At 38.2% G+C, this 288,358-nt stretch overlaps 3 protein-coding genes and 1 long non-coding RNA gene across 13 annotated transcripts; 2 read left to right on the forward strand and 2 right to left on the reverse strand.

The window, feature by feature from the left end:
• Window positions 1-12,219: 12,219 nt before the first annotated feature.
• On the reverse strand, window positions 12,220-77,825 carry ZDHHC20 (zinc finger DHHC-type palmitoyltransferase 20). 10 transcript variants are annotated; one of them, XR_011506824.1, is made up of 15 exons: window positions 77,581-77,825; window positions 57,077-57,103; window positions 53,048-53,151; window positions 47,296-47,416; window positions 40,112-40,181; window positions 38,920-38,952; window positions 38,152-38,272; window positions 30,119-30,154; window positions 28,482-28,614; window positions 24,641-24,767; window positions 19,986-20,075; window positions 18,899-18,943; window positions 18,441-18,556; window positions 17,315-17,392; window positions 15,203-15,781 (listed from the first exon to the last, which is right to left on the reverse strand). XR_011506824.1 is itself a non-coding variant. In XM_070520374.1 (14 exons), exons 1-13 carry the CDS (start codon window positions 77,696-77,698, stop codon window positions 17,355-17,357), a joined length of 1,134 nt encoding a protein of 377 aa, XP_070376475.1. In that variant the 5' UTR covers window positions 77,699-77,823; the 3' UTR covers window positions 12,220-15,781; window positions 17,315-17,354. The 10 variants fall into 10 exon arrangements, 7 of the variants coding, with proteins under 7 accessions (XP_070376475.1, XP_070376476.1, XP_044633380.1 ...); XR_011506823.1 differs by lacking the exon at window positions 17,315-17,392 and having other exon boundaries at window positions 12,220-15,781; XM_070520374.1 differs by lacking the exon at window positions 18,899-18,943 and having other exon boundaries at window positions 12,220-15,781; window positions 77,581-77,823.
• LOC106828560 (transcription elongation factor A protein-like 8) lies at window positions 20,312-20,948 on the forward strand. Its single transcript, XM_014837149.3, has one exon. It carries the CDS (start codon window positions 20,456-20,458, stop codon window positions 20,807-20,809), a length of 354 nt encoding a protein of 117 aa, XP_014692635.3. The 5' UTR covers window positions 20,312-20,455; the 3' UTR covers window positions 20,810-20,948.
• On the forward strand, window positions 28,932-38,157 carry LOC139046591 (uncharacterized). The gene is made up of 3 exons (XR_011506826.1): window positions 28,932-29,070; window positions 29,785-29,935; window positions 37,417-38,157. It is a non-coding gene; the product is annotated as an uncharacterized lncRNA (long non-coding RNA).
• A 20,651-nt stretch (window positions 77,826-98,476) lies between the features above and the next one.
• Window positions 98,477-232,683, reverse strand: MICU2 (mitochondrial calcium uptake 2). The gene is made up of 12 exons (XM_014837139.3): window positions 232,384-232,683; window positions 204,907-205,051; window positions 170,781-170,812; window positions 170,601-170,676; window positions 163,020-163,067; window positions 161,976-162,058; window positions 141,121-141,186; window positions 131,406-131,503; window positions 118,563-118,734; window positions 101,247-101,355; window positions 100,639-100,796; window positions 98,477-99,066 (listed from the first exon to the last, which is right to left on the reverse strand). Exons 1-12 carry the CDS (start codon window positions 232,591-232,593, stop codon window positions 98,962-98,964), a joined length of 1,302 nt encoding a protein of 433 aa, XP_014692625.3. The 5' UTR covers window positions 232,594-232,683; the 3' UTR covers window positions 98,477-98,961.
• Window positions 232,684-288,358: the final 55,675 nt, after the last annotated feature.

The raw sequence follows: 288,358 nt of genomic DNA on the forward strand, positions 1-288,358 counted from the left end.
TTTCTCTGTAGAAAACTTTCATTTCTTTTGTTCAACTTAGTATAGCTATTATATGCATTTGATACTATTGTAAATATCTTTATAAAATTTTTTGTTTGTTACTAGTGTATAGACATACAATTTATTTTTATTTTATTATTTATTTATTTAAAGATTTTATTTTTCCTTTTTCTCCCAAAGCCCCCTGGTACATAGTTGTGTATTTTTAGTTGTGGGTCCTTCTAGTTGTGGCATGTGGGATGCCCCTCAGCATGGCTTGATGAGTGGTGCCATGTCTGTGCCCAGGATCAGAACAGGTGAAACCCTGGGCCACCAAAGCAGAGCACACAAACTTAACCACCCGGCTACGGGGCCAGCCCCCTAACAATTCATTTTTATATTGACCTTGTCCTCTGAGCCCTGGCTAATCTTTGCTTTTTAGTTATAGTAGTTTTCATTGTTACTGATTCCTTGGAATTTTCTAAAGAATCATCATCTGGAAATAGGGGCAGTTTTACTTTTTCTATTCTTTATGCATTTCACTTACTCTCCTTGCCTTTTTTTTTCTGGTGAGGAAGATTGGCCCTGAGCTAACATCTGTTGCCAATCTTCCTCTTTTTTTTTTTTCTCCCCAAAACCCCACTACATAGCTGTATATCCTAGTAGTAGGTCATTCTAGTTCTTCTGTGCAGGATGCCACCAGAGCATGGCTTGGTGAGTGGTGTGTAGGTCTGAGCCCAGGATCCAAACTGGCGAACTCCGGGCCGCCAAGGCGGAGCACGCAAACTTAAACACTCAGCCATGGGGCCAGCCCCTATTCTTTCTTTCTGATGTTGCAGGAATTCTTATTGTATCATTTCTTTTCTGTCTAGCCATTCTTTTGGGGTAGGTCTGTGATAATGAATTTACTTAGTTTTCCTTTGTCTGAGAAAGTTTTGATTTCCCTTTCTTTCCTGGACAATATTTTCACCAGATATAGGATTTTCCATTGACAGTTCTTTTCTTTCAGCGCTTGAAAAGTGTTTTGCCACTTCCTTTTGACTTGGTGTTTTCAGATGAGAAATCCACTGTCATTCAAATGGTTTTCTCCTGTAGGTAGGGTGTCATTTCTTTCACTGCTTTCAGGAATTTTTTCCTTTGTCTTTAATTTTCAGAACTAACTGGGTCTTGGCTTTGATTTCTTTGTATTTATTCTGTTTGGGGTTGACATAGCTTCTTGAATCTGTAGGTTTATGTCTTTTGCCAAATATGGGAAATTTTCAGCCATATTTCTTCAAATACTTTTTCAGCCTCACACTTTTTCTCTTCACCTTCTTGAAGTCCAATGACAAGAATGTTAGACCTTTTGTTGTAGTCCCACAGGTCCTTGAGGCTCTGTTCTCCCCCACTGCCTCTGGTTTGTTTCCTTCCTGTTGTTCAGATTGGCTAATTTCTATTGCTCTATCGTCAACCTCACTGAATGTTTCTTCTGTTCCTTCCATTCTACTGTTGAGCCTATCTATAAGTTTTTAATTTTGGTTATTGTAGTTTTCAGTTCCATAAATTCCATTTGGCTCTTCATTATATCTTCTGTTTCTTTGCTGAGACTTTCTCTTTTTCATTTGTTTCAAGCATGTTTGTAGTTTCTCATTGAAACATTTTTATGATGGCTGCTTTAAAATTCTTGTCAGATAATTCCAACATCTCAGTGTTGGTGCCTATTGTATTTTCTCATTCAAGTTGGGCTTTTCCTGGTTCTTGGTATGATGATTGATTTTTTATTGTATCCTGGACAGTTTAGGTATTATGAAAACTTGGGTCTTATTTAAATCTTCTGTTTTAGCAGCCCTCCTCTGAGACTGTCCCCACGGGGGTGGAGGGTGCTATCTCATTTCTGCCAAATGGGTGTGGAAGTCCAGGTTTTGCGTTTGACCTCCTCTGAGACTCCAGTGGGGAGAGAGGGTACGTCATTGCTGTTGGGCAGAGGTGGTATTTTGAAATCACCAGTATGTCTTCGCTGACAACACCTCTGGTTGTTGTGGAAGGGGTGCCTCATTATTGCTCCCCACATAGTCTCTAATGTAACTGTGGACGGGGTGAAGGAAGTTTCATTATCCTTGGATGGTGGTCAGAGTTCTACATGTTTAGTTCTGCATTTGCTGCACAAGACAAATTTTGGTATTTGTGTTTTCATTATTGTTCAGTTCAAAATATTTTCTAATTTCCTTTGTGATTTCTTTTTTGACCCATTAATACTTAGAAGTGCTATGAAAAGACAAATCCTTCCTGAATTTCTCAGTGTTCTTGCAAAGTCTTGGCTTCCTGAGCTGTGAAAATGATATGTTAAGATGCTTGCTTTTAATTCCCCTAGAAACACTAGATTTTCAATATCACTTTGCAGCCATTTGTCCCCTAAAGGTAGAGCTAATTACTGCCATCCGAAGAATAATACATCTTCTGTTATCTCCCTGGGAGCCAAATGGTTACATTCCAAAGGAGGGACCTAGGCTAATGACAAGGGTGACTGAGTAACCCAGAGACCTCCGGAGTGATTTTGAACATTATCTTCCTATGTGTTTATATTTCAGAGAGAAAAGCCTGAATTATAAACTCAGACACTAGTCTTCCTCTCCAGAGAGATTTATTTACATTCCAAAGAGTAAGGACACAGGATCCTTTCTCCTTTCTTAGGAGGAGGGGTGGATATTCCTACTTCTATATAAGTGGGCAAATTCATATTCTGGGATTCCTTTCCAACAGTACAATCCCACCATACATGTGTAAGTTTATGGAGTCTGGCTTTTACTGCATTGTCTGCAAGGTGTAGGCATGGAGGACTGACACTGTAATGTCACTCTGGCTCTTCTTGATGTGAATTAGTCTGATCTCTGGCCAAGGTGACTGTTGTTTCTGCTAATTTCTCTATATAAATATGTAACTGTGCAAGTAGATTAGCATCTTAGACCCTTCACTTAACAAGCGTGTCTATTAATTTCCAATAATTTAGGCTTTTCTAGATATTTTATTGCTGTTGACTTCTAATTTTATTCTGTTGTGGTCAAAAAACATTTAAAAATATTTCAGTCTTTTGAAATTTGCTGAAATTTGTTTAATGGTCCACCATGTGGTCTGTCCTAAAAGTGTCCCACGTGTTAATGAAAAGACTGTGCATTCTGCAGTTAATGGGTGTTGGGTTTGCCGGGTGTCAGTTAGGTCAAGATGGTTGATAATGTCATTCAAATGGTTTTACATTCTTACTGATTTTTGATACAGCTGTTTTATCAATTATAAAGAGGGGGATTTTAAATGTTCCAACTTTGACTCAAGGTTTGTCTGTTTCTCCTTTTAGTTCTCTTTTTACATGTATTTTGAAGCTTTGTAATCAGGCAAATATACAAGTGTTATTCCTTCCTGGAGTACTGATCCTTTATCATTATGAAAGTATTTTTTTCTGATGGCTAATATTTGCATTATATTTTTTTCATCCTTTTACTTTTAACTTGTTTGTGTCTTTGCGTTTAAAATGGATTTCTTAGAGACAGCGTATAGTCATTTAATAGGGTCTTACTTCTCTTTAAATAATTTGATCTGACATTCACTGCCTTTGAATTGTAGTGTTTATACATTTACATTTAAGTTAGGAGTAAGGTCTGCTATTTGTTCTCTATTAGCCTCATTTTTTGTGTGTGCGTGTCACTTCTTAACTTCTTTTGGGTTAACAATTCTTTTTCCTTCTTCATACCTTAACTTGAAAATGGACAGTTTGCCCATGTGAAAGTAATCTGTAGGAGCAGCACAATAAAGATCACACATATTAGTAAATGTTTCGTGTTAACTTTATTTTTAATCACAATCTTAAATTACTTTTAAATTATGTTCAATAAATTATCCCTGACTGAAATCAAAGACTCATTTGTGGTGGTAGTACGATCTTGACAGCCTCAGGACACGTGGGGCTGATTCCTGCCAGGCAGCTTTATCTCCACTCGAGGGAGGTTTTCTATTGAGTGTGCTCTTCATTTATTTTGACAACTAAAGTTTGTTAAAATTTCTGAGAAGCAGATGTTACTCTGTATTTATTTTAAAGCCATAGGAATTTAATTGAGCTGATTGCTGTGATGCTGAGATTTCATTATTTAGAAAGGGAGGTGACAAATTCATGGTAGTTCTTAGAGCCTCTATTCCAGCTGTTTAAAAACCACTACTGACAAGTACTTATTGGTCACTAAAATAATATAAAAGTAGCACATGCTCACTGAGAAAAAAATTCTAAACAGTGTACAAACATGTGGAGAAAGAACTAAGTTTTCCCCCGTCTGCCCACTTCCACGTGCCCTCCTTGCACCCAGGGTAAGTAGTACTAACAATTTGGTGTATATCCTTCTAGATAGTTTTCTGTGTATATAGAAATTACATACATACATATACTTACACATATGCACGTGTGTATAACACATACTTTTAAAAAATGGAATCATACGATACACTTTATTCTGCAACTTGCTTTTCCCCCCCAACTTTTTATTTTGAAATACAGATCCACAGGAAGTTGCAAAAAAAAAAAAGTACAGGGAGATCCAGTGTATCTTTCACTGTTTCCCCCAATGGACATCTTGCTTTCTTGCTTAACTATAGTACAATATTAAAAGCAGGAAATTGACATTGGTACAATCTACAGAGCTTATTTCAATTTTACAGTTTTACATGCACTCACTTGTTTGTGTGTATATATAGTTTTCTGTGCAATTTTGTCACATGCATGGAATTGTGTAACCACCACCACAATTAAGGTACAGAACCGTGCTATCACCACAAGGCTCACTCATGCTCTCCCTTTATAAGTATATTCCCCACTTCCCACCCCCTAGCAACCACTAATCTATTCTCAATGTCTATAATTTTGTTATTTCAAGAATGTTATATAAATGGAATTATTTATATTGGCTTATTTCACTCAGCATAATTCTCTTGAGAGCCATTTGAGTTGTCGCATGTGTCAATAGTCTGAACTTGCTTTTCTTCACTCAGCAATCTATCATGGATCTTCCTTGTCAGTTTATGTAGATCTACTTCTTTTTATTTAGAAGATGCATGAGATTGCAGAGAATGGATTTATCCATTAATTATTTAACATCTTTTAATTATGGACATTTAGTTTGTTTCTTTGTCCAGTCCCAAATAATGCTGCCATGTGTATCTGTGTACAGCCCTATCTCTCTCTCTGTATCTGTATCTATACTCCTCCAAGTGGAACTGGGGTCAATGGTAAGCACTGGTATTGCCAAAATACTTTCCAGTAAGACTGTACCAATTTACACCACCACAATCACGCTCTTAGACAGAAGGTACTACTGAACTTTTTTTTTCCTGTTTACTCTCCTTGTAAACAAAGATTATCTTTGATAATATGTGGTTGCGGTAGAAAATTTAAACAATAAGAGAAAGTAAATTACCCTAAGGTCTACCATCCAGAAAGTACTACTGTTAATATTTTGGTATACATCCCTCCAAATTTCTATGTCTGCATAGTTATTGTTTCACATGTAGGGAATTACAGTATTCTTTCAGAAACTATTTACTGAGCATCTACTACAGGTCTGGCTCTATTATAGGCACTGGGGTATAATGGTAAATGAGAGAGTGTTACAAGCTTTTCCCACAAAGAACTTGGTCTTTTTGCTTCTTGTCTGGTTTTTATTTTTATGTATATGAATACACATATGAATATATGAATAGAAATATTCATGTAATATATAACATACAGGTAAAACATGAAAGATCCCTTCGCCACCAGTCCACTTACCACTCCCCCTTCTCCCACCATGTTGGTGTTTCCTTGCAGTCTCCTTCAATGCTTTTATAATGTTTATTTTTATCCTCAATTTTTAGAATAATATGTGCTTATCATAGAAAAAAACAGATAAAACAAATCCACTTAAAATCACAAAACCAGAGCACAGTATCCAAGATACTCCTTATATGACTGAGATCATACATGTGGGTTTGCGCCTGCTTTTTCATTTATCATGCATAATTCCCTACGTCAACGTCCAAAAGCACTGGTATTTCTATTAGTTTGAGTTAGCATTACCCTCAGTCACTAAAGAAAGGGAGTCTAGCAGTCTCTGGAGGCAAAACATTTCATCTTAAAAACAGAAAACAGCATCAGGCCTATGGAAATATTTCAATTAAAAAAGCTTCTCTTGAGGCCGGCCCGGTGGCGCAGTGGTTAAGTGCGCAAGTTCTGCTTTGGCGGCCTGGGGTTTGCCAGTTCGGATCCCGGGTGTGGACATGGCACCGCTTGTCAAGCCATGCTGTGGTAGGTGTCCCACATATAAAGCAGAGGAAGATGGGCACAGATGTTAGCTCAGGGCCAGTCTTCCTCAGCAAAAAGAGGAGGATTGGCGGCAGATGTTAGCTCAGGGCTAACCTTCCTCAAAAAAAAGCTTCTCTCTTAATAATCAGTATTAAAAAAGACATTAAGCAATAAAGCACAGAATATATAACTGAATGCTTGTAAGACATCATTATTTAATCTATACTACTAGAGTATTAGCAATAAAGCGTGTTTTCCATTTCACTGTTTCATGATGTCTCTACATAGTACAGTGTATAAAATGCGGGCATACCTCGATCTGCAGCTACAATCTAACCTGATCGCACTGCATAACTCTGCCCCCATGCCGTCTCTTCCCTCACCCACAGACCAGTGGACAGGCACTGAATGTGCACTTCTCAAAGGTGGTCTAACTATTCCACCTATAAAATGTTTTTCCAACTTCATATAAAATTAAACAAAAATATTTATAAAATGTTATTCTATCTATAACACGTCATCACCTCAGAACATCTAAAATCCCCAGATGTTTCAAAACAAGGAAATTAATTTCATCCACTACAAACAAAGGCATGTTAAGGAAAATACACATATGGAACTAAGTATAATTTGGAGTATTTTCTAAAAACGCACAGACTGGCATAGAACCTTTCCTTTTATACTTTCTGTTGTAACTTTTCCAGTAAAGAGTTCATAAATGTGATGTAGCTCAAAGAGACGGATTAACAACATCAGGTCCAGAAGACAGTCCTTTTCTATAAACCCCACCAAAGGACACTAGGTTTTGAATTTAACAACCCCCAAAAAGTATAAAAAAAACGTTATTTTACTATTCGTAACAAATATCTTCAAAGCCTCTAGAAAGACTAGATGTTAAAATATGGACCTAAAATGTTCACTCCACACACAGCTGTTTGGAATAAAATGCATAGTAGATAATGGTCATAATCTGCAAGTGTCTCCTAAATATGAATATTTTGGCAAACTCTTTCCTTCTTACTTTTTTATCTTCCCCACCTACCTAAGGGACAAATAGAGGCAGGTTGTACTACAGAGATAGAGTAAGAATTTCACTTCTTAAAAGTAATGTTTATAATTATTTCTCATGGGATCCCGTGGCTGAATGGTTAAGTTCACATGCTCCGCTTTGGCAGCCCGGGGTTTTGCCGGGTTCAGATCCTGGGCGCGGACTTAGCACGGCTCATCAGGCCACGCTGAGATGGCGTTCCACAGAACACAACCAGAAGGACCTACAACTAGTATATACAACCATGTACTGGGGGGCTTTGGGGAGAAGAAGAAGAAGAAAAAGAAAGATTGGCAACAGATGTTAGCTCAGAGCCAATCTAAAAAAAAAAATTATTTCTTATGAATTTAACCAAAAGAGTGTACAAAAATGTATCTACTAACTATATTTGTCATGAAATTAGGACATGCACTTTTCTATTATATACGCTACATATACAGCAACATTAGAGTGAATGTGTATAATACCCTTCTCTCCTTCATCTACTCAGTGAAAAGTACAGATAAATGTATTTTCAGAGCGGCTGAACATTCATATTAGAAAGACGACCTCTTTAAGAATACTGAAAATATTAACCGTATTTTACTACATCTACTTTTAACATATAGTGAGCACGTCTAAACGTCTAGAAAAGCTAGATATTTTAATTAAGGACTTCAGTTTAATCAGTATATACACTACATATACAGGAGTCCTGAGTAACAACGCACATGGCAAAATGGTCCTAACATGCACATTCTGGTGGGACCCTTCCCCCTCCCTCACTGCCTTCTGCCCTCCCCTCCGACTCTGGAAACAAACGTGGACATGAGTCCAAGAAGTGATGCAGAGATTGCATTTCCAAGTCATTTCCGGATGATGTTTCTCTCCAGTGAATTTTAACAGACAGATGATTACAAAACAAGTGGTGTTTCTAATTGTACTTTTAGCATTCATTGACTTCTCTGCATCTAGAAAGGCTAAATGTTGCAAACAAGGGCTTGAAGTTTATTTTAAAAGGCTGAGGAAAAAGCTTACAGTGGCTTGTCCATATTATATGCACAGGTTTATAGCTGGTACATCTTCCAAACAGACGGTCGTCATTCCGTGTGGCCAAATGAGGCGCATCATAAGCCCGAGTTTTTGCTCTCTGTACCAAGAACACCCAGAGGCCCCTGTTGGCCTGCTGATGTCCTGGGCTCTCTCGAGGGTGGCCTGGGCCTGGCAAAGTTGGGCCTGAGGACTTTATCTCACCATTTCAGCTTGGGGGGTGCCCATGTGCCCCCAGGGGCTTGGAGGTGTCAGGGGCAGCTGCTGCCTCACTCCTGGCTCAGCCCTGGAAGGCAGGGCTGGATGTGGCAGCACTCGCCCATCCTCTGGAGCAGGTGCTCAATAAGTAGGCTGTTTTAACACACACATACACAACATGTACTGTTAACCCCTAAGTGGGATCACACTATCTATGTGGATTGCTGCAATTTGATTTTTTTTCACTTAATGTCCTCAAGATCATTCCCATGGAGATACTTCAAGTTTTTATGAATATAGCTATACAAAACCTTCTTTTAAATGGTTTCATGGTAGTCTCTAGATGAGAGTAACAGAATTTAGCCAATTTCCTATTGATGGACATTGGTTTTCCTTATTTACTGCTTTGAAAAAAGTCTCAGACAACTAGCCTTATGTTTAGGAAAAAACTCAGATTTCTTTCTTTCCATATAGGGAAAAACCCAGTTGTTCCCTTCCGTATTTCTCTCCTGTGTGTCCACTTTACTACTCACATAGAACACTTCTGGTCACCAAACGTGTGGAGGTCTTTCCCCACACCAAGCAATTCTCTGCAACACCAGCTGGATGTCCTACAATTCAACTCAATCCTGACGCTGTCTACTGGAGCCAGCGGCAGATCCCCAGGTTAAGGGCTCAGTCCCACGAGACTGCCCTCCACTTCAGATGCCAACTGCAAGGAGCAGGTCCCCAGGTTACCTATAACTTTTGTCTGATTTGGCTACAAATTGCAGGTTCCCACAACCCGCTCCTCAGGTTCTATTAGTTTACTACAGCGGCTCACAAAACTCAAGGGAACATTTGTTTGCCGGTTTAGTAAAGGATAACGGATACCGATGAACAGCCAGACGAAGAGACACACAGGGTGAGGTCCGGGAGGGTGCTGAGTGCAGGAGCTTCCGTCCCCGTGGAGTTGGCTGTGTTGCTCTCTCGGTGTGGATGTGTTTCCCAGCCTGCAAGCTCTCCAAACTGCCTATTGGATTTTATGGAGGCTTCCTCACGTAGGTATGATAATTATTAACTCCATTTCCAGCCCCTCTCCCTTCTCTGGAGGATGAAAATTCCAAGCTTCTAGTCATGGCTCTGTCTTTCTGGTGACCAGCCCCCATCCAGGAGCCATCCAGGAGCCCACCCAGAGTTGCCTCAATAGAACAAAAGATGTTCCCAGTGCTCTTCTCACTTAAGGAATTTACAAGGGCTTAGGAGCCCTGTGTCAGGGACAGGATCAAAGACAAATATTAGAACAAGAGATGCCCCCAGTGCTCTTATCACTTAGGAATTTACAAGGGTTTCAGAAGCTCTCTGCCAGGCACTGGGGACAGAGACCAATATATATATTTTCTATTCTCTCACACCTTATATCCTTCTCCCCATAGAAATTCCTGAGTGGGGTTGCCAGGACAGAAGTTATGCACAGTGAAACTTTGACACATATAGCCAAATTACTTTTTAGTAAATTTAAGCCATTTTACACTCCCACCAAAAATGCTTCTTTGCCCACATTCTCAGCAACACTGGTTATTGCTTATCTCAGGCAAAAATAACCTTATTGCTGTTTTCACTTCTACTTCTTTGACTAACGAAGCTAAACATCTTTTTACACAGTTATTGATCATTCTCATTTCTTTTGTGAATTTCTTGTTCTTGTTCTACATCTTTTTTTTTTCTTATTAGTGGTTTTGTTCTTAAGTTTTCATGTACTCGAATCTGTTTTAATGATGATCAGCATTATGACTGCTTAGAAATACCTTTCCTCTCTCACTATAAAATCCTTTCCCCACGTTTTCTTGCAGCACCTTTCTGTTCTCAGTTTTTAAGTCCACGAACCATCAGAATTAGTTTTGATGTAAGATGTGAATGACAGAAGCAACTCTATTTTTTCCCAAATGGCGAGCACACTGGTCCAGCATCATATATCAAATAATCTGTCTTTCCCCCACTGACCTATAGAATGTCTAAAACACTGTTTTTCTTTTTTAAAAGTAATATGTGCCTGTACATGGTATGAAAATAAAAAAGTATGAAAGGGCACACAGTGAAATGTAACTTATTACTGACCCTAATTTTCCTCTCTGGAGGCAGCTCATTAACAGCTCATTGTGTATCCTTTCAGATACTCTATTGCACGCGTAACTGTAAATGCAGGTGGGACATTTATGTTGTTTCTAGTCTTTTGTTGCTTCAAACAGTACTGCAATGAATATCCTTATATACAGTGCTCATCATGCATAAGTAAATCTATAAAGTTCCTGAAAGTAGAACCTGAAAGCTCAAAGAATACGGGCATTTGAAAACTTGGTGATGTCCAATTGCTCTCCAGATACTACACCATATATTTATACTTCTACTAAAACATGTGAAGTTTGACTAGTATCTTTCAAGTCTGGGGGGGTTATAGCCTCTGGGGCCCACTTTTCTGAGGTCTTAGGCAACAGAACTGACAACAAATCTAATGGACACGAAATTCATGACTCTGATTCTTTTCTGAACTTCATTGTTCATTCTGTGGGTAGCTAGTACAAAAAGAACTCCTCAAGAATTTGTAATCTAGTGAGTTGACTTGAAAGCGTGTGTAACTAACACACGGCTAAGTGCAATCAGTACTGGGCAGAACCGCAGCACTCCAGGCAGCGCAGAGGGTTCAGCCGGTTTGGAGGCCGTGGGGAGAGCGAGGGAAGAACGCTACTGGAGCTGGAGGCCCTGGATGGAAAGCAGCTCACGCGAGAATGGCGGGAGGAGACCTTCGTGGTTGAAGAGCAGCACACAATGAATTAAGGAGTAGAAACAGCACTTGAATCCTCTCTGTCAGATGGAAGGCACTGATAGGGACGGGTTCAAGTTAACTTCACAACATTGTTAAAACACCCACAAACCTGTTACACTGTAGAAACTAAATGTTAGTTCTCATCCCTCTAGATTCTGGGACACATGAGTGAGTAAAACAGGTACAAGAAGCCAACGTCACTCACCTTTCCAGTGCTTCTGAAAAGCTAGCTTATGAGAAATGAGATGCTATTTTCTGGCCATGTGATGTCATTAGTTCTACTCTTTGGGTGTCAAAGTGGCCTTTTGGCCACTGAGTAGTTAATCCTCCTCCCTGCCCCAAACAGTATTCTGAATGAGCCAAAGGAAGGCTGCTTCATCTCTACTGGCATCTACTGGTTCCTGCAAATATTTTGAAATTTTCCTCGCCTGAAAACTGGGAATCACAGATCATAATCAGTAGCCTCAAATATCAAAACTTTGTCCCTTTTAAGATAATAGGGACACAAATAACATAAAAGAATTCTACAGAGGGAAAATCTATTATTCAGCATTTTGACAACCACAATTTTACAACTTTTACACTGTTTTGAAGGCACTTACAATCCTAAAGTGACTTCTGAATTGAAAATTAAATTATGTTCAGTAAAAGCTAAGTTAAAACCTTTCTGAATAAAGCAGTCAATACCTCTAGCCGAGGTAAACTACAATCGCGTTGCACCCCAATAATACCTGTCTTAGATGTCGTTACCCCAGATTATTAGCCAAATCTCTTTCTCTCAACACTCTTTTACCAGATTTTCAAGATAACCAAAAAAGTTCCTCTCTCCTTTGGTAAATACCACTTTATAACAACAACAACAAACTGTTAAAATACAGGACTTTATTTGTTTATTAATAAAGTAAATTATTATGATTTTTGAAAAAAAAGTTTAAAAATGTCCAGCCTTCATGTTAATGTAGGTTAGGCCATCCAAAAGACAAAGCAAAGAGCTAACATTAAGTCATGGTCCAGAGTCAGACTTATGAGAAACAAACACAAGACTGGTGGCACTTGATAAGTAAAGACAACCAAAGTAAACTCTATTTCAAATTTGTTTATATAAAAGTATATTAAAGATCACTTTAAAATAGTGTCCATATTTTCTTTTAAATGGGCATAGACTCATCTGCAATCATGTACAAATATAGTAAACTTGCCTGACAGCTTTCTTAAGCTTTTAATACAAATACAATTCCTTGCTTCTTTATGCAACCCAACAAAATAATACAAAGTGAAGTCGTTAGAAAAATATGGACCTTTCTGAATCTATATTGCATTTTTAATTGGAAAATACAGTTCAGATCATACGAAACATGGATTTCAGGTTTATATATTACCTATATCTTACAGATTATTAGATATGGTATTTATTTTGGCTGAATGCAAAAATATGATTAATTTCTTAATAACAGTTAGTTAAAAATACTCCCCATTGATAGCAGTGCTAGTCCTAGAGCAAAGTGTAAGTGAAGCATATCTGTAAGTCACTGTCCACTCAGTGCCCCAAATACGCAGATCCTAACATGAAGCCCTTAATAGACATTTGCTTTAAAGATTACTGAATGGAAACTCACATGTCTGATAAACTTTAATTCACACAATCCTGTAAACATAGTCAAAATCTGTTTCTAATAGAAATAAAATTCAAGTAAACATTGCGTATTTGATTTAAACTAATCTTATATTAACTTAGGACACATTGGATCATAACCACTAAATATGTAAAAAGACTTTAAAAATCATCCACATGTAAAGATGAAACTAAACTTTGTAAACACGTTCCTGGTGGTAAGACTACACTGGCGCTGCTCTGTGGTTTGGCCTGGCAGTACTGGTCAGATGCCTTGAATATTCAAGTAGTTTGGATCCAGGTAAAACCAAGTCTCCTGCCCAATCTGTTTTTAATGGCAATGGTCATACCTGAAATTCAACTTTATTTTCCTTAAATATCATCATATCTGTTCAAGTGTTTGAAGGACCAAAGATGGTACTAATAAATTTTGACAAGGCTTCATTTTGACCGTTTCTCCCCAGAGTTGCTAGCATGAATCAATACCAGTTAAACACCAAAGAGGCAGCCTTTCCGTGATCCCCATTCCACCTGCAGGCCCTTGGGGAATGGTCATTAATACGCAGGAATAAACTCAGCCAAGTATTATTTAGAACGTGGCAAAATGTTGGCCATAAATTAAACCGAAGGGAACTAAAGTGAAAAGCTCTAACTGAAAATTTCTGGAGAAGTGTTTACTATGCTATTAAATATGATGCTAAACAATAGAAATGAAAAGAACTGAGAAAGATTACAACCCCACAAAAGGGCCTGAATAGGTTAAGGGGAAAAGTCTCTTTCCTCAGTTGCTAATCAGGTGCATTCTAATCCTGTGATCTAAATGGAGACAGACTCACAGAAAGGAGCAGTGAACACGTCTGAAAGTAGTCAAGTGAGTTTAAACACGTACTATTTCCCTGTAATATGCAAACCGCCAAACTGAAATGATGTTTTTGGTTGGTAATTGATATCCCTTAACTCTCATACTTAAAAGTTTTCTAGAACCAAGATTATTAAGATTACAGAGTTGAAATAAAGGTATAAGAATTCATATTACAGTATTCTAAATTGTATTTTCAAAGATAACTCATTCCTTTGGTTCAAAGGGAAAAAATGTTACTTCTTTTTAAAATCTGACGTTAGTATAGCCAATGGAATTAGATAAATCCTATAAATTGTAATGGTAAATAAACTGTAAACCTGGAATAGTTGACTGTAAAATTTATACTCCATTAGGAAATTATAGAGCTATCTCTAGTATACTGTTTGGTGTACAGAAGGTACTCTAAAAATATTTGTTGGATGAATGAAAAGTAAGGTTATTTTGCAAAATTAGAAATCGAAGAATGTTTGAGGTTATCCAGTCCAACTGCTTCCAACGCCCCTCGCCCAATCCCACTTTGCAGACAGGTAAACCATCACTGTTGGTACCTATAGATTCTGGTTAAGATTTATCTCTACCCACTACTGGAAGCAATCAATCGTTTTGGTTTCTGTGTGTGTATTTGACTAAACAGTATAAACAAGGAGTAACATTTCTACATCTTTTCTCCTTAAAGAATACTGTATTTTTCTTTAGAATTAATGCAACAATTCCTGTCATTGAGATTAGATTTCACAAGGAAAAAGGGGTTATGTGTCTAGGCAAAAAGGGGTTGTTGTTAGGAAGTCAGATTTAACATTTTGCATTTAAGAGTGGAATCCACTGCTCAGAGACTGGAAGCTTTAAATGACTACTCAGGTTAGAATTGCTTTCCTGAGAGCAGTATTACGCTAAACAGTTTAACCCTAGTTCAAATTGCATTTTAAGTCACCGTTTAAGCTGTTACAGGATTACTACAAAAAGTTTCAAAGTAATTTTTAGTCATTACCTAAATTGAAATTTGAAAGGCAGCTCAATAGCATGCTGCATTCTAAGTACCTTGGGACTGAAATATTTAACAGCTTACAAGCCTGCCTATCCTCCTCTTTACACTTTTCTTCCAGCCACTTCTAGCTGTTCCTACTGGGTCCAATGCTTCTATAGCATGCGTACCTTTGTGCTTTCCTGCCCATATAAATACCCAGGAAAGTTCAACAAAAAAGTAATTTGAAAGCAGAAACAAAAAAGTTCTTAAACTGCCAAGCTGTCTTTCAGCCTTGGGCAAGACTCTACTCTACATGGTTGGATTGATGCTCAGAACTAAGCCTTCAACGGATTATACAAATGTGCTCCCTATTTTAAATGATTATATTTAGATATCTGAATCCTTCTGAGTGTTATTTTATAGCCAACAATAAAAAAATCTTTATTAAAGATGTTGAAAAGTATAAAACAGTAATTACAAATTAGCAAACACCCAATTAAAAAAAAAGCCAGTTATTTTCTTTTCCTTACACAGTACAAGCAACAGCAATTTGGATATTACTATTCACTTTCAGCGACCATGCTGCCCTGGATGCATTTCACTTAAGACAAGTTTTTAGCTTGTGTTTCTGGAGTGAACATTTATATGGATACTAAGAAACAGCTCTAATAATGTAACTCAGGTATCAGAAAAATACATATGCCATGTTACCATGTGATTTGATAGCTCATATTATAGCATCTCATAGTGTTACTTCCAAAGTAAAATTAAGTCCCTTTTGTGGCTGTAGGTCAATGCTGCACAAACGGGCTAACTTCAGATTAAGGCATGCTTCCCGCTCCAGAGCAGTGCTTCTGTGGGTCCAGGATCTGCACAAAGGCTTCCTTTGTTAAGAAATACATCTTCCATTAGACTTCAATTATTTCATTCCATTGATCATTTTCTTGCAAATAAAACTGAAAATATCAGTCCATAATATGTTTTTATAAACCTATAAAACCAGAAACAATGAGTTATTAGTTAAAACCTGATTTTTAATTCTAAAAATAAGATTTATTAAATGGCTCTGCGGGCTAAAGTATAAAGCTGCTAATATAACACGATAGGAAAGAAATACTTTGATACCACTAATTCTGTAATAATAGTGAAGATTTCTATTAGCAGCATATAAAGGATATCACTGACTTCTTCCCCAGAAGCAATCGAGAGCATTTTAAAGAGGCAGACCCTTACAGTTCTCCATTACTGTTCACTTGGACGTAATCTGAGGAGGCGTCTTATCCATACCTTTCTAAGACGCTACAGGATGTAGGGAAGTACCCATAGCAACAGTTACAGGAACGTGTCCGTTAAGGATTCTCAACAATCATAAGCATTAGCCATTTTTCCGCCTACATTAAAAAGAAATGTAGAACCACTTCTGAGGACCCCTGTCTGAGGACCAGCTGCAACACCACAGCCCCAGTTCTCGGTGGCAGTGACCATGACATAGGATGGCCACACAGGGCTCCTGCTGCTGGTCTCCAGAGGCCAGTCTGCTCTGCAATGAGCCCCGCCTGAGTGCCTGTGTTCTGATGCTGTCTAGGCCTTAGGCTCTGCCTATAACTTTGGACACAGGCTCCAGGTCCTTTGTGGGGAACTGAATGCTAACAACAAACACCAAGCAAGGAAACACATGCTCCCCTAATTGAAACTCCCGATGAGAACCCTTTGAGAAAAATGAACTCCTGACACAGAGAAGTTGAGCTAATAAATGTGTATTGCCCTAAGCTGCTAAGTTTGTGGTAATGGTTTACATAGCAATAGGTAACCAATAACACTATAAATAGGTTTTGAAATATCTAACAGCTATGCAAGATGCTACTGAGCCACTGAGCTTAGCTCCTGACTTAAATATAGATGGCTGTCTTCTTTGTTTTTAAGCATCAGGAGAGAGAGTTCACTACATCCTTTGCCGTTCAGCTGACATCTTAGACAGGACCCTGACTGCTTATAGTACTATCTATACTTATCTGTCTGCAATGTCTTCTATTGCTATTTCAATTAATTCCTCTGGCTATTGTCTCTGGGCACCCAGATTAAAGAATGGCTGATCAATGCACTTGCTCTTTTCCTGTATCTTTTACAAAGTAAATAAGACCAATGAACCTCAAGTCTTTTTTCAGCCCTCAATTTTAGTAACTCCTCTTTGGATCAAATTTCTTCAATAGTGGGCAAAAGTTTCCCCTTTTTTCCCAAAACTAATTAATAAGGTACTGTTTACTGAAAAGGTTAGTTGTCCATATACCAATCCTAAACAATTTTTATTAGTTTTTTCATTAATCTACCAATAAATATTTACTAAGGTTGTGCTAGGAGTGGTAAGAAAAATGGGACATAGGCAGATGTTATCTTCCAATCTCAACTACCTAATTTTGCTGATATAATTGAAAGTGTAAAAAATTGAATCATAAATTGCTTTGAGATGATGAAATATGCAAGTTAAGCGCATTTGTTCAAGGAAATTACCTTTATACTGTCTTACCTTGCTCTTATTCAATTGGTTAGTTATGAACAAGTGGTACTCAATTTTCTATTGCCACTGTAACATGGTTATTTGTCCCTGCAAGCACATAATTATATATGATATGACAAAAAAAGAAGTATCAAGTTTCTGGCTACCTGGTAAAATTGATGATTACGGTAAAAGCAACTCTTACGTAACCACTAAATAGGCTTATCGTGCCAACTATTTGTCTTCCTGTAGAACCCAGAAGTAAGTTCAGCCCTGCTAAGAGCTCAAAGTCTGGTTTTAGGCTTATCTTTGTGAAATGTCCACTGGCTTTAAAGCTGTTCAGTAGCAATAATTAAGAAGTCCACAAAATGAATTTTCCCTTGATCTTATACAAGGGGTCTAATGATACTAATCTTAAGAGAATAACTTAAATGCTGCTAAAAGCCAAAGAGATAGCCAAAAAATCAGAAATTCTGACAGCAGGTTTTCAAGTTCTTAGGGTACTTCCTAGACTTAGTACTATTTGACCTGAATGTCCAAACCATTTTTCTACACTACAAGAAGATAAGGACAGTGTTGTCACTAATATTAAGAACTACCACAGGTGTATTGTAGGCTATAATGCTAGTGAGCGGCCAGACGATAGGAGAAACCCAGGCCCCTTCTGTCTTATCAACTGTTCTATAATGCATCCCTAATTCATGAAATGGTTAAGAGTCACCAAGAAAAGGTTAAAATATATACAGTGCACCCTTTTTATAATAAGGCAGCAAAGAGTGCAATGCACTTCAAAAAATTATTTTCAAATAAGCAAAAACTAGGACCTTAAAGAATAACCTTGTTCAAGTGTTATTCAGAATGTTATGCCAAAAGAATTTCTACAGCTGAGGTAAAGAAGTATGTGTCTACGTAACAAAAAAACCCCCAACTGTGAACAGAACAAAACACAGCAGCAGCCATTTCACTTCCTCACTCAAACCCCTTCTCCAGAAAAGCTACCAATAAACACTAACACCCATATATGAGATTTTATTAAAAAGTTCCACATAGTTTAGTATTTTAAAATATCACATTATTTTGATTTTTCCATATTTATTAAATCTGGTGATTTTCATTTTAGCCAGATGAAGCAATGTTTCCAGACGACAAGTGTTACCTGATCTGACGGTGCTTTCTTCAGATCCATTCTCTAGCCACTGAGACTCACTGTCCAATAACCGGTTTTTTGATTCACTAAGTGGTTTGACAGGAAAGGGTTGATTTGAGCCAATACTGAAAAGAGGAGCAAATAATTTAGTAAACAGAGTAATGCTCAATCAAGGATACTTAATTAATAAGCAGCAAATTAGTATTCCTTCTCTTAAATATGTGAGGGCAACTCATGAGATCTCAGCACTCTGAAAAAACTATCTTCAAAAGAAAACTATGCCCCCAACCCCCCATTAAATGGCTCTCTAGACCCAAGACCCTGTTCTTCACTATTGCCGATGAAAAGAGACAAAAGAGAAAAGCTGCTGCGGCCGGTCTGAAGCGTCTTTAACACGTGTTAATCGAGAGCCATAGGTACACAAGGACACGTGAGGATCTATGTCTGTGGCAGGACAAAAAAGTTACCTGTCATTTCCCAAGTTTTCTGCTTTTTACCTCTGCAGTTTAGATCTAAGGGGAAAAAATGATTTAGTGATTTAGCGTAGACTTATTTTTCTAGCTAAGGGATCCAGGGAGGGAGGGAACGAGGAACGAGAGGAGGAGGAGGAAAAGGGAACTACCATCTGTTGTGTCCTGCTCCGGGGCAGACACGGCACCAGGTGCTTCAGGCACAGTACCTCGACCTCGCAGCAGCCCTGGGAGGCAGGACCGCCCTCGTTTCAGAGAGCTGGAAGCGGAGGCTCAGAGAGCTTCAGTGACTTGTTCAGACCCACACGAACCGAGAGCTCTAGGTCTTAAGGCCTCAGGTTCAAGGTTCTCAGGCCGATGTTCTTCTAACATTAACATGCTAGCTTGGAATTCATAACTTCTCCTCCCCCACATTTACTTATGCAGTAAATACGTTTCAACTGTTTCACTTTGACACAAGTATCTCTCTCTTTAAAATTTCATTAAAAATTAACTATTTCTCTAAATTTATGAATCAGTTTGCTTGCCACGCAAATACTGAAAAAATATCTTCTAAGATGAATGAATGAGAAAAAATTTTATACTTGTATTTTTAAATCCTCATTAATATTATTTTCACACTGCAGTTAAAATGTTTATCAAAATAAAATGTTGAATAGTACAATAACTAATTTCTTTGAAAAACACAACTGATATAAACTAATATTATCAAATCTTGAAGAAACGTCCTGGTTTCTAGGAAGATGCAGCATATTTAGGGCCCATGCTTCCTGGTTCACCCAGACATTTCCAGTTACACGTGATTACCCCGGTTAACCATTAAGCAAGCATTCTCTTTCTGACTCTCAAAAGTGGTCTAGTTTGGTGGATTTGGGATGATAAAAAATATGTTTATCCAAAGCATATCAAGTATATACACACATTAACCCTCAGTTAAAAAAAATTTTAACAAAATTTCTGTTTCCTTATCTATGCAGGCTTATGAAATTACTATTCTATTTATCTAGAAGATATTGTAAGTAACACATACATATAGTTTGCTTTGTAATGAATACTGAAAAACAATGACAAGAAGCACACACACCTTCTGGCATATTCGTTTTGGTTTGAAACAGAAGCTTGCTCTGGATCCATCCCCACCAGGCGAGTTGGGAAACTGCAACCATCACCCAAACTGCATAACAGAAAATATCAGTAATGATTGAAATCATATTACGTAAACCAAAGTGATCAGATTTAACACTTATTTTTTGGAGGCATGGTATAAATTATCATAACTTGTCATTTCAGAGAATAATTCTTAACATTTCTAATTTAGAATGTTAATCAGCCTCCATTAAAAAAATAAGCCTTTTTCTTTTATAATTTACATACACTTAAAAACCATATCTTGAGCTCCTTATTGCTGGAGAAGGAGAAAAGTGCCCTGTATCCTTTCAGGACTCTTGGTCTTTTGGGCGCGACAGAAATCGACTGAGGGAAGAGGGAGGAAAATGCCCTGGATCCCTGCAGGATTAATTTATTCAAAAAGGAAATAATAGAAAAAGAATCAACATGCAAAAGTCTTGTGAAGAAAATGAAGGAAAACCACAGAACATGCCAAAGGCTGAGGCAGACCGCCCTTCGGAAGATGTACCACAGGAGGCAGAAGGAAATCCTCAACCTTCCGAAGAAGGTGTAAGCCAGGAGGCAGAAGGAAACCTTAGAGGAGGGCTGATTCAACCTGGCCAGGGACTTAAAGAGGACACTCCCGTTAGGCATTTGGACCCTGAAGAAATGATTGGAGGAGTAGATGAGTTGGAAAGGCTTATAGAAGAGTTAAGAAGAGTAAGAAACAAATTTGTGATGATGCTTTGGAAGCAAAGACATTCACGCAGCCGTCCTTATCCTGTGTGCTTTAGGCCTTGAATTCTTTTTTTGTCTGATATTAAAATCTGGCCCCTGCTTTCTTTCTGTTAGCATTTTCTGATGTATCTTTGACCTTCATTTTACTTTTAATCGTCTGGTGGAATTTTGTTTTAGGTAGTTTCTTTGTTACCAGCACCTCACTGGATTTTGTATTTTAAACCATTCTCTAGGTCTGTTTTTCAATTGGGAAGTTTCACATATATGCATGAAAATATGTTCATTCCATATTGTAAAGTAAAACATAACAGGTTACAAAGCAGCATATTTAGTATCAGCTCACATATGTAGGATAAAATCCCAAATTGTGTGTGTGCGTGTGTACATACATACACATATCAAAAACTTAACTGTGCTTATTTCCGTGTGGTGTGAGTTTTTCTTTTTGCTTATATGTATTTTTTAATGAACACGTGTCACACACACAAAAAATTAAAATTTTTTTAATAAGTAAGAGTCAATCAAATAATTTGTAACCAGCTTATAAGGGCAATGGGGGCACCTAAACTCTTGATGAAAGAACTATTAAAAAATGTAAACCTCAAATTGCCTCTGGATGTCTCAGCCAGAGGAATAAAACTGGCAATTACTACAGAAAGGAAAAAAAAAAAAACAACAATATCTTCCATGGCTACTAAGATTATAATACTTCAAACATAGATATTCAAATATTTGGGTAACTCACCTACTCATCACAATCATTTAAGACCTCACAAAGGCTCAAACTGAAATTCAAGACCTAAGTTCCACATGTTTATTCATTCAACCACATTCATTAAACAAATATTTACTGAATGCCTACGATGTTCTGGGTACTATTTTAAGGGCTAGGGATATAGTAGGGAACAAAAGAGAAAAAATCTCTGCCCTCAAGAAGTTTCCAGTCTAAGAAAAGTAAAGATACACCTTACTTTCACATTTTAGAAACATCAAAATTGTCTTCAAGAGAGACTTTAACCTCTAGACAAGATGGATTAACTGGTAAGTTTTACCTCCTGTTGTAAACAGCCAGAAAAGCGAACAGTATATACAAGTGTTTTCAAAACAAGCAGCACAGAACTGTGGTCTCTGAAAGAAGAGAAACCAACCCAGTAAGTCCCAGCTTTCCGCCAGGACCTGAGCATCAGGAGGGGAAAGCAGCAGAGCAGGGGGGCCTCACTGAAGCGAGGTGACAGACGGGGGGTTCTGAGGTGAGGTGGCCTGAATCTATCCGACAGAGCTGAGGAAGAAGGAGATGCGAAGAAAAGGCTACAGAATTCTGCACAGGGTTTTACTGGAGTCTTCCAATGAATACTAAGCTACACACGTGAATGTGGGAAAAGAACAACTGGGAAGTGTGCCGTGAACAGTTCACAGAGCTGGTGCCCAGGACACGGAAGGCGTTCAAATTTGACCAGCCAGAGCAGAGAGATCTTACTGGACACCCAAGTTCAGCAGAGACCCCAGCAGGCTCCCACCTTTGTTGAAGGCTAAACATGCCTTAGAGAAAACGCCAACTTAACAAAGCTTAAAACAGCCTTAAAAAGGACCAGGCTGAAACACAAGTAACTTAACTGAGCCAAAACAAAACTCAACATTCTTTAAAGGGAGACAATAAAATTTAAACACGCAGAATTCAAAATGTCCACCATCCAATCAAAAATTACTAGCATGAAAAGTAGCAGAAAAATGCAATCCACTAAGAAAGTAAGAAAAAACAGTCAACAGAAAAGAATTAGAAATGACTATGAAGACCTGAAACAAGGACTTTAAAATAGTGATTATAAAGATGTTTGTGACTCAACAGGAAAGAAGTGGATATAATGAAGAGAAAGTAAGATATAAAAAAAGAACCAAATTGAACTTCTAGAACTGAAAAATCTAATATCTGAAATGAAATTTCACTGAATGAGCTTAACAGTAGAGAAGACATTACAGAAGAAAAGATCAGTGAACTTATAGACATAGCAATAGAAATTATCCAAAATGAAGCAAAGAGAAAAAAGAAGGGGGTGGGGAGGGAGGGACATGATAGCAATGACCTGTACGTCACAATCAAGCAATTTAGCAAGTGTTTATTTAAGAGCACCCGAAAAGCCAGTGGCAGGAGTGCACAGGAAGAGTGGGAGCAGGCAGAAAACACAATTGAAGACATATGATGAAAATATTCAAATATGATGAAAACCATAAATTCACAAATCCAAGACACCTAATGAACTTCAGAGAGGATAACATAAAGAAAACCAGACCAAGGAACTCCATCGTCAAACTGCTTAAAACCAGTGATAAAGACAGTATCTTTAATGTAGCCAGGAAAAAAAGACTGAGTAATTTACAAACAGTGGAGTAAAGATGAGAGTGAGGCTGATTTCTTGTCACAAACAACACAAGCCAGAAGACAATGGAACAGCATCTTTAAGGAAAAGAAAACAAACCAACAAACCTGTCAAGGTTGAAATCTGTTTACAGAAAATAACCTTAAAAAAAAATAGTCTGTATTCCAACCAAAGTGGAAAAACCTTGTAATGCAGGAGACAAGAGATAATATACACAGGAGAGTGGTGCACTTGAAGACAGAGCAATAGGATCCATCCAAACCAAACACAGAAAAGAGACGGAAGAAAAGCTGGACCGTGCATCAGTGAGCTGTGGGGGGGCTGTGAGTGGACTGAGAAGCATGAACTGGAGTCCCTGCAGTAAGGAGGGGAGAGCGATGACAGAAGTATTTGAAGAAATAACTGTTAAAATATTTTCCACATTTGATGAAAGTTATAAAATCACAGATCCAAAAAGCTCCACCAATCCTAAGTTCAAGAAATATGAAGAAAACAACACCAAGCCACATCATAATCAAATTGTGTGAAACTAGTGCTCAACAGAAAATCTTAAAAGCAGTCAGAGAAAAAAAGACACATTACATATAAAGTAAAAAAGATAATAACGATCACAAACTTCTCATCAGAAAAAAATGTAAGGCAGAAGACAGGCAAGCAACATCTAGAATTCTATACCAAGCAAAAATGTCTTTCAAAAATGAAGGCAAAATAAGTCATTTTCAGACCAAAAAAGGCAATACAGTTAAGGAAAAAACTCCACAACAGTTACAAATATGTCACTTGATTTTCAAATATTTTTTCCCTTTCTATAATGACTTTGGTATACAGACGGCCTAGGATGGCTGGGAATTTGGGAGAAAAGGAAACTATGAATCATCTTGAGCACACATTCTCATTTAGATTTGAGGTAAAAAGACACAATAGAATATATAATCTGTGATGGAATCTTTTTTTTTTTTTAAGATTTTATTTTTCCTTTTTCTTCCCAAAGCCCCTGGTACATAATTGTATATTTTCAGCTGTGGGTCCTTCTAGTTGTGGCATGTGGGACGCTGCCTCAGCATGGCCTGATGAGCGGTGCCATGTCTGCACCCAGGATCTGAACCAGAAAACCCCAGGGCCACCGAAGTAGAGCATGCAAACTTAACCACTCTGCCACGGGGCTGGCCCCTGTGATGAAGTCTTTGAAGATATGGCTAATAAGTAAAAATCCTTATAATTCTCCACTTCAAGCAACTTATTTTCATTTTAAAGCAAAAAGAGTGATTCTTATTTTTTATAAATCATCTTTTTTCCCTACTTTTCTTTTAAATATATGCCCAAACTCTCCTTTACCCTATCTAGTAAAAAACACAAAAAATAAAATATTTTATACAATCAAGATATTCTGAATTTTCATTCTCAAGGCTCATAAGAATGTCATTATATATTGAATTCTCTAAATCTTAAATCATTTAACCAGAGAGACAGAGACTATCACGTACTCCATAATTTCTGAGACCTGCGTTTTATAAATTACCTTGAAAATATTGGAAGTAGCCAATATTTCTTTTCATCACCAAAGACTTGTCTCCAATTTTTACTGCATCCAAGAGAGAAACCATTTCCATCAGGTCCATAGGAAAATGTGGGTGCACGGAATGATTCTGTTTTATGTATATATGAAAAAAAAAAAAGAGTTAATCTATTTAAAAATTATAGGAGGGATGGAAAGTACCAATTTTACTGCTTTATATCTTTGATATCGAAAGCTACAAATATAATTCAAAATGAATTGCATATTTCTAACAATTAAAAGATAAATTTCTGAAACTTATTTCGGAAAAAATATTACCTCTGAATATTTCTTCACCCTTGAAAAATGAAAATGTCAAAATGATTATCTAACATTACTGAAAATCTACTGAAGTGTTCAGTATATCTTACTTTGTTTTGGTGTATGTGTTTTCTTAAAGATATTCTAATTCTTGCAACTTCATTCATTCATTATTTATGAACTTCCTACTATGCGCCTGATGGCACAGTACCAGGTATTTGGGATCCAAAGATAAATTAGATGAAATTCCTACCAAAGAACCCAGAGTCTAACAAAGTCTAACAGAATTACAATGTGACAGATACGTATGTGTGTACTGCAGGTGGGGCAGTGGAAGGTGAAATGTGGAGGAGGTGATACTTGAGCACAATCTTAAATAATGAGTAAGAGGTGAGGAAGCAGAGGGTGACTAGAGACCGTTATTTCAAGCTTGGTTTGAAAACTGATATAGAGTGAGAGAGAAAGAGCTAAGTTTCATAAGAAAAGGGTTTTTTTCTTTACTTAAAAACAGAATGCACAGATGTTAGCTCAGGGCCAATCTTCCTCAGCAAAAAAAAGGCTAATCTTCCTCAAAAGAAAAAAAATAGAATGCATTTTGGCATGTTTTATAAGCTAAGGATAAGAAGTGGCCAGGGAGAGATTGATTGGGAAAGGTTGATGATACAGAGAAGTAAAAACTGATGAAAGAAAATTCTAGAAGAAATGGGATAGCCTCTAAAAAGCTCTAAAGATTAACATTAGGTACCACCAGAAAAAGACATCTTGTCCTCAGAAGTTAGAGGAAGGGTAACAGTGATGGGTTTGAAAGTAGAAATGTTTGTGTGAGGTTATAAGTGTGGGAAGATAAGAATTTACTTGTGCTGACTTACAATTTTTTTATGAAGGGCTCATAAAATGAGTAAGGAAATTGGGGAGAGTGGTGAAAATCTGGAATAACTGTTGTGGGTAGTAAGGTGACCTGATCAAGAACACACATTATTGGGGCCAGCCTGGTGGCGCAGTGGTTAAGTGCACATGTTCCGCTTCAGCAGCCGGTTCAGATCCCGGGTACAGACACGGCACCACTTGGCAAGCCACGCTGTGGTAGGCGTCCCACATATAAAGTAGAGGAAGATGGGCACGGATGTTAGCTCAGGGCCAGTATTCCTCAGCCAAAAGAGGAAGATTGGCAGCAGATGTTAGCTCAGGGCTAATCTTCCTCAAAAAAAAGAAACACACATTACTACCAAATAAGAGTTGAGGGCTTAAGCGAGGTCTGAGACCAAATCTGTAGTTGTAAGCATCACCACGGGAGTGAAATTGCCTTCACCAGCTTTCTACAGCCCCAGTGTACAGGTAGATAAGATGGATATCTGGAATAACCTAGGTCATGCGTGCAAGAGTTGCTAAAGTCATCTACCGTAGGATGTAGAAGAGAAAATGGAGAGAAATAAAGCCAGAAGGGAAATACACACTTGGGAGAAAAGTGTTGGAGAATGGAGGACTCAGTAACCTACAAAAGGAAGTACATTAGAGTACAGAAAAGGGAGAGATGAAAGGATAAAGTCTGTGGTAAGAAGAGAAAATTCAAGTTGAAAATTTCAGGGGCTCCTCAGTTCCAAGTGATTAAAAAGCTCAGTGTTTGGTTACGGGAATGACTGGCCACCAGAATCAAAGGGACTGGCTTGCCTGTTTGAGAGGACAGCAGTAGTTTGAATATAGAAACTCTTTCACGTGGGGAAATGATCTCAAGGTAGGCAGGTGACAGTCAGTAAGAAGGGTAGAGGTTATAGCCAAAGGATAGATCAGAATACTTTTAAAGGAGAGAAGAACAAAAATTTGGATGTCGCAACGGAGAACTAGCCAAAGAGCAGGAAGGTGGAGACGCAGAGGCAGGGGTGTGCTAGGCTAACGCTTTTCCCAAGTGCGGGTCAGACCGCCTCAACAGGCTGTAAAATCAGTTCAGTGGGGTGCAGCCGCCACTTCTTTTTAAGGAACTAGAACAGAAAATATTAAGAGTTCACTGCACATAGTAGAGATTAATGAGGTTTTGTGTAATTTTTGCTTATTTTATTCATATAACTTTATAAATATGTGTTCATTCACTAGGTTGTGATATAAAATATGTTTCTTACTGTAGTCACTGGCAAAAAAGTTTGAAAAAAATTACTTAAAGAGAACAATGGGATTCCCAGGAAGCACTCATCTGTCAAACACCTGCAGGGGTTGGTGGGAAACAAACGTGGCAAACGGTAGTGTCCACGTCCCATCTGAAGCCGTCAGGTACCACAGCTCCAACTGAACGACACCAGAGGGGAGAATGGGCCCACTGTCCCACATCTGTCAATTCTGAGAAGGAGAGAGCTACTTTTTTATGTGAACTCTCTCAGTTTTTAGCTGTTGTGGGAGGTCTTAAGGGCTATACTTTGCCTGTAGGCTGGCCTTTTGTCCTCTCTGATTAAAGGGAGGCAGAAGGTAGGATATTCTGTGAAGAGGACAACAAATTAAATAATAGATATAAAGAAAGTTTATTTACAAGGCAAAGGGATGAAGGCATGATGGAACTGGAGGGAGCTCAGCAGTGGAGAGGGAGCTGGGGGAGGGAGGGCACGGAAACCCTCACCCTGGAAGCCTGAAGCGACTCAGTAGGACTACAAGATTAAAATGATCCAAATACGGAAGTATCTAATAAAAGTCTCCCGAAAATGCACTCTTCTTTCTATATTAAAATCAGTCCCTTCTGATTCTCCTGGCAGATACAGGGCTTCAGATGGCAGGGAGTCTGACTCCCTTACAAACACCACGACAGACCCCCAGGTGGTATCTTGGTACAGTAGCCGATGCCTAAATACTTCGGTTCTAGCACAGTGGTGCTGCTCACACGCACACAGCTCAGTCTGAGCAACGCCACACCACCTTTGTTTAGGAAATGCCTGTCCAATTATTTGAACACCTTACTGAATTCTTCCCCTGTATTTTCACTTTAAAAAATAAGCCAAAAAAGGACATAAAAGCTGATAGTAGTGATACAATACATAAGTTTCACTGTCAACCACCACAAAGATGGGAATGATTGATCATGTCAAAAATACAATTCCTTAGCCTCAATCATGAAACACAGGCCAGTCAACTGTGTATTCAATTGGGGGGAAAAAAGGAAAGCACATGAGTTTTAGCTAAACAATAAGCTGTATTAAGGTTTAAAAATTTTTTTTGCAATCTGAAAATGAAGCTCCTTTTCTTTCATGGACTGATTGTTGAAAAGCACGTATAAATGTAGGAAACAGCTTTTATTTATTACAATTTATAAAATATGCTTAGTTCTCTGCTTTTATGTACAGTGTGCTACGGAAAATATAGATAAAAGTCAGTCTCACGTCCTCAGCTCTTCAGAATGATGGGCCTTTTCATTCATCACACACCCACCACTTCCATCCGGTCACAGTGAATTTTAACACAGAATCATTTTACACTTTCTTATTATCTAACTGCTGTCCTCCTCTAGATTTCATATTCATCTGTGGTCATTTTTCTAAATAATTATGATTTCTTTTATCTTACTTACCTATCGTTGTTCTATTTTTGCCAACTAGCCAGCAGTGGTAGCTGAACAGTGACAGGACGCTGATGAAGAACATTGTAGACACAAAGAAAAGAAAAAGCACGTGGAATTTTGCACGTGTAGCTGAGAGTTCATTCTGAGGCAAGAAAAAAGAGTTAATTTTGAGGATGGTCAACCTCTAAAATATATTCTTATTTGGTTCTTCCTAAAGATTGTTGAATACACCAAAAAATTTGCCAGATATGAAGAGTAATGAAATAAATTAGATAATATATCCAAAAGCGACATTTCCAAAAGCAGAGAATTGGTATTATTAAAGGAGCTTCTTACATAAAATGTCAGAAAGTCATTTAAAAAATTCCTCTTAAATATGTAAAAATTTTAGCAATACTTTCCAGTAGTAAAGTAAAAAGAGGGACACTTTTCTCTAAGCTTTTCTTTCCTGCTTTCCAGGCAGCCCTCGTTTACTGCACGGCGCTTCACCATGCTCTGCAGATACTGCATTCCACAAGACCCTCCACAGCAAAAGATCCCAACTTGATGGGGGCTCAGACAATGGGCAGAAATTTTCAGCAATAAAGTGCTTTTCAAAGTATGTACATTGTTATTTTAGCCATAATGCTGTTGCACACTTAGACTCCAGTATGGCACAAAATGTAACTTTTATATGCACTGGGAAACCAGAAGCCTCCTGTGACCCACTTGCCTGTGCTAACTGCTTTATTCCCGTGCTCTAGAATCGTGCCTGCAACATCTCCGAGGTATGCCTGTGTATTCAAGCTTTCTCCAATGTCCAGGATATACGAGAGTTTTCTCCATTTATGTTAAAATATTTGCTTCCTTTAAATATATGCTGCTAACCAGAAGCTAATTGTGATAAGTTTATTTTCGTCCTTCTTTAATCTCTACTTTTGGAACACCACTCTAAACGTGACCAGGCCCTCAGCGGCTTTGATTCCTACCTTTTTTATCCTTGCTCCACTCCTACAGAGCTTTGTTCGGCAATTGGCAATTTGGGTAAAGAAATTTACCATAAGGTATTAGTGAACGAAAACAGCTTCTCTGTTACCCATTCTTATGGCTATATCCATTTTAACAGAAGCAAAGTCTTAACTTAAAAGAAATTCCTATCTATTAATAGGAGAAGGAGGAAGCCTTTAAGTGTTAGCTTTTAAAATAAAACTGTACAGGCAAATGACAGACTCCACTAAAACATGAGGTGGTCCTGCTTGATTTAAACACCGTTTACAGGTTAAAAGGAAGCATTAGGTAAATCTGATATTTATCTTTTTCACTTCTCTCCCAGGGTAACTACAATACCTTTTAAATACGTCAAGTGATCCTTCTATCTCCGCGTCTTGTGAAGCAAATGAGTACTACAGTCACGCGTCAGTTTCGGACACGGACAGACCGCATATACGACGGTGGTCCCATAAGATGAGGACCATACAGCCTAGGTGTGTGTGGGCTACATAATCTAGGTTTGTGTAAATACACACTATGATGTTCGCACAACAACAATATCACCTAACGACACACCGCTCAGAATGTACCCGTCGATAAACACACGACTACATACATATCCACTATAAATGTCACAAAAGAGATGACAAGAATGTCATGGCAATAATGTATTTTACCTTTGCACAACTCTCTGTAGATTTCCTGCGGCAAAGCTTGTACAAATAGAGACAATGTATTAACAAACCAATTTTCATACAAAGTTATCCTGAGCACCAGCTGTATAAACCTTTTATGTTCTAAAGGGACACTAAGATGTTGCTCTCTAAAAGTCACCAATATTTTCTCAAAAAACACGGAAGAGAAAACAGACAACATTTAGCTCTTCAAGCACATTTCAGGTAGACTTTAAATACACACTTTTCCCTTTAGTTTTTAAAAAAATCTTCTGATTAGTAGTTTCTGAAAACTAGACGATGTTTTTACTACTTTTACTGCTATTCTTAAGTCTTCTAAGAGGTGTTGTCACTTGCCCCTCTCTGGTTTGGTTTCAGCATGGCAATCCCAGTGATCCTTGACAAGTCAGGTCACATCACTCCTCTGCTGCCTGTTTCATGTAGAGCGAAAGCCACAGTCCTCACAGCACTCTCCAAGGCCCTCTGTCATTTCGTCTCCTGGACTTGCCATGAGTCTCACTCTTGCTCACCCCTCAGCCACACCAGCCTCCTCACTGTTCCTCTAACAGGGCTGGGATGTTCCTACTTTTGGTCTTTAGTCTAAAGTTTACATGTTTCCTCTGATTGGAATGTCCTTCTCTCAGCTAGCCACTAACTCCCTTTCAGTCTCTGCTCAAATATCACCTTCTTACTGAAGTCTACCCTGATCACTCTTTTTTTAAAAATTGACATATAATTCACATACAACATATTAGTTTCAGGTGTACAACATAATGATTCAATATATGTATATATTGCAAAATGATCACCCAATAAGTCTAGTTAACATCCATAACCACACAGTTACAGTTTTTCTTGTGTTGAGATCTTTTAAGATCTAACTCTCAGCAACTTTCAAATATACTTATTAACTACAGTCACCGTGCCGTATATTACATCTCCAGGACTTATTTTATTTTGACCACTTTCACCCACTTTGCTCATCCCCCTCCCTCTGCCTCTGACAGCTACCAATCTGTTCTCTGTATCTATGAGTTTAATTTTTTTTTTAAAGATTTTATTTTTTCCTTTTTCTCCCCAAAGCCCCTCGGTACATAGTTGTATATTCTTCATTGTGGGCCCTTCTAGTTGTGGCATTTGGGACGCTGCCTCAGCGTGGCTTCATGAGCAGTGCCATGTCCGCGCCCAGGATTCGAACCAATGAAACACTGGGCTGCCTGCAGTGGAGCACGCGAACCTAACCACTCGGCCACGGGGCCAGACCCTTTTTTTTTTTTAGATTCCAAATATAAGTGAGATCATATGGTATTGGTTTTTCTCTGTCTGACTTATTTCACTTAGCATAATGTCCTCAAGGTCCATCCATATTGTCACAAATGGCAAGATTTCCCTTTTTTTTTTTTACGGCTAAATAATATTCCATTGTATGAATATGTATGTATGTGTATATATCATAATTTCTTTATCCATTCATCCATGCACAGAACCTAGGCTGTTTCCATATCTTGGCTATTATAAATAATGCTGCAATGAACATAGGGTACATGTACCTTTTTGTTAGTATTTTAATTTCCTTTGGATAATATCTAGACCTGGAATGACTGAATCTTATGGTAGTTCTATTTTTAATGTTTTGAGGATCCTCCCTACTGTTCCACAGTGACTGCACCAATTCACATTCCCACCAATAGTGCATAAGCGTTTCCTTTTCTCCACATCCTCACCAACATGTTATCTTGTCTTTTTGATAACAGCCATTCCAACAGGCGTGAGGTGCTCTCTCACTGTAGTTTTGATTTGTAATTCCCTGATGATTAGTAACATCAAGCATTTCTCCACATACCTGTTGGCCATCTGTATCTCTTCTTTGGAAAATCTCTCTTCAGATCCTTTGCCCACTTTTTTTTTTTGTGAGGAAGATTAGCCCTGAGCTAATCTGTGCCAATCTTCCCCTACTTTGCATGTGGGATATCTCCACAGCATGGCTGATGAGCCGAGTGGGTCTGTACCCGGGATCCGTACCTATGAACCTGGGGCCGCTGAAGTGGAGCCAGTGGAACTTTAACCACTTAGTCATGGGGCTCACTCTGCCCATTTCTTAATCAGGATTTTTGCTATTGAATTATATGAGTTCTTTACACGTTTTGGATATTAACCCCTTATCAGATATATGATTTGTAAATCATCACCAAGAGTGATGTAAGGAGGTTACCTCTTGTGTTTTCTTCTGGTATATTTATGGTTTCAGGCCTTACATTCAAGTCTTTAATCCATTTGGAATTAATTTTTGTGTGTGGTGTAAAACAGGGGTCCAGTTCCATTCTTTTGCATGTGGCTGTCCAGTTTTCCCAACACCATTTATTTAAGAGACTGTCCTTTTCCCAATGTATATTCTTGGCTACTTTGTCATAAATTAATTGACTGTGTATGTGTGGGTTTATTTCTGGGATCTCTGATCTGTTCCACTGACCTATGTGTCTGTTTTTATGCCAATACCGTATATTTTGATTAATATATCTCTGTAATATAGTTTGAAATCGGGGAGCATGATGCCTCCAGCTTTGTTCTTCTTTCTCAAGATTTCTTTGATTATTTGGGGTCTTTGCTGGTTCCGTACAAATTTTAGGACAGTTCTATTTCTCTGAAAAATGCCATTGGAATTTTGATAGGAACTGCACCGAATCTGTAGATAGCTTTCAGTAGTATGGACATTTTTTTAACAATATTAAGTCTTCCAATCCATGAGCAGAGATTATTTTTCCATTTAGTCGTGTCTTCTTCAATTGCTGTCATCAATGTCTTATCGTTTTCAGCGTACAGGTCTTTCACCTCCTTGGTTAAAATTATTCCTAGGTACCGATCTTCCTCAACTTAAATGGGGCTACATCCTATTGTCCTATTTCTGATAAATCCATGATAAGTTGAAAATATTATAAGTCAAAAATGCATTTAATCCACCTAACCTACCAAACATCACAAGTTAGCCTAGCCCACCTTAAATGTACTCAGAACACTTACATTAGCCTGCAGTTGGGCAAAATCATCTAACACAAAGTCTACTTTAGAAAGTATTGAATATCTCAGTGATTTACTGAATACCGTACTGAAAGTGACGAACAGAATGGCGTCACAGAACAGTTGTCAGTGTGTCAGTGGTTCACCCACATGTCTGCACAGCCGACCAGGAGCTGGAGGTTGCTGTTGCTGCCCAGCGTCACGAGCATGCATCATCCACAGAGCAGCAGACCGGGAAAAGATCAAAATTCAAAATTCAAAGTACAGGTTCTACTGAAGACGAATTGCTCTTGCACCATCATAAAGTCAAAAAATCTTAAGTTGAACTATCCTAAGTTGGGGACCATCTGCATTTTATTCTTTATAATGAAACTGTAAATGGGGCTGTTTTTTAAATTTCTCTTTCTGATCATTTGTTATTAGTGTATAGAATACACAACAGATTTTTCCATATTGATTTTGTATTTAGTGAACTTTCCTGAATTCACTGATTAGTTCTCAAAGTCTTTTGGTGGAGTCTTTAGGGTTTTCTACATATATAATGTCATCTGCAAAGAGAGACAGTTTTACTTCTTCCTTTCCTACTTGGATGCCTTCTATTTCTTTTTTTTTGCCCAATTACTCTGGCCAGGCTTCCAACACTAGGTGGAAGAAAAGTGCAAGAGTGGGCATGTTTGTCTTACTCCTCATCTTAGAGGACAAGCTTTCAGCTTTTCACTTTTGAGTACGATGTTAGCTATGGGCTGGTCATATATACGGCCTTTATTATGTTGAGGTACATTCCCTCTATACTCACTATGTTGAGAGTTTTTATCATAAATGGATGTTGAATTTTGTTAAATGCTTTTTCTGCATCTACTGAAATGATCATATTTTTATCCTTCATTTTGTGAATGTGGCATATCACATCGATTGATTTGCAGATACTGAACCATCCCTGCATCCCTGGAATAAATCCCACTTGATCACAGCCTATGATTCTTTTAATGTACTGCTCAATTCACTCCGCTAATATTTTGTTGAGGATTTCTGTATCTAAATTCATTAGGGATACTGGCCTGTAATTTTCTTTTCTTGTAGCAACCGTGGCTGATTTCAGTATCAGGGTAGTTCTGGCCTCATAAAATGAGTTTGGAAGTATTCCCTCTTCTTGTATTTTTTGGAGAGTTTGAGAAGGACTGGCGTTAGTTCCTCCTTAAATGTTTGCTAGAATTCACCAGTGAAGCCACCTGGCACTGGACTTTTGTTTGTTGGGAGGTTTTTGATTACCGATTCAGTCTCTTTACTAGAAATCTGTTCAGATTTTCTATTTCTTCATGATTCAGTCTTGGTAGGCTGTATATTTCTAGGAATTTGCCCACCTCTTTTAGGTTGTCCAATTTTTTGGCATATAATTATCATAGTAGTCTCTTATGATCCTTTGTATTTCTGTGGTATCAGTTGTAATATCTCCTCTTTCATTTCTGATGTTGAGTCCTCTTCTTTTTCTCAGTGAGTCCAGGTAAAGGTTTGTCTATTTTTTTAATCTTTACTAAAAAACAGCTGTTAGTTTCACTGATCTTTTCTATTGTCTCTTTAGTCTCTTTTTCATGTATTTCTGCTCTTCTGATCTTTGGTATTTCCCTCCTTCCACTAACTTTGGGCTTCGTTTGTTCTTCTTTTTTAGTTTCTTAAGGTTAAAGTTAGCTTATTCAAGATCTTTTTTATTTCTTAATGTAGGTGTTTATCACTATGAACTTCCCTTTTAGAACTGCTTTTGCTACATTCCATAAATTTTGGTATGTTGTATGCCTATTTTCAATTGTCTCAAGATATTTTTAAAATTTTTTCTTTAACTCAATAGTTGTTCAGCAGCATGTTGTTTAATCTCCACGTTTGTGAATTTTCTAGTTTTCTTCTTGTAATTGATTTCTAGTTTCATACCACTGGGGTTGGAAAAGATGCCTGATATGGTTTCAGTCTTCTTAAATTTATTAAGACTTGTTTTATGGCCTATCATATAATCTGTCTTGGAGAATGTTTCATGTGCACTTGAGATGAAAGAGTACTCTGTTATTTTTGGATGAAGTGTTCTGTATATGTCTAAAAGTCCATCTGGACTAATGTGTCATTTAAGGCCAATGTTTCTTTATTGACTTTGTGTCTGGATGATTTATCCATTGATGAAAGTGGGGTATTAAAGTCCCCTACTGTTACTGTATTGCTGTGTATTTCTCCCTTTAAGTTTGTTATATTTGCTTTATGTATTTAGGTGCTCCTATGTTGGGTTCATACGTGTTCTTCTCTCAGATATCCACTGACTCCCTTCAAGTCTTTGCTCAAATCCTATCTTCCCACTGAGGTCTACCCTGATCACTCTCTTTAATACTGTAACCTGCCCCTGTCATACCCACCCACAAACACTTGCCAAATTCCTTACCTGCTCTACTTTTTATTTATTTATTTATTAATTTTTAATTTTTTTGAGGAAGATTAGCCCTGAGCTAACATCTCCTGCCAACCCTCCTTTCTGCTGAGGAAGACCGGCCCTGAGTTAACATCTGTGCCCATCTTCCTCTACTTTATATGTGGGATACCAGCCACAGCAAGGCTTGACAAGTGGTATGTAGGTCGGCAAGCAGGATCCAAACCAGCAAACCCCAGGCCACCAAAGCGGAATGTGTGAACTTAACTGCTGTGCCACCAGGCCAGCCCCCTTCCCTGCTCTACTTTTGTTTTCATAGGATTTACTTTCTAATATACAACATTATTTATGTATTTCTTATGTTTATTATTTAGTTCCCCCTTCTCAAAAATAAGCTGTACAAACACAGAGCTCTTTGTCTGTTTTGTTCACCAATATATCCCAAATGCCTACAACACTGCCTGGCACTTGGTAGGTGCTAAATAAATATTTGCTGAACAAATGCAGGAAAAGATAGATTTAAACTTACTAGTCTTTCCTTACTCATGATGAGTCTAAAAAAGGTAAAAAAAAACTTATTCTTTAATTAATACATCATTACATGCAAACATTGGTGAAGTTTCTGATAAAGAAATGTGAAATTCTGTAATTTGGAGTTTATTTATCTGGCACTGAATCTTCTTCATTTAAATAGGGCCACTGAATACGGTTAAGGAGGTTGTAAACTGAACAAAGGTGCCCAGCTAGGGGAACAACAGAGGCCAAAATTCGTTAAGCTGTGACTGCACAGAACTGGGGTGCTCTCTTCTACAATGCATGGAGGCACTGTAAGTGCTAGCATCTGCTGGTTTTAAATACCAAAACTTTAAAAATCGAATGATGTTTTAATGAAAATCCTTCTAAAATGTATCAGATATTTCCTGGAAAAACAATTGTGCTTTAATTATGTTCTTCCCAACTATGAGTAGCAAGTCAAAATACTAACTAACTTAAAATGCTAACTTCCTACACTAACTATGTGACCTTGGGTAAGCTACCTAACTTCTCCAACCTAAGTTTCCAATTCGGAAAATTGGAATAATAACAGCTTTCTGTATTAACTATATTTTCTTATTTTCTGTATTCCTGATGCTCTGGCGTCTGGGCCCTTGCTGACTGGGGAGATCGCTTCTCCCAGGGATATCCAATTCTTAAGAAACAGCAAGGAAAGTGCCTCTCATATATAAACTAACCAATACAGAGCCCATACTCCAAACCACCTCTTCCATCTGCCTCTTACACTCCAGAAGGTAAGATGTCCCTGCCCGACTCACTCCAGAGGTGGGTACAGACAACGAGGGACAGCCTGTGTGCCCAGAGACCACTGAAATTACTCAAACTAGCTAATCCTACATCTGCTTACCCTGCCTGGCCTTGCCCTTCTCCTGGAAACCACAATAAAGGCTCAGGCCCTCACTCCTTCTGCTTCATGAATGACCCTGGTGCTTCCCTGTGTGGCCCTGCCTGTGTGACATGCTCCTTCCCTTGGGAACTGTGAGTAACAAACTATCTTTTCAATAGTAATCAACTCCTGATCTGTTGGCTTCACTAGACCTGAATAATAGTAAAACTTACATTTTAAAACACTTTCACAGGGTTTTGAGGAAGAGCAAATAAAAAAGTACTTTTTAATCATAATAATCTCCCCTTCAAAATCAAATATTTAAATGTGAAAACAAAAAATAAAAATGCCAGAAGAAAACCTGGGTGAATATATATATATATATTTTTTTTTTTTGAGGAAGATTAGCCCTGAACTAACATCTGCTGCCAATTCTCCACTTTTTGCTGAGGAAGACTGGCCCTGAGCTAACATCCATGCCCATCTTCCTCTATTTTATAGGTGGGACGCCTACCACAGCATGGCATGCCAAGCGGTGCCATGTCTGCACCTGGGATCCAAACCAGCGAACCCTGGGCTGCCAAAGTGGAACGTGAGAACTTAACTGCCTCACCACTGGGCCGGTCCCTTGGTGAATATTTTTATAAATTCATAGTGAATAGGCTAAAGCCAGAAATCATAAACAAAAAGTACTGGTTTTAAACAAAAAACTCAGAAAATCAGAAATTGTAAAATAAAAGTACTGCTTTAAAAATATAACACTTGGATTAAAAACAAAAAACCTCTAAGTGTTATAAGATATAAATCAAATACATGGAAAAAAACATTTGTAACTCATGACAGAAAAAGGATTAATATCTACAGAGACAGGAGACAGAGCAGTGGCTCGCTGGGGCTGAGGCTTTTACTACTGTAAAACTGCCTGAGGCTCATCAGCTCAAAAGCAAGTAATTACTTCCCCAAAACTGATGTGTCTATTGTTAGAGTGTGGCTGAAAACAGTCTGGATCACTAAAAGGAGCTCACTATTTCCCACTTAACATTCATTTATTCACAAATAAACAAATATATATGAAGGTAAATTGCAAACTCATCTGTCCTCTGATCTACCGTAAATTCTAACTAGTAAAATTAAAATAAGTATATCTACTTGTAATAAAGAATGAAATAATTCTTTATGACCATAGCATCTTTCAAAGTCTTAAATACATCTTTTAAGATAGAAAAATAGACTTACCGTCCAAAATTTTATAAAGCACTGTAAAACTGTTGTAGCCACGAAAAGGCAATATAATAGGGAATACAATAAAAACAGCAGGAAGAATTTATAATTAGAAAATCCCACACAGTTATTCACCCTAGAAGAATAAAGAAAGTCACAGCATAAAAGTAAGACAAATCATAAACTCACATAAACAAAAACTAGAATGGTGGTTGCTAGGGGGAGGGAGAAACGGGTAGTAGTTGTTTAATGGGTACTAAGTTTCAGTTTTTCAAGATAAAAAAGTTCTGGAGATGGTTGCACAACAACGTGAACATACTTAACACTATGGCACTGTATACTCAGAAATAGTTAAGATGGTAAATTTTACGTTTTTCTTTTTTTACCATAGTAACAATAATAATAATAAATAAGACAGATCAAAAAACTTAATCATTACTGGGAAATGGGTCATTGGGAAGTAGGGAGCAGTGTCTTAATTGTGAATGTGTGTTTTTTAATAAATTCTATAAGGAATCTGGAAGCTTAGTATTAATTTTTAATTCATTATTATTTGGGTTAACAATAGAATATATTTTTAAAGGAAACATTTAATATAAACATATATAAAATATATATGCATATGTATAAGTATACATGCATATATATAAAACTGGATCAATCTTGATATCTATAAGTAATTAAATTGACCAAAATTTAGGAATGCTGAGGTAAATTACTCTAAATTTTCTCCTTCCCATCTCTCCACCCCCATGTGTGATTTCCTCTATTTTTTATACATACCAAGGACAGTGATGATCCATCTTAAGAACACATCTAAGAAACAAATAAGTATAAGAAAATCCATGTAGAAAAATTCCCCTAATTTCTTTTTTCTCCCCGTAATTTCTGATAATTTTATTTTAGCTTAAATTTTTCCCTTTATAAATACACCTTAGAAAAACCAACCCAGTAAACATTAGGTTAGAGAAAATTTCTGGTATGTCCACAAATATTTTCGTAGGTAACAGGTACCGATGTTTTACACTGGGATTCAGCTGAGCACAGCCAGCAGCCTCGGACCACATCAAATGATGTTTTAAAATACACATACACTGCATACAGCACCTGGTACATTAGATGGGTCCAGTTTACAAATTAGCTACGGAGGTAAAAGGGAATACAGAAATCCCTGTGTTATTTTAAACATGTCTAAGTCATAAGAATAAAACTTTAGAAGCAAGTATGTTAAAATATTAACACTGATGAGTCTGTAGATGGTTATTTTTTCCACATATGTTGTAAAATTCTATCCGACGGATAAGCACGACTCTCCTCTTTATAATCAGAAAAAAACTCCGATTTGCCTCCCCACCAGTATGTGTAATCTCTATTTGTATAAAGTTAGACCACAGATCATCTCAAATAATATAACAAATGAGTAAACTAATACCCAGCACGTTAAACAGCTTGTCCAGCTCAAGTTCAAGGACTAAGCAGGACTCCCAAATCAGGGATCTTTCCTTTAACACATTACCTTCTCACAAGTGCACAGGAAATATTTTTCACGTTTTTCTGGGAACAATGTTACAGCTGGGAATTGAAAACTGTTTTTGTGGTTTGTTAGGTTTTAATATCAGCATTAATAATAAAAACAAGAAAATTGTCATTACGGTCTTTTTAATCCAGGAAATAAAGTTATCTTTCTCAAGGGGTTTATCACTTAATTGCTCATCAATATTATATTAAGCATAAGCATAGGAAGTATATGTAGAGAAAGTTCCATCAACTGGTACAGGAACTGCTATCAAAGATAACTTCAAAGTATATTCTAGCTTATAGAAATATTTATGTTAGCCCTACATACATAGCAAATAATGGGAGAAGAAGAAGGGTTTTCGCCAAGTATAAAGCATATAAAATATCCCTTCCGCTTCCATCTCCCATCACCAGTTCCAGCATTGGGGTTAAATGAAAGCCAACGAGTAACACTTACATGTCACATGCTGAGCAGTGATGCGCACGGTCAGGTTTAATCAACTGACATCTTTCACAATATCTGATGGCTATATTTAAGAATTAAAAGGAAGTTGTTGAAGGATGTACAAGTTTAGTTAATTCGATTATAAAATTTGCTTTCATTTCTTTTATAAACAACTCTGGGAAACTGACCACTAATAATTTTAAAATAATACCAAAATGCATTGGGGAGCTTCTGAAATCAAAATGCCAAGAGAATGAAGGGGACCTCAGAAATGTAGTTTGCCTAGCAATGTTCAGATGAAAAGTAGACCCAAAGGAAATAAGTGTCTTACAAAGGTCAAACACCTAGTTTAGCAGAGAACTCAGATTTACTAAGTCCTAAAGCAAGTGCTTTTTCCTACTATACGGCCATGTCTACAGCAAAATACCAAAACGAATGTATATAAACTTTACGACATCCTATGGCATTTTGTTTTTGAAATTCTAAAATAGCTTTATTTAAGAAATACAAAAAACACAACCTTTTATCTCCCACCCCTATCCCAGACGAACAGCAAAATTGACAACACGTTTTTGGAAAAAACCTCTGAACTTCTCCCCATTCGATTCTAATACATGCTATTGTTGCTCAGTTTATATGTCCATTCACTCAACACATCCTGGGCACCTGCCAGGTGCCAGATACCCCTCCAGGCGTCAATCCCTGGCTTCGTGGAGCTGATGTTCTATTGGAGAAGACAGGAGTAGCAAGATGAGTTAACAAAATAGAGAGTATATTAGTGACAGGTGCTGACAAGGAGAAAACAGCAGGGAACAGGAAAGGGGTTCTATAACTTCAGAGACATCTGAGAAATCCGGACGTGAAAGCAGCGAATGAGCGAGCCACGCAGCTATCCGGGAAAAGGAGGATGCTGAGCACAGGGAACAGACCCTGAGGTGGGAGCGTGCTCAGTCTGTTGAAGAAACAGTGAAGGGTCGCCTGGAGCGGAGTGAGAAGGAGGGAGGAGAAGAGGTCAGAGAGTCACAGGGAGTCAGGTCACCTAAGGCTTATTCTTCCAACTCAGCTCAAGTACTCTGATAAGAAAGTCCAGAGGAAAAGTCCACTGACTAAGAGCTCCCTCAGAATCTCAAAGTTGAGAACTTTAGGTTTTGGTTTTTGAAATTTAAATAAGTGACAAAATATATCTTTGAGATTCATGAGGGAAATGTCCCAAGACTTCACGAATCAATAAATTCCTTAAAACCATCACTTTGGAGGAATACAGAACAATAAAATTACAACGAGATGCTAATCTTTCTCCTTTATGACGGCCTCGAAAGCAAACAGACCACACTGAGTCTTGGCAACAAGACAAATTACTGTGGGTCTGTCACCAATAGCTGAAACTGTATAGATTTAGAGCATTTAACTGGTAAATACGCGACCTACTCTAAGAGGAGTGGACTTCTTCTGGGGGTGTCTGCCTGCTCTATAAGCCACTCTCTCTTCCTCTGGCCGCTCAGCGTCTCAGATCGCTCTTACGTCTGCACTGTGTGCGTCCAGCCTTCCCTTCTAGTTCACATTCTCTCTCCTGTGAGTCAAACATCGGGACTGAGAGACAGTGAGTTACGTGTGCATGTCGCTGGAACCGGGTGCCAGGCGACGGCTGTATCTTGCCATGCGGATTGGATAAGAAATCAGAAATCATTCGCAGACAGACAGTGTCGAAAATGAAGCAGATAGAGAGCCCCTGTGGCTTTCCAATTCTGGGCTCTGGTTCTTTCTCCTAGAGCTGCCCTGAAGCTACAGGAAATACCCACGAATCCCTTATACCATCCCAGTTTTTTGGTAGTTTTTTTAGGGGAAGGGGGAGTTAAAAAGCTTAAGAAGTTGTCTGTTTCTTGTGATCCTAAGTCCTAACAAACATGGTAACAGCACAGAAAATAGGTTCAAATAAGAATTTAAATTAAGTATACCCTCAAAGTAGATGGACTGTGCCATGTGTCTTTTTGGAAGTCATTTTGAAGACTGTCTTCAAAAAGTCTTTTTGGAAGGAAATTTGACAGTATTTATAAAAAATTTAAGATGTGTATGCTCTCTGACCCAGGATTTTTATTTCTAGAAAATTTATGCTACAGATATGTTTACTACAAAATTGTTTTAAATAATGAAACACTAGGAATAACTTGAATTATGAAAATGCTTAAGCATTTTATGATATATTCATATAGTGGAATACTGTGCAGACCTTAAGAATTTTCCATACAAAATACACATGTGCCCTAAATTGGAAAACTGCAAATACATTAAATGAAAAAAAGCAAATTGTAGCATAGTTTGAATATGTAGCATGTTTCACATGTCTAAATGAAAAAAAAATAGTTTTTTCTCTTTACATATCCCAATAAAATGCATCCACCTTCTAGATGTGAATTAACATAAATAAGAGACACAAAGTGTTATTTTGAAGCACTGTGATACACTGACTAGAAGGCGCTATATCTAGGTAACCAAATTTGTACTAATATCTATCCACTCTAATTGTTAAAATATGTTACTTAATTGTATATAAGTTTTGCAATACTCTGTTATGTATAAAAAATTCCTGCAAGGACATATAAGAAGGGGAGTAACCTCTGGGGAGCAGTGTAGGGGTGAGGGTAGGCTCACTTCTCATTTGGTGTTCTTAAAAAAATGTTTTAATCATGGGCATGTTACTACTTTTATAATTTAAGCAAAAATTTCTTTAAGATGAAAGGAGTTTATACAAATATCCACTTATTAAATGAATACACTACACTTTATTGAGGGCATTCTATGATACCTTGCCTGGGTTGGACACGAGGGAGGTAAAACCATAATGTAGGAAAAGGAGAGCTACAAAGGACCTGAGAGAGCTCCTAGTCCAATCTCTATCTTACAGATTAAAAACACTCCAAAACCTAGCGAGAAAGTAATTTGCCCAAGGTTAGATAGCTGAACGAGTGGTAAGATGAGGATCAGAAGCCAAGTATCTTCTTCTCCTTTTGCTCTAAACTTTCTCCACTCAAAATTCTGACATTGCCCTGAGATGAGATTAAACCAAACAGACCTTTCAAGAAGACGTTTCAAGCATCTTAATGACTGAGTAGATAGAAGAACTGAAGTAAAAGTGGCAGTCAAGGAAAACTTCCGTTTCTAGTATAGGGTGGCTAGAAGGACGCTGCTGGCAATGACAGAAATAAGCGTCACGGGGCCCCCGTGGAGTGGGGTAGGGTGTTTTTCTTTCATTTATTCTTTCATTGAACAAATATTTAGAGTTTCTACCACTGACAAATACTGCTGGACGCTGAGAAGATACAGGTGAACAAGACAGACTTGCCTCTTGCTCCCACGGTATTAGGTTTTGAATTGATGCATCTAGTTTTATCTGAGTTTGAAAGGTCTGGATAGTAGGTCACTCAAGTACAGCCATCCTTTGGAAGCTGGAAATACAAGAGTGGAGCTCTAGGGAGAGCCGGAGATGCTGAATTGAAAGGCACGTGCCAAGATGAGCGACGATTAAGGATAAAGGCTCCTGGGTGCTCTGGGAGAGAGGTTTGCAACTTCTTCCCTCTGAAACACCAGGAACAATGCACCAGCTGATTGAGTGCAGCTCGACTGCAGGCTGCGCGGTAGACACGTAATCCCTGTGTGCGGCTGCAACTCCACCCCTTCGCCTGACACGCGAGAAAGGGTTTGAAATGCGAGTGAGTACTAGCATGACAATATCCTTGAATCAGTTCTAATTCATCTCAGGAAAAGGTAACTCATTCCTGAAAACAAATGATCTGAGACACAATAAGCTACTGATCACAACATCGTAGTGTCAGGACTCCATGGTTTAAAACAACAGCTGAAGGAACAGGATGGAAAGAATGGGGCAAGCCACCCTTGTGAGGATGAGAAACAGGAGGCAAAAAATGCAGGAGGAAGAATTACCACTCAAGGATGCAAACACAGAAGTAGACTAGAAAATCACAAAGAAGAAAGCTTTCTAAGTCAGAGTGACAAAAAGCTGCTGAGCTTGGTTAGGGAGAATGGAAGCCAGCTGCCTGGAACTAGCCGGGAAGGAAGAGGCCCCGGGGACAGACGACTTATAAGAGGATCTGCAGTCAAAGGGAAGAGAAAATAGAATGGTAGGAAGAACAGCATCAGAACCAAATTTCTGTTATTGTTTTTAAGAGGAGATATAGCTTGAAGTATACCTGAAAGCAGAGGGAAGAAACTGGTGTGAATTTAAGTGGAGAAGCAAGGTTTTTAGGAGCAAACTGGGCAAGAAGAGAAGAAAAAGTCAGGATCTCTATACAAAGAGAAGAAAGGACGAGAATGCAGACACCAAGAGGAAAGAGAGGCACGGAGGAAGAGTCCAAGCTGGCAGCACAAGCTCCCGGAAGCAGCAGGGCCTCCGCCATCAGGTTTGGTACCAGTTCTCCCGCTTACTAGCTGGTGACCTTTGATCGTTAACTTACTTCCTAAAAGCCTCAATTTCTTCTCCTGTAAATGCAAATAATACCAAGCGTAAAGGACTATTGTGCAGACTAAAAAGAAATCTTCTGGAACACATCGGATTCTCAAAACAGTTATTATCATTATGATAATACTATCTCTGATAAAATATAAAGTCAGACTCTATGATGGAAAAAATTAGTAAAGGAGAGAAAACTAGGGGGATAAAAAGTGTTTAAACAGCTATTCTGGAGAACACGCAGGAATAGATTCATTCAACAAATACCTACTGAGTGACGATTTAGTGAGACCCTGCGTTGGGGACCATGGGAGAAATTCCTGACTGCCAGAGGCTGAAAGTCAAGGAGGTGACATGAAAACAAGTAACTAGAAGGCAGTGTTTGTCATCCACAAGGTAAGAATTTGAGAAGTTCAGAGAAAACTTTAAAAATCACTTCTTATTAAAGTGAATAGAAATGGGTTGAAAAGGGGTGGACAGTGAATTAAAACTTTAAACTGGATTTAGAGAGGAGAAAGTAACAATTCTAGGCAGAGAAAAAGACATAAAGGAAAAAAAAGGTGGGGCTGGACAGAATGTTTTAGCACAGAGTTGACACAAGGAAACATTGTGGGATGAAGCTAGAGAGGGACCTTGGACGGATCCAGATTATGGAGGGAAGGTTTAGAAAGACTCATTTTGTGTCCTGAATATATAACAGTACGTCCACATGGTTCAAAGAAGCACAAAAAGGATTCAGTGAGAAGTCTGCCGTCCCTGTTGCCCAGCCCCCTGCCCCCTGTGAAGGCAGCTGCATGACTTTCACTGACCTCTGGTCTATGAAAGGTCTACTTTCTATGACACGTTTCTGTAATTTTATTTTTTAAAGGATGAATAGGTATTCCTTCTACAATAAGGAAAAAAAAAAGAAAAAAACCCCAAGTTTGGAATTCTAAGCAGTAGAAATGCAGTACAAAATGACGTTCAAGAGCAGGGACTCTGCTTGTAGTCAGAAGATAAAGTATGAATCCCAGAGCCCGCCACTTGGGGACTCTGGGGACCTCACTGTGCCTCATTTCTTCACCTCTAAAATGGGGACAAGTGCAGCACCCTATCTCAGAGTTGTTCTGAGCGTAAATAATCGCCAGTCAAGTCCTTAGCATAACCCTGGGGCAACAGTCAATAGAGGAAGGGTGCTATTCAGATTAGAGGAAAGCCATTATAATTAATGAAAAGTAGTGAAGCTTTAAGGGTAAAGATTTTACATCAGTGGCTCTTAAGTCTTTGGGGCACGTGTACTGCTCTGAAAATCAGATGGTCCTGCTATGAACAGGCTACGTCAAAAACTACCCAAAATTTTGGATATAATCTCAGAGCTCATAAATTCTCTGAAATCTTGGACTTTGGGTTAAAAATGTCTAATCTACAGAACACCAACAATTATTTAAACCAGACATTTCATAATTAAATACAAAAAAAGGGTTATTTTAAATTAGCTTTCATTTACTATATACCAAGATCTATACTAAGTGCGTATCTCATTTACATATCTCATTTAATACTTCCACTAACCCAGAGACATGGATAATATTATCCTCATTTTAAAATGAGGAAACTAGGGCTTAGAAAGTTTAAGTGACTCTCACTAGTAATGGAAAAGCTGGCGTTTGATCTGAAATCCATGTTTTCATTCTATACAGTAATATAATAGTTATGCAAAAAGGGTAGTATTAAATGCATGAAAAATTTGTCAGTCAAATATCCTCTCCTAAAATCTTGTATAAGTTTTACATTTTCGTAAGTCACAACCTGTACATAACTATACAAGGGTGAAGCTCCCTTTATGTCCCCTTGGAGCTGAGCAGCACAGTGGGTTCTGGAGCCAGAGCACCTGATTTAAATTCCTGTTGTTTCACATCCTGTCTGTGTGACCCTGAACAACCTCCTACCCTCTGTTTGTCTCAGCTTCCTCATGGCTACTATGGAGACGGCAGCATCTACCTTGTACGGCTGCTGTGAAGTTTAAATGAGCTCATATGGGTCAAGCACTTAGAACAGAGTAATTGTCAGCTACTGCTATTATCTGTATTTGAATTAATTAATGAGGTATATAACACATCATTTAAAACAACTTCCTGTATCCCTATCACAAGGCTCTCCTCGCGAGAAGAGGAAGCTGCCACCGCAGGTGCGTGTCGCAGCGAGGCAGTGGGACAGTGCAAAGACCAGACAAAGCAGAGCTCAAACTCTGGTTCTCTGAAGATCAGCCTTACAACCTTGAACAAGTTTCTTCCCCTGTGTGTCTTTACTTCTCCCCATTCCAAGTTAGCACACTCTTGATTTTTTAAAAATTACTCAGTAATGACAAACAATATTCAAATTCAAACCAGAATTTCCAAATGATGATTTTACAAAGAACAATTGAAATTTTTAGCCATGAAGACTGAGTTGGAAAACAAAAGAATATGCAGAGAAAAGAGACTCATATTAAAGTGAGTCCCTTAAAAAATCCATGTCAATATATGTACATATCTATATCTGAAATACCACAGAAGACACAGAGCACAGGAAAATCTTGTTCCTGTAGATGCTATTTGACTATTTGTGGATAGTCAAATAGTCCTGTAAATGACTATTAAGTGGATATTGTGAATATCCACTTAATAGTCAAATCATGCAAATGCATCTTGGCAGAAATGACCATATTTCAAAAATTCTTTGGAAAGAGAAGCTTAAGATTTGCTTTTCTTACTCCTTGCAGCTGACAGGGTGTAGATAGGTAAGTCCCTTGCCGTTCTTCTCAAAATTTCTTGTTGTCTTTCTTGGTTGAATTCCTTTTCATAACGTTCCTTGTCAGAACTGGACAAGTAGAACTATAAAAGGAGAAATAACTATTAATTCTTTTAAGTCCCATAATTATTAACTATCACACTCAGAAAAATAAAGTTTTGTCCAGAACAGAAAAACACAAAAATATTTCTTCTATGAAGACAAAACTTGTCTTTAAATTTCTTTAAGAAGCTAAATCAAGTACATTTTCACAAAACTACACACCTTTGACAGATTAGAAAATATGTGCCCTCCATACCACTCATGGCAAAGAACATGAACTAAATATTTTTGCGTCTTTGTTTTTTACAGAGAAAATTAAATTCCTTCTCCAAAAAGGGTTTAACGTATATTTTCTATTAGTAAAAATTTTGGTGTTTGAAAGTGTCAAGAGATTTTTAATTTTTGGAAGGATGTCTAAAGATTCACTTGCTTTGTGTGACAGGCTACATTACAGGCACGGCCAAATGTCTCAATGAGGTCAACAAGTCATTCTTTTACACCTTTGCCTTAGCTTTTACAAAGCTAACGCATAGGAGTACTTCCTCCAGAATTACTAAGGACCGTCAAGGCAGGCAGAGCCTCCTGTTCTCACGGAGAGACTCCGTTACAGAATTGTTCCTAGTTTCCATTTCTTAAGTTTTTATTCCCATGGGGTGGCCAGCCTCTAGTTCATTTCTTTAAATCACATTTTCCCTACAAAGGATTTGTGAAGTTGCTCTTGTTTTCACGTCATCCCAGCATCTCAAGGACCCTCAGCTTCATGCCTGTGTTTCATGTAACCAGGAGCTTTACATTTCTGTCAGTCTTTATTTCACAGAATCTTTTTAAAACCAAAAATGGCTTGAGATTTGCTCTTGATCATGTTTTATATTGTAACAATGCTGTTCCTTAATTTTTATTTACATATAGGGCTTTGCTTGAAAAGGCCTAAGGAATCACGACTGGAATTTTACCTTTTCGTATTTAAGTATTTTGGTCTATCTGCTAAACTCAAATACCAAAACTTCCCACACTCTTGATTCCTCATCATCAATAACAGTATTTAGGTTATTGATGTAGCCTATTCTTTATAAACAAAGCAATGTCTGGCATAGTGGAAAGAGCTGCGGTTGATGAAACTGTGATCCCAAGAGAATTAGGGAATTTTTCTGACTGCATAATGACTGGCAGGGCCGACACTGAAATCAAGTCTTTGGAGCTGCACTCTAGTGCGTCTCCGCCAACAGCGCTAATGGAAAACAGCTGTGCGTGCCTTTTACAGACTGTTACTCTAACTCGACCAAAACACCATGGTTTAGGAAGTAGAAGAATCTATTTACATTACCTTGCCTGGCTCCCACAATCAAATCTTGATGGCACAAGAAATCCCCAAATTACTTGTAAGAGACAAGTAACAAGGACAAATGAAGGGTCAGAAAGAAGTCAGAAAAGCTTCACACAACCTTAAGTCGAGTCTTCAGGGGCCACTTAGCTAACCCTCCAGGCAAGCAGGAATCTGCCGACATTTCTGAGATCCAACCCCTCTCGAATACTTGCAGGTATAGAAATACTTTCCTACTTTGCAAGACGGCCCATTAACTTTTAAGAAAACTGTAACTTGTCAGAAAGTTCTTCCCTGACAGGATGCATCTCTGAAACATTCATAGTGGAGGATAAAAATGTTACATACATACTTGGATAGAAGATGTTCTAACAAAGTTTACATTTTCCTTGTAAAATCTGACCAGATTTCCCTGGGCTGTCTTTTCTAGCCTGCAGTAGTATCCCAGTCCTCAACAGCATTACTTTTCCTTAAGAACTAACGTTATAAATTATGAAAAACTTAAACCAAATGAAAATCTCAAGAGATACCAGAATTTTAGATGAGGAATGGAACAAAATTTAAAATGGATTAGATTTTTGAAATTACTACTAGAAGTTGATTTTTCATTAAAAAACTACCAAACAGAATTCAAACTATAAAATGCCATTATCTTAAATGCAGTGTTCAGATGATTCAATTTAAATTAAATATTTAAAAGGATCCAAAAATGAATAAAAATATAGCTCTTCCTTTCAAAAGTACATTCCTACAGTCTAGCAGGAATGTGAGCTATGTAAATAAAGAATTACAAATCAGCATAATAAGTACAACAGTGACAATACATCACAAGGTATGATAAAAGCTCCCTTGGGGATGAGGCGGTAGCCAATGAAAGTGTCCTGGAAGAAGTGGTACCTAAGCTGGCTTTTGAAAGACAAACAGGAATCTTCCAGGAAGACAAAGAAGGAAAGAGAATCTTGGTAAACGGAAGGGCATATGGAAAGATGTGAAAACAGTATGGTCTACTCAGGGCAATGCATTACTGAGCACAGAGCTCCAGGAAGCAGCAGTGGAGACGAAGTTAGTTAGATCTTACTTCACACAGGGTCTTGTGTACCTTTATGACCTTTATCTTGTAGCTGACTGGCAACCTCTGTAGGATTACCAGAGAAGTGATGGGACCATGTTTTCTTTTTAGAGAGACGACACTTAGTGATGGAAGATGCCTACCAGCTCTTCGCAGGCTGCCTCTTCCTCCCCACCCATTCATTCAATTACTTAGCAACCTGCCTATTATATGCCAGGTCTGATTCTAGGCAATGGGGAAACAGCAATTAACAACAAAGATTCTTCCTCTAAAAAGCTTATATTTAGCGAAAGAGAGAAGTACAGAGGTCTCAGCTTAAGTGCCACTTTCTAGAGAAGCTTTCTTTGACCACACTCTCTTAAGGAGCTTTTTCCCTAACAGCTTTTACTCTGCTATGCTCAACCGCATCATCACGTTCTATTTCTAAAGTTATCTGAATTTATCACAGTGTATACTTATTTTGTTTATTTACTTGCTTATCATCTGTCTCCCCCTTTCAAATGTAAGAACTATGCCTGTTTTGTTTTTTTTTTATTTCCAGAGCCTAGAACAACCTGACAAACAGCAGGGGCTCAGTAAGTGCTCGCTGACTGAAAGAATGAAAAAAATACTACCCGTATTTATAACTTAACTTCCCTAAAAATGTATAGTTTTGCTTTTTAGACTCACTCACCTCGCCAAGGTCTGGTTTCCAAGTGCTGCTCTAACCTCTGAGTTTACAGAGTCCTTTTCATCTAGTTAAAGCCACCTCGCTGCTTTCTAATGACTCAGAAAGAGCTATCTCAGTCAGCACACTGTATGCTTATTTAGAAAGAGAACCTTCAATTCCTGTTCTTGGTTGTCACAGCAGCTTAGCTTAGCTGGCCCTTGATGATTTAATCATTCATTCATTCAGTAGTTATTGAACACCCACTATGTGCTAGATAGTGGGGAGAGGGATACAGTGGAGAACACGATAGCAATGATCTCTACCCTGAAAAAAGTGACAAGTTAATACGGTGACGCATACAAGTAAACAGGCAATTATGAAGCTAGATGGTAAGATCTATGACAGGGAAGATAGAATGTGCCATAGCTGGGCCACCAGATACAGGCTGGGGCAGTCAGCTGAACTTACAGGAACATGGGAGCATGAAGGATGGAGCAGACACAAAGGCTGAAGCCCTGGCTGAATGCTAAATGGATGCAATGTGCCAAAACCACCAAAAAAGAAAAAATTACATTTAGATGGCACTTACTATGTGCTAGGCATTCTTCTAAGCACTTTAACATATATTATTAACTGCTTATTATTGCTATCAATATTATCAATCATATACATTATTAATTTATTCAGTACTTACAACAATCCCATAAGGTGTGTACCCCTATCATCTCATCCTCAGAGGAGAGACCTGAGGTGCAGACAGCTAGGGAAAGTCTCCAACGTCACACAGCTAGGAAGTGGCAGAGGTGTGAGTTGAACCTGGGCAGTCTGAAGCCAGAGCCTGAGTTCTTAACCTCCACACCACACTGCTTCTCAAAAGTATTACCAATTGTTTCCCTTCTCCTATTTTTCATTTCCTATAATGAGAACTATTTACTTTCACATACGCTGCGTTTTCAACAGCCATCACTACTAGTAACTGATGAAATAAAATTAGGTCATTTTCAACTTAGAGATTAAGATATGGATGGGAGTGTGTAACCGAACTTTAAGAGCTGACTAATTATTACCAAATTTCTGAAGAATATATTTCAAGAAACACTAAGTTTGATTAATGGTTTACATTATCCTTTAAAACAAAAGTGCCCAACAGAAAAAAAAAAAGGAGCAAAAGACTGTTCGGCATTATCTACGAAGGCTGAACGTACACACAACATACGATCCAGCAGTTCTACTCCTAGCCATCCACCCACAAGAGCTATGTCTATACAGGGACGTATGAATGCATGTATGTTTGCATGTACACGCACTAAAATTTGCACGGCACCCCGATCGGTAACAGTCAAACTGGAAGCTACCCAAATGCCTCTGCCTATCAACCGCAGACCAGGTAAATAAACTGTTATATACCACACCTGGATACTAAACAATAATGAGAATGAATGATCCAAAACTGTATGCAACAACACAGACAACCTCACAAATAGATTGTTAATGAATGAAGCCAGACACACAAGCATACATACCGTATGACTCTATTCACGTGAAGTACAAAACCAGGCAAAACCAGTCGATGCTACTAGAAGGCAAGAGAATGGTTTTTTGCTGGGGAAGATTGGCCCTGAACTAACATCTGTGCCCATCTTCCTCTATTTTATATGTGGGACGCCTGCCACAACATGTCTTGATGAGTGGTGCACAGGTCCACACCCGGGATCTGAACTGGCAAAATCCAGGCTGCCAAAGCGGAGCACACAAACTCAACTGCTACACCGTAAAGAAGCGTATAATTTTTAATGAATTTTGATGAATTTAATGTGAAGGGAAGTAATTATATTATTATCTAATATTTGAGTGCTAACATGGGGCAGGTACTATGTTAAAAGCTTTACATGAATGAATTTCACTTATTCCTCATAAACATCTTACAGAGATAGGCACTATTGTTAGCTCCATTTTCTGATGACAAAACTGAGGCTCAGAGACATGGAGTGATGCGTTAGAGTGGAAAATCAAACTCAGACAATCCTAACTCTAGAGAACATACTCTTAGCCATCGAGCTATACTAAATGTTAAGTGAAGGAGGAATTCAGTCAGCTATGTCAAGGCAAGAGAGACTAGTGTTACAACTTACTCCACATAAATATTCACTCACATTATTTTCCAAGTGGAACCTCCAGTTCGAAGAAACACTAGCTATATTAAGGTGTAACAAGCAATAGCCTAGACAATTTGCTTCCCACAATCAAAACACTTTTAGATGCAGCATATTTGTTCAGGCCTGAGAAAATATAAATGTTAAGAGGGTTTCTAAAAATAAACTCTACTTTCCTAACTCAATTCTGTCCCTTAAGATTTTTTACATCAATAATATAAAGTATGTCTTTAATTTAAGAAAATATAGCATGGCAGAACAATATTAGTACAGCTAAACTCTAGCACTATCATCAGTCGTCCACTGGGCTCTGTCAGTGGGCTGTGTCTGAGAATAGGCTGATGACTCACGGTCACAATGCAGAGTTACCAAGCAACTTCATGAACGGAAACAGAACAAGCGCACTGTGTAATCAAGCTCTTACAAAGGTAAACACAGGGAAAATAATTCCGTAATTCGTTACAGCGTTTGGTAATTTACCTCTTTGGAGGGGGAAGCGGGAGATGTGAAAATTGTCATCCAATAGGACCATACAAACATAACAAAGAACAGATGGAAACCCACAAGGTAAACAACGGCCTTTCCTGGTAAATAAAAACAAATAACATTTCATTGAATCCAGGTGAAAACAGGAAAAAGCATTACATTAAAACACAATATTTAGAGTCGGGAGGCTTAATGGAATAAAAACTTTAATTAAAACGTACTGAAACCATCAACTGTATAAACTCCTTTATCTGCATGATGTAACATTACAGATACGAAGAAACATTCTGTTCCTGCATTTAAGGGTTATTAGCCTGGTTTATAAGCAAGGACTGTAGTGTGAGATGAGATTTGATTTCATTAAGTTAGTGAAGATTTTTAAGTTGAACCATCTCCTTCACTCACTGTATTTCAAGCTCTTCCTAAACGTTAGATTTTAAATGACTTACAAATTATTTAAGACAGATTCCATCACTATGAACATTAAATTCCAAGGAACTATAGACTGAAAGTAAATAAGGCAAGTTCCCATCACTGTGAAAAATGAGTACATTTGAAAAACAATTCCTGGATTGTTCAGAAAATTTATGCTAAATTTCATTCTCCTTTTCAACACAGGGTAATGAAAAGTTTTTAGCCACTTTGAATTTCTGCCGTAAAGTTTCCCAAGTGGATTAATGTAACATTCCAACATCTTTATCTTCAAATATTGACCCATTGATACAACTTCAAGCTTTTTGTTGTGTTCTGTTGTTTCTCAATTTGGAAGACGTGGGACTCATTTCCATAAGAAGCAAGAACTATCTACCAGGCGCTTCAACTCTTTTTCAGTTTGGAATGGAGCCCCACAAACCCGCTGAAGAAAACAAAGTACACATAAGCATGAAAGTCTGAAATTTTACTCATTTTTAAAAGTTCAGATCAAATCTTACGTCTTCCACAAAAGCCTTCTCCATTACTTTCAGAATTCATTACCTCTTCACACTGCAATTAAAGCACTTAATTTGTTTCATTAGAGTTAGTGGCTTAATATTGATGAGCTAATACATGCAGAACACTTAGAACAGTACCCGGCACATAATCAATCTTCAATAAATACTGGCTACTATTACTATTACTGTTCAGGCATCATAATTTCTTCTTCTCAAAATTTGGTTCTTTTTGTGCATTCCCTGTTTCAGTGTTTCCCAGGCTTAAGGACTGATCAAAGTTTTCACTGGTCTGCAGTGAAACGAGAAACATTAAGAATAACATAGTGCAGTTTCTATAAAGCTAACGTGTATGCAATTCGAGGTACTGTCCTTCCTTTGGTCTGAGGTTATTTTTCCTTATATTTGTGGTTGTAAAAAATTTTCTTTTTAAATAAAATAACAATAAAAATTTCAGAACTCGTTGGACCCAACCTTTTCTTTTGCAATTATACTGGTCCATGCCTAGTCTAAGAGAACAGAATCTCCAGTGACAGCTGACCGATGCAGAACGCCAGGCTCAATGACTCCTCACATCACACAACTAATCAGCACAAAGTACTTCCAATTCTAGCTCCTGAAGTCTCTTTCAAAGTAAATGCCTTCTCATTATTTTCATTGCCAGTGCAACAGTTCATAAATTGTTGCTTATCTCATTTGAATTACCACAAAAGCCAACTGGTCTCCTTGCTTCTATGCCATCTCAGCAGCCAGTGTAAAATGTGTTGCTTATAGTTTCTTCTCCCCCTTAGCTGTGAAATTCCTAGGAAATAACTCCATCTACATGTCTAATGAATGCAATCTAAAACTCTGGGACTTCCTAGTAACCATAATTGACTATGGCTACTCAAATCACCACTTCCACTTACTGAAAGCTGCTAGCAGGCATATGATGTTGACCTAAAACCCTCACAATAGTCCTATATGGGACTCATTCAGTTTACAAATATAAAAACTAAGGCTCACAGAATTTAACACCTTGCCCAACGTCACTAGTTACCAAATGATAAAGCCAGGATTCAACTCACATCTGCTTAATAAGAATCCAAGGTTCTTTTTTTTTCACTGTCATACCCAAAATTATATTTTCTTCCACTTCTTTAACCATCATCTTAGTGGTCACATCCTACTTCAGAGCCAACATCTGACACCAAGATAAAATCTTAACTATAAGTTCCTCCTCTTTTCAAATTTGCTTTCTTTTCACTTCTACTAAAATTGACTGTCATCCTCACTGAAAATTCTGGTTCCTCAAAATCTGCATTCTCTATTACCTCAGCCCCCTCCCTGGTCTACACAACGATTCAGTAGCATTCCTTCATGTTTCTTTGGAAGAGCATATGGAGCTCAGTCTCCTACTGTTACACTAACACTGAGGCCATTTACCAAGTCTGCAATGTTACTTTCTCCTAGCACACTACTTATCTTTTTGCGTGGCCCCCATATTCAGTCAAGTTTGTCAATCCTCATCTATATAGTATTGGATAGCTTTGAAATAAATGGTAACCTTGAAGTACTTTAAACTTCTTAATCATTTAGTTACTGACGACTAAGGCTAGGATGTAAAATATACTCAAAATATTTTTTAAAACATTTAATATATTTTTAGGATATTTCTGCTCTCCACAAGAACAAAAACAAAATGGCTTTTGTGTTAAAAAATCTTAATCCTGGTGGTTGGCCCCGGGGCCGAGTGGTTAAGTTTGTACACTCTGCTTCAGTGGCCTGGGGTTTCGCCGGTTTGAATCCTGGGAGCAGACATGGCGCCACTCATCAGGCCATGCTGAGGCGGCGTCCCACATAGCACAACTAGAAAGACCCACAACTAAAAATGCACAACTATGTACTGGGGGGCTTTGGGGAGAAAAATAAAAAAAATCTTTAAAAAAAAAATCTTAATCCTCAGTTTTAAAAAAATGGATAAAATGAATCTCTCATTATAATGCCTGGAATATAAGTACTTGACAGATGGTAATTACCAAATTATAATGTAAAGAATAATAGAATATATTACCTTTACATAAGTCCAAATTAATGTGACTACTATTAAGCAAACTTTTGGTCACATATATATGCTATAAACAACTGATTAGAAGTAATAGAGTAAAAGCTTAGTTAACTAAGCAAATTAAATCAAAACTGAAAGAAAAAAACTGAACCTAGAAATCAGGTACAAGTTCTATAAGAACTTCAGAAACTCCGCTTTCTGTATCCCGCTTTCAACATACCAGAAACAGTTCTGATTGAAAGGAAGAAAAATAAGCCTACTAAGATGAGCTTGTGTTTATTCTGTTGCTGACATTAAGACTCAAAGGTAACTTGAGATATACACACTTAATGTCTAATAATTATTTGCAAAAATAAGAATATTTATCATTAATTTCTAATGGTTCAACTGTTGTAGAAATTCTCTAGATTTTTGCATCTCAAATCAAATTTTTGAAATTTGATCTCAATAGACTTAAAATTTTCTTTGATCTTAGTGAAATTTTGAGCAATGATTTTTCCCTCTAGGCACTGTCTCTTTGTCTAGGCATTATAAAAACTTTAATTCCCTTTCAAAATGAACTAGTAATACAATTTACAAATTTACAGTCTGGTTATTTAATTAAATGTCTGTGATAGTAAAGTACTATTTTTAACAAATGCATAAACAACAGAACCATCAACAAAATTTAGACATGATGAAACAAAGTCCCCTCCTCAACCCTAGCTAGAACCAATATTAAAAACGTTTGAACTACTACGATAAAGAGTTCTGAAGAACACACAAGGCAGAAATACGTCCATATATATATCAAAGAAGTTTGGGCACTGGGTGCCTTACAAAATAACAACTACTTCAATTTATATAAATAAAGCAAATGAGAATATATTGAATGTAAAGGAATAAACCCAATGCTACATCTTCTTTTAAGCCTAAGTAAAACTTTAAAAATATATATTTTCTTTCTGAAAACAAAAACACATGTAGTCATCACTAAATAAAAAGCATGTGGGTTGCAATTAAGATACCATAAATAGTCTACTTAAATTGAGACTAAGATTGCCTTACCGTTTTCTCCATTTCCAGAAAGAGTAACTAGAACAGAAGAAAAAAACAGTGAATAAATATAGTTTAAACATTTTGTACACAAATTCTATTTCAGGTTGGCTATTCATCTTAATATAATTTTCATAAAAATAAAATTTAGTTATGAAATGTAAACACTAATGCAAATTCAGAATTGTACACTCAAAAAACCCTGAAACACTAAAATGCTAATTCAAATTCTTCTTTATCATTAACAGTGCAATCACATTTAAAAATCTTTTCAGACCTTAATTAATTTTAAGTGTATCAATATGGTTCCGGTTGTTATGCTTTCTTTAGCTCGTTCCTTAATGCCACCTACAGCATGAGTAGGACTCTCCTCTGTGGCACTCATACTTACTTAATTTGTCTGTGATGTACTTCTCAAACGTTTTGTCAAAGCTATACTCAAACTGTATGTTCCTAAATGCATCCAGCAGTTTCACATGTGCTGTGTCTCCCCTAGTCCTCCTTCAAGGCCCCGTTTAAACAGCACCTCCTTTGTGGAGCTTTCCCGAGTCCCTCTTCAGGCAGAGCATCACTCCTGCCCATCACCACTCCTCACTCTGCCATCTTTAATAGACCAGCTCAGTTTTTGCAATTACTCATTGATATGTCTCTCTCACCCTACTGGACTGCACATGTGTGGAATCATGTCTTAGAGCAATAACAACCCTAAAAGTTATCATTAGCTCCAATTTACAAATAAGTAAACTAAGGCTTAAAATAATTAAATGACTTGCCTGAGATCACGGAGTTAGTAAATGTAGCATAGATAGGGTCTGAACTCAGGTCTACTTGGACTTGTATTCTCTCCTGTAGTGTCTCTCATCTTATTCATGGTTTCAGTCCCAAAGCCTGGCGTACAGCAGCAATGCTTAAGAAACGTTTATTAACGCAATATCCATTTCTGACTAAAATCTCTCGACAAAAATAGGCGAACCTGGATACTTCCTTAGTAAATGAAAATATGCATGCGTGTGTGTGTGTGTCTATCTACTTCAATCCCTAAACCAGCATAATTTAATGAGAAAACACTATGGAAGTATTCCTGCTAAAGTAAGGAAGAAAATAAGCAAGTTCGTGATCAATATTTTTAAAAAACCCATCGTTTTAGAGAGGCATAGGGCTTCTTCTCAATCCATCTTAGGTCAGTCAGGTGGGGCCTGATGTAGTTAGACCCTGGGCTGGTCCCCCCAGCCTCACAAAACATTTCCCCTTTATGACAGTGCACACTCAAAATATAATTTTCAGGACGTGCCTTGATGTGAAATAATTGGGAAGCACTGTCCTAGCCACACAATTATAAAAGAGAAATAAATTAGTGATATAAAAATTGAAAAGAAGGCAAATGTATCACTATTTGCAGATTATATGACTATATTCCTTCATAGTCAAAGAAAACCAAATGAAAAACTACTATAAACAAGAAGTGGTAGTGTATAAAAACTGACATACAGAAATCAGGAGCTTTCCAATATACATGCAATCGCTATGTAAAGATTATAATTGAGGAAAAGTTTTATTTATAAAGCCACCTAAATAGATAAAATTCCTAGGAATAAATATAAGAATTAAGCAAGATCTACCAAAAAAGAAACATTTTAATATTTCTGAGGGACACTAATCAAATCTGAACAAGTGGAAGGGCCTATATTCCCATATAGAAAAGTCATCATTAAAATGTCAATGCTTGATTATGGTGATGATTTTACTGGCGTGTACTTATTCTCAAACTCATCAACTTGTATACATTAAATATGTACAGTTTTTTAAATATCAATTATACCTCAATAAAGTGTTTTTCTAAATTGGAAAAAAAAAAAATAAAATAAAATGTCAATGCTCCCTAAGTTAATCTTATACATTTAGTGTCATCTCAATAAAAATACTTTTATTTTTTAATTAGACAGACTCCAAAGTTCATGTGTGGACAAATAAACTTGCATAAAGCGGTAGGAAAATTCTGAAAGAGAAGAATAATGAAGTAGGACTAGTGATGCCAAATATTAAAGCACATTATTTTTGAAATATTATAAACACCCAATTATTAAAATAGTTGTCTTGGCTCATGAATAAACAGATGAATGGAACAGAAAGCCACCACATGGACTCAAATGCATATAGGAATTCAGTATACAATAAATGTGGGATTTCAATTCAGCATGAATAGAGCCAATACTGTTGGGACAAATGGGTAGCCATGAGATGCACATGACCAGAATAAATTCCACTTCTATCAAACACTAAAACGCAAAAACACAAAAACAAAAACATGTATGTACTAAATGAAAACAAAGACAAATTTAAATATATATAATTTTCGAGCAGAGTAGGTCTTTTCAGAATACAACACAAAACCTAGAAGCCATAAGAAAAGATTGATACATTTGATTACATAAAAAATAAAAATAAATGCTTGAAAAAAATCAATATAAGAAGTGAAGACTACGAACAAACTAGGGAAACATATTCACAATTCTTACTATAGACTAAGAACTAATTTCTCTAATATTAAAGAGTACTTACAAAAAATAAGATTTTTTTTAAAAACTCACTTTTTCACAGAAAATACAAACAATTCAAACGTAAAAAGATGGTCAACCTCATTTATGAGAGAAATTCAAAGTAAAACTACATGAATATCTTTTTTTGTTTTGAGGAAGATTAGACCTGAGCTAACATCTGCTGCCACTCCTCCTCTTTTTGCTGAGGAAGACTGGCCCTGAGCTAACATCCATGCCCACCTTCCTCTACTTTATATGTGGGACGCCTACCACAGCATGGCTTGCCAAGCGGTGCATAGGTCTGCAGCCGGGATCTGAACCAGCAAACCCTGGGCTGCCAAAGCGGAATGTGTGAACTTAACCGCTGTGCCACCGGGCTGGCCCCCAAAGATACCATTTTTAATAATCATGTTGGTAAAGATCAAAAGTTGACAGCATACTGTGTTATTACACTTTTCCAAGTAGAGAATTCTGATTTAAAATTGCTAGTTTCTGGTGGTTGCTTCCTCTAATTTCCCACTAAGATATTCATCAAATTACAGGAAACAACAAAACTGTTCTACAACAAAAACAAAACTAGACAAACCAAAAATGGCCAGAATCACTTCTTCACACAGGGCTTTCCTGACCACAAGAGTGGGTTAAACAAATCTCCTTAGTATACATTCCCACAGCACCTTACGTGTTCCTTCTCCTAACACCCCTGACATCTGTCATTACTGGTTTACAACATGTAGTTCTTCTGGATGTTTTCCTTGGAAGGAGGGGACACCACTGACTCACTGGCCCCTAGAACAATATGGCACGGAACGAGCTCTCCATATTTGGACCTGCTCTCTAACCACAGAGACAGAGGCGTGGTTAGGAATGGCAAACATGGGGCTATCTGCAGAACCTCTGCCCCACAAAGGGCTAGCCCATTTCTGAGGATCCCAATTTAATATTTTTAAAAATTCCTTTCATGATAAAGCCAGGATTACAAAAAATATTAAGCATACTAAGTGGTTACATATGACTGTTAGAGGTGTCATGAATGTCCTATTTCAATCCTGTCAGTCACCATGCATAATCTAATTCACAGATAACATTAACCTAAATCTAACGTTCTCGGTGAACATGAGGACTGGCCACATGCTACTCTCCACTTAACTGCCCCTTCTCCTTGCCTGTCTCCCACTTACTGAGACTGAAAATGCCAGATATTCATTCTACCATTTCCTTCTATCTACCACGGCCACGTGATACAGTTCTTGCTAATGGGTACATCTCGGTAAGGGAAAAGTTATAGGAAAAAAAATTTTTTCCTCCTTGACAAGTGAGAAGCATGTGAAGAGAAAGGCACATTATTGCCTTTATCCTGTTTTTGCTTTGGATGCTTATAACGTGAGGATATGCTGTGTGGGTCTACAACTGCCAACTGTGAAGCCCGAGGGGGCCAATACGTGCTGGATAGAGGATTCTGGGTTGACAGGTATTTTCGTTTAGCTCTTTAGAAGTGTTGTTCCCCTTCCTCCAGGCCTCCACGGCTTCGGACGAAAAATTCACTATTATTCTAATTTTTCCCCTATAGTAAGGCACACTCTCCTCACTGCTTTCAAGATTCTGTCTTTGTCTTTCAGAGTTTTCAGAGGTCTGGTTGCGATGTGTCTTGGCACGAACTTCTTTAGGTGTATCCTATTTGGAGTTCACTCAGCTTCTAGAACCTGGCGGTCTATGTCTTTCGTCAAATTTGAGAAATTTTTTTTTTTAAAGATTTTTTTTTTCCTGCTTTATCTCCCCAAACCCCCCCTGTACACAGTTGTATATCTTAGTTGCAGCTCCTTCTAGTTGTGGGATGTGGGACGCCACCTCAACGTGGCCTGACGAGTGGTGCCATGTCCGCGCCCAGGATCCAAACCCTGGGCCACCGCAGCGGAGCGCGCAAACTTAACCACTCGGCCATGGAGCCAGCCCCGAAATTTGAGAAATTTTAAGCTATTATTCCTTTGAATACTTTTCAGTCATATCCTTTTCTCTGCTTCTGGGACTCTAATGACACAAACATTAGATCTTTTTTTACAGTCTCACAAGTCCCTGATGATCTATTCTTTTCTTTTTTTTTTTAAAGATTGGCACCTGTGCTAACAACTGTTGCCAATCTTTTGCTTTTCTCCTGCTTTTTCTCCCTGAATCCCCCCACTACATCGTTGTATATTTTAGCTGTGGGCCCTTCTAGTTGTGGCACGTGGGACACCGCCTCAGCATGGCTTGACGAGTGGTGCCATCTCCATGCCCAGGATTTGAACCGGCGAAGCCCTGGGCCACCAAAGCGGAGGGCGTGAACTTGACCATTCAGCCATGGGGCTGGCCCCGATCTATTCATTTTTATTTTCTAGTCTATTTACTCTCTGTTGTTCACACTGGGTAATTTCTATTGCTCTATCTTCAAGTTCACTGATTCTTTCCTCTGCCCTCTCTGTTCTGCTGTTGAGCAGACTTTTTTGAGTTTTTTTATTTTGGCTATTGTATTTTTCAGTTCTAAAATTTCCATTTGGTTCTTCTCTACATCTTTAATTTCTTTGTTGACACTTTCTACCTTTCATGTTACAAATGCTCAAGAAATCATTTTTAAGATGGCTGTTTAAAAAAATCCTTGTCAGATAATTCCAACATCTGTGTCATCTTGATACCAACCCTAATATCAGTTTCTCCACATTAAACCCAGCATATATGGGGTTAAAACCAAAATACTCATTCCCTGCTTCCTGGCTCCAGAATCCACTATCCTCCATGGAGACAGACACCGCCAAGGACAAGCACCTAGATTATCTCCTCCCCGCAAAGAGATACAGGCTGGTGGGGAAGCTGCTGACCAGCAAGGTCACGGGCTCCCTCCTCTCTGCAAGTGTCTCAAGGCCAAAGACAGGCTGGTGGGAAAGCTCCGACCAGGAAGGCCATATGCTCCCCCTCCCCTACCTAAAACCCCAAATAAAAACCCTTCCTTTTAGCTTTTTGGGGAGTTTGGGATTTCAGGGTTAGCTGCCCTCTCCCCTTGCTCAGCACTGTGCAAAAATAAAATTCCTACTTTCTTTCACCACAGCTGGTGTCCAAGATTGGCTTGCTGTGCAACAGGTGAGCGAACTCACTTCAGGTTCGGTATCAATCTTGGTTTTGTAATCTAAAGTCGTGTGCCACATAATGACATTTTGGTCAATGACTTACTTAGAAAATGGCCATTAAAACCCTCTATTACTTATTTCTAGACTTCGAAGCTGGCATTCTTCTGTATAAAGCTTTCCCTCAATTGAGGATGAATCAGACTCATTCTAAACAGGCAGCACAAAAACCCGTTTCCCTTTAATCACCATTAAATATTCCATTTTCAGAATAAGATGTTGGTATAACATTCAACTCCATTTTTAGCAAATAAATTTAGTTTTTCTCCTGAATCATTCCCATTAGCCTTTGAGCACTTCCTTACTGTCTAGCACAAGATGTCCCAGGCCACTTTATGCTTTCCCTCCCCCAGACCCTAAATGAACCATTTCTCCAAGGGGTATTGGTTCTTTTTAAGATATTCAGAAACCAAGCTTTGAGCCCTAGGGGTGCTCACAGCTCCTCAAGTTTCATCGCTCTTGGGCCCTTGGGGTTGACAGAAGTAGTATCACACATTTATATTTATATCATATTGATATTTTCAACTCAAATAGCACTCTATAGTTTTTCTTAATTTCCCTGGCATTATATTTGCATCTCTGTGCTTTTACAATGACAATCTTAGTTCCTGATTAATTAATTTACTTATTCGGTTTATCCTAAAATATACATGAAATAGTTTAAAAACTGCATCCTATTTTAAGATTTCTTTGCAGTTTTTTAAATTTTGTTTTGGCTTTAAACTATAGCCCACTAAGCAGTACAATGTTCAAAAGTCATGTGAAATAATTTTTTTCTCTGTATAGTTACAGTAGCAACTTTATATAAAATTGAGTTCACTTGTTTCATGATTTCAAATTTTACAGCTTACTTTTTTCTGCTCTTTGTTTTAATTTTATTTTTTAGATATGTAAAAAATGTAAATGCTTTAAAAGTCAAAACTACATAAAAAGGTACTCAGAAAGGCCTCGCTTTCATTCCTTATCCCCTCACCCCAAGTAATCTTTTTTTTTTTTGGTGAGGAAGATTGGCCCTGAGCTAACATCTGTTGCCAATCCTCTTCTTTTTGCTTGAGGAACATTGTTGCTGAGCTAACATCTGTGCCAATCTTCTATTTTATGTGGGATGCTGCCACCGCACAGCTTGACGTGTGGTGCTAGGTCTGCGCCCTGGATCCAAACCCGTGAACCCTGGGCCACTGAAGCAGAGCCTGCGACCTTAACCACTATGCAACCAGGCCGGCCCATACGTAATCACTTTTATTAGGGTCTGTTTTACCCTTCCACTATTTCTTTTAGGAAAACAAGCAAATAAATATATCTTTCGAAGTTCTTCCCTTATATACCCTGTTCCACACCTTGCTTTTTTCACTTAACATATCCCAGAAATCACTACACATTAGTACACAGAGATAATTATTGTTTGTTTTTCAAAGCACTGCACAGGATTCCATTGTGTGGGTGTTCAGTTAGACAATCAGGCCTCTATTGATAGACATTTGGGTTGTCTCCAGTCTTCTGCTGTTGCAAACAATGTGGCAATGAATAACCTTATGCATGTGTTGTTTATTTGTGGGAGTTTATTTTCAGTGTAGATTCCTAATAGTGGGATTACTGGACCAAAAGTCAACCTGTCTGCTTTGCTCCAAATCCGTTACAGGGGTTGTACCATGTTATACTCCTACCAGCAATGCATGAGACTGCCTGTTTCTCCACAGTCTACCCACTAAAGTGTTTTCAAACTTCTGGTGTCACAGGCTAATTCACTGGGCATTTCCAAGTGAGGATAAGCATCTTTTCATATGTTTATGAGCCATTTTCACTTTTTTCTCCTGTGAACTGTTTATGTCACTTATCCATTTTTTTCCATCAGGCTTTACTCACTCCCTGGTTATAAGATCATCAGTCCATGTTTTCTTCTAGTACTTGAATGTTTTTATTTTTTACATTCAGATTTGGCCCGTTTTGAAACGGCAGATACCAGGGACAGGAACACTATCAGATAAGCATGAAATATCTTGTGGTGTCAGAGATTAAGGAAGGAACAAACGATGGGGACATGTCAAAGGGACACAGACACCAAACTAAAGGGGCTTCTACTGGCCAAATCTGGGACAATTTGAGCAACAAAACAATGACAGATTATAACCCATAAAATAAGAATCCACGTGAGTATGTGGATGTAAATGAATGAATGAATGAGTAAATGGGAAGGACGGAAAGCTCTTCCTTACAGTAGAATTCTAACTATTGAACATAGAAAAAATCACGTAATTAGAAAAATCACCATTTGGTAACCAGCACAAAAATAACTGTTTCAAGCAAGAATCCTCAACAGATGCTAAAAAGAGTAAGTGCAAGTAATCAGGAACAGATTTACAGAGTCTCAAGGCATTTCCCCACAAAGATACTTGTCTGAAGTTGGGTTCTCTGGAATTAGGTGCCTGAGATAGAACTTGGGGTGCAAGATGTTTACTAGGGATCAACAAACATGAAAGGAAGGGGGAGGAAGCAGAACTGGGCAGAGAGTCTAACTGCAGGGCGGCCTATGAAAGCCAGGCTGACAGGCAGGCAGCTTCCGGCCCCTTCTTACTAAGGTGAGGGTGCAGCTGCCCCAGGAAGGGTGTGACCTGGGTGAGGCAAGTCATGCTGAACGAGCTGATAGCTGGAAGCTATCTGCTGACCGCACTCGCCACAACTGAGCAGCAAGCCCTGAAGGGGGATGTGTGTGGTGTCTCTGAGTCTAGGAGAACACTTTTATTAACGACAAAGAAAAACTGTACCTTTACAGAACGGAGAAAGCTGGCAGATACCACCTTAAGTAACGACCAAAGGTAACAGTCCCCAAGATACTACAATCAATGACACAGCATCACCTTTGTGGTATTCTTGCTAAAACTGTGTACCCTGAATCTAATCATGAGAAAACATCAGAGAAACCTAATTTGAGGGACATTCTACAAAAACCTGTACTCTTCAAAAATGTCATGGTCATGAAAGACAAAGCCACGACTGAGGACTCTCCTAGATTATCAAACAGACCTGAAAACTAACTGCAACCTGCAATCCTGGACTAGACGGCAGAGCCAAACAAAGGATCAGTGGGACATCTGGTGAAGTGTAAGACTCATAGACTGGAGAGCAGTATTGTATCAAAGTGAATTTCCTGATTTTGATAATTGTACTCTGACTATGTAAGAGAATGTTCTCTGCTATAGACTGAATACCGTATCCCCCCAAAATTCATATGTTAAATCCTCAGGCCCAATGTGATGGTATTTGAAGGTGGGGCCTTTGAGAGGTGATTAGATTACGAGGGTGGAGCCTGCCCTACAACGGGAGAGTGCCTGCCCTATAAAAAAGACCTCAGAGATACACACCCCTCAGCATGTGATGACACTGCCAAGTTACAGCAAAGACACGGAGAGTGGAGAGAGTTCTCATACACCCACTGCTCTCTCAGTTTTAATTAGAGGCTTTGTGGTTTAAAATCTGGCGGGGTTTGCCCCCTTTATCAATCTTCTTTTTCAGGGGTTTCCTGGTTGTTCTTTCTTATTTATTTTTCCATAGGACCTTTAGGATCAACTTGCCTGGTGCTAGAAAGAAGAAAAAAACTTCATTAGGACTGGAATTCATTTTTACATTAACTTGGGAAGAACTGAAATCTTTGTAATGTTGAGTTATTCTATCCATGAACGTGAAATGGGAAACATCCTTCCATTTGTCCAAGTCAACTTTTGTGTTTTTCAAGAATGTTTTCTTCTTACAGGTCTGGCATAGTTCCTAAGTTTATTCATAAGTATTTTATTTTTTGATGTTATTGGAAATGGAGACTTCTCTTCCACCATATTTTCAATTATTCTTTATTTTCATTATTGTGTCTATGTAGAAAGTATTGGTTTTGTTTGCTGACTTTATACCCTGCCATTTCACTCCACTCTTTCTGCTCAGGTGCTCTGTCATTGCGGCTCCTCTCGGCTTTCAGCAGGCACCGCCCCATCGCCTGCACACAGAAGCTGCTCTCCCTCTTCCCTCCTTATGTTTTCTTCTCTTATGTTTCTAATTATTTGCTCTTGACTCAATGTGGTAATTGATTTTGTCAATACAATATTACAGAGCAATGGCCACAGTAATAAGCACTTACTTTGTTGTTGGTTTTAGTGGAAATCAATCAAGCATTTTGTGTGTGTGCGATTTTGTTTGAAAAGTATCCATTTATTCCTATTTTACTAAGTGTTTTCTTAATATCAGGAATGGATGATGGATTTTTCAAATACCTTTTTGGCATCTATAGAAATAAAGTTTTTCATGCTAAATGTATTAATACGATGAATTTAATAACAGAAGTAGAAGGAATGAGCCGTCACCTCTCCTATCTACTGGTAACACCACTTTCTTCAGAGGCACAGTCCCCTCAGCGCTGACCTCCCCCTGCCGCCACCACCATTGCTGCAGCTTTGCTCCCAAAGGTCAAGAATTGTCTAAGTCTAAAAGGATTACAAACAGATGTTTCATGAAAAAAGAATTTTATGGTAAAAATATTTTAGAAAAATATTGAGTTAAACAAAATTACATACTTAGTTACAGCAGGGCTTCTTAAAACTGATAACAGGCAAATCGGCACCGTGATATTAAAGACAGGCGGTACTAGATGACGACCAAACGCACCTGACCACGTCCATTCCCGTATCTTTGACTCCCAGGGTCACGTACAGTACATGCAACACTCTAAGCACTCAACATTTGTTAAATACCTAAATTAACAGAGATGTTTGTAAGGTCAGGAGAACATCTGTATTCAAAATTAACTGTGAGTTATCTACTGTGTGGATATGGGGACTGCAGCTGTACAATCAATTCACTAATTCAACAAGTACCCACTGTGTACACATTATGCAGGACCTGCTTCAGGTTCTGGAAACAAGCAGTGAACATACTACTGAGGAGAGAAACACAAATAACCACATGTCAAATAGTAATAAGCGCTGTGAAGAACAACAAAGCAGGCTGAGGAGAAAGTGAAAGAGGAAGTACTGGTTTTCTATGGGGTAGCCAGGAAACCTTTCATAGGTGAAGATGTGAACCGAAATCTTGATGAAGCGAGAGCCAGCCATATGGAAACCTGGGAGGCAAGCCTCCCGGGGGAAGGAGCAGTGGGACCATGGATGGCCGGATCAATGACAAGCAAGGAGGCCTGTATGGCTGAAGCACAATGAGCCGAGGAAGAGGCGGTCAGAAGTAACAGTGGCCAGAGCATTTAGGGCTTTACAGACTACAGAGAGAACTCTGGATTTCATCATGAGCCAAGTGGAAACCCTGGAGGGTGCAGAGCAGAGGCGCTAACAATCTTGACTTGGGTTTTAAAAGATTCACTCTGGCTTTTTGGAGGGTGGGAGGAGAATATAATGTTAGAAGGCTACTGCATAACTATGACCTCTACCCCTTCTTTTTCAATACTTACAGAAAGTATACCCGTTACCCATAGAAAAATGGGAATGACAGAGTATCAGAAAGAAAAAAAGTCAGTATAACCTCACACAAGTGACATACACTATTAACACTATGGTGTGCAGCATTCTCTCCTTGAGCTGCTCCCGGTGTCCCTTCCACACAGTTAGCTTAAACTGCCCTAAAGACTTCACATTGAATAAGTTCAAGTTTGTTTTTATACGTTGTTCAATTAGTACGTTAATAAAAATTACTCCTTCTATGATTCCAACTGGGTGGACCAAAGCTCCTATTAGTAAATACAATGGGCAAAAGAACATACAGAACAAGTGTTTTAAAAACAGAATTTTTAAAAATCTTTATCATCAAGATTTATGGATCTCTTAGAGAGAAATCTCTTCTCCATAAAACCATACTCACCATTATTTGTGAGCTACTATTTCATTTATTTCAGTGTAGGTGCCCACTTGCTCAAGAAGATATACCACATATTTCAGCAATACCTAAACCTGGCAGCTTCTATGCTCACAGGAGTAGTGTTACATGTTAGTCTTCTTAAAGCCCCACGTGATGATGATGTGGGGGGCTCCTTCCCTTAGCAATATACTCTCCCACACACACACACTCCTGACACTACCAGCAGCTCACAGCAAAATAGGCACATGTTTTTGCAATATAATCTTCAAATACAGCCAATTAAGAAAAGAACATATTTAGAAAATCTGTGTGAGAATGTGCTCCTTCACTCAAGACTGTGGAGGTGGGGGCAGAGGGGACGACGATAATACAACTCTAAGAATTAAAACAAACAACTTCCCACCAAAAAAGGGAAGGCAAGAAAATATATGCCAGTGACTGTTTAAATCTTCTCCCTACCCCGAGTAACATGTGAAAGCCTAGTCTGCTAAGAACTTCACCTTATTTTGCAAGACAGGTTTTATCCCACTTTAAGCCCATTTTATAGCATAAGGACAAGTTCAGAGAGGTTAAATAATTTATTAAGATCACTCAACAAGTGTTAAAGTATAACAAGAAGGCAAGCGTGGCAGCTGCAGATCACACAAAAGGAGGGGGGAAGTAAGCATGTCAGAAGTACTGTGGGGAGGAGGCCACGGTGAGGACTTCCGGCGTCCCACTAACAAGCCAGCCAGCCAGCCAGGGTTTTCAGAAGAGGAGTGACAAATCGGGTATTAATTTTAATGGGATGATTCTGTCTGCTTCATGGAGAAGAGACAGGGTCCAGGGTGAGGATGGTGGCGGCATGAGGACGGGAGACAAGATACAAGGGTACTACAACAATATAGGTGATAACGTAGCTTAACAAACCACCCAAAAGTTAGTGACTTTAAACAACCAGCATTTACTATCTCCCACAATTGGGTGGGTCAGCAGTTCGGGCAACGATCAGCTGGGCTGTTTTTCTATCAGGGGCAGTCAACTGGCAGCTCAACTGGGGCAGGACCATCTGGGATGGCCTCACTCACACATCAGGGGCTTTGGTGCTTAGCTCATCTTGGCTGGGCCTCCTTCTCCATATGGTCTAGCCTGGACTCCCTTACATTGGCAGCCAGAACATTACAAGAGAGTTAAAGGAGAAGATGCATGCTGTCCTGAGGCCTAGGCTCCAGATTTCACACATCACTTCCACCACATTCTATTGGTTAAAGCAAGTATAAGGCTAGCCCAGATTCACTAGGGAGGTTGGGGGAGCGGTAAACAGACTCCACCTGTTGATGGGAAGAGGTACAAATTATTGTGGCCATGTTTTTCAATCTACTGCATAAGACAGAGATCATGGCGGCTTGAATGAACACAGTAGCAGCGGTGGCTGTGAGAAGAAGCCGGATTTGGGCACATTTAATGACAGGATCTGCTGATTAATCGGATGCGGAATGATTTTTCAACCAAGGAACTGGAAGGATGAACTGTCGTTTACTGAGCTAGAGTAGGAGCAGGAGGTACGGGGTTGGGGGAACTCAAGAGTTTTGTTTTGGACATGTTAAGTCTAAGAATCTGAGATGCCTATCAGGTATCTGAGCAGAGATGTCAAGTAGACAGATACTAGAGTCTGGAACTGAGCATGCTACGTCGTCTTTGCCACCAAGTGGAAGCGGCCAGATGAGAAGGAAAGTTTTATTTGCATGACTAGGGCATAACGTTTTTCTTGCAAATAGTCTGACCTGGCTCCTGAGATGTCCCGCACCTTTTCCTTCCACATTTCTCGTCTTATAAGAAAGCAGTGAAGGCCCAAAGAAATTTCAGTTTATGGGGAAGAAAATATAAAAGCTCTTTTTGTTCATTTCGGTGTTTTTGGATACGTATTTTTAGAACTCTCACACCAGTTTGGTTTCCTCCATCAACAGAAAACAATATCAGAGCAGGTTAACTCACTAGCAGTCATAAAAAAAATTATTCTCTAAAAAAAGAGAAAAAAAAGAAGGTTGGGATAATTGTAGAATGCAAATAAAGAGGTTTGCAGGGCACTATAGCTTTCAAAAGGCAAGTTATATAGAAAATTACTACACTTTAGCTCTAAAAAGAGATAATAAATAACAAAATTAATAAAAAGGTTTTTAAAAATATTCTAATTCAGGGGCTGGCCCCGTGGCCGAGTGGTTAAGTCTGTGCGCTCCGCTGCAGGCGGCCCAGTGTTTCGTTGGTTCGAATCCTGGGCACGGGCACGGGCATGGCACTGCTCATCGAACCACGCTGGGGCGGCGTCCCACGTGCTACAGCTAGAGGGACCCACAACGAAGAATATACAACTGTGTACTGGGGGGCTTTGGGGAGAAAAAGGAAAAAATAAAATCTTTAAAAAAAAAATATTCTAATTCACATCTTAACTTTTCCTATAATTACGTCAACCATTGTGGATGAGATTTAGGGAGCTAGATTTTTTTTTAACAATATCAGCATAATTTCAAACAGTCATTGTTTCATAACCCAAAACCAAGACTGCAGAACCAATAAGCAATATGTAGCCTTTAACCCCAAAGACTTGAAATATAAGATTGATAATTTAATTAGTATTGTTATTGTGGATGTTTGTTTGTTCTAACACATTCAAACATGACTCAAATGAGTTTATAAGAGCATGATTCTATTCAATTCAAGACACAGTGATTCAAAGTCTACTAGTAACTAGACTCTCTGGTGGTTACAAAGATGAATAGGACCCCATCATACTACAAACCTTGTAAGCAGGGTTTTTCAAATACTTAAATATGATACAATAAAGGGCATACTTTTATATTCTAATTCAACACACAAATGATTTGTAGAGGCTTACTAGAAATATACCCTTAAAACTATAAATATATTTTAAAAACAGAAAAATACAAATTAGAATGTAAAGTAGAGAATGAGGGGAGAAATAGTGATACATGCTACAACACAGACGGACCTCAAAAACATGTAAAAGACACCGGGCACACAAGACCACCTACTGCACGACTCCAGTTACCTGAGCCGTCCAGAAAAACACGCCGAGACAGAGGGCAGGTCAGCAGCTGCCCCGGGCTGGGGGTGGGAACAGGAACTGACCATAAATGGGCATGAGGGATCTGAATGAAGTGAGAGCAATTTTCTAAAAACGAATGGTTATGATGACTGTACAACCTGGTAAGTTTACTAAAACTCACTGCATTGTACATCTCAAATGACTGAATTTTATGCTATGTAAATTATACCTGGATAATCTTAAAAAAACAGGCAAAATAAAAACTTTTACAGACATACAACAGCTGAAATAATTCATCACCAACTGACTAGTATTACAATAAATGTTAAAAGGAAGCCCTCAGGCAGAAAAAAAATGACACCAGATTGAAATACAGATACATAAAAAAGAATAGAGTACCAGAAATGGTAACTACATGGGTAAATATTTATGCTTTTTTTTTATTATTTAAATCTTTTAAAAAGATAACTGTTTAAACAAAATAACAGCAATATAGTGTTAATTCTATAACATATAAAATGCATGACAACAACAGCAAAAAGGCTGGGAGGAAAGAAATGGAAGAATGCTTTTATAAGGGACTAACTGTAAAGTGATACATTGCTTGAAGGTAGATTATGATAAGTTAAAGATGTATGGTATAAACACTAAAGCAATCACTAAAATAACTGAGTTACAGGTAACAAGCCAACAAAGGAAAGAGAACAGAATCATAAAAAATAATTCAAAATTTAAAAATCATTTAAAAATTGATTAATTCAAAAGAAGGCAAAAGAAGGAGGAAAGGTGAACAAAGAACAGATAGGACATATTAAAAAATAGCAAATGATAAGACAAACTTAACCATATCAATAAGCGCATTAAATGTAAATGGTCAAAACACCCCGATTCAAAGGCAGAGATTGTACAGCATGGAGACTGTAGTTAATACCGTATTGTGTATCTGAAAGTTGCTAAGAGAGAAAATCTTCAAAGTTCTCATCACAAGGAAAAAAAATTTCTAAGTACGTGTGGTGACAGATGCTAATTAGACTTACTGTGGTGAGCGTTTTGCTATATATATATATATGTATATATAAATATAATCATTATGTTGTGCACCTGAAACTAACATAATGTTATATGTCAATTATATCTCAAAAAAAAAAGCAAAAAGGCAGTGATTTTTCAGATTGGATTAAAAAAGCAAGACCCAACTATATGATGCTTACAGGAAACACATTTTAAATATAAAGACCCAAAGGGGCCGGCCCGGTGGTGCAGCGGTTAAATGCACACATTCTGCTTCGGTGGCCTGGGGTTCGCCGGTTCGGATCCCGGGTGTGGACATGGCATTGACTGGCAAGCCATGCTGTGGTAGGTGTCCCACGCATAAAGAAGAGGAAGGTAGGCACGGATTTTAGCTCAGGGCCAGTCTTCCTCAGCAAAGACGAGGATTGGTAGTAGTTAACTCAGGGCTAATCTTCCCCCCCCAAAATAAATAAATAAAATGAAATAAATAAATAAATACAAAGACCTAAACAGGTTAAGGTAAAAGCAGAAAGACAGAGCCTACTAACACTACTCAAAAGAAAGATTTGTGGATATGTTAATATCTGCCAAAGTAGATTTCAAAGCAAACAATATCTCCAGGGATAAGAAAATCATTTCATAACAATAAAGGGTCAGTTCAACAAAAGGACGCAACAATCTCAAACATTTTCTGTACCTAATTACAGAGCTGCCAAGTACACGAAGCAAAAACAGAACTACAAGGAGAAAAACACAAATTCACAATGATAGTCATACCTCTTTCAATAATTAATTGATAGAATAAACAGAAAATCAGCAAGAACACAGAAGACAAACAACACTATCAACCAATTGCCTTAACTGACATATATGGAACATTATGACATAATAGAATACTCAACAACAAACAGCAAAATACACTGCTAAACAGAGAATGCATTTTTATCAAATGCACAGGGAACACTTCCAAAACAGACCACATTCTGGGCCATAGAAAAGCATGAATACATTTTAAAGGACTCAAGTCATACAAGGTATGTTCTCTAACCACACGGAGTTATATCTGAAATCAGTAACAAAAATATATCTAGAGAATCCCCAAGTAACTGTAATCTAAGTAGCATACTTCTAAAATAAACCATTGGTCAAAGAGGAAGTCAAAAGTGAAATTACAAGATAATTTAAATTAAATGAAAATCAAAATACAACATATCAAAGCCGATGGGAAGTGAATAAAGCAGTATTTAGGGGTAAATTTATAGGACTAAACTAAGACAGGGCTCAAATCAATGACTTCAGTTTCCACATTACAAAACTAGAAAAAGAGCAAATTAAACCCAAAGTAAAAGAAAGGAAATAATAAATATCAGATAAGAAATCAATGAAATAGAGAACAGAAGCACAATAGAGAAAAGTCAATGAAATCAAAACCTGTGTTCTTCTGAAATCAATAAAACCCACTGGAAACAAGTGTGTCAAAATGGTGTACTCCATGTTGATGTTTAAGCTATTTATCTTGTCTCATTCTAAATTTAAAGAAATACGAAGGAGACACAAGAAAGTATTAGATATATAGACTCAGAGGTCACAGCTCTACTCTGCACACATCTCTCTGAAAAAAGATAAACGGCATCTGCATCCTTGGAGAAACCACTGAGCTCTTCCAAGCAACCGTCTTCTCAGAAGTAAAATAAAGGGACTGAATTAGATCATCTGTGAAGTCTCTTTAAGCTCCAAGATCCTCTACACACCAAATACAAGGTATGCATCTTCCACTAACAGCTACAAACGACCAGAACAACACCTTCTGAAGAAATCCTGGGAGCCTGAATTAGCACTTTCCTCAAAAATAACCACCTTGACCAAAGCAGAAAAGCTGGTCAATCCACCCATAACTAAGTTCATATGTTTAAATATCAGCCTTGGAGGAAAACTGAAGGAGAACTTCAGTTTAATTTAAAATCAAGGACCAATATTACTAATTCCTTCATCATGACTTCTCTGCTTATCACCCCTGCGAGATGGCCATCTTACATGCATTACTTCCTACTTACTCAATTTTGTCCTCAGTATTACTCCTTCCAGTAACAGGAGTTACTGATTATAAATGAGTGCGTGCGTGTGTGTGTGTGTAATTACAAAATTAGGAAGCTATGAGGCTGGGATGCAATGAGGGCCTCTCGCACAACTTCTTTGTTCAAATGTCCAACTGCGGACCAGGCACTTGTATTGTCTGAGATATTTAGGAACCTTCTGCTGCTACCTTTTAGGAGAAAATTATCTTATGCAAATAGATCACAGATAAGACTAGAATCTTCACTGAGTGTCCAGATCTGGATAATCAAGTAGACTAGCCCTGAAGAGTAGTAATCTTGGCTCTGGAGCCAAACCACCTGAATTCCAATTCTGATTATGCCATTTACTAGTTGTATGACCTTGGACAAAATACCTAACTTTATGGAGATTATTATGAAATAAATTAGCACGTGAAGATATAAATATCATCACCCTCTCTCAGATACTTTAAGAATACCAGAAGCTAAGAAAATTCTATGAAAATTATTAAAACAGCACTTTAAGTAAAACCCACACTTTACTCAATTTAAAGATCCTATAAGGTTATATATCAATACATTTCAATGGCAGGGTTTGTGCTTACAAAAACATAAACAAACATAAGTATTTTAAAGAACAGTTTCAATATGACAGTAAACGAGTTTTTACACTCCACCATATAGTCCAATGACACTGCAGATCTCTAAACTCAGATAACTTCGAGGTATTAAATGCAGGCCCTATATAATACCTTTCACCATTGAATATTTTAAAATTCTGTCAAGCACTGGCCTTAGTTGTTGCAGAATGTTTTAACTTAACAAAATCCTTGGGTATAACCTCTAAAGGATGGGCCCATAGCCTAACTTCAGTGATCTCCAAAAAGGGCAACCAGGTAACTCCGCCCACCCCCCATTATGGACCAAACAATTACGGTCCTGTGACCCTCATGGCTCACTACGTCATCAGCACAGTGGAAAGATGGAGGTAACATTCTAATAGCCAAAATAATTGTGTTACCTAACCAAAGGACCTATTTGCTCAGAGTCCTATTTCCTACATCTGTGCCCACAGATATTGAGAGGGTGATGAAATGTGCCCTCTGTCCCCACTAGCACACAGCATTTCTCAATTCATGTTCATTTCCTTTTCTTAATGTTTGATGTCACATTTTGATATTTTTGACAAAAACCACCTACAAGTCAAATGTGCAATTTCAGCATAAATGCACATTCTTAGTATTCCTCCAGAAGCTTTACTTCAAAATCAGTATGGAATTAGAAAAGGGCGAGAATAACCTTCTCACGGGATCAAATAAGATTACTAAAACTTTGGGAATTAATGCCCATTTCAGAGTAATTAAGATAAAATATCATGACAAGCTGATGACAATCCTATGATCACTATGACTTTCTAGAAGCAGCCTCAAGAAATACCTAAATCTAGTTAATTTTAATTGATTCAAACAACAATTTGCCAAACATTTTGGTATGCAAAAGGACGAGACTGAACAATAATATTCAGCAGATTAATGCTATTACTATTTGGAAATGTATTCCAAAACTAATTTATTCTGGGCCTCCAGGCAGGGATAATTTTCTTCAAAATTAAATGTTCTACAGGTACAAAATAATTTTCTTAAAGGTGGATATTTTCACTTAAAAACCTACCCTCAAAGCTTCCGAGCCAAAGCGTTCTCTTCCATATGCAGAACTCAGTTTTAACCAAGTAGTTATTGGAGAGATCTACAAACTCAGAGCCACGAGTGAAGTCTTGACTCTGCCACTCCCAAGTAGACCGGACGGCACACCCTCTCTCACCCAATCAGTATCTACAGGTGTCCCTCGGTATCCGCGCGAGGACTGGCTAAGACTCCCCAGAGACCCCGAAATCCGCGGATGCTCGAGCTCCTTAGTGGGCTCTCGGCGTCCGCGGGTTCCGCACCCACCAAGCGTGTATACTACGTTTACGATGCGTGGTTGGTTGAATCCGCCGATGCGGAGCCCGCAGATACAAAGGGCGGACTACACGTAATGTGCCTTTTTTAAAAAGTATATATAATAGCAGTTCTTTAGGTAACTGTGGCCTCAAGTCTGCAGACTAAGACCAGATCACTTTGGGATACCAAGGGATTGCTTTTGCAAACACCACTCACCATTTGGCCCTAAGTTTTCACGAAGAATTGATATAAGGAGCAGACACACAGAACAACCCGGAGAAGGCCAATGTAAGTCGAAAACAGCTGCACAGTCAAAGCCTCTGAACAATTAACTTAGAGCGAGCAATCGATAGCACACAAACAGCAGCAGCCCTCAGTGTTCTGACTGATAATTTCCTTCCATCTTAACGACCACCTATTCACACCAGTATCTTAAATTCCTGGAGCGTACTGCAGCCTTACTCCTCCTTTCAAGGGAACCAGGTAAGAAACTGGGCACTAAGCGCTAACGAGGGAAATGGCAGTAACGAAAATAAGGCCTGCACCCTGAGGATGAAAGAAACATCCACCTCCATAATCAACAGCCAAGAAAAGGATAATCGGGCTGTACATCGTCTCAAGCGTTCTTTGTCTCACAACAACATTTTGTGTAACTTACTGGGTTGGGCCTTGAACTAAATGAACTTGAAAGTGGGTCGAGCACCAACACATACCCAAGGCGGGCGCCCGCCCGGGTCCCCGGCGCCGCAGGCCGCGCGCTCCCCCGGCCCCGGCGGACGAGCCGGCTACCAGGACGGGCTTTCCTCAGCTCCAAACGGCGACGGAAGGAGGGCCGCGCCGCGCGTCTCCGAGCTCCCCGGCGCTCCGCGGGGACGGCCTCCAGCGCCGCCACCGCCGGGCCCAGGGCGGCTCCCGCGCGCGCCCGTACTCACCCACGCACAGCTCCACCACGTACGCGTAGTAGGACCAGGCGACCACGAAGGCGATGAAGAGCACCGGCACCCAGCCCACCGTGCGCTGGCAACAGCGCCAGAACGTCCACGGCGCCATGTTCCGCCGCCCCCCGCAGCACCCCGCGCCCCGCGGCCGCGCCGCCGGCGGCTTCTCGCCCGGGCGCCCCGCCTCCGGGGCCTGGCCCGCCGGAGCCAGGGGCGGAGGCTCCCCCGCACCGCCCCCCGCCGCGCCCCGCATCCCGCCCCGCCCCCGGCCGGCCGGCCGCCGCCGGAGCCGTGCCGTTGGGGGCGGGGCTTCCCGGCGCAGGAGGCGGGGCCCGGGCGCAGGGCGGGGCCGGCGGGGGGCGCGCGCGCGGGCCGCGGGCTGAGGAGCCGGGGAGGGACGGCGGGCCGCGTGGCCGCGGGGGCCTCAGCGGAAAGCGCTCCCGGCTGGTTGAGGGGACAGGGATGCCCTTCGCGGCTCGAGGCTCAAGGCGGGAGGCTAGTGGCAGGGGTTCCTCGGCTGCTTCGCGGGCCCCCGCGTTCTGAACTTGCTCCCCGGGGCTCCGTCGGCCCCTGACTAGTTGAGGCTCATTCTCAAGTAGGACGACACCCTGCCCCACTCAGGGTGCGGGCGAGGAGCGCGTATTGCTATAAGCCTCCTCCAGTGATCCCGATGTGCTTGTCTAATTAAGGACCCCTGTGTTTTGGAATAATTTGCTCTGTGTTTCAGGTGGAACCGCTCCGTTTCTCGAAGATGGAACCAGTAGATGCCTGTGATTAGGATGGAAGCCATGTCGAGGCCGTCAGTTTGATTTGAAACCCAAATTTAAGATTGAGTTGTGAGAAGGGCAGCAACAGCCCTCTCTCTCCCTGCCCCTCAAATGACTCCTGAGATTTCGAGAATTTACTTACAACTGAAGAATCTTGCTAAACAGTGCCCGTAGTCATAGTAGAATCTAGAAGCACCACTGTGAAGACGTCATAGCTCACAAGACATCACAAGGTCAAGAGCATGAAGTAGAAGTAATTCCAAACCACATTTCCTGTTGCTGCCGGGTCTGTTCTGGTTAGACTAAGATTTTCACAAGCTCCTGCTCACTACCGTCTGCATAAAGCAGACTTCCCCCTTTTCTAGTGTGATATAAAGGGAGTAGAAGTAGCTAATATTTAACCACTGCACACTAGTGCTAGAATAATAAAGGATGTGTGAAATACTTTGTTCTCCCAGATTTTATACCTTGAAAGTCATGTTAGTGGCAAAGTTGACAGTAGGTTCAAGGCATTAAAGTGGATCAAACCGTTTTTCAGAGAGGCTGCTTAGGAGGGTTAGGCTTCAAGATGCAATTTGGATTGACATGGAAGATCATAGCTTAAAGCCTTTTCCCCTCGTGCCATCTGTATATCAGAATATCCAGCTAAAGCTCAACGCAAATGCCATTGCCTCCAGAAGTCGCACTGATCCTGTCAGTTGGAAATGATTTCTTTGGTATGCCATTTTGTTTATGACACATGTGTTCATTTCCTACAGCTGCCGTAATGAAGTACCACAAAGAGAATGGCTCAACACAACAGAAATGTATTGTCTCACAGTTTTGGAAGCTGCAAGTCCTAAGTTGACAGGAGGGCCACTCCCTCTTAAGCCTGATGGGGAGAATCCTTGCCTCTTCCCAGCTCCTGGTGGTAGCCGGCAGTCCTCCGTGATCTGAGCTTGCAGCTGTGTCTCTCCAATCTCTGCCTCTATTGTCATGTGGCATTTTCCTTCCCTGTGTCTGTGTCTCTATGTCTGTTCTCATATTGGATTAAGGGCCCACCCTATTCCGGCGTGACCTCATCTTAACTAATTACATCTGTGACAATCGTATTGCCAAATAAGGTCACAGCCTGAAGTACTGGGGTTAGGGCTTCAATATATCTTTGGGGTAACACAATCCAACCCTTAACAACACACACAAATATTTTTGATAGTAATTGTAAATGTCACCTTACTTACTACCTTGTGAGATCCGTGAAGGTAGAAGGCATTTCTTACACATCCTGCTTGCTCCACAGTGCCTTGCTGGTAGGAAACATTCAGTAAGTTGAGTGGGCATTTGAAGGCTTCTATTGTGGTCTAACTATTCTTCCCAATTTTTGGAGTCACATGAGCTTTTGATTTCTAAGTGATTGTCACATGTTCTAAGAAGGTGTTGATTCTATATGGGATCTAGAAAGTATTTCTGATCTATTGCCTTGTCCAGAGATCATTCCAGAGAGGACACACATTTTCAGGGAGGTAGTAAGATTTGAGAATGTTTCTATCTTAAATGACGAGTCGTGAGTTACTGTTCCTTTGCCTGTAAGCAGCAGGAGCCAGCATCTTCGACTCCTTCCTTTCTTTTCCATGTTGACCTGGTGAATTCACTGCATCTCTGCTACCAATTGTGACAACAGAGAACCATTTAAAGACTTTAGGCAGGGTAGCGATGTGAGTGCAATTACATTTTATAACCACCACTCTGGCTCTGGCCGGAAGAATGGGTTTGGAGGGAGGAAAGACTAGAGGCAGAGAGACCAATGGGGAGGCTGTCAGTCTACAGGCCAGTGGGCGGCCTGAACTAGAGTGCAGCGGTAGAGAAGGGGATAAAGAAGCTATTTAGGACTTCAGATCAACTTTGATCACTCACGCTGCTCCAAGAGCAATAGTAGATATAAATCTAAAAGTAGAAAACCAACAAGACAAACTCAGGCTCAAACCTCCCTCCCCAGCCTCTATCCTCCCCAGCCCCCAACAGAGGAGGCAGAATAAAATTGTGCTGATCAACCCCTAGTTTCCTGGCTTTTAACAGACTCTGGAGGACACACTGAAGCTCCCTGACCTAGAAGTGAACCAAGCTGCCACCTGGCCTGGTGACCGGATCTGTGGTGTCCCCATTGTTACCACCAGCCAGGAACTTCAAAATGCCTTTCAAATTCTAGTTCTTAACTGAGGGCTGGGGAAGAATAAGGGCCAGAGGCAGCCACAAAACCATTAGACAGAATTCATGGAAACTGTGTCCATATAGATAGGGAAAGAGTGAAGAAGAAAACACCTCAAAGTCACAAATTCAGAATTAAACCACAATTCCAAAACACACAAAGAAATATTATACTAAGAAAGAATTGCAAAAGAAGATCAACAATAAGAACTTGAATTCACTCAAAATTAATTTTATGAAGCAGTCTTACAAAGATTTTTAAAAACAGTATGTGGCATACCCAAAGAGGTAAATGAAGAGATAGCTTCCATCTAAATAGAACAGGAAATTTTGAAACAAACAAAATAATAAATAAAAATGGAAAAAGATCAGGTAGATTTGAAAAATAACCGTTTAAAAATCTTCAAAATAATAAAATTGTCGAATTAAAAATTCAATAGAAAAATACATTCTAATCTGGACACCAGAGAAGAGGGGCTTGGTAAGTTGAAAGATAGTGCTCAGTAATTCATGCAGAACACAGCACTAACAAAGAACTTTTTTTAAATATGAAAAACATGCGGAAGATATACTGGCAGGCTTCAATGACCATCTATTATTAGATTTTTAGAAGAAAATAATGAGAGGAATGTCAAAGAAAGTTTTGATGAGATGATATATGAGAATATTTCAGAATTGAAGACATAAGTACTTATGTTGAAAAGGCACTTGAGTATCAGCTAGGATAAATAAGATAAATCTATACCTAGACACAGAGTAGTGAAACTGTTGAACATTTAGGGTAAAGAGAAAGATTTTACAGGACTACAGAGATGAAAGTCAGATCACCAAAGAAACACAGACTGAGAGCTGACTTCTTGTCAGTGGTAACAGATGCCAGAACACAATGAAGTAATATTTTCAGTGCTGAGGGAAAATAATTAATATCCTTAAATTTTATAGCTGGAGAAATGATCACTTAAGAGTAGGAGGCAAAGTGAAAAGGCAACCAATGGGATGAGAGAACATATTTGCAAATCATATATCTGATAAGGGATTGATATTCAGCATATGTAAAGAACTACAACTCAACTACAACAAAAAGCCCCAAACAACTTCATTTAAAAATGGGCAAAGGATTTGAATAGACATTTCCCCAAAAAGATATGCAATTGACCAATAAGCACATGAAAAGATGCTCAACATAACTAGTCATTAGGGACATGCAGATCAAAACCACAATGAGACGCCACATTACACCTATCAGGATAGCTATTATAAAACAACAGCAACAAAAGCAGAAAATAACAAGCGTTCAGCACGTGGAGAAATGTGGAATCCTTGTGTATTGCTGGTGGGAATATAAAATTGTATAGCTGTTACCGAAAAAGTATGGCAGTTCCTAAAGAAATATATAATTATATTGTTATAATTATCATACGATATGATCATATCATATCGTACCATATAATTATCATATGGTCCAGCAGTTCTACTTCCAGTCTACGCCCAAAAGAAATGAAAGCAGGGACTCATACAGATCTTTGTACACCCACATTGATAGCACTAGTAGTCACAATTGTTGAAGGGTGGAAGCAACCCAAGTCTCTATCGTCAGACGAATGGATAAATAAAATGTGGTATATAGATACAACGGAATATTATTCAGCTTTAAGAAGGAAGGAAATTCTGACATATGTACAACATGGATGCATCTTAAAGATATTGTGCTAAGTGAAATAACCCAGTCGCTGTATGGGGTACCTAGAGTAGTCAAATTCATAGAAACAGAAAGTAGAATAGAATTTCCAGGGGCTGGAAAGAGGGGAAATGGGGAGTTAGTGTTTAATGGGTGCAGAGTTTCACTTGGAGACGATGAAAAAGTTCTGGAGAGGACGGTGGTGATGATGGCAGAACAATGTGAATGTAGAAATGATGAATTTTATGTTATGTATATTTTGCCACAATAAAAAAACTGATGGCAAAGTGAAGACGTTTTCAGACATGAAGACTACGGAAGTTTACCACCTACACTCTCCATGAAAGAACTATTGGGTGTCTGAGCACGTAGAATAGTGACCGAAACAAGGAAGGTGTTCAAAACAGAAAACAGTGGTGAACACAGATATTGGTAAAATGTATTTGTAAATTTAATTACAATTAATGTAAAAACTTTAACAACTTTCTTGTGTGTTTAAAAAAGAGTAAAAGGAAAGCTCTGGTCAGCAATAACCGAGTGAAGGCATGGAGGGTGCAAATAGTAAGCAGGTGTTAAGGTCCTTTTATTCGTGAGCTGGAGAGAAACATTGAATAACTTTAGACTTTGTTAGAAAAACTGATATTTAAGTATGTACATGAAAACAAGGGTGTTCACTGAAAGAATAGAAATGCAATCTCCAACTTTTAAGCTATCAGAGTAGCAGTTGAGAAAATAGAGAAAACTTCTTGAGTCCAACTGTAGATAGGAAAGGAGAAGAAAAAAGCAACAAAAAAGGGCTGGAAACAGAAAACACACAGGAGATGAGAAAGTTAAAACCAAATCATCAGTAATTACAGTAAATATAAACAGAATAAACACCACATTTTATTTTTCATATAAACGTACATGGGGAAAAATTGGAAGCAAAATGTTAGCAGCCATGATGGCTTTTGTATTTTCCAAAGTTCTACAAGAACATGTGATATTTTCATAATCATTTTTAAGAAGAGAACAATGCCTGGCATACAGGAACAGGTGGTAACAAACATCGTCATTGAAAACGCCAGTTCAGGCCTTCGTCTTGCTGCTGCTGCAGTGGGGAGGAATCTGACCGCAGTCTTTTGAATGTCACCCCATCAAAGGTTGGGGGTTAGACTGAAACACATGAAAAAACATAAACCTGTGTTTCTTACCTCTGCTGACAATAAAAATAGTCCTTAAGAACTTAAGAAGGGTGTGTCTTGCTTTAGGAACAAATGAGTTAGGGAAAGTTGCAAGTCTGTTCTTTCAGTGACCCACTCAGAGAAGAGAGAAGGGGCAGGAGTGGGTTGGGGCAGGTGAGGGAAACGAGAGTGGAGGGAGCCGCCTGGGGACGCAGAGGCCTCCCTGTGGCTGGAGGCCTGCTTCCCTCACTTCCTCATGCTGTCTCCGGGCGAGCCCTGCGCTTGCGTTAGCTCACCAGCCTCCTCCCTGCCCTCCCCACAGGACACTGGCAGGCCTCCAGGCCTTGCTACACATTCCTTCTTCCTTTATTCACTCGTTCAGTAGACACTTTCTGAAGACCTGCTTTGTGCCCCACACTGTTCTAAGTGTGGGGAGCAGAGACAAAACCCTGGCTCCTGTGCAGCTTTTGTTCTTTCTGGGTTCTGTTCGCCTCCATACCACGGTTAGAGCGGGCCTTTAGGAAACCAGATCTGCCTAACACACTTGAATGATTGGGCTTCAAAGGTCCTGCAGCCCTGCCGCCTTCCTACGCCCACCTCATCTCATCTCCTCAGCCCTTTCTTCCTGCCTTGCTCTGGGCCTGCCCCCCTCGCTCACCCATCCCCTCACCTCGCATGGCTTCCTTTCCTCTCCTTCAACCTCACCTCAGGCTTCCTGTGCTCCTAGCAATGTGCTCCATCTGTGCGCTCTGCCCTCTAAGGGTCCACCCCTTCCTCTCACCCTGGTATTCCCACCCCCCTTCACACTTGGCTCATTTCTGCCTTCCTAAATCCCCAGGTGTCCCGCCTGGCTGCTAAGGGATGGGGTCCAGATCTTGTAGGACCGACCTCTCCTCTCAGACCGTAACTTCGCTGAATGTAAAAGTAACATTCCCATTACTCATCACTGAAACCGCAGAAATGCCACATGCATTAGTGGAGAGAGCTTCCAGTTTATGGTGGCCTTTCCCCCCTTTTCTTCTTTAATCTTTTAAATGTGAAATAATTTTAAGTTTGCTGAAGAGACATTAAGATAGTACAGAGAGTTCCTATATAGCCTTCACCCAGCTTCCCCTAATGTTAACATCTCATAGAACCACTGTATATTTATCAAAACTAAGAAATTAACATTGCGCAACACTTTTAACTAGACTACAGGCTGATTTCCACCAGCTGTTCCACTAATGTCCTCCTGTTCCAGGATCTCACATTGCATTCAGTCGTTACATCTTCTTAGTCTGCTCCGATCTCTGACCATTTCTGTCTTTCCATGCTTTGCCTGGAAAAATACTTTAAAAAAAGCACCAGTCAGGTATTTTGTAGAATGTCCCTCAGTTTGGGTGAGTCTGATATTTTCCCATGACTAGACTGGGTTATGGATTTAGGGGATGAAGACCACAGAGGAGATGTGCGTCTCTCCTAACATTGTGTCGGGGTGGCTGTGATATCCACTTGCCTTTTTAGTGGTTATATTAGCCTTGATCACTTGATTAAGGCACTGTCTCCACTGTAAAGTCAGAATTTCCCCCTTTCCCTACACGATTCTTTAGAAAACAGTCATTAAGTCCAGCCACGCTTAAAGGGAGAGGAATTAAATTCTGTCTTCTGGAGGGAGGAATGTCAAGGAATTCGTGGACATCGATTCAAACCATTACACTAATTAGTAAGTATCTGGGAGAGGTACTTTGAGGCTATGCAAATGTCCTGTTTTTCCCACTAATCTTAATATCCGTCAGTGTACCTTGGCTGCAGCAAGGTCTTTTGCTTTGCTGCCCAGTTGACTAATGATCTGTTTTGTGACTAATGAAATGCAGCTGAAAAGGGAGACCAGCGATCTAGCTGTCACGGTAGGCTGACGAATCCGTTCCTGACTTGATTCCTGCAGGAGTTTCTGGCTTGGTTAGATTTGTGTTTGCACATCTGGGAGTCTGTCCCCCAGAGAGCGTCCTGGCCACTTGTTCATTGATCAGTCCAGGCAAGTGTTACTGATGCATTCTGGCCGCAGGAAAAGGCTGAGCTTGGCTCCTGCCATTGGAAACATTGATTGACTCCTTACCAGAGAAGAACAGGTTTTTAGAAAACGTTACGTAGCTCCACTGTCGCCCTCGTTGTGATCTCTCTCTCTGGTTGCTTTGGACTTGGACTGGCAAGTTCTTGACCAACAAAGGCAGAGTGGACATGCCATTCCAGATGGGGGAGGGGCTGATGCCAAGATCTTTAGCGTGTGTGTGTATTGATGTGTTTGTGTGTGTGTGTTGGAGGGATTCAGCATGTGGAACTGCCCTGTGGCCATGCAGCCTGTGTGTGAAGTCCCTGTACAAGCACTCAGGGACCTCGTCTGTGTGTGATCATTTCATTAAAGACAGCCACTTTCCCTTGACTGGAAGCTTTTTGGAGGAGGGACCGGGTCTCTTTTGCTTAGCATTGTGAGCCCAGCACACTGCCAGGCACATAAAAGGCACTAGATCATACTAGTTGAATAAATGCATGACAAGTAACCTGGCATTAGGGATGTCCATGCTTTCCCTAGTTTTCTTGAATTCTCCACAACTTCAATCACAGAAGCAGTCTAGTCTACGGTGGCTATATTCTCTGGTATTATTAGAATAGTGTTATAGTTTATTTATGTTATGAGGTAAAAAACATTTGTGGACTAGCCTAGGGATTGAACTTTGATGCAGAACACTATTAAGGATAAATGGACTTTGGGCATAGATCAAAAAAGAGAGGTTGTGGTGTCAGTGATATTTGGATTCAAAGCCTAGCTTCATCACTTATTAGCTTGTAATATTGTGGAATTTATCTAAGCTCCTTGAGACTCAGTTTCTTCTTCTGTATAACAGAGATAATAGCATGTCTCTCATGGCCTTTGTTGTGAGCATTAGATGAACTGGTGTATACAATGTATGTATATGTCAGTATATAGATAGCATATGTATGTATGTGCTTGCATGTAGATGTGAACCTATATCTACATTTGTGTATATGTATGTATTCTAATAGTATATATGTGAGTGTGTGTCTCTCTCTCGTATGAGGAACCGGTTAGTCGGGTGTTAGACAACCACAAAAGCAAAGGGGACACTGAGGCAACGCAGAGGAATTAGCTGCAGGAAGAGCCACTGCTCCTAAGGCCAGGGGCACAAAGAGACGAGGTTGGGTGTGTTAGAATCTAGAAGCCTGAAGCAAAGGCGCTGTCCCGCTGAGGGCGAGGCGCCTGCCAGTTGGCGCTGGTTCTCCAGGAGGACACAATGGGCTGGTTCTGGGAGTGCCAAAACAACAGCAGCAACAAAAGCGGGAGACTGGTACCGACGGCTGCTGGGAGTGGGGGCGGCTGCGACTGTGGGCCGCTGCTCGGACGGCAGGCAGACAGGAGCATGCCTTTCCGCTCCTCCGTGCCTGCAGAGGCAAACAGCAAAGGGCAAACGGGCATCGCAGGGCCCGTCCCAGCCTCGTAAAGCAGAGTATGTGAGGCAGGGAGGGCTGGAATGGAGAGACGACAGCTTAGTGACCAGCAACATCATGACTTAATTTGATTCGTACATCATTTTCACAGCTGCCTAGAATTGCATTGCACAATTTATTTATCCATTTGCATGGTGTTGGACATTCAACTTGGTTCCAAATTTGTATTATTTGAAATAATGCTGCAATGAACATTTCTTTAATTCTCTTTGGAGTGTAAAATTTTGTAGTTTGGGAGAGCTAAGATGACATTCTGTAAACCATAAAGGAGTTATTAATACTTTTTTCTGCCAATGTTGAATGTCTAAATATTATGTAAATCCAGGTGTTATAAATGTCATAAGCAAAATAGTTTCTCCTGTTTCATCCTCTTGGAAAGAAAACTCTCACAGAAGGAAGAATAGCCCCTAGCAGAAGGCAATGAATGGAGCGGGTTTCAATAAAAGATGTGATACTGATGCTGCTGAAGAAATAACCTGTCTCATTTACAACGTGTTACATAGAGAGTCCAGAGATTAATTTCCTTCCTCACTGAATGTAACCCAACACAAATTGCGCATTAATGGTAGGTGTGGTAATGCACCATGTTCACTTCTCTAAGAGCTGGTACACATTTAGCTAGGGCGTGTCAGCCCAAAGTCTCCCACGGTGCTTCTCGTTCAATAAGGAAATCATTTTGGAAATATTCTTTAATTTTCTGTCTATTTACTTTTAAAGATCATATGTTTGGTGCTCAAGAAGATAAAACATTTTCAGGGCTGGCCCTGTGGCCAAGTGGTTCAGATCGCGCGCTCCGCTTCAGTGGCCCAGGGTTTCACTGGTTCGGATCCTGGGCATGGACATGGCACCACTCTTCCTGCCATGCTGAGGCGGTGTTCCACATAGCACAGCCAGAGGCGCTCACAGCTAGAATCCACAACTATGTACTGGATGGGGAGGTTTGGGGAGAAGAAGAAGAAGAAAAAAAGCTAAAACATTTTGGAAAAGCAAGAGTGCCATCTTGTGGAACATTTGTATTTAGTTATTTTAAATGGACTGTAGTGCTTTTGCAGAATGATTTGCAGGATTCTTTCAATTTTTCTCAGTACGATTTTTCTCCCTGAATCTCATCTTTTTGTCTCATTTATTCTATGGCATTGGGGTGGTATTGGTGTCGATACTTGCCCAGCTTTTGAGGGCATGGAATGTCCATGAAATAAAACCTAACCCCTCATCAGTCCTACGTTGCCTTTGTCTATTTGTTTTCTCATTTGCATCAAACTGATCTTGCAGTTTGTATTGCACTTAGCCAGGGAGCATTGGGAAACTTTCTTTAAAAATCCACTTAACAGTAACAATTTAGAGGTAAATGTCTGCTGCTTAAGAGGGAAGGGGAGAGAATGTGTTGATAACTCTTCAAAAGTCAGGAATGACTCCTTTTCAGCACAGAAACTCCCTAATCGACTTGAGTTCGGGTCAGCTGTTCAACATGTGCATTTGTTGCTCTTGGTTCTGCTTTTCTTTGGTACAATGCTGGCGGACAGGCTGGCTGGAATCTGGAGAAATTTGCACGTATCATTCAGAGAAGGCTTCAGGGCACTACTACTTCAGGGTGGGCACTGCCTTTTCTTCTCTCTTCTTGTCTCCCTGCTTAATCACATGGGCAGAGGTGAGGGACGCTGGGAATACAGGACACCTAGGGGCTTAGAAAAAGAAAACCCAGGACTCAAATGGCTGGCAGTGAGGGCCTGGCTGGCTCCTCTCTACATACTCACATCTCCCTACTATTTCACCCCCTGGCCCAAGATAAAAGTCTAAAACATGTCCTAGTAAAAGGAGGAAAAATAAAATATACAAATCAAATTAAAATCTTTTACATATCTATTAATTTTTGTGCACTTTCAAACATATTGGTGAAAACAGGTTAAGTACATAAAATTTTTGGAGCAACTTGCTCAGTGGTATCCTTTTTTGATCAGGCAGCCAACTTCTTGAAAGCTCTCCTTTGTACCAAACCAGGTTCATTTTGCCCACTGCATGATATGCCGATCACCGAGATGACGAGTTTGCCACAGAGAGAGGGTTTATTCACGAGGCAGCCAAGCAAGGAGACAGGAGAACAAATCTCAAATCCGCCTCCCTGAATGGGGGTATGGAATATCTATGGGATAAGGGGGTGGGGAGGGAATAGATGATTGGAGGTGAGGAGAAGAGAGGTAACCAATGATCTGTGCAAGCAGAGTCAAGCTTCATGGCTCTTCATAGGACACATATTCACAAAATGGTGACGTTAGCCTGATCTGAGGGTGGAGTTTTTGGCCCCCTGACTTCAAGGGGTCAGCTGTTGGTCATCCATGCAGGCCAAGTTGATGAGTTGGTCTTAACCGGCCTGAACTAGACAAGGAGTCAACTCTCAGTTCCAGAAAAACTCAAGCACCCATTACCATGGTGACCAAGCATCAGAAGTTATCTATAGGGTGGGCTTCAGTAATGTGTTATCTAACTACTTTTGCAAACAGTCAACTGAGTACAGTTAAAGCAAGTTGGACCCTGGTTTGATCCTGAAACTTATTTTCTCTTTCATCCTGATCGTCTGGCCTTGAGTTATAGCTTGCTTTCATAACTAACCTGTTAACTCTTTCTGATTTATTTTTTCAGTGATTCAAAAATATTGTTTGAGCATCTACTATGTGCCGGGTGTTGTTTCAAGTACTAAGAACACAGTGGTGAATAAGAAAATTTGCCTGTTCTTATGGAACTGAAATTCTAATAAGATAGACAGCTAATAGCCAAATTAAAAAATATATACATCTATACTTTTAGGGATGATAAAGTTCAATGAAGACAAACAAACTAGAGTAAGAGGCTGGAGAGTGTTTGGCGATCACAAGGATGGGGCTTGATCTGTGGTGGTTTCTTTGATAAGGGTCACTTTGAGCAGCAAGCTGACTTACATGGAAGAGTGAGTCCTATGGAAGACCCAGATTCAGAGCGTCATAGGCCAAGGGAATAGCAAAGGCAAATACCTGGAGGCACGAGTGAGCTTGGGGTTCCAGGAAAAATGAGATCGCATGGTGGCTGAGCAAGAAGCAGAAGGACAGGAGTGAGGCTGGGAGAGTGTGGGACAGGGGCAGGAAGAGCCTTGAGACCATGCTAAGTGTTCGTATTTTAGTATTATGGGAAGCCTGTGAAAGTAACCCAGCTAGGTCGTTCACCATTTTAGTGGTTGCTCTAGAGTTTGCATTATACATTTACAACTAATCCACGTCCTTTTTCAAATAACACTATACACTACAGGGATAGTGTAGGTATGTTTTAACAGTGTATTCCCAATCCCTCCCTCCCATCCCTTATAGCTCAGCTGTCATTCATTGCATTTATCCATAAGCTATAATCACCCAATACATTGTTGCTGTTATTATTTTGAACAAACTGTTATCAGTTAGATCAATTAAGAATAAGAAAAAAGATTTTATCTTCATTTATTCCTTCTTTAACGCTCTCCCTTTGTTTATGTAGAGCTGAGTTTCTGACCTACACAATTTTCCTTCTTTCTGAAGAATTTCTTTTAACATTCTTGCAAAGCAGGTATACCAGCAACAAATTTTCTCAATTTCTGTTTGTCTGAGAAAGTCTGAGAATTTTTGTTTGCGTCACTTTTGAAGGATAATTTTGCTGGATACGGAATTCTAAGTTGGTGGGTTTTTTCCTTCATTTCTTTGAAATATTTCACTCCATTCTTTTGTTTGCATGGTTTCTGGAGAGTTCAAAGTAGGATCCTGAGACAAACTTTGGATATATTAATATATTCTATTAAATTATAAGATGAAATCATTTGTTTTAGGTGACGTTACATACCTCAGATGCCTTCTGTGGTTAGTGTTTTATGTTGGACCTCAGGTGCATAGAGTTGAGTTAATCATACACCTTATTTTGAGGAATACCATCATCACTGGTCTAAGCAATGTCTCTCTCACTTTATTTCATTATTGTTTGTTTCCCCCTTCATTCCTGTTCCCCATTGCCATTTCCTTCCCTCCTTCCCTCTGCCAATAGTGTTGTTTTGTATGTACGTATTTTTACTTTACATAAATTCTATTTGCTATTGATTTTACTTGCTTTTTGTTTTAAACTCAATATTATACTTCAAAGATCTAGTATGTTGTTCTAGTTTACAGTTCTAATTCCCACCTGGCCTTCTACAGCATGCATCCAGTACATCTTACTCATGCATTTCTTAGCGATGGGCACCTAGGATTCCTCTGTCTTCCTACTACTACAATCAATACTGGGATGAACATCTGTACATGGTCTCATGAGATTTGTGCTTATTTCTCTGGAGGGATCTATCCAAGAGTGAGATTTCTGAGTCATAGGGTGAACACGTACTTAATTTCTCTAAAGACTGCCAGAGTATTCTCTAACCCACAGCACATGATGCATCCCATTTCTCCATGTCCACATGAACATCTGGTATTATCAGATTTCTATTTTTTGCCACTCTGATAAGTCTAAGTTTGTATCTTGCTGTTTTAATTTGCATTTCTCTGGTTACTAGTGAGCAAATTTCTTTCTTAGCCACTCAGATCCATCTCCTGCTCAATACGTCATCTTCTCTTGGTGAATTACCAAAATCAGTATTAACTGCTTATTTTTCTATTGAGATCATTTGTTTTTTGTTGTTAGACACATTCTAGATGATACTGACTCTAGGAGATATTTTAGAAATATATAGGATTTTTTTTTTCTTTTGGATTTTCTAATATAGTAGTGCCTGAACATATACATATTGGTTAAATGTTATTTTATCAAAAATTCTTTATTTATAAATAAGTTAGTGCTTCATGTTATTTTTAAAAGTATGTCTGTAGGAAGGTTATGTTACCTATGAATTTCATTTCAGGGTAGTAAAAAGGGCATTACAAAATGTTTTTTTCATTTTTTTTCTCCCCAAAGCCCCAGCACATAGTTGTATATCCTAGTTGCAGGTCATTCTAGTTCCTCTATGTGGGATGCTGCCACAGCATGGCTTGATGATCGGTGTGTAGGCCCGCACCTGGGATCCGAACCCATGAACGCTGGGTTGCTGAAGCAGAGTGCATGAACTTAACCACTTGGCCCCGGGGCCAGCCCCTACAAAATATTTTTTAAAAATGGAGGTGGTGGTAGGGAGGATATTGGCTCTCATTTGGTTGAGAAACACTGATCTAGATATTAATCCCATGTTGGCTTTTGACATTTCCAAATACTTTTTCACAACCTGTCACCCATTGGTTAACCTTGTGTATATGACACATTACATTTAAAAGAAAAAGCTTTATTGAGATATAATTCACATAACATACAGTTCACCTATGTAAAAGATACAATTCAGCATTTATTGGCATATTACTAATTTTTAAAAATTGTGTAAAATATATATAACATAAAAATTTCCATTTTAACCATTTTAAGTGTACAATTCAGTGGCATTAATTACATTCATGTTGTGCAACCACCACCATTATGTATTTCCCTAAGTTTTCATCACCCCAAATCAAAATTCTGTAACCATTAGCACTAACTCCCCATTATCCCTCCTCCCCAGCCCCTGATAACACCTAGTCTACTCTGTGTCTCTATGAAGTTGCCTATTCTAGGTACCTGCATAAGTGCAATCATACAATATTAGTCCTTTTGTGTCTGGCTTATTTTACTTAGCATAATATTTTCAATGTTCATCCATGTTGTAGCATGTGTCAGAGCATTTCTTTTTATGGCTGAATTATATTTCAGTGTGTGTGTGTGTGTGTGTATACATACACATTGTATATATATATACACACACACATACAGAAAGACACACACACACCACATTTTGTTTTTCCATTCATCTGTTTATGGGCACTTGAGTGTCCTTCTGACTAAGTGAATAATGATGTGATGAAAACTGGAATGCAAGCATCTGTTTGAATTCCCAGGAGTGGAATTGCTGGATCATATGGTAATTCTATGTTTAGATTTTTGAAGAACCACTCAACTGTTTTCCATGAGTGGTTGCACCACTTTGAATTCCCACCAACAATGTGTGAGGGTTCTAGTTTCTCCACATCCTCACTCAAACTTGATATTTTCCTTTTTCTTTTTTTTGATAATAGCCTCTTAATAATGGGTGTGAACTGGTTTTGATTTGTGTTTCCCTAATGGCTACTCATGTTGAGCATGTATTCATGTGCTTAGTTGCCATTTGTTCATCTTTTTGGAGAAATACCCATTCAAGTCCTTTGTCTATTTTTTAATCTTTCTGTTGTTGTTGTTGAGTTGTAGGAGGTCTTCATATATTCTGGCTATTAACCCCTTATCAGATATATGATTTGTGAATATTTTCTCACATTCTGTGAGTTCTTTTCATTCTCTTGATAGTTTTCTTTGATACACAAACCTTTTTAATTTTGAAGACCAATTTATTTTTTCATTTGTTGCCTGTGCTTTTGGTGTCATGTCTAAGAAATTATGGCCAAATCCAATGTTATGAGCTTATTGCCTATGTTTTCTTCTTAGAGTTTTATAGTTTTAGCTCCTGCTTGGAGTTCATTGAGCTTCTTGGATGTGTATATTCAAGTCTTTCATCAGACTTGAGACGTTTTCAGTAATTATTTCTTCAAATATTTTTTCTTTCCCCTTTTTTTCTCTTTCTTTTGTGATTTCTATAATGCATACCTTGGTACATTTGATAGTGTCCCACAGATCCTTCAGATGGTTCATTTTTCTTCATTCTTTTTTCTGTTCCTCAGACTGCACAATTTCAAGTGTATTCTCTTTAATTTACCAATTCTTTTTTCTGCCTGTTCAAGTCTGCTGCTGAATCCTTCTAGTGAGTTTTTCTGTTTGGTTACTTTTTGGAATTCCTATCTCTTTATTGATACTCTCATTTTGTTCAGACACCATTTTCCTGATTTCCATTAGTCTTTGTCCATGGTTGCTGTTAGCTCACTGAACACATTTAAGACAGCAATTTCAGTGTCTGGGCTTCTTCAGAGATGGTTTCTGTAAAATTCTTTGTTTCTTGTGAATGGATCATGCTTGCTTATTGCTTTGTAATTTTTTGTTGAGAACTGGACATTCTAAGTATATGTTGTAGGAACTCTAGAAATCGAATTCTCTCACTCCTCAGTGATTGCTTTTGGCTCTCTGTGGGCTGGATCTACCCTTGTTTTGCTTTCCAAAATGATTTTTGCCAAGTGTGGACTTCTTGTTGTATGGTCACTGAAGCTTCTTTTCCATTTTCTCTGTGGTCAGACAGTGACATGACAAAGATTTCCTTAAATGTCTGGCTCCCAAGAAGATGGGAAAAAGGTCCTGTCTCTCTAAATCCCCTGTAGCTCGGAAGCTGTTTCAGCCTGTGGGCGTGGGTGTTGAAAAATGGCTGACTTCCCTACTGGCCCTTCAGTGATCAAAAGCAGTAATCAGCTATCAAAGCACATCACCTTGACCCCCTGGGAGGACAAGACTCTTTTTGCTAACCCTTGCTCCAGTAAGCCACAGCAGGAACACAGGCTACTACCTCCCCAGCTGCCTGCCACTGGGCTGGGGGCTGGTAACTGCAACCTTGCAAAAGGCTCAAATTCATAAAATTTACCAGCCTTTTCATCGTGCTCTCACAGATACTAGACCTGTTCTACTAGACTCCAGAATTCCAAAATAGGTTCTTCAGACAGTTTCTGCCAGTTCCATAGTTGTTTTGGTGGAGAGACAGGATTCCCGGAGCTTTGTACTCTGCCATCTTCCTTGAAATCACTCTACACTGTTTTGATTTTACAATTCAATCCTGTGAGGGTAACCTTATTTCTAAGTTTTGGGAAGGCACTTCAATGTTCTTTCTATCTCCAGCACCTGTTCTGCTTTCCATCCATGTTAGAACCTCTGGCCAGACTCTCGACATTTGCCCTCTTATGTCCAAGGCAGAGGGCAAATCGGAGCTGTCTTGTAGCTCTCCTACAACAGCTCCTAAGGGAGTTCTCTCTTTCCTGCCCAGTCCTATTACAGAAAAGCTGAAACATCAGGAAAGGTCATGCACATATGGGGATATTACTCGTCTCATTTTCCTTTTCTTTCAGTCATTCATATGTCACACTTTTTGAGCAACCACTTGTGCCAGCTCTTTGATGAATGCTGGGGAGATATTGTTAAAAGAATTAAGAGTCCTTGTTCTTAATGAGCTCAGAGTTGAGTGTGAGAGGCAAATAAAAAAATTCCAGTACATTTTGATAAGTTTTGAAAGAGGGGTGGACAAAGAGATGCTGAAGGAGCTAAGAGAGGGAATGCCTAAATGAAGTTAGCCAGGGAACATCTATGGAAGCAGTAGTAAGTGCAAATACTTGAAGAGTGAGAACATGGCCAACTAGAGTGAAGGCAAGTAATTTTAGTATAAGCTGTGTGAGGGTAAGTATTAGATGAGGCTGGAGAGGTAGGTGGGAGGAAGATAATGGAGGAGTTGAATTTTACTTTGTAGGTGATTCGTGTCATAGGATTGTCAGTAGTGGAGTGATATGATTTATGTTTTACAAAAATTAATCTGCTGTGAAGAAGGATTTGAAATAAGAAGATAACAGTAATCTTTAATAGTTAATGGGGGTTTCCCTCCATGTGTTTTACATATTGTTTCATTTAATCCTCACAAAAATGCTATTACATTGGAACTATAATCATCTCCACTTTTCAGATGAGGAATGGGCACAGAGAGGTCAAGTACTTTCCCCAAAGTTAGAAAGCTAATGAGTGATGGAGCTGAGATTTGAATCCAGGTAGTCTACCACCAGTCTTGATGCTTCACCACGGTGCTTTTCCTGGGGCCCAGACCTAGAGTCTAACAGTTAGAATTCTGTTGAAGTTACCTGTGTAATAACTCATCAAGGCCTGAACTATGGCAGAGGCAAGGGGGCTGGAAGGCGGACAACAAATCTGGGAGATTTTGAGGAAGCAGAATTGAGAAGACTTGATTCACTGTGGAGAAATATGGGAGAGACCCCGGGACAACTGCCTGGTTCCTGGTTTGTCTCTCTGTGGAGAGAGACTCACTGAAACAGATGAAGACGTGAAGAAAGGAGACTTGGAAGGGCAGGGGAGATGATTAGGTCAGTTTTGGGCATGCTGAGTTTGGCCAACCAAATGGAGACATCCAGAAAGTAACTAGGCTTGGGTTAAGGGGAGAGAAAAGAAGCCAGAGGTGTGAATGAGATCCCTGAGGGAGTGGACAAGGAAGAAGAAAGGCGAAGCCAGGGCTCAGGATAACCCCCACTTCCCCTCACCCTTTATGGGATAGGCAGAGAAATACAAGCTAACCACCAAAATATTAGGAGACTCAATGATCGATTATTCAACAAAATGACATTAAAGAAACAAATAGTGGAAGATTAAGTTTAGAGAATTAGGATGTCCAGCTGCTTTCAAAGTGACCATCACTATACTCCTAAGAGGAGACACTGGCAAGTCTAGTGTGCTTATTGAAACAAATGTTTATCCACAGTCTTTTCAAATGGGATCAAGTCTTTTCCCAGCAATTATATAATAATGTCAAAAATGAATTATTCACTTTCAGGCATTTTTTTTTCAGTTGTAAAACATTTCCTTTTGGTTTTGAAAAAATGAAAATTGTATCCACATCCCCTGAACATCTTGTTTTAAGAAAGTCTACTCTTCTGTTCTCTAACATTGCTCCATTTTAAAAAAAATCTTAATTGTAATTATATACTTAAAATGTTTCCTGGTTAGTTTTCAGTCTTCACATTCAGACTGGGTCTCTCATGACAGTAGGGACCATTTGTTTTAATTCACCATTGTATGCTCAGCAACCTAGCAGGCTCTCGGCATACTTCTGACTGACTTTAAAAGCCTGCCTTCCTCGCCGTTCTTCCTGCTTCATCCTTTGTCTTTCTCCTTCTCTTTGTCTCTTTCTCCTCCCACCCTCCTACCTTCCCTTCTTTCCTTTTATTCAACAAATAGTTGTTGTATGCCTTCTATAAGCCAGGTACTCAGCTAGACCAGTATATACGAACATGACTAAGACAGTGGCACTGTTCCTGCTCTTGATTTAACAGTTTAGGAGACAAAATTGATGTGGACAGCAATTTGATATCTAAAATTTCACTAGGAGGACAAGAAAGGGAAAAGCATCCTGGTCAGGAGGAGCTGGTGTGTGTAAAGGCTTGGGGCGTAGGGAAATGTGAAAAGCACATGGTGTATGTGGGGAAAGAAGTGTTATGGGGCTGGAGTGCCGTATTAATGGGATGCTTTGGAAAGTGAGGAGGGAAGAGTCAGTGCCAGGTGAGGGGCCTGGAATAGTTAAGGTGAGACTGTGAAGACACCAGAAACAATCCTAGTTTTTGGATTTTTATACCTCTACTCTTTACCCATTAGGGCATCTGGGCAGACAGGTGAAGAGAGTGTCAGTATTTTTATGGCTAACAGAGGAAATGTAGAGGGTGCACACCTATACTTTTCTGCATTGTCCATCTTTTCTCTTGGTTTTGTTTTACAATAAAGAGATAAAAAAAAGTTATTTCTAAAATAATGAATTAGAACAAATTTATGTTTTTAATCAGCAGCAAAATAAATGTTTTTTTATAATTGGACAAAAGCTTTTACCACTTGTTAACTCAAGCATTAAATTATAAGAGAGAGTCTTCCAATTTAGCAGATTAACCTATTTTGAGGCCTTATCCGTTAACAAATGTAAGAGAGAGGTTTCTCTTGCCCCATTAATCAATCAATCAATTAACTTTCAATATAACCTTATGGATTCTTTTATTCAATAGGTTATACATATACTCAGAGACATTGTGGGTTCGGATCCAGACCACTGCAATAAAGCAAGTCGGACAATTTTTTGTTTTTTTCCCAGTGCATATAAAAGTTATGTTTACACTATAGTCTATTAAGTGTGCAATAAAATTATGCCTAAGAAAAATGTACATACCTTAATTAAAAGAGACTTTATTGCTAAAAAATGCTAACCATCACCTGAGCCTTCAGCAGTCATAATCTTTTTGCCGGTAGAGGACCTTGTAAATAATGCACTATCTGGGAACGCAATACAGCAGAGTGTAATAAGACGGGGTATGCCTGTAAAACATGACTGCCATGAATTACTTCGATGCTCAAAGTGTACCAGATTCAGCCGGGGGAAGCCGCTTCAAGTACGTGCCTGTCCTTCTGACGTGTCCCCATTATTTTTTGAGTACTTCCTTACCTCTGGGCACAAGATGTTCCAGGCTCATCTCGTACTTTCCCTGCACAAGTCTTAGAATCAGCCATTTATCCAGGGAGCGCAACATGTTTTAAATATTCTAAATATTCTTCAGAGGCATGTTTTAAAAATAATTTTTATTTACCATGTTTAAAAAACGCCATTTCATAATACCATAATACCATCTAATGCCAATTAATTTCTAGTGCCATTTTAAACACTTACCCACAATCCAATATATGGGAATGAGACCCTGATCTTGTGACCAAGATTCTCCCAATTACACTAGTTTTAAGAATATAAACTAATGAGGCTGGCAAGAGATGAGAGTATTTACATTTAAAAAAATGTAGTTTTAAAAAACGTGTGTAAATAAAACACATCTCAGCAATTTTTGAACCTTTATAAATACTTTATTCTATTTCCAGATAGGATATTGAAATTTACATGTTATTTTTAAGATAATATATAGGTAGGTAACTGAAATAAAATATACAAGAAATTTATCAGATATAAGATAATGAGAAAACCAGAAATGTTTTAAACTTAATTTGTCCTATTAGGAACATCAGGACTTGTAGAATCAACCCAGGCCTTGTGTATCAATAATTTCTTTCTGTAAGTACTTGTTGACCCTTCCAGAGAGCATGCTGTGCTACTGTGTCTAAGAAATCAGTGAATAACTAGGTTTTCCATCTTAGCAAAGTACAAAGCATTACTTCAATCCTAGGTCTTCTGACAGAATCCAAAAGCAAATACAAGGCATCTTCATTATTACAAAGGAAATCAATGAAGACTCAAAAGGATAAACATCCAGTACTTAAAAAAATCCCAAATTCTCAATTTGGAGCAATATAATCCCCATATTATCTTTTTCTAAAAAAGACCTTTTCCAGCTTGTTTCCAGACTTCTTTTACTCCTTTAATGCTTTCTTTTTTCACACATTTCCAGTATTCTTGTATACTTAGTTGTTGTGGTACCTGTTAACCAAAAGTAAAAATTAACAGGTCATTCTCTTTGAGGTTAAACATGACTTCATGTGTACTTTGCTACTATTTACTTCCCACATTCCTCCCAAAAGTATCTGAGGTGGATTATGTCGTAAAAGATGACTGAGACTGAACCGTAAAATAAGGGTAAAAGGTAAAAAGTGAGAGTGACGTCAGAATCTCCTCAGGGTAACCAAGGGATGGAGGCAGACTGTACATGAATGGATGTTCCTCCCTCAGAAGACACTGAAGACTTCGTGGAATCTGCTTTCATATGCTGCTCTCAAAATGTAATTATTTCATAATGTTTTTATTTTATAATATTTCCCTTTTTCTAGTGTACTTTATTTAGCTATGTGGAATAAAAATTATAAGCCTAAAGCTTTGATTTAATCTTGGCTAAAATTAAAAAGAAAGAGACTATAGGTTACAATTTCTTTTTAAGAAAGAAAAGAAATAATTCACATAGTGCTTTGTGAATTAAGAGCGCTGTGTGGTAATTATTCCTCTCAACTAAATGAGAAAGTAAAGGGGAGAAAATATTTGGATCCTGGTGACCACAGGAGCACAGTATTGCTGGAAATCCACCTAATGGAAGCTAAAGTCTATTTTAGATTATACATACGTTCTTTGTCCTATCTTTGCTTTACAGCACTTCTCTTTAATGTTTTTTGAGAAATGACAAAGAGGCTCCTGGGTATGTTAAATTGTTAACTGCAAAAGTTGGTTTAATATCCAGGAATATGATTATTAACTATGAGGTGTTAGATGGCTATAAAGCTTGTAAAACATGTTTACTAATGGAAATCATATTTGTTTATTTTTCATAAAATACGTTTGTAGCAGGAAAATGAATTTGCTTTTCTAAGTTGCAAATAAACAGCTTTGTTTTTCTGAGCCCACCATATCCTCTCGTCCTTCTCCCTTCTTCTGGCCTAACCACCTACTGATGTAGTTCTCTTTGGAGCCTTGTTTTCAACCTGAAGACTGTTTTCATGAGAGTGCTTCTAGCAGGTTCTAAACAAAATGTTGAGTTTGGTTTGTCCCACAGTTATAGACCAACATGTTAATTTGAGTGAATAATGATGATACCTAATATTTAGTTCAAATGTCTCAGCCACTATGTTAAGTATTTTACACCTAATTCTCCTACTAATTCTTTCTGGTAGATTCTATTGGTTTCTTCATTGTGCAGATGAGGAATCTGAGGCTCAGAAAAATTAAGTGGCTTTGCAAGATTCGGCAGTTAATAAGTGATAGGGTGGAATTTGAATCTAGGTGTGTCTAACTACAGAGCCCAAAGTAAAATTCTAGGCTATGATATCTGAATAGTGGTTTCTGATTAGATTCAGATTTAAAAAGAAAAATGTTACATCTCATCTGTAGGAGATAGTTCAGTGTTAAATTAAGGTTTGCAATCTCTTTATAAAAAGATAACTTTTTTTCATGAGTTTTTGATGAAAACTACATTTAGGACTACACATTTGTTCAAATTCTAGGTTTAATGTCATTCATTTAATTACATGTAAACATGCAGTTATTTAAAAACTCAAAATCTGTTACCCATAAGCCTCGATGCATCCTGTTTTTTAACACCCCAAGAAACTCTCCATGACTAAGACATTCATCACCATCCAAATCAAAGATCTTGAAGACAGTGTCCAAAATGTTGTTCGAGAGCTCCTGTCCTGTTGCTACTTTTACAGCTCTCTTAAACTCCGCTGAAAAGAAAGAAAACAAAACAACTGGACAACCATGCGAGAGAGTCTAAGTGGAATTAATCTAAATTTTCACTATTTGAGAAAAACAAATCTAAATACTCATTATCTGGGAAGCAAAAACATAATACTCACCAAGACTGTATTCAAATAATAAATTTGGCTGAGAAATGTAATGAAAGTAATCACAATATAAGTAGCCTATTTTAATCTAATCAGTGTTTTAACACAAATATTTAAATATTTTCTTCTTTTCTAGGGAAAAATAAGAAAGTAAAAGCAAATAAAGTAATTGTTAAACATAACAGTTGGTGTTGCACATCTAGAATAACAATTGAATTAATTAAAAGGCCAATGAATTGTTTTACTGATAATGGGCTCCTTGATTGGTATTATCTAGTTGAGGAATAGAGTGATATTGTTTACAGATGATAAATAATTCATATAACTTACCTAGTCTGACAGGGCGATGCGCTAAACTAAACATTTGCATGGCAATAGCAAAGTCTTCCAAATGGGTCGTAAAATGACAAAATGACTTGAACTCATCCAAAGTAATGCTCTAATAAAAGAACAAAAGTGAGTTTTTTTACAATCTTGTAAATACATTAAAATAATCTTATGAATCTAAGTGTGAGCCCTCTTTTCCATCATAAAGCTTATGAACATATATCTTTCTAAGTAAGTCTATTAAAAAGTTTGAGATGCAGAATAGAATTAGAGATTTTCAAGATTAGGAGAACTCTAAGAATTACCTGGCAGGGCCACTGGTTGGACTGTGCAGACGGCACCCTGTGTGAATGGGGTCTCCCGGAGTTGTGCAGCGCAAGACTTGAGGTGGCCCTGTGTTAGAGACTGAATTGTGTCCTTAAAATTCCCATGTTGAGGCCCTAATCCTCAATGCAACTGTGTTTGGAGATAAGGCCTTGGGGAGGTAATTAAGGCTAAATGAGGCCATAAGGGCGGGGCCCTAATCCGACAGGACTGGTGTCTGGATAAGAAGAGGAAGACCCACCCAAGAGCTCTCTCATTCTGCTGTGAGCACAGAGAAAAGGCCACAAGGGTACACAGCAAGAAGACGGTGGTCTGCGAGCTGGGAGGAGACATCTCACCAGAAATCAGCCCTGTTGGCACCTTGATCTTGGACTTCTAACCTTCAGAATTGTGAGAAAATAAATTAAAAAAAAAATTTGTTGTCTATGCCACCCAGGCTGTTCTATCTTGTTACGGCATCTTGAGAAGACTAATACCTCCTGTCGAGTCCTTAGTTTTCTACTTTGTTTGGTCAGTGGACACAGCACAGAGGAAGAGTACTGGCTTGTGGAGTTGGTTGGACCTATGCTAAAACCCCAGTTCTGCCATTTACTGTGGGTGTGGTCTTGGCCCCTCTGAGCCTTAGGGATTGAGTAATGTGGTGAAGCTCTACTAAACGGAACAATCAGGATTTGATCCTTGGTCCATCTGACTTCAAAACCTATGCACTTAAAAACAAAACAAGCAGATCAAGAGTGGAGGTGACATCAGTGTCATGGTGGAGTGAGCTCGCCGGGGACTCTCTCCCCTCCAAAATACAACCAAAAGGAGCAACACATTCCAACAAAAAAATGCTAATAGCACAGAAATCATCCGAGACCCACATCAGCCAAACGAGGGTGGAGAAGCTGGAGTCTGCCTCGGAGGAGCTGGAACGGGGTAAGAGAGAACTTCGTTCCCTCCCCTAGAGACTGGGATCACTGCCACGCGTGAGGGAAGGAGCAGGGGAGGGGCCGGGCATCCGCATGATCATCCAGGACTCCCACAGACTTGTGCAGTGGAAACTCTCTAACGGGGGAAAGCTTTCACATGGGGTAAGCCCAGCAAGCCAGGGCCCCAAAAAACCAGAGAGCCAGAGCTGATTGGAATCCAGGTCTGCGTGGGAGAGAAAGTGCCCCTCCTCCCACAAACTGCGCTGTGCGCCAGCATGGCAGCTGAAGGCGAAGGGCTCAGAAAGTGCTGTGCTCGACTCCCATCTAGTGGTGACAGGCTGTAACTGCAACCGAATAATATCACTGCATAAAAACCATTCCTTTACCATCCAGCAATTCATAAAAGCTCCAGACCAGAAGGAAAACAATAAAAACACAGAATTATGTCCTGAGGACTTGGAAATAGATAAACTAAGTGAGAATGAATTCAGAATAGCTATCATCAAAAAACTCAATGAGGTAAAGGGAAATATGGAGAAACAAGTCAACGAGTTCTGGAGTTATTTCACAAAAGAGATTGAAACTATAAAGAAGAATCAATCACAAATACTAGAGATGAAAAATACAATGGATCAGATAAAACAGAATACAGATCCCATGAATGCCCGTGTAGACACCACAGAGGAGCAAATTAGCATAACTGAAGATAGACAGGTTGAATGGCTCCAGACAGAGGAAGAAAGAGCACTAAGATTAAAAAAACTGAAGAAAATCTCCGAGAAATAGCTGACTCAATGATAAAAATGCAACTTAAGAATCATCGGTATTCCCAAGGGTGTGGAAAAGGAAAATGGAGCTGAAAGTGTGCTCAATGAACTAACAGCAGAGAACCTCCCAAATCTAGGGATTGAGAGAGAAATGTGTGTAGAAGAAGCTTTCAGATCTCTGAGATTTGTCAATGTAAAAAGACCTACTGCAAGGTGTATAGTAGTAAAAATGGCAAAAATGAAGGACAAAGAAAGAATACTCAGGGCAGCAAGGCACAAGAAAATAACCTATAAAGGAACACTTAGACTTTCAGCGGATTTCTCTACAGAAACCTCACAAGCTAGAAGAGATTGGAATGACATATTCAAAACTTTAAAGGATAAAAATCTTGAGCCAAGAATACGCTACCTGGCAAAAATATCCTTCTAAATCTTTTCCAGACAAACAAAAGCTAGGGGACGTTGAAGCCACAAGACCCCCCCCCTACAAGAAATCCTCAAGAAGGCCCTCATACATGAAAAAAGAAAAAATGGGAGAAAGGGGTCACAAAACACAGAGTAGGGAGACAAATAGAATCATAATAGGATAGCAAATATTCAACTATGGTATTAGGATAAAGGGAAGGAAATCACCAAAAACAAAGACAATCTTATCACTCTAACCACAAACTCACAACACAAGTTGGAATAAGAGATGAAAATAAATAACTTAGGAGGGGAGGAGGAAAGGGACTGAATCAGTTTAGGCTAAGGACATAAGAGGCTACCAGAAAATGCACTATGTTATCCACGAGATTCTGAATACAAACTTCAGGGTAGCCACTAAACTAAAACACAGAACAGAGACACAAAACATAAATAAGGAAAAAGCTAAGAAACCCAGCATAAGAAATTGCAGAAGTCAATGGGTAGGCTAAAACACACAGAACGAGAAACAAAGGAAATGCAGGAAAATCGGAAAACGAGCAACAGAATGAAAGCATTAAGCCCTCATGCATCAATACTCACCCTCAATGTAAACGGATTGAACTCTCCAATAAAAAGACACAGAGTGACAAAATGGATTAAAGAACAAGGTCCAACAATTTGTTGCCTCCAGGAAACACACCTCAGCTCCAAGGACAAACACAGGCTCAGAGTGAAGGGGGGTGGAAGACAATCCTCCAAGCTAATAGCAAACAAAAGAAAGCAGGTGTCGCAATACTTAGACAAAATAGATTTCAAGATAAGGCAGGTAAAGAGAGACAAAGAGGGGCAATATATAACGATCAAAGGGACACTTCATCCAGAAGAAATAATGCTTATAAATATCTATGCACCCAACACAGGAGCACAAAGTTCATAAAGCAAATATTAACAAACCTAAAAGAAGATATCAAAAATAACACAATAACAGTAGGGGACCTCAACACCCCACTCACATCAACGGACAGATCATCCAGACAGAAAATCAACAAAGAAACAGTGGAGCTAAACAAAAAGCTAAAACAATTGGACTTAATAGACATATATAGAACACTCCATCCAAAAACAGCAGAATACACATTCTTCTAAGGTGTGCATGGAACATTCTCAAGGATAGACCATATGTTGGGAAACAAGGCAAGTCTCCACAAATTTGAAAAAATTGAAATAATAACAAGCATCTTCTCTGATCATAATGCTATAAAGCTAGAAATTAATTACAAGAAAAAAGCTGAGAAAGGCACAAAGATGTGGAGACTAAACAATATGCTATTGAACAAGCAATGGATCATTGAAGAAATTAAGGAAGAAATAAAAAAATACGTGGAGACAAATGAGAAGGATAACATGCCATACCAACTCATATGGGATGCAGCAAAAGCTGTATTAAGAGGGAAATTCATCGCAATTCAGGCACATCTTAACAAAGAAGAAAAACCCCAAGTAAGCAATCTTAAACTACACCTAACTGAATTAGAGAAAGAAGAACAAACAAAGCCCAAAGTCAGCAGAAGGAGAGAAATAATAAAAATCAGAGCAGAAATAGATGCTATTGAAACAAAAAAGGCAGTAGAAAGGATCAATGAAACAAAGAGCTGGTTCTTTGAGAAAATAAATAAAATTGACAAACCCCAAGCCAGACTTACAAAGAAAAAAGAGAGAAAGCTCAAATAAAGAAAAACAGAAATGAAAGAGGAGAAATAACAACAGACTCCACAGAAATACAACAGATTATAAGAGAATACTACGAAAAACTACATGCCAGCAAAATGGATAACCTAGAGGAAATGGATAAATGCTTGGACTCCTACGATCTCCCAAAGCTCACTCAAGAAGAAGCACACAATTTGAACAGACCAATCACAAGGAAAGAGATTGAAACAGCCATCAAAAGCATCCCAAAGAATAAAACCCAAGGACCAGATGGCTTTCCTGGGGAATTCTATCAAACTTTCAGAGAGGATTTAATACCTATCCTTTTCAAGCTATTCCAAAAAATTAGGGAGATGGAACACTTTGTAACACATTCTACAAAGCCAACATCATGCTTATACCAAACCTGACAAGGACAGCATGAAAAAAGAGAACTACAGGCCAACATAGCTGATGAACATAGATGCAAAAATTCTCAATAAAATTTTGGCAACCCAAATTCAGCAATTCATCAAAAGGATCATACATCATGACCAAGTGGGATTCAAACCAGGGACACATGGATGGCTCAATATCTGCAAATCAATCAACGTGATACACCACATCAACAAATTGAGGAATAAAAACCACATGATCATCTCAATAGATGCAGAGAAAGCATGTGACAAGATCCAACAGCCATTTATGATAAAAACTCTTAACAAAATGGGGATGGAAGGGAACTACCTCAACATAATAAAGGCCATATATGACAAACTCACAGCCAACATCATACTCAAAGGGCAAAAACTGAACGCCATCCCTTTGAGAACAGGAACAAGACAAGGATGCCCACTATCACCACTCTTATTCAACATAGTACTGGAGGTTTTGGCCAGAGCAACTAGGTAAGAGAAAGGAATAAAAGGAATCCAAATAGGGAGTGAAGAAGTGAAACTCTTGCTGTTTGCAGACGACATAATGTTATATATAGAAAAACCCAAAGAATCCATTGGAAAACTAATAGAAATAATTAACAACAACAGTAAAGTTGCAGGGTACAAAATCAACTTATAAAAATCAGTTGCTTTTCTATAATCTAATAATGAACTTACAGAAAGAGAACTCAAGAATACAATTCCATTTACAATTGCAACTAAAAGAATAAAGTACCAAGGAATAAATTTAACCAAGGAGGTGAAGGACTTACACAATGAAAACTATAAGACATTACTGAAAGAAATTGATAACGACATAAAGGGATGGAAAGAGATTCCATGCACATGATTAGAAGAATAACCATAGTTAAAATGTCCATACTACCCAAAGCAATCTACAGATTCAATGCAATCCCAATCAGAATCCTGATGACATTTGTCATGGAAATAGAACAAAGAATCCTAAAACTCATATGGGGCAACCAAAGACCCCGAATTGCTAAGGCAATCCCGAGAAAAAAGAACAAAGCTGGAGGTATCACAATCCCTGACTTCAAAATGTACTACAAAGCCATAGTGATCAAAACAGCATGGTACTGGTACAAAAACAGGCACACAGGTCAATGGAACTGAACTGAAAGCCCAGAAATAAAACCACACATCTACGGACAGCCAATCTTCAACAAAGGAGCCAAGAACATACAATGCAGAAAAGACAGTTTCTTCAATAAATGGTGTTGGGAAAACGAGGCAGCCACAGGCAAAAGAATGAAGGTAGACCAGTATCTACCTTCATACACAAAAATAAACTCAAATGGATCAAAGACTTGAAGATAAGTCCTGAAACCATAAAAGTCTTGGAAGATAATATAGGTAGTACACCCTTTGACACTGAACTAAAAAGGATCTTTTAGAATACCATGTCTTCTCAGACAAGAGAAACAAAAGAAAAACTAAACAAGTGGGAGTTCATCAGACTAAAGAGCTTCTGCAAGGTAATAGAAACTAGGTTCAAAACAAAGAGACAACTCACCAATTGGCAGAAAATATTTGCAAATCATATATCTGACAAGGCGTTAATCTTCATAATATATAAGGAACTCACACAACTGAACAATAAAAAAACAAACAGCCTGATCAAAAAATGGGCAGAGGATATGAACAGACATTTTTCCAAAGAAGATATACAGATGGCCAACAGGCACATGAGAAGATGTTCAACATCACTAGTCATCAGGGAAATGAAAATCAAAACTACACTAGGATATCACCTTACGCCTGTTAAAATGTCTATAATCACTAAGACTAAAAATAACAAATGTTGGAGAGGATGTGGAGAAAAGGGAACATTCATCCACTGCTGGTGGGAATGCAAACTGGTGCAGCCACTATGGAAAACAATATGGAGATTTCTCAAAAAGCTAAAAACAGAATTACCTTATGACCCAGCTATACCACTAGTGGGTATCTACCCAAACAACTTGAAATCGACAATCCAAAGTAAGATATGCACCCCTATGTTCATTGCAGCACTATTCACAATAGCCAAGACTTGGACACAATCCAAGTGCCCGTCAACTGATGACTGAATAAAGAAGATGTGGTATATATATATACAACGGAATACTACTCAGCCATAAAAAAGGACAAATTTATCCTATTTGCAACAACATGGAAGGACCTTAAGGAATCATGTTAAGCAAAATATGCCAGACTGAGAAAGACAAACACCAGATGATTTCACTCATTCGTGGAATATGAACAAACACACGGACAAAGAAAACAGCTCAGTGGTTACCAGGGGAAGGGGGTGGGGGTAGGCACAGGGGGTGAAGGAGAGCACTTATGTGGTGACAGTCAAGAAATAATGTATAACTGAAATCTCACATTGATGTAAACTATTATGAACTCAACAAGAAAAAAAAACCAGCAAAAAGTAAAAAAAAAACCCTAGTTTTTCCACTGAAAAAGTAAACAAAGTGTGAAAATTCTTAATTTTAAAGTAAATTCTTCCCTGCCTGAAGTAGTTTCTCTTTGTAGGAACCTTCAGGATCATACCTCTTGAATGTGTGGTCTTATTCAAATTTCACTGCTTTCAGCTTTTGTGAATTTATGGAACTTTTATTTTTAAAATTTTAAGTTTTTGAAGAAGTAATACATACACATGGTAAAAAAAATTCTAACAGTACAATGAATAAAAAATGGAAAGTCTTTTCTCTTTTGACCTCCAGCTCCCTTACCCAGAGGTAAAGCACTGTTATCAATTCCTTGTGTACCCTTCCACAAATGTTCTACTGATATAAAAGCACACACACACATCTACTCACCCTTGTTTTACACAGAGGGAGTATCTTCTTCATACATTTTTACATCTTGCTTTTTTCTCTTAATGACAGATCTTATCAATACAAATAAGAGAATGGCCATTTCTCTAAATCATGATCTCAAAGCAGCTACCGGGTGGACCTTTTTTTCTTTTTGCTGAGGAAGATTTGCCCCGAGCTAACATCTGTTGCCAATCCTCTTTTTTTTTCTAATTTATTTTACTGAGGTTATAGAAATTTATAACATTGTGAAATTTCAGTTGTACATTATTATTTGTCAGTCACTATATAAATGAGCCCCTTTACCCCTTATGCTCACCCCCCAGCCCCCTTTCTCTCTGGTTTTACATATGAGTGAAATCACGTGGTGTTTGTCTTTCTCTGTCTGGCTTACTTTGCTTAACATAAAACCCTCAAGGTACATCCATGTTGTTGCAAATGGGACGATTTTATCTTTTTTTATTGCTGAGTAGTATTCCATTGTATATAGGTACACTACATCTTCCTTATCCAATCATCAGTTGATGGGCACTTGGATTACTTCCATGTCCTGGCTATTGTGAATATAATGCTGCAGTGAGCATAGGGGTGCATAAGTCTCTTTGAATTGTTGATTTCAAGTTCCTTGGATAAATACCCAGTAGTAGGATTGCTGGGTTATCTGGTATTCCTATTTTTAATTTTTTGAGAAATCTCTACACTGTTTTCCATAGTGGCTGCACCAGTTTGCATTCCCACCAGCAGTGGATGAGGGTTCCCTTTTCTCCACATCCTCTCCAACATTTGCTATTTTTTGTCTTGGTGATTACAGCCATTCTAACAGGTGTAAGGTGATATCTTAGTGTAGTTTTGATCTGCATTTCCCTGATGATTAGTGATGTTGAGAATCTTTTCATGTGCCTGTGGGGCATCTGTATACCTTCTTTGGAAAAATGTCTGTTCATATCCTCTGCCCATTTTTTGATTGGGTTGTTTCATTTTTTGTTGTTGAGTTGAGTTCTTTATATATTTTGGAGATTAATCCCTTGTCAGATACATGATTTGCAAATATTTTCTCCCAGTTGGTGGGTTGTCTTTTTGTTTTGCTCGTGGTTTACTTTGCCTTGCAGAAGCTCTTTAGTTTGATGAAGTCCCACTTGCTTATTTTTTCTTTTGTTTCCCTTGTCTGAGTAGACAGACATGGTATTTGAAAAGATTCTCTAACACCAATGTCAAAGAGTGTACTGCCTATATTTTCTTCTAGGAGTTTTATGGTTTCACATCTTACCTTCAAGTCTTTAATCCATTTTAAGTTAATTTTTGTGTATGGAGAAGGATAATGCTCTACCTTCATTCTTTTGCAGATGGCTGTCCAGTTTTCCCAACACAATTTACTGAAGAGACTTTCTTTTCTGTCTTGTGTGTTCTTGGTGCCTTTGTCAAAGATCAGCTGTCCACAGATGTGTGGTTTTATTTCTGGGCTTTCAATTCTATTCTATTGATCTGTGTGTCTGTTTTTGTACCAATACTATGCTGTTTTGATTACTATACCTTGGTAGCATATTTTGAAGTCAGGGATTGTGACACCTCTAGTTTTGTTCTTTTTTCCCAGGATTGCTTTAGCTCTTTGGGGTCTTTTGTTGCCCCATATAAATTTCAGGATTTTTTGTTCTATTTCTGTGAAGAATGTCACTGGGATTCTGATTGGGATTCCACTGAATCTGTAGATTGCTTTAGGTAATATGACATTTTAACTATGTTTATTCTTCCCATCCATGTACATGGAATATCATTCCAATTCTTTATGTCATCATCAATTTTTTTTTCAATGTCTTACAGTTTTCATTGTATAGGTCTTTTACCTCCTTGTTTAAATTTATTTCTAGATATTTTATTCTTTTTGTTGTGACTGTAAATGGGACTGTATTCTTGAGTTCTCTGTTAGTTCATTATCGGAGTATTGAAATGCAACTGATTTTTGAAAGTTGCTTTTGTACCCTGAAAATTTGCTGTAGTTGTTGATTATTTCTAATAGTTTTCTGATGGGTCCTTTAGGGTTTTCTATATATAGAATCATGTTGTCTGCAAACAGTGCAAGTTTCACTGCTCCTTTGCCAATCTGGATAGCTTTTTTTTTCTTTTTCTTGCCTAATTGCTCTGGCCCAAACCTCTAGTACTATGTTGAATAAGAGTGGTGAGAGTGGGCACCCTTGTCTTGTTCCTGTTCTCAGAGGGATGGCTTTCAGTTTTTCCCTGTTGAGTATGAAGTTGGCTGTGGGTCTGTCATATACGGCCTTTTTCATGTTGAGGTAATTTCCTTCTATACCCCTGTTATTGAGAGTTCTTATCATAAACGGATGCTGGATCTTGTCAAATGCTTTCTCTGTATTTAGGGAGATGATCATGTGATTTTTACTTTTCATTTTCTTTATGTGGTGTATCACTTTGATTGATTTGTGGATGTTGAACCATCCCTGAGTCCCTGGTATAAAGCCCCCTTGATCATGGTGTACAATCCTTTTAATGTATTGCTGTATTTGGTATGCCAATACTTTGTTGAGGATTTTTGCATTTATGCTCATCAGCGATACTGGCTTGTAATTTTCCTTCTTTGTGTTGCCCTTTTCTGGCTTTGGGATCAGGGTGAGGTTGGTCTTGTAGAATGTGTTAGGAAGTGTTCCATGTTCTTCAATTTTTTGGAACAGTTTGAGAAGGATAGGTATTCAATCTTCTTTGAATGTTTGGTAGAATTCTCCAGGGAAACCATCTTGTCCTGGACTTTTATTTTTTGGGAGGTTTATGATTACCATTTCAATCTCTTTACTTGTGATTGGTCTATTCAGATTCTCTATTTCTTCTTGATTCAGTTTTGGGGGTTGTATGAGTTTAAGAATTTATCCCTTTCTTCTAGATTGTCCAATTTGTTGGTATGTAGTTTTTCATAGTATTCTCTTATAAGAGAATACTATGGTATTCTGTGGTATCCATTATAATTTCTCCTCTTTGATTTCTGACTATTTATTTGAGCCTTCTCTCGTTTTCTTAGTGAGTCTGGCTAAGGGTTTGTCAATTTTGCATATCTTCTCAAAGAACCAGCTCTTAGTTTCATTGATCATTTCTATTGTTTTCTTGGTTTCAATTTCATTTATTTCTGCTCTGATTTTTATTATTTCTCTCCTGCTGACTTTGGGCTTTGTTCGTTCTTCTTTTTCTAGTTCTGTTAGAAGTAGTTGCAGATTGCTTATTTGAAATTTTTCTTGTTTGTTAAGGTAGGCCTGCATTGCTATGAATACCTCTCTCAGTATTGCTTTTGCTGCATTCCATATGGGTTGGTATGGTCTATTTTCATTTGTCTCCAGATTTTTTTGATTTCTCCTTTAATTTTTTCATTGGTCCATTGCTTGTTCAATAGCATGTTGTTTAGTCTTCACATCTTTGTCATTTTCCCTGCTTTTTTCTTGTAGTTATTTTCTAACTTCATAGCATTATGGTCAGAAAAGATGCTTGATATGATTTAAATCTTCTTAAATTTATTGGGGCTTGCCTTGTTTCCCAATATACGGTATATTTTTGAGAACGTTTCATGTGCACTTTAGAAGAATGCGTATTCTGTTGTTTTTGGATGGAGTGTCCTACAGATAACTATTAAGTCCATCTGGTCTAGTTTTCCCCTTAAATCCACTATTTTCTTGTTGACTTTCTGTCTGGATGATCTATCCATTAATGGAAGTGGGGTGCTGAGGTCTCCTACTATTATTGTGTTGCTGTTAATTCCTCCTTTTAGATCTGTTAATAGTTGCTTTATGTACTTTGGTCCTCCTGTATTAGGTGCATATATAAATATGAGTGTTATGTCCTCTTGGGGGAATGCTTCTTTTGTCATTATACAATGCCCCTGTTTGTCCCTCTTTGCCTTGATTACCTTGAAGTCTACTTTGTCTGATATAAGGATGGCAACACCTGCTTTCTTTTTTTTGCCATTAGCTTTGAGTATTGTCTTCCATCCCTGCACTAAGCCTGTTTTTTGTTTTTTGAGGAAGATTAACCCTGAGCTAACTACTGCCAGTCCTCCTCTTTTTGCTGAGGAAGCCTGGCCCTGAGCTAACATCCATGCCCATCTTTCTCTACTTTATATGTGGGACGCCTACCACAGCATGGCATGCCAAGCGGTGCCATGTCTGCACCGGCGAACCCTGGGCTGCCAAGAAGCGGAACGTGCGAACTTAACCGCTGAGCCTCTGGGCCGGCCCCTCAAGCCTGTGTCTGTATTCAGTGCTAAGATGTTCCCAGAAGCAGTATATTGTTGGGTCTTGTTTTTGAATCCATCCAGCCACTGCGTGTCTTTTGATTGGAGAATTCAATCTATTTACATTTAGAGTGATTATTGATATATGAGGTCTAATATTGCCATTTTATCACATTTTCCAGTTGTTTTGTATTTCCCTTCTCGTCCTGTGTATTTCCGACTGCCAATTCAGTTTGGTGGTTCTCTATGATGCTTTTCTCAGTATTTATCATTTGTGTCTCTGTTTGGATTTTTTTTAGTGGTCACCGTGAGGTTTGTATAAAAGATGTCATAGATGAGATAGTCCATTTCCTGATAGCCTCTCATTTCCTTAGTCTTAGGAAGCTCCATTTTTGCCTTTTCCTGGGATAAGTTATGCTGGCACAACTTATTCCGTTTTCTGTTGTAAATCTGTGATTACAATAAAGTGACTATAGTTAGTTTTGATGTTTTCCTCCCCTTTATCCTTAATGTTATAATTAACTGCTTCCTGGCCTGTTCTGATAGAGAGCTGCAATTTTCTAATTTTGCCTGTTTATCTCCTTGTTTAAGGCTCTGTAAACCCTTTTTTTCAGGTATTAGGGCCTTGTTGATCACTTCTTGTAGGCAGAGTCCTGTGGAAATGAACTCCCTCAGCTTTTGTTTACCTGGGGAAGTTTTTATTTCTCCATCATAACTGAGGGATATTTTTGCTGGATAGAGTATTCTTGGCTGAAAGCTTTATCTTTCAGAATTTTGAATATATCATTCCATTCTCTCCTAGTTTGTAAGGTTTCTGCTGATAAATCTGCTGAAAGCCTGATAGGGATTCCTTTGTGGGTTATTTTCTTCTGCCTTGCTGGCCTTAATATTTTTTTGTCATTGACTTTTTTCTTTTCTTTTCTTTTTTTTTTTGAGGAAGATTGGTGCTGAGCTAACATCTGTGCCAATTTTCTTCTTTTTTTGTATGGGATGCCTACCACAGCATGGCTTGAGGAGCAGTGCTAGGTCCGTGCCCAGGATCCAAACCTGTGAACTCCAGGCCGCTGATGCAGGGCGTGTGAACTTAACCACTATGCTGCTGGACTGGCCCCATCATTGGCTTTTGATAGTTTTAATATTATACACCTTAGAGAAGATGTTTTTACACTGATGTAATTAGGAGTTCTATTCACTTCATGTACATTCAGTTCCTTCCCCAGGTTTGGGAAGTTCCCAGGTTTTCTTTCTTTGAATAAGCTCTCTGCTCCTTTCTCCCCCTCTTCTCCCTCTGGAATACCTAAAATCCTTACGTTGCATTTCCTAATGGCATTGGATATTCTCGGAGAATTTCTCCATTTCTTTTTAGTCTTAGTTCTCTCTCCTCCTCCACCAGAAGCATAAATTACCAATTTTGTCCTCCATAATATTGGCTGTGTTATTAAAGATTGCAGATTTTTCTTTATCTTGTTCATTGTGTTTTTTGTTTTTAAAAAAGAATCACACCTTTATTTTTTTTGGTGAGGAAGATAGTCGCAGAGTTAACATCCATGCCAATCCTCCTCCACTTCGTATGCGGGACACTGCAACAGCGTGGCCCAATGAGTGGTGCACAATTCCATGCCTGGGATGCAAACTCATGAACCCTAGCCAACACCAAAACGGATCAGGTGAACCCAGCCACCAGGCTAGCCCCTGATCTGTTGTGTTTTTCATCTCCAACATTTCTGATTTTTTAAAATATTTTCAAACTCTTTTGTGAAGAATTCTCTGTTCATTAATTTTATTCCTGATTTCATTGAATTGAGTTTTCCTGTCACTCGTCGAGTTTCTTTATGATAACTATTTTGAATTCTCTTTCATTTAGATTGTAAATTTCTGTGACTTCAGGATTGATTTATGGGTAGTTGTCGTCCTTCCGGTCTGGAGTGTTAATATACCTCTTCATGATATTTGATAGGATTGACTTGTGCTGTTGCAGTGGTAGTATCTGGTCACAGATTCTATTACTGCCACTGGGTGTGTGGGGGCTGGCCAGAAGCTGTGTATTCTGAGCCTGCTGTGATCTCTGGCAGCTGTGCCTGTCCTTTGGAAGCTGTACTGACTGGGGCCCATCTGCATTTGCCCACTGTCCGCTGCTGCTTTACACACGTAGGCGCAGGTGCTCTGGTGGGAAGGGGCAATTTCTTTCACATGCAATACCAAGGGCACTCTCACTCGGCACTCACTGTCTGCCCTCCTGGGCTTCTTGGCTTTCTGAGCAGACTGCTTAGCCTCCCCAGTGTGGAGTATTCCCACAGACTGGGAGGCAGCTCTGAGAGTGAAGGCATTCCTGTGGAGGGCTGCCCTTTCCCCGTCTCCTCTCAGAGTCACATGCCGGCTGCCATACATGGTCCTGTGGCCTAGATCGCTGCCATTTGGTAGGGAGAAGAGCTCTCCTTACCTTCTTCCACCGCCTTCTGTGTGGTCCAGCACCTCCACCTTAAGATGTATGGCTGCATGGATCTCCCAGACGTCTATTGTGTTGTGTGAAGTTCCTGTTGGTTTATGAATGTCCTTTTCCATTCTATCTTAGGGAGGAGAGACTAAGGGAAATGCTCACGCCACCATGATGCTGACATCACTCTATGTCAATCTTCTTTTGGCTTAAGCCAAAAAGAGCAAACTGAGCTAAGAGCTGTGGCAATCTTCCTTTATTTTGTATGTGGGTTGCTGACACAGCATGGCTGCCACCGAGTGATGCAGGTTTGCATCCAGGAACTGAACCCAGAGTGGAGCACGCCGAACTTAACCACAAGGCCCCAGGGCCAGCCCTTGGTGCAACCTTTTTTATTTTTGCTTTACTGATAGGTGAAAAATGCTATGTCATCAATGTTTGAATCTGTATATCTTTGATTGTGAATGCAGTTAAATACTTTTCACTTTTATGTTTATTAGTCATTTACGGATTTCTCTTGTATCCTTTTTATGTCCTTTGCCGATTTTTTTTTTTGAGGAAGATTGGACCTGAGCTAACATCTGTGTCAGTCTTTCACTATTTTTTTTAATGTGTGATGCCACCACAGTGTGGCTTGACAAGCGGTGCTAGGTCCGTGCCTGGGATCCAAACCCATGAACCCTGGCCGCTAAAGCAGAGCATGCAAACTAAACCACTACGCCACTGGGCCAGCCCCGTGCCCTGATTTTTAATGGGTTGTTAGCTGACTTACTGCTGGGAGACAGTTTCATGTTTCTGTACATCCTGCAGACAGAAGCACAAACTACCTTTTTGTTCCAGACTATCTTTCCAAGGATATTTGTAAACAGCCTTGAATATACACAATGTCTCTCTCAGGAGCACAGGACAGCTTTGCTTACTGCTTGTTATAAAAAATTCAGGTTCTCTAAGATGAGGCTCCTCAGCTGTGATTCCTCAGTTGTGGTCCAAATCCACTGTGTTGGCAGCATCCACCAGGACCCCTCAGCATTGTCCCCATGGGACTTGGGAGGCAAGGGGGAACTGACACAAACATGATGCTCATGCTGTTGCTATGGTATGCATAATAAAGTTCTTTATCTCTGACCCAGCATCCATGAAATGGTATAGGCTGACTTGCAAATAGACAAAATTTCAGACACTTTACAGTTATTAACACATTGATTTTTAAGATTCTATTAAATACTAAATAGGGTAAAATGTCAGATCCTTCACAGTTCTTAATTTTTTTAAGATCCCATCATAAATTGAAGAAATTGGTCTATTACATGTGATGCCAATATTTCCCATTTTGTTAATATTTTCTTTTGACTTTGATTATAATTTTGGGGGGATGAGGGGCAGGCAACAGAATTTATTTTTTAGGTGGTAATTTCATCAATTTTCCTTGAAAGCTTCTGGGTTTTGCTTAGAAAGATATGTATACCCACTTCTAAGATGATCGTTTCCAAGTTTTCTTCTATACTTATTCAGTTTAATTTTTCTTTCTAATTCTTTGATCCATCTGGAATTTATTTTACGGTAATGAGTGAGGTAGAGATTTACCTTCATTTTCTCCCTCAGGTGGCCAGTGAATTATCCTTATGCCATTTATTAATAATTCTTCTTTTACCCAACTAATCTGCAATATGAGTTTACATATACTAAATTTCCACCTGTATTTGGGTTTATTTTTGGACTTTATATTCTGTTCAACTGATATTTCTGTCAAACTCACTATCAGTAACAAACTGTTTTAATTACCAATGTTTGATGACACATTTTAATATCTTGGCATCTTTCTTTTTAAAGACTTTTTTTTACAGCAGTCTTAGGTTCACAGCAAAATTGAGGGGAAGGTATAGAGATTTCCCATATACCGTTTACCCTTTCAGCATTCTTTTTCTATAAACTTTTATGGCTTGTCTAGTTTCCTCTTGAGAATCCAATGACGTTTTTATTGAAACCCATTAATGTTCACCAATATCTGGTTCTCTTCTGATTCCTGCACATATGAAAGATTATACTTCTTTGCCTCCTTGCATGTAGGTGGAGTCATGTGGTTAGTCTGGCCAGTAGCATTCCAGGCCAAAACATTTAATTGTTGGAATGTAACTCCTTTCTTTTCCTGCCACATCCTCTGAGGGTGGTGTTTTCTCCAGAAGGTGGAGCTCCAAGGTGACAGAACCGTGGAGAGACTGGATCCCTGAGCAACTATGTGGGCAGAGCCTCTCGCCAGCCCACAATGGAAATGTAGCATGATTGAGGAAAAAACTTTTCTTGGGTTTGCTATGGGATTTCAGGGTTAATTTGTAACTGCAGCAAACCCAGGCTGTTCTGACTAACATAACCATTACATTTATAGACTAATTTAAGGGAGAACTGCCATATTTATAACACTAAGCCTTCCTATTCAGTAATAGAGAATGTTGCTATAATTAGATAAATTTTCTTCAATATCCATCAAAACTTTAAAGTTTTTTAAATACATTTCCTGTTAAGCTTATTTCTAATTGTTATACGTATTTCTATTGCAATTATAAATGGAATCTTCATTATCTTTTATTATCTTTTTCCTCACTATAGAAATAGCTTTTAAAAAATTATATTAAAATACATGCCCATTCCAAAAATATGTTTTGGAACAAAAAAGTAAAAACAATACATAAAGTAAAAATCATTTGAAATCTCACCAGAGTACATTAATCATTATTAATAGTTTGGCAATCATCATTTCATGCATCTCATGTGTATATATATACACACACACACACACACGCCATTACATTTTCTAACTTGAAATTTGTACATAGGATAGCTACTTCTAATACATTAGCATTATAACAGGCACTTTATTGAATTTTTATTGTTTCTAATCGTTTTCCAATTTGATTTTCTTGAGTTCTCTAGGCTTATAATCACATCTATGCAAATGAAGAGAACTGTTGTCTCCTTTCAAATTTTTATATTCTTTTATCTTGTTAATTTGCACTGGCTAAGATATCGAGAACAACAGTAAATATAGTGGTGATAATGGACATTCTTGTCTTATTCCTGACTTTACAGGAAATGCAAAACTCATGTTTGCTATGCAGATTCTATCTTAGGCAAAGGTTCACTCATAAGAAAATAGTATGTGGATAAAATCAAATCTCAACTTGATTTTATACTTAAATAATAGAGAGTAGCATAGTCTTGGTTAATTTGAAAGTTACTTTGACTATATAAATATGTCTAATTATTTCATCTTTATCACAAGCATAATAAAAAGGCATACAAACCTCTCCTGCTGACAACTTCTCTCTCACATTTTTCCAATAAATATCTTTATTTTCAGTGTTAGTGAAAAAAAGTAGCCACTCTGCAAAGTCTTCTTTTCTCATGAAACTCAAACCTTTAGAGAATTGAAGGAATTCCATTTCTTGGATCTCCGCTTGTAAATTTTCCATAAATCTAAATGTTAAAATACAAAATTGATATGAGTAACTAGTGGCCTTCAGCCTTAATCCTGTAAATGGGATTGCAAAGCCCTTCCGCACTACCTACTGAGTGGCTGGGCTCTTGATGCAATGACTCAAACGAAGCATTAGTGCTGTGCAACGGGCTGCGGGCAGCGGGAGGAGGTGGAGAAGCTGATTCAGTGCAGCACTTGCTTCAGGCTGTGACTCTCCATACTCAGTTTGTTTGTGCAAATTATACCTGGCAACCTACGTTCTGATAAACTTAAAGACTTAAACAATTATGTTAAATGTTGCTTTGATACATCCACAGCAATTTTTTCCCAATATAGTAAAATTATCAATAATCAGGGAAACTTAAAATTCAGTTGGGATACTGCTTTTAGAATGTTAATCATGATTAATGTTTCCTAATGTTTTTCAGATACCAAAGTTGATCAATGTAATCAATGGCTTTGCATCAAAAGCTCAGATTTACTCAAAAATGCTTACGATATTTTGGACAATAACATGTCTATACGACACAACGTTCTTTTTTAATAAAAACATGACACTTTGATCAAACTCATTAACAGCTTTCTGAGAAAGGTACAAACAGGAGGGATATCAGATTAAAAAATGTTTTCTTTGAACAAGAATTTAGAAATGTTGCACTTGATTTATTTATAACCTAAATCATGTGAAAAGTACTACTGTCTCCATGAATTTTAATATGTTGTAGATCCCTTTATGGAGATCGGCACCTTTCCACATGTTAAAACATCTGTATTCTCTCTCATATCACAATTTAATGGAAATATACACAGGGTGAAAAAGAGGTATATTCCAGCTCAATGGGAGAAAAACTATCACTGTTAAAAAACTACTTGCTTTAGATTAGATTATACATCCACCCCATAAACCTTAACAGCGTCAAGAAAGAGTCTGATTTTAGGCCTCTATGTGGTAGCTAAGGGTCTTTTACCTACAAAATTTTTTGAATGTATTGTATACAAAGATTTACCAGTAATACGTGTCTTTCTACGTCAAAGTAGAATTTTATCTAAAATTTGAAGCATTCCAAGTTGGACTGATAGATCAACAAGATCTTCTACTAATATGCTTTATCTTTTGTTTTACTGCGTACTGTGATGACAATCAATTTATTCTTACTAGGATTGTTAAACGAATGCTTTACTTGTAAATAAGTGTACAGTGAATTAGGGAAGTACAAAATATGGTATAAAAACATTACTAACTTCTTCCTTTTTCTTTTTCTTCAGACTCTGAGGCTGAAATATTATGAACTTAATTGCTGTTAAACTAGACAGATGTTCCTCAACTTAGGATGGGGTTATGTCTTGATAAACCCATCGTAAAGAGAAAATATCCTAAGTTCAAACTGCATTTAATACACCTAACCTACTGATCATCATCGCTTAGCCCCGCCTACCTAAATGTACTCAGAACACTTACATTAGACTACAGTTGGGCAAAATCATCTAACACAAAGCTGATTTTATAACAAAGTGTTGAATATCTCATGTAATTTATTGAATACTGTACTGAAAGTGACAGAGTGGCTGTCTGGGTACAGAAGGTTGTCAGCATTTTGGCAGTTTACCCTTGTGATCGCGGGGCTGACCGGGAGCTGCAGCTCGCTGCTGCTGCCCAGCATCAGGAGAGAGGATTGCACAGCACATCACCAGGCCAGGAAAAGACCAAAGTTCAAAATTCAAAGCACAGTTTCTACTCAACGTGTTATCACTTTAGCACCACTGTAAGTCGAAAAATTCTAAGTTGAACCATCGTAATTCAGGGAACCATCTGTACATTGTCTAGTTTAAGCTACTTTCGTCTTAACTAATTATACTAGCTTTGAAGAACATAAGTATATTTTATGACGACAATCTTCTCTAAGTCTAAAATTACAGATCGTGCTATGACATGAAAATTTGGAACAGGATATTGGACATAAATACATGAATTAAAGAATGTATAGTATATGTAAGGCCACCAAATGCACTCTGAACACATTATATAGTTTAAAAATTAGTGGATTAATTGGAAACAATGGGAAAAATCTGCTTTTCCTTATCTGGGGTTTTTAGGCCAAGGCATACTGAAGCTGCTCAGACCAGCTGTGCGAGTCCATTGTGCGTGTCTTCTCACCTCTACTTCATGCCCGGCAGCTTGAAGCTGGCTTAGGAGACTATTTACACTACTAATTGGCAAATGCTACAAATCAGGGGTGTTCTTCTTCAGAGTTGACTGTTAAATATATTTACCAGGACACCACTGCTTACAGACATCTTTGAATTTATAGAAACTCTTCGTGAATTTAGAACATTTTCAACAAGTAATTGGTATTTCACACTTTAAAAAAATTCCAGTCCTAAAAAGTACATCAGTAGCAATATCATTCTAACTTTTCCTGATGAGAAACTTGAGACTAATTTTATTCCCTTTCTAACCATTTCCCTAATATATCTTAAATTGCAGAATTATTTTCAGTTTTAAACATTTATTGGAATAAAAAATGAGCTCAAGGGGCCAGCCCAGTGGTGTGGTGGTTGGGTCCATGTGTTCCGCTTCAGCAGCCTGGGGTTTGCAGGTTCAGATCCTGGGTGTGGACCTGTGCACTCCTCACTGGGCCACACTGCAGCAGCGTCCCACATACAAACAGTAGAGGAAGATTGGCACAGATGTTAGTCCAGGACCAATCTTCCTCACCAAAAAAAAAGAAAGAAAGAAAAAAAGAGGTCAAATGTACCACATGGAAATAAACTCAGGGATTATTTCTGGTCACTGTTTTTAAGGGTAACCATCAGAGTTTAAAAGAAATGCAAAAGAAAAGGCCCCAAATAAAGTAGGAGAGAAGAGGAAAAAAAACCCAGGAAAGACATAATAAAACAAAGAGGTACTGATGCAGAGTGGGTAAATGCCATTAACAGCTGCCTCATGATCAACATTTTTTTTCCCTGAACTATATATATGCTGACAAAGAACTGAATTTTCACAATTAAATTACCTGTTGATTTCATATCAATGAATAAACACCAAAATTCCAGGAGACAGAACTTAAATTATAATTTACTTTTTATTTAGATGGTTAAGTGGTACTTCAGTTGGAAATCTTTAACTAGTTGTAAAAGTAAAAACAACCCCAAACAAACCACACATTTATCCACATGCTCCCCTATTAAGTGATGTTTCTCTTGACACGTGGCAGTATCTACCTACATGTCTGTCCCTCTGGTCACCTGATCCAGCACCACTTCCTTGAAAGCTCACTCAGGGCACCAAACCACCTGTCAGGGAACTGCGAGATTAACTCGCTCAGAAACATTGTGACTACTTAAACCTCGCAACACAAACCTGGGTCTGAATAACACCTCTTCAGTTTCCAAGGTATATGACCCTGGACCAGTGTCATAAAATCCCAGTTACAAAAAGGGAAGCCTATCTCATTCTGTAAGGACAGGTGAAGTAATACATGTAAAATACTGAGACAAATGCCAGGCACACAGTAAGCACTCAACACAGTAGCTTGATGGCACTGAGGACGGACATAACTATCTTTTCCTATTCATCCTTACTCAAGCCCAGACTCCACTCTCAGCTGCTTTGGCTGCTCTCTTGACCCCATCTTCAGCTCCCTTAGGCTGCTGAAGGCCTTCTTTAGGTGTAACTTGAAGAAAACCATACAATAACTGCACATAGAGGTACTAGCATAAATTCATGGTCTATGCCTTCAATCGTGTTCTCAACCGTTCCAGACACCCTTCTGCTGGCCTAGAAAACTCTTTTTATTTCACACAGTGGCTATTTCAACTCCTTCGCACTCTACAAATTTATCTCACTGGTTTTTTATTTGTCCTCAGAAGATGACCTTGCCCCAACTTCTCAGGGAAACTAGAAATCATTATTTAGGAAATTCTCTCATTTTCTTGCTATCACTCCAGAAATGTAACAGCACCCAGGAAAACGAAGTCCCTTTTCCTGTTGATGGCTAACTTATCTAGCTATACTCTGCATTCCATCTACATCCCCGTATTTCCTCCTTTGCAGGGACCCTGCTCCTGTGGTTATTCCCACTGACTTCTGTATTCAGTCTTTTCCTCTTTACATCATCGTTTAAACATGTGGGGAAAACTTTCTCACACTCCTCTCCTGCTATTGCCCCCTCTCTTCCTTTTGTAGTCAATCTTCTTGAAAGAGTTATCTGTATTTCTTTTTCTACTCATACCTCACTCACTCCTCAGCCCGCTGCACTCTGGCTTCTGCCTCCACTGACAGTGTGTAAGCTCTGTTCATCATTTTCTTGCCTCAGTTCGCTCTTACTTGTGTTCTCCAGCTCAGTGAATAGGTATCACAGCACTCAGTGGCTCCAGTCAAAAACCAGACGTTATCTTTGATTTCTCCCTCTCTCTTCATCCAATCAGTTACCAAATAATAATTTCCTTCTCCTAAACAATCCCGTGGACTCTGCCCCTCCTCTTTATTTTCGTGGCCACCACCTTGCTCTAATCACCATCATCTCTCCTTTATTAATACAACAGCCTCTAACAGATCTCCTTGCCTTTTGTTTGACTTCCTCAGCTAATCTGCTGAATCCGACAATCACCTTACTCTCCTGTTTAAAAAGCTCCGATGGCTCTCCACTGTTCTCATCAAGGTATCAAAAACCTTCATAATTCTGCCTATGTTTACCTTTCCACCTTTCTCTCTTGCCAGTCTCCCCTTTAAATTTCTGCTTAAGTCACAACGAACTTCTAGTTTTTGAATTTGCCACGTCTTCTCTTACCTTCATATATATTATTTTACCTATTTAGTAATTGTGGGTTCAGACAACGCTGGGTTGATAAGTCTTACCAATTTTGCAAATATGGATTCTTTTCCTAATTGGGAAATTAAGAAAATTAACTACCTGGACAGAGCAGGTAGTTAACGTATTGTCTATCTACATTACATCAATTAAACTATTCTAAGGAACGACAGTAAACTTAAAATAATTTTCAGAATTTTTTTCTAACTTAGACTAAATTCATTGTGTATTGGCAGCACCACAGGATGAAGCTATTTAGCACTGAATATTCATATTATCAGTCAGTCTGTAATCAAAATTTAGGGCAGAAAACAGATGGCAAGATGGTGTTTCTTCTCATGTCCTCTGATGGGGGAAATCTTTTGCTAGGGTTAAAGGTTAAATAAAAACATCAATATTTTGTAAAGTAAAATTCAACTTGGAGATTTGAACAAAATTATTGTTTTACTGGAGTGCAAAACAGATTTTTTAAATAATTATTTCTTAGTGCAAAGTCTATACTTACTAAGAAACGTTTCTGTTCCAGATATGTCTTAGTTTTTTTGTGTAAATGAAGAATTTAAATTTACTTAAATTTCTATAATTAATAATGCATGAAAAATGGAATATTGACTGGTTAAATTTGATAGCAATATCTTTTGCTATATATATAGTTTTTGCTTTATAACTGTGGATTTCTTGATAAGTTTAATTACATTACTAGCATATTTCCAGAAGACTTATAAGGACTAGGGATCCTTCATTAAATTCATGTGAATTCTCAATATTTTGTCTTAAGTGACTACGAACTACTACTGAATTTTCAAATTAAAAAATTGGTAACAAAATTGAAAAGAGCTTGCCATCTCTGATGAAAAATAAAAGTGGGGTCTAGTTTTCTGTTCTAACTTAAAAAATTCTCCTATCTGAATTTTAAAGCAGTCCGTCCTTGGGGGAAAAAAGACAATGAGAATGCCACACTTTTATTTTGGTTTTGAAGTTTTTTTAGATGTTGAATTGAGGAGCCTTCTGGGAAAGAGATTGAGGATATTTCAAGCTATCTTAAGCGAGAGAGCTGGGGAAATGCAAACAGAGAAAAAAACCAGAGAAAGGTAACTCCCTAAGGAGAGAGATCTGGTAGCTGGAAAACAAGCTGCTCGAGCCTCTGAAAATAAGTTACTATGAGTTTGGCGCATATTCTGCATGTATACCACGCATGTGTTACGTTCTGTGTACTCTGATATAGAGTGTCTCATTTAATTCTCAAATCAAGCTCAGACTTTTCGGATGGGGGACCGAATATAATGTAAACGAAAGCAGAAAGAATAGAATAAAGATTGGGAAGAAAGATACTTGCATGAATTAGAGATTTCCTGTTTTCTTTTACTAGATTACTATAACTTATGATTTTATAGCTTACTTTTAGATTTACTCACAACACTGTAAAACAGGCAGGACAAACGTAAATTTTTAAAGACTAAAAGAAGGCACGCGATTTGCCTAAGACCATACTGCTAAAGGCATACACGTTGGAGATACTGCGAGTTTGGTTCCAGACCACCGCAATAAAGCAATTATCACAATAAAGTGAGTCTCACAAATATTTTGGTTTCCCAGTGCATATAGTTGACACTATACTGTTGTCTATTAAGTGTGTAACAGTATTATGTATAAAAAAACAATGCACATACCTTAATTAAAAAAATATTTTATTGCTAAAAGAAATGCTAACCATCATCTGAGCCTTCAGTGAGTCATAAACTTTTTGCTGTTGGAGAGTCTTGTCTCAATGCTGATGGCTGTTGACAAATTAGAGTGGTGGCCGCTGCAGGCTGGGGTGGCTGTGGCAATTTCTTAAACTAAGACAACAAGAAAGTTCGTCACACTGACTGACTCTTCCTTTCACAGACGATTTCTTTGTAGCATGAGATGCTGTTTGATAGAATTTTACTCACAGTAGAACTTCTTTCAAAATTGGAGTCAACTCTCTCAAACTCTGCCACTGCTTTATCAACTAAGTTTATGTAATATTCTAAAAGCTTTGTTGTCATTTAAACAATCTTCACAGCACCTTCACAAGGAGTTGATTCCATTTCAAGAAACCACTTTCTTTGCTCCTTCCCAAGAAGCAACTCCTCATCTGTTAGAGTTTTATTATGAGATTGCAGCAATTCAGTCACATCTTCCAGCTCCCGTTCTAATTCTAGTTCTTTTGCTATTTCCATCACATCTGCAGTTACTTCCTCCACTGAAATCTTGAACCTCTCAAAGTCATCCACGAGGGCTGGAATCAACCTCTTCCAAACTCCTGTTAAGGTTGATATTTTGACCTCGTCCCATGAATCATAAATGTTCTTAATGGCACCTAGAATGGTGAATTCTTTCCAAAAGGTTTTCAATTTACTTTGCCCAGATCCACTGGAGGAATCACTATCTATGGCAGCTATAGCCTTATGAAACGTATTTCTTAAATAATAAGACTTAAAATCAAAATCATTCCTTGATCCATGGGCTATATAGAATGGATATTGTTTTCGCAGGCATGAAAACAACATTAATCTCGTTGTACATCTCCATCAGAGCTCTTGGGTGACCAGGTGCATTGTCAACAAACAGTAACATTTCGAAAGGAATCTTCTTTTTTACAAGCAGTAGGTGTAAACAGTGGGCTTAAGATATTCAGTAAACCATGTTGGAAACAGATGTGCTATCATTCAGGCTTTGCTGTTCCATTTATAGAGCACAGGCAGAGTAGATTTAGCATAATTCTTAAGGGCTCTGGGATTTGGGGAATGGTAAATGAGCACTGCCTTCAACTTAAAGTCACCAGCTGCATTAGCCCCTAACAAGAGAATCAGCCTGTCCTTTGAAGCCAGGCATTGACTTCTCCTCTCTAGCTATGAAAGTCCTACATGGCATCTTCTTCCGATATGAGGCTGTTTCGTCTACACTAAAACTCTGCTGTTTAGTGTAGCCGCCTTCATTAGTGATCTTAGCTAGATCTTCTGGATAACTTGCTGCAGCTTCTATATCAGAACCTGCTGCTTCACCTTGCACTGCTATGTTATGGAGACCCTTCTTTCCTTAAACCTCATGAACCAAACTCTGCTAGCTTCAAACTTTTCTTCTGCAGCTTCCTTACCTCCCTCAGCCTTCAGAGAACAGAAGAGAGTTAGGGCCTTGCTCTGGATTAGGCTTTGGCTGAAGGGAATGTTGTGGCTGGTTTGCTCTATCCAGACCCCTTTCTCTGTATCAGCCATAAGGCTGTTTCACTTTCTTATTATTTATGTGTTCACTGGAGTGGCACTTTTCCTTTGCATTTACAACTTGGCTAGTTGGCGCAAGAAGCCTAGCTTTTGACCTATGTCAGCTTTTGACACGCCTTCCTCACTAAGCTTAATCATTTCTAGCTGTTGATTTAACGTGAGATGTGTGACTCTTCTTTTCTCTTGAACACTTAGAGGCCACTGTAGGGTTATTAATTGGCCTAATTTCAATATTGTCATGTCTCAGGGAATAGGGATGCCTGAAGAGAGGTCGAGAGATGGGGACATGGCTAGTTGGTGGAGCGGTCAGAATGCATACAACATTTATCGATTTAAGTTTGTCATCATACATGGGTGTGGTTTGTGGTGTTTCCAAACAATTACAACAGTAACATCAAAGATTACTGATCACAGGTCACCATAACAAATACAATAAAGAAAAAGTTTGAAATATTGCGAGAATTACCAAAATGTGACACAGAGACACAAAGTGAGCAAATGTTGTTGAAAAAATGGCACCGATAGACTTGCTCGACACAAGACTGCCACAAATCTTTAATTTGTACAAAGAACAACGCAGTCATGTGTCGTTTAATGGCAGATACGTTCTGAGAGATGTGTCCTTAGGAAATTTTGTCATTCCAAGAACATCATAGAGTATACTTACACAAACCTAGATGGCATAGACTACTACACACCTAGGCATGATGGTACTAATCTTATACCACCATTGTATATGTGGTTCGTCACTGACTGAAATGTCGTTACGTGGCGTATGACTGTATCTGTGAAGCACAATAAAGCAAAGAGCAATAAAAGAAGGTATGCCTGTATTAAATAGCAGAACTAGGATTTAAACTTATTTGTACCCCAAGTCCAGTGCTCTTTCCCTTGTATATGGCTATCTCACTTCTAAACTTTTGGTACTTGTTAGTACTTCTAATTGCTTATTAAAGTGTAAAGTGGTTTTTTTTTTTTTTTTTTGGAGGATTAGCTCTGAGCTAACATCTACTGCCAATCCTCCTCTTTTTGCTGAGGAAGACTGGCCCTGAGCTAACATCCATGCCCATCTTCCTCTACTTTATATGTGGGACACCTACCACAGCATGGCTTGCCAAGTGGTGCCATGTCCGCACCTGGGATCCGAACCGGTGAACCCCAGGCTGCTAAAGCAGAACATGTGCACTTAACTGCTATGCCACTAGGCTGGCCCCAAGTGTAAAGCGGTTTTAAAGAAAAACAAGCTGAATTTTAGAAGCCGAAGTGAAGTATGTCCCCGTGCTTAAAATTGTGATTTTAGTTATTCTCTGCTGAAGGATGTTTTAGAGAACAATCTGTGAAATTTGACACTGGTCTTACTATGATTATTAAGGATATAATTCTCTGCATTACATAGTGTTCTTTCTATGAAGACTCATGGGAAAATTTCCTTCTGGCTGTATGATGGGGAATAAATGTCCTCCTCTTACGCAGAATCAGTGAGCTTTAACTTAGGGACACAGTGAATTGTGTACCTGGTCATGTATCCCTCTTCATACTGTCTGTCAGAAAGCTCAGAGTCAAATTTGTGGTTTATTCTTAGCAAATGTATAGAAATCTCATGGTTTGCATTTTGTGTGCTAGCTAATTCCTGGCTCCATTTTATGATTCTACTGTTGTTTTTCTTTTGTTCATCTTTGTTATCTACTTCTGATGTTAGTGTTTATATTATAATTATGATGCCTATTCACAACTAGACACCTATTTGGAATAAGAAATTAGATATAAATCAACATAATTACTAACATTTATATAATCCCTAGCTACATATAATTATAAATACATTGATATATCTTATATAAACTCATTTACAACCTTATTAAGTGGGTATCATCAAACTATTTCACAGATGAAGAAACAGAGACCTGAGATTCAGGTTAAAGTATTTGTTCATCAAATTACACTTAGTAAACTGTGTAGTTCAGCCTTTGAACCCAGGTCTGTCTAAATTATAAATATGTTTTTGTCAAAATATAATATTGTTTCTCTAAATGAGAATAACATTTACAAGCAAATGCCATCATTAGCTAGCACAAAAGCTGTACCTTTGTGTTACCTTCCTTGCCTTTCCTTGAGGCTAATAAGCTGCATCTTATAAGAACACCTCTTTATCAGTGAAGCTGTAAGCAGGCAGCTGAGCTGAAGGACAGCAAAGGTGAACATCTCTTTTTATAAGCAAGGGTTACACATTACACGCCCATAAAAACAAACTAAAAGCTCCAGAGAACACACACTGAAACAGTTTTTGTGGCACTTCAATGGTTAATTTGGCCAGTATGTTGGTGAAAAGTTTTTAAAAACATTATATGCATAGAAGCTCTTTTCTCTTACTTTATGACATCCAAAATTTTATGACCATCAAATTCTAGCCCAGTATAACTGTAATTTTAACTTTAGGGGGACTCTGCTCTATCCAAGAGACAAGTTCTTGAAAAATTGCATGTAAAGCAGTTTTTGTTAATTGGATCTTTTTAATTGCACGATGGCATGACACATTTCTCAGGGTCTATTATTTACAGAAACGTAAAAAAAGTTTAAAATAAGAAGTCTAAGTGAAATTATTCCCTTTTAGGAAAATTAAAGTTAAAAGCAACTTCTAAAAATTAACTAATTTAGGGACTCTTAAAAGTGAAGGGGGTGGTGTATTAGTATCTGTATGGTTGCAGTTTGCACAAACACAATCAATATGATAACTGCTTGTCTTGTTTTAAACTATGATACTTTATTTTGAAACTTTAAGAAATGTTGAGAATGTATTTTTCAAGTATACAAGAAGAGGCATGTTTTAAATTTTGTCAGGAAAAGCTCTCGAGAGGTTAAATGACTCACTGGAGTTTAGCTACTGGGAAAATTGGGACTGGGATATAACTCAGAAACCTAGGGCTTCAGCTATTCTTCCTTCCTCAAATGCAATCAATCACTAAGCCCTACAATTTATATTATCTCCTCTGTCTGGAAAACTCTCCCACTTCAAAATCCTTATTGTCACTACACTAGTTCAGGGCTCTTACCATTTTTATCTGGAATATTACAATGGTCTCCTCTCTTATAAAATCTATTCTTTACTCTGCTGCCAGAACGACGGGCACATGTGATGAGGTACCCTTCAGGTATTGTTCTTCGGGGCCTCTTTCATTGCGTTAATTCAAGCTTGATCTTACGGCATACAGAATCATCTACAGTGAGTAAACTCTTCTCCAGCCTCTGTTCTCACCTCTTACCACACCACCTAATGCTTACTACTCTACCTAGACCCAACTGCAACCATATGTTTCCACGCCTCTATGTCTTTTCTCATGTTGTTCTCTTTCCCTCAAATGCCTCCCTGCTCAAACCATTTTTGCCTGGTGAATTCCTGCTCAGCTGTCAAGATTCGCCTTAGGTGCCATTTCCTCCAGAAAGCCTTCTCTGATCACTTACTTCCAACCTCCCAACCAGATACACTAAGTGATCTTCTGTGTTACCAAAACCCCTAAACATCTGTGATAGCACTGACTACAGTGCATTTAAATGTTTTCTCTGCATGTTTACTAGACAGTCCCCAGAAGAGACTAGCCCTAGTACCTGATGCAGGGTGTGGCACAGAGCAGGACACAAGATGGGCTCAACAAATCTTTATTTAATTGCATTGAGTTGAACAAGATGCATTCTCCTGCCTCCCAAATTAGTGTTTTTTTCCCCACCCTTCTGTACTGCTTTTGACATTTGTTTTAAGACTTTGGTTAGTGGAGAGGCACACTGTCTCATTTTGCGTGGAGGTATTCTTATTGGGGAGAAGGTAAACAGGACAATACATTTTAATGTTTACAATATTATGTAATGTAAGTATTATTCTCATTTTACAGGTAAATAAATGAACTTAGGGAGGGCAAACAAGTTGCTTAAAATGAGCATTAGTGTCAAGTTTTATTGGAACATGGACATGCTTATTATGTGTTAACATATCAACATGCACTGTTCATGGCTGTCACCCTCTAATAGCAGAGTTGAGCAGCTGTGACAGAGATCATATTTACTATCTGGCCTTTTACAGAAAAAATTTGCCAAGCCTTGTGCTGGAGAATCAGAGGCCACATGGAGCATAGTTGAGTTGTCCCAGCTGAGGCCATCTTAGAAGAGCCAGCTGCTGGCAATCCACGAGCTGACCACAACTGCATGAGGGTGCCCAGTCAAGAAGAGCTGACCTGGGCCCTGATCTGGAGAACCACCCAACTGACCCAAAGACTCATGGAAATAATAAATAGTCATTGTTCTAAGTTAAGTTGGGTGGGTTTGTTTTACATCAAGAACTAACTGATACAAGGGGCATATTAGCTGCAAACATTAAGTTACTAAAAAGAATTCTTGTGTTCTAGAAAACAGATATTGTTTTTCATAATACATTAGATACATTTTTGAGAAGACTAACTTAGGTTTATATTTCATAGGTTTTGTTCTCAAAAAAACCCAAAACACTATATAGATCCATATATAGTATTTAGTTTTATGGTCTGTAGTTCTGAGAAACAAATATCCAGTTTTCTTCACTTCTTACCTTTAAAATTTCCCTAAATGAATAAAAATATTTGCATTTACCTTCGAAATTCTCTATAATGAAGTTTTCTTTCTCCTCTTTTTCCAAAGAAACGTATCTGAAGGGTTGTGTTAATTTCAGATTCTTTCACTCTTGGTTCCTATAAAAAAATGATACAATAATTTCAAGTAATTATAACCAAGAACAAACATGGATCCTGTAGCCTGGATCTCTCAGGACAATATCCACAAAAGATTCCTGTAACAACAACAACAAAAGTGGAAATAAGAGAGGTGGCCATTCTGTTATTTCGAATAACCATTCTATAATCATTTTTTGCTCACGCAGGAGAAAAACAATGAGGGCTAAGATACTCAAAATACTTAAGATAGGTTTAAGCAGTAAACAAAATCTTAAATCAGGCCAAAAAGAGAGCTTAGAAGAGAGAAATAAATGTTATTTCAAAATGTGATCTCTAGGCATTTTCTAATGAAGGAGGACTGAAAGAATTAAAGCAGGAAAGTCTTCGAGCTTTTGCTGAATGTTAGAAATACTTGAAAAAAACTTGCTTTTCCTTATTATAAAATTAATTGGTGAGAATTCTATTAAAGGTAATGAGTGAAGCAGATTCTTCCTCCTTCAAATCCCCAATAAAATAAACAACAAAAATAACAAAAGAGAACTGTTAAAAAGATGATCAGCAGCAACTAAACAACATAAGGAGGTACAAAATTAAACCAAATATTTTGAAAAAGAGCAGTTGGAGAAAGAAACACTAGATTCATGTATTGGATGGTCCAGCACGTCTCCTAACCCTGCCTCTCAGAAACAGCAGCAGCAGGTGAGATTACAGTCTTGTGTCACTTAATGATGGGGATACATCCCGAGAAACGCATCATTAGGTGATTTTGTTGTTGTGCAAAGGTCAAAGAGTGCACTTCAACAAACCTAGACGGTTTAGCCTACTACACACCTAGACTATACAGTACGAATCTTACGGGACCACAGTTGTATATGCGGTCTGCCCTTGACTGAAATGTCATTATGTGGTGCATAACTGTATTACATTATTAGAACTTCATCAAACCTTCAATTTAGTTGTAAGTAGATTAGTGGGGTGAGAAGACAGCCCTGGGATAAACCAGGGAAAAACCTCAAGAGAAGCTGCTATATAGCTTGGTGGGATGGAAGCAGAGGGAGGGCTTCCAGGGCTTAGAATCTTTCAGGGTACTAGGTTAAATTGAGGGAATAATCTGAAGTCCATAGAGTCGGGTATACCTTAGAGAGGTGGAGAGGGCTGTGATCCAGGACATTTAATGGGATCACAGAAGAGTGAACAGAACTTAGCAAGGGCTACATTTAGGGGACTCTCTTTCCCCTTGCTCTGACTCCTTTAGTCTACAGAACAGGGGATCAAAATGCAATATGTGCAGCTCAGAAGGAAAAAGATAAATTGTTCCAGATAAGCTGGGAAGAGAATGAAGGAGAATTTCATTTATGCTCTATCAGAGCAAAGAGGAGGTCTGGACAAAGCATGAGCACGAGCAAAAGAAACGGCATGATAACTAAGCAAAGGCACTGTAGCAAGAAATAGAAAGAGAACAAATCAGGCAAAAGACCCAAAAAACCCAGTCTAGAAGAACACACAAACTCAAGGAACAAATACATATCCCCATGAGTCCTTTATTTATATTAACTTTTTTTCCTATTTTGAGATAATCCTAGATTTACATGCAACTATAAGAAATAATACAGAGGGGCTGGCCCCATGGCCGAGTGGTTAAGTTCGCATGCTCCGCTGCAGGCGGCCCAGTGTTTCGTTGGTTCGAATCCTGGGCGCGGACATGGCACTGCTCATCAAACCACGCTGAGGCAGCGTCCCACATGCCACAACTAGAAGGACCCACAACGAAGAATATACAACTATGTATTGGGGGGCTTTGGGGAGAAAAAGGAAAAAAATAAAATCTTAAAAAAAAAAAAAAGAATGAATACAGAAAGATCTCTTGTACCCTTTGCTTAGTTTCCTCCAAAGGTGAGATCTTGCAACACAAAAAACACTATTACAACTTAATACAGTCAACATGCAGAAGATTTCCTTCATCGCAAGTATCCTTCATGTTGCTCTCTTACAGCCACATGGATTTCCCTCCTGTCCCCACCCTCTCTTTACCCTCTGGCAACCATTAATCAACTCTCCTTTTCTATAGTTTGGTTTTAAAAAATGTGATAAAAATGAAATCATACAGTATGTAACCTTTTGGTAGTGTCATTTTTCATTCAGAATAATTCTCTGGATATTCAGTTGTTGCTGTATTAACAGTTGGCTCCTTTTAATTGCAGAGGAGTATTCCATGTATGGATTAACACCGTTTAACCATTCACCTGTTGAAGGATGTGTTGGCTGTTTCCAGTTCCTGGCTATTACAAATAAAGCTGCCAAAAACATTCGTGTACAGGTAATGTGTGTGAACAGAGTTTTTCATTTCTCTGGGATGGCTGTCCAAGACTGCAATGACTGTTTTATTATGGTATACAAGTGGCACTATCATTTTACATTCACACCAGCAATGGATGAGCGATCCAGTTTCTCTACATCCTTGCAATTTGGTTGTCGGCATTTTAATCATTTGAACAGGTGTGTTTTGACATCTCACTCTGGATTTAATTTGCATTGCCCTAATGATTAATGATGCTGAGTATCTTTTCATGTGCTTGTTGGCTACTTATATATCCTCTTTGGGAAAATGTTTATTCAAGTCCTTTGCCCAGTTTCCAATTCAGCTGTTTGTCTTTTTGCTGTTGAGTTGTAGTTCTTTATATGTCCTGCTACTAGACTCTTATAAGATGTATGATTTGTGAATCTTTTCCCATTCTGTAGTTTGTCTTTTCACTGTCTTGATAGTGTCCTTTGATGAGCAAAAGTTTTTAATTTTGAAGTCCAAAATATCCATGTTTTTCTCCATTGCTTCAGTTTTGGTGTCATATCTAAGAAATCACTGCCAAATTCAATGTCATGAAGCTTCTCCCCTTTGATGAAGCACTTCAAAGAGTTTTATAGGTTTAGCTCTTATATTTAAAGTCTTTGATTCATTTAATTTTGGTATATGGTGTGAGGCAGGAATCCAACTTCATTCTTTTGCATGTGGGTATCCAGTTGTCCCAGCACCACTTATTGAAGAGATTTAGGCAAATGCAATTATTATATATGTGTTTTGAAACAGTTTTTTTCTTTATAAAGTAGAGCACTTTTCATAACATATAGATCTGCCATAATTTTTAATGGCTATTGTACTGTATAGGCCATTTTGCGTGTGTGTATACAGACAAACATACAAACACATTTTTCCAGTGTAACAAGCAATATTACTTTCTTTCTTTTTTATTAACATGTATTTCTTTTTTCCCCCATTCTTGTATTGTCACAGAAAAGAGTGAAAAGGCCTGAATATGCCCATGTCCCCTCAGAATAGGGAAATCCCACATAGGACATGTGAGCTGGCCAAGGCTGCCTGTTATACTAGAATGTACTTATTTCCTACTGTTAGATATTTAGGTTGATTCCAAATTCTTTTTACTATAAACACTGCTGTGAGAAACACTGTTACGCATTTATCTTTATGCACTTGTAATTAATAAATTCCAAGAAATGAAATTGTTGGGAAAAATGGCGTTTGCACTTAAATTTTGTTAGATATCTTTGCAATTTACATTAGCCCAATGGTGTAAAAATGCCTACTCCCTCATACCTTAGATAACACAAAGGATTATCAATTTTTTTATCTTTCCAAATCTAGTAGGAAAAACAACAATAAAAAAAATCACTATTATTTCAACTTGCATTTCTTTGATTATTCATTTATCAGTCATTTGTATGTCTTCTGATAACTGCCCCTTCATGTCCTTTGTCTATTTTTTCTATTGAGATGTTAGTTGTTAAAAAAATAACTCTGGTCAAATTTACCACAATTTTTCCTTTATGGCTTTTGGAATAGAACTACCTTCTCAATAACGTAAAAACATTTATCCGTATTTATCCTTATACTACTTCCATGGTTTTATTTTTGACATTGAAATCTTTGATTCTTCTGGAATTTACTTTGATCTAAGAATTGAGACACACACCCAGCACTATTTAGTCAGTCAGTCCATCAGTCATCAACATGGATGTAGTGAATGCCCATTATGTGCCAGATACTATATTAGGCTTTGGGGATTCATGGTTTTCTGCTCCTGTGGCATAATTGGGCATTATACAAGTTATTAAAAAGAGTAATCACAAGCATGAAAATCCTGGGAAGAAGTATGAGGAACTATGGGAGCATTTAACAGAGTGCCTGACTCACTTACCAGCTCTGCCAAGGCTTCCCTGAGAAAATGCCATTTGAACTGAGACTTGAAGTCTGAACAGAAAATAAGAAGTGTTCAGACTTCTTATTGTCCTCTGTTCAGAAGACACATGGAACATGTATAAAGGCCTGAAGGTGCAAGAGAGCACGGTGTGATACGGCTGGGGTATAGAAAGCAATAATAATAAGTGTAATAGCAAATATATACTGCTTATGTGTCAAGCATAGTTCTAAAAGATCAAAATGTATTAACTAATTTAATCCTCAAAATAACCTGAGGCCGATTACAATTATCCTCGTTTTGCAAATGAGGAAGCAGATGCAAAGAGACGTAAATTAATTTGCCCAGGGCCACACAGTTATTTAGTGATGACACAGCATTTGAACTTAGGTGGTCTTCTGAGTCTGAGTTCTTAACCACTATGCTATGGGGCAGAGAAAAGCGGTACAGCCGGAGCTTGGAAGACAGCCAGGACTGGATTCCTCAGGCCGAGGGGAGTCAGAGCATATCTGTGCTTTTGGGTCTCCTGGATCTCATGTGAAAAATGAATTAGAGCAAGACAAGAGTGGAGGCAGGGAGATCGATCAGTCAGGAGGCTACTGCAGTAACTCACGCAAGAAATGACGATGGCCTCATCAGGTAACGGGAGTGGAAATGGAGGGAAAAGGACAGATTTGAGAGACATTTAAGAGGTAGACCAGACAGGACTTACTAACTGGATGTGAAGTGTAAGGAGATGTCGGGAATGACTTCTAGGTTTCTGGATTACTGAAAAGTAATTTGATGAGCAGTTTTTTTCCTACTGATTTAAAATGATACCTATATTATATACTGATGCCAGTATATATTTGGGTTTATATTTTGACTGTTCTATTTCTCATTATACCACTTGACCGTCCCTCTCATTACTTGCACTTTCCAGAATGTTCTTGGTTATTCTCTGATGTTTACTTTTCCAGATGAACTTCAGAATCATCTTGCCAAGTTTCTGTATACCTCCTGGCTACAATCACTTCCTCCCTGACCACTATCACCAAACAAAGACAAAACCAAGTACTCAGTTGTTGAGTTTTAACCGATATTGCACTGAATTCATAGATTAATTTAGTGGAAATTGGCCATTTTACAATGCCCACTATTCCTATCTAAGAATAAAGCCTGACTTTACATTTATTTCAAACTTCTCTTATGTTCTCTCTTATGTTCCTCATGTTTCTTCATGTAGAGGCTTCAAAATATTAATCTTTATTTTTGATGTCTTAAAAACTAGTTAATTATTAAATGCTCAGTGTCATTAATATAAGACTCATCAAAATACACTCTAGTTCATGCTTTTGGTATATAGTATGGTATTTATTTTAAAAGGTAAAATTTTACACTATATGAAATATATTAAATATGTTGGTTTACCTAAAATATTTGCTTTTGGAACTTACTACCATGTTTATTAAAAGCCAGTGTAGACCTACTGACCAATTAAAATATGGTAACTGCCTTCTGACTTCCACATGATATAGTGAGGCTGACAAACTCTCTCCCCAAAAAGCAAACAGCTGGACAAAATGGTCAAAAAACAACCATTTCAGTGCTGTGGAATTTGACCAACGGTATACGACAAACCAAGCAGCGTTTTTCATGCTAACTACTAAACACTGAGCAGTGCTCTGTCTGTGGTCTTGCCTGTCCAGCTTCGTACAAGTTCTACAGAGAGAGACAGGCTGTCCAAAACCAGAGTCTCCCTGCTGCTGATGAACGGAGCTTACTTGATCTGGAGCATTAAATTGGCAATCTTGGTGGCTCCATTAACTGAGGGTGCAAGCCTGTTTGGAGCAAGCAAAGGACTGGTGGACGGTCAGGTATTTAAAAGGTGGTTTCAGGAGGTGAGGCAGCCATAAAGGACTTGCTGAGCTCTCCTCATATCCCAAGTTGTGGCTGCACACACAAGAGGGTTCACACCAGCTCCGGCTGCACACATATTGTTGGGCTCAAAGAACTGGCACAGGTGTGCGCAGTGGCAGAGTTGAAAAGAGCTGGCAGTGTGAACGTGCCTCCAGCCTCACACAGACCCATCAGAAGAGGGGGAAGCCTCATTAGCTCTTGGTGTGTTAGCATAATCTCTGGCCAAACACTAAACCATGCAGACACAGGGATGACCCCTAGGAAGCCAGGCTTAAAATAAAAATCTAGAAAAACAATTGAAGAGAAACAACTGCAGCCTCACACTGTGGGGGAGACAGGTTTCGGACATTTAGTCCAGGCAAGTTACTAAACAGACAAATGAACAAGAACCCCGGCCGGGGGAGAAAGACAGATCTCAGCACATTAGGTTAGATACATCCTTCTGGTGGTTGCTGGATGGCGTCGCCAGTATTTTACTCTATCATTTTGATTTTAGCTAATAGGGAGGAAAAGATGGTTTTAATGGAGCTAATGAATTCTACATTATTGATTCTTAAAAGACTTTACTTCGTAAATTTATAAATTAGTTGCTGTAAATGTGGATTTTAAATGTTTTATTAGGACTTCCATACAAGTACGGGCAGGTAGTTATGTCTGATTTTTTTTCTCGATTCCCATATAAATGCCCATGAAATATACTAAAACACAAAACTAAATGCATATTCATTACTAGATAGTATCTCATTACTAGATATATTCTCAATACTAGGTGTAGCCTCATTACGGGCAGAATATGATTAGGATGCCTACCATTAACACTATTATTTAACATTTTTGGGGTAATTTTGTGCAATATATAAAGGAATAAACTAAGATTAATATTAGAGATACTATAATTTTACACTTAGGACAACCAAGAAAATCAACAGAAAAAAAATCAAAATAATAAGAAAATTAAGTAAGACAGACTGGTACAAAAACATTAAAAATAAAATAGACTTCCTGTCAAGAGCAATAATTTTTCCCTTGAGGGAAAAAGAGTCCATTTATAATAGTAAAAAAGTAAAGTACTGTAATGTTCCTAGGGAGGCACTTAAGAAACAAATTTCAGATGAATGAAAAAACAAAACGTAAAGAATGAAACCACAATTAAATCAGAGGATAACACAGGTTACTATTTATAACTGGTTTAGATGTGGGGAAAGCATTTTTAAAAATGAAACTAATTAGATAAATAAAATTAAAAGACATAAATATGACATTAAAAATAAAATATAACCAAAACATCATAAACAAATCTGAGAAATATTTCAACATTTTTAACAGACACTAGGTTAACTGTCTTACTCTTAAAAGCAAACATGAAAAAAAACCTAAAGAAATTCCCAAAGAACAGAAAAGGAAAATTTATAAAATAAAACACACAAATGGTTTATATAACTATCTTAAAAAAAGACTAACAGATATTCTTTCCCCTATCAAAGTGGCACAGATTAAAAAACAAAACAAAAAGAGATACCAAACCTGGAGAGACTGCCAAGAGATGGGCATGCTTATTCAATGCTGGTGGAACTGTAAATGGTTATAACCTTTCCAGAAGGCAGTTTGGCAATATGAATCAAAAGCCTTGAAAGTACTCATGCCTTTTGACCCAACAATGTCACTTTTAGAACTCTATCCTAAATGTACATGTTTAGCTATTTACTGCAGCATGACTTCTAATAGCAACTATATGGAAACAATCTTAATGACCAATTCAGGTCAACAGTTGAAAATGTTATATCCATGATTAGATATTTGTTCATTCATTAAAAAATAATTACCGAGCATGCAGAGTAAGCCTGGTGCTTTACCAGGCTTTGGAGATACAACCTGGATATTCAGAACTAACCTTACCAAATGGAGATCTGGCTTTTGCCTTAGGCTGCCAACAGGGGCTCTCTAACAGAAGAGTGTCTTTTTTCACCTGGGGGCCTTTGGCCATACCAGATAGTCAAACAATGAGATTTAGGGTGGGGGCTTTGGGTCACAGGCATCAGGTTGACCTCCAGAAGGGCTGGAGCCTGAAGTCAACCACATGGCCAGCCAACCTGGTTTACATGGCTGACCCCAATAAAATCTCTGGACACTCAGGCCCCCGTTGGCAGTACTCTGTGTGTATTGTCACACATCATTGCTGGGAAAGTTAGCACTGATCACAACTCCACTGGGAGAAGACAACTAGAACCTCTGTGGAACTTTCTGGAACTCTGTCTCGTGTCTCTTCCCTCGGCTGATTTTAATCTGTATCCTCTCACTGTAATAAATCATAACCATGAACCTAGCAACTTTCAGTAAGTTCTATGAGTCCTTCCAGCGAATCATCGAACCTGAGGGTGATCTTGAGGGACCCTTGAACTGGCAATTGGCATCAGAAGTAAGGATGGCCTTGTGGACTGTTCCCCAACTTCATATAACCCTGGAGAAGTATGATGCTTATATTCCAGAGGAAGACAGACAAACAATTATACTAATGTGTGAGAGATATTATGAAACTGGACATAGAGGGTTCTTATAAGAACACAAAGGATATGTATGAATAGGATATCCTATTCATCTAGGATAAGGGAATACCATTCAAGGACTTGGATATGGGAAAAAGAAGTCCAGTATAGGAATGCTCAAAGGAAATGAAATATACAAAGAATTGTGATTTTAATAATTTGCAAAATATGAAGCAGACACTCTAAAAAATGAAACGGTTTGGAAATTTAAGAAAATCTAATTGAAAGCATATTGTGGCATTACAATTGACTGAAAGATTATCAGTAGAAAATTTGTTGATATACATTACTGGCAGAAATGAAAACTGGTTCATTTTCTATAGAAGATATTTGCCAATATTTATCAACAACCTTGGAAATATTCATACCTTTTGACCCAGTAACTGAATTTCTGGGAAGTTATCCCTCAGATATATTCACATATATACAAAATGAGATAATTATAGAATTATTAATTGCAGCATTATTTGTACTATCAAAAGACTGGATATATGTTATCTATCTTTCAAAAGGGGAATGGTTACATAAACTGGTACATCCAGACAACAAACTACTATGAAGCCATTAAAAAGAATGAGATATTCAGATATATTAAGCAAAAGTGGGAGTGTGTGGAACAATGTATAGTGTGCTACTGCTTGTATAAAAATGCAAAGAAGAATATATAGATATATTTACTTATTTACACATACATACAGCCTTACATATGCATGACATCTCTCAAAGAATACACAGGAAACTGACAGCACTCATTGCTCAGGGAGCAGAACTGGGTGACTGGGAGGAAAATTCCGTCCTATATATATACTCTTGTGAACCATTTGAAGTCTGGACTATGTGAATGTAGCACATCTATTTAAAATATTTAGAAAAATTGTTACTTATAATTTCCCCAACTATTTAAGAATACTTATTTGAACAAACCAGAGAGAGAAGCTATTATAAATATCATGGATTTAGAAATATTTAGTTTGTTTGCACATACCTGGCATTCTGTTTCATTAGCTACTGTCGTCTTTAAGTCATCTTGTTTACTTATGATCTTCTGCAGCTAAAAAGATTGCAAACATGAATTTAGATGTGTGTCTACTGAATTTTTCAAAACAACCTAAAAAACAGATGGTAAGTTTTTATTATAAAACATATACTAGTTATTTGTTAAATATTAACTTAAATCCTTTCTGCATTATAACTCCTAATGTTATTTTTTTCTTAGACCATGTAAGAATCAAAGTAGAAATAGATAAGTATTAACATTATTATTATTTCAATGTGCATCACTTTTTCTCCTAAGAAGGCTAGCTTACTTCACATATACACATTCTAAAAGCATCACTCTATAAAAACTTCATGATTGCCCTTATTCTTCAAGAGAATTTTTATTCATAATTTTTTGTATCACAGATAGTTTATGGCCACATTTTCAAGTATACAGCTCCTAAAAAGCTACTTATATATACGAATGTTTTCCCTTCATGCATTAAAATAATTTAAAGATCTACATTTCTATCAATTATAAAATTGTCAATAGCACCTTGAGACTGAGTTCATTAAAAAACCTACCTACCTTTCAGTCATGTGTACCAGTCCTCACATGGAAAGCAAATTTAAAAAGAAAGGTTTTTTAAAAAATTAAATGTAGACAAAATCTCAAACTATGGATTCAAATCAATTACAAGACAAACTTCCACTCATTTTTTTTTCTAGGCTATTTCTTTGTTAATAGTTTGAAAATTGCTGCAACTAAAGTCCAAATTAATTATCTCAAATTTAGCTGTTTCTATATGTTTGTTTTAGGCAAATGGTTTATCTCTAGTTCTCTAAATTCCTCAAACTTTTCAATACCCCCCCTCATACTCATTTTAAGGAAAAAGGCTGAAAAGCTTTATATTTGTTTTATCCTTTATTTTTTAAGCTCACAAGCAAATAGTATAATGCCAAGTTCAACACTCAAACATTTCTCCCTTTGTTTACTGCACCTCCTTTTAAAATTTTTATTACGGAAAATTTCAAACATAGCAAAGTAAAGATGATTCTATAATAAAACATCATATACACATTATTCAGCTTCAACAATTATCAGTATTCTGCCATTCTTTGTTCACCTGTACTTTACCCACTCCTTGTTTCCTTCTCAATTATTATTTATGGCTCTTCAAGAAAAATTTACATACACTGAAGTGTACAAATCTTAGCCATACAATTTTGACATATGGATACACCTGAGTAACCCATAATCCTATCACAGAATAGAACATTTCCTTTTCTTAGAGTTTCTTTGTCTCTTCCTAGTCAATCCTTTCTCTCTGCATCCCCACAGAGGCAGAATCAGAATTCCGACTTTTTCCCACCTAAATGAGTTTCACTTAACTTGAAAATTCAAATAAATGATATCAAATCAAATATTCTTCTGTGTTTGCCTTCTTTCACTCAGCATCAAAATGGTTTTGAGATTTATCCATGTTATTTACATATCAGTAAATTGTTCCTATTTATTGTTGAGTTGTAACCCAGTGTATGAAAATACCACCATTTATCCATTCACCTGTTGATAGAATGTTTGCACTGTCTCCAGTTTTTGGCTACTGTGAATCAAGCTGCCATAAACTTTCTCTTTTCCAGCTTTATTGAGGTATACTTAATATACAAAAAATCGCACAAAATAATGTATACATTTTGATGAGTTTGGACATATGCATACACCTGTGATACAGCACCACAATCAAGGTAAGAAACATAACCATCACCTCCAAAAGATTTATGTCTCCTCTCTCTGTTTTTCGTGGTAAGAATCCTTAGCATGAGACACACCCTCTGAACAAGTATTTAGGTGCACACCACCGTAGTTAATTACACACGCTATGTTGTACAGCACGTCTCTGCCATAAACTTCTTTGTACAGCTCTTTTTTTTGGTGGACATATGTTTTAGCATTTCTTCCAGATAAACACCTAGGAGGGGAACAGTTAGGTCTCATAAACTATTTCACCATGGTTTTAACTTGCATTTCCCTGGTGGACATGTGGAGTACTTTTTCAAGTGCTAATTATCCATTTGTGCATTTTCTTTTGTGAAGTGTTTGTTGTAGTCTTTTGCCTAGTTTTAATTATTTACTTTTCTTTAAACTATTAAGTTGTAAGAGTTCTTTATATATTCTGGATACAAGTCCTCTGTCAGATATCTGTTTGGAAAATACTTTCTCCCATCCTAAAGTCTGCCTATTCATTTTTGTAACGGGTCTTTGAACGAACAAAAGTTTTTAATTTTGATAAAGATTACTAACTTGTCAGGTTTTTTTTTCCCCCTTTCATGGCTATTGCTTTTAGCGCCTTGAGAAACTCTGCCTATCCTAGATTCTGAAGATATTCTCTTATGTTTTTTCCTAGAAGATTAATGGTTTTAGTTTATATGTTTAGATCTATAATCCATCTCAAATACTTTTTTGTATATGGGGTGAGGCAGGGGTTATGGCTAATTTTCTCCCATAAATATATCCTATCCAGTTGTTCTATCGTCATTTGTTGAAAACACTTTTCTTTTCCCATTAACTGATTTGGTGCCTTTACTGAAAATTAAGTGACCATGTAAGTGTGGATTCTTTATTATCTTCCACTGATCTACCTGTCCACCCTTAGGTCAATTAGCACAATGTTACCATTGCTGGAGCTGGGCAGTAAGTCTTGAAGTCAGGTAGTGTGAGTTATCCAGATTTGTTCTTGTTTCTCAAGATTGATTTGGGTTGTTTCAGGTTCTCTGCTTTTATATACACACTTTAAAACCAGCTTTTCAATTTCTATTGGAAAAAAAAAAACCCTAGGGTCCGGCTCCGTGGCTGAGTGGTTAAGTTCGAGTGCTCTGCTGTGGCGGCGCAGGGTTTGGATCCTGGGCGCAGACATGGCACTGCTCATCAGGCCACGTTGAGGCAGCGTCCCACACAACTAGAAGGACCGGCAACTAAGATATACAACTGTGTACAGGGGGGGTTTGGGGAGATAAAGCAGAAAAAAAAAAAGATTGGCAACAGTTCTTAGCCCAGGTGCCAATCTAAAAAAAAAAAAAAAAAAGCCTACTGGGATTTTGCTTCAGCGAGTTGAATCGTTAGAGCAACTTGGGAAGAAGTGACATCTTAACACTACTGAATCTTCTAATCCATTAACATGACATATTTCTCCATTTATTGAGGCCTCCTTGATTTCCTAACAGCAATGCCTGAAGTTTTCAGTGCATGTTTTTGTTAAATTTATTTCTATTTATTTTATGTTATTTGATACCATCCAAAGGAGAAGTGATTTTCATTTCATTTTCCAACTGCTTGCTACTAATACAATTGATTTCTCCATACTGATCTTCTATCTTGAGACCTTGCTAAATTCTCTTACAGTTCTAGTAGGCTTTGATTTTGTTTCTGGTTCCCTAGTATTTTCTACACAGTCATGTTGTCTGTGAATAAAGCCAGATTTACTTCTCCCTTTCCAGTATTTCTTTTTTTTCTTGCATTACTATTATCACTAGAATCTCCAGCAAAATGTTGAAGAGAAGTAGTAAGAAAAGACATCCTTGCCTTCTTTCTGATATTAAGGAGAAAGCATTCAGTATTTCATCTTATCGTATGATGTTATCTTTAAATTTTTTGTAAATGCCCTTTATCAGATTAAAGGGCAGTAGCAGACTTGCATGTACTGATATGTTCCTGTTGGCTTCTCTTTTATTCTGTTAATACGATGGATTGCACTGATTGATTTTCAACCATAAAACAAATTTTGAATTCCTTGGCTGAATCTCACTTGGTTGTAATGTATTATTTTATACAGTGCTTGATACATTTTGCTCTATCTGGTTAAGTATTTTTGTATCTTTGTTCACGAGGAAAGTTGGACTATAATGGACTTTTCTTGTTAGATCTTTGCCAAGTTTTAGTTATCAGGGGTATGCTGGTCTCATAACATGAGAGGGAAGTGTTCCTTTTTTTCATTTTCTGAAAGAGTTTGTACAAATTTGGCACCACCAGTGAAACTATCTTGGCCTGGAGATTTCTTTGTGGGAAAGTTTTTGATAAATTCAATTCCTTTGATAAATAGCTATTCAGATTTCTATCCTATCTCTTGCTAAGTTTTAGTAAGTTTTGTTTTTTAAGCCATTTGTCCAGTTCATCTGAAAAATCAAATTTACAGTCACATATGAATCAGTTGTTCACAATATTCCATTTTTATCCTTCTGACAACTGTAGGATCTGTCATGATAGCTCATTTTCATTCCTAATACTGGTTATTTTTGTTTGTTTTGGTAGATCAAGTACTGAAAATTAGTCAAAATTTATCATATAATTTAAAAAACAGAAATAACAGATGTTATTCATGATTATAAATTTTTGTAGAAAATTCAAAAATTTTCTTTTAAGACATTTATTATAGTTGTTATAATTTTCACAGTCATTATCAAATGGTTACAAATAAAACAAAAAAGGCAAAAAGGATTCGTTCACTGAAATAAGAATTTTTTAGGAGGCTTCTTACAATATTGGGCTTATTCCAATATGGTATGAAATTTAGAACAAGTGTCTGTCCTAAAGTCTATCCAAGTGGGTTTAGTGCCAGATAAAGTGTGTCATGTCAGAATCTCACCTAAAATACTTCAGTTTGAACTCAGGGAGAGAGTTATAGTAGGTTCTAGTGTACTTGAAGATTACAGTGTTGCATATTTAGTTCTATAGTAACAGTTTCATTTGAAAGATCATAAACATTTTGTACCCAGGTATTTTCTTACACCAAAAGGTCTCTCTGATCTACTAAAATACTTTCTAAAAAGGCTGTACATGATGCTGATTTATGACAGCAATGTACTAAGGGCCTATTATGCGAAGAAAGTGCTGTTCTAAGTGTTGGGAATATAATGGTTAAGGACAGATAATGTCCTTGCTTTTAGTGAACTTACATTCTAATGGGCTAGAGATAACAAGTGAACAAATAAGAGAATTTCAGATAATGTCAAGGGCTATGACTAAAGTAAAATAAAGTAGGGTAACAGGATTCAGAGATTGCTGGGAGGAGTTACTGTTAGATAGGCTTATTCTGGGTAGTCCTCTTTGAGGACACAGCATTTGGGTTGAGATCTGAATAGTTAAAAGCTATCAAAAGAACGAGGAAAGGATGTACAAAGAGGGAAGAGTAAAATTTCTGCTAGAAATACAGGTACGTTGTTAGAGAAACAGAAAAAAGGTAAAGTGATTATATATACGTGGCAAAAGAACATGACACATTCACCAAATACAAATTCTGTGTCTAAAAACGTACTGCCAAGGGGCTGGCCCCGTGGCCGAGTGGTTAAGTTCGCGCGCTCCGCTGCAGGCGGCCCAGTGTTTCGTTGGTTCGAATCCTGGGCGCGGACATGGCACTGCTCATCAAACCACGCTGAGGCAGCGTCCCATATGCCACAACTAGAAGGACCCATGATGAAGAATATACAACTATGTACTGGAGGGCTTTGGGGAGAAAAATGAAAAAAATAAAATCTTTAAAAAAAAATAAAAAAAATAAAAACGTAGTGCCAAATTGACTATTTAAATTTATACTGATCTATATTTTCAACTTTAGGCTGAAAACGAAGAAAAGTATGTAGGGTCAATTTAACTTATTTTTGCTTTCAGGATCATGATAGTTTAAATTCCGGAACAAGAACATTATTCCCAAATCAAGAAGAATAAATTCTACTGAAGGCCTTTGTATTTATTTAATAATAACTCTAGCAGGCATATTTAGCATGACAAAATTATAACACTACTATATTAAGAGTACAGTCCTTCCTACCAGTACAAAAGCAATGTAAAACAAAAGGACCACCTAAGGAGAAATTTATACCAGTAAACAGACTTGTCATTCATCTATTGTTTGAAGAAACTGCACTAAAACCCTGGCACTTACCTCAAATAAGCAGATGTGCCATCTGTCAAGATAAAGATTAAGTGGATTAACTACTACTGGCTTTGATCATTGCTGGTATTGTTTATTACTATCTGACAGAAAACAGCTTCTACAGATAGTTGCTATTTTACTTGTTCCTGGGATGAAGACGTAAGCAAATACCCTTACCATTGCAGTTTCTAGATCTGGATATTAAAAAAAACACGAATATACTACCGAACACAAAAGTAACAACTGAGGCAACTTACGTTTTAGGACAATTTGACAAGCCTTATATTAATATATTTTATCATTACTTTTGCATTTGCTGTTCAAATCACTTTGTTATATTTATGTTTTGGATATTAAAATAATTCTTATTACTTTTCTAGCACTTATGGTAGGAAGAGCAATAAATAAAACACACTGGGGAAACGTTCAGATAAGCTAACAAAGAAACCCAACCAAAAAACTCCCTGCCCTTTAAATATGCTTTTCTGATCTGAAAAGGACTGTTTCGTTCTTTCAACAAAACCTCAAATGTAAGATGTTACACACTTAGGTTTCCTAATACAATGACCATAGAAGAGAAATAATTGCTCAAATAACTAATGTAAACATAGTTTTTTCTCCTCTCTGGTGTTATTTTAAATTGACGTACTGTATCATGCTCCATGCGTTATCAAGTTTAGTGTATTATTTCTAAGATCTGCACAAAGAAGTTTTAATAGGCTTAGAAGGTTGACCTTTACAACCTTAAAGTTAAAAAAAAATTAGTGACATATCTTAACATATTGTTTTTCTTGTTTTCTTAATTTATGGGTTGATTATCCAAGGATTTTCCAAACATTTAAGGAAAGAACTGAAGTATTTAGAAAGTGTTCCGTAAATTCAGCATGTTAAACTATCATGTTTTAAAAAAAAGTATTTGAAAACCTTTTAAAGTAGGGATGGCAGCAGTTTCAGGAGTAGAGTCCATATAGATAGTAGGAGAGACTAGGCAGCAGGAGGCTCTAGGTTTCACTGTGAGAAAAGACCCAAAGAGGGAAGACGGAAAACAACATGCCCTCTACTGCCTTTTTTCATCTCACGTTCAGCGTCTCTTTTCTCTATAGGCTTTGTCATCTAGCCTTGAGTTACCATCAAACACTAATATAGTGCATCAAAACTTTGATCCTGCTAAGTATGTATGACAGTGATATTACCAGGGGCTCTATTATGTCTACTTTATCAAATTACCTCCCACTTTACTATCTAGGGATGTATGTAGAGTGAGTAGAGTACTTCTAAGATTTGGCTCCCTATGCCTCGTGACTCCCAGTAATAAAAGCAGAAAGTTCATCCAGGTCTGAGGGAAGTATGGTATGTGCAAACTCTAACAGCTTAATTAACCTAACAGAATTTCACCTTTAAATATCATAGCCTTTTCATAATTATTAACCTCTACTTGAATAATAATAACAATCTTAAATATATCCTTTTTTTATACCTGAAGTAGGTGGAGTGTAATGGTACCTTGTGACTCATGACACTGGTATTTCAGGTTGTGTGCAGACAAATGTATTTTCTTCCTTAAACTAATAACAAATTAATTTCCTTCTTAAATCATCGAACATCTCAGAAGAATATATATGTATATATATTTTTGAAATTTTTTATTGAGTTAATGATAGGTTACAATCTTGTGAAATTTCAGTTGTACATTATTGTCTGTCAGTCGTGTTGTAAGTGCAACCCTTCACCCTTGTGCCCACCTCCAGCCCTCCTTTCCCCTGGTACCCACTAATCTGTTCTCTTTGTCCACATGTTTAAATTCCTCATATGTCATTCTCTATTGGGCTTATTTCACTTACGAGAATTCTCTCAAGGTCCATTCATGTTGTTGCAAATGGGACGGTTTTGTTCTCTTTTACGGCTGAGTAGTATTCCATTGTATATATATACCACATCCTTTTTATCCAATCATGTGTTGCTGGGCACTTAGGTTGCTTCCATGTCTTGGCTATTGTAAATAATGCTGCAATGAACATTGGGGTGCATGGGACTTCTGGAATTGCTGACCTCAAGCTCTGTGGATAGATACCCAGTAGTGGGATGGCTGGATCGTATGGTAGTTCTATTTTTAATTTTTTGAGGAATTTCCATACTGTTTTCCATAGTGGCTGCAAGTTTGCATTCCCACCAGCAGTGTATGAGGGTTCCTTTTTCTCTACAACCTCTCCAACATTTGTTACTATTGTTTTAGTTATTTTTATCATTCTAATGGGCGTAAGATGATATCTTAGTGTAGTTTTGATTTGTATTTCCCTGATGATCAGTGATGATGAACATCTTTTCATGTGCCTATTGGCCATCCATATATCTTCTTTGGAGAAATGTCTGCTCATGTCTCCTGCCCATTTTTTGATCGGGTTGTTTAATTTTTTGTTGTTGAGTTGTGTGAGTTCTTTATATATTATGGATATTAAGCCATTGTTGGATGTATGACTTGCAAATATTTTTTCCCAGTTAGTGGGTTGTTTTTTTGTTTCAATCCTGTTTTCCCTTGCCTTGAAGAAGCTCTTTAGTCTGATGAAGTCCCATTTGTTTATTCTTTCTGTTGTTTCCCTTGTCTAAGAAGACATGGTGTCTGAAAAGATCCTTTTAATACTGAGGTCAAAGAGTGTACTGCCTACATTTTCTTCTAGAAGCCTTATGGTTTCAGGTCTCAGCTTTAGGTCTTTGATCCATTTTGAGTTTATTCTGGTGAATGGTGAAAAAGAATGGTCAATTTTCATTCTTTTACATGTGGCTTTCCAGTTTTCCCAGCACCATTTGTTGAAAAGGCTTTCTTTTCTCCATTGTATGCCCTCAGCTCCTTTGTCAAAGATTAGCTGTCCGTAGAGGTGTAGTTTTATTTCTGGGCTTTCAATTCTGTTCCATTGATCTGTGCACCTGTTTTTGTACCAGTACCATGCTGTTTTGATTACTGTAGCTTTGTAGTATGGTTTGAAGTCAGGGATTGTGATGCCTCCAGCTGTGTTCTTTTTTCTCAGGATTGCTTTAGCAATTTGGGGTCTTTTGTTGCACCATATGAATTTTAGGATTCCTTGTTCTATTTCTGTAAAGAATGTCATTGGGATTCTGATTGGGATGGCCTTGAATCTGTAGATTGCTTTAGGCAGAATAGACATTTTAACTATGGTTATTCTTTCAATCCATGTACATGGAATGTCTTTCCATCTCTTTATGTCGTCATCCATTTCTTTCAGAAAAGCCTTGTAATTTTCATTGTATAGGTCTTTCACTTCCTTAGTTAAATTCACCCCGAGGTATTTTATTCTTTTTGTTGTGACTGTGAATGATATTGTGTTCTTGAGTTCTTTTTCTGTTAGTTCGTTATTAGAGTACAGAAAAGCTACTGATTTATGTAAATTGATTTTATACCCTGCAACTTTGCTGTAGTTGTTGATTACTTCTAAAAGTTTTCCAATGGAGGCTTTGGGGTTTTCTATATATAAGATTACGTCATCTGCAAACAGCGAGAGTTACACTTCTTCCCTCCCTATTTGGATTCCTTTTATTCCTTTTTCTTGGATTGCTCTAGCCAGGACCTCCAGTAATATGTTAAATAAGAGTGGTGATACAGGGCATCCTTGTCTCGTTCCTGTTCTCAGGGTGATGGCGCTCAGTTTTTGCCCATTGAGTATGATGTTGGCTGTGGGTTTGTCATATATGGCCTTTATTATGTTGAGGTAGTTCCCTTCTATCCCCATTTTGTTAAGAGTTTTTATTATAAATAAATACTCTCTGAAAGCTTGGCAGAATTCCCCAGGAAAGCCATCTGGTCCTTGGGTTTTATTCTTTGGGATGCTTTTGATGGCTGTTTCAATCTCTTTCCTTGTGATTGGTCTGTTCAAATTGTCTGCTTCTTCTTGAGTGAGCTTTGGGAGATTGTAGGAGTCTAAGAATTTATCCATTTCCTCTAGGTTATCCATTTTATTGCCATATATGCCATATAGTTTTTCGTAGTATTCTCTTATAATCTGTTGTATTTCTGCGAAGTCTGTTGTTATTACTCCTCTTTCATTTCTGATTTTGTTTATTTGAGCCTTCTCTCTTTTTTTCTTTGTAAGTCTGGCTAGGGGATTGTCAAGTTTATTTATCTTCTCAAAGAACCAGCTCTTTGTTTTATTGATCCTTTCTACTGCCTTTTTCGTTTCAATAGCATTTATTTCTGCTCTGATTTTTATTATTTCTCTCCTTCTGCTGACTTTGGGCTTTGTTTGTTCTTCTTTCTCTAATTCAGTTAGGTGTAGTTTAAGATTGCTTATTTGGGATTTTTCTTGTTTGTTAAGATGTGCCTGAATTGCGATGAATTTTCCTCTTAATACAGCTTTTGCTGCATCTCATATGAGTTGGTATGGCATGTTATTCTTTTCATTTGTCTCCAGGTATTTTTTGATTTCTTCTTTAATTTCTTCAATGATCCATTGCTTGTTCAATAGCATATTGTTTAGTCTCCACATCCTTGTGCCCTTCTCAGGTTTTTTCTTGCAATTAATTTCTAGCTTTATAGCATTATGATTGAAGAAGACGCTTGTTATTATTTCAATTTTTTTAACTTTGTAGAGGCTTGCTTTGTTTCCCAACATATGGTCTATCCTTGAGAATGTTCCATGTGCCCTTGAGAAGAATGCGTATTCTGTTTTTGGATGGAGTGTTCTATTTATGTCTATTAAGTCCAACTGTTTTAGCTTTTCATTTAGCTCCACTGTTTCTTTGTTGATTTTCTGTCTGGATGATCTGTCCATTGATGTGAGTGGGGTGTTGAGGTCCCCTACTACTATTGTGTTATTTTTGATATCTTCTTTTAGGTTTGTTAATAGTTGCTTCATGAACTTTGGTGCTCCTGTGTTGGGTGCATAGATATTTATAAGCATTATTTCTTCTGGATGAAGTGTCCCTTCGATCATTATATATTGGCCCTCTATGTCTCTCTTTACCTGCCTTATCTTGAAGTCTGTTTTGTCTGATATAAGTATTGCGACACCTGCTTTCTTTTGTTTGCTATTAGCTTGGAGGATTGTCTTCCACCCCCCTTCACTCTGAGCCTGTGTTTGTCCTTGGAGCTGAGGTGTGTTTCCTGGAGGCAACAAAGTGTTGGACCTTGTTCTTTAATCCATTTTGTCACTCTGTGTCTTTTTATTGGAGAGTTCAATCCGTTTACATTCAGGGTGAGTATTGATGCATGAGGGCTTAATGCTTTCATTCTGTTGCTCGTTTTCCGGTTTTCCTGTTTTTCCCTTGTTTCTCGTCCTGTGTATTTTAGCCTACCCATTGACTTCTGCAATTTCTTATGCTGGGTTTCTTAGGTTTTTCCTTATTTATGTTTTGTGTCTCTGTTCTGTGTTTTAGTTTAGTGGCTACCCTGAAGTTTGTATTTAGAATCTCGTGTATAACATAGTCCATTTTCTGGTGGTCTCTTACTTCCTTAGCCTAGAGTGTTTCAGTCCCTTTCCTCCTCCCCTCCTAAATTATTATTTTCATCTCTTATTGCAACTTGTGTTGTGAGTTTGTGGTCAGAGTGATAAGATTGTCTTTGCTTTGGTGATTTCCTCCCTTTATCCTAATGCTATGGTTGAATATTTGCTATCCTATTCAGATTCTATCTATTTGTCTCTCTACTCTGTGTTTTGTGACCCCTTACTCCCTTTTTTTTTTTTTGCAGGCATGACAGCCTTCTTGAGGATTTCTTGTAGTGCAGGTCCTGTGGCTACAACGTCCCTTAGCTTTTGTTTGTCTGGAAAAGACTGAATTTCTCCCTCATATCTGAGGAAATTTTGGCTGGATAGAATATTCTTGGCTGAAGATTTTTATCCTTTAAAGTTTTGAATATGTCACTCCAATCTCTCCTAGCTTGTAAGGTTTCTGTAGAGAAATCTGCTGAAAGTCTGATGGGGGTTCCTTTGTAGGTTATTTTCTTCTGCCTTGCTGCCCTGAGTATTCTTTCTTTGTCATTCATTTTTGCCATTTTCACTACTATATGCCTCACAATACTTCTTTTTACATTGACAAATCTAGGAGATCTCAAAGCTTCCTCCACACACATTTCTCTCTCAATCCCTAGATTTGGGAAGCTCTCTGCTATTATTTCACTGAGCACACTGTCTGCTCCATTTTCCTTTTCCACACCCTCAGGAATTCCAATCATTCTTAAGTTGCATTTTCTCATTGAGTCAGCTATTTATCGGAGACTTTCTTCAGTTTTTTAAAATTCTTAGTTCTCTTTCGTCCTCTGTCTGGAGCCATTCAACCTGTCTATCTTTGATTATGCTAATTTTCTCCTCTATGGTGTCTACAAGGTCATTCAGAGAATCCATATTCTGTTTTATCTGATCCATTGTATTTTTCTGGTATTTCTAATTGATTCTTCTTTATAATTTCAATCTCTTTTGTGAAGTAACTCTAGAACTCATTGACTTGTTTCTCTATATTTCCCTTTACCTCATTGAATATTTTGATGATAGCTATTTAGAACTCATCTTGACTTAGTTTACCCATTTCCAAGCCCTCAGGACCTACTTCTGTATTTTTATTGTTTTCCTTTTGGATTGGAGCTTTTATAAATTGCTGGATGGTAGAGGAGCGGTTTTTGCTCCTGATGCTATTACTCAGCTGCAATTACAGCCTGTCGCCACTAGATGGGGGTTGAGAGCCTTGCGTTCTGAGCCCTCTGCCTTCAGGCGTGATGGCCCCGGGCAGCGTGGGTTGAAGGAGGAGGGGCACTTTCACTCACGCTGACCTGGATTGGATCAGCTCTCGCTTTCTGGTCTCCGGGGCCCTGGCTTGCTGGGGTTCCCCCATGAGAAAGCTTTCCCCCGTTAGAGGGTTTCCACTGCACTGTTGGTAGGAGTCTTGGGTGATACCCGGCTGCACGGCCCCTCCCCCGCTCCTTCCTTCACCTGCAGCAGCGATCCCAGTCTCTAGGAGAGGGAGCGAATTCTCTCATACCCTGTTCCAGCTCCTCTGAGGGTGGCTCCAGCCTCTCCGCCTTCCATCGTTTGGCTACTGTGGGTCTCTGATCATTTCTGTTATTAGGTTTTTTTTTTTTGGTTGAAAAGCAGTTGCTCTTTTTGGTTGAAATTGGGAGGGGAGAAGAGTCCCGGGTGAGCTGACGCCGCCATGTTGCTGACGTCACTTCTCAAGAATATAGTTTTTTAAGCTGCTGTGACAGGTTCTTCTTTTTAAAAATTTTATTGAGGTCGTAACAGTTTATAACACCATGAAATTTCAGTTGTACATTATTTGTCAGTCACCATATAAATGTGCCCCTTCAACTCTTGTGCCCACCCCCAACCCACTTCTCTGGTAACCACTAAACTGTTCTCTTTGTCCATGTGTTTGTTTATCTTCCACATATGAGTGAAACCATACAGTGTTTGTCTTTCTCTGTCTGGCTAATTTCACCTAACATAATACCCTCAAGGTCCATCCATGTTGTTGCAAATGGGACAATTTTGTCTTTTTTATGGCTGAGTAGTACTCCATTGTATATACCATATCTTCTTTATCCAATCATCAGTTGATGGGCACTTGGGTTGCTCCCACGGTTTGGCTATTGTGAATAAAGCTGCTGTGAACATAGCGGTGCAAAAGTCTCACTGAATTGTTGATTTCAAGTTCTTTGGATAAATACCCAGTAGTGGGATAGCTGGGTAGTATGGTATTTCTATTTTTAATTTTTTGAGAAATCTCCATACTGTTTTCCATAGCGGCTGCATCAGATTGCATTCCCACCAGCAATGTACGAGGGTTGCCTTTTCTCTGCATCCTCTCCGACACTTGTTGATTTTGTCTTGGTGATTATAGCCATGCTAACATGTGTAAGGTGATATCTTAGTGTAGGTTTTCTTTTTTTTAATAAATTTTTATTTTATTTTATTTTATTTTGAGGAAGATTAGCCCTGAGCTAACATCTGCTGCCAATCCTCCTCTTTTTGCTGAGGAAGACTGGCCCTGAGCTAACATCCGTGCCTATGTTCCTCTACTTTATATGTGGGACACCTATCACAGCATAGCTTGACAAGCGGTCCCATGTCCACACCCTGGATCTGAACCGTCGAACCCTGGGCCGCCAAAGTGGAATGTGAGCACTTAACTCTTGTGCCACTGGGCCGGCCCCCCTCTCTCTTTTTTTTTTTGGTGAGGAAGATTGGCCCTGATCTAACATCTGTTACCAATCTTTTCCTTTTTGCTTGAGGAGGACTGTCCCTGAGCTAACATCTGTGCCAATCTTCCTTCATTTTGTATGCAGGATGCTGCCACAGCATGGCTCGATGAGCGGTGTGTATGTAGGTCTGTATCTAGGATCTGAGCCTCTGAACCCTGGGCCACTGAAGCAGAGTGCGCAAACTTAACCACTGTGCCATCGAGCTGGCCCCTTTAGTGTAGTTTTGATTTGCATTTCCCTGATGATTAGTGATGTTGAATATCTTTTCATGTGCCTGTTGGCCATCTGTATACCTTCTTTGGAAAAATGTCTGTTCATATCCTCTGTCCATTTTTCAATTAGGTTGTTTGTTTTTCTGTTACTGAGTTATGTGAGTTCTTTATATATTTTGGAGAGTCACCCCTTGTCGGATATATGATTTGCAAATATTTCCTCCCAGTTGGTGGGTTGTCCTTTGTTTTGTTCCTGGTTTCCTTTGCCTTGCAGAAGCTTTTTAGCTGGATGAATTCCCATTTGTTTATTTTTTCTTTTGTTTGCCTTAGCTGAGTAGACATGGTATTCAAAAACATCCTTCTAAGACTGATGTCAAGGAGCATATTGCCTATATTTTCTCTAGGAGTTTCACGGTTTCAGGTCTTATCTTCAAGTCTTTGATCCATTTTGAGTTAATTTTTGTGTATGGTGAAAGATAATGGTCTACTTTCATCCGTTTGCATGCGGCTGTCCAGTTTTCCCAACACCACTTATTGAAAAGACTTTCTTCTCTCCATCGTATGTTCTTGGCTCCTGTGTTGAAGATTAGCTGTCTGTAGACATGTGGTTTTATTTCTGGGCTTTCAGTTCTGTTCCATTGACCTGTGTGCCTGTTTTTGTGCCATACCATGCTGTTTTGATTACTATAGCTTGGTAGCATATTTTGAAATCAGGGAGTGTGATACCTCCAGCTTTGTTCTCTTTTCTCAGGATTGCTTTGGCTATTTGGGGTCTTTTGTTGTTCCATATGAATTTTAGGATTCTTTGTTGCAATTCCGTGAAGAATGTCATTGGGATTCTGATGGGGCTTGGGTTGAATCTGTAGTTTGCTTTAGGTAATTTGGACATTTTAGCTGTTTCTTCTCCAGAATAATAATTTCTATCTACTGCCATCAATTGTGCATTTCCTATTCCCTCCTCTTCAGCCTTCTGCTTTGTTGCATCGGTCCCTATTGCCCTCTTGAAACTGCTTCTGTAATGGTTCCCAATGTCTAGATAATTTCAGGGGCTCTCTACTCAGTCACCATCCTATTTGACCACTTTTTAAAGAGTATGATATTAAATACTCCCTCATTGTTACCCTTCTTCACAAGATTCCATTACCCGACACTCTCTGGGCTTTCTTCTTACTTCTCCAGTACTCTGCTTACTCCTCTGCTCCTTCTCAATTTTCTTCTTTGGCTTCTCAACCTCAGCTTGATCTCTTAAATGAAACTGTTTACCAAGACTCTGGTCCTATTCCTTTTCACTCTCCATCCTCTCCCCTTGAGGTCATATACTCTCATGACTAATGATCACTTCTATCAGGATGCTTCCTAATCCAGACTACACTCTTCATCTCCAGACAGTTGCCTGCTACACTTGTTTATCCCTACAGGGATATTCTACCAATTTATCAAGCTCAACATTTCTAAACTGAGAGTTAAGATCTTTTTCAACTCAATCTTCCCTTGAATTCTCCTTCAAATGAGGCAGGTTAACACTGAGGAAAGAAGAGGCTCTAGAATTGGATGGACTTGGAATCAAATCATGGCTGCAATACTGTCTGCATATCAATATTCTCATCTTTAAAATGGGAACACTACTACTAGTTTTGTAGGGTGCTGTAAAGATTCAATAATATACGTTGGACATAAACAACCCTCAATAAGAAATAGTCACAGTCTTCTTTTCTTTTTGACCAATTAGTACTATCATCATTCCTAGTCAGGCTAGCTGGAAAAACGAATGACCACCGATTATTTCTTTCCATTCATTTCTCTATCGAATTGGAAGCCAGGTTCTAAAGAGCCTATTCCATAATATCTTGTGATTGTTTTCCTACTTTTCATTCACAGTTGTAAAACTGGACTATTGCAACAGACTAGGGAGCCTCCTCACCTCCAATCTCTCCTCTTTTAATTCATCTTTCATGCTGTGGCCAGAGATGAATTTTGGAACACTGAAGTGTAATTATCTCCATTAACCACTGCCTGCTGGTTTCTCCTGACAGCAGCGTACAGTTCATATCAGGGAATCCACTTCTTAGGTGTCTCTGTTCACATTTTGGGTATGACACACAACAGCAACAATGTTTTTACAGTGGTCTCGATTTTATAGTTTATTTTCTCAAGGGACCTCTGATAATGGCTATTTAATCACTGTTCATGGCAAACAGAACAATATTGTTACTTCTTCTTTCTTTAGATTGAATGGAATTAAATTCAAAGATAAATTTATGATGACTGTCTAGGATTTCCTTTCCTCCTTGCTTTTTGAGTATTTTTTACCCTGAGGTCCTGAGTAAGAGCTGCGATACCTAAAAATCCTTGGTTCTTTCCAGTTTGTCTATTCACAAGCACCTTCAACCTGGTGGAATTCTAGGCTGCCTTCAGAAACTAGCTGTTCTACAATGGTAATACTTTACCCTCACTGCTTCTTTGGGAATAAGCAGATTTGCTAATGTTGTTCACAGTGACTTTCTAATGAAAAAATTTTTTTTACAAACCTGTTTTTCTTATAAATAATGTATTTTGAATAGATCAAATATCCCTGAAGTAGTATAGTTTTCTCTATAGCTTTCTATTATATTTTAACTTCTACCACTTTAAGAAAATGAATTCTATAAGATTGCTACCTGTTTTTCTGAATAGTACAGTGAAATCTCATATACCTAGAGGTATACTTCAGGCAACTTCAATCCCTGGAATCTTCCAGCTTTCTTACTTAAACTGCAAACCCAGGAGTAACAAAAATCTTTTGCAGCATTTGAAACAATTGTCATAAGAGGCATGCAATAAAATATACATGAAATTTTCTTAGAATCTATAGTCTTGTATATTCTAAAGCAGTGTTGTTGAATGGAAATATAATAGAGCCACATAAGTAATTTTAAATTTTTTAATAGCCATATTAAAAATGTAAAAAATATATAGAACAATGCTTAACACATACTAACTCCTATCGTGCATCACTTAAAGATGGGGATACATTCTGAGAAATATGTCGTTAGGTGATTTAGTCATCATGTGAACATCATAGAGTGTACTTACACAAGCCTGGATGATACAGCCTACTACATACCTAGCCTATACGGTACTAATCTTATGGGACCCCATCATATATGCAGTCTGTCATTGACTGAAACATTGTTACACGGTACATGACTACATAGAAAAATTCTTGATGAATTAATGAGTACATTTAAATAACTACAGGAGGCCCTCTTATCCTCGGGGGATATGTTCCTATTGGATGTCTGAAACCATGGATAGTACTGAACCCTATATATACTATGTTTTTTAATACATACATACCTATGATAAAGTTTAATTTATAAACTAGGCAGAGTGAGAGATTAACAATAACCATTAATAAAACAGAACTATAACAATATACTGTAATAAAAGTTACTGTAGACCTTAGCAATCTCAGCATATAATTTTTTTTCTTTCCTTATTAGCTTGAAAACTTTCACCATTTCACTGTAAGGAAGCACTTTATGGCTTCTCTTTGGCATATCTGAATTGCCAACATCACTACTCTTACGCTTTGAGGTCATTATTAAGTAAAATAAGGGTTACTTGAACACAAGCACTGGAATACTGTGACAGTAGATCTGATCAATCAGACGGCTACTAAGTGATTGCTGGGCAGGGAGTGTAAACAGTGTGGAACTCTGGAAAAGGGGTGATCCACGTTCTGGGTGGGATGGACTAGGAAGGCTCGAGATTTCATGTGGTGTATATTTGTCCAAACTCATCAAACTGTATACTTTAAACAAGTGCATTTTATTGTATATAAATCATAATTCAGTGAATCCCTTTGACAAGGTTCCATACCACAAGCTTTGCAAATTTAATTACTAAATATTTGGTTTTATATATAAGAAACTCTCTCAAAGACTAGAAGCAAAGGACATAGCAAAAAAGGTTCGAAATAGAGAATAAATTTATAAAACAGCAGGATCCCACAAAATTTAGATTTATACATATCTTTAGATATTTTTAACATCTTTAGAAATTATCTGGAAGAGAGTGTAGAATGTATAAATCTAAGCATATGGGAGAAACTAGGGTAAATGACACGAATATCTATGTGAGTGGGCAGTAAAGCAGCAGATGGAAATCTCAGCGTTTTAGCTTAAAGTATACAGATGGTCCCTGACTTATCATCTTTTGACTTTACAAATGTGGGAAAGTGATACACATTCAGTAGAACCTGTACTTTGAATTTTTATCTTTTCCCAGGCTAGTGATAGGCAGTATGATACTTTCTCGGGATGGTGAGCAGTGGCAGCTGCAGCTCCCAGTCAGCACCGTGATGATGAGAGTAAACAACTGCTACACTTAAAATCTTTTTACTGGGCCCAGCCTCATGGCCGAGTGGTTAAAGTTCTGCACACTCCACTTAGGTGGCACAGGTTAAGCACAGGTTCACAGGTTTGGATCCTATGCGTGGACCTATTCTGCTCACCAGCCATTCTGTGGAGGTGTGCCACATACAAAAAACAGAGGAAGATTGGCACAGATGTTAGCTTAGGGCAATATTCCTCAGCAAAAAAAGAGAAAAAAACCTTTTTTACCCAGACAACTATTCTGTTTTTCACTTTTTGTACAGTATTGAATAAATTACATGAGATATTTAACACTTTCTTATAAATAAAGCTTGGCGTTAGTGATTTTGGCCAACTGTAGACCAATGTAAGTGTTCAGAGTACATTTACGTAAGCTAGGTTACGCCACGATGCTTGGTAGTTTAGGTGCATTACACACATTTTCAACTTATGATATTTTCAATTTACGATGGGTTTACTGGGATGTAATCTCATCCTAAGTCTAGGAAGATCTGTGGTAGAAAACATTTTAATCTGATGTGGCCAGTATCAGTAGTTGTTGAGTTAATTTAAAAAGTCTGTTAAAGTGGGGAATCATTTGAAAAAATAAAGATCCCTACATAAACATTTTAATTAACTTAAATAAACATCCATTTTAGAACCAAGCCCTTTTCTACGGAGTGGAGCCACTGATTGGAATTACTTGTTATTTTTCTTGCTTAAGTATAACTATAACTAACATCATTTTCAGTTTCCAGCTTCATTTTCTTTAAAATGCAGCAAAAATGTAGGGCCGGCCCCAAGGCTGAGTGGTTAACTTTGTGTGCACTGCTTTGGCAGCCCAGGATTTCTCTGGTTTGGATCCTGGGCGCAGACCTAGCACCACTCATCAAGCCATGCTGAGGTGGCGTCCCTCATAGCAGAACTAGAGGGACCTATGACTAGAATATACAGCTATGTACTGGGGGACTACAGGGAGAAGAAAAAGAAAAATAAGATTGGGAAGAGATGTTAGCTCAGGACCAATCTTTAAAAAAAAATAAAACAAAATTCAGCAAAAATGTAAAGAAACAGGTAAAGTTAATATCCCCAAATTATTTCTTCATTGTGTAGTCAATATAAAAACTGAGATATTTTACCTTGCTTTCTTTTTTCTTCAAAATTTAGTGTGTATTTTACACTTACAGGACATCTCAATTCAGATGTCACATTTCATTAGAAATACTTGATCCGTACTTAGATTTCATAAAATTTACAATTGAAAAAGTAGATTCATAAAACCAAGTTGTTTCAAACATACTTAAAAATTTTCCAATAGCGAACATCAGTTTTAAAATGCAAACTTTAAATTAATCAAAACTAAAAAACTCACGTTTCAGTCACAAGCCACATTTCAAGGGCTCAATAGCCACATATGGCTACTAGCTACTTTGCTAGACAGTGCAAGTACAGACTATATTTTATATATAATTTTAATAAGCTTTGTTGTCTATTTCCCAGTACACTGGAGATTGGAAGAAAAAAAAAATAGATGACTAGAACTGACAAATATTTCTTCACTAAAGTACTCTAATAAGTTAAAAACATTTAACTCTAACTGGCACATATCCAACAGTTTACATGTACTGAAGTTATTTTTTAATATTATCATCAATTTTCTTGGAATGGAGTGAAATTTACTGGTTGGATGTCCTAGAGTTATCTCTTAGGAAATACCATTTAAACATATCTTTATAGCTTTTCAAATATTAGCCTTAGCAAATTTCTGGAAAATTTGCACCAATTTCTACCTACTGTGGTTTTTCATTTTTCCCCCCCATTCTTTATGAAGGCTTAAGTTTTTATTTTTCTTATTCTTTTCTTTGGGCAGAGGGCTGTAAGAACAATTTTTAATATGAAGACCTATCATTTGCTGAAATCATACAAATAAAACCCTAAAAAATGCAGATGCTTAAGCTCGTTTCCCTTTTTGGAATCTTATGCTTTGTTCCTTAATGGTTTCCTCAAGGTTGTATTATAGAAAATTTAATACTTTTGAATGTATAAATGATTGCATGACACTCCATACCTAAACAGTGGATATAATTGTGATTTTTATGGAAATGGAAAATTATCACACATTCAGGTGTTTTATGATAAACCAAGAACAACTAGAATCTACTCACCTTAAAAAATTCCTTTTTCTCAACCATCTCATCCCCATCTGCATCCAGCATTTTAAAAGCAACATGAAACCCAGTATGGGGTTCTGCAATCAGGTGAAAAATGAATAATTTAAATATTGGTGAAATGCAAATTATCTGCAGATCTACAGATCTTGAAATGTGAAAAAGCCACCAGAAACTATGTTAAGTGTCTAAACAGAGAAAAAGAAGATCTCATAATAACAATTTTCAAAGGTGTGCTCTTCTGCAATTAAGCATTCTGCCTTCAAAGCAAAATTAATTTGAGAACTTTATTTCTTTAGCTCTACTAGGGGCTTTCCTATATTCTTATAGTACCTTGGCTATTTTCACATTGATTATTACTCTTTATTTCCTTTTCTCAGAGTAGGGTTTTTTTAAAAAAACTTTTTATTTTGAAATAATTTTAGACTTCCAGAAATAATGTAAAGATACTATAGTGAGTTCTCATATACCCTTCACCCAGCTTCCTCTAACATCAATTTCTTCTATAACCACAGTATCTTTATCAAAATTAAGAAATTAACACTGGCATACCTTTTTAAACTAAACTACAGACTTTATTTGGATTTCATATTTTTCCACTAATGCTGTTTTCTCTATTCTAGCATCAAACACAAGAAACTAGGTTGCAGTTAGTTGTTATGTCTCCTTAGTTTCCTCTAAGCTGTAAAGGCTTTTCAATCTTTCCTTGATTTTCATGACCTTGACAGTTTGAAGAGTAGTCGTCAGAAATTTTGTAGAATGTCAAAGGATTTTTCAATATTCCTAAGTGAAGGCTAAGTCTGACTCTTCTGTTCCACAAGCCTTCTACTAAGAAGACAAAGTTTGGGGAGCCATAGTGAGAAGGAGGTAAAAGAGACCTAGAGGGGTAATCTAATCCAACAGTATCATTTTGTAGATTTAGAAACTAAAGTACCAAGAATATTTTTAATGGTAAAGACACAAATACCAAAATTCCAAAACCCTGTTCGTTAAGAATAGGAAATTCCACATGACGGTTGCGAGAAATTGTGGGATACTTACTAGTGAGGATGGTAAGCAAGAAAAGATACTCAGTATATGAAATTAACCCTGAAACGATAAAATAAAAACATGAGAAAATAAGTTTTAGATGGTTTAGAAGTAATCACATATATACATATATATATACACATACACACATATACACACACACACACAGTATATGGAAACCTCACCTAATTAAAAACAGACACACTTTTACTTTAAATTACCTCTCCTTGGGATAGTCGAAAACTTTTATAGTAGAGAGTTCAGTACTAATACTTGAAAAAAAAGAAAAGATACTATTTTTCATCATGTTACTATTACTAGTAAGGAGGAGGAATGGATGGATGCTGGCTAGCAAATAAAAAGTATCCACTGAAGATTTTATTTGCATGACACTTTACGTAATTTCTACTCAAATTTTACTATTCATAAAATCTCAAGTAAATTTATAAATTCAGTAGAATAACACAGATTTGGATATACCAAAGGTCAAACTATATTATTTAAAATGAAATAATTAAATCTTTGTAGCAGTGATTTGATTTCCTTTCGGAAAACCATTCCCTTCTCATTCTCAAACATGCCGTTTGGGTATGACAACACATGCTCATCTTTGGAGGCAGACGCTGACTGGCCTAAGCCAATCATTGTACTCCTGCAGAATTGGTGCAGGGATGGGCAAGTAGCTGACCCAAGCTAATGAGCAGGTTGCATTAGTCTGGCTGCAGGGACTGCTTCAGGGGTGGGCCATGCCCTAAGCTGGGCCCCTCAGAGTGGCCTGTCTGCTGAGTGGTACTGCAGAATTTCTAAGAATGCTGGGTCATCCACTTTATCCGCCCTCCCCAACCCCCACGCCCCCCCTCCCCCCTGGCTTTGATGTGTGAATGTTTCACTTAGGAGTGTGAGGCCACAGAAACAGTGCCTGAACTTTCAGAGATCCAGTGTTTAGAGCCTGAGAATCGAGCCAATCTTTAATTGGCAGACCTGAAAGATAAACAGTGGTGATGTTTTAAGCCCTGGATTAAGCTAGGCTTGAAGCTAGTTCTAAGTCTGGCTGCTAAATAAACTTCCTTTCTGGCTCAAGTAGATAGCATCAGGCTTTATGTGCTTGCAACAAAAAGAATCATAAGAAATACAGAAACAATATCTTATAAATTATACCTTCCTGATAAGCTAAATAAATTTTCCCTCTGGATCATAAGCTTGGTATAATAGCAAAACACACATTAAAAAAAACTTTGTCATGGAGAACTCCAATTACATACAAAAGTAGAGAGAATAATATGATAACTATATAGGTCAGCTTCAGTAATTGTCAACTCATGGTAGGTCTTGCTTTATCTGTACCTTTTCTCATCCCTTCCCCCCACCTCCACTGGATTATTTTGAAACAAATCCCACATATCATTTCATAGAAAAAACTCAGGCTGTATCTTTAAAAGGACTGTTCCCTCCCCCAAACATATTTACCACACCTAAAAAATTATCAGTAATTCCTTAATATCATCAAATTTAAATCAGTGTTACAAACATCCCCATTTCAGAAAAAATTTTAAGTGTGCTCAAATTCATAGAAGGTCCTTGCATTACACTTGGTTAATAGGTCTCAAGTCATTTTTTTATTGTGATAAAAGACATATAACATAAAATGTACCATTTTAGCCATTTTTAAATGTACAGTTCAGTGGCATTAAGAACATTCATATTGTTTTGCATCAATTATCAGAACATTTTCATCATCATAAACTGAAATCCCATACTCATTAAAACTAACTCCCCCTTCTCTTCTGCCCCATCCCCTTGTAACTCTATTCTACTTTCTGTCTCTACGACTTAGTCTACTCTAGGTATCTCATATACGTGGAATCATACAATATTTGTCCTTTTGTGACTGTCTTACTTCACTTACCATAATGTCTTCAAGGTTCATCCATGTTGTAGAATGTATCAGAATTCCATTCCTTTTTAAGGATGAATAATATCCCTTTATATGTACATACCACATTTTCTTTATCCATTTCTCTGTTGATGGACATCTGGGTTGTTTCAACCTTTCGGCTATTGTGATTAATGCTGCAATACTGGTGTACAAATATCTGTTTGAGTCCCTGCTTTTAATTCCTTTGGGTACATAGCCAGCAATGGGATTGCTGGAGCATATGGTCATTCTATGTGTAATTTTTTGAGGAACCACCATACTGTTTTCCACAGTGGATGCACCATTTTATAGTCCCACCAAAAACACACAAGGGTTATATTTTCTCCATATGCTTGCCAATACTTATTTTTTTTCCCTTGATAATAAGGGATGTGAAGCGGTATCTCATTGTGGTTTTGATTTGCATTTCCCTAATGATTTGTGATGCTGAGGATCTTTTCATGTTTGAATTAGCCATTTGTATATTTTCTTTGGAGAATGTCTATTCCAGTCCTTTGCCCATTTTTAAATTGGGCTGTTTGGTTTTTCTTGTTGTTGAGTTGTAGGATATATCCTGGATAGTAACTCCTAATAAATGATTTGCAAATATTTTCTCCCATCCTGTGTGTAGCCTTTTTACTCTCTTGATAGTGTACTTTGATTCACAAAAGTTTTCAATTTTCTCTTTTGTTTCTTGTATCTTAAATCTCTTTTAATTTATAGGTTCCCCCTTGTCTTTTTTTCCTTCCTTTTCAACTTAATTGTTGAAGAAGCCTGATCATTTGTCCTGGGGAGTTTCTCATAGTCTAGGCAATTTTGCTGATTGCATCTTCTTCGTGTCATTTCACATGTTCCTCTAATTTCTCTATTTTCCACAAACTGGTACTTAGATCCAGAGCTCTGCTCAGATTCAAATTTGACTTTTGGCTAGAATTCTTAATAGATGGTGCTGTATACTTCCACCAGGAAGCCAAAATGTAAATGTTTACAGAAAACGCTAAATACCACTGATAATAGGAGTTACAGAACTTTAGAAAAATGTGAAATCATTTCCAGAGTTCAGATGATCAGAGATGTCATACAAGAAGTAATTCTAAAAATGGTCTTTGAATGATGGGTGAAAATTTTAATTAAGCTGGTGTGATATAAGTGAGAAAGCCATATAATATAGATGAAACCGAATAAGAAAATCAAAAAGTGATGGTCTGTCTGAACCAATGTTCATGTGGAAGAAGCAATGGGAAATAAAGCTACCAAGGTAGTGCAGAAATGAGGAAGAAAGGCTTGAAGCAGGTGATGGCAGTGGATACGTATTTACTGTTGAAGGAAGGAAGACCACAACCTAACAGCTCCCAATCAAATAAAGCAGAGACTCAGGGACAAAAATAGTTCAGAGCAAGGCAAGTAAAGATCTTGCGTCTACGTAATTCATTGTTTTAGCTAACAGTAACTTTAGGTATATATTTTAAATGTTTTTAGTGACTTACATTTTTTTTGCATAACCAACTTTCTTGTTGTCGTTTTTATTTTGGAGCAGGCGTACTTCTCTTTAATAAAAAAGCCTATAGTAAGTCTTCAGATATTTTTTCTTAAAAATATTCAGTGTTTATATAAAAGGAGAATAAATTAAATGTGTTTTGTCATATCTCGTACCTGAGAGAAGTGCTCTAACGTTAGTTGAAAGATCAAAGTATTTCATCTCTTGGCAGCCTCAAAAAGTGAATAGCTTTTTTCTAATTTTCAAAGGAATATGACAATGTGAAAAAATGGCCAAATTGCTAGACTGAACTGGGCTTGGTGCCAAAAGGAGACCTCACTTTTCTTTTCTCTAGACATAGGTACATATCCTTTACACAAGGGGAACTTTTTGAAAAAGAAATTCCAGAGTCTTTCTTTGAAATACTGACTTAAAAAGCTTGAATAAAAACAGAGTTGAGAGACAGTATAAAAACAGTACCCTACACTCTCAAGACAGACTATAAATAATACAGTTCTACAACAGCATTCTAGGTATCTGCCTTTTGAAAACGCTTTTAAAGAAAACTGACACCTCAGCACTTTATAGGAGAAAAGTTTAATACATATTTGTTACATTTAATTGTAAAAGAAATGCTGTTAAATGGCAATGTTTCAAAATTGCATGTTAAATAGGGAAGTATTTTAAATAATTTATATTTAAAAATTTGTTAAAGAATTCTTAAAGACTACTAGAAGAGATGATTAAATTCTGTTAGTTACTCTGTTTCTCTAGAAATATTTAAAATTTGGAACCATTCTAAAATATGACTTGATAGTGAATGCAATTTTAAGAACCCTGTTCCCCAAAGACAAATTACCACATCATAAGAATATACTGGGCTGGCCCAGTGGCGCAGTGGTTAAGTTCATATGTTCTGCTTCGGCAGCCCAGGGTTCGCTGGTTTGGATCCCGGGTGAGGACATGGCACTGCTTGGCAAGCCATGCTGTGGCAGGCGTCCCATATATAAAAAGTAGAGGAAGATGGGCATGGATGTTAGCTCAGGGCCAGTCTTCCTCAGCAAAAAGAGGAGGATTGGCAGCAGATGTTAGCTCAGGGCTAATCTTCCTCAAAAAAAAAAAACAAGAAAAAATATACTTATATCCTACATCATATCTTATAATTTATATTCAGTACATCCTTGAGGATGGTATTATATTGAGAATTCTGCTCAGTTTTTAAAAAATGAATAATAATTATAATTTGTTTTTCTTTATAATAATGTACGGTGGGTGAATTATTTTATTTCAAGAATATAGTACCTTTTGCTAGTTGATACATTATAAATTTTGATAGTTCTTACTTCATTAATATAAACAAAGGAATATTTCTGAAAAAAGTTTTTGTTGAATTTTTCCTATAAAATATTCATATTAGTGTTTTTTAAGTTGAAAACTACACTTCAACTCATGTATTTCAGAGAAAAACTAAAAAATAACTATTAAGTCCTTCCTCAAGATTTTTTCTTGTTCTGTTTCCCGCAAGTTCTCTAGAGATAGGGAGAAGAGAGGATGAATTCAATAAATATTTAGGAGGCAAAATTAGAAAGACTTTGTGTTTGACCGCATGTTAAGGATGGGTGGGGCAAAAGAAGAAAGGGTTCAAAGATATTTCCCAGGTTTCGATGAGCTGGGTGAGCGGTATTACTACCAAATGAGACCAAGAATAAAGGAGGAGTTGGTTTAGGGGTAAGATGGTGAGTTCAGTTTAGGATATGATGAATTCAAGGTAAGTGAGAGATTCACAAGCAGATGTCAGGCAGCTGGTTTGTGTAGAGAAGCCTGAAGCTCAGGAGAGTAGCCTGGGCTGGAGACACTGGAAGAGAGTTGAGAGTGATTAGTATACACGGATGCTAAAACCAAAGAGGCTGAAGCAGAAGAGCAGGAAGTGAAGGACAGAATCCCAGGAAGCACCAACTTTTAATGGGCAGAGGGAGGAAGAGAAGCCAATGATGGAAAGAGAAGCACAGAGAATTGGGATGATGTGGTTTCAGAGACTCCAGGAGAACCTGTGGCACGTGGATTTGCTTAATAAAATAAGATCTTTTATTGACAGTTGATCTCAGGGCACTGTGCCAGATGTTTACATGTTTTCCCACTCTAAGCCTGGAAATAGATAGAAGTATCTTTATTAAAGCAGCTTATAAACTCCAAGATACACAGAAGTTGTGAGGTTCCATGTATTCAACCTGTGAAGCCTTTCCAACTTTAAGGACACTTTTCACCCAGCCTGCGGTAAAGTAGATGTGTTGGAGGGACGGACAATGTGAAGAGTCAGGGCTGAGACCCCAATCAGAGTTGAATAAAAGCAAGCACAGGAAAGCCAGCATCTGGAGAAACGGTGAGACAGTCGGAGTTCTCACTCTGCCCTTGCATGGTTCTTCTAACTCTTCAGAATTACGCAACTCTGCTGTTCTGCCTCATTTCCCTGTCAGTTGCTTAATTTTCTTGTCACCAATAAGTCCTATCTTTAAGACCTGATTTCCCTACCAGTCCTTTATTAATGAAGGCTGCTCTTTTATACACTCCTGTGTGAAAGGTGGGAAGTTAATTCTCCTCCTGCAGCTGCCCAGTGTACATTTCTTATTCTTTTCTCTCCGACTGAAGTGCGTGCTCTCTCTATTATCTATCCTTGCAGTCATTTATTCTTTCTAGTTCCTCTTAAAGCCGCTCTGGCTAATCATCTTTCCTCTATTTCTCCTACTCATAGCCTCACGGACTTCGCTTAAAGCAAAAAAAATCAAACTTTCTGCTGTTTCCATTTTCTATTTATTTTTTGAATAGTGAATCACACTAAGGGCCTTTCCCCCAATCATCCAGAAATACTGGCTTTTCATTCTCCAAGAAATCTTGGAAATGTATGATGCCCTTGTTCATTCTGAGATATAAATAGTCCTCCAGCTATGTAAAGAACAGGGAAAGAGAACTATCCAATGAGGAAAACACTTTAGTAGGTTGATAAATGTATCTCCTTGATAGTTAGAAAGGTGTATATATATAGATATAGAGACAGATATAGCAATAGAGATATATATGTATCAGTAGTCTCAATTTAAAGCAAAGAATAAAGAAAATCTACAGGCATCCCCCTCCTCCCCCTGCCCTGCTTCATATGAAGAATTTAGACTGTAACTAAACACAGTTTGGGAAACTAGAATAACTTTCTAGCTTCTCTTCAAATCTCACAGTTGCTTTCAAGGCTTCCATTAATCTGTTTTATATAAGCTCAACCACTACTCACTATCTTCTTCATATCAAGAAAATGAATGTTTGCTTTCTGCTCTTTGACATCTCAACTCCCACATCATATGCTAGGCCTCAAAAACATCACCCTGGGCTGCCCTGTGGCCAAGTGGTTGGGTTCACCCACTCCGCTTTGGTGGCCCAGGGTTTTGCTGGTTCGGATCCTGGGCGCGGACATGGCACTGCTCATCAGGCCATGCTGAGGTGGCATCCCACATGCCACAACCAGAAGGACCCACAACTAAAACAATTACACAACTATGTACCAGGGGCTTTGGGTAGAAAAAAGAAAAATAAAATCTTTCAAAAAGAAAAAAAAAAAAAAACCAGAATCAACCAAAAAAACCCATCAACCTTCATTTGGCAGGTAGTCTCCTACTTTCTTCAAAGTTTGTTAAATCTTGCTGTTAAACCTTATTATTTCGTATGAGATACAGAATTTCTTACGCTGTTTTAGGATTGACTAGTCAATCCCTTCCTTCAAACTCACCCCCATTAGAATAACCTCATGTTTGATTTTGCCAGTTTAGGTGATTCTGGTTGAATTTCATCAAAAGAGATAGAAAAGAAATAACTAGGATGGTAAGAAAATATAAGAAAGGATGGGGTCATAAAAGCCAAAAGAGGGGACTGTTTTGAGGTGAGAGTAGATAACAGTATCAAATACCGAGATCACACAAGCAGAGAATATAAAATATCGTCATTCGATCTGGTAACAAGGAGGCTTAAAACATCTATTAAATAACACAGTAAAGATGCACAGGTTCACAATCCTTCTTCCTTCATGGTAAATAAGCTGTGTAGATTCTCTACTGTATATTGTCTAATATACAGTTGCAAACCTCACAATTTAATTCCTTAATACTATTTTGGTTAAATAAAATACATAAATGGAAATTTAACAACAAATCAACATTACCTTTATCACCAAGGTCTCTAAAAAACGTAGATCCACAACCAGCTTTTTGGATTCCTGCCAGTACATCCTCGATGTCCTTTGAATAAACATATTAAAATATTTCAATTTAACTTATAAAAGCTGTTTTCTATCTTACAAAAAAAAAAGAAAGAAACTGCCTCACTCCGCCACATTGCTTACCTTTTTTGTCAGCTTCCTGACTGAAGTTTTACCTATAGAAAAGAAGAAACATTATTTAGTAGCCATATTGCTTGGTAAAATGCAATTTCCATTAAGAAAGAAAATAATTTAAAAGACAAAATAAACAACTAATTATTTATAAAAGAATAAATGTTTGGCAATTTTAGCTCACATCATTGAACCAAAGTTATGAGCCAGAGAATTCTAAGTCTAAACACAAAGACATTGTATTGTAGTTCTTTGTAAGACCTAGTTTCAACTTCACTCACCCCATTTCAGACATATGAAATCGTATGACCACCTTCCTTACTTTAGTTGTCTGCACCATAAATAAATTCTTGCCAAATGATTTCTTTCTTCATGATTATTAAAATCTGTCTCTTCTTGCATTCACTGATTAAAAACGTACACATTCATGTTTTAGAAAGTTACACTTTTAAACCCTGAAAAGTTCTCTTAAGCTTACAGCTCTCCAGTCAAATTTAAAAGGTTAGCTAACATGACTGCTTGTTCTAAGGTGATGTTACTTTTAATGATTTCCTATTGGATAACAGATTTAAAATTCTTTCCGGTTTTCAGCTATCTTCTTTACTTCTTACATAATTTCCCTCTGATCTATTCTAATTCTAAAGTAATCACATTGCTTATTTTGTTGAGACTTATTCTGAAGATAGCCTCAAGCCATTTTACACATCTAGAACAATAGTAAAAATGTTTTGTTTCTGACATAAGATATGCGCATCACGAGTTTCCCTTCTTGCTCTCAAAATTATCTTATCCATGAAGTTCCCTCAGTACCATTAAATGGTCTATGAAAATTTAGGTGACAGGTTAAAAAAAAATGAATACTTTCAGAGGTGTCTTTTCCTTAGCTTGGGATACTTAATTTGGACTATAAATCTACTGGGGACAAATACTGTTATTTGGTAATAAACTGTTAAGATTTTATTTTTGCATTATTCATCAAATTTTAGTTGTGAATACGACTATATAATTTTTACAAACATCTATGACAATGTAAGCTTAGGTGTTACTATTTTGGGATAATTTTTATTCATTAATAAACTATTATGTGTCACCCAATGATAAAGAACTCTAGATTCTAATATTAGGTGCTATTATACCATGAGATCATCAAATAGACAAAATTATCATTTAATTTACAAATCTAAATGTCTGTGTGAATGTGTATAAAGAAATACGTAGTAATGTAATGCTGATAACCCCCAGAAAAGCATGTAATACATGTATTTTAGCTATCTGCATATTCTTATTAAAAAAAACTGATTATGATTCACATGCCTTATATTGCTTTTCTTAAAGTTACGTCACAAATTATTCATTACCATATGCACTTTTATTTTTAGAAAATTAAGGTTAGTCCCATTAGTTTTTTAAAGAGAGATTAATCCTTGCACACAACTGATAAAGTACTCTAGGAAGCAATAACTGACATTTTGAGGCGGCAATATGGATGGTTTCTAACACAAAAGATTATTTCTAAGGGGTCTTATATCTTTTTTATAGCTAGATTCTTCTTTGGTCTTTTAGAAATCTTTCTTGGGGAAAAAAAAAAAAAATCCTTTGGGGCCAGCCCAGTGGTGCAGTGGTTAAGTTCACATGTTCTGCTTTGGCAGCCCAGGGTTCGCTGGTTCAGATCCTGGGTGTGGACCTACAGATCGCTTATCAAGCCATGCTGTGGCAGGTCCCATATATAAAGTAGAGGAAGATGGGCATGGATATTATCTCAGGGCTAGTCCTCCTCAGCAAAAAGAGGAGGATTGGCGGCAGATGTTAGCTCAGGGCTAATCTTCCTCAAAAAAATAAATAAATAAAAATCCTTCTACTTGAAACCCAGTGAGGACAGAAGAGATGCCAAACAGCTAAGCCAATAAAACTCAGTACTATATGAATGAAATACAACAATAAAGTCAGAAACTAATTGAATAGTATTAACACCAGAGTACCGGGTAAGAACTAAATTGTAAACACTATTGAGGCAGATCCCATATCAGTCTTACTTTTATGTAGTTCAGTGCTTAGCACTTAAATATGTACTGAACAAATAACTGAATAAAAAATTAGAAAAGATTCCAGAATGCTTTCTTATTCAGATCCCTGCCTGTTAATCAATTATTATCCCCATTTTACAAATAAAACAAATAATGCCCAGCGATGGACAAGAGGAATCAGGTCACGATATGGCAGTGGAGAATTTCTTTTCTCATACAGATTTTTCAAAAACAGGTGTTAGACTCTTTGAGCCCCATTAAAGTAGTAATGGGGACCTGTGGACTACTTTCAACACTTGAGAAGACTTCATGGAACTGAACAGTTAAGGATGGTATGTTAGAGCAGCAGTTTTGTTACTTTCGATTATAACTCAAAACGATGACACTGGTTATTTCATGTTGATTACAAGTTTCGTTTGGTATTTGCATGTGTATTTGATCATTAAAGATGGAGAAAGCATGTACTTAATGAGCTTCTTTTGTAAAAATCATTTTCTTTTTTTTTTTTTTAAAGATTGGCACCTGAGCTAACAACTGTTGCCAATCTTTTTTTTTTTTTTTTTTATTGCTTTTTCTCCCCAAATCCCCCCAGTACACAGTTGTATATTTTAGTTGTGGGTCCTTCTAGTTGTGGCATGTGGGACGCCGCCTCAGCATGGCCTGATGAACGGTGCCATGTCCGCACTCAGGATCCAAACCTGCAAAACCCTGGGCCGCGCAAACTTAACCACCTGGCTACAGGGCGGGCCCCAAGTAAAAATCATTTTCAAAACAGAATCAATCATTAGAAAATGATAAAGAAATTATCTTTGCTGATTAAAAACTTTGGGTGTCACTATCTTACATAAAATTCAATTTTTAGATTAAAAAGAAAAACATAAGGCAGAGCTACCTAGAACACCTATTCACTCTTCTTTCTCCTAAGTTGTTAAACTTTTCCCTAGTAAGAGAAGGGGTCGTGGTGTTTCAAACCCAGAACACTCTGGTAGGGTTTTTCCATAGGTGCTTGTCTCACCCAGGCGGGCCTACTTTTATACCACTGTTCAAGGGCTGTACCAGGAAAGGGACCAGAGTATCAAAATAAGAGTTCCACGGTCTGATCTGCTTGCTACATGAGGAGCTATGACCTTTGTCCTGACAGCGATAACAACACAAGGACATATTAAATATATCTAAGTATTTCTGGCCATGTTTTTCTATTTAAGAGTAAAACTCATCTGTTAAATAATCTAATTTCTCCTTCGGGTTTCCCCCTTTTTTTTGGGTCTATCTAGCTGTCTGTTTTGGGGGGGGGTATGGGGAGGGTGGAGACGGGACGGGACTCCTGCTTTTCTTTCTTTGGTTATTTTTACTCTCACACACATAACTTCAGTCATTATTTTCATAGCTATTTCATATATTCACATACTCATATATGAAAATAACAGAATGGGGAAAAAAACTTCAACAGCAAAAAACATAGATCTAGAGTTGAGGCTGTAATGTTTTATTGTAGGAGTATGAAAGAATGGAAAATACACTGTGGCTTTTCTTGGCAGAGGAAGGTACAGATCTTCAAGCACTATGATGGAATTTTGGCTCAGAAAGTAGAATGTTTTTAAAGGTCTCCACCTATTCTAGAGATTCCACTATGTGGTTTTCACAGTTTACAGAGGATTTCTGAAGTAAAAACCAGGAATAAGCACATCTTGTTACAGGCAAACAGCCATTTTATTACTTACAATAAGTAAAACTGCACTAATACAATATCAAGTGTTGTTACAGGTCAAATAAATCTTTGCCTCTAGCCAAAATAAAGTTAGCTGATACTCATAACTATAAAAACATTACTAATGATATCTAATTGTTTCATTTTGCTGGAGGTAAGTGGACTTTTGACACACAAAAATTAGACAACAGAGACATGTCCATCATATCTTTTGCATAAATATATCAAACAACTTGGTGTCAATATTAGAGTTAGTATAAAACAGAGCTGATTACTCCAATAGCTGCTTGAATTCAGTCACAGCTATTATGGAAACCATGGCAGAAGATGACACATTAGCAAAACAACTAAACTCCCTAATATCACTAATAAGAGAGTTATTCAGCAAAGCATATGGCTTGTTTATTTTTGCTGGAATATTTAAATAGTGAGAGCAAGAGATATCTCTGACTGGTATTTCTCCTGGAGGGAGACAAATGGCGATCCCCTGAAACGCCTAAAACTGGCATCCCTGTCAACATTGCTAAGTCAAGTCCTGAAATATATTTAAATAGTTTTTGAAGGGAAAAAAGAGAAATGTGACTCTTTTTTGTAACCTCAAGCTCCATGAAATAATAAGAACAATACTATACACAACAAATTATTTAATTACAGTTTAAAACTGATATAAAGGGGGAAATACAGCAGCTAAGAAACTAAATAATGGGGAGAGGAGAAGATAAGGGAAAGCTTCACCTAATAAGAGATACTTAAGTTAAGACCTGAAGGATTAGCATGAATTAGCTCAGAAAAGTGGGGTTAAAAGCATTCCAGGAATAGCATGTGAATCAGTTCTGAGATGGGAAGGGTTGGAACGCTCAAGGAACAGAGTAGGCTCTGTTAGTCTTTTCCATTGTGATGAGAAGGAAGGAGGGGCTGAGTGCCATGCAAGTAGTTTTGGTGGCAGGAAGCTGAGGTTATTACTATCTAATGATTTCCATTTTCTCTCTGAGTAGGTGATCAGGTAATTTGCTAGCGTGTGTAGGAGAAAGTGTAAGGCTAGGGGCTTGTACAAACTTAGCATGATGATCAGAGACTGATGGTGTAAAGAAACAGGATTGGTTTTCCTATAGAGAAGCTGCATTCTGTGACCCTGATAACTCGTTAATTCCAGTAGTTTTATTATTTGTAGATGATTTGGAGTTTTCCACATAGATAATCACGCTTCTGAACAAAGACAGCTTTATCTCTTCCTTTTAAATTTGTAGGTCTCGTTTCTTTTTCTTGCCTTTTTGCACTGGCAAGGATTTCCAGTGCAATGTTGAATACAAGTGGTGAGAGTGAACATGCTTGCCTAGTTCTTGATCTTAGGGGCAAAGCATTCAATTTTTCACCATTAAGAACAATATTAGCAATTGGCTTTATGTCCATATGGCCTTTTAGGACCTAGCCTCAAAAGTGCCATACTGTCACTTTCACGCATACTTTATGAGTTGAGGCAGCCACAAAGGTTCAAAGGAAGAGGACACATCAGCCTCCATCTCTTGACGGAGAGTGGCAAAGTTCTGAAAGAGCTTTTTTTTATGGGACCAGAAATATTGCTGCAGTCATTTTTGGAAATACAATCTGCTATAGCATCGTGGGGGACCAGAACTGGTCACCCCAAAATGTGTCTCTTTGACTTGATTATTTTTAAGAACAAAAGACTCTGAAAGAAACTTTGAGCTTCCCTTTTAACTGCCTAAAAGAATTTAAGATAGAAGGCCTGTCCCAGGAATGAGCTATCACTGTGGATGATTCCTAGGTGTGGTAAACAGGAAGGCATCTAGCCAGGGTCATTTTATCAAAAGATCTCTTTTGAGGCTCCCATTGTCTAAGATGGCCCAGCAAACACTCGTTTATCAAACAATCGCTTTCCCATCTCCATGCAAACTGCCTTCCTCCCCTTTGAAGTCCCAAACCACTAACCCCAACATCCTCCTTTGTCTTTAGCTGAAGATGATATTTAAGCTGGCAGCTTCGGCCATTCTGGTGAGTGACTGAGTTTTTCTGGGCTTCTCCCATGTATACATGTTATTAAACTTTGTTTGATTTTCTCCTGTTATTGTCTCATGTCAATTTAATTCTTAGACTAGACAGAAAGACCTAGAGGGTAGGGGAATAGTTCTTCCTCCCGTACAGCATCTTAACTGATTTTTTGCCTCATATGGAATAGTCTCCCTTTTTTCTTCACTTAAGGAAATTCTATCCATTCTTCTCATACCCTTTGTAAAGTTCTGAGTACCCCAGCCCTCACTGATCTCTCTGCTAAAACTTTACCACACTTAAGATAGTCTATTACCCAGACCCTTAGACTGCGAATTCTATTAAATACAACATCTGTTTTATTCACCACTATAATCTGCAGGCGTAACATAGTGCTTGTCACATGAAATGTATCCAATAAAAATTTTAATAAACGTATGGATTATAACTTATCATTTCATTTAATAATTTGTATTGATTGATGTATTTATCTATTCAATAAATATTTGTGCCAAGCACTGTGCTTGGCAGGGACTACAGTGTCAAACAAGAGACCCTGATGCTGTTATTCATTAGCAGTGACTAGCTTATGAAGTAGGCTTGGGGTATATGTGTGTGGTGGGGGGAGGAGCAGAGCATCTACAACACATTTAGAGTTGTTGACCTGAAATGCCTCTGGTATTTTTGAGAGGAGATATCCAAAAGGCAGGCAGACATATGGGTGTGGAGGTCAGCTGAGAGGTTGGTCCTGGAGATATGTACATGGAAATCAGTGTTCAGCAAACAGCTAAATCACTGATGTAAATAAGATCACTGAGTAAGAAGGCAAAAAGGAGGAGAGAAGACTGCTTGAAGATGGAACCTTAAGAAATAACTTCTAAAGCAGGCATTAGTTTTGTCCCTACAACTGCCCTGAAGACTCTTTGAAAGCCTGTATCGTTTATTGCCTAAATCCTCCAAAATATTTATTAATATAGTCTGAAACACTTATTTAGCATTAAATATCAGACTGAGTTGCTTTATGTATCAGGGTTACACATGTCCACAACCCCCTATCAAAAACCAGATATTACCCCTTCCCCCATGGAAAACCAGATATTATAACAAAAAATTAGAGTTTGTTATCTTGCCACAGCCTCCATTTTATAAACACGCTATGGAACAAATCTGGGAACAGAATTCAAGGCTTCAGCTGTGAAAGGGGTAGGGCTGGTGAATAAATCTTTTAGGCTAATGCTTCTTGATGTCACATTCCAAAACAGTACCAACTGGTGCTGATAAATGACCTTTTAAAAATGAACAGGAAACAGTTTTTCCAGTTTCTTGTTATAACAATCACAAAAATAAACCAGAAGTCATATGTATATGAATGCTATTAGAAAAAAGAATCTAAGTCTTTTTTTTCTTCATGATACTGGCAAGTTGAATCATTTTAGAATTAAGGGCTTTAATTTATCTTGTTTTACTTTTTATTTGTTGTATAGATCCCATAAAGTAGGCTTAAACTGGATGGGATTCCAAAGAATCTCAAATTTAAAATTATTTTATAGAGGCTATCAGAAAAGTAATAACTCACTTCGAGCTTTGTTTATGAGAAGAATGATATCTTAAAACTTTCATTCTATTATAGCTTTGTCTGTAACTCATTACTTCTTTTTAATGATTCCTTTTTATATCATTCAGAGAGGAAAGAGTACTCCAGTAAGGCAACAATGAGTAAGCTGATTGTAAGCAGAAGAATGTCTGAAGAACAGGAGAAAGAGAAAACACTTCCTGAATCCAAACCCCTGCAGGAGGAGCAGTCTATCTTAAGAATGAAACGCAGGGCCTGTGGACTTTCAACCTGCTCTTCTCACACAGCAAAATGCACTCCCCAGTTGGGGGAGGCTGGTGATGAGCCAGGTGACATATAAGTCAAGTTATTTGCCTCTTGCAGCCTGACAACTAAGGAAATCCTTATTGGGCTCCCTCTTAGGTGTGTGTTTTTATGTGTGTGTTTACAAGAAAGCCCAGAGAGTAGACAGTGTTTGTGTGTGTAGAGCAATTGGAACATCCGATGCTTCTGTGCAGCGTCCAAATGCTGTGAGAACAGACTGTGCTCACGGTCCTGGCCGACCTAGGTGCAGATTTTCTGTTCCACGGGAGGAGTGGGAAGGAGACTTCCTGGCGAGGGCTTGGAGGCCTATGCAGCTAATTATCACCAACTTGTGATTTTAAAAGTTTTATTACATAAAAATGAGTTAGTCCCTACAAATCAGTTCACTTTTGTCTTAGAAATGCACTAAAGGAATATTTCGGTTCACATACCTACTTGGAGATACAACAAATTCTCTGATATTGGAAAAGCACAGAGTGTCATGTTTTTATTATTTTAGTGTCATTCTCCATTTATTTATTTATTTAAACATTTTGTTTTTGTTTTCTGGAAGACTGGATATGAGCTAACATCTGTTGCCAATCTTCCTCTTTTTTTTTCCCTCCCCAAAGCCCCAGCACATAGTTGTATATCCTAGTTGTAGGTCATTCTAGTTCCTCTACATGGGACACTGCCACAGCATGGCTTGAGGAGTAGTGTGTAGGTCTGTGCCCAGGATCTGAACCGGCAAATCTCAGGCTGCCAAAGCAAAGCATGCAAACTTAACCACTTGGCCATGGGGCCGGCCCCATCATTTATTTTTTCTAAAGTATAATAATTTAAAAATTAATGTCTTCAATTGGGAACAAGAATGGTATTTTTCACATATGTATCTTTTACAGCTTTAATGTTATAAACTTCATATATCATAAAATCTATCCATTTAAACCATATAATTCAATGGGTTTTAGTATATTCATAGAGTTGTATAACCATCACCACAATTTAATTTCAGAACATTTTCATCACGCCTAAAAAGAATGAAAAGTCCATTAGCAGTCTTACTCCCCCTCCTCAACTCCTGGGCAACTACTAACGTGCTTTCTGTCTCTATAGATCTGCCTATTCTGGACATTTCAGATAAATGAATCACACAATATGTGGCCTTTTGTGACTGGCTTCTTTCACTTAGCATAATGTTCTCAAGGTTCATAATGTTGCAGCATGCAACAGTACTTCATTTTTAAAAACAGATGAATAATATTCCATTGCATGGTTATACCACATTTGTTGGCCCATTCATCCACTGATAGACATGGTTGTTTTGGCTATTATGAATAATGTTGCTATGAACATTCAGGTGCAAGTTTTTGTGTGAACGTATGTTTTTACTTCTCTTGGTTGTATAGCTACAAGCGGAATTGCTGGGTTATATGGCAACTCTATGTTTAACATTTTGAGGAACTGCTGTACCATTTTCCAAAGCGGCTGTACCGTTTTGCATTCCTATCAGCAATGTCTGAGGATTCCAATTTCACCATATCCTCATCAACACTGTTTACTGCTTGTCAAGAGTAGGTATTTAAACACGAGAAATTTCAAGCATAAACTTGAAACTAAAGAAATCCAGGACAACCTGAAATCACAACAGACTATGCCAGACAAGGCATTGCCTCTGTGCCCCAATAATGAACATGATAGCAAAGAACCTACTTCAAACACAACTAATAAACTGGTACTAAGCATAAGATAAAGAACCTTATTTAAAATGTAGGTTTTATTAGTGTGAAGATGTAATTAAGCCTGAACTTTATCACCTCTTTTGGAAGAAATCCAGAGCAACAATTATATAAAACTCTTAGTCACACAATGGCATTTAAAAAGCAATGATGCACGGGGCCGGCCCGGAGGCATAGCCGTTGGGTTCATGCGCTCAGCTTCAGCAGCCTGGGGTTCACTGGTTTGGATCCCAGGTGCAAACCTACACACTGCTCATCAAGCCATGCTATGGTGGCATCCCACATACAAAATAGAGGAAGACTGGCAACATATGTTAGCTCAGGGCCAATCTTCCTCACCAAAAAAAAAAAAAGAGCAATGATGTAAATATTTCAGGAAAATCACCCCAAATTTTTCCACTGAAAAAGAAAGAAGCTGGTACAAAGACTTCGTTAGGGAAACAATCTTTTCAACAAATGGTTCTGGGAGGACTAGATATCCAAATGCAAAAGAATGAATTTGAACCCTTACCTTCTATATATAAAAATTAACACAAAGTGGATCAAAGATCTAAATGTAAGAACTAAAACTATAAAGCTGTCAGAAGAAAGCAGGTGTAAATCTTCATGACGCTGGATTAGCCAATAGTTTCTTAGATATGACACCTATGGCACAAGTAACCATAGGAAAAAATAGATAAATTGGACTTCATCAATATTAAAAACTTTTGTGCATCAAAGGACACTATCAAAAAGGTGAAAAGACAACACACAGAATGGGAGAAAATATCTGATAACGGTCTAGTATTTAGAATTTATAAAGAACTCTTACAACTCAACAGTAAAAAGATAAGCCAATTAAAAAAGGGGCAAAGGATATGAAGAGACATTTTTTCAAAGATGACATTCAAGTGGACAACAAGCACACAAAGAGACGTTCAATATCATCATTAGGAAAATGCAAATCAAAACCACAAGATAACACTTTATACCCACTGCATGGCTATTAATAATAAAAAACAAAAATGTTATGTTCACAAATTTGTACATGAATGTTCAGAGAAGTGGTATCGGGATAGTTGAAAGACAGAAACAACCATCAACTGATGAATGAGCAAACAAAATATGGTATATCCATACAATGGAATATATTCTACCATCCAAAAAAGTGAAGTACTAATACATGCTATAACATGATAAACCTTGAGAACATTACACTAAGTGAAAGAAGGCAGGCACAAAAGGACAAATATTGTATGATTCCACTTATATGAGGTGTCTAAAACGGGCAAATTCATAGAGACAGAAAGTACATTAGTGGTTGCCAGGACGTAGGAGGAGGGGAGACGGAAAATGATGCTAATGGTTACAGAATTTCTTCTAGGCATAATGAAAATGTTCTGAAATTAGATAGTGGTGATGACTGAAGAACCTTGTGAATATACTAAAAGCCACTGAATTGTACACTTTAAAATGATAAATTTTGTGGTGTGTGAATTATCTCTCAATTTTATACAAGTTTTCATTAGGAGCAATTTTGGTGAATTAAAACTAATACAATTAATAACACAGCTAAGACTTACTGAGCATATGCTATGTGTTTAGCCACTGTTCTAAGCACTTTACATAAATCATCTCATCTAATCCTCAAAATAACCCTATGAGGCTGATACTATTTTTATCCCCACCTTATGGATGAAATAGATTTACAGAAGAGATTAACTGTTTTGAAACAGATTTACAGAAGAGATTACTTGTTCTGGATTATTCAGCTAGTAAAAGGAGGTAGTCTAAAGCCAAAGTTTATGCCTTTGTACAGAATCTAAATTTAAAAATTTCAGAGATGTTACAGGAGGAGAAATTCAAACAGAAGAAGGAAATTTATCCCATAGTTTTGAGTTAATAAGAGAGAGGAGTTCAAAAGAAATGTATGAAAGTGAATTAAAGCCTTAATTGACCCTGAACGTTGCGTGGCCCCTCTCTCATTCTAAAAAGCCAATGCAAAGTACACTTTCTTTTAATTAACAGTAGTAAGAAAGGAACTGAAAAAGATTTCTCCTTGAATGTAATGAAAAAAAAACCCCAGGACTTCTTTAAAAAAATCAAAGCTAAAATTTCCAGTTAAGGAGAAGCAGAAATTAGTACACCCTAAGAGGCAATCTGCTAGTACATCTATCAGGCAATTTAGCAATATACTTCAAAAGTCTTAAAATGTTTATATTTTATGATAACACTTCTAGAAAATTATCCTATAAAATAACCAGTTAAAGATTCATGGAAAATATCATCATTATAGCATTATTCATAATAATTAAAGTTATAGAAAATGATCTAACAATTAAGTCATGGTATATTAATAAGAGTACTGTGTAGTCATAAAATAATATTTTAGAAAAATATTTATTGACAAGGAATAATCCTCATATACATTAAAGTTAAGTTACAAAACAGTATATATTATATAAAGCATGATGTCAAATTTGTAAAATAATGTGTGTTAATACTAGTTACTTCTGGATGACAGTGACAGAATTACGGTTGACTTTATTTTCTGCTCCATACTTTGTAATATTTCAGGTTCCAAAATGAACAAAGATTTTTGTAATAAAAAAGTATTATTTCTGGGTCTGCCCTGTGGTGTAGTGGTTAAGTTCAGCGTGCTCCATTTCAGCAGCCCAGGTTCATGGGTTCAGACCCTGGGCACAGACCTACACCACTCATCAAGCCATGCGGAGGTGGTGACCCACATACAAAATAGAGGAAGACTGGCACAGATGTTAGCTCAGGGCCACCTTGCTCGCCAAAAAAAGGTATTATTTCTTAATTTAAAATTTGTAGCTGCTAATGTTTACCTGATGAGATCTTAATATGGATTTTGCAGATTAATGGCTTTAGACTTCTAATTTTAGTCTTTTAATTGGGAATGTTAATTATAACTAAAGCTGCAGGTTTCCGCACATTCACTAATTTAATCATCATGACAACATTATGAGGTAGACACTATTATTTTACAGATCTGCAAACAGACAGGAGAGGTTAGGTAGCTTCCCCAAGGTCACACAATAGGGCTAAAGTGGGGAAGACAGAATTGATTCCAGGTCTGTTTGACTCCAACATACCACTCTGCCTTGATCACAATGGTACCACACATTCCAAGGTACCTTACATATATTGTTTATTTATTATTTTTTAATTTTTTTTCCATTTGGCAGACATATGAAGCTTTATTATAGCACCAAACTGGAAACAAGCTGTTGTCCGTTAACAGAGAAATGGATAAACAAAACATATTACATCCATACAGGAAAACAGTACCCAGCGATAACAAATTACTCACATAAGCAACATTTATTAATCTCAAAATAATTACGCAACAGGAAGGAAATAAAAATTTTTTTAAAAAAAGCATTTAATGATTCCAATCATATAAAACTCTATAAAATACAAATTTTCCGTGAAAGAAAGTAAACCAATAGTTGCCATGAAGGCAGAGGGAGAGATTAAGGGCACAGGCGACTCTGAGAGGTACAGATATGTCCATTATCATGATTTGGATGGCCTCATGAGTGTACACTTACATCAAAGCAATCACATTGTATGGTTTAAATATGTGCAGCTTATAGCACATCAATTACACCTCAGTAAAGCTTTGTAAAAAACGGTTCAAATGTAAGTCTAGATCTCCTACTTTTTCTCATAACCAGAGGTTTAGAAACCCTGCATCAACTCAATCTCTCTCTTCATGCCTCGAGAAGGGCAGCCCTGCAACAGTGGCAGAAAAAAGTGGCAAGGATGATTTCTATCTGGGTCAGTAGGAAGAGCTGCTGGGTCACAAAAACCACATCCCTGGGCTACAGGATCTCCCTTCTGTCTACTCCCATTTTCTTGTCTATGCAGCAATATCCTTGAGATGACCAGTCCTGAGTGAGGCCAGAAGAAACAAAGCTTTGTTGCTCTGACAACAGCCTCAACAACAGAGAGGGCGTAGGCATATAGAGTGTACTACACATTCATCCTGCGTAGCCACAATCACGGGAACATCTTGTGGATGAACCTTTAGAAGAGGTGCATCCTCTCTCTCCTGTCTCCTTCAGTGCATATTAATCAATCACATCCAGTGTTTCTGGACAACTGGTTTCAGCGTGGCCCCTGTAGCCTTATAACCAGAGACATCAAAAAAACCAAACTTGAGACATGAAGACACACAATTCCTTTGCAGTACCTGGGGTACTGCTTCCCCAATAGTGCTTACATTATGTGACATCCCTGGGAACAGGGAACCAAGATCTACTTCTCATGGAAACACTAGAGGTTGTCATAATAACTATACCCTTCTCCACGTGACCTCTGGGCCCACAAAAATCCTGGCATCCATGACATAAATTAGGACCACAAAGACCTGCAGTCTTTCCTAGGCAGCCTTTGGCAGCAATGCAGGTTAGACCACAACTGGACTTTTTAAGCCATAAGCCGCTGGCATTACCCAGGCTGATCTTGGCCAAAACTGGGTCAGGATCATGCCCTAATTAGTCAATAGAGGAGAGAATCAGACCCCACAGAACATTAATAATGTTCTCCAGGGAATGGGAGAGAAAACAGACATTTGCCTTCCCTGAGCACACTGGGGTGAGTGATACACACTGTGTGGAACTTCAGGTGGTAGAGGGAAAATGGTTTCTACCACAGAAACTGGCAGGGAAGAACATGCAACAAGGCTCCTAAAAGCTTCCCACAAACCTGGAACTATGGGGAATCTCCCCACTGTGGATGCTCAGATGTATGAGGTTTCACTTCAGGCAGATGACTCCTCACAAAGACTCTCTAGTTCTGTTACACTGAACAAAGAAATACCACGTTCCCTGCAGGTCAAAGGCCTTTCTCCTGTGTGGACTTCCTGTGGCAAAACAAGGTTTAGACCTTTAGATGAAGGCTTTCCCAAGTTTGCAGCACAAAAGGAAGTGTCGCTGGGTTGTGAAGTTTCACACTGAATCACAACAGGCCATTGGCTAAAGATTTTCCCACAGCTGCTGCATTCATGAGGTTATCTGGTGTGAAGTTTTCTGTGTTGAATGATGTGGGAGCTTTGACTAGTTGATTTCCTACATTCCCCACACTCATAAAGCCTTTCTCCTGTGTGAACTCTCCAGTGCTGGATGAGGTTGGACTTTTGGCTAAAGGATTCTCACACTCATCACACTTATATGGTCTGGCTCCAGTGTGAATTCTCTGGTGTTGATTGAGAGTGGACCTGTGGCTAAAGGATTTCCCACAGCCACCACGCTCATAAGGCCTCTCTCCAGTGTGAATTCGCAGGTGCTGAACAAGTTTGCATTCGTAGCTGAAGGCTTTTCCACATTCACTGCATTTATAAGGCCTTGCTCCACTGCGAATTTTCTGGTGTTGAATGAGGTTGGAGCTTTGGCTAAATGAATTCCCACACTTGCCACACTTATAAGGCCTGGCTCCAGTGTGCACTCTGGTGTTTAACGAGAGACAGCTGTAACTAAAGGATTTCCTACATTCACCACATTCATAGAGCTTCACTCTAGTGTGAATTTGTAGGTGCTGAACAAGTCTGAAGTTGAGCTGAAGGCTTTTCCATATTCACTGCATTTATAAGGCCTTGCTCCAGCATGAATTCTGTAGTGTTGAATGAGGCTGCAGCTTTGGCTAAAGGATTTCCCACATTCACTGCACTGGTGAGACTTTGTTCCTATAACTCTCTGGCAATTACTAAAGATGGAGCTTTGCTTAAAGGGGTTGTCACAGTCGTAACTTTCTCCAGTGTGAACTTGCTGATGCTGAAAAAGTTTATATTTGGAGCTGGCTGATTTCCCATCTTCACTATACTTGTAATGACTTTTTTCACTATGAAAGGCCTTCCCACACTTGAAACTGCCATGTGGCTTTGCCTCTTTGAGAGTGGCCTGATGCTGGAGAAGACTCAACAGGGCCAGGAAGTCCTTCCCAACTTCCCCACAAGTACAGCGCTTCCCTGACACATGGATTTTACAGGTTGTCACAAATGAGGCCTTGTCCATGTCCCTTCCGAATGGCTTCTCATCGGTTTGCTTTTGGCGCTAGTGGAGGTTTGGACTGAACCACTGTTTTCCACCTGCCTCACAGGTGTATGATTTCTGCCCAAGACGTGATCCTTGGTACTCAGCCAGGTACAAAATCTCTCCCCCAACCAGGACACATTTCTCAAAGGGGTGAGTCTTCTGAATGGGTCGACCTTGCTTTGGAGTCTTGCCCAATGACGTTTGTTCCACAGAAACACACTGCACAGAAAAGGCCTCCTCATCCTCCATTCCTACCAACAACCAAGCGAGGTCACAAGGGCAAAGTTCTCCAGCATCACATCGTGGCACAGGCATCTAGGAGTCTCATCAAGCAGACCCTACTCCTCCCAGAGGTAGACAACCATGTCTTCAAAGGACACACTGAGCCGGTTCCCTCTGCGCGGCCGCCACCACTGGCCTCGGGGCAGAGTGGGTGGAGGACCCGGGCGCCGCCTCGCAGGGACCTGGAGGCAGAGTCGCTGCAGCCGGAGCTTCAGGCCCACCTCTGCGCCGCAGGGATGACGACCCCCATAACCTCCTTGGGGCAGATCCAAAGCCCCAGACCCTCTGGGAGGGAAACAGACCTGAGAAGAACCAAAACAACTGACAAGAGGGGGACGCCGGAAGTCCCGCCCCGTTGTAATGGCACATACGGAAGCACCCCTCTCCTGAGCCTTCATTGGCTCAACGCTGACATGGCTCGGCGCAGGATCCTCTGGGCAATGTAGTCCTCACAGGTCCAAAGACCTCGAAGAAAAGCGCCACATTAGAACCTCCTGGAACAAGGGCAGAGCAGCACCGCAGGGGGCGCTGGGAAATGGTATCCTGGCTCCGGGGGCAGCGGAGGGGCGACGGGCAGCGGAGAGGCGACGTTCCTTCTTAAAGGGGCCGTGTCCAGATTCCTGCGTGGTTGCCTGCAACAGGATCAGGATGGTGCATGTGACTCCGGAACAAAGTCTATTGCTGAGAATGTACTGGACTCACTGCTTGTATCTGAACTTTTCCTTCAGTAACTTTCTTCTTTGTAAGGAAAGTGTTCCACGTCAGCCGGCTCCATCAGCATGGCCGCCACCATCCGGGCCTGCGCACAGAGGGAGGCCGGGAGCGGGCCGGCGGTTCTCATACTGACCCTGGAACGGATCATCTCCGGCGGCACCGCGGCCGAGCCTCAGACTCACCTTTGTACAACGGGGACAGCGACTCCTCTGAGTCCTTCTCGGTCTTGTCACCCAGGCCCCGACCCAGTGGTTAGAACTTCTCTCCGGATGATGAACACAGCCAAGCAGCCAAAATGACCGTCCAGAAGAACCATATATTGTTTAAACATTTCTCAAACTTGTTTGATCAAGACAATCACCTGGGCGGTGCTTGTTACAAAAACAGAAATACAGCCATGCGTCGCTTAATGATGGGAATACGTTCTGAGAAATGCGTTGTGAGATTTCGTTGTGCGAATATCATATCGTGTACTTACACAAGCCTAGACAGTAGTGCCTACCACACACCCAGGCTGCATAGTACTAATCTTATGGGACCACCATTGTCTGTGGTCTGTCGTTGACTAAAACGTCCTTATGTGGCACATGGCTGTATGAGAGAGAGAGGGGGTGGTGGTGATTGTTTCCATGGCCCTATCCCAGACTTTCTGAATCAAAACGATCAAGGAGAGGCAGGGCCAAGACCTGAGATTTTTAACAAGCGCCCTAGGTGAATTTACTATCAAGCAAGTTTGGGAAATTCTCTGTTAGCTCATTTGATTAGAAAGAATGAAATGATACCCAATTTTACACAGCAGGAAACAATCTCAGAGAGATTAGGAGACTAGCCCCAAATCAAATAGCTATAATAGTGGCAAAGATGAGAACTATATATTTTAACTGCAACAATTTTAGAATTTAAAATTCATTTGTGGAATAAAAGACCAAGATAAATCCACAAAGACAGGCTCACCAAGCAACCCTGGCACATGCACCGTAACAAATTCTATGGTCATCCTAATTATAACCCTTGTCAGAGTTTTCAGAGTAAACCGTTAATGCCAATGGGCTAATTCGAATTTGGCTTATTTATTTACTTGCAGCAAAATCTGTGTTGTAAGTATAAGCAAGGGCATGTGCTATACAGAGCTAAGGAACAGTCAAGACCAGCATGCGGCAAAATTGCTGCAGTATCTTTCTATTGGCCTATTCCTCTCTTCCCAGACGCTCCCGACATCTAGTCTATGACCCATTATTGCTTACACTTGGCTATTATTAACAGAGAGTTAAGCTGTGACCTCATTCTTGAGGGGATTTATATTATAAAAGGGCTCCTGAATGTGAGGAAAAAAGACTTTCAAGGAATTAAGCTAAAATCAGAGTCCAACAAGAAGTGGAACAGATATTTTTAGAGAGTAGGGGTAGCAATGTCTTAGTTTTCCCTCAAATAATATTGCCAATAATGATTATGAAGTGTAGCTGCACAAACGGGAGCTACAAATATCTGTTTTCTCTATTTTAGGAAAGAGTTCTTAAGGTAAAAATTCACTATCATCTCACCCCAGACACTTTTGACTTTCCAAAACTACATAAATCATTAACTTTTGGTTTTCAGTTTTAAACCACTGAAACTTAAAGCTGAGATACAACTAAAAATACTTATTGTGAGGGTCCCCCAATTATGAGAATAATATTTATTGTAAAATCTATAAATATAGAAAAGTAAAAAAATTAAAATCACTCATAACTGGAGAATTCAGATATGACAACTGCCAATATTTTTGCATTTTCCCTAATAAGAGTAACAATAATATAAAGTAGCTAAAATTTCAGAGCTTCCCATGAGGCAGGTACCTCAGTGCTTGACTTGTATTATATTACTGAATCTTTACAACACTTTGAGGTAGGTACTATTAGCATTTCCATTTTACTATGAGGAAATCTAGGCTCGAAGAGCTTAAATAACTGTCTGTCCCCGCTCCCCCGCCCACCCCCCCCCCCACAATTGGTGGGGCCAGTATTCAAACACAGTTTATGTCGTACTCTAGGACCTGTACTATATAATAATACCCATTATTCCTTTCCCCCCTCTTTTATATATGCCAACTCCAACCATCCTTTGATGCCACTGGGCCCCACAATCTATTTAATACCACCATCTTTTCATTATTCCTTGCCTGCTTATGTTGTAACTTCCCACCTGGCTCAGCTTTCATGGACAATGATTATAATCATTTCCTTGCACACACACCAATTCCCTTGCCTCTATTTCACTTTGCCATATGCTCTTGGCTAACTCCAGCCCTGGTTAGATCCAACTCTGCCTACTCCATGCCAGCACTTGTGCAGCTGAACATGGTGGTGAAAAATAACCACAATCATGTTGATCACTCATTCTAAATTCATAAGTAATAACCTCAAGTGGGATTTTAATAAGGCTACTGGCAATCATATCATACTTCTCCATCCTCAACCCTCTTACTGTTTTAGAAGACTATTTCTGCAGACCTCAAATACCTTCCCCCTTTTCACTCTCAGCTGATTACCTGGCTTCTTAATTCACTGAGGAAAATAGATAACTTCTACAAGCTCCCACCAGGTAGTGTGCCTTTTCTTGTGCTACTGTGGAGGAACTCTCTGTGCTCCTATGTAAAGCTAAGCTTCCTGTGTTCTTAGACTCTTGTACTTTGTCCTAGAAATTTTTCCCTCTCCTTGCTGCACTGTCAAGTTTTCCTCTCTCATCTGCCAACACATGTACTAGTGTTTCTCCCATCTTAATAAAAATCCTCTCTTGATCTCACTTCCACTTCCATCTACTGCTTCATCTCTCTCCTTCCCTTTATGGCAAACTCCTCAGTGTATATTTTTGTTTCTTCCATTTTCTCTTTTCCCATTTTCAGTGAAACCTATTCTAGCTAGGCTTTCACTTTCACACCACTCCACCAAAACTGTTCTTATAAAGGTCACCGATAACCCTCAGGTTGCCAAATCCAACAGTCAATTCCTAGTCCTCATCTTACTTGATGCCTCATCAGCATTCTTCATGGTCAATTCTTCCCTCCTCTTAAAACACTTCTTCTACTTGTATTTCACAACATGCTACTTTCCTTCTATCCTTTTTAGCTGCTCCTACTCACTTTCTTTTACTGGTTTCCTTCATATCTCCAACTTCGAAATGCTGGAATACCTCAGAGGCTCATCCCTTTGACTTCTTATCCAAACTCACTTTCGCAATCTCATAAAATCTCTTAGCTTTAAACAGCACTAATCTACTTAAGACACTTAAATTTACATTTCCAGTTCAATTCTCTTCCCTACTTGTTTGTGTATCTAACTGCTCACTCAGTATCTCCTTTGGGAATCTAAGAGAAACTCTTATTCATAAATACCTACTATGTGCCAAGTACTTCTTATTCTGGGCATTTGGTTTATGTCACTGAGCACAAGAGACAAAAATCCCTGTTGTCACAGAACAAGTATTCTAGGGGGAGAGGACAAAAAATAAACAATAAACTTCAAAAATAAGTAAATTACATATAGGATATTGGAGTGTGACAAGTGCTATAGAAAAAAACTGAACAAGGTAAGAGGAATTGAAAAGGCAGCTAAATGGAATGAGACGGGGGCATGTGTGGTGTGAAGATTGCATTTCTTCATTGAGAAGGTGACATTTAAGCAAAAACGGAAGGGATTAGCCAAGGATACGTCTGGACATTGTTTTTCAGACAAAGTGAACATCCAGGGCAAAGGCTCTAGAGTGGGAGAATGTCTGTTGTATCTGAGGGAAAGCAAGGAGGCCAGTGTGGCTGGAATGGAGTGAGCTAAGAAGAGAGTAACACGTGTTTAGGTTAGAGAGGTGATAGTGGTGGGCAGATAATTTTATACTTTATAAAACACTTGAATGTTAAATTTCTTTAAATCAGCTTCAAGTATCTATCTAATTTGGATTTATGAAAAAGAGAGTGGCAGTAGATAGCATCTTTATGAAAAGAGCCTTTGGAGAGAGGGTTAGAAATTTATGTTGTGGCTCTTGAGGAGTTGGACAGTCCCCTCCCTGCAATTTGTGCTGACTTTGTAGCAGTCTTTCCTATATTTTCTTGGCAATGTCTACAAATGAGATGGAAAAAAACCCCCACAATCTTGGTGTATCTTTCACCCACTTCGGTGCATCTTGCCTTGGTTTGGTCAGCTAAATAAAAATGTAGCTCTGTATGACTAAATGAATTGAAATAGAGTGTCCTTAACAAAATTTACTAAGCTAGAAAGACACCGTATATCCCTCTATATATGCTATTATAATAGCATTTGTTCTAAGGTAAAGTTGCACACATTATATAACAATAAAGCAATACATTTAAGCATGTTGGCCATTAAGGCAAAAAGGAAAATTATGCTTGACCAAAAAATTTTTGTTTTCTAATGTAATACAGTTTTCTAAAAATATAAAGACATATTATGGTACTTCTAAACACATGTTCAGCAAACTTTTAATTCTGAAGATGCCAAAATTAACTGACTAAAATTACAACGTAGAAGGAACACAACAAACATCATATTCTACTAAAACAAGCAGCATGCTAAAATTATGATAAGAAAAATTCATAAGAAATTTAACTTCTTTTAATAATGTTTCTCCAAGTAAAATTTAACTGTTTTTCTCATGACAATGATATAGTGTTGTTTTCTTATATATATAGTTTTATCATGGAAGAGCTCATTTTTAAGTTGTGATGTGTGACTGAAGCAAAGTACTATCCATAGGCTAGAAGGAGGCACAAGTCAGAGCAAGAAGGGCTCTGAATATTAAACTAAAAGTTAGGGGACCCACCAAATAATTTTAAGGAGAGTAAAAGGATCAAACTGTTGGTATGAAAAAAAAAAAGAGGTCTAGACTGAAAAGAGAGGAGGCTACTGCAATAATCCAGGGGAGAAATGCTGAGAGCCCAAACTAAGGCAAAGGAAATAAGACCAGAGAACGGTAAATGGAAGAGAAATTAAGGAGGCAGAATAAGCAGTCTTGGTGATGGATTGGATAAAAAGATGAGAGAGCTGGAGATGTCTGAAAACTCCCAACAGACTGAGTGACTTAGGAAAGTGAGGAGGGTTGTGTCATCATAGAGAAAGAGAACACAGGAAAAGAAAAGATTGGATGGGAAAGATGATGAATGCAGTTTAGACATGCTGAGTTTCAGATGCCTGTGGGGATAATACAAAAGTGTTAAGTGTCGAGTAGATAGCAAGATATGTACTTCTAGTGGCCAGCAGAGAATTTGACGCTAAAGAGAAAAATATCTAAAGTAACACAACCACTTAAGCAGTTGAAATCATAAGTGCCAATACAATCATTCAGGGATTATGTATAAGGCAAGAAGAGCTGAAAAGGGCACTGACATCTAAGGGTCAATAGGAAGAAGAGAAACCACAAAAGAAACTGAGAAGGAATGAATACAGTAGTTAGAACAATACCAGGAAATTTGTGTCACAGAAACCCAGGGAGAAAAGTGTTTCATGGAGGGAGTAGTTCACAGTGGTAAATGCTCCTAAAAGGTGAATTAAGTAGGCAGAAAAAGCAGCCATTGGTCTTGGCAATTTGGAAGTCACTGATAATAATAAAAAGAGAATATTCAGTAGAGAGGTGAGAGAGGAAGCAAGACTGATGCACCAAAGAATAAGTGGGATGTAAAGGAAGGAGTATGAATGGCTGAAATCCGGCTGGTAAGAGAACAGCTAGAGAGAAGTGAGATTATGCTAGGGACTTTTCAAGATGGTAAAGACAGGAGACTATTTCGAAGTTTCAAAGAATGAGACAGTAAAGATAAAAAGAATGATGGAACTAGAGGAGGTGGTAGGGAGATTAGTCTTAGTAGGGTGAGGAGCACCACTGGGAGAAAGTTAATTAGGGATTTGTAAAATGCTTTGGAGAATCTAGGTGAAGTTGAAGAACATAAATTAAGCGGCTCCAATCATGTGATTTTCTCCAACAGTTCATAGCAGGCTGGGTTTAATAAGAAGGACAAAGGAGAAAGATAATCGAAAGCAAAATGATAAACCACACAGGACGAGGAAGGAAGAAGATCCAGAAGGAGCTAAGAGTTTCAGAATAATGGAATAATGGGAATTAGAAGCTTTTATGAGGTCAAGAACAGGTGTGTTGGGTATTAGAAAGTCGGGGGATAATTAATAAGTTGTTGCCAGAGAGTGAGATTCTGTAATTTGAGATTTCAGAACTGGTGCAATTCCAGGTAATGGACGTGGGATGTAAACAGGTAAGAATGGTCGCTGGAACTGAGGAGAACTAAAGAACGGTAAGGCTAAAGAAATTTAGTAGAGAATACCACCATAACTTGGAATTCAGTAGAAAACAACATAAACAAGGGAAAATGGTGTTTTAGCTAGATAACCTAATTCTCAATGGAGCATGTTTTTATTGTTTTTAGAGTATGCAATGGGTTAAGAATGACACTGATCTTCCCCAAACCTAGCATAGAATGAAGAACGAGCAGCCAGCATCCAGTTGAAAGAGGCATGGGGAGATGGTTTAAATAAGCTCCATCAATTACTATTAATAAAGTGCATTATTTGCAAAAAATCCAGAAAAATTAATACCAGGTAATAATGAATTTAGGATCTAATAAATCTCCGATTGTTTTCTTTCTTTCTGTTTATACATGAAGATCATGGGTCATTGGGTTGGCTCTGTTTTTCCTTGTTTTGCTGTTCACCGTGATCCGTAGGAATGCAATCAAGATTCTTCTTCTTCTTATCCATGATGAAAAATGAAGATGAAGTATATCATGTGCATAAAGGATGCATTATTTGGTCTGCAATATTAGTGAATTCTTGATTTAGCTAAATGCTTTCTGATACAGTTTAATTGCATTCCAATGAATAATAAAAGTGGAAGCATTATAAGAACCTAAATTGGTTAAATCAAGGGTCGCATAAGAACAACAATAATGAAACAAAGAAAAAAAGCCACATAAACTCTTAACTTGATTAGAAAAATAGCACAGACCTATGGCTAAAATAAGGTAAGGCAAAAGTTAGATTCAACTGAAAGAACACAAAAGGGAAATTCTTTAATGACATTAAGCATAAGAGTAAATAGTTGATCTTATAGGAGGAAGAGAATACAAATGTTTAATGAAAGAAAGTCAAAGGAGAGAACCACTGAGATAGGTGAAGAGAAACCGACATTAATACACATTATTTACAAGTATATGACATGTTAATACTTTGAAGATGCTGATCAAGTTTTTACAACCCCTACTTGAAATCCTAATCTGAAAAAAATGAGCATAAATTATAGGACACAGCATAGACATTTCTGATAACCAAGAGGTGTTTGGCTAAAAAGTACTTCTAAAGAATTATTTCATTATCCTTTGTTTTTTTTCATACTATCATCATCTGTTTTGTACCTTTTAGAACAAAAACCTTTAGAAAAAACAATCTATACCTGCCATTTTCATTTCCTCTTACTTTTCTCTTTAACTGCGACTGCTCTCTCAAACCTGATTTACCAAAGTTCCTAATGACTCATGTTCTCCAACAGCCTCTTCCCAGTTGTCTCCTACTACACCATTCTAGAACACCCACACTACTGACCAAACATTTCCTGACTTCCATGATACTGCATTCTCATCCTTGGTCAATGGTCTTATTTAAAAAAATCTCTGTAACTAGCTATTCTTGCTTCACTTATCTTTTAAATGTACATTTAAGAAGTGTTTTTAACTTTTTCTTGTTTATACAAATACTGCAGATGAATTAGAAAATTAAAAGAACAAAAAGAAACTATAAAAACTGCTAATTCCAAAAGCCAAGCGTAAATTATTAGTAATTTGGCAAAGATCCGTGCAGACTGTATTTTATTATAGTTATATGTAAATAAGAAAAAAATGGGCTGTATTCTTTATATACTTTTTAAAAACCTGCCTAAATGACAGAATTGAAGGGAAAAAAGTTCTACAATAATAGTTAGAGTTCAATACTCCTCTTTCAACAATGGATAGAACAACTACAGAGAAGGTCAATAAGAAACTGGAACACCTGAACAACACTATAAACTAATTAGACCTAACAGACACACAGAACTCTTCACCTAAGAATATCAGCATATACATTCTTCTCAAGTGCACATGGAATGTTCTAGGACAACCACAGAATAATTCAAAAAACAAGTCAATAAATTTAAAGATTGAAATCGCACAAAGTGTTTTTTTCTAACAGTGGAATGAAACTAGAAATAGAAAAAACTGGAAAATTCACAAATATGTGGAAATTAAACATACTCTTAAATAGGTCAAAGAAGCAATCACAAGGGAAATTAGAAAACACTTCGAGAAGAATGGAAATGAAATCACAACATACTAAAACTTATGGGACACAGGAAAAGCACTGCTAACAGGGAAATTTATTGCTGTAAAAATGTACATTAAAAAAGAGGAAACATCTCAAATCAAGAGTCTAATTGTACACATTAAGGTGCCAGAAAAAGAAAACTAAACTGAAAGCTGGCATACGAGAGGAAATAATACAGATTAGAGTGGAGACAAAATGGAGAATAGAATAACAACAGAGGGGCTGGCTCCGTGGCCGAGTGGTTAAGTTCGTGCACTCCGCTGCGGGGGCCCAGGGTTCGGATCCTGGGCACGGACATGGCACCACTCGTCAGGCCACGTTGAGGCGGCATCCCACATCCCACAACTAGAAGGACCTGCAACTAGGATATACAACTGTGTGCAGGGGGGGTTTGGGGAGATAAAGCAGAAAAAAAAAAAAAAAAAAAAAAAGATTGGCAACAGTTGTTAGCCCAGGTGCCAATCTTAAAAAAAAAAAAAAAAAAAGAATAACAATAGAGAAAATCAATGAAACCAGAAGTTGGTTCTTTGGAAAGATCAACAAAATTGATAAAACTTCAGCTAGTTTGACTGTAAAAAAAAAAAAAAAAAGAGAAGCCTTAAGTTAAATTACTAAAATCAGAAATGAAACGGTGACATTACCACTGATTTTAGAGAAATAAAAAGGATTCTAAGAGAATACAATGGACAACTGTATGCCAACAAATTGGATAACCTAGATTAAATGGACAACTAGAAACAAACAAATTAACAAAATGAACTCGAGAAGAAGTAGAAAACTTGAATAAGCCCAAACAAGTATGGAGATTGAATCAGCAGTCAAAAAGCTGTCCAACAAAGAAAAGTCCAGGACCAGATGGCCTCATTGGTGAATTCTACCAAACATTTAAAGAAGAATTAACACTGGTCCTCCTCAAACTCTTCCAAAAATTGAAGAGAAGGGAATATGTCTGAACTTATCCTAAGAGACCAGCATTACCCTGATAACAAAGCCAGAAAAAGACATTACAAGAAAACCATAGGCCAAAATTCCTTACCAATAACAGTGTAAAAATTCTCAACAAAATACTAGCAATCAGAATTCACCAGCACACTAAAAGGATTACACACCATGACAAAATGGGATTTATCTTTGGAATGCAAGAGTGGTTCAAGATGTGAAAATAAATCAATGCAATATACCACATTAAGAGAAAGAGAAAAAACCCCTACATTATCATCTCAATGGATAAGAAGCATCTGATAAAATCCAACACCCTTTCATGACAAAAAATTCAATAAACTAGGAATAGAAGGGACCTTCCTTAATATTATAAAGGGTAAAAATGTAAAATGAGAGCTAACATTATACTCAATGATGAAGACTGAAAACTTTAACAGTAAGATGAGGAACATGAAAAAGATGCCTACTTTTGCCATTTCAATTCAACATGTGATGAAAAGTTCTAGCCAGAGCAATTAGGCAAGAAAAAGAAATAAAAAGCACCCAGATAGAAAAGAAATAAGTACAATTATTTCTATTTGTAGAAGATATGATTTTATGTGTAGAAAGTCTTAAGAAATTCACAAAAAACTGTTAAAGCTAATAAATGAATTTATCAAAGTTTCAGAATACAAAATCAACACACAAAAATCAGTTGTATTTCTATACAACAGCAATGAATCATCCCAAAAGGAAATTAAGAAAACCATTCCACTTGCAATAGCATCAATAAGAAAAAAATACTTAGGAATAAATTTAACCAAGAAGGTGTAAAATTTGTACACTGAAAACTACAAAACATTGCTGAAAGAAATTAAAGAAGATTTAAATAAATGGAAAGACATCTTGTATTAATGGATTGGAACACAGTATCATTAAGATGACAATACTACCAAAAGCAATCTATGAATTCAATGCAATCCCTATTACAATTCTGATGGTGATTTCTGTAGAAATAGAAAAACCTATTCCAAAATTCATATGGAATTCAAGAGTCCCCAAATAGCCAAAAGAATCTTGAAAAAGAAGAACTAAGTAGGAGGACGCATACTTTGATTTCAAAACTAAATAGCAAGCTACAGTAATCAAGACTATGTGGCACTGGCAAAGGACATGCATACAGATCAAGAGAATAGAAGAGAGAGTCCTATAAACCTACACATTTATACTCAAATGAATTTCGAAAAGGATGCCAAGACAATTCAATGGGGAAAGAATAGTCTTTTCAACAATGGCAATGGGACAATTGGAGAGCCACATGCAAAAGGATGAAGTTGCAACCTTTTACCTTACACCATTTACAACAATTAACTCAAAATGGATCAAAGACCTAAACTTAATAGCTAAAGCCATAAAACTCTTAGAAGAAAACAGGGGCAAATTTTCCTGACTTTGGATTTGAAAATGGTTTCTCATCTATGACACCAAAAACACAGGCAACAACAAAAAAACCCCAGATAAATTTGACTTCATCAAAATCAAAAACTTTTGTGCAAAGGACACTATGAAGAGAGTGAAAAGACAATACCCTAGAATGAGAGAAAACTGTAATTTGCCCATTTCAGCTAAGTTATCTAATTTATTGGCATACAATTGTTCATTGTATTCCTTTATAATCCTTTTGAGTTCTTTAAGGTTGGTAGTAATGCTTCCTTTCACTTCTTTTTCTAATAATTTGAGTTTTCTCTCATTTTTTTTTCTTGGTCAATTTAACTAAAGCTTTTTCAATTTTTGACATCTCTTTTCTTTCTTTCTTTATTGAGGTAATATTGGTTTATAAGAGTATATAAATTTCAGATGTACATCATTGTATTCCAATTTTTGTGTAGACAACATCTTGTTCACCAAGCAAAGACTAATTACCATCTATCACCATAAACATATGCCCTATAACCCCTTTTGTCCTCCTCCCTACCCTCTTCCCGTCTGGTAATCACCAATCTAATCTCAGTATCCATGTGTGTGTTTGTTGTAGTTGTTTTTTTTATCTTTTACTTATGAGTGAAACCATATGGTACCTGACTTTCTCCATCTGACTTATTTTGCTTAGCATAATACCCTCAAGGTCTACCAATGTTGTTGTAGTAGCAACATTTCCTCTTTTTTTCTGGCGGAGTAGTATTCCATTGTATATATATACACTGTCGTCTTTATCCATTAATCCACTGATGGACACTTAGGTTGTTTCCAAGTCTTGGCCATTGTGAAAAATGCTGCAATGAACATGGGGTCCACACACCTTTACACATTTTTTTTGTGTGTTCTTTAGATAAATACCCAGAAGTGGAATAGGTGGATCATATGGTAGCTCTATTCTTAAATTTTTGAGGAGTCTCCACACTGTTTCCATAGTGGCTGCATCAGTTTACATTTCCACAAGCACTGTATGAGAGTTCCCTTTTCCCCACATCCTCTCCAACATCTACTATTTCTTGTCTTGTTAACAGAAGCCATTCTGACAGGTGTGAGGTGATATATCATTGTAGTTTTCATTTGCATTTCCCTAATAATTAGTGATGTTGCACATCTTTTCATGTGCCTATTTGCCATCTGTATATCTTCTTTGAAAAAATGTCTCTTCAGATGTCATGCCCACTTTTTAATTGGGTTGTTTGCTTCTTTGTTGTTGAGACGTATGAGTTCTTTATATATTTTGGGTATTAACCCCTTATCACATATGTAGTTTACAAATATCTTCTCCCAATTGTTAGGCTGTCTTTTCATTTTGTTGATGGTTTCCTTTGCTGTGTGGAAGCTTTTTAGCTCAGTGTAGTCCCATTTGTTTATTTTTTCTTTTGTTTCCCTTGCCTGGTGAGACATGATATTTGAAAAGATGTTGCCAAGACCGATGTTGAAGAGCATACCCTCTATGCTTTTTTCTAGAAGTTTTATAGTTTCAGGCCTTACATTCAAGTCTTTAATCCATTTTGCATTAATTTTTGTGTACAGTGTAAGATAACAGTCTACTTTCATCCTTTTGCACATGGCTGTCCAGCTTTCCCAACACCATTTATTGAACAGACTTTCCTTTCTCCATTGTATGTTCTTGGCTCCCTTGTCGAACATTAGCTGTCCATAGGTGTGTGAGTTTATTTCTGGTCTCTTGATTCTGTGCCATTGATCTGTGTGTCTATTTTTGTGCCAGTACCATGCTGTTTTGACTACTATAGCTTTGTAGTATATTTTGAAATCAGGGAGTGTGATACCTCCAGCTTTGTTCTTTTTGATTAGGATTGCTTTCGCTACTCGGAGTCTTTGGTTGTTCCATATAAATGTTAGGATTCAATGTTCTATTTTTGTGAAAAATGTAGTTGGGACTTTGATAGGGACTGCACTGAATCTGTAGATTGCTTTAGGAAGTATGGACATTTTAACTATGCTAATTCTTCCAATCCAGGAGCATAGAATATCATTCCATTTCTTTGTGTCTTCTTCAATTTCTTTCAACAACATTTTAATAGTTTTCGGTATCCAGGTTTTACACCACTTCGGTTAAATTTATTCCTAGGTATTTTATTCTTTTTGTTCCAATTGTAAATGGGACTGTATTCTTAATTTCTCTTTCTGCTATTTCGTTGTTAGTGTACAGAAACACAACTGATTTTTGTATGTTGATTTTGTATCCTGTAACTTTATTCATTTATTAGTTCTAATTATTTTTTGGTGGAGTTTTTAGGGTTTTCTAAATATAAAATTGTGTCATCTGCAAATGATGACAGTTTTACTTCTTCCTTTCCAATTTGAATAGCTTTTATTTCTTTTTCTTGCCTAACTGCTCTGGCTAGGACTTCCAGTACTATGTTGAATAAGACTGGTGAAGTGGGCATCCTTGTCCTAATCCTGTTATCAGAGGGATAGCTTTTAGTTTTCCACCATTGAATATGATGCTAGTTGGTGGTGTGTCACAAATGGCCTTTATTATGTTGAGGTACTTTCCTTCTATACCCATTTTCTTCAGAATTTTTATCATAAATGGATGCTGCATCTTGTCAATGGTTTCACTGCATCTATTGAGATGATCACGTGATTTTTATTCTTCATTTTGTTAATGTGGTGTATCACATTGATTGATTTGTGGATGTTGAACCATCCCTGCATCCCTGGAATACATCCCACTTGATCATGGTGTATGATCTCTTTAATGTTTTGTTCGATTTGCCAGTATTTTGTTGAAGATTTCTGCATCTATGCTCATCAGTGATATCGGCCTATGATTTTCTTTTTTTGTGTTGCCCTTGTCTGGTTTCGGTATCAGGGTAATATTGGCCTCATGGAATGAGTTAGGAAGCTTCCCTGCCTCCCAAATTTTTTGGAAGACCTTGAGAAGGACAGGTATTAAGTCTTCTTTAATTTTCGGTAGAATTCACCAGGGAAGCCATCTGGTCTGGGACTTCCATTTTTTGGAAGGTTTCTGATTACTGTTTTGATCTCCATACTGGAGATTGGTGATTTGGTTTTGGAAAGTTCATGATTCTAAGAATTTATCCATTTCTTCTAGATTATCCAATTTGTTGCCATACAGCTTTTTGTAGTATTCTCTTATAATCCTTTGTATTTTTGAGGTGTCCATTGTAATTTCTCTTTCATTTCTGATTTTATTTGAGCTTTCTCCCTTTTTTCTTAGTAAGTGTAGCTAAAGGTTTGTCAATTTTGTCTGTCTTTTCAAAGAACCAGCTCTTAGTTTGACTTTTTCTCGTTTTTTTAGTCTCTATTTCTTTTGTTTCTGCTCTGATTTTTATTATTTCCTTCCTTCTACTGATTTTGGGCTTGGTCTGTTCTTCTTCTTTTTTTAGTGGTTTCCGTAAAGTTTGCAATATACATTTACAAGTAACCTAAGTTCACTTTCAAATGACACCATCCCGCTTCATGGGTAGTGCAAGTAACTTAAGAGTATTCCCAATTCCTCCAACCTGTTCCTTTTAACATTGCTATCATGCATTATTTCACTTATCTATAAGCTATGATCATCCAGTATGTTATTGCTATTATTATTTTTATTATTTTGAATAAACTGTTATGTTAGATCTGTTAAGAATTAAGAAAAATAAGTGATTTTATCTTCATTTATTCCATTTCCAACTTTTACTTTCTTCATGTAGATGTGAGTTTTTGATCTGTATCATTTTCCTTCTCTCAGAAGAACTTAACATTTCTTGGAAAGCAGGTGTACTGATGGCAAATTCCCTTAGTTTTTGTTTGTCTGAGAAATTCTTTATTCCTCCTTCACTTTTAAAGGATAATTTCACTGGATACAGAATTATAGGTTGGTGAATTTTTTCTCAAAATTTTAAATATTTTACCCTTCTCTCCTCAAGATTGCATGGTTTCTAAAGAGAAGTATAATGTAATTCTTATCCTTGTTTCTCTATAGGTAAGGTTTTTTTAATGTTGTTTTGTTAAATTGAGATATAATTGACATACAACATTATTATAGGTAAGATTTTTTTTCCTCCTCTGGCTTCGTTCAAGATTGTCTTTGATTTTCTGCAGTTTAAATATGATATATCTAGGTGTAGATTTTTTGGTATTTATTCTGCTTGGAATTCTCTGAGCTTTCTGAATCAGTGGTTTGGTGTTGATAATTTTGGGAAATTCTGAGCCATTGGTACTGTAAATACTTCTTCTGTTCTTTCTTCTCCTTCTCATAGTGGCATTATGTCCCTGGTACTCTTTTTGAATTGTCCCACAGTTTTGGAGATTGTGGTTTTTTCCAGTCTCTTTTCTTTTTAGTTTGGGAAGTTTCTATTAATATATCTTCAATCTCACTGCTATTTCCTTGGCCCAGGACATTACTCTGATGAGTCTATCAAAGGCATTCTTCACTTCTGTTATACTGTTTTTTATTTATAGCATTTCCTTTTGACTCTAAGAGTCTCCCTATCTCTGCCTACATTACTCATCTGTTATTATACGTTGTGCACAATTTCTGTTAGAGCCCTTAGTATATAAATCAGTTACTTTAAATTTTCGGTCTGATAAGTGCAAAATCTTTGCTGTATTTGAATCTGGTTCTGATGCTTGCTTTGTCTCTTCACTGTGCTTTTTGCCTTTTAGTATGCCATTTGATTTTTTTTGCTGAGAGCCAGATATGATGTACTGAGTAAATGCTACTGAGGTAGACAGGTCTTTAGTGTGAGGTCCTATGTTCATCTGGCTAGCATCAAGCTACATTTACTGCATGCTGTAGTTGTAGGTGTCAGAGGCTAAAATTCCTCTGGCGTCCTTGTTTTTGTCTTCCGTTTTGTTTTCATTTCCCTAGAAACTTCTTACATAAGGTCTGAAAGCTGCAGTTCTTTCAGCTATATTCCCCTGTTATACAGGAGCCCTACTGATGTGTGGTGAGCTGTGGGGAGAGGGGAAGTATTCTATAATCTTATGATTAGGTCTCAGCCTGTTAGTGAGCCTGTCTCCCTGGGTTGTGATCTTCACAAGTACTTTTAGTTTTTTGGGTTTTCTTGTTTTTCCCTCTTAAGTGAGACCGAAAGGCTAGAGGTGGCTGAAGTTGGGTATTTCCATTCCTCCAGGTTGGTTAGACTGTGGTAAAACACCAATGGGTTAGACTTTGGTAAAACAGTTTCCTTTCTCAGCAAGCCTTTGTTAAGGAGAACAGAATGCTCTAGAAGTATTTCAAAATGGTTGCTTTTCTCCTGCCCCTGAGGGAAGGAGAGAATTTTTCTGATCTTCACTGTGAGAACTTGGTGGGGCTCCTCCAGGTAAAATTCATAAAAGTATATGGGCCCCTCACGGCTGGGTCTTCACAAGTTTTTCTCTCTCAAGTCAGTTTGTGTTCAGATTCTAAGAATTAGCCAATTACTCTTTAAATATTTCTACCAGATGCTGGCTCCAGTGGTGGTATCTGGGCACCAGTGGTGATTTCTGGACAGTTTCCGCTCCAAGGAGGCTCTACTTCTCCGCATCTGCCTGTCTCCAGTACAGCCTGTGTGCCCTGTGGTCTCAATTCACTGATGGAGCTAAGAAAAGCTGCTGACTTTTAGTTCTTCAGCTTTTTTCTTGCCACGAGGATGGGAGTAACAATGTCCAAGTTCTTTACATGTTGAAGAGGCTAAACCACTTTAAAAAAAAATCTTTTAGTATTTCCCCATGATCTACTTAGACAAATTTTCGAGGAGTGAACTTATTGCATTCAAAGTGAGTAAATATTTTTAAGGTTTTTGATGCATTCTGCCAAGCTTTCCTCCAAAGAAGCTGTACCAAAACAATTTAAATATATTTTACCACCTTATTTTCTTGCTTGTAAACCTTCATTGCTTCCTCATCATTCAAGATGAAGTCCACCCATTGCCACCAAATGTCTCTAGTGGTTGCATAGGGTCACTGAAATCCTCTGTACAATCTGGCCCTTATTTGTTTTTCAATTTGATCTCTCACTATTCCCCAATGCAATCCTTTGGTTCTAGTGATTGGTGAACTTACTGTCCCTAGAACACGCCATTATCATTCATTTTGTTTTTGTTCAAGTCGTCCCTTAATATTAATAATGCCTTCCCAAGACTTCTCAGTCTTTTTCAACTCAATCTACACTTCTTACTGCTCATCTTGCCCTAGCCCATTTCACCCATTTCATATACATTCATGCACTGCATAATGACGTTTCCATAAACAACAGCCTGTGTATATGATGGTGGTCCCATAAGATTAGTACCATAAAGAGTTGGTGTGTAGTACACTATACTATGTAGGTTTAAGTACAATCTATGATGTTCACATAATGATGAAATTGCCTAACACATTTCTCAGAATACATCCCTGTCGTTAAGCAACGCATGACGATACAGCTATTGATAAGACAGTACTTCCAGCACACTTTGAAAGGTATCCGGAAGCCAAGAAGTTTTCATAGAACACTTCTGCAAAATAGGGCACAGAGGATAGGACTGTATCTAGTTTATTCAAAGTAAAAAGGGACTAGTTTGGGTAATAAAACTAAGAATTTCTGATATCACTTGGAATAACTAAGAGTTGACAGTTTACGAAATAAAATTATGTAAGCACAGCTTTTGGATTTTTGCTTCTCATTCTATTTTTTCAGGGCTTTTTAATCAATGGCATCATGACTACATTATATGGCCCTCCTAACTGCTCCAATTTAGTTTCTTTTTTTTGACCCAATTTAAAACATCATAACACTGAAAACTAACACTCTGGATAAATTATTCTATTAATAACATATTTAGTGACATTTAAAAATTTACCTGTTTTTCTTTAGAAAACCCCATATACATAACAACTATTTCTCAGATAAATACATATAAAAGTTTTAACTACACTCATGTCACAAGGACTGAAAAGTCTAAATAATAAGTAAATGCAAGGTACAAAGAATGATGATAATTAAAATGAAGAAAAGTTGTTACCAATTCTCAAAAATAGGTTTTTCAGCCCTAATGTTTGATTTTTTTTAAACTTAGAAAACAAAAAACTCACGTTCCATTTGCTCAAACATTACTGAAAAGAGGAAGTCCCGTGGTGTCATATAATATTCTCCTTCATATTCCAGTGAAGAAAACTGCATGAAGCGCTGTTTACGAAGAGACAATTTCCCCATCATCTCACCATAGTCAACATTTTTCTAAAAGGAAAAGAAATTGCAATTTAAGATTTTTTCAGTACGATTTCCCAAGTTAGCTACTTCAAGAATAATGTTTAAAGAGTAATTTTAGCATTTAGGTCTAACAATCTTCAAACTTTTAAATCATTCATTTAACAAATATTTACTGAGTGCCTAATATGCACTGTTTTAGGCACTGAATAAGACTAACTTGAGGGAACTTACATTCCAGAATGGGAGAAGGACAATTAAGGAATAAAAGTATAAAAGTAAGACAGTGAGAAGTGCCACAAAGAAATATAAAGTAGGAGAAGAAAGTGATAAAGAGTAATATTTTAGACAGGATAATCGAGGAAAGCCTTTCTAAGGAGGTGACATTTAAAGAGATTAAATGAAGTGCAGCTAGTGAGCCATGGGGCTCTCTGGAGGAAGAACACTCTAAGCAAGAGGTAAAGTGAGAACAAAGACTACGAGATGGGAATAAGCTTGGTGTGTTCAAGGAACAGCATGGCAGAAGATCAGATCAGAGAGAGAGGTAGGCAACAAACAGAGCACGTAAAGTTGTGTTTTCATAAAGACAGCATACATCATATCTGCAAAATAGTTCTGCTTTCAGAAATACATTCACACTGTGAGTGAAGAACACGAACAAGAATAGGTAAAATACTGTTAATGTAAGAGTTCGTATCTCAGACAGTGGGACCTAGATCTTGATTCAAATGCTGATAGAGATAATATCGAAATCTTTATTGTTAGACTTCCGTTGAGCACTTACTATGTGCTAGGCACTGTATTAATTAAATACTTTACATGGATTACTTAGTTAATCCTCACAATAACTGAAAAATAGACACCACCGTAGATATGGAAACTGTAAAGTAAATGGCAGAGCCAGGATAAAAAACCAGGGGTGTCTGACTCAAAGTATTTCAATATTTAACTACCACACTATTCTCCTACCCATGGCTGGGCACTGTGTCCTAGGTAGAGTGGAAGATGACATGCCACTTGACACAGATACCAAGGTCAATATAGTAATCTTGACACAGAATGTGAGTATTATCTGTGAAATTCAACAGCACACTCTCACCCTGGTTTGCTTTCCTTAAGGCACTGCTCTAACTTGGACCACAACATCGTTCCTGGACACACCACCCCCTTTTCACACTTACTACTGACCCTATTATTTACCCTGACACACAAATGATGTTCACTGACTAGAACTGAAATGGGGAAAAGTACAAATTCCAGTTGTTTAAACCTCTCCAAAGTCATCAGCAGCTCCTTTTTGGCTGATCTCAGTTCTCTGACTAGTGTTAATTCTCCCTCCTTAATTGGACAGTTGGTTTCCCTGAGCAGTTAGTTTTCGACCACTTTTGTGTTCTGCACAGAGCCTATTAGAATACTGGACACACATACACAGAATGCTCAGTAATACTGCAGTGATCTGTACTCCTATCTTCTCTAGAACTTGTCTATTCACGTCTTTCTTTTTCTTCTTCCTTAAATTATCACTATAAAAACAACTCAAGGGGCATGTTTTAATTACATGAGTCCATACGCTTATCCTAGTAATCAGAAAAATAAATTTTATTAATATTTTCTGAAAATTTTATACATGAGGCAGACATATATGTGTGTGTGTGAATGTATCAATATCTATAGGCAGTAACAGATATATTATCAGTTTATTTAACATACTATCTGTAGAAAAAATAGTGGTAAACAAGACAAACATTAATTCCTACCAGAATGTGCTGAGGGCTTTGGCAGGGAATTTATAGAAAGTAACTGGATGGGATAGGGAAGGGAGGATAAGAGTCTTCTCAGTAAACGTCACAGCATGAGTCCCAGATATAAGACAGAACACAGTTTATTAGAAGAAATGAAAGAAGCTGAACATGGCCATATTCATTATTAGCTTAGAGAATAGTTATATTTATCATACTAATGTAAATATATAGTCTATTAAGAGATTAACGGGGACCAGCACTGTGGCTTAGTGGTTAAGTTCAGCACACTTCTCCTCAGCCATGCTGTGATGGCAACCCACACACAAAATAGAGGAAGACTGGCACAGAACGCAGGGTTAATTTTCCTCAAGCCAAAAAAAAAAAAAAAGAGGAAGATTGGCAAGGGATTTTAACTCAGGGCAAATCTTCCTCAGCAAAAAAAAAAAAAAAAAGATTAACGAAGTAAATAATCTATAAAGACATACAGTATATTTCCAAATCCTTGGCTCTTTTACACTTCCTAAGATCTAAGTTGCTCATGACTGGTTAAAAACGCCTTTTACCGGGTGCAGCCTGGTGCCACAGCAGTTACGTTTGCATGTCCTGCTTTGGTGGCCCAGGGTTCACCAGTTCAGATCCTGGGTGTGGACCCATGCACTGCTTGTGAAGCCATGCTGTGGCAGGCATCACATATATAAAGTAGAGGAAGATGGGCATGGATGTTAGCTCAGGGCCAGTCTCCCTTAGCAAAAAGAGAAGGACTGGCAGCAGATGTTAGCTCAGGGCTAATCTTCCTCAAAAAAAAAAAAAAAAAGAAAGAAAGAAAGAAAGAAAGAAAAAAATGTTTCTACCAACAACTTAATCCTTTTTGTATAAATAAATACATTCTTCTTTCCAAACTTGGTCCTAACTTACATGGAAAACGACCAAGAAGTAAAAACACAAACCTCCCACTCTCTTACAGCAAGAAATGAAACTATTTTCAAAGAATTCTATTTTTTCTTCTAGGAGATTTAGACCTTAAAAATTTCCCTCTCTCATGGTTACTGTTTTCTATATGCCTGTATGTGTACTTGCATAAGCATACATTTCTGAAGAGTCTTGAGAAGAATCAATTATTCTGGGATGTGCCATTTTAAATAATGATTGATTGGGTTGCCATCCCTTCCAGTTTTACAATTTTGTTTAAATAGTCTCCTCAGTAAAGGAGAAACGGTAGAAGTGGTGAAACTAAAGCTCCCTTTTATGGGTTGATTTCTTCTGAGCTTGAAGCTGGCACATAAATTGTAGACCATAAATTTAGAAAGTCATTCACAAACAAATGACCTCCAAACGTGTCATACCATCATGACTCTCTCTACCAGTAGATGGTGTGGTATAAGACCGTTTTAACAATCCTTCTACCAGCATCCTCACAATTCAACCTGGTACTGTGGCCTTTCATTCCTATTCCACTATCCTCAAATCTTTCAACTCCCATCATCAGCACTAATAATGTCTTTCCTTTTTCTACTCCTTTCTACTACCTCTCACACTGCTTGCCGAGTACACAGCTATCATTTGGAAGTCATCACCACTGTAGACTCTAATCCTACCATTTCCCCTATGGAAGACACAGTGGAAGCCCCCAAGTCACAATCTCTTAGTACTAGAGTCTCTCCCTTCATCCTAACCATACACACCCCCATCCCCAACAAGTAAATATTTAACTGGGCACCTACTAATTTGAGGACACTCTAGGAAGAGACAGAAGACATGAATCAAGGGGCAATAGTACAGTCATAAATAACAAAAATAGTAACGTTACTTACACATGTAGTATATGCAAGGCAGGGTGCTAACATCTTTACATACACGGTCTCACTCAATGTTCACAATACCTCTAATAGTGGACATCATTTTTATCATCCTTATTTTACAAAAGAAGAAACCAAGGCTTGTCAAGTTTAACCAGATTGCCTAGATTAACACAGCAAGTAAATTATTAGCAGAGGTAGGATGACAACAATCCCAGTCTCAACCACTATCCTATACTAGCTCCACTAAGAATTATATAAATTAGGAACATAGAGAAAAGAGTGAGGGTAATGACATTTGATGAAGTTTTCATAAAAAGAGTGGGATTTAAGCTAGGCTCTAGAGAATAACAAAGAAGAGAACTGGAATTAGGGCTAAGTGTTGCCTATTTCCTAAGTCATATGCATTATTTCCCTTATTCAATCAAATTTAAAGTAAGTAGGATATTCTGAATATGTTTCTTTGCTACAACAAAATATACACTGAAGAAAAAAAAGTATTGTTCTGAAATTGCCAGAATCTTTCTTTTTTAAGATTGGCACCTGCGCTAACATCTGTTGCGAATCTTTCTTTTCCTCTTCTTCTTCTCCCCAAAGCCCTCTGGTACATAGCTGTCTGTTCTAGTTGTGAGTGCCTCTGGTTATGCCATATTGGACACCACCTCAACATAACCTGATGAGCGGCGCCATGTCCACACCCAGGATCCAAACCAGCAAAAACCTGGGCCAGCCAAGTGGAGCGCGCGAACTTAACTACTTCGCCAGGGGGCCGGCCCCCCAGAACCTTTCTAATTCCAAGTTGACGAGCCAACAAATCAGTTTTATTCAGATCACCTTTATCATACAATAGTTGAAGTTTTAAAAGTACATTTTAAAGGACCACTTGTATAATCAATGTGAACTATATATTTATGCTTGCTTCATAAAATTTGGAAGATTAATTTGCCGTTTTTAATCTTTTATTTATCTGTACGGTTTATTCTTGCCTTACTTCATTTGTACAACCATTATGATCAAATCTCAGACTTACTAGATGCATTTAATTGTCAAGAATTAACAATTCTCCCTCCCCCACTCTTTCTTTCATCTGTGTGCTTTTCCTGCTCACGTGTGCATGCCCTCTTCTTTTCACGTGTTCCTTTCCCTTCCTTCCTTCCCTCACATGCCAGGTGGCTTTTTCTGTTGTTACTTCTGTTTTTATACTCCTTGAACTAACCATATTGTTGTGAGTACTCCTTTCTCTTATCTCTACTGTCTCTTTCTCACTTTGGCATATATGTGGCACATCTGTGGTAGGCTGGGCTTGGTAAACTGAGCTAAGGCAAAGACAATGGCTTGTAGACTTCGGTAAGTGCAGTTAGAATATCAGTTTGGATGGAGAGGAGGAGGAGGAACAACAAAGGTCAAAATATTAAAGTTTTGTCTGAGAGTAACCACACAAGGGCAAACGCCTAGCGTAGTCCTGTCACATATCAGGCAGTGAAAAAGTTCACTAATTCATTCTCAAACATTTAAGAACTTGCTATGTGTCATTGTTCTGCGGGTAAATAAATGGATACTATGAGGTCTCCATCTTCAAGGAGCTTACAAAAGGGAGTGCTGAATAGCAAAGAAATAATTAAGAGCACTGGCTCTGAGGTCAGCCTGGGATTCAGATTCCAGTTCTGTCATTTACTACATATGCGATCTTGGACCAGTTACCTCTCTGCACCTCAGCTGACTCACAAAAAATAACAAAACTGGAATCAAATTACCTCGATTTAAATCCCAGCTCTGTCACTTAACCAGGTTACATTATCCTTCTCCTTCAGTTAACTAATCTGTAACTACTTCAAAGGGTCTGTAAAAAAAGAGCATTCAATGAAATGATACACATAAAGCCCTTACTATAATGCCCAGCACAGACTAAGTGCTATAGAAGGTTAGTTATTACGAACATCGTAATTTCAGCAAATGCTCTAACAGAAACATACAAAAAAATTCTATGAGAAGGCAGTGAGAATCAGTTAACTGCCTTGTTAATTGGAAGATTTAAGAAAGACATTACAGGGCAGGAGATATTTGAACTGAATCCCAAAGGCTGAGCAGGAGTTTGCCAAAACAAGGAACAACAGTAGAGCAAGCTGTACCACAGTCAGTTCTGAGATTTGGACAGCTAGATCCACGATATAGAGGGTCTTTGGAGTATACAACAAAAATGGACAGAAGAGGAGAAAAGCAGACATACTACACTAGAAAGACAATTGTGGATACAGACATTTTCTTTTGTTAATTTATACAAGAGCCACCATATATGTAAGACATTGGAACCTAATAAGGCCAATTCTATAGGATACCTTGTACCATGATTCAGCACTTACTCTTAATCTACTACCAATCCAATAAATTTGGTTATTTAGTTTCAAAATCCCAGCATATAAAAAACATTAAATTATAAATGCTGGAGTCAAGTACTAACAGCAGAAGGAAGATCTAATAGCCTGACAGTGAGATAGGAGAGAAAAATAATACACAACAGACCTGGCTGCAATAGTCTAGACCAATCAATGCTATCCCGACCAATTACTAGCCTCTAGGTCTATTTATAATGATGATCTTCAGGCACTAAGGAGATGCTAACTATGTAGGGAATATTCTGTTAAAAATCTAGGAAATCATATAACGTAGTTTAACTGTTTTAAATGTAAATCTTGCATAAAAAAAGATGTTTCATTGCTTACAAGGATAATTTCAGTTGTCTGGAAGATTCACTTACATGGCACAACTCACACTCCAATGATGCTGTATAAATTCAGCATTACTGTCTGATTTACTATATATCCAAAGCACTTTGCAGAATGTATGTTATAAAAAAATACCAGGGCTATGTTTATATAAACTGAAAATGATTAGAACTGTGAATAAAAACAGAATGTCTTTCAGAAAAATACTAGTAGACATAGTTTGGGTTTGTCATAAATACTATTACATATAAAATAAAATTAGACCACAGGATACAAATCTTTTCGTCTTTCCAATATTGTTAACATACACTTTTAAAAGAACTCACCACTAGTGTACTCTTAGTCATAATGAGGTATCCCTTATAAGAAAAGCATCTATACAAATAACAACTCAGTACACTGACACACAGGTTTGCAAATTTCAGGACGTCAAGAGAAATGTGACTGTTATCTCCTAAATCAATTCCTTTCAAAGATAAAAAGTATCATAAGGCAAATCATAATTTTAAGTCATTTGTTTAGGATATCAATTCCAGTATAAATGTTGCTATCCACGTCTGAAATCCTTCTAAGTATCAAGGGCTGTTTCAAGGCTATGGGGAGGATATCCGCACTGGAGGAAGTTGGAATCTCCAGATATTAGAGAATCTGTTGCATAAACCAAGTTTTCTTTTTTCCTTTGGATTTTTGGTTTTTACTCTCAATCTATACAATAATCCATTTGAAAATAAAATCTTGGAAGGTCTTTTCTCCACGCTAGTTTCTGTCAAAAAAAAAAAAAAAAGGTATAATATACCATCCTGAGAGTTAACTCAATAAAATCAAAGGGTCATTAAAAAAAAAAAACCCTAGCAATTGATGAGGAAGGAGTAAGTAAAAGTTCTTAAAACCTCCCTCCCACAACATGCGAAAAAAACAAAACTAAAACCAGAAAGAAGTAAGCACAACCATCTGATGCCAGCTTCCAACCTCCCACTTTACACTTGTTCCTGGAAGGATCTGCTGCATACTGATAATTTGGACCAAACTATAAGACAACACTACGATTGAAATCTAGTTTCTTCTTCCAGACAGAGGAGTGCTGTGTAATGGAACGAGAGGATAAAATTCTGAAATACCTCCTTGATTAGGGCCACCATGTACAGGTGTGTATACTGCACAACTCTAAGGAACACCATCGACATTGTAATCATCATACAATTGTCCAGCAGATGGCTATAAACTGCACTGAGGAAGGGGTATCTTTTTCTAATCTGCATGAAGGTACCATATGTGTGCAAGGGTAATGCTGTCACTGATACCTTCCAATTCATGGGGATTGTGCAGGCCAGAGAAAAATACAGAATGTCACACTGGAAACTCCTATTGCTCACTGCATTCACTAAAGGCTCAACACTTGCCATGTTCTCCTCCCGTGTCCTGTCCAAGTTGGGACTAGCACCAGCAAGTTATGGCTTGGTTGGGCAGAGGAATACTGCATTGATGAGCACACTAACTTAAAACCTATGAACTAGGTATGAGGGCATTTCTCTAAAGAGGCAGGCACCACAAAATGGGGGAACAAAGTGAAAATCAAAGGCCAGCCCATGGGATGGGATAAACCCCAACTTCGCAGAACAGGGAAACTTTCAGAGTAGATCTAGGACACAGACCTGTTCCCAACTACAGTAGTCCACAGCCCAGCTCTTTCTCAAATCCCTCAGGCAGCTGAATGATTGAACAGTTATATAAACTACTAACACCTTGTTCTTTAGCTAATATTCTAATGCAAAGATAAAAAGAATGCTTAGATCAAGATAGAAATAAGTCAAGGATATATATTCACATTATTTTTGGCAAATAACATGTTTGGCTAGAATGTCTGTTTAACACCTAACGTTGTGCCCAGGCAAATTCTGTGGGAAAAATGAAGGCAAGAGCAATAGGAAACAATTAACAATGAAAATCACGTTCTCAAAGAAAATAGAAAAAAATGATAGAAAACAAAAGAGGCAACAGATATATCATCAGAGAGCATAGATAAGATGTAAGATGACAGAAATATTCAAAAAGAAAGCTGGTTTAGCTAAATAAAAGAAACAGAGGAGAAAAACACCATTACAAAACAAACTTTAAGAAGCAGCAAAGATGAGAATCAACACTGCAGAAAATATATGGACTATCTGAGAGGGCAAAAAGTCTCATAGAAGGCAGAAGAAAAGCACAAAGAAAAGCAATTAAGGAAAAGAATATCCACATGCAGGACAGACACCAAAGATTCAACATGTGTATAACTACTGTGCTTCAGGAAGAGAAAGAGCAAATCAAACATCCATTTCAAAAATACGGTGGAAAAAAAACTTTACTGAAATGAACCAAGACTTGAACGTGCTACTCTATTTGCCACTGCCCTATGCGTATGTACTCTAGGTCTGAATAATCCTAGAAAACCTCAGGGGAGACTGGTCAATTTTAGTCTCTTTCAGAAAATCTAAATAAGGTGGACATTAGAAAATCTAAATGAGGTTAGAACCGTGATGCCCTTATTGCTGGATTTAACCTCTTAAAGGCTGTTCTCTAAGGAGTTAATACAAAAAAAATGACACAGTAAATGAGTAGATGTGATTTATTTCTAAGATTATTCTTAAAAGACACGCATCACCCTTATATACTATTTGGGGAAATGAAAGCAGTATAAGGGAGATAACACATTCAAGGTATTCAGCTTGAAATGCTGGAGAGGATTTTTCTGCCCCTCCTCACCCCAAATAGTTGACTGCAGTTCAAGAGAACTATTCCAGTAGGAATGGACTAAACAATATTATTCTTAACCCTGACCTGAATAATGAGATTTCATAAGATACTTTTACAAAATCTACTCTGTTGGCCAATGTATACAATTACACATAAATAACCAATGCACTGGCATGAGGCAAGCAGCTGCCTGAGGAACTGACTCCTCTGGAGGAAAAGAGTATGGAATGCAGTGGTAGAGATCAAAGAGCTGCTTAGGGCCTGTTGGTTATGTTACTCTAAACCTACTCGGAGACTGAATTGAGACTCTTGGTAGGCGGAAAGTGATGGGAGTGGGGATAAATTCCTCCTATTACCACAACAATTTGCTTCTTAAACCTGCATCTAAAGCTAAATATATGGAAAGGAAGGGCAGAAGAAATACTGGGATTTGGGGCGATACTGAACATGTGAGAGTCATCCACATGGTTCTGGTTATATATAAAATGCTCCATGGATTTCAAGGATTACTTGTAATGCAGTAAAAAATGTGACAAAGGAATTAAGAGCAATGAGTGATGTGAACTGGATAAAAGAGATCTTTGAAAGCTGATGACTTCTGTTAAAACATTTCACTAGTTTATTGCCTTTAAAGCAACAGGTGCTTCACCATTCTGTCTCTACTTTTTATCCATGAAGTGACAAACTGTAAAAAGTTCTGTGTTCTTTGTTGAACATTCTTTGGTCTCTACGTTTCTCAGGAAGAAAGTGGGAAAAGAAAGGACCTTCCTTACAATGCTTTCAATATGTCCAATATATACACATTGCATTAGACAAAATTTACTAAAACCTTATTCATTTGGGGCCTTTATTTTGGAATTTGTAATAGTCTGGATAAAATGTAATTGCTTTGATGTCTTTGAACTTTCTGTGGTATAACTGAAAGACATCTTTTCTCCTTAAACAAAACTTTACAATTGGAAATTTTCAGTCATTAGAACTTTTCTACTTTGTTGTTAATCAGGGAGATTTTATTGTACGTTGAAACAGACTACTGCCAGACCAAATGAACAATATTCACTGCATAAGCCATGCTTCATGATAAATTCTACAAAATAACAGAATATTAGCCAAGGAGACAAAAGTCATTTCTGGGAAACCTGGAAGCTCTGGAAACTACTCTCTCTGGCTTCTGATTACTGTTTCATCTAGTGATGGCCTAGTCTAGACTTGTTTCCAGGGACTGGAAGGAGGCTAGTGTGGCTTTTCTAACATGAGCATGGTAAAAAGAAATGGCATATGCTTATACATGTTAATTTTTTAAAAAATCATAGAATTCTGTCTGGGGAAGAGTAGCTACTGTCAAGAGATGCTGATGAGTAAAGAAATACACATCCTCTCTTCCAGTAACTGCTTTTTCTTTCCTGATCAGATCACTGAGCAGAATACTCATTTTCCCTTCCATCATAATTACCTTTCAGGAAGGACATGATAACTACATAAATTTTTGCTTATGCTCTAAACAAAAAATTTAAATTAGGTTTCAAGTGACTGAGGAAAAAACAAAAAGACTAGAGCCTGAACTTAAAAATCTCAATACCCTCCTAAAGTTTCATCAATGTCATTCATTGCAACCATATTTAAGTAATGTTTTTCTTAACAAATGATTAAGTTACTTTAGCTTATTTCCCTACACAGGAGAAGGTAAATACTACTTTGTGAACTCTTTCTACAATTATTCAACATCAACTTTTTTAATAAACATTATGTGCCTCCTACCACCAAGCACTGCACAGAGATAAAATGACAAATGAAGAGGCACTCCCCTCTCTAGTGGGGAGGCATAACAGAAGGTGGCTAAGCACTAGAAAGAAGTATGAAAAGAGCAACTAGCAAACATGTACGTCTCACAATGATAAATTTCAAACCGATAATTATTTTTCCAATGTTATCTATCAACCATAACATTTTGACTTCTTACTTTGCAAAATGCGATACACATCAGACTAACAATGTTTCAAGATTATGTAACTAAATTTAAATAGAAAACTAGTAACAGGTCTGTTATCAGTAAATTTATCTGGATTATGACCTCTCTTCTTCGGGCAGCTGAGAAACACAGCAAAGCAGTAATAAGGAACCTTCTGTGATGGAAGCTGTGAGCTAATTTCTGGAACCTTACACACTCTTGCAGAAAGGTCTCCTAGCAACTGAGAACTTCAAGTAAGCCTGGGGAAAGGGCTGCTATCAGAGGGCTGAGTCATAAACAGAGGCCACCACTGGGGATAACACATTTAGGATATTGTATCCCACAACATATGACACAGAGTGGAGCAAAGAAGGGATGGATTAAAGGATTCCTCTCTCCTTCCTCCCATCCCTTCTTGGGGAACAGCTGCAGTCTGTAGCTGCACAAGTATTTTGCAGTTCCGGACTGCAGAAGGCAAGTGATTTATTCATAAATATTTTGCACTGCTTTCCTCCCATGCTCCCACATTCTGTGTGATCTACTCGGACTTCCATATCCCCAATCCCCAGAGAGATTTTCCCTCTATATGCTTCCTCAGTTTACAGGAAACTCGTGGTGAGGATGGCTCTTTAAAGCTTGTGGCTGAATACTGATGGTAGTTTGCTTTCTACCACCAAGTCCCTTAAGCCCCACACCCTAATCCAACACAACATTTGGTCTAGGACTGGAACTATTATTAAAAAATGGCAACATATTGCTTGCATACAAACAAATTTTATCCAAAACAAAAATAGAACAATTTTTTAAAAAACCTTCAGAAAGTCTAATGAAGGGGCAGATTTGCAATTTCTCATTAAAAATGAAAATTATATTACTATTTAAAAATTCTACTGATACTATTATTTTTTATGAATTAGTCTTTGTACAAAACAGATATTATACTAACTTAAAGTATCAACCTTAGTTCTGTTCATTGCTAAAGTGATTTTCCTAAACCTGACCTGGTCTGCTGGTGTATCCTTAGCCTTCCTCTGAGGAGCTTCAAAAAACCTTTACTAGATACCTTTCCAGAGACGGACTACATACTCATGATGCTTCAGAAAGCAAAGTATGTCATATAGTTAGTTGGGTTTTGCCCCTTTGTTCATTTGGCTAACTTACTTGTTAAGAATTAATTCCAGCAGTTACCTCCTCCAGAGTACCCATTTGGGGTTAAGTATCCTCTTGGTATGAGCTACAGAACCCTGAGTAAACTTTTATGAAAGCCCCAACGACTCTGTACTGGAACTGTCTGTGCCCCACTACAATGAATTCCTCAAGAACAGAAAGTATCTTTTTTCTCTGTAACCCCAGAGCCTATTACATGGTTATTATGGTTAAATGGTTAAAAAAAAGTGTGCCAGGAATAAATGGATCTTTATGAATGGGAATCAAGTCCAAATTTAAAGTGTGATCTTAAAAAACTAATTTATAAATAGATTTCAGTTGGGGCTGGCCCGGTGATGCAGCCGTTAAGTTTGCACGTTCCACTCTGGCGGCCTGGGTTCACAGGTTCAGATTACGGTGCAGACCTATGCATCACTTATCAAGCCATGTGTGGCAGGCGTCCCACATGAAAAATGGAGGAAGATGGGCATGGCTGTTAGCTCAGGGCCAATCTTCCTCAGCAAAAAGAGGAGGATTGGCGGCAGTTGTTAGCTCAGGGCTAATCTTCCTCAAAAAAAAAAGAAAATTCTGTCCTTGAATCAATATGCAAAAGTTTGTTTTTTGGTGCTTATATATTTTAAATGCTAGTAATAGTTTATTAAAATATTTTTAGATAGCTAGGTATGTACTCCGCCATGTGCAACTGCACTAAAGAAGTATGTACACAAATAGAAATAAAGGCCTTCTGTTTCCTTTTGTTATAACCACAAACTACTGCACACTGTTAATTACTTTAGATTTAAAAAATGCCTTCATAACAAAAGAGGTAAAGCCATTAATAGGTGGTGGCAGTGTTAACTGTACCAAAGGATACTGTCTTATTTTTTTGCTTATTGTAGAGATCATGGAATCTCAGAGGCAGAATGCTCTGAAACTGGACTACACCAGCTGCTTCACACTCTCTTTCTACAAATCTGAATAAACAATCTAAGGGGTTTCATGCTTAACCCATGTTTGGCTTAGGGTTTAAGGGATTTCTTCAGCGTTAGCTTGGAGTTCACTGACATAACTTAATACAATGTCTAAGATAAAATTTTGCTATTAAAATGTATTTGTAGAACATGAGCAGGGATGAGCCAGACATTTTACCAAGCATTGGCAAAATAGGTAAAGTTTACCAGCAAAGGTACTAAGATGCATGCCATTTGTGTTTCTCGATTTTATATATTAAATCACCAGTAAATAAATACATAGATTAGGCAATACAAAGACACAATACAAAAAGAAAAGTAATACACACATATGACTATATATTTTGGCAAATTATTTTTCAGGCAAAGTTCTGCTCTGTATTTGTGAAGTACAAACGTGGAACAAATCACTTAAGATCTGGCAAAGATTTGCCAAAATCTCCCTTTCTGTTTTTACCTTATTCTTTGGACATATTTCATGATAAGACAGCCATGCCCTCATCTAGTAATTTCTGAGGATACTTTAACAGTGAAGATTTTAAAAGATTCCATAATAGAATTTGCTATACAATGACTGAAAAAATCAAACATTGTTTTTTGTTTGGGTTTTTCTTTTCACTTTAAGGTAGCCCCAAGCATAACTAAAGTAAACAAGTGCTAAATAAATAAGTGAAGAAGAATTTGCCACTCTACTACTTCGACGGCCCCTTCTACTAGTACTCACAGTCACTTCTCTCCCTCAACTCCTCCACCAACCTTCTGTGTCTTTTACAAGAGTTGGTGCCAAATAAGGAAACATGAGTTGCTACATCTTAACCTTTGAGCACAGGAAAGTAGTAGTATAAAACACCAGTGAATCATATACTAAGTTAGTAGAACTGTTAGCATTTGTTCAGGCAACAGTGAGGTCTGCACCAAATATGAAGTTCTTCGGGGTATATGTTAAAGAGAAATCTTTATCTTGACCCCTGAGAATCTTAGTATCTTATGAGAAACAAAACCAGTGAAAACTTGCAGTTTATGACAAGTTGTTACAAACATACCTTAAGGGTGGGCATGGACAGATCTAGCACCTGGGTAAACCTGCCCTTTTAAAATTTATTTGGTGATTAACTCCTGTACTCTTTATAATCAAGAGAATAACCTTAGTTAAATCTTAGGAAGAGATCGGGGGAAAAAAAGAGGAACAGCTATTTGTAGGCTAGAATAGACAGAGTCCGAAGTTCTGAAACAATTCAGGCAACCCAACCTTCAAACTTGAATTGCTAGTGAAGTCCCAACGAGTAATGATGAATATTCAAAGACTTGGACGGACTGTGTCACTTTGTTTAGTGTAAAATTAGTTTCTAAATATTTATGGCTATTGTTTGGATACTCTTTTAACTTACAAATTTTTTAAACTTTATGTATGTAATATATATTATTACCAGTATTAATAATATTCCTGTGAATTTATAGCTAGACTCCTTATAGGTCGACTCCTGAGAATGTGAATAGCCCAACTCACTTTCAGGATATAGAGTAAAGAGAACAACCTTGACGAAGCTCCCTTGGACAATGGATGTTTATGATTTACGGAGAGGGATATGATACTAGACAAAGGCTTCTGTTCCGTTTATAACGCTGTAAACAGGATAAGCCAGTGCCAGAGGGCTAACAGAATGTACATTGGGCTAGAAAAGAGAATGTGGAGAGTCACAACAGAAGTGAAGAATGGGTGAAAGGGAAGATTAAATACCATAAAGTAAAGGTAAATATCACAAATTATCTGATCGGAGGGGAATATCATCCAAAGGCTAGGAGTAATGCAGTGACATGATCAAAGCAGGGAACTGGAAGATAGTTTTAGATATAACATTTGAAACATTTCATAACGTGAAGAAAGATGATTATTAAGAAGCTAGAAGGGACAAGGGATGTAACCTAAAAATTTAAAGCAGAGGCCCTTAACCTCACACTACGTGGTCATACTTCCTGGTGTACGTAACTCCCTGAAATTATATGTGAAAAGGTGTGTATGCACTTTTTGAGAGAGAGTATATAACTTTTATCACATTCTCAAACAGATTCACAACCTATTCAAAGATTAAGAATAAATGACAAAGATGAATCAGTAAACATGAGTGATAACAGGGTAAAATACGAGTAAAATAAAATGCTCCAATTTTAAATATTGCTCATATTAGAACAGTGTATATAGTTAATTAACTTTAAATAACTGAGATGAATATCTGACTTAATCCATTTTCAACATATGGCTGTAGAGGTCTCTTAAAAAAAAAGGCTTCCCCGACAGGACTAAGTATAAAATGAGAAATCTATTAATTCCAGGTCCTTTAAAAATGTCTTACATTTTCCGCTAGCTAAAGCAGATTAATTAAAATAAAGAATATACAGGGGCCAGCCTGGTGGCGCAGTGGTTAAGTGCACATGTACCACTTGGGGGGCCTGGGGTTCACCGGTTCAGATCCTGGGTGTGGACATGGCACCGCTTGGCATGCCATGCTGTGGTAGGTGTCCCACATATAAAGTGGAGGAAGATGGGCATGGATGTTAGCTCAGGGCCAGTCTTCCTCAGTGAAAAGAGGAGGATTGGCAGCAGTTAGCTCAAGGCTAACCTTTCTTAAATAAAATAAAATAAAAAAATAAAGAATATACAATTGCTGGTAGCCAGAATAAAGCAAAGTACTAAACGACATCACCGCTGTACAAAATTTTCAAATAAAAGCTTGGTCCTAATAAAATCTTACATGTATATCTGCACAATTCTTTCTTTAAAAATTGAGGTATAATTGACATGAAATATGATAATACACAATTCTGATTTTTGTATCACTGTATCTTTTCACTGATGTGGTGCCAAAGCCACTAGGCTTGCCTTCTCCAAACTAGGCACTATTCCATAGAAGGAAGCAGTCACCACACTACGCATAATAAATACTTACAGCTTTTAGCAGAGAAATAAAGAGAAATATGGATGAGAAGAGATTGGAGAGCAAGGATATAGGGGGAAGAGAAAGTCTCCAAAAGGGCAAGGATGGCTCACTTTCACTATAAAGACCCTATTTGGAACCACCATAATTATTCAACTTCAGAACTATTAACTTTATTTCTATAATATCAAAGAACAGTGCTTTAATACATTAATGTTGTCTTGTAAGGTTTTAAGTTAAATGAAAACCTTCCCACTCAAGATATAACACCCAAAACTTTAACAGTGACTAGCCTTTTCAAGCCATGGTAGAGGGAAGATGGTTTTTACATGCTTTTTTTCCTAAATTTTCTAAAATATACAAATATTTCAGGAAGAAAAAACACTAACATAAATAATTTTTAAGAATCAAGAAACAGCCAACAGCTCCAACTCCCTTTCTAATATATTTCAAGGATTTCAATATCCATAATAAAACAGTATTTCTTTAGTGTTTCAAGAAGCAATCTTTTCATGACTGTAATTTAAGGTGAATATGATGATTGCCTAATGGCCAAGTATACTAGTGGAACACAAAGTCCTAATTTAAAAACAAAACAGTAGCAGTGTTAACTAAATAAGTCAATCACAAATAAAATAAGATAAAAGTTTTTAAAAGAGAAAAGTGTGTCTCTGGCTCAAACTACTGATTGTCCTCTTTCTATTGCAATGGTTTTCTGGTTAAATCCCAGTGTTTCCTTATAATCCATCTTTTCTGGCTTGCCATTAAAGTATCTTAAACATGGTATGTCTGACACTAAGAACTACTAGGAGAGAAGTCTTTCATATTATACTTCCACGTGTGCAGGACTGATAATTAGATGGGCTTTTAGGAGGCTCAGCTGTTCATTGTTTGTCCTTTGCAGTATGCAGTCACAGCGATGGGGAACGCACTGAAGCAACCCATTCAAAGCAGTACTCTACCATAAGAGTAAGCTCCTGACCTGGACTTTGGTCCTGGAGCAATTCCAAGCATTCCAGAACTCCCCAGGACTGTGGGTTTGAAAACCCACATATTAGGGATCTGCTTCTGATTTGAGCTGGTTCTTAACTGGGCAATTATGACCAAATTAAACTGAAAAAAACTTTGTCTTTAAAACACTTGATAGTGTGATTTAATCTCTTGGTATTTACACTGCACACACACACAAACATAGAAATCAACCCATCTATAATTTCTTACTATGTATAATCTTCTAATTGTGTATACTAGCAAATGAGAAGAATGATTTGAGATTCCCAAACAGCAGATTACTAAGTCAATCATATTTTGCTCTGGAATATCTAGAACAATTTGTGGAAAAACACTGTGCTTTCCTATTTGAGGTTCATTTTGCCTAATTTTAAAAATGGTTTGCAGGGCACATAACAGCTAAACGATGAGAGACTGAGGAAGGAGATGCCTGGAACTGTAATATGTAACAGGAAACACTTAAGGTATAAAGTTTCTAGTACATAACAGATAAATTATACAATATACATGTGGATAAACAAGACTTCATAAGGCCATATTTCTTAATTAACAGTAATCACAACTTTTATTCTACATACCACACATTCAGGGAACTTTCATACATGTCAATGAAAATTTTCTACACAGACCAGGCTGTACTTAAATATATGATTCACTTAAATATATGAGTCATTAAATATTATTTCTATAATAAATATTGAAATTATTTATACTTTAACAATCTTATTTATGGTTAGGTTATTAAGAGAATATATTCTCCACTGGTTTACTTTATCAAATTTTTACCACTTTTTAAACTATAACTTTTAAATTCATATACCACTACTATTGATGGCTTAGGATATTTTTGTGCACTGCTGTAATTCATAAAACTCCAAAATTCAAAGTAACAAAAGCATTAATTTGTATACATTATCTACTAGAACACATGTTTTATAGAATAAGAGCAAACAGTAATTTTTTACTCAGGTTCAGCTAAACAAATATAGTTGCAAAAGGAAAGATTAAAAATACACTTCTGCTTTTATATTACAATTTGTTTTTCTTTCTTTCTTGGCCCCCCCAGAAAAGCACCTCCACAGATTTACAGTAGGATATATAAGTACTGTCCTTCTATTATACAAGGAAGGAAAGTAGACAACCTCTCATTCACACAGGACAAATAGCTATGCCAAAAGCACAAATTACATCTAATTACAGGGTATAACTCTGTCATCTTTCTTTTCATAATCTAGCCATTTATACACTTTGATTTTTGACTTCCATTTGAGTTTATTAACATCAAAGCTTTGTCATCACTTATCTGTTTCTAGAGACATTTTCACCTGAGGCAATGAAGTATAAAAACGTCTTTACATTCTTGCTTTACTGTTGCAAGAAAGCTTTAGCTTTCATTGGGGTTACAATGTTTCATGGTTATTAAACTTCTGTATGTTGCTGTAAAGTTTACCACCGTTGGCATAACAATTTTACAAGTACTATCATTAAACGCAACGCACTGAAAATACACTCCAATCCAAGTACATTCCAGTAAGTTCTAGCTTTACCCATTGCCAATGTCTTATCAATGTCTTCCCCAGCCGTTCACAAAAATAATCACCACAATACTATGAACGACTTGAAATAAAAGCAAGCAACGTTAATTTAATTTTATAAATTGTTTAGGGCTCTCATAACAAATGAAAATAGCTTCATTGTATTAATTACATTATTGGGGTTTTAAAAACATTTATTGACATGCAATAAAAAAAGAGAGTCCTACATCTAATGAAACTTGCAAATTCACTTCCCAGGTTAATATATTTGTTTGACTGTTTAAACATGATGATACACATTCCTTGCTTTTATTTATTTAAAATCTGCGACCATTTGTTTCAGTCAGGTTGTACTCACAAAATATAAGTTCAAACTTGAATTTAAATATCAAAGAAAATCTTTAACGTTCTCTTAGATTTTTAATAATTTTTAAATTCAATGCCATGATGCAATATATTACTCATGTTAAACTCACAATACTGTCAAAAATCGTAATACTGTTAAAAAAGAGACAATAGATCCAAAATGCAGTCACTTGTACTAAACCTCACACAGCAAACTAAGACTTCATACCTAACTTAACAGCAGTTTCAGCCTCTCCCAGGAGTGAAATTTTAAACCAATATCAGTCTGGAATTTCCTGATCAATACTAGCGAAGTCATCTGCATGACAGACACCTATTCTTCCCCCAAAGAAATGGAACCTTGTCTGAAATAATCCGTCTTTTGTTCCCTTGTCCCACTCTCTTCTGCCTATAAAAGCCGTCCATTTTGTGTGGCTTCTTGGAGCTCCTTTCTACTTGCTAGATGGGATGTTGCCCAGATTCATGAATTGTCAAAGTCAATTAGATCTTCAAATTTACTCAGTTGAATTTTTTTTTAACAATACCAAGGTTTCTTAAAAATAATCTGTTAGATAATACTTTGAGCAACACTGGAAAAATCCACCAAAAGAAAGTCATTAGAAGTTTGTGGCAATGAGTCCTATATTCATCATAAGCTCTCATTCTTCCTGATCTCTAACATGGCCTACGTTTCTCTGATTTTACCTCCTAATTTTCCAGAGCCGTTCAAATCAGATTCTTTTGGCTTTTTCTTTTTTTTTTTTAATAGGAGGAAAGTGTGGAATTGCATCTATAGCCAGAAATAACCATACCCTCTACTTTCATGCCTGTTACAATGGAAGAAGAATCTTTGTTACTATCAAAGACAGTGCATGGAATACAATATTCTGCCATGTTTTCCTTGACAAAAGCCTCAAAATCCAAATTCCAGGTAGGTTATAAAAATAAATAAAACATAAGATTCAAGACTTTTAAGTCAGCCTGGATATTTATTTAGAGAGACCTCTAAAACTTACTTATTAACCCTCAAACGAAGTAGTTTATCTACCATGATTTGACAACAATGACAAAATAGCATCTTCTTCTGACCACTCTTAGCCTGTTCTACCTTTCTTGCTCCTGCCCTGAGCACTGGGAAATAAGTTTCTGATCTGAGCGAAACCTTCTCTTTTCATGTTTCTTTGAGAGGTACTTCCACGCCCATGATTTCTCTTTTTCTAAAGACTAAGGTTTTGTCAAGCAATATATGTATCTCAATTTAAGTGATGAAAATGTAGCCAAACTCTCACATTCTCAGGCAATGACAACTAGGTCATGAATGTCACCTGGCCAAAAGGGGTTTTAAGACACCACTGACTCTAAGATGTATCCTGATTTCAGATATGCTAAAATGTTAGGAAAAGAAAAAGTCTCCTAGAATGAATGAAATGTAAGTACAAGAGTGCTGTGATTACTCTAATTCCACTTTAATGTTAAGAATTTCTTAAGTTATTTGATATTTTAACAAATTATCTTTAAATATTTGGCAAATGCTATGAATCAGAACATAAAATATAGTTTCTGAGCTTAAAGGCTAATAATGCTGTTAATGAGGCTATATATTAGATACACTCATAAGAAAATGCAAATGCTAATTAATGGCACAAACCAAAATTGAAAAGTTAAACAAAGGAGATATTAAAGTAGGCTTCATGGAGATCATCTCCACGGATATAATTAGGATGGTCAGAGGAGGGAATTCCTACTTACTAGCAGGAATTGATAAAACAGAAACTGAAAATTACATGGATGTCAAAAATTTAAAATTATAGGCATGAAAAACTAGCTCTGAGAAGAAAGCATCAGAAAGTTTGTAAGACCTAGTGCTGTTTTGTAATCCAAGTTTTTAATAGATTAATATTGCTGCAGTCTGCCTTAAACAACACTCAATCATAATCTAAGGCAGGGTACGATTAAAAGGCAAAATATTAGTTTAGAAATACGAATCAAGAAGGTCACTATATGGGATCTAAATACAAAATCACACCTACACACACGTTATCTCTAAGAGATGTTCTCATATAAGGCATTTTATCATGCCAAGATATTTACATGGATCTATCTTAAAAGTGTTTTTTCTCTAAGTTCTTTTTACTTAAATAAAAGCAAATAAAAACATCAAGAGACATGAAAACATATTTATAAAATGCTAATAATGATTAGATGAGAAATGATTAAAATTAGACCTGATGACGAAATCACAACCACAATTACACAAGAAAGTAACTTTACTCAGAAAATAATACATTATCTTAATTTACATAATAACTTTCCTCTCAGAAGATCAAGGTGATTCTCCCACAGATTGAGTCACATTTTCATAAACCATGAAAGCCTAAGTTTCCTAAAGTATAGTTTTAAAATATGTGCTTTCTGGGGCCAGCCTGGTAGCGTAGCAGTTAAGTTCGCATGTTCTGCTTTGGCAGCCCAAGGTTCACCGGTTCGGATCCTGGGCACAGACATATGCACCACTTATCAAGCCATGCTGTGGCAGGTGTCCCACATATAAAAGTAGAGGAGGACGGGCATTGATGTTAGCTCAGGGCCAGTCTTCCTCAGCAAAAAGAGGAGGACTGGTGGCAGGTGTTAGCTCAGGGGCAATCTTCCTCACTAATAAAAAAAAAATAAAACTACCAAGTGATCCAGCAATCCTACTCCTGGGTATACATCTAAAGGAAATGAGATCAGTATCTTGAAAAGTTACCCCATGTTCATAGCAGTATTATTTAGCCAAGATGTAGAAACAACCTGTGTCCATCGATGGATGAATGGACAAAAAAGATGTGATACATATGCCCACACTCATGTGATGGAACATTATTCACCCCTGGAAAAGGAAATCTTGACATTTCCAATAACACGGATGATCCTGGAGAACATTATGCTAAGTGAAATAAGTCAGATACAGAAAGACAAATACTACATGATCTCAATTATATGTGACATTTAAAATAGTCAAACTCATGGAAGAACAGAGTAGAATGATGGTTGCCAGGGGTTGGGGGAAATGGGGAGATGTTGGTCAAAGGATATAAAGTTTCAGTTATGCAGGAAGAATAAGTCCTGGAGATCTAATGTAGAGCATGGTGACTATAATAATACTGTATGTACTGTATAATTGAAATTTGTTAAGAGGGTAGATCTTAAGTATCCACCCCACACACGCACACACACACATTTGGTAACTATGCGAGGTGATGGATATGTTAATTAGCTTGATTATGGTGATCATTTCACAATGTATACATATAACATCAAGTTGTACACTTTAAATATACACAATTTTTATTTGTCAATTATATTTCAATAAAGCTGGAGGATAAATAAAGTAAAAAATCCTTCCAGGAATGCTGCTAAAAATCTGGGAATGGGAGAAACTTACATTCTCCTTTCTTCCTCCCCTGGCATCACTTTCATCAAGTGCTACCTCTACTTAAACCACAGGAACCTTGTGTAACTCTGTCCAAGCATCTGTGAATATCCTAGACTTTACTAAAGCCTGGATAGGAGATGGGGGAGATCAAAAGGTAAAACAGAATTCAGCCTTTCCAATCCTGTCCATCCCTCTCCCTTCCGTTTCTATGCCCAGAGGTCCCTAGATGCTCCAATTCTTCTGCTTCTATTATGCAAAGCAGCCTTCCCTCACCTTTAAAGCATGAGCCAGTCACATTCAGGTTCTTAGGGGGCTTACTCTCTACCAGAAACACTTACGTAAACCAAAACCATTCTCTCCCTAGGAGGAATTTTGGCCAGTTTTTTTTTTTTTTTTTAAAGATTGCATCTGAGCTAACATCTGTTGCCAATCTTTTTTTTTCTTCTTCTTCTTCTCCCCAAAGTCCCCCCAGTACATAGCTGTATATTCTAGTTGCAGGTCCTTCTAACTGTCCTTGGCCAGTTTTAAGATGCAGATTGTTATATTTGTATCTTCGGTGAGTGCAATCAATATTATACAAAGTGTTTATCAAGCATTTAGTTACATTACCAAAATATAGTGTTTATTAATATAGTCGATTTTTGCCATATGTCAGGATTATTTTCCAAATTTAAAAATAATTGGCTTGCAGTTTACAAGTTGAAGCATCTAAATAATTGGGAAAAAAATGCAACTTATTTTATTTAAATTCTAAAATTAATTTGGGTATTTTAATGTGATTGCTTCAGGACAAAAGCTTGCTGTCTGTATAAAGACAAATATAAATCTTAATAGCCACAACTAGAAGGACCCACAAGGAAGAATATACAACTATGTACCAGGGGGCTTTGGGGAGAAAAAGGAAAAAAAATAAAATCTAAAAAATATATATATATAAATGTTAATAATACGAATTAAAAACTAAATCTCATACACAGTAACAGGTGACATGGACCCATCATTAAACTTTTGAGATAAAGGTATACCTATTATTATTACATTATAGGTTTCATCAATATTCACCCATTCAATAAGTATTTACCACACCTCCTATGCATGAGACTCTTGTCTAGGCTCTTGGGATACAGCAGAAAAGAGTAAGGTTTCTTAATTACTTATGTTTTCTACTGGGAATATGCTATGACATGTCTCTGTGACTCTAAGTGTGTAACTGAGTATACATTGGACGTTTAGTAACTTAGCTGATTCTCAACATTTCTAGATATTGCTTGTCGATTATTTCTATAAATGCCAAACCAAAGTTAGACAAGGTCACTTTGTTATAAAGTGCAGTTCATTCACTCGCTCTTTGGATACTAAACATTTATTGTGCGACTGTGATTGTTTTAGGCACTAAGAATACAGAGATGAAAAAGACAAGCGGCCATTCTGGCAGGGAAAGACAAAAAAAAACAAGCAGACAAAAAATAATTTCAGAGAGTGATAAGGTCTAGGAAAGAAAAAAAAATTATTAAATGTTAACAGAGGAAAGAATTCCAAAGATTTATGAATACAAACATAAACAAACATCAAAGTGAATCTAAAGTCTATGAATCTACATAATAAAGAATTCAGATTTATTCAGAATAAAGAACATTTATACATCATTATGGACTAGGTTATGCAAAATAATTTTACTTAAAAATTTTTTTTAAATGTAGTGGACAAATTTTTCATTAAAAAACAAATGAAAAAAATCTTATTATGAAGTCAGGGAAACATACAACATCCAATGTCATATATAATTTGGAAATTGATATATAAGGCCAAAAAGTACAAAAATTTAGAGAATTAAATATTCATACAATTAGCAAATGAGTAAGAACAAATAAAATATTATCAATGTTGCCAATTGTGAACTATATTGTTTTTGATGTTTATGTTTCTTTTTTTTTCTTTCCAGTTTTAGGTCTTATTACAATCATTTGTAACACCAATGGTTCAGAAAAGCTTTTAGTTTGATCTTACATGCTGTTGAGTTACTTAGTGATATGAAGATTTGTTTGTTTTCATCAGTTTTGGTTTACTAATATATTATTTCTAGCTTATAATAACAAAACACAATAATAGCTATAAAACTTTTATTATTGAAATTCCTGCAGGAAGAAAATAATTTTGCTATTGCAACTATAAAACTCTCTCACTCCTAACTGCTTTCCCCAATGAAATAATTTTTTAAATTTGTAAGATATCAAGGCTGATTAAGAACGCAGCTATCCCTATAAAGCAGAATGAATGAAATAATAGAATAATTTTGTTTATCTTCTCCTTTCTATCACTTCTTATCTGATTTTACTATGCCTCAACCAAATATAATAATGTTGTAAAGGGAATAACAGTAAAATCTTAGAATAGTTTTCAAACATTCTAAAGTGTTTCAGAAGAAGCCGTTTACATAAAACTAACTGATATGCTGACATGCTCTAAAGCAAGTTCCCTAAGGCTGTCTGTAGGAGGCAATACTGTGGTCCAGTTGTAATCACTAAACAGCTTTTGAAACAATACAATTACATTTTACATAAGACTTCTGCAACTCAATCTTTGCAAATTTATCTTCTAAATGTCTTTCAAATTCACCCACTAATTAGCCATCATCAACTCTCTCCTGAATACTGCAACAGCTCCCTAACTCCAAGTTTCCATCATTCCCTTCACTAAAGTCTCAATACTCTTTCCAAGGGTCAAAGCCAAATTTGTGATATAGTAATATACGTAATCCTTTATGCATTAAATAACATGATATGGTGGCGGTTTAATAAATACTCTACTTTCAAAGAAGTGATACTTTGAGACATCTGTAACAACTGTAATATAATAGGGAAAAACGAGATTTCTTTTCTATTGACGACAAAGTCAGTTGCTGTTACTACTACTACTGTAGCTTGTTGCCTACATTCATAATTGAAAAAATGTTAAATTGGAGGTCAGTGAAAACAAAAATATAACCTTCTACCTAAGTTCATAGACTCCCCGAATTCTATGTCTGGGTTTTTTGGGGTCTATGAGGGTTAAGAACCCCTACAATGGGGGCCAGCCCAGTGGCATAGTGGTTAAGTTCACGTGCTCTTCAGGCCAGGAGTTTGCAGGTTTGGATCCTAGGTTGTAGGAGCTCACCTACACACCACTCAGCAAGCCATGCTGTGGCAGCATCCCACATACAAAATAGAGGAAGACTGGCACAGATGTTAGCTCATCTAACATAAAAAGACAAAAAGAAAGAACCCCTACAATGGCTCCCTGCAGTCCTCAAGATAAAAATTTGTTCATGCGCTTAAGGGGTGCTTCATGATCTGATTCCCTGACACCACTCAGCCCTGGTTTGAGCCTTATCTTTTGTAGCTCACATTCTACTGAGTCAAACTCTTAGCTTCACACCTTTGCAATGCTATTGCCTTTGCCTGCAATATTCTTCCCATTCTGTTTGCTCAGCAAACTCCTAAGCATCCTACAGGTATCAGTTTACCTATCATTGCTTCAGGAAACCAAGGTTGTGTTAGGTGCTCTTTCAGCCTGCTCCTGTAGCACCCAGCACTTACTACCCCATCACAGCATTTACTTCACTGTATTAAAACTGCCCTCCTTAATTAAACTGTAACCACTTGAACTGTGTCTCAAATCCCTACTCCTTGCATACTGCCTTGCACAGAGCAGGCACTTTGATAACTGTGGAAGGCGGAAAGGAAAGAAACAAGGGAAAGTCCAATTTATTTGCTGTTTCATGATCATGAACTCTACCCTTAATCCTGATTGACCCTCACAAATGCAAGCGTTGATCACAATGGGAACCAGAAAGTGTAGGGTTCAAGTGATATAAATTCACAATTTTTACTGGGAAAATCACTTAGTGTGATGAAATGACAAAACCTAAAAATGTGGATTTTATTCTAGGCAGAATGAGGCGCTAACGGTTTCTGAAGAAGGGTACATTATGTGGTTCAAGTGATACTCTTGGGAAGATCAACCTAAGGATCCTAAATGGGAATTAAGAGGTTGAGAAGAGAGGCAGAGAAACCAACGATGAATAATAAATTGAATTGCTTGACACAAGATTAACGAACAAAAATGCTACGAAACATTAGAAGATACATCCTTCCACTTGTGACTATAAATGGTATGAGGATGGGGGAGAGTGACTGCACGTATTATCTATGCAGCATCTTAATTTAACACAACAAAAAACACCATTTGTCAATACTGAATTTTAATCCACAAGGCCTGCTTTCCTCCCTTTTGTTGTATCTTGACTGCTCCTTACGTTTTTCATTAGAAAGGTATAATGTAAATCTAACCGAAAAAGAATAAGATACTCCTTTTAATTTTCAAAAAAACTTCACACAAAAAACTTAAATGTCCATAAAGTATTTTAAAAGTAGTACTCTTTTCTCAAATTTGCAAATATTTTATGTGGCAATTTTCTACTGAACTAGGGAACTTGACCTTCACTTTTAAACACATGTAGGTTTTGGAAGAAACATCTTGTGCTTAGTACTTACAGCCCCCTGAAGCATTAAAGTTTATGATCACGTACTAACGTTCCTTACAATTGATTATAGTATCTAGAAATTATCAACCGGTTAATTTTTATGGCTGACATTTTTATGATTAAAAAACAAGCCACCTGTTCGGACACCTTCCCCAGGCTCGGGAAACGCCCTAGCTGCGGGGCCCACCCCGCGCGTGGCGGGGAACTGCATGCACAGCGGGCGCAGCTCGGGGCGCCGCGCGCGGCGGGGAGCGAGGGAGCAGGTCAGCGCCGGAGAAACGAGCCGGGAGCGAGCGCGGCGCGCAGACACGCCCCCGCCCGGCGCCCCCGCCGCGTCGCCGGCGGTCCCAGGGGAGGCTGACTGGCGCTGGCCTCCAGCGTCCCCGCGGGTGCGGGGGCGCGGCGAGCGAGGGGCAGCTGTCGGGGGTCTTGAGCGCGCGCCCTCCCCTGGCTCTGAAGGACCGCCGGCTCCCGACCCCTCCCCACACCGGGCGTCTGCGAGGGAAGGAGACTGGCTGGGGCTGGCGGAAAGGGCCGTCCCCTACCTGTGCGAAGACGGTGAAGCTGCCCTCGGGGGCCGCGACAGTAGCGCGGCCGTGGTACCATGCCACTCCTGCTCCTGCCAGGGCCACGCCGGCCACTGCCGCCGCCACGGGCCCGGGACTGGGCAAGGCCCGCCGGCCGGCGGCGACTCCGCGCCGCAGTCTTCCGCCCCAGGCCGCCAGCCGAGAGCCTCTAGCCGCAGCTGCCGCCATCTTTGCGGAAGCGCCCCATCGCCGCGCCCCGCGCCGCCGCCGCTTCCCACGACCCGAGCGCTCCCGCGCGGCCGCGGATCTCGCGAGCCCAGGGCGGCTTTCGCCCCGCCTCCCGAGCCTGCGTCCTGTATCCGAAAGCCGGGCGAAGTTCGCAGCGGCGGGAGGGGGCTCGGTTTAGGGCATGGGTTCTGCTGCAGGACGAACGGGCTAAGTGGGAAACGGTGCGAACGCTACCGGAACAGGGCCCCCGGTTGAAGACAGCGTGGACCCCCTATTGTGTAGGAAGGCTCCACCTTTTCCGTAGGGGCCGTGTGTCACCCAGTGGGTCACCGGTGGGCGACCTAAGCACCTCTGATAATTGTGGTAACGTGTGTAGTTTGCCTGTCCGATGGGCAGGATCTTAAGAGTGGAATCTCATCCCTAAAGTGGTTGAGGTGTGGAACTGAAAAAGTCTGCATATTCCTGAAAATTAGATTTGCTCTAAATTCCACAAGCGTACCTATATTAAAAATTTCTTAAAGCTGTTTGTATCATGTTAGTTGGAAATCTACATAAGCTGCAGATACTTTCTCACAGGCCCTTTAAAAGGATAGCAGTTAATTCGCCCAGCCTCTGGTAAAAAACCCTTGTTAAAAAATGTGTTCCCCTATTTGTCTCACTTTAACAGCTAGGCAAACTTTTTTTAAATTTATTTTTTAATTGTGTTAAAATATACATAATTACCATTTTTAACCATTTTTAAGTGTACGTTTCACTGGCATTAAGTCTGTTAACATAGTGCAACCATCACCACTGTCCATCTCTAGAATTTTATCTTGCAAAACTGGCAACAGCAAAAAAATAATGTCTTCCTCATCTATCTTGTTCATGCTTCGTAGTCTCATATTCTTGACTGCTCTCTCACTTTTGTTGAATTATATTCTATCCCAGCCTTCTAATTTTGATGAAGTATTTTCTTGTGAACACCCAGATAGAGCCACTCTATTTCAGGTGTCGACGAAAATAATCCATAACCAATCTATAAATGAAAATTTGGGAGAGTTTATTCTGAGCTAAAATCTGAGGACCATGGCCCGGGGCCTTTCTTCCCCGAAGAAAGAAGAAAGGGCACCAAAGAAGTGAGGTGTACAGAGTGGTTATATACCTCAAAACAGGATGTTTCACATATGATTGAAATGTCCCTCCCACAATAGCCACAAGATTGCCCTGTCAGCACAGTGCTTGATGGACACAGTAGGTAGTGGGTCTGCTATCTCAGCGGGCAGGTGTAGCAGGAGGCAAGTCTATTGTCTCGAGCTGGGTGGTCACAGGTGAGCCCAGCAATCAGTTCCTAGCCTAAGGAAAATGCTTAATCCTTAAGGAAATGCCAACGTTGGGGGTGGGGGGGTGGGGAAGGGAAGTTGCACCTTTATCTCAAGTGCCTTTGTTCTTGCCATAGGGAATATCTAAAGCAGATATACAATGCATGCTCAACGGCCATGGTCAGGCCCTTTTGGAAAGACCAGGTCAGGGCGAATTAGGTTTACACCAAATGGCTTCCTCATATACTCCAGCATATCCTATTACTTGCCATTTTTATTTGTCACAGGCAATCGCTATTTGCTGAATGTTGAATTTAAACTCTGTTCTGATAACGTGTTTGATAGTGTCTATTATCCCATCTCATCCCATTGGAACCAAGTCCAATGCAGCAGCCGCCTACCCCGTGTCCCTATCATCAGGGACCCAGGTGTTTTCCCTAGTGTGGGCTTGGAACAGTACCTCAGTCCTGGTTGTTCCATTGGTCGTAAGAAATTATTTAGCTAAGGCAGATGACTTGGCTTTATTTTGTAGCTTCTGATCCTCCATTTTTTGATCTTTCCTTTTCAGAGTAAATTTACTTAGTAAACTTTGTTTGGTCTGCAATGTCCCTAGTCATTAGAAGCTTTACTTGGGCCTGCAGTAACTTAGAGCCAAAGTCAAAGGTGCCAAGAGGCCTGATCGTATAATCACTGCCATCTTCAAGTTTGTAAAACAAACAAAAAAACCAAAAACAAAAACAAGTGCTACACTAAATCCAATTTGACCACTTAATTCCTTGGATCGTTTTGTCATGATCCGCCCTTAGTTGTTGCTCTCTTTTTCGTAGCCAGCTTGTCTAAATTAATCCTCAGTCAGAGCTTCCTCACTTTTCCCCCAGCTGCTGGAACCACTTTCCTGTGCCTTCCCAGGCAGGAGGTAAGTGGATGAGACTCACTGTGCCCGGATTTGTGAGCCAGACCACAGAGTTTGAATCCTGCTCTACCAGGATCATCACTGTGATTTGGGGCAAATTACTTAATCTCTCTGAGTCTGAATTTTCTCAGCTGTAAACAACTCTGTGGTTTGGGGTTGGTGGACTAAACGAGACATTCTGTAGGAAGTGACTAGCCAAATGCCTGGCATGTGGCAGACTCACGGCAGATGTCAGTTTACCTTCTTTAAGATTTTGCTTACTCCTGCCTTCTGATCACAAATGAGCTTGACTGAATGTCCATGATTCCAGATCACTAGCCTGTCTAACCTGAGATTTTCCTGCTCTTGTGTATCTAGCTTGAAGTCATAGACCTCTGGTCTGTTTTTCACATCTGTTAACTCTGGTAGCTCTTGGCGTATGTCCTGCTTTTCTGGATTATTGACACCTAACTTGTTTCTGTCCCCTGGTGATTGCAGGATTTCTAGGATATGTTCCGTCATCTTGGATGTCTTGCCTTGTGGCTTATTCTTTTTCTTTTCTTTCTTTCTTTTTTTTTTTTTTTTGGTGAAGAAGATTTGCCCTGAGCTAACATCTGTTGCCAATCCTTCTCTTTTTTTGTTTTCTCTTTTTTTCTTCTCTCTTTTGCTAACATCTGTGCCGATCTCCCTCTATTTTGTATGTGGAATGGCTCCATAGCACGCCTGATGAGTGGAGTAGGTCTGTGCCCAGGATCCGAACCCACGAACCCTGGGCCAAGCAGAGTGCTTGGAACTTTAACCACTGGGCCATGGGGCCAGCCCCCATTGTAGCTTATTCCTGATTTCCAGAAACCGTGGTTAAAATGGTAGTGTTATATATATTCATACTGCATAATTCACACAGTTTCTCCACCCATTTAGTGAAACCTCACATCTATTACTTATTCATGGCCCCAAGACCCAAATAAGTGCATGTTACTATTAGAGCATTTGGCATATTTAAAAATGTATTTTTCCCTCACTTTGATACCCTCATGGCTGAGCATATCTTATTTTTCTATTTCTTCATCACCTAGCACAGTGCTCAGCACACACTAGACATTCAATGAATGAAGAAATGAATAAATAGATGGCACAAATAAAACTCTGGAGTATCAATTTCCATTCTTCGGTCACCAAACATACAGAAATATATTATTACTTCAGTGTAATTTATTTTCCAAGGCAAAAACCTCATTGTAAATTATTTTCTTTTGCTGAAAATCTTTGAAACTACTTGGAAAACTGTGCTTTGTAATCAGTTTTATTGTGTTATGTGCCCGGGTCTCTAAACTCATTAAGATTTAATGTATTCAAACTTTTCTTTTCCAGAGGAAACAAATTCTTTTAATAGAACCAATCTCTAGCCGACTAACCGTTCTAAGAATGAACTCTTCCCTAGCGGCTGCTGACATTTGTCTAAGCACCCTGACTATATTGGTCTTTTTAGGCTCCAGCTTTGTTCATTTCTTCATCACCAGCTGTAGAGAAAGTCCTTGGCTGGGCTTTATTTTCGACCATGCAGTTTATAAGCCAATCTCCAAATAAGGAACTGCTTCTCAAGCTATAAGATCTATGCTGTTTGAAATGGTAACTGGAGAAAAACAGAAACAGTGATCGTTTCATTCTTAATTCTTACTTCACTTAATCATTCTTAGTCCACTTACTAATCATTCTTAGTTCACTTACTCTGTGCTCTTTTTCTCTAGGAAGGTCAAAAGTTATATGGAAGAAAAACTGTTCTGAAGGGGCTTTACTTTCACTGCAGGGACCAAGCCTGCATTTCAAAACAATGCAAGATGGCATTTAACAGTCGTCCCTTACAGAGGAGGAAGAGGGTGGTGGGCTAGAGAGATCAGAAAGGCAGCTAGGGAAGAGCGGAGACTTGATCTGGAACTTAGAAAGTGAGAGCGGTTTGGACAGGTAGAATCCGCCAAGACTGGAGGAACAACAGGGTTGAGAGGACAGGAGAGAACTAGACACGGTGTGTGTTTACGTGGCTTGGAGCGGAAGGCCTGGTTTAGGGCTGACCTTGAGTGGCTTGAGGGCCATAAGGGGGTCATGCAATAATTTCCACCGCTAATGGAACACTTATCAGCTCTCTTGACCCTCTACACGTTTGTCTTTGGAATATTCATGCCTCCTTTCTGGCATCCCCACCCATCTTGTGCCTGATCTCCTCCTCTGCATCTCAGACACTCTACCCAGTGGTTGTCTTCTGCCTGTCAAGATTTTATCCTGGCCTTCCTTGCCCACTATCCCATGGGCTTCTCCAAATTATCTTCCTTCCTACTTACAACTAAAACTTTGTTTTTCTCTGGGTTGCTGGTCTTGAAAAAGGAGATTGACTACCTTTTCTTATTGAAGACATTCTATTGTATGTCCGTTTTAAAAGACTAAGTTTTAACTCAAATGCATCTTTACTCTTAGTATATGTGGGGAAGATAAAAATTGCTATCCTGATTCTGAAAGATTATTTACTGTTATATTACAGAATAACATATATTAAGATTGATTATCTTAGGTGGAGGAGAAAAAAATATGGAGGCTCTCAAAAGATAAATTAAAGAGGTTGGACTCAATCCTATAGTAATGGAGTAAACGACATATGAATGGACGTTATTAAAGAACCATTGCTTGGAATAGACAGAGATTAAACTATATTTATGGTGGATAATTGTGTAGCGGAGGGTATGAATCACTCTCAGAGGCCCTCGATGAGTCAAAAGAATTGCTAATTATGTCTTTTCCGTGCAGTTTGGGGCCTTGGGTAAAAATATCTGGGTATCTTGATTGATACCAGCATGTGTAGAAATAGGTCAAGATTCAATCTTACTGACAGTGAAAAAGCAGTGCCAAGAGTTGCATTTTTAATGTCTTTCAGATCCTTCTCTGCTTCTCATTCTCTTCCCGTCATTCCCGTTTGCACTCTCATTACTGCGTGCTTTGATGATTGCAGTCGTCTCTTAACACATACTGTTGATTCTAGTCTTTTTCTCCTCTGAAGCATCCCATAGATCTATGTCAGATCAATCTTCCTAAAACATTTCTTTCACCATACTTCCATTAGCAGTGTGATTTAACCTTCCTAAACCTCTGTCTCCTTGTCAGAGAATGAGGAGATTGGTTTCAGTTTATTTTTCCAGTTCTAAAATTCTTATTCTATGCCACTCCAAAGCGGGTTTTTTTCATTCAGCAAACTGTATTGAGTGTGAAATACGTGCCAACCATAGTGCTACACCTTTGAGATGGAAGGGCACATAAGACATGGCTCCCCTCATGGTGCCCTGTTACGGGCAGGGGTCTCCACACCTTGGACTGTGGCCCCTATGCTTAAAGTTTTTATGTATGTTTATTTATTTATTTCTTAAATATATGTATTTACAACTAAACATTAAAAAACATGTAATAAAAATTTTGATGATGAGATAAACATGAAATAGTATTTACAAAATAAAATTTTAATTTTATTATTAAAGGTGCAATGAATGTTTTGCTCTCAAAGTGTTAATATTTTAGTGACATCAATGTGATTAAATTGCCTTTGTTAATTTGGGCAGTCTTGGTTTAAGTTTTATGAGATAGAAATACAAAAGTTTGGCATGGTGTTCAGTTAACTTAGACATTAGTTTTTAATGACTGTCAAAGCTCAAAAAGATATCTCACAAAAATATATTAATTCAAATGGAAGGAGTGAGTGTATTATTAACTGAAGTAATGAAATCATCATATTTGTGTCTTTTTAAGCTTTTTGTTATGAAAAACTTAAAGTATATACAAAATTAGAGAGAATAAAATGATGAAACTTGTGTACATCTAACCTGACTTCAACAGTTACCAACTCATGAGCAATCTTGTTTCATCTGTAGCCCCCCCCAGCCCCCAACTAGATTATGTCGAAGTAATTCTCAAGCTCATATAATTTTATTCTACGTGTTTCATTATTTTTAAAAAGATGAGGACTCATAAGAAAACCCACACCAATTTTTTGGATTTGTATTTCTTAATAATGTTTGTAATCCAACGAACACACAAAACTTCACTGAGGGAAAAAAGTTGCAAAGATTGCATAAAATGCTAGGAAGTTAGGGAGACACCAAGGTAATGGGAAGAAGAAGAGTAACAAGTCTTACTGTCCAAGTGTTGTGGAGCATTTCTATGTCACGGGGAGAGCTGTCTGTGTTGCAAAGAAGTGCACTTACAAATGGGTGATAGCACAATGTTTGAAGTTGCAAACAAGATTTTCTCTGAAAACACATTTATGGAAGAGATTGTATATGTCCAGGAAATTTGATTATTTTCACGTCAGTCATAATGCCTCCACAATTATGTATATCCAACCAAGAAATAAAATTAACACTTTTCTTTCCTTTGTCCTTTTTCAACTGTAAACCATACATCTCAAGCAAATCAAAGATGATGGCCAGAGAAGAGTTAAGAAAGATGGTACATCCAGATGAGCAAGGGGAAGAAGGGGACAAGAACTAAAAAAATCTGATGAAATGCTCCTTGATCCCAAGATTTCAGCAGAAATGTTGAAGTCTGTGATACGTCCTCATGTGCATCAAGACATCCAGAGTATCATAGCCTATCTTTGTGCAAAAGACTAAGGCACTAAGTTAGTGCAAAAGCTTCACTATTTTTACTATTAAAAAAAAACAAAATAAAAAATTTTAATTTCATTATGCTTTCCTTTCCCCCAGGAGTAGATCTGTTGGCTATCCGTCTTTAGGCTGCCACGCCATGTGAACGTGTGGCAGCAGCATTACTGGCCTGAGGTGATTTGTCCAGTGGAGGCCAGCGGGGCTGGAGGCTGGTCACCTAGCAGCAGAATCTCAGTGCCCTTCAGAGGCGTCTTTCTCCAACTGACTGGATTGCCCTGAGGTTGTTTTGTGCTTCAAGGACTCAGAAAAATACACCAAGATGGTCACCATTCAAAGGCTGTCCCAGAGACAATGATGATCATAAGGTGTCGAGAGATGTTGGAGATCTGGCAAGGAGGGTGGGAGCTGAGTGTGACAGACCACTCTCTGATAACTCACACAGGGGACAGATCTGCACCTTGAACACAAGCAGACTGGTGGCTGGGGATGTCGGCGATGTGCTGCCTGCCTGGCTTGCAGGTAGGTGATGCAGCTGCCTTGAGGGCTTCAGTCCGGCTCACTGTGCCTTCCTGACCGTGATGACAGTGACTTCTTCCAGTTGTGAGACCTTCAGCTGCAACTTCTGGGTGTTGGGGGTTGGGAGTGAGGCTTCAGGAAGTGGCAAAGACCAAAGGCCAGGACATTGTTGTTAGAGCTGTGCAGAAGCTGTGTGGCTTTAAGAGCTGGCAGTTCCTGCCATACCATGGGGGACTTCTTCAGAAGTTGAGCCAATACTCTCAAATCTATGAAGCCAGGTGCAGAGCAACATCTTGTTTGGGAGTGGACTTTGGTATGGGGTGTTGGTATGTGGAAGAGCCAGTCCAGGTGGAGTGATGGGGCTGTTTCTGGGCTGCCTAGGGGGAAGGGGTGACCATGGAAGGTCTGTCTTCAAGGAGACAGCCACAGGGCAGGGTGGCAGGTCTGCCTGTACCACATAGGCCCGCTGAACTTGGACACCAGGGGCAAGTGCCCTATTTGTCGTTACACTTTGGAGGTCCCTTTGGCCTCCTGGGGAGCTTGAGACATTTTGTAGGGCTGGGCCTGCTGAGTGGGCTGGGAAGGCTGCTCCTCTTCAGTAGGAGGGCCTGAGCAGGAGCCCTGTCCAGAACCAGGAGGGCAAGTGAACTGAAGCACCAGGAAACTGAGAGTGTGAGCGCTGAGCCTGAGCATGGAAGCTTCAGAGGCCACCACGCCTGTTGCCAGTTGTCGGGGTAATAGTGAGGACAGGAGCTTCCTACCAGGGGCAGGTGCTGCTGCAGCAACTTCTTCCCTGAGCATGGCAGGCCTGCTGGCCAGTGGCGTTTTCGGGCCATTGGCTGCTCTCTGCTGCTCACACTCAGCTGTCCCGCGTAGATGAGCTGTGATTCCACGTCCCGGGCATGGGGTGTGGTGAAGACAGTAGGCAGCTTGCATGACTGCACTTCTGACTGCACAGCCTGAAATGCCACCGTGATATTTGTATTACAGTTTCATCTAGCAGCTGGGCGAATTCTTTGTTGGAGCTTGGCTCCTGAAATCTCCAACTTCCTTGATGTCGTTCACCTGTTCTTTCAAACTAATTGGGTTTGAAACTCATCAAAAATGTTCATTTCAAAGATTTTCAGATGAGTTAGAATATTTGGTGCTCAGGTTTTGTAAGTGTGCAGATATAAGAGTTTTTCTAGGTCACACTTACATCATTTTGGGCTAACAAACCACACAGTCATGCAAATATTGGTTTTTGAAATGTACTCTCCAAGCACAAGTTTCTTTCAAAAAGCAATTACTTTCTTAGTCGTTGTTAAAAACATCACTTTTGCCTTTAAGAGATAGATTAATATGTTTTTTATATTTATATTTAAATAATATATATTTTTTATATTACTAATACGACTTGTCGTAGAAGTGGGCAACAAATATATAGAACATGTTGTTTTGTAAAAGAAAGATGTGCAACCCAGCCTTCCATGGGACAGTTGCTTCAGTGACTTTGCTACGAGGTGACTAGCAAACTATTGTGCGGTCCAAAGAGTTTTGTGGCCACATTCTATCTCATTTTAGAGTATTGGAAAGATTCTACAATATATTAAACATCTTATTCTTGTGAGATTAAGCATTGGTGTTTTCTCAATCTCAGCACTATTGACACGTTGGGCCAGACAATTCTTTGTTGTGGGGCTGTCCTGCACAGTGAAGAATGTTTAGCAGCGTCCCTGGCTGCTCCCCGCCAGCACGCCCTCCCCACCCCAATCACTTGTGAAAAGCAAGAATGTCTCCAGACATTGCCAAGTACCCTCCAGGGGGCAAAATCTCCCGCAGTTGAGAACCACTGCTCTAGGATGCCAGCTCCAGGAGGTGGGGAATTTTGCCTGTTTTGTGCACCCTTATGTCCCTGGTGCCTAGAACAATGCCCAGCACGTAGCAGGCTTTCAATAACTACTTATTAAATAAATGATTGAATGAATAGAAACTTAGTTGTTTTTATTATGATAGGAAAAACAGAGATTTTCTCAAAGGGTTTTTGGGCTTTTGTCTTTGTGGTTAAGTAAGAAATCTCCAAAGGACCTCATAAACACTTATCTTTAAGTTTAGTAAAATATTGTCAAGTACTGAATGGAATATTGCTGAAAACATTTATTTGTAGAGGCTTATCTTCATGTTCTGGACGCTTAGTTTTGAATTCTTATCATGGCTCCATACCATTAATAACTAATATCTCAAGGCACAATATACATTGAGGTTTAGGTTCATCATTAAGGCCAGTGGATATAAATCCATTTTTCAGATAACCTTCTTGATAATTTTGGTTTTTTTACTGAGTTTGTCCGATTAGATAGTTGTTCTCCTCTCATAAGAAAGTTGGAGAGAAGAACCTTACTATTTTTTCTTGTCACTGGTATTTCAGTATTATCTTCTATTTGCAGTGCTTTTGCAGGAGTCTTTTAAAGCCAGTTATCCATTATCATCAGGCTTATTTTCATTAGTGCTAGATACTAGTACCGGTAAATCCACCTTCTCGGATGCATGGAAACTGCAGCACTTGACAGTGTACTGAAAGATGATGATAAACTGACGACGTCTAGCACAGCTCCTTCAGGTCGTCGAACTCTTACGCTTTTGTTAAGATACTTCACATATTGTCATATGAGGCCATCTTACATAGGAAATAGGTATTTTTGCTTTTGTTGGATTAAAATAAAACAACACATAGAAGTTTTAATATTTTGTTCCTATGTCGTCTGTGGTTTGTACTCTCACCTTGAGAAGCACAGATCTGGTGCATTTTGGATCAAATCCAATCTCCCAGCTGAGCATTCTCAGTTGTGGCAAAAATAATGTTATAAATCCACCAAATCCCATTTTATTTTCTTCTTCTGGGGCACACAGGAAGTTGCATTTCCCTGCTTCCCTTGCAGTGAGGTACAGTCATGTCATCACATCTGGCCAACAGTATGTAAGGAGCATTGAGAGTTGACTTGCATCCCTGCTGAGCCAAGGTAGTTAAGAGCCAGTGTACCTTCCTGCATGCTTGGCACGGGTCATCTTCTGCAGTGATCTTGGAAGGCATGAATTCCAGAGGGGATAGCTAAGAGAGAATTCCCTGCTGAAGCAGACCTACAGAAGAGAAACACACAATCAACGTTTGACTTTGACTTTTTTGTGTTAAGCAACCTAGACATTGTGTTGAGTATTACAGTAGCTAACATGAATTACCCTGCCTGATACACAAGTTATCTGCTAATATTCCCTATCTAAGTTCTCCAGTCTAGCTCTCAGATACTTACTGTCTTTCATCGACATCATTCTGAAGAATGTTGTACAGCAAGATGAAACTCACTGTTATATTAAAAGACTGTTGTTGAAGTTGTAGCCTACTGAGTCATTTTGTATCCTCTGATGAGGCCCCAGAGGGGAAATGTCTCTTAGTTCTAGTAATAATAAAAAACCCCTCACCTGTGTACCTGGTCTGCTCTTTTCTCAAGGACACTCAGTGTCTGGTAACTGATAATTTTTTTTTTGGTGCCAACTTTGCAGCTTGTGTCTAGTAACTGTATAATATACATTATTCTGATATACATTATTCATGTTTGTTGATATACATTATTCTGATTTCCTACCTTTATTTTTCTGTGTCTTTGTACTTTCTTGCTAAAAAATAAAAATAAATCCATTTTAATGTTTCTTTAAATGCCTCAAATAAAGAAGTTGATATGCATTAAAAACATGTAGACTTTTACTGTTACCTGTTTTCTCATATTTTTAAGTTAGAATATAAACTCCTTGAGAGTTTGTAACATGGCTTCCAGATTTTTGGTATCTCTCCCAATAACATTTAATAAATATTTATTAGTTGATTGATTAATAAAGAAGTTAGTATATGCGTTGATTTAAAAGTGTTAAATTTAAAATGAAATTAGATGAGACAAATGGAACAGAAGTTAGGAAGACATTATAACAGTAAACAATTAGAGACCAGACACAAACTGTAGGTGTATTTATGTGGTGTACATGTCTTTTGTTATATATATGCTTTTATATATTTCAGTTCAAATGATCTCAGTGTGTATTGCAACCTTTTTGTAGGCAATATTTCATTTCACATTCAACTGTAGATATGAAATAACTCATTATTTAGGCGTAAATATAGTGTTTACAAATTTCATTAAAAATCTTTTAATGAAGTACAAGGAGAAAAGTAGGGATACAGCACACAGGGCATTTTGGATTAATATAAGAATTGTTTAAAGATATTTTTCCCTAGTGCAAATATCAAAATTATCTTGGCTGCAGAGAAATAGATACTGAAACACTGCATTGTGAGTTTTTCAAAGATGATGGAAATGATGAATTACACATCACTGTGAGCGAAGATAGGGCGCTGGCAGTAGCGGTATCTGCCAACATCAGATGGGAAGGCTGCTGCGCCGGACTAAAGTAGAGGCCCATAGCACAGACAGAAGGTGCTGTGGACTATTTCCATACTTCCCCAGATGTCTGTGATGTTCCCCTGGGACAGGCTTTGAAAAACCACTATGGCTCTGGGTCCTTATTGACTGGTAACTCCTCAAAGAGCTGTCTGCAGCTTTGGAAAGATATGCTATGTTTGAAAGCATGGTTTTTATGGGTGAACTGCCAGAAAACAAATATATAGGACTGTGATTATGGCTGTGTATGTGTGTGTGTGTGTGTGTGTGTGTGTGTGTGTGTAACATTTGCTTATTTGTGACCAAATGTTTGACTTTGTATAAAGTATCTTTTTGTATATGATAATATGAGGTGTCCAGAGGGTACAAAATTCAGACATAAGTAAAGTATTACTTACCCATATATAATATGGTATATAAAGTATTAAATGGTATAGTATAGATCTGAAGCATTCTTGGAAAAACAGAGGTGTCCCTTTGTGAAAATTCCGCAGTCTTCTCTCTCTGTGAGGCCTCCTCAAATCCTAAATCCTTCCTCTGCCATGTGTGAGGCTCTTCAAAATACTCTCCTCAGAGATCAAAATTCTAAATTTCAGATTGGGTTAAATACATTTTATAATTCATCCTGCAGCTGTTGGAGCTCTAATGGAGTAAAATGAGAATTGCTTTTTAGGGCATATTTCTCAACAGAGCAGTTTTGAAAATGAAACCAAATCTTCATGCTCCACTTGACATTGGAATTTGAAGTTATTTTTACAGGCTCCACTGCAGTTTCACTATGTGAAACATTAAAAACATATTAGAATATAATAAGTTAATAATTAAAACAATTTTCTCCCAACATCTTGTTCAGTAAATAAAAAACATGAATACAAATTATATCTTGCTATCACCTTCATGCTTTTTCATATTTATGCTTGGACCCAATAACACATTTTCTTGTGTAAAATGTTTCCTCCCTTTTAATTATAGCCAGATTTGCTGCCTCGGCAGGTAGAGCTTTTATTAACTTGAAAGTATGTTTGGTTTAAGTAGAGAATGTGGGAGCAAACCCTTGAAGGAAAATCACGTTTTCTCTGAAATGCAGTGTGGTATCTAAATATAGCCTCGACGAAGTCCCTAGAACATTGAGGTACTGGAAAATTTTCAGGTCTCCCTACCCTCCTGGGGCCAGTTCTGCTTTGTATTTTACAAAGTATTGACTGTATGAAACCACTGAAGCTTAACAGAAAAAAAAGCTTCAAATTCATAGTAAAGCCCACCAAAGAAACAAGCCGAACAAAAGCAAGAGCAAAGGATGGGACTGCGTCCATCTTCTTTTTTGTCTCTGACTTGAAAGGCCTTTGACCCTGGCACTAGTGTGAAGTGGATCACTTTTGTTTGGTCCTGCTCTCCTTCCTTCTTCCATTACACTCCCTGCAAGCAGCCCGTGCCCCATTCCCGGAGGGCCCTGCCCAGCTAACTGCCAGCCAATGCCTGGTAAAGCACATGAGAAAGGCTCCTTTCAGAAAAGGGGGAATTGCCGTCCCTCATCTCAGCCCACTATGAGGAATCGGGCTCAAACTACAGCTTAAGGATGGAAGGATTTGGGTTCCTTTACAGTGAAGACTGTTAAATATCAGTTCCATAGTAATTCCGGAAGTCTTTTAAAATGAGAGAATTTCTCATATGTCTGAGACACTTAAGGCTAATCTGGGAGGCGAAAGAGCAAATTCTGGGTAATCTTATCATGGTTACATGTTAGGGTTTTTTATATACAACAAATTATTTGAGGGCTGATCATTACTCTTTTGTGAAATTCTGAAGAGCTGGTGAATCCCAGATTTGGAGCAACTAGTAGAAAACTCTCATTTTATATACTTAAACAAATAGTAATGAAAAATAAAAACAAAAACCCTGACAAAATTAATGGCTTGCCCAAAGTTATATCTCAAGATAACGGTGGAGTCAAGAATAGAAACTCCATGTTTTCTAGTCTCAGTTGAGCACCCTTTCCACAATATACTACTTCTCAAATTTAAAGTACAATTAATGAGTTAACTGATGAGCTTTTTATAAACAATTTAAATATCCCATAAATTGTAATATCAGCTGAAGACCAGCCTATTATCATCTTTCTAACCAGCACGAATATTTACTGGAATCAGTGTGGACAATTCCGAATAGTTTAGATCAGTGCTTTTCCATACTGTAATGTGCAAAGGACCCGGACGTCTTGTGAAAATGCAAGTCAAGTTCTACAGGAATGAGATGAAGCTTGCGTTTCTAAAGAGCTCCCAAGAAACTCTGATGCTGCTTGAGTACAGGGCTGAGACTGGGAATGGCAGACCCTTAGTGCCCTAGGAAAGGCATGATTTCTGTTTTTAGAGAGTTTACATTTGAAGCAGTAGATGAAACAAAGAAGCAAAAGTAAGACAACAGATAAATATATCTTGAATTCATCTGATTTTTTTTCTTTAAGATTGCCACCTGAGCTAACAACTGTTGCCAATCTTTTTTTTCCTGCTTTTCTCTCCCCAAATCCCCCCAGTACATAGTTGTATATTTTAGCCGTGGGTCCTTCTAGGTGTGGCATGTGGGACGCCTGCCTCATCGCGGCCTGATGAGCGGTGCCATGTCCACGCCCAGGATCCGCACCAGCAAAACCCTGGGCCACCAAAGTGGAGCATGTGAACTTAACCACTCGGCCACGGGGCCAGCCCCTCGTCTGATTTTTTTAATATGTATATTATTTTTCTCTGGATGTTAGATTTTTCCCAATTAGATGAAAGCCCCTCCTGCTCAGTTCCTTTTTTACCTTTTTATAGAGTGTCTAGGAAACCTCTCTGTATATAGTGGCTGTTAAGAAATGCCAACTGACTGTCATTATCATAGGCCACTGGAAATATCAGATGAAAATTCCAGGTGGAACTGGATCAGTCAGTCTTGTGATAAAATTCCTTTCAGTAATGGATTATCTGAATGGTTGGATGGTGGGCTTCTTTGCAACTTCACTAATTCCCCAAATACTCGCCACTTCACCGGCAGAGTAGGGGCAGACAGTCTCTTCAGTGCTTGGGAAGATTCTGCAGATTTCAAGGCCAATGGACAGAGTGTATGTAGATGGATGGCTATTAACTGTTTCCTGGTTAGACCAGAGTTTGAAGGTGAGGAAGCAGGAGGTGGAAGCAATGAAAAAGACTGGGGTTTCCTCAAAAATAGTCTAGAGCCGTGCTGTCCCATACACTAGGCACTAGCCACTTGTGGCTATTTAAATTAAATAAATGAGAAATTTAAATTCAGTTCTGTAGTTGCACTGGTTACATTTCAACTGCCTGGTAACTACACGTGGTCAGGGCTTACTGCCTTGGATAGCAGTGCAGATATGGAACATTTTCGTCATGACAGAAAGTTCTCTTGCTCACAGGGGCAAAAAAGGAATGAGAACTTGATTTGAGTGGTGGCTGGGAGTTACTGAAGAAATGTTTAACTAGATAGTGAATGCCCGAAAGCATTTCAACTGAAGGAGATGGGTGATGGAGTGGGCAGGTTTAGCTTGGGGGTTGCAGGGAGGTATAAAATTAATTGCTCACATCATAACCGATTCTTTGGATTCACTAGATTTTTTACGAACTGTGGGCACTTACTACATTACCTCACAGAGCCATCCCAGAGCCCATCCACTTAGGAAAACATTTCACTGACCTGAGCATTTAGTGCCTTCTGCAGTGCTGTAGTATATTGCTTTACATGTATTTTATGTTATGCAAGCTACTCTCGATTTTGTGGCTACCTGGGTGGTAGACACATGTTCTTGAGTTACTCAACTCAACTTGTGAAAGCTATTTACTCTGATGCGCGGACATCAGGATCAGAGGTTCTGCTTGGGTGTCTTATGACATTTTCTGATAATTTGTTTTCATTCACACACTCATTCAACAAGTATTTATTAAACACCTACTAGGTGACAGGCATTTGTTGACTCTTCTACTTTCTTCTCTTCTTCAGTGACAGCTTCTTTCTTCTGGTTAAGATTTTAAACACTAATAAAATGAAATTGCCCAGCCAGGACTAATATTACGAAATATTTTCTAAGTAGAGAAAACCACATTGTTTAGCAATCTGGGCCAAATGAACTAACTTCTGTTTCAGGAAAAGAGAACTTTCATAGTTTTCTTTTCTGGTCTAAGATCCCCTCTGATTACTCAACATCCTTAGTCCCTGTATCCGTTTCCTAGGGCTGCTGTTACAAACAAACACAAATTGAGTGGCTTAAAACAACAGTAATGTATTCTCTCGCATTTCTGGAGGTGGAAATCTGAAATCAAGGTGGCAGCAGGGCCATGCTCCCTCTGAAGGCTCTAGGGAGGAATTCTTCCTTGCCTCGTCCCACCTTCTGATGGTGGCTGTCAATCCTTGGCATTCCTTGGCTTGCAGCTGCACCATTCTGATCTCTGCCTCCATCATCACATGGCTGTCCTCTGTCTGTGTGTCAGTGACTCTGTGTTCAACTCTCCTTCTCCTTTCCCTTATAAAGATACCAGTCAGTGGATTAGGGTGGACTTTAGTCCACTATGACCTTATCTTAACTTGATTATATTTGCAAAGAATCTATTTACAAATAAGGTCACATTCACGTATGGGGGTTGTGACTTGAACATCTTTTTGGAGGACACAGTCAACCCATGACAGTCCCTCTAAATATGCACATACCTACATATACATACAGGTCATTGATTTTAGCCCCAGTAAAAGTAGCAGGGAAGCAGGACTATAGGGAGAGGCTGAGGTTCAGCAAGAGAAGAAATAGCATTACTCTGACCTTATTCCTTACGGCTTCTCCAAGGAGCAGATGGGATGAGCCGTGAGTAAGATCAAAGACAACTCAGGACCAGAGGGCAGAGTGATGAGCACACTGGACACCAAACGGATTATAAATCACTTCAAGTCCTTTTAAGTTGCTTCTTATGCCTTTTATTCTCTCCTACCACTCTTCCCTCTACTTGCCTCTGTTCTCTCTACCCCCACCCTTCCATTTTCCATTCAGTCTCTCTGTCATCCCCTTTCTTTGAGCCCAAAAGCAAAAGGAAATATATTATGTGATCAAAGAACTTTCAAAGGATGCTTGCGTATTTCCCATTTGGTTATAAGTGCTTTATGAAATTTTACTGTTTACAAACAAAACAACCAAAATCCTAGGGTAGGGTTTGTAAATTTCTTTATGCTTGATGTCAACCAAGTTTTGGTTGAAACAGTTTTCTCAAATCCTCCGTTCTGTCATTAATTTCCATAGCACATGGTAGCAATATACAACATCTTATTAATCAGTATATAGACATAAAAACAAACTAAGAAAACAGGAGAGAAACCTTCTCTTAACATTTCCTAGAGAGCTGACTCATGTTATAGGTTAATCTACTCTGATTTTCATGAGACTTTTGTTCATTCATTTCTATTACAAATATTCATAAAATACCCACTATGAACAAAGGATTTTGCTAGAATTTGTGGACCATACAGAAATAAATAGAACATAGTCCCTGTTTTCAAAAAGTTTCTAGTTTGGCAGGAGAAAGACTAATATATAAACATGTCTGGAAGAAGGTAAAATGGGATAAATGCTGCAATACAGGGTCAAAGTGTTTGGGGAAAGAGGTATTGATTATGACTGGGAGTGTTCTTGGAAGAGGTAACGGCGTTTACACTGGGAATTCCAGAATGGAGAGTATGTCAGCTAGTAGATATTCCTTGAAGAACATTATTATCAGAATACTTGAACAAAGGTGTTGAGGAAGGACAGAGTAGAGGATGATCTGGGAGAATACCAACAACTGTAGAGTGTGGTTAAAGGGAAGTGAAGTGAAAAATAAGGCTGAAAGAAGTTTAAAGATCTGGGTGAACATGATGTGGTCTACACACAAATCAAAATATAATGATGTACACCAGAAACTTATGTAATGTTATAAACCATTGTTACCTCAATAAAATAAATAAATATCCAAAAGTTAAGGATTTGCCTTTGAATTCTAGATTAAAGTGTTTGAACTTCATTTATCCTTAATGGACGATCATCAACATTTCTCATTGGATGACTAAGATCAGTTAGGAAGCTGTTGGAATGGTCCAGGAGTCAAGGAGCAAAGATCTGAGCTAGGAAAGGAGTAGAGCATATGGAGAATAGGAGAATTTGAGGCACAAAAGAGAAGTAGAATCAAAAGAACCCGGCAGCTGATAGGATGTTGAAAATGAGGGAAAACACGGAGCAAGTGGAATCTTGGCAATGCCATCAAGAAGGCCGTAGCAGCCGAGGAGAAGGTTTCTGCAGGGAGAAGGAGTGTGGTAAAGAGGGGAGTAAAAATTCTACTTTGGTCCCATGATATTTTGAAATGCTGTCATAGGGAAGTCCAGCAGGTAGTGAATTGCATGTTTGGAGTTTTGAAGTGTAGTCGGAGCCAGTGTTCATGAGGTCAGGGGTGAATATTGTTAACTAGAGAATGGATTTTAGAGAAAAAGGGGTTGACTAGCCTTTTCTATGCTATAGAAATACTCTCTTATCCACTCAAAGTAGATTTATCATACTGCAGAAACAGAAACAAAAGCATTAGCATTTATTAAACATAACTGTATCTAAAGAGAAAAACATATACAAAAGAGAAAAACACTAATGAGATAAGAAAAGACTTAAGGATTTTAGGGAAAGAAGTGTCTGTCCCACTCAGGGCCTAATTTAAAGAATTATTTGTTGATTGAAGGAAGTCTTGTTATTAAGGGATTTTATATTTTATAATGGGTATTTATCCTCTTAATATTTGGATAGGACAGTCAGAATAGACAGCCAATGAACTGGAAAATAATTTTGCCTGCTATGCTTGAGTCCTTCTAATCAATCAGGAGGCATTTCTAGTTTTATTTAATTTGAAGATGAATTTTCCTACAGTAGTTAAGTGCCCAAGAAAGGGACAGTCTTCCTCAGCAGGTCTTAAACTTCCCACTCAGAAAGTGTTCAGAAAAAATGTGATTGGCCATGTGTTGAGGATATTTCAAAAGGCATTTTTACTTTAGGAGGGAAATTGGCCTCAACCACGTCCTAAGACTGTAAGAGCTCTTGATGCTCCTTGCAGGATTAGGAGTTAAAGACTGTGTTAGGCACTGCTCTGTTAGAGGCCGGTTATTGCCCCCTGGTGCCAAGGACATTCCTGTTGTTGATTCTCTTAGAACCTAAACTTGAAAGGATCACAGGAGATTGTAAATAACCTTAGTGCCTTTCATCTTTCCCCGCAATTCTTACTTTCTAATCTTTTACTGCATGTTCCATTTCTGGGTATGGAGAATAAGAATGGGAGCATGTTTTAATGGATGTTTTGTTTTGTTTGAATTTCAAAGGCAGCCACAAAGAGAAGCTTTATTTTTAAATTACATCTTTCAAATTTTATTTCAAGCCAACCCTTGGAGTTTAAATGGAAAAATTATCAAATTATGTTTATATTATTATAGCTGAAGACTTGGTGTCAATACAAAATACCTTAAATTTTTTAATTGACTGTAACACTGACAATTTTCTCTCTATATATTAGTATACTTCATTATTTAACTTATTTGTTTTCTCATTTGAATTTTAATCTCTTTTCTGTGCTTGGACTATGTGCTTATACTTACTATTATTATGAAATTAGTCCAATAAGTATGGCAAAAACGAAGATAATCTTTGTAAGTCTTAAATAAAAACAAAGAGAAAATATAAAGACAGTATCGTCCACTTCAGTAGTGATTTTGTAATAGAGTAAAAATAGGATTGTGGTTCTATCATTTGGTAGTCTTAAAGCCAATATTAATCCGATTTCTAGTCTCATTAGCAAGGGTCATATTCACCTACATTTTTTCAACAACAGGTGGCACTAACACACAAGCATCTCAGCTGTACTCAACCCAACAGAAATGTAAACAGGTGGGAGGGAAATATCAGATATTCAAAATGCCTGAAGAACAGGAATTCCATTCTGATAAAAACAGATATATTGAGGAGACACGTGAGATAAGAGTAGCTCTTGAGCAGGAAGATGCTTCAAAACATGACCATAAATGCCTCAAAATATGAGATAGTCTGATCTCTTCTTGAGGAGAACAACAATAAAAACCACTCTCTTGGAGAGTGTCTAACCTGAAAATCTATCTAATTTCTCAAATTAAATTCTAAAGAATGGAGGAAACCAAAGATTGCATTTGCGTATCCCGCTACAACACGGGCAGAGGTAGGAGACATAGAAGAGAGTAGGGAAGAGAAAGAGAGAAGTTCAGACATAGGATGACAGGGATTCGAAACTTCCAACAAAAGGTGCTGTGTACTTTCTGCCTATTTCTTTCTAAAAGGTATAAAAATTGTGATGATCTCATAGATGTTTAAGAAACTGTCCTCTCGGGAGAAAAACAACCCCATGAAGATGAAGAATTGACTATAAATATCATGAGATGTTTGTAGTCATTTCATAGTTCTCCATTTGCAAAGCTAGCACACATGCAACTTTACTTACATTAAATTCCACTGAAGAAGCATTGCAATGTGGGTGTTTACGCCAACCACAGTCAAACAAAGGCTTCTCTCTAAATAAGCGAAATTTAATTTTAGACAGCTACATAAAAATCTAATTGCTGTTAAGGTTTTTCTTTAAACAAAAATCTTTATTAAAACAAGAGCACAACAATTAATGGATTCATTTAACACCTCTGGGTTTCCTTTTCCTTAGTGGTAAAATGTAAGGGCTAGATTATTTTCAGTATTCCTCTATTGTTCTATGACATTACATGTAAGAATGATATACAGTTTAGAGCAAGATTTAAAGAAATATAAACACCCAAAGTACAACTAAGTATTTATTATTAATGCTTTAAAGTTAATCCTTTAAATTTTTTCCTTCCAGTTATAAGTTGACAAATTTATACTGAATCTTTCCTAACGTCAAACATCTAAAGGCATATAGCATAGTTCAGGTGTTCCTGGATTTTTATAGTCTTTGGAGTAAAAATATATTTCTTTGAATATATTCACATTATTTGAATATCTTCGGCTAATAAAATATTTCTTTCTATTATCTACTTTTCTTGCTTGACTACTGAAGCTTTGAGTATGTTTAAAATTCTAATTTGTATCAGGTATTTAAGATTAGCAACTCTTTAATAATTTAATAACTTTTGTAACCTACCTTTGACACTCATCAATGACACAAACTACTTTGGAAGATGAAACATTAAAAAGAACTTAAAAATAACTCTTGCCACTCATATAACCCATGGTGGTTTTAAGGACTAGGTCAAGTTCTACTTCTTTTGTAAATCTTTCCTTTTAATACTATTTACCCAGCTTGACTATGTGTGATAATTTTCATCTTCATTCCTGTATATATCTCTCCAAGTAGGTACTTGAAGTCAAATTATTTTCGTGTATGTTTTTCTCTTTTCTCTCTCTTTTTTCCCCTTTGAATTTCTATTAGTCTGATATCATGCATCCTAGATTGATTCTGATCCTGTCTAGAATTCTGTTGGGAGTAATTTAGTACCCTTTTGGTCTTCAAGAAAGTTGTGGCTTTCTTCCTTGCAGACTTTGCTACCATTACTCCAATTCTTTTCTTCCAGAACTTTGTTGTAATTTCTTACCTGCTGAGGGACCTCTCCTGATCTTTTCATTATTATTTGGGTTACATTTTAGCAGTGTCTTAGAAGGGAGAGAAGATAAATGTGTATGTGTAATCTGTTTTCTATAACTAGAATAAAAGTTATGGTTATTTTGGTTAAAATTTAAAGACATTAAGTTAGATCAATGGTTCTTAAAGTTTGGTCCTTGGACCAGCAGCATCAGTACCCCCTGGGAATTTGTTAGAAGTGCAAAACCCTGGGCCCATCTTGGACCTACTGAATTAGAAACTTTAGGGATGATTCTGAACAACTCATGTTTTAACAAGCCCTCCACGTGATTGTGTTGCAAGGCAAAATTTGAGAGCCACTCACTGATTTAGATAATTGGACACTTCTTAGGGCATCATTTCTTTCTTCTTTGCTTTTATATTGAGTTAATTTCAGTTCTTCTCTTTTTGTTTATCTTCTTTTTAATAACTTCTTCAGTGTACACTTAAGTTTTAGTCTTTATTCTTTACTAAAATAAGCATCTAAGTCTAAATTTTCATGAATTACTGCTTTTGCTATATCCCTACAGGTTTTCAAATGTGGTGTTTATATTATTCATTTATAAATGTTTAAAATTTTCCATGGTGATATCTTCTTTGACTCATTTTCAGAAGTTTTTCTTTAATTTCTAAATAGAAGGATTTTTGTTTATCTTCTTGTTGTTGCCTTGTCTTGTATTTAGAGAACGTGACTTGTGTGATATTTCTGTAAAAGGTAGAGACTCACTTTACATTGCTTTTTGTAAACATTCTGTTTGTGCTTGAGAAGACTGTACCTTTCCCTTACTGGATCCATTCTAGACATGTGCAATAAGTCACACTTGTTTGCTGGGTTGTCCAAATTCTTCCATATCTATAGTTGCTACTGTTTTTTGTTTCCCTGACTTGTCTTGTTTCCTGTTGGAGAAAGATATGTTGAACTCTCTTCCCTCCGCATACACATCTTATGATGGCAATTTATCACTTTCTTCCTGCAGTTCTAGCAATATTTGCCTTTTTCTTTTGAGGCGTATAAGTTTTGGAATTGCAGTAATTTGTTGGTGCCCTGAACCTTTTTATCATTGTGTAGTGATATGTCCTTAACAATGCGTGTGGTTGCAGAATCTTTTGTCTATAATTACTGGAGCTACTCCAGCTATCTTTTGCTTACTAGTTTCCTGCAATTCTTTTTCCATATGTAAAAGTAAATTAAAATTTATTTAAAAAATTTCCTTGTCCATATATTTTGTTTTTTTGTGAGCAGCGTATGGTTGGGGTTTGCCTGTCTTTTATCCAAGTTTAGGCCACTAACTCTTTTTTTGGTAGGGAAGATTCGCCCTGAGCTAACATCTGTGTCAATGTTCCTCTATTTTGTATGTAGGATGGCTCCACAGCATGGCTCATGAGTGGAGTAGGTCCGCATCCTGGATCCAAAAGCACGAACTGAGGCCAGCAAAGCGGGGCGTGCAGAACCTTAACCACTTGGCCACGGGGCTAGCCCCCACTAACTTCTATTGTGACTATAGATGTATTTCAATTTGTTTCAATAATCTCACTTAGTGCTTTCAATTGGTCTAGATTTTCCTGGTTTTTTTCCTTCTCTTTTGCCTTATAAATACTGATTTTTTTAAAAGATTGTATTTTTTTTCCTTTTTCTCCCCAAAGCCCCCCAGTACATAGTTGTATATTCTTCCTTCTGGGTCCTTCTACTTGTGGCATGTGGGACGCCACCTCAGCGTGGCCCCATGAGCAGTGCCATGTCCGCACCCAGGACTCGAACCAATGAAACACTGAGCCGCCTGCAGTGGAGCGCACGAACTTAACCACTCGGCCACGGGGCCAGCCCCAAAATACTGATTTTTTAAAACAGAATTGTTCATTTAATTCACTTTCTCTCTGTCTACTGGTCAGAAATTATATGTTCTATTTTCGTATTTGAAATCTTACTCTGCATAGTTACTTTATCAACATTTAAAGTTAATATCTTAGTCCCTTTTTGAATAATCCAGGCCCTTAGAACACTTTAGCTCTGATCACTTTTTCTCAGTTTGCATGTTATTTCCATCCAACATTTTATCCTAGCCTTATCTTTACAAATCAGATATTATAATTGATTCAAAGAACAAATATTTACTTACATTTTTATGCATTTTAAACAAGTTATTTGCCCACCATTCCTTCCTGAAACTCAGTCCCTCCTTCTGAGATCATTTTCCTGTTTCCTGAATACGTTTTAGAAATTCCTCTAGTGTAGTCCGTTACTGGCAAACTTTCAGTTTTTAATTTATCAGAACATTTCAGTTTGTACTTTTCCTTGAAGTATAATTTTTCTTGGTACACAATTCTAGATTGGTATTTATTTATTCCTAGCATTTTGAAGATATTCTATTGCCTTCCTGCTTCCATTATTGCTTCTGAGATGTCTGCTTGGAATCCAGTTGTGGGTTCTTGGTGATTTATTTTTTTGCTCCCTAAGATATTCTCTTTATCTGTGGTGAACAATAGTTTACAGAATGTGTCTAGCTGTGGGTTTTTTTTTCATTTATTTGTTTATTTTCGGATGTACATCATAATATATTTCGAATTCTGTGTAGATTACATCATGTTCACCACCTGAAAACTAATTATAGTCCATCCCCTCACATGTGAGCCTAATCACCCCTTTTGCCCTCCCCCCTCCCCCCTTCCCCTATGGTGGCCACCAATCCAATCTCCAATGCTATGTTTGTTTGTCGTTGTTTTTATCTTCTACTTATGAGTGAGATCATATGGTATTTGACTTTCTCCCTCTGACTTATTTCACTCAGCATAATACCCTCAAGGTCCATCCATGTTGTCACAAATGGCCAGATGTCATCATTTCTTATGGCTGAGTAGTAGTCCATCGTGTATAAATACCACATCTTCTTTATCCCTTCGTCCCTTGATGGACTCCTAGGTTGCTTCCATGTCTTGGCTACTGTGTGTAATGCTGCAATGAACATAGGGGTGCAAGTATCTTTATGCCTTTGTGTTTTCAAGTTCTTTGGATAAATACCCAGTGGGATAGCTGGATCATATGGTAGATCTATCCTTAATTTTCTGAGGATATTCCATACTGCTTTCCATAGTGGCTGCACCAGTTTGCACTGCCACCAGCAGTGAACAAGGGTTCCCTTCTCTCCACACCCTCTCCAACATTTGTTGTTTCCTGTCTTGTTAATGATAGCCATTCTGACTGCAGTGAGGTGATACCTCATTGTAGTTTTGATGTGCATTTCCCTGATAGCTAATGATGTTGAGCATCTTTTCATATGCCTGTTGGCCATCCATATATCTTCTTTGGAGAAATCTCTGTTCAGATCTTTTGCCCATTTTCTAATTGGGTTGTTGGTTTTTTTGTTGTTGAGCTGTATTAGCTCTTTGTATATTTTGGATATTAATCCCTTATCTGTTATATGGTTTGCAAATATCTTCTCCCAATTGTTAGGTTGTCTTTTCGTTTTGTTGATGGTTTCCTTTGCTGTGCAGAAGATTTTTAGTTTGATGCAGTCCCATTTGTTCATTTTTTCTTTTGTTTCCCTTGCCTGGTCATACATGGGACTTGAAAATATGCTCCTCAGACCAATGTCATAGAGCATACTGCCTATGTTTTCTTCTAGAAGTCTCATAGTTTTGGGTCTTACATTCAAGTCTTTAATCCATTTTGAGTTGATTTTTGTGCATGGTGTAAGGGAATGGTTTACTTTCATTCTGTTGCATGTGGCTGTCCAGTTTTACCAACACCATTTATTAAAGAGACTCTCCTTTCTCCATCATATGCTCTTGGCTCCCTTGTTGAATATTAGCTGTCCATAAATGTGTGGGTTTATTTCTGGGCTCTCGATTCTGTTCCATTGATCTGTGTGTCTGTTTTTGTGCCAGTACCATGCTGTTTTGGTTACTACGGCTTTGTAGTATATTTTGAAATCAGGGAGTGTGATACCTCCAGCTTTGTTCTTTTTTTCTCAAGAATCCTTTGGCTATTTGGGGTCTTTTGTTGTTCCATATAAATTTTAGGATTCTTTGTTCTATTTCTGTGAAAAATGTTGTTGGAACTTTGATAGGGATTGCATTGAATCTATAGATTGCTTTAGGAAGTATGGACATTTTAATGATGTTAATTCTTCCAATCCAAGAGCACGGAATATCTTTCCATTTCTTTGTGTCTTCTTCTATCTCTTTCAACAACATTTTATAGTTTTTGGTGTACAGATCTTTCACCTCTTTGGTTAAGTTTATTCCTAGGCATTTTATTCTTTTTGTTGCAACTGTAAGTGGGATTGTATTCTTAATTTCTCTTTCTGCTGCTTCGTTCTTAGTATATAGAAATGCAACCTATTTTTGTACGTTGATTTTGTATCCTGCGACTTGACTGTATCCCTTTATTGTTTCTAAAAGTTTTTTAGTGGATTCTTTAGGGTTTTCTAGATATAAAATCATGTCATCTGCAAAGAGTGACAGTTTCACTTCTTCTTTTCCAGTGTGGATCCCTTTAATTTCTTTTTCTTGCCTGATTGCTCTGGCTAGGACTTCCAATACTATGTTAAATAAGAGTGGTGACAGTGGGCATCCTTGTCTGGTTCCTGTTCTTACAGGGACAGCTTTCAGTTTTTCTCCATTGAGAATGATATTTGCTGTGGGTTTGTCATATATGGCCTTTATCATGTTGAGGTATTTTCCTTCTATACCCATTTTATTTAGAGTTTTTATCATAAATGGATGCTGTATCTTGTCAAACACTTTCTCTGCATCTATTGAGATGATCATGTGATTCTTTTTCTTCATTTTGTTAATGTGGTGTATCACGTTGATAGATATGTGGATGTTGAACCATCCCTGCATCCCTGGAATGAAACCCACTTGATCATGGTGTATGATCTTTTTAATGTATTGCTGTATTCGATTTGCTAGTATTTTGTTGAGGATTTTTGCATCGATGTTCATCAGTGATATTGGCCTGTAATTTTCTTTTTTTGTGTTGTCCTTGTTTGGTTTCAGTATCAGGACAATGTTGGCTTTGTAGAGTGAGTTAGGAAGTCTCCCCTCATCTTCAATTTTTTGGAAGAGTTTGAGAAGGATAGGTATTAAGTCTTCTTTGTATGTTTGATAGAATTTACCAGGGAAGCCATCTGGTCCTGGAGTTTTATTTTTTGAGAGGTCTTTGATTGCTGTTTCGATCTCCTTACTGGTGATTGGTCTATTCAAATTTTCTACTTCTTCTTGGTCCAGTTTTGGAAGGTTGTATGTTTCTAAGAATTTATCCATTTCCTCTAGATTATCCAATTTGTTGGCGTATAGCTTTTCATAGTATTCTCTTATCTTTTGTATTTCTGAGGTGTCTGTTGCAATCTCTCCTCTTTCATTTCTGATTTTATTTATTTGAGCCTTCTCTCTTTTTTCTTGGTGAGTCTAGCTAAGGGTTTGTCAACTTTGTTTATTTTCTCAAAGAACCAGCTCTTGGTTTCATTAATTTTTTCTATTGTTTTTTTTAGTCTTTATTTCATTTATTTCTGCTCTGATTTTTATTATTTCCTTCCTCCTGCTGATTTTGGGCTTTGTTGTTCTTTTTCCAGTACCTTTAGATGCACCTTTAGATTGTCTATTTGGGATTTTTCTTCTTTGTTGGGGTAGGCCTGAATTGCTATGAACTTCCCTCTTAGAACCACTTTTGCTGTATCCCACAGACTTTGGCATGTAGTATTCTCATTTTCATTTGTCTCCAGGAAATTTTGATTTCTCCTTTGATTTCTTCATTGACCCAATTGTTGTTCAGTAGCATTTTGTTTAATCTCCACATTTTTGTGGCTTTTCTGGTTTTCTTCCTGTAGTTGATTTCTATTTTCATACCTTTGTGGTCAGAAAAGATGCATGGTATTATTTTGATCTTCTTAAATTTATTGAGACTTGTTTTGTGGCCTAATATGTGATCCATCCTAGAGAATGTTCCATGGGCATTTGAAAAGAATGTGTATTCTGTGGTTTTTGGATGGAATGTTCTGTATATATCTACTAAGTCCATCTGGTCTAATGTGTGATTTAAGGCCAGTGTTTCCTTATTGATCTTCTGTTTGGAGGATCTATCCATTGGTGTAAGTGGAGTGTTAAAGTCCCCTACTATTATTGTGTTACTGTCTATTTCTCTTTTATGACTGTTAATAGTTGCTTTACATATTTAGGTGCTCTTATGTTGGGTGCATAGATATTTACAAGTATTATAGTCTCTTGTTGGATTGTTCCCTTTATCATTATGTAGTGCCCGTCTTTGTCTCTTGTTACAGTTTTTGTTTTTTAAAGTCTATTTTGTCTGATATAAATATTGCTACCCCTGCTTTCTTTTCTTTGCCATTTGCATGGAATATCTTCTTCCATCCTTTCACTTTCAGTTTGTGAGTGCCTTTAGGTCTGAAGTGTGTCTCTTGCATGCAGCATATACATGGGTCTTGTTTTTTTTATCCAATCAGCCACCCTATGCCTTTTGATTGGAGCATTTAGTCTATTGACATTTAAAGTAGCTATTGATAAATACGTAATAATTGCCATTTTGTCACTTTTTTTTCTGGGTGTTTTAGTAGTTCTTCTCTGTTCCTTTCTTTTTCTCTTGCTCTCTTCCCTTGTGGTTTGATGGCTATCTTTAGTAATACGTTTGATTTCTTTTGTCTTACTTTTTTTCTTGCTTGTTATAGGTTTCTGATTTGTGATTACCATGAGGATCCTATTTAATATACTATGCATATAACAGTCTATATTGAGTTAATAGACTCTTTAGCTTGACCTCTTTCTAAAAGCTCTACTTTTTCACTCCCCTCCTCCCACATTATAAGTTTTTCAAATCATATATAGTCTCTTGTTTAGTGTGTGTCTATCCGTTACCCTCTTATCATTGAAATAGGTGATTTTAGTACATTTGTCTTATAACCTTCATGTTAACTTCACAGGTAGTTGATCTGCAGCCTTTACTATATTTTTACCTTACAAGTGATTTTATGGCCTGGTTTTTTGTTGCTGTTGTTTTGTTTTTTTGATAATTTTTTTTATCTCTATTTTTGGTCATTGCTTTCCTACTTAAATAAGTCCCTTCAGCATTTCTTGCAGAACTGGTTTCTTGGTGATAAACTCCTTTAATTTTTGCTTCCTGGGAAGCACTTTATCTCTCCTTCCATTCTGAATGACAATCTTGATGGATAGAATGTTCTTGGCTGTAGGTTTTTTCCTTTGCGCACTTTAAATATGTCATGCCATTCTCTTCTCACCTGTAGGGTCTTGGCTGAGAAGTCTGCTGATAGCCTGATGGGCTTCCCTTTATACGTCACTTGTGGCCTTTCTGTTGCTGCTTTTAGGATTCTCTCTTTGTCTTTAATTTTGGACATTTTAATTATAATATGTCTTGGTGTGGGCCTCTTTGGGCTTATCTTGTTTGGAGCTCTCTGTGCTTCCTGAACTTGGATGTCTGTTTCCCTCCTCAGGTTAGGAAAGGTTTCGTCTATTATTTCTTCAAAAAATTTTTCTACCTCTTTGTCTCTCTCTTCTCCTTCTGGGACACCTATAATCTGAATGTTAACACACTTGATATTGTCCCAGAGTTCCCTTAGACTGTTCTCATTCTGTCTAATTCTTTTTTCTCTTTTCTATTCTGCTTGGGTGATTTCCTCTAGTTTTTCATCTAGCTCACTGATCTGTTCTTCTGCTTCCTCTACTCTGCTATTGAGTCCCTCTAGTGAATTTCTCATTTCGAGTATTGTATTCTTCATTTCTGATTACTTTTTTTTAATATATATCTTACAGTTCTTTGCTGATGTGCTCACTGTGTTCATCCAGCCTTCTCCCCATATCTGTCAGCATCCTCATGATATTTTGTTTGAACTCTTTGTCTAGTAGGTCACTAGTTTCTGTTTCATTTAGTCCTTTTTCTGGGGTTTTGTCCTGTTCCCTTGCTTGGAAAGTATGCCTTTGTCTCCTCATTATGCCTCTTTCTCTGTGCTTATTTCTATGTATTAGGTGAGTCAGCTATGTCTCCTGATCTTGGAGAAGTGGCCTTATGTGTGAGATGCTTTATGAGGCCCAGCAGTGTGCTTCCCTCTCATCACCAGTCCAGAGGAACCAGGAATGACCCCTTTGTGAGCTACTTGTGTCCTTCTGCTGTGGCAGGGTTGCTCCCACTGCAGGTACCCAGGGAGTCTAGTCTTCCCTTCCCTGGCCAGCTGTTTGTAAATCTGGTTTGGGGGGGCCTCAGCACTATTGGCTACAAAGACTATCAGCACACTCCTGTTGCAGTTTTCCTCTTAATTGGTTGGTAGCCAGTGTAGCTGGTTGCTAGGCTCAGGTGCATACAGTTGTGATAGGCCTCAGGCCTACAAGGCTGTTGTCAGTTCTCTTAGGAGTGCAGCTGAGTGGGGCTGGTCCTAGGCACAGGGGCACTCAGTTGTTTCAGGCTTTGGAAGGTGGGGCTGATCCTTTTAATGGCTATTTGTGAAGCACAGGTCTTCTGCCACTGATAAGCCTCACCCCCCACAGGACCACATACACCGTCAACACAGTCGTGGTCTGTGCACACTTCTCAACCCCCTGGAGCATACCCCAATGCTGCACTGCAGGGGCCCCCACTTCTCCACCAATGCCCCCCACAGTTCACCTGGTCCTCACACAGGCCCTGCCCCATAGAGGCAGACACCCTTGCCTGCCTGTAGAGGATCAAGGCACCCAGTCAATGCAGGCTGAAAAGTAGTCTGAGGGCTTGCTGTTAGGTGGGGCTGGTCCCTAGGGCGGTTGCCTGCCCTGGCTGAACTGGATTAAATCTGTGCTCCAGTGGACATGGCAGACCCCTGGGCTAACAGGCCAAGGGATGGACCTCAATGGCACCCACCGGGGTCTGTGTCAGCCTGCCTGGACCAGTCTCAGTCTCCAGAGAGGTCCCTCCCCTCACCAAGATGCCCCTAGAGCCCACCGGGTGAGTCTCGTTTCACCAAAGGACTGTCAGCCTTCTCTCTGGTGATTTTAGGTTGCTTCAATGAGTGAGTTTGTGCATGGGCCATTTAAGACCTGGGTCTTTTCGGCTTTTGGCCGATAGCTTTTCTGGGGGTGTCCCTGCTGCAGTTAATAGCCAGCAAAGCCAGACAGTAGGACCCTCGTCTCAGTTGGGCTGAGTCTGAAGGATGCTTATAGCAGTATAGGCCCCGCTCCGGACCTCACTCCTCCAGCGAGGGCTGCGTAACTTAGGGTGTCTCCCACCTGGCCAGCTGAGAAGCTCTGCTGCTCCCAAAGGTGGCTTTTTTCCTCTCTAGCAGGAATTACTGCCTTTTCTGCCTTTGTCAGGACTGTCCCTCATTGTGGGGGTTCTTTTCATCCAGTTTTCAGTTTTCAATCCAGGGTAATTTTTCCAAAAATTGTTGTAACTTGGTTGTGTTTGTGGAAGGAGGTGAGTTCAATGTCTGCTCACAGCGCCATCTTGACGAGATCCTAGCTGTGGATTTAAAAAAAATTTTCCTGTTCAATACATGTATTGCTTCCAATATCTGTGAATTCATGTCTTCCTTTAGTTATGGAAAATTCTCAGTCATTATCTTTTCAGCTACTGTCTCTTCTCCATTCTGACACCTTTCTCTTTCTATTAGACTTTTATTTTCCACTCTCTCATATCTATTAATGCTTCTTTCAAATTTTTCACTTTCCTGTCCTTCTATGCTGCATTCTGAATAATTTTTTTTCAGATCAATCTTCCAGTTCATTGATTTTCTCTTCAGCTGTATTTTCTTCTGTTTAATCCATTGAGTTTTAAAATTTTCAGGAATTATTATTTATTTAGTAAAAATGTTTTATTCTGGCAAATACACAACATAAAATTTACCATCCTAACCATTTTTAAGTACACTGTTCAATAGTATTAAACACATTCATAGTGTTGTGCCACCATCACTACCATACATCCCCATAACTCTTTTAACTTTGCAAATTGAAACTATTTCCATTAAGCAATAACTCCTAATTTCCTCTCCCCCTAACCACTGTCAATCACCATTTTACTGTCTGTCTTCATGATTTTGACCACTCTAAGTACCTCATGTAAGTGTATTCATACAGTGTTTTTCTTTTTGTGACTGGCTTATTTCACTTGGTGTAATGTCCTCAAGGTTTATCCATGTTATAGCATATTGCAGAATTTTTTTCCTCTTAAGGCTGAATAATATTCCATTGTATGTACATACTACATTTTGTTTATCCATTTATCCATCAATGGACATGTGGGTTGCCTCCACATTTTGGCTATTGTGAGTAATGTTGCTATGAACGTGGGCATGCAAATATCTCTTTGAGACCCTGCTTTCAATTATTTTGGGTACACACCCAGAATTGGAATTGCTGGATCACATGGGAATTCTATTTTTAATTTTTGAGCAACTGCCATACTATTTTCCACAGCAACTGTACCATTTTACATTCCCAGCAACAATGCACAAGGGTTCCAATTTCTCCACATCCTCACCGACACTTACTGTTTTCTGGGTTTTTTTTTTTTTTAATAGTAACTATCCTAATGGATGTGAGGTGGTATCTCATCATAGTTTTGATTTGCATTTCACTAATGGTTAGTGACGTTGAGCATCTTTTCATGTGCTTATTGGCCTTTCGTATATCTTCTTTGGATAAATGTCTATTTAAGTCCTTTGCCCATTTTTGAATTGAATTGTTTGGTTTTTGTTCTTGTTGAGTTTTGGGAGTTCTGTATATATTCTAGATATTAATTCCTTATCAGATATGTGATTGGCAAATATTTTCTCCCATTCTGTAGGTTGTGTTTTTACTCTGTTCAGAGCGTCTTTGATGCACAAAAAGTTCAAAATTTTCATCAAGTCCAATTTGTCTATTTTTAATTTTATTATCTGTGTCTTTGGTGTCACATTCAAGAAATCATTGCCAAATCCAATGTCACAAAGCTTTTGTCCTATGCTTTTTTCTAAGAGTTTTATTATTTTGGGTCTGTCATATAGATATTTAACCCATGTTGAATTAATTTTTGTATATGATGTTAGGTAGGGTCCAACTTCATTCTTTTGCAGTGGATACCAGCTTTCTCCAGTACCATTTGTTGAAGAGACAGCCCTTTCCCCCATGAACAGTCTTAGCACCCTTGTAAAAATCATTTGATGCTATATGCGATGGTTTATTTCTGGGCTCTCTACTCTGTACCATTGGCTTATATGTCTGTCTTTATGTCAGTACCACATTGTTTTGATTACTGTAGCTTTGTAGTAAGTTTTGAAATAGTGTGAATCTTCCAGTTCTTTCTCTTTTCTTTCAAGATTGTTTTGAAACAATTTTGGGGTCCTTTGAGATTCCACATGAATTTCAGGTTGGGCTTTTCTATTTCTGCAAAAAAGTCACTGAGATTCTGGTAGGGATGGCGTTGAATCTACAGATCTTTTCGGGTAGTATTGACCTTCTAATAACTTTAAGTCTTCCAATCCTTGAACGAGGAATGTGTTTCCATTTATCTATGTCTTCTTTACTTTCTTTCAGCAATGTTTTGTAGTTTTCCTTGCATAAGTCTTTTACGTCCTTGGTTAAGTCAGTTCCTAAATGTTTTCTTCTTTTTGATGCTATTGTAAATGGACTTGGTTTTTGTAATTTCCCTTTCAGATGGTTCATTGCTCATGTATAGAAAGCAACTGATTTTTGTGTGTTGACTTTGTATCCTGTTACTTTGCTGAATTAATTCATTAGTTCTAGCAGGGCTTTTTTTTTGGTGGAATCTTTAGGGATCTCTACATATAAGATGATATCATCTGCAAACAGACGCAATTTTACTTTTTCCTTTCCAATTTGGATGCCTTTTATTTCTTTTCCTTGACTAATTGCTGTGGCTAGAACTTTCAGCATTTTGTTGAATAGGAGCAGTGAAAATGGGCATCCTTGCCTTGTTCTTAATCTTAGAGAAAAAACTTTCCAACTTTTGCTATTGAGTATGATGTTTACCATGGGTTTTTCCAACATGGCTTTAATTATATTGAGGTAGTTTCCTTCTATTCCTAGTTTGTCCAATTTTTTTTTTTTTTATCATGAAAGGGTGTTGAATTTTGTCAAATGCTTTTCCTGCATCAATTGAGATGATGATGTGGATTTTTCTCCCTTCATTCTGTTGATGTGGTATATTACAATGACCAGTTTTTGTATGTTGGACCATCCTTGCAATCCTTGATTAAATCCCACTTGGTCATGATGTATACTTCCTTTAATATGCTGTTGAATTTGGTTTGTTAGTATTTTGTGAAGGATTTTTGTATCAATGTTTGTAGAAGACATTGGTCTATAGTTTTCTTTTCTTGCTGTGTCTTTATCTGGCTTTGGTAACAGGGTAGTGCTGGCCTCATAGAATGAGTTAGGAAGTGTTCTCTCCTCTTCAGTATCTTGGAAGAGTTTGAGAAGGATTGGTGTTAGTTCTTTAAATGTTTGGTAGAATTTACTAGTGAAGCTCTCAGGTCTAGGGCTTTCTTTGTTGGGAGATTTCTGATTACTAATTCAATGTCCTTATAGTTACAAGTATATCCAGATTTTCTATTTCTTTGTGATTTAGTCTTGGTAGGTTTTGTGATCTAGGAATTTGCCCATTTCATCTAGGTTATCCAATTTGTTGGTGTACGACTGCTCATAATGCTCTTTTAGAATCCTTTATATTTCTGTAGAATTGATAGTAATGTTCCCACATTCATTTCTGATTTTAGTAACTTGAGTCTTCTCTTTTTTCTTTCTAAGTCCATCTAGCTAAAAGGTTGACAATTTTGTTGATTCTTTTTTTAAGAACCAACTTTAGTTTCCTTGATTTTCTCTACTGTTTTTTTATTCTCTATTTCATTTATCACTGCTATAATCTTTATTTCCTTCCTTCTGCTAACTTCAGGTTGTTTGTTCTTCTTTTTCTTGTTTCGTAAGTCATAAAGTTAGGTTGTTGATTGAGATCTTTCTTTTTTTTAGCTAAGTGTTTATAGCCATAAATTTCCCCCTTAGCACTGCTTTCATTGTGCCCCATAAGTTTTGGTATGTAGTGTTTTCATTTTCATTCATTTCTAAGTATTTCTAATTTCCCTTGTAATTTCTTCTTTGATTCATTCATTGTTTAAAAGTGTGTTGCTAAATTTCCATGATTTTGTGACTTTTCCAGTTTTCCTTTTGTTATTGATTTCTAACTTCATCCTGTTGTCGTCAGAGAAGATACTTTGTATGATATCTATCTTTTTAAATCTATTGAGATTTAATTTGTGGCCTAACATATGGTTTAACCTGGAAAATATCCTATGTGCACTTGAGAAGAATGTGTAAGTTGTTATTGTAGGGTAGAGTGTTCTGTATATGTCCGTTAGATCTAGTTGGTTTTTTACATTGTTTAAGTCCTCTGTTTCAGTATTTATCTTCTGTCTGGTTATTCTATTTATTATTGTGAGTTGGGTATTGAAGTCTTGAACTACTATTGTAGAAGTGTCTATTTTGACCTTCAGTTCTATCAGCTTTTGCTTCATATAATTTGATGATCTGTCATTAGGTGTGTAAGTGTTTATAATTAATGTATTTTCTTTCTGCATTGAATCTTTTATTAACATATAATGTCCTTATTGCTTGTAACCTTTTTTGATTTTAAGTGTATTTTGTCTGGTATTAGTATAGCAACCTCTGCTCTCTTTTGGTTACTGTTTCCATGCAATATCTTTTCCCATTCTTTCACTTTTAACCTGTTTGTGTCTTTGGATCTCAAGTGAGTCTCTTGTAGCCAGTGTACAGTTGGATCATGTGTTTTTTATCCATTCTGCCAATCTCTGTCTTTTGATTGGAGAGTTTAATCCATTTACATTTAAAGTAATTACTGATAAGGAAGGACTTACATCTGTCATTGTGCTATTTGTTTTCTATATGCCTTATAGCTTTCTTGTCCCTCATTCCCTGCATTGCTGTCTTCTTCTGTGTTTAGTTGATACTTTGTAGTGAAATGTTTAAATTCCTTTCATGTATAATCTGTAGCTATTTTCTTTGTGGTTACCATGGGGATTACATTTAATATCCTAAAGTTATAACATTCTAATTTGAATTTATACCAGCTTAACTTCAATAACGTACAAAAACTCTGCTCCTTTATAGCTCTGTCCCTATCCCTTTTGGTTGTTGATGTCCCAAAATTACATCTTGATACATTGTGTGCCCCAGAACATAAACTAATAATTCTTTTAAATATATTAGTGTCTTAAATGATCAACTGTTAGTTATTATTCATAAATACTTTATTTTTGATAATTTCTTATCACTTGCTAATTTTTGTGATTCCATTTAAACATTATATACATAAGTATTTTATAGTCTACGGGTGGTAATTTAAATATCTGAAGTCCCTGAGTGTCCAATTTTGTCATTTGTTGTTTCTGTTGACTCATTCATGGTGATCTATCTTTTTTTTTTTTTGCTTTTGGTTTTGTGATTTGTGATTGGGAGCTCACATTTGGATGATATTAATATGTAGAAAACCGGGGAACCTAAATTGAGTAGGTTTATTTCTTCTGGAAGCCAGGGGTTTTGTTGGGCCCTTTCTAGAGTCTCTGGCTAAATTCTCATGTCTTTATTTCAACTCCTCTCCTTTAATGATGGCTAGGTTGATATTAATATTTACCACCAGGACAGTGCAACCCTTAGTCTATGTTTATAGCTCACCATTTATTTTTCCTCCTTGGAAGTTAACATTATGAATTGGTTAGAATACGCTAGGCTCTATTGTATTAACAAATAATTCCAAAAATCTCAGTGGTTTAAAACAGCACAAGTTGATTGGTCACTCATATAGGCCTGCTGCAGGTCAGAGCACCGACATCTCCAGGGCATCTGTCCTCCATGCTGAGACTAAGCAGCCTGGGCTGCTTTGTTCTTACAGTTCCACTGTCTTAATGTGAGGCCTCTGCTTTCATGATGTAACAAGAAGAGGGAGAACAGAGAATTATATGTGAAATCTTTACTCTATCTGGATACGCTTGTCATCCAGCTTCCATTTATTTGGGGAGTTACATGACTCCCTCAGCTGCAGGAGACCTGGGAAATGCAGTCTTCTATATGCCCAAGAAGGAAGAGAGAACTAGTTATTAGTGAGCCCTAGTAATGGCTAATGTATCTTAACTACTGAAAGCCCAGCTATGCAGCAAAAATGGTATTTTATGCTGAATTTATTTGTTGCCCAGTGAGAGGAGTTTTCAGACTATCTGGACTGTGCTTCTGCTGGATTGGAAGGTCCCAGGTCATTCTTATGTGCACTAAGATTTGAGAGCCTCTAGATGTCACAAATCCTACTTTGAGTTTTTGAAAACTCAGTTGACTAATTTTGATGATATGTATAGAATAATGTGATATTGTTTACTTTTACTTACTTAAGAGCAGTTACTTGTATTCTTTAAATGTAATGAAATAGAATATAGTGGATATGAGTTTGGATAGAAGCAGCACAGATATGAAGGAAGATGTTTGAAAAAATATAGATCAGACAGGATTGAAAAAGGTAAATAAGTTTTGGAAAAATTTATAATGCACACATGCTGATCCTTCGAAGCAATTGAGCATTTTCAGATTCCTCTCTGATAAGTATTGATAATGGTACTCACATGACATGATCAATTCTATAAAATTTAGGATGTGTAACATTAGTGGAATTAGTTCTTTCTAATTCTTATCAGAATTACTAATTTTGTTAACCTCTTTTATTGATTTTCTTTTTAACATGGTGTTATAATATGAAAGTTTATGGGTATTTTCACCTCTAGGCTCTGAAATAAGCTGAATTAAGAAGCATAATAGGGGCTGGCCCCGTGGCTGAGTGGTTAAGTTCGCGTGCTCCGCTTCGGCAGCACGGGGTTTGCTGGTTGGGATCCTGGGCGCGGACATGGCACCGCTCATCAGGTCATGCTGAGGCAGCATCCCACATAGCAGAACCAGAAGGACCTACAACTAGAATACACAACTATGTGCTGGGGGGCTTTGGGGAGAAGAAGAAAAAAAAGACTGGGAAAAATAAAAGAAAAAGAAATATAATAAATCATGTCAAGATTAACAATGTTAATTGATATATTTTACTCCAAACTCTAGTAAGATTTATTAGGATCTCTGCATCTAAACCTAATGTAAATTACAGAGCTTTGAATAATTGCAGTGTGTGCAGCTGGAAGAAGCAACTTAAATAGGAAAGAAATCTCTTACGTCACAACACTGTTAAGGAAACAAATATAGAATTACTAGTGTTTAAATCTATTTTCGGTATTTTAAAATTATATGTTGCATGAAAATGCTAAACTCTAAGAAGCTTATTGAGTCTCCAGCTTCTTTGTCTGAGCAGCTGCCAAAGGCTAATGATTATAATTTGTATTATTATTGTTAATAATAATAATTAATAGTGAAGTCTGTCTTAAAATGTAATGCTTTAAAAAATAATATTGAAGATGACAAAGTGTATATAATTTTTACCTCAATAAAGTTTAAGATTGTAAAACTACATCATAATTATTGTTTCCTATACAACACATTACATTTTAACTGGGATTATTTCCTGTAGTTAAGATATTTAAAGAAAATACTTATGAAAAATACATCAAACACTTTGGGAAAAGAGGTGTTATCTGAATAGAGGAAAAGGTGTTATTATTCTAATATTTGTACTAACAACAAGGGAAAAAGACTCATTTGTCCATTACATGCAGTAATATGAATGTTTGAATTCTCTAGAAGTTAATTTTAGTTTTGAATGGCTATTTAATTGACCTCAAAATTTTAAAATACTCTTTTTTCATGATAAACTTTGGTATGGGATTCTGCAAATTTCTTATATACTGACTAACAAAAAGAAAAAGCTTTTTCTTGGAACATAATGTAACAATGGCCAACATAGGTGATGTCACATGCCTGGCACCTGACGTAATGCTCAACACATATGAGCTCACTGAATCTTCCCAGCAGCCCTTGAGGAGGACAGTCACCACCCTTGAGTGTGGAGGGGATGGAGGCTCAGAGAGGCCAGGTGAGCTGTCTGGGAAGAGTCCGATTCCAACCTTCCTTCTTAACTCTGGTGCTGTACTTTCTCTCAGAGAGGAAGTCATCGACTAGACTGCCAACATATTGCTCTTTTTAAACCTAATCCACCCCCCAACTAGCTAGTTTTCAGTAAGATAATAGTTGACTTGTGTACACACAGTAAAAACAAGACAATATATTGGAGAAATAAAACTAGAGTTAATAAAAGTAAAAGGCAAAATTTGAAATTTCTTTTACAATTAAAAGAATGATATAATTTTAGATTTGGAAGAAACATTTGAAATCATTTATTAACACTCTAATTTTACAAAGGAAATAAAAGGAACCTAGAGACTTGAAGCGTTTGTGCTGAATCTAGCAATATAACTAGGTCTACAGACTCCTAGTTAAGTATTTTCTTCTAGATAAAGATTTTATTTCTTTTAAACACCATCTTGTCAGTAGGCTGTAATAGTTTAGCATTCTAAATACAGACTAGTGGAAACACAGCCTGCCGGGCGAGGTGGTTGTTGATGAAAAGCTTGTTCGCTTCTTACCAAATCACCATGAAGCTGCATTTCCCTACCTTCAACTCTTTCTTTTTTTTTCACCTGCTCTTATTGATTCTTAGATAATGCACATCCAGTTTCTCTAACCGGAAAGTGACTAGAAGATGAGCCTACTGCTTTGGATCGACAATAAAAGATAGTGATATAAAGATAAATGCTCCACATGGACATAAAAATATCTTTAGAAAACGTTTTACCTGTGAATATCCTATTGGAAGGCAGAGGGAGATCAGTTTCAAAGCTTGTGGTCACCAGCCTGATGGCATGGGTAGCAAGATTTTGGGGGCCAGTCTACGCCTCAGACCTCTATGTCAATCTCGTCAGCAGTGGCATTGCTTCTCTGGGCTGCAGTGTAAGCAGGTTCTGAAACTGACCAGCGTCCTGTCTTCAGCACCCCGTTGGACACTGTTCTGTTACAGCCCATAATAGCTACCTTTCTCTAGTGCTGGTCTAACTCACCTGTGACAGCAGCAGCAGTCCTGGGACTTGAAGATGTCTACAGTAATGGTAGCAATGACAGCAACGTGCCATGGGAAGAGGCCCAACTCAGATCACGGAAGCAGCTCAGACAGCACTAGTGTGTGGACTCATCATTTCCAGTGGTTGCAGAATTGTGGGATAGCAGAAAGACCAATAGCTTTGACAGCAGAGGACCCGGGTGAAGAGAGGGAAACTAGTGCGTATGAGGTGCCTACTCAGTGCCAGTGTTGCGCTAGCGACTGGATGAGGTAATAATCTCATTCAGTTATTCAATCTAGGTGTATAATCTCCATTTTCTAGAGTGGAAAATTCCATTTCTGAGAGGTCAGGTAACTGGACCGAGGTTGCCCAGCTTATATGGGCAGATCTAGGATTCAACTGTGTTCATGGGGCCACTGTTGTGCTGAACCTCCAGGCTGCATTTCCCAAGCTCTGGTGTCAGGTGGCTTCCACATTGGTTGGGCTAAAAGAAGGCTAGAAGCTTGGCAGGGAGGGAGAAGCCAGGGTATTTCTCTCTTCCCCTCTCTGCCATGGTTCTGCCAGGTCCGCCATGGGTCCAGCTTCCATCGAGTGACCTTGGGGCCAACAGCTCACCTTTCCCCTTCAGTTCAGGGTGTTGTTGCTAATCCCGAGATTGCTTCACTCAGCTCTTCTATCGCCTCTAGAACACCTCAGTTCCAGTTTTAGTTGACTATGAAGTTGATGTCTATACATATTTTTTTAAATAATCTGATTTAAATTCAAGAGCTGCCGCTATTACCTGACTTCTTTTCTCTAAAACTGAGTTACAACTTTTGCCTTCCCTTTCTCCTAGGAGTGTTTGAGGCTCGAATGAGACAGTGTGGGGGAAGACTATAGTAAACAGATGTGTTATTATTATATGTTTCTGTCACTGAAACTGATAACCTACACAGCCACAGGACCCGGGACTTTGAAAAGCCTTTCTGTATATAAAGTCTTGTGCGTGCGGGAGTAAGGTTTACCTTACTGCTGCCTGGGTCCCACCCACAGAGATTCTGATTTCAGTGGCCCCGGGGACGGTCTGGGCAACTCAAGTTTTCAAAAGTCTCCCGGTGGTGCTGATGTGCAATTGGGGTGAGAATCAGACATTGCTTTCTATCAGCAGTTCTTAAAGTGTGGTCCTCCGACCAATAGCAACAGCATCCCCTGGTAACTTGTTAGAGATGCACTTTCTCAGGCCCCAAGGAGAGACTCTCGAGTGGGGCCCGCCGTCTGCATTGAACAAACCCTCCAGGTGAGTCTGACGCCCCCTCATGTTTGGGTGTAGTAGTGATGGATGAATGGGCCGTCTTTCCGCCTCAGAGGTTTTGCTGCCCATGGCCTTTTCCCTCCTTTCCCCTCTGCTCTCCTGTGGCTAGCAAAGGGGAGCCTCTTGCAATCCTAACCACAATTCTTTGTACTTTCTGTTACCATGTGCATCTACTCCTTATATAGCTCTCTCGGCTGCTGCTTCTACCAAGGCAAATTGAGATGGGATTTATTCATGCAACACCTAGCTATGAGGCACCCACTATATGCCAGTAACTGTGCAAAGCCCTGGCAGTGCTGTAGTCAAAAGGGCAGAGGGTCTCTGCCGCCACAGCAGCACCGTCTAAGGAGAGACCACCAAGCAGCTGAGCAATTAAAACCTGTCGTCATAATTGCTACAAAAGAGCTCTTACCCTAGCTTGTTTTCCAAACACAAGAATAGCACTATTATTTCTCTGACGCCAATGATCATATTCATATGATCTATATTCATATCAGGTTTTCTTTTTTGTGTAATGGAGACAAAACTAATGTACCATGTTAGATAAAGGGAAGAACCAGTTTCATTAGACGTATACTAATAAGGCTAGGGAGGCTTCAGTATGTCCTGAAGGGGCGGGACCTGAAGGAGACCAGCAGAAGTCTCCAGAAGCTGGCCACCTGGGTCTCCTCTGAAATTCAGCAGACGAGGCACCTGGTCTCTGACCCTCATGAGTTCACCAGCAGGTGGGTATGCTAAGAATTTGGGAGTCAGGCTTCTGAGTGCACAGCAAATGAAACTCTGATGCCCCTGCCTGGGAGGACAAGCGTTCACTTGAGCAATAATTAGGAAGCTGAACGTCTTTAAAAATACATGTAAGATTTCCGACCTAGTATGATTTGTAGAACGCGAGCAATTTTGATGTGGTAGTGTTAGCTCTCTCCACAAGAGGGCGCCTACATTCTTTGTTTTTATTTTTCACCTGGAAGCAACAATCCATATTTTCATACTGTCACGGAATAAACAGAAGAGTGACATGTTTTGCTGTTTGCAGAGCTGATTTCATGCGATTTTGACAGTTCTGTTACATTCAAACAGTGACAATGTTTTCCAGTGGGACTTCGGGATGTTAGATCGGGACATCACAGAAGCGTGGGCTGTTTGTCCTAACAGAATCCTTCTACGATATGGGGTCTGTGCTGTTTGGATTATCTGTAAAAACATCTCCTTCATTAGTGCTATGAACAGGATCTGTCAGTAAAATAAAAGTCTCCAAAATATGCTTCTGCATATTTGAAAGAATATTTGCATAACACAGAAAGCAAGTGGTTGATTCATCTAAAATGGTGAAACAATTGAATGGCACGTCTTCTTATTATTCAGGCAGTTCCAGCACTAGGGAGACATTATAATATAGTGAGTTCAGACTCCGGTAACGTGATACCTCTTCTGATCGCCCCCAAGAATAAGAAAGGGTCTGTCTGTTCCAGAGGGGCAGGAGGACACAGGAGGCAAACACAAACTCATTATTTAGGAAAAGAGGTGGGTGGAGAAAGCTGAAAATCAAAAATCTACGGCTTTTGAACTTAGTATGAAATTGCAACTTGGATAATGAACTAAGCAGATAAGAGAGTGAGGAAATGGAACTTAAATTTTAATGATACTAGTCAAAGGTGTGCAAAAAGCAGTCCCTGTGGCCAGGCCTCTGCCGCGCCTGGTGGTCTAACTGTCTGGCCCATGGGTGAAGATGCCATTTTTGGGCAGATTTATACAGTTTTCTGCTTTCCCTGGAAATAATTCCCTCCCTCCCTCTTCGCTTCCCTGCTCATACCTTTTTGCTCCTAAATCAATGTGACAGCGAGAGAGGGGGTCTCTAGGCCGTATATTCTATACAGTTTTCTGCAAAGGTGAGAGATACCGAAACTTCTGAGACTAATGATCTTGCTCACCTTGCCCTGAGATTTTCTTTCCTTATAAGATGAAGAGGAGCTGGGAAAAAACCCTTTCTATGCTGCCTTACTAAGTTCAGCATTTTCTGTAAAAGCCTTCAGCGTAGATAAACCCCTCGGCCTTTAATCGCACGTGACCCGGCGCTCGCACGGCTGACTGCGCCGCCACCGCCGGGGAGAGGGCGCGGGGGCCGGGTTTCTCTCCGAGGCTGCAATCAGCAGAGATCCTGAATGGGAGCCGTGGTCGGGTCGCTCTCAGAGTTTCCAGTGTGCTCCCCGTTCTGTCATTATCTCGGGGTAATTGGAGTTGAGAGGGGAGGACCTCTAATGAGCCGCTTCTCTCCCCTAATGGCCCGGCCTGGGCATCAGCGCGGCCCCCGCTGTTCCGCATGAGCGAGCCGGCCGCCGCCCAGCCAGTCCCTCCAGGAAGTTTCGGGCAACGGCCTAATGGTAGCCTCGCTAATGGCAACAATTACAGAATGGCCTTTTCAGTCGAGCCGTGTGCATCAGTTAGAGACTAATCTCATTGAGCAACAACAGGCCCGGGACAATGTCCTTCGGGGACCAGTGCTTCAGCGTTGTTGGCCAGAAGTGGTTTTCACGTCTGGGGAGAAAGCCAAAACAGACACGACGCGACCCTGCCCTCCCCCTGCCCCCAGGCGCAATGGGGCTGGTGGGGGCAGCAGCGCCCCGCGCTCAGGACCCAGCTCCTGCCAGGGCGGCCCCTTAGGTGTTTGCGGCGCTCCGTTGAACAAACAGAGCATAAGAGGGCAACAGAGCCATCCGCTCTGCCTTCAGATTGATCGGTACCATTTCGAGAGGAAAAATGCAGGGGCGAAGGACAGAAGAGGTTCTCGGAGGAGGATCCTGGGGGTAGTGGGCTCCCTGAGCTGTGAGTAAGCGCTCTCCAGTGCTGTTGACATCACTGAGCTGGTTTACCATCACAGGTTGAACACTACGAGGGCGACAAAACGTGGGCTTCCAGGCCTGGTCGTGAGAGCCACCGTCTTTTAAGGTCACATGGCGTGGCTTCACTTAATCTGTTAGAATGGCCAGCTTTCCCAGTCCGGGCAGCACTGACGACCCTAGAGGACCTGGGCGGGGGCAGTGGGGAGGAGGTGCTCTGCTCAGGTCCCTCCAGTGCGGGGTCAGCTCCCGAGAGTGAAGGTCTCAAACTCTGCAGTGTGGGCGCCTCACTGCCACCCGAGTCCCCGCTCTGAAAAGACTTACTTCAGTTTGTCGTGGGCACTCTTTCTCTAGATGCTTTGGTTAATTTACTTTTAATTTACTGAATTTAATACATTGATAAATTTGGCATAATATGGACACATACAGTACATTTTCTCTGTAGAAAGACGTGTGTTGAATGAGTTGCAAAATATTTTTAAATGTAAAAACCATGTAAGAAAAAAAATTTAAGACAACAAAATGTTTACTGGGTGGATTCAAAGGTAAGCTGGGTCTTTTTCATCATCATAATTTTTCTATAGCATAATTGATTGATTCAAATCTGGACGTTTTTGTCTGGGAAAAAAATGAGACGTTTTGAATTTGTTTTAGCTTTATTGAGATGTTTTTTTCTTTTGATGAGGAAGATTTGCCCTGAGCTAACGTCTGTTGCCAATCTTCCTTTTTTTGCTTAAGGAAGATTGTTGCTGAGCTAATGTCTGTGCCAGTCTTCCTCTGTTTTGTGTGTGGGTTCACCGCCACAGCCTGGCTGCCAACAAGCGGTGTGTAAGTCTGCGCCAGGAACTGGGCCTGCAAACCCCGGGCTGCCGAAGTGGAGTGTGCAAACTTAACCACTCCACCACCAGCCGGCACCTATTTTAGCTTTTTTGAATTCATTTGTGTATGATAGGTGTTGATTTATCATCCTAGAAAAGTGAGGATGAGAGAAAATAACAAATACCTTTAGTGTGCTAAGTCTTAGAGTTCTTGCTGTCATTTTTAGGGTTAAGTGTTGGTTTCAGCCATAGCATGCAGACACACAAATTGCTCATAAAATATAATTTCACTAGAAGATAATCCCTTATTCAGTTGAAATGAGGAGCCAGTGCTGAATTCAGCTCACAAGTGACCAATTTAATTTACATTATTTGTGCTTGAAAATAATTGCAGGTGCAAAGAGGGAGGGGCTCGTGTGAGCACCTGGCCTTGGGTGTGCTGGGCTCATAATGCCGGGTCAAGTCGGGTCCTGTAATATTCCTGCTCTGCTTTGCCTGGAGTCATTTCAGTGACTGGTGGCTTTAAAGAGGAGGAGGCACCAAGGAAAACAGCAGGCTTCACTTAATGTAAAAGAATAGCTTCATATGGACTGATTTCATTCTTTTTGTTGTAGAATTTAGAGAAAGCAAGCAGTTCGCAAAGCACCTATTTCTGGTTTGAAATACAAATTATGGTTTCCCACTTGTTAAACATTTGCTATGTTTTTACGACACTTTACCTAAATGTTGATAAAGTGCGCATAAAGCAGTGATTGTGTGTGTGGGGTGGGTTCCAAAACTCCCCGGGAACTAATTTTTTGTTGCTATTGTTATTTTACAAATAGAATGGAAGTTTGATTTCCCGCAGTGATTTCTCAATTAGAAGTAGATTTAGGATACAGTGACTTTTATGTGTCATCTTTGGGTTAAAAAGTCAATTCGTCACTTTGAAAGTGCAAACAAATGAGCTTTTCCTTTGGAGAAATAGAAAAAAACTCCAACGGACTTGGTAAACATCTTTGTCCCACACTGACAGTCAGTAGAATGGAACCTGTTCCATCATTAAGTGGCACCAATGTGAGGTGCTGGGGTTACGTGCTGGCCTTAGTCCACAGAAAACCTACAGCATGTGAGCAGCATGGTGACCACTGGCAGCTGTCAGGCCGTGAGAACAACATGCCAATTACTGGAGAAAACAAACAGCAGTGTCCACACACCCGTCAGGAGATACAAATAACAGAGTGCACACATTTTTAAATTTAACGCATTTTTTCTGCTCCACAAATGTACAATAATAATAATCATCACATTTTTATTAGACACTGTGCATTTATGAGCAAGCTTGGTGGTCTCTTTGGGCCTCTGCCAAGGTCTAATGGAGCCTTCCGAGTTGTTCAGATTCTTTTTTAGGGTTTTCTGTCCTTTCTGCATCATCTAAGGAACGACCGCAAACCCACCAGGAGTACAGGGAAAGCGAAGGAGGGAGCTTTCATTTTACCTGAGTCAATCTACCCCCGCTTTTCCAAGCCAAAGACATTCTTCTAGAAATAACTGGGCTCTATAACAGAAGTTGAACAGAAGATAACCACTCACAAAGGAAAAGAAAAATGTTAGAATTAGCCTTTTGTTCAAAAATTGGTTTCAGATCCAAATATCAACATTCGTTGACCCATTATGCCAGATAGTATGTTTACTTATCAATAGCAGCAAAGCTGAGGCTTTGCACAAAAACATCACTTGCTTTTTAGAAACCAGGAATGAAATATGGTTGAAGGCAAAGTTAATGCTGTAACATCAAGGCTAAAGCATAAGAAATGCCTTGAGTGAATGAGGAAAATTTTGGAAAGTAGCCACAAGTATTACTTTATAGAACTTGAAAACTTCTCCCCTTGTATTCAAGCAGGTGGCTGTAAAATGTGCTCAAACATCCTGACGACAAGCACTGTTGGGATCAGGAGAGGAGAATTTAATTTTTTGGCATATAACCTACTTATCATACATAATCAGAGCTGGAACATAGAAAGGTGAGACAGGGACATTCATTCAGTGGGTCAACAAATCTTTACTGAGCACCTAAGATGGACCAGCCCCACTTCTTGAGACTTGGATCTACTGGTGAACAGGACAAAGAGCCCTGACTCTGCAGACCTTACACTTGGGTGGCGTTGGGGAGCATATCCTCCTGAATGGAAAGTGCAGAGAAAATCCAAAAATATAGTGTAAGGTTGGAAGGTAGGAAAATGAAAATGAAATAAGGAAATCAGTGTTATTCAGCGTGGGAAGATAGAGTTGAAATGTCTCATTGATGGTATTCAAATATATGAAGAATTGTGATCTTGGAGAGGACAGTGACCATCTCCATTGAGGATAGCACAGAGGGAGCCAAGCCAACTGTGAGGACACACACCTTCCTCCCACAATGCATGTGTGTATGACATATATGTATGTTTATTTATTTTCAAGATGTACAGTCAGCATATCTTCCAGAGGAGAGATGTTTGAGATGTTCTCAGAGTGATTTCATCTTTTGAAAGTTAGGTAGGTACTAAGAGCACAGGTAGATTAGTTGTGGGGCATAGCTAGCGAGGTTTTAGCAAAGGGTGAAGACCAAGGCCTGGTCAGGCCATCACACCTTCCTCTCTTCCCCTGTGCTCTGTTTCTTTTACAGATTGCCAGCATGATGTTGAGTGCCTGGAGGGCAGGGACGGTATCTTACATAGCATTGAAGTCCCAGCATCTACAGGACCATGCACTTAGCGGAAGCTCAGTCCACGTTCATTGGCCAGATTTGAGGAGCATGAACAGGGCAGGAAAGCCTCGGCAGGGAGAGCTGCGCTACCAAGAACCGTCTGAGCGGGCAGTCACCTTGGGCAGCTCTCTGCACAGCTCCAGGGCACAGCATTCACCTTCTCGGAACACCACTTCCCGCAGCCGTGCAAGGAGAAGTACCAACCTCAGGATGAACAGTGTCTAGTTTAAAGGCTGTTCCTTGTGGCGTTGTCTATAAGAGTGAAAAACTGTTGACAATCCAAACATCCATCAATAGGAAGAAATTGTTGAATTATGGTACATCGATACTATGGAAAATGAAGTGGCCATTATAATGCACGTTCTGACACAGGAGGATGTCCTTGGGATAGCATTGATTTTTAAAAAGCAAGCTGCCTATCAATATGTGTAATTTGTTCCCATTTAAAGTAACAACCCTATATGTAGGTACTTAGAAAAAGGTCTGGAAGGATACACGTCAAGTACTGGTGAGTGCCTATAAGAAGATGGGAGAGACTTTCTTATTTTTACTTCATATAGTTCTGAATTGTTTGGCTATTTTACAGCAAGCTTGTATTGCTTTTGCAATAACATATATATTATGTATATACACATGGAAGAGTCCCTCTCCCGCATGAGAATTATTCTCTTTTGGTAGTCAAGAGTAAATGTATAAATAAATATACATATTAAACATTACTTATTAATTTAATATCTATTGATTGAATGATCCTTAGCTAGCTAAAGCAGAACAATTCACATGAGGGAGAAAGACCATCCCTCACTAGTAAGAAAAGCCCATTTTCTGTGACCAAAAGCCCTGTCGTTTGGTCGGGCCTGTGTTTTTTTCGGTGACGAGTAAGGGGCAGTGTTCCCAAAGGCCCGGTCTGGAACTGTGTCCAGGATAGGAGACTTCAGTTCAGAAGGCCTTCTTTCTGCTCAGCACGCAAGTCCTTCATCTTGATGACTTAGCTATCCTCTGGCGTTGGCGTCCCGGCCATGAGGACTCTAACAGGCAGTTTTCTCAGCGCTCACAACTTGGTGATGAGACTGGCTGTATGGGCCAGGGAGCCTATTACAGTCAGTATGAAGACCACCGACTATACCCTCAAACTGGACCTCCACCTGGGAGCGCTACAAAAATGCACCCACGTGGGCTCCACCTGGACCGTTTTACTCAGCATCTTTGAGGGTGAAACCTGGCTCCCAGCTGATTCCAGTGCTCAGCCAAGCTGGAGAAGTGCTGACTAAAACTAGATAAGGGAATGAGAACCGTCAGTGAAAATCTCTACAGGCGAAACAAGCCAAAGGCTACAGGGTACTGCAGAGTTCCTCCAAGTGTGGATTCCCTGATCACGAGCCAGAGTCACTTGGGGTCTGCATTAAAAACATGGATGTTTTGGTTCCACCTAGGAAATATTGAATTGGAATCTCTATGGGTTGATCTCAGAAATGTGCATTTTAAATAAGAATTCCAAGTGATTTCCAGGTCAAGTTCTGGGACCCGTTGTGCATAGATCTCGTTTAGCAGCAGAATCTTCATTGGGCAGCCCGTTACAGGAAGCTGTTGACTGTGGGGAAGTGAATCTTTTGATAAGTTATTGTATCATGTTTAAGAAAAATTAATTCATCAACCTTCCCAATAGAGGTAATGTATTTCGGTAACTGGTTTTGTGAAGCTGAACACAAATGTTTTGATTACGTTCATTACTGTAGCTATAGCAATGGCGTAGCTTCAGAACTTCTGTCTATGTCATACCTTTTATTTAAGGATCTTACCGTGTTTCATAGGCATTCTTCTCATCATGATTTTGACACAGTTTGTAAATGTTACTGTCCTCGCTTTTTAGTCCAAGAGTAACAAATTCATAATTAAAAGTCACATCCTGGAAGTATCTAGTATTTCTCTAGACTTTGTTGCTGTTCACATATACCAAATGGTACCAGAAGAATATGTTTGTCGTTAATATCAGAGCTCTGAACTCTAATGGGGTGGCATTCAAGTGTTTGAGTATCGTTAACAGAAAGACGTATTATAAATTTATACCTGAATTCAAAAGGCTGGTCCCAGACATTGATCAAGTTAAAATCAATAATCTGTTTACTTTTTTGTGATTAACTTCAGAAATGAATTTAGTAAGACTTTCTCTGATCCAAAACTTTATTTTAGAGGTGGAAAAAAGTAGTTGTGAAAGCACTGTTTCTGAAATTGTAGGCCCGTTTTTTAAAAAAATCATAATTTGCTTGTTCAATACCCTTTTTTGCCTTTTGCTTTGGGCATATCTAAATAAACCAAGTCAAAAGTTTCAGTACAATTTAGATCAGCATTCTCACTAGAAGGGGAATTCTAGCAGCAAGTCTGAGATGGGTCCCAAGCAACTATATTTTGTTGTCATTCCACACATAACCCTGAGCACAGCCAGGACGGAGACCAGCAATACTCTGCAAAGTACAAGTCAGTCTCCTATGGAGAGTCTTGACTTTAACAAAAATAGTGAAATATTGTTTTGCCAACACAGGTTTGTACTTTTTCCGTTCGTTTTAGTGGTCAGCATCAAATCCTAGTCTGATATTTAAATGCTTATTATTTTAAAGTGTTTGAAATCAAGGCTCCGTCAATAATTCAAGATAAATCGAAACCACCCCCTTGTTTTTCTTCATCACCCTTAGAGGGGCTGTGGATGAGAGGATCACAAAGTTTCCTTCCACTTATGTGATTCCATTTTATGGCTCTGATATGTGGGGACCTGAGTGCACTAAATGGGTTTAAATTTCGAGGCCTGGATGAGTTATAACTCAAGGTACTGTAAGAATTCATGTGTAGAATGGCAGAGCCTGGTCAATGGTATTTAAGAAAATTTTCATGACACTGAACAATCTTCTACCACACTAAAAAAATAATGGTTTATGATCTGTCAGTGTGTGGCTGAATTGGTCTATTTAACTGATTACTTATTATTGAACATTTAAGTGGTTTCTAATTTTTCTTTTTTTTTTCCTGGTGTCTTTTTTTTTTTCCCCTCAATGAATGTGATGGTTATTTTATGGTCAGATGTTTGGTCAAACATTATTCTGGGTGTTTCTGTGAGGGTATTTTTGGATGAGGTTAACATTTATATCAGCAGGCTGAATAAAATTGATTGCCTTCCATAATGTGGGTGGGCCTCATCCAATCAGTTGAGGTCTGAATAGAGCAAAAGGCTAACCCTCTCCTGTGTAAGAGAGAATTCTCCAGTCCGATGGCCTCTGAACTAGAGCATTGGTTCTTCCTGGTTCCACAGCAGCTTCTGGCCTTTGGACTTAAGCTGGGGCATTGGCTTCGCAGATTTTGGACTTGCCAGCCTCTGTGATCACATGAGCCAGTTCCTTATAATCAGTCTCTTTATACGTATATATATATATGTATCTTTATATATATAATATAATAAAATAATATCATATATAATAAATCTCTCTATGTATATATACACACACATACATATGTATATATAATATTGATTCTGTTTCTCTGGAGAACCCTGACTACTACAATGGGCAATGAAAAACACACGATTTTCAGCCTTTCTTTTTTTCCTCAATGACAAGTATAGTAAATTGTTAGTAAAAATTATGTGTTGTGTTAGTTGTAAATTAGAGTCATTGGGCATGAGGACGCTACAGTTACAATCTAGAAAATTTTCTCTTATTCCACTTTTGAGATGAAATAGATCTTGAAAGGAGCAAATGATATTTAACGTAAGTCCAGTTAAAGAATAAGTGAAAACTGATTCAAATCACTTGAAATATATTATTTTAAAAAATTAATAACATAAATTGTGTTTCATGACTAAGCAGTGCGGTAGACATGTGATGATTTTTAAAGTTTTAATAGTTTAACTGCAATTGAGAACAATAACTTTCACTATCTCAGAACATTAGTATTTTCAGTTATTTTAAAAATGGATATATTTTCTTCATCTTGCCCTTCCAAGCTCACTCAAAACTCTGATACCATTTTAAAGGGCGATTTCAGCAAAGTCTGGAAACTAAAGGTTAAGAAAATTTAACAAGCTTATTTTCCTCAAGTTTTGAGAAACTTGATTGGAATTTGTGGCAGAACTCATGCTAGTGTGGTCTTGACCGGGGTTTCCTGACCTTGGCACTACTGACATTTTGGGTTGAATAATTCTTGTTGTGGGGTCCTGTCTGGTACATTGCAGGATGTTCAGCGGCACTCCTGGCCTTTCCCCTGTAGATGCCAGTAGCCTCCCGCCCCCCACCCGCCTTGTGGCAACCAAAAACGTCTGCAGACATTGCCTAAAGTCCCCAGGAGGGCACCATCGCCCCGGTGAGATCCACTGGTGTAGATACATATGGCAGGAGAAAGGCCAGTTATGTCAAATACATTTTATAGCCTAAAATAAATTTAAATAAGATATTTCCTAATGAAAGTAAAGTGTAATAAAGGACAACAGTCACCAAACATTTGGAGCCTACAGTGTGGGAGTCAGAGCTCGTCACCACCTTTTGCCTCCTCACATTTGACACTGTGGTTAACAGGAAGTGGATTTTGCTTTTCATTGATATACATTGGTTTTCATCAGGATTAGAGCAACAGCCTATCTGGAACAAGAATCCTGCCCTAATTTAAGGCCTTATCCAGAGAGAGAGCTTCTAACCCTAGTGATAGGACTTTGTGTCTGATTTAATGATGGTTCAGCCAAGAGGAAAGCTCCCAATCCACCGAGCATTGGGTCAGGCTGACCTTGGGAAGGAAGACAGAGGTTTAGCAAGGGCATTATTTCCTGAGAGCGCTGTTTTGGTGGGGTCTGAAATACTAGTGGCTTTAAATAAATTAGGAGGTTGGAGGAAAAAAAGAAGAGAAGCTTTGTGACTGTCAGGGCTGGTTTGATGGGACCAATAGGGGAGGCTAGTCCCCACGTGTTCAGTCACTCATCTCCGTGTGGCCTGAGCTGTTCTGCAGATGTGGTTCACATCTAAAATCAGTTGGCTTTAAATCGAGGAGATTATCCTAGATAATCTGTGTTAGCCTGATCCAATCCGTTGAAAGGGTTAAAAGCAGAACTGAGGTTTCCCTGAGGTAGAGGAAATTTCGCCCGCCCATCACAGCTTCAGCGCCCACCCCGGAGTTTATAGCCCGCAGACCTGCCCTAGTCAGTCCCCACCATTCTCTGCAATAAATCTCCCCCTCCTCTCCCTCTCTCCTCCTCTGTTGCCCTGTAAGCCTTCATGAACAAACTGACTTACAATAGGAGAACCACCGCCATTGTTATTATCAAGGGACATAATGAGGACAGGACCCTATCTCATTTATTTTGTTTCCTTCTGGAGTCTGGCACACGGCTCTCAATACATGATGAATTGAATGATTCATTATTAGCAATCAGGCACACAGCTCTGGAGTACATTAAGCGATATTTTGAATGTCTCTGCTAAGAGGTAGGTAATTTTTATGAAAAAAGACATCATTTAGCTTTCAAAATTCAAAAAACATATTTTGTCATGATATAAGTAACATTAAGCACACTATTGAAACTCTGGGAAATGGAGGGCAGGAACACTAAGTTCATGGTCACAACAGCTATGCTGGCATTTTGGGGTGTTTCTTTCAGGCTTTCCTCTGAAACCCTACCCCAGGCAAATGTTGTTTTTGTATAGTGGTAATCATGTTGTATTTAATTCTTTTTTTGCTTTTCTCTTTGCTATTGCTTAGACTTCATAAACATCATTTTCTCTTTATTTTTTCCTTGTTGAAAATAGCTTTACTGTTTAAGTAAAATTAATTTATGCTCATTAATAAGACGTACCTTTATTGAGCCCTTTTTAGGTACGAGGCATTTTACATGGTCTATCTCTTTATTCCTCCAAGCACGTGGCCAGCATCACCATCATCCTCATTGTACGGATGAGGACATGGGACTCAGAACCATTAAGGAGCATGTCCAGTCCGCCAGATGGCAGAGCTTCTGAAGAATGTGCTCTTTCTACTTTGCTATACTGTCTTGTTTTGCTTGTTTTACATTCTCTTTTCTTTTATGGCTAAAGGGATATATGAGTTGTGGGAGAGCATTCCTTTTCATCCTGTTCTATGGAAAAGAATACGTGCAAACACTCAATATCTGGCTCCATATTTTATCATATAGTGTAGGTGTTTTTCTAAAGCTCAGCAAAGTGTGCCTTTTTTCTTTTAGGTGCACGACTATTGATGCTTTCCTTCAATTTGTGTTTTCAAATTTAGTTCATGCTCCAATAATTTTAACTGAGGAAAAAGCCATAGTTTTTAGGTTTTCGGTTAGTCACTGGCAAGTATCCTATTCGAAATCCACATAATCAGATACATAGTTGAAACAGAAATAAGTAAGTAAAATTCAACTATCATTAAAGAAATATTCAAAGATTAAGAACGGGCAGTGTTGGGTCTTTTGGATCTCCTCGTAGTTTTTCATGTGAGAAGTAATTCAAAATCCAGCGTTCTTTCCATATTTGTGCATACTTAGAAATACAAGAAATTCTGATTGTCCTTTCATTGTGTGTTCCACACATTGAAGTAAACAATGCCACACTAAAGTAAACAACCCCAAATATAGCTGATCAATTAAAATATGTACATGATCAAATTCTAGCACTGTGGAGAAGGAATCATCACCATTGTTGGCATTTTAAAACATGATTTCTCTTCCTTTGCCCTCAGGTGGCTCCTGTGTATTGCAAGTAAGAATGCCTCACCAACATTACCTGTCTAGAGAGATGGAGAATGCTGAGTGTGGTCATATTTTTCTACTTTTCTTTGAGCCCATGCTTTTTAATTATTCTTGAGTGAATGCTTATTCACAACTTGATATTAACCGTGTGTCCTCTGGGTCTGGCCAGTTCATGAATAAGACTCACTCTCCTCTCCTCTCCAATATATGTATTAAATTGCATTAATACTAGGGGAGAAGTTTTGGCCAAAGGGACTTTCTGGATCCCCTTCAGAGGATACCGCATAAGTATTGCTGACCACCATGCTCAAGACCAGCTCATCTGAATAGCAACTACTCTGCCACAGTAAAAGGAGATTTATTGAATTGCAAAAGCTATCTAGAAGATACTTAAAGATGTTGCACATTCCACTTCTTTGAAAGGCCAGCTTGGTAAACCTGTCTAGAGAGGTAGTAAGGATAAACACATCCTCCCAGTTCTATAATGTTGAGAAGCCAGCATAGTTATCTAGAGGTGAGTTTACATACCAGCATAATTTATAGAATTAATGTGCCAGGAGGTTCATATAGTGTACAATTTTACTGCTATATATATATCCTGAGAAAAATTTGGAATGTTACTTTGATTTTGCGTTTTCTCCAGTCAGTAACCCAGTGGAAAATGCTGTCTGAGGTGATTGTTTCATAAATGTTGTAAACCCATCTTTATGAAGATCTAAGGAGATGGTTCACCAATAACATTAAGCCCCAAGTTGAGCCTGTCCGTGTTCATGCCGTCTTGTAAATGAAGCCTAGCAAGTACAAGTTGGTTGTTGAAGGCTGTGTTGTTTAGACTGAAATAATCTCCCATTTGTTTTTATGTCTTTCAATTAGAGAAAGAGCAGACACGCCAGGTCTCAGAAGAACTCGGAAAAGCCCTCCTGGCCTTTCAGAGGAGCAGTTTTGTCCAGGTGGTATGACCTCGGAGATGCCCTGCTGAGTCAGGTACCCTCGTTTACCCATGGCACAGACCTGGTAAGAGGTTTAATTGAGATAGCGAATGCATGAGATCTTTGAAAACTATAAAACACCATGAAATATAAGGTAAAACCCTTGACATAATTTTTCTCATTTTCAAAAATAAAATATGAAACTACTACTTTTTGATAGTATGTAGTTGCTTGAGGCACGCTAGTAGTCTTATTGCAGCAACCAGGAAAAACTGGGTAAATTACAAAAATCGTATTTTTAGGGGCCGGCCCCATGGCCGAGTGGTTAAGTTTGTGCACTTTGCTTCTACAGCCCAGGGTTTCGCCAGTTCAGATCCTGGGCGCAGACATGGCACCACTCATTGGGCCATGCTGGGGCAGCATCTCACATGCCACAGCTAGGAGGATCCACAACTAAAATATACAACTATGTACTGGGAGGATTTGGGGAGAAAAAAAAAAAAGAAGATTGGCAACAGTTGTTAGCTCAGGTGCCAATCTTTTTTTTTTTTTTTTTAAAGATTTTATTATTTCCTTTTTCTCCCCAAAGCCCCCTGGTACATAGTTGTATATTCTTCGTTGTGGGTCCTTCTAGCTGTGGCATGTGGGACACCGCCTCAGCGTGGTCTGATGAGCAGTGCCATGTCCGCACCCAGGATTCGAACCAATGAAACACTGGGCTGCCTGCAGCGGAGCGTGCGAACTCAACCACTCAGCCACGGGGCCAGCCCCTCAGGTGCCAATCTTTAAAAAAAAAAAAAGAAAATATATTTTTAAAGGCATCAGAGAGTTGTGGAAGAAACGAGTACTAGATGAACTAAAATTACAGACAGGGACAAATTGTTGCAAGGTGAGCTGATGATTGACAGCTGTTTTTGGCCCTAGGCACATTTGTTGATTCTGGACACAGGTTGAGGATCATACTTGCC

The sequence above is a fragment of the Equus asinus genome, chromosome 11 (assembly GCF_041296235.1).
Source record: "Equus asinus isolate D_3611 breed Donkey chromosome 11, EquAss-T2T_v2, whole genome shotgun sequence".
Lineage (NCBI taxonomy): Eukaryota > Metazoa > Chordata > Mammalia > Perissodactyla > Equidae > Equus > Equus asinus.

Coding starts and splice junctions, on each gene's coding strand:
- MICU2 (XM_014837139.3), bottom strand. CDS start 232,593: ATGGCGGCAGCTGCGGCTAGAGGCTCTCGGCTGGCGGCCTGGGGCGGA. Junction 162,059..163,019: donor CTTGCTTACCATCCTCACTA/GTAAGTATCCCA, acceptor ACCTGATTGCAG/AACCCCATACTGGGTTTCAT. Junction 100,797..101,246: donor GCATCGCCCTGTCAGACTAG/GTAAGTTATATG, acceptor CTTTCTTTTCAG/CGGAGTTTAAGAGAGCTGTA.
- LOC106828560 (XM_014837149.3), top strand. CDS start 20,456: ATGCAAAAGTCTTGTGAAGAAAATGAAGGAAAACCACAGAACATGCCA.
- ZDHHC20 (XM_070520374.1), bottom strand. CDS start 77,698: ATGGCGCCGTGGACGTTCTGGCGCTGTTGCCAGCGCACGGTGGGCTGG. Junction 40,182..47,295: donor CACCCTGTCAGCTGCAAGGA/GTAAGAAAAGCA, acceptor TCTTAAATATAG/CCATCAGATATTGTGAAAGA. Junction 38,273..38,919: donor ATGGATCATCACTGTCCTTG/GTATGTATAAAA, acceptor TTATTCTTCTAG/GGTGAATAACTGTGTGGGAT.